The sequence below is a fragment of the Bombyx mandarina genome, chromosome 11 (assembly GCF_030267445.1).
Source record: "Bombyx mandarina strain Sakado chromosome 11, ASM3026744v2".
Taxonomy (NCBI): Eukaryota; Metazoa; Arthropoda; class Insecta; order Lepidoptera; family Bombycidae; genus Bombyx; species Bombyx mandarina.
The window spans coordinates 16519189-16734567 of record NC_143218.1 but is presented as its reverse complement, the minus strand read 5'-3'; the positions used below and the strand labels follow the sequence as shown (position 1 = coordinate 16734567).

Below are 215379 nucleotides of genomic sequence, written 5' to 3'. Positions count from 1 at the left end.
CACCAAAACACAATTTACATTCAAAAACAGTAAAAAATCAGATAGATTTGTACAATAGGCGGTCTTATCGCTAAAAGCGATCCAGACAACCGTTTAATTTAGAGATATTCTGGATAATATAAATAATAGTAGGTATGTTTCGGTGTACCATTGATAATAAATACACTATTATAGAAAATATAATAATATACATACAATAAATAGATATATACCATTTACATATAATATGAAATAACTATATTTGATTTATATACCAATATACATACTTACAAACATATAATAAATCAACAGTATGGAAATGATAAATAATAATGATACAAACAAACAACACTAAGCAGATAAGTAATGTTCGTTCACCATTCTTTTAAAACAGTTTAAAGTTGGAGCACTTCTCACTGCATCCGGCAGAGCATTCGACAATTGAACCGCCAGGATGGTGAATGACTTATCAAAGAATGAAGGAAACATTCATAATTTTTTTGATTTTTTTCTACCTTGTAATGCAATTAAGACTATGATACTAGAGATATATACTAAAAACATTCCCCAATAGCTAAAATGGGTAAGGTAGACTCACAGCACACGGTAAAGTACTTGCCAGAGATCATAGACATTGACTTTAAGTCGTCGTGGCCTAAAGGATAAGACGTCCGGTGCATTCGTATGTAGCGATGCACCGGTGTTCGAATCCCGCAAGCGGGTACCAATTTTTCTAATGAAATACGTACTCAACAAATGTTCACGATTGACTTCCACGGTGAAGGAATAACATCGTGTAATAAAAATCCAACCCGCAAAATTATAATTTGCGTAATCACTGGTGTAGGACCTCTTGGGAGTCCGCACGGGCAGGTACCACCACCCCGCCTATTTCCGCCGTGAAGCAATAATGCGTTTCGGTTCGAAGGGTGGGGTAGCCGTTGTAACTGTACTGAGACCTTAGAACTTATATCTCGAGGTGGGTGGCGCATTTACGTTGTAGATGTCTATGGGCTCCAGTAACCACTTAACACCAGGTGGGCTGTGAGCTCGTCCATCCATCTAAGGAATAAATAAAAAAAATTGACATCACCACGTGTATCTACAGATACTGCCTCGGTTCTTCATTTATTTTTATTTTTTTCCTACCTATTCTACTAACCTTGAGGGGTTTTTCTAGATTCATCGAGCTAATAGGTGAGCTCACTGGGCTCAAACCCGGAGTGTTGCTAACACTGGCTCTAGCAAGAGCAGTGCTTCGCAGAATCTACCACCGAATCGGAAACGCGACCCACTGAGAAGATCCGGCGAGAAACTCAGTGGGCTGCGTCTGTGGGATGCCTCGGTTTCAATGGTGTCGCAGCAAATGTCTACAGGATTTTTTATTACTTAGATGACCGGACGAGCTCACTCACTTTGAGGCATAAGTTCTAAGTCCCAGTTTTAGAATACAACGGCTGCTCAACCCTTCAAACCGAAACGCGTTTCTGCTTCACGTCAGAAATTGCCAATTGCATCATGTCCTATTACGTCTAGCAGTAAACTGGATATTTGGGAAGTTAATAATTATGGTAAAGGTAAAAAACATATATGAAAGGTTTTTTATTTTAAAATAAATAATAGTTTAAAAAAACTAACTGGGGTGTTTTTCAGGATATTATCAAAATAAGCCTTCTACTCATATAAAATATGTTCATAAAATATTTATAAATACCTATACCATGCACCCCACGCTTTTTTTACAATAAAATCATTTTTTCGTACACTATTTTTAAATCAAATTTATTAAAATTTATTTTATATTTTTTAGTTGGATTTTCTATAAAAGCGTATTTTGTTGGTTTTTTTTCGACTATTATTTATTTTTCATTTTTTAGTTGAATTTCAATTTTTGTACAATTTTTTTTCTATATTTTTTTTTAATATAGATATGTCATTGGTCCTTATTAAGCATACCAAATTTCGAGTTAATCCGACGTTTGAAGGGGGTCAAAATCATGTTCAAAGATTCCGTTACATACATACGTCTGAAGATCATAAAAGCGTATTAAAAAATACACGTTCCAACAAAATCAATTCAAATTTAAAAAAAAAACGAAATTTGAATCCAAATTAGCGTTTCGCACGAACGAAGCACCCATAACAATGATCCTAAACCGAAATTAGGTCTCAAATCTCGTTTCCATTTCCACATTCACGCCGTAGCGTTTCTCGGGGAGCGCCGCAGAGCTCATTTGCAATAAGAACGGTCGCAATGAGGAGCGTAATGCGACTTGGACGGGGCTTTAGACGGTTTCCAATATACCACGATGAATGTTGTTTAAAAGTTTGGCATTGTTGAATCGTTTCGTGTCTGAAGGTGATGCGTCGTGTTTACTGTTGGCAGCCTTGTGAGCCCGCCGGGGTAAATACCACTAAGCAACAGCCGTGATAATAAACAATTGAAACATAGACCTCATGTCTTAAGGTCGGTAGCGGCTTTTACCTGTCCATGCATTAAAAAAATGTCTACGGGCAGTAACGTCGGAACAGCAGTTGGCGCGAGAGCTCAGCCATTCGACATACAAAAATGCATGATTGTCAGTTTTATTAGAATACAAGCGGCGCGCTCCGGCTCCGCTCGGGTCTTTAACAAAAATTTCAACAATATTTGACGTTGTTTTATTTTTTTAAATAAAAGAATACTATAGAATAATATAGAATAATAGAAACAGTGAAAGAATGTTCAAATCGGTTCAATAGTTTCGAAGCCTATTCAATACAAACAAACAAACAAATCTTTACTCTTTATAATATTAGTATAGACTTACTAATGCTACAGACGTTGATTTTGTGAAGTACTTCTTTACGTGGCGCGTCAACGCTTCATTTCCGTTCGAGAACAAAGATACAACGCGAACAATCACAGACGAATTGCATTCAAAGGTAGATTGCAATAAGAGGGCGCATCTATGAGCGCTGCCTCTGAATATTTGCAAGCTCATTTGAACTAGACTTTTTAAATTGTCTTGGTTTGTTCACAATTCGTGAAAGTCTTTGATGCGCTCCGATCGGTTGACAACGGTATTTCGGTCAACAAGTTTTATCGTACTATAAGCGGAGTAGCGTTTTAAACGACTAATACTTACAAATTGCGTAATTACTGGAGGTGGCACTATTAAAATAGCTATTTTTTATTGCTTAGATGGATGGACGAGCTCACAGCCCACCTGATGTTAAGTGGTTACTGGAGCCCATAGATATCTACAACGTAAATGCGCCACCCACCTTGAGATATAACTTCTGAGGTCTCAGTGTAGTTACAACAGCTTCTCCACCCTTCAAACCGAAACGCATTACTGCTTCACGGCAGAAATCGGCAGGCTGGTGGTACCCGTGCGGACTCACAACAGGTCAGCTTGGACGAGGAAGATGGATACTTCGAAAATTCGAGTGACTTTTTAATAGAAGCTCCGACGTGAAACTAACGCTGCAGTAACAGCTCGCAATATCAATGTTGCGTTTGAGAGGGGACTGCTGATGAACGCACCGTGCGGTTTTGATTTAAAAGCCTTCGTGATGGAAATTTTGATTTGAAGAACGAAGCACGTAGAAGTTCGACCACACATGTGAATAACAATTGAAAGAGACGGTAGAAGCCGATCTGGGCCAAACTACCAAGAAATTTGCGGCATGGCTTAACATTACCTTACCAACAATATTTAAACATTTGCGACAGTCAATAAATAAATAAAAATGGGTGCCTCATGATTTGACTGATCTGCAGAAAGAAACGCGTGTTGAACCTTGTGGTGCCTTGTTGAATCGATATAAAAATGAATTTTTTTTTTTTTTATTGCCCTTGTAGGCAGGCAGGCATACGGCCCACCTGATGGTGAGTGGTTACCGTCGCCCATGGACTTCAGCAATGCCAGGGGCAGAGCCAAGCCGCTGCCTACCGCTTAATACTATTGGATGAATAGTGAAAAGTGGATTCTTTAGGATAGCCGTAAGCGAAAAATGCAATGGCTGACCCCAGGTCAAACGCCACAACAGTGTCCTAAAGCAAAGCTTACCGATAAAAAGGTAATGGTAACTGTTTGGTCTCAGCAAAGTGTTATTCACTACAGCTGTCTCCGATCTAGTCAAGCAATAATGGCAGATGTCTACTGTGCCGAACTCCGAACAATGATGGCAAAACTGGCAGTGTAACAGTCCCAACTCATGAATCGGTCTTCACCATTATTGCTCCATGATAACGCGAGACCTCATACAGCACGAGAAACCGTTTTAAATCTACAGGAACTGCAATTAGAAACCATTCGTCACTCTCCATATTTGCCAGACTTTGCTCCAACGTACTATCATTTTTTCGTGATTTGGACAATTTTCTACGCGATAAATGTTTTCTTCCCGGGAGGCAGTACAAAATGCTTTGGCAGTTTGCAAAATCTAGATCACCAGACTTCTATCACAAAGGCATAAATGACCTTCATATTAGATTACAGCAATATATAGATAATAATGGTAGATATTTTGAACAAATACACATATTAAATTAAAAAAAAAACGAATTTCAATTTTTCAATAAAAATCTGCAATTTCATACTTTAACCCCTAATATTTTTGACAAAAACATATTATATCTAAAGAGTTAAACTAATAGCACACAGCTCTTTCATAATTCTGAGACCATCTATTAAATTGGTTCTTTTTTAATAAAATTCAATATACACCCTTATGAGCGTGGTAGAAAATTCCTGCATTCATTTTTACAAAAAATTCCAGCTGTTTCACTGAGAGATAAGCTTTTTCTAAAGGCTAATGGACGTTCAAGCAGATTGTCGTAATAAGAATTCTACATTATGTAGAATAAATGTGCCCTTAGTGAAACGGCTTCAGAACAAAGTGATTCGAGAATATAATTTAATAATCTGACATTTTCGACAGAAACGCATTAATGCTTCACGGCACAAATAGGGCAGGGTGGTGGTACCTACCCGCGCGGACTCACCAGAGGTCCCACCACCAGCAACTTCACTTACTTGCTTCAAATATTGATGTCATTCTGGTAATTCTGTATGTGAGCAATAAATTATTTTTCAAAAGCAAACATCTTGTTTGAAGCGAAATAGTGAAACTATTGCTACCTCAGCTTCTATTTCAATCTTGAAGACAACAGATCCAATTTCGGGGGGCCAATCGAGTTTAAGCAATAATACGTGACGATTTGGAAATTGGCACAACTCCAACGGCCAACACTTAGCAATATCCAGAGTATTGTTAACGTAGGAAGCCATGAATATTGGGGGTTTGCATCACTTGCCCAAAACAATACTCCGAACTGTTTTTGATTAAATAGCGTTTTACTCTCTGCTAAAAGTATACTTAAAGATTGTTATTTAAATTATAAATTACCTATTTTGTAACTAATATACTTATTCAAAAATCGACCATAACTTATGACCAAGTTAGCATGTGATAATAATATGATTTTACTGGTGGTAGGACCTCTTGTGAGTCCGCACGGGTAGGTACCACCACCCTGCCAATATCTGCCATGAAGCAGTAATGCGTTTCAGCTTGAAGGACGGGGTAACCGTTTCACTGTTACAAGTGGGACCTTAGAACTCATGTCTCAAGGTGAAAAATGTCAAAAAATGAATTTCACGGATAATTTAGTAAAAGGCGAACAAATAATGCTCTAAGGTAAATAGTTTCAAATGTATATTGAATGTAGAATGTTGGTTAAAAGCTGTTTACAGACGTTGAGAGCTTTTTTTTTAAAACAAATTATTTCAAAATATGAATATATAATGTACACATAATACATGAAATAAATATCAAGGAATTTAGACCTACAAAGATAAAAGGAATAAGGTATTGAATACTAAAATTATCAAATACTACAGCACAACCCGCAAAGGGGTCAAATCGCTATGACTGAGATACCTTAAGTTTTGCGATACTGTACTTAATCTCAAAATCAACAGCAAGAATATTTTTTTAGTAGCTTAGATGGGTGGACAGCCTGCCTGGTGTTAAGTGGTTACTAGAGCCCATAGAAATCAACAACGTAAATGTGCCACCCACCTTGGGATATAAGTTCTAAGGTCTCAAGTATAGTTACAACGGCTGCCCTATCTTTCAAACCGAAACGCATTACTGCTTCACGGCAGAAATAAGCAGGGTGGTAAAAGTTACAGCGTAATAAAATAGTATCTAACTAGTTTATAATAAGATTAAAACGCAGCGTTTGGTATAATTTTCACGCAGTACTATAAGGTCCGATGTTGCTTCAGGACACTCGACACGACACGACATTTCCACTTAAATTAAGCGGGTGTTGTATTAAATTTGTCACAATAACACAATTCTGCTATGGAACAAGCTCCGCACGCGGATGAAACTTTTTTAATAACACGAGAACAAATTCACAACATTTAATTTTGTTTGAGGATCCGACCAGACCATTAAATAGAAGTAGCATTTAATAGTATTTTATTAGTGCTAAAATCGTTACCTTGTTACGAATGTTCTCATTGGTACCTCATTACGTAATAGTATGAATGTTTTTACTTGTGGTAGGACCTCTTGTGAGTCCGCGCGGGTAGGTACCACCGCCCTGCCTATTTCGGCCGTGTAGCAGTAATGCGTTTCGGTTTGAAAGATAGGGCAGCCGTTGTAACTATACTGAGATCTTAGAACTTATATCCCAAGGTGGGTGGCGCATTTACGTTGTATATGTCTATGGGCTCCAGTAACCACTTAACACCAGGTGGGCTGTGAGATCGTCCACCCATCTAAGCAATTAAAAAAAAAAAAAAATCATTAGTGTACAAATCTAGCATTACCACATAATCGAAATCCAAAACATTCTCATGACTTAAAGCTAGATGTTGGAAGCTACTCGCTTAACTTAACAACGGTAAAGTGAGATTATCCAAACCTTTTCCTTAAATTACAAAATATAAATCAATCAGAAACTTTATAATCCATTTTGTGTTGGGTATTTAATAACGAATTGTTTTAAGCTTTCACGACTGTCTAGATTGTGAACAACCCTAAAATAGTGTAAGTTATACAATCAGTTTGCAACTATAGAAAGCTTGAAAATAACCAAACTTACTATCAGCGTTTTCCATTTTTTTAAATACGCTTCAAATATTTTGCCCATTATTGTTCTAGAAGCTTTTTCATTTATATTTTACTCCAGACATAATGTCTGAAACATCCCTTAAAGGAATTTTCCTTGGACTACGCTACCGAGTATAACTTTTGTCAGTTTCCTATCGGACAAAGACGCTGCTATTGAAATCGTTAACGAAAATTATTATGGATAATTTTGTTTTTCAGATGTTTTTATTTTGTACTCAATGCAATATAATTATAAGTTAGATGACGCGTAAAATAAGAGGCTTAGAGAGAGCCCAATGGAAGTCAGAAAATTTCACGAATGCCCGTAACCTCGCGAACGGCATTCAAATTAAGGTTCGAACACCCGACGACCATAGGGCCCTCTCTTCTTACCTCCGTAAGGAGCGTATAAGTTTCCACACGTATACGCTCCAGGAGGAGCGCGAACTCCGTGCCGTTATACGTGGCATCCCTAAAGAGTTGGATGCCGAGCTCGTTAAGGCCGACCTTCTCGAACAAGGCCTACCGGTTAACTCCGTACACCGCATGCATACAGGCCGCGGAAGGGAGCCATATAATATGGTTCTCGTCGCCCTCCAGCCTACCCCCGAGGGTAAGCAAATATTCAACATCCGAACGGTCTGTAGCCTTTCCGGAATCGCAGTCGAAACCCCACACAAGAAAGGCACACCAAGCCAGTGCCATAACTGCCAATTATACGGGCATTCTTCCCGTAACTGTCATGCGCGCCCCCGATGCGTCAAGTGCTTAGGCGATCACGCCACGGCCCTATGCACTCGCGATCAAAAAACCGCGACGGACCCGCCTAGCTGCGTCCTGTGTCGAACACAGGGTCACCCCGCAAATTACCGCGGATGCCCCCGAGCCCCTAAAATAAATCGACGCGTCGCCCGCCAAAACCGCCTCCGAGCTTCCGGCCCAGACATCAAAGCCTCGGCACCCTCTGTGTCGCAGGCTAAGCCAGCGTTCGTTCCGGCGCCGGTGCCCAGTGTCTCGGCCTGGGCGAAACCGCTGCCGTACACGAACACGGCTACAACTCCCTCCTCCGCGATTCGTCCCGCCCCCGCGACTCGTCCATCTCCCGCGACTTGCCCTCCGACCGCGTCCGACAATCTCGCTTTAGCGATCGACTTCTTTCAGTCGATCAACTTTGAGCGCGTTAACTCTTTGGGCGACGCCATTCGCGCTGCCTCTACTGCACAACACTTTATCGCCGTTGTGCAAGAATACGCCGACGTATACGCGTCATTAAATACGTACGTCCTCCCCTCACTCCGCCGGTAATCAATGGCGTATATAAGTAGAGTAAAGCCCCTATCGGTAACGATAGGATTTTTTTAACGCTTACGGTCTCGAGAATCAACGTGATCAGGTTTCTGACTTTTTGCGCGACCATCAAATTGATATATTTTTAGTGCAGGAGACCCTACTTAAGCCCGCGCGCCGTGACCCTAAAATCGCGAACTATAACATGGTCAGGAACGACAGGCTCTCTGCTCGTGGTGGTGGTACCGTCATTTACTATAGAAGAGCCCTGCATTGCGTCCCGCTCGATCCTCCCGCGCTCGCTAATATCGAAGCATCAGTGTGCCGAATCGCACTGAAGGGACACGCGCCGATCGTTATCGCGTCCGTTTATCTTCCACCGGATAAGATCGTTCTAAGCAGTGATATCGAGGCGCTGCTCGGCATGGGGAGCTCTGTCATTCTGGCGGGCGACCTAAACTGTAAACACATCAGGTGGAACTCACACACTACAACCCCGAATGGTAGGCGGCTTGACGCGTTGGTCGATGATCTCGCCTTCGATATCGTCGCTCCGCTAACCCCGACTCACTACCCGCTAAATATCGCGCATCGCCCGGATATACTCGACATAGCGTTATTAAAAAACGTAACTCTGCGCTTACACTCGATCGAAGTAGTTTCAGAGTTAGATTCAGACCACCGTCCCGTCGTTATGAAGCTCGGTTGCGCTCCCGATTCCGTTCCCGTCACGAGGACTGTAGTGGATTGGCACACGCTGGGCATCAGCCTGGCTGAATCTGATCCACCATCGCTCCCGTTTAGCCCGGACTCTACCCCGTCTCCTCAGGATACCGCTGAAGCCATAGACATCTTAACGTCACACATCACCTCGACATTAGATAGGTCATCGAAACAAGTTGTAGCGGAGGACTTCCTTCACCGCTTCAAATTGTCCGACGATATTAGGGAACTCCTTAGAGCTAAGAACGCCTCGATACGCGCCTACGACAGGTATCCTACCGCGGAAAATCGAATTCGAATGCGTGCCCTACAACGCGACGTAAAGTCTCGCATCGCCGAAGTCCGAGATGCCAGATGGTCTGATTTCTTAGAAAGACTCGCGCCCTCTCAAAAGTCTTACTACCGCTTAGCTCGTACTCTCAAATCGGATACGGTAGTAACTATGCCCCCCCTCGTAGGCCCCTCAGGCCGACTCGCGGCGTTCGATGATGATGAAAAAGCAGAGCTGCTGGCCGATACATTGCAAACCCAGTGCACGCCCAGCACTCAATCCGTGGACCCTGTTCATGTAGAATTTGTAGACAGTGAGGTAGAACGCAGAGTCTCCTTGCCACCCTCGGACGCGTTATCACCCGTCACCCCGATGGAAGTTAAAGACTTGATCAAAGACCTACGTCCTCGCAAGGCTCCCGGTTCCGACGGTATATCCAACCGCGTTATTAAACTTCTACCCGTCCAACTCATCGTGATGTTGGCATCTATTTTCAATGCCGCTATGGCGAACTGTATCTTTCCCGCGGTGTGGAAAGAAGCGGACGTTATCGGCATACATAAACCCGGTAAACCAAAAAATCATCCGACGAGCTACCGCCCGATTAGCCTCCTCATGTCTCTAGGCAAACTGTATGAGCGTCTGCTCTACAAACGCCTCAGAGACTTCGTCTCATCCAAGGGCATTCTCATCGATGAACAATTCGGATTCCGTACAAATCACTCATGCGTTCAACAGGTGCACCGCGTCACGGAGCACATTCTTGTGGGGCTTAATCGACCAAAACCGTTATACACAGGAGCTCTCTTCTTCGACGTCGCAAAAGCGTTCGACAAAGTCTGGCACAACGGTTTGATTTTCAAACTATTCAACATGGGCGTGCCGGATAGTCTCGTGCTCATCATACGGGACTTCTTGTCGAACCGCTCTTTTCGATATCGAGTCGAGGGAACCCGCTCCTCCCCACGACCTCTCACAGCTGGAGTCCCGCAAGGCTCTGTCCTCTCACCCCTCCTATTTAGCTTATTCGTTAACGATATTCCCCGGTCGCCGCCGACCCATTTAGCTTTATTCGCCGACGACACGACTGTTTACTATTCCAGTAGAAACAAGTCCCTAATCGCGAAGAAGCTTCAGAGCGCAGCCCTAGCCCTAGGACAGTGGTTCCGAAAATGGCGCATAGACATCAACCCAGCGAAAAGTACTGCGGTGCTATTTCAGAGGGGAAGCTCCACACGGATTTCCTCCCGTATTAGGAGGAGGAATCTCACACCCCCGATTACTCTCTTTAGTCAATCCATACCCTGGGCCAGGAAGGTCAAGTACCTGGGCGTTACCCTGGATGCATCGATGACATTCCGCCCGCATATAAAATCAGTCCGTGACCGTGCCGCGTTTATTCTCGGTAGACTCTACCCAATGATCTGTAAGCGGAGTAAAATGTCCCTTCGGAACAAGGTGACACTTTACAAAACTTGCATAAGGCCTTTCATGACTTACGCGAGTGTGGTGTTCGCTCACGCGGCCCGCACACACATAGACACCCTTCAATCTCTACAATCCCGCTTTTGCACGTTAGCTGTCGGGGCTCCGTGGTTCGTGAGGAACGTTGACCTACACGACGACCTGGGCCTCGAATCTATACAGAAATACATGAAGTCAGCGTCGGAACGGTACTTCGATAAGGCTATGCGTCATGATAATCGCCTTATCGTAGCCGCCGCTGACTACTCCCCGAATCCTGATCATGCAGGAGCCAGTCACCGTCGACGCCCTAGACACGTCCTTACGGATCCCTCAGATTCAATAACCTTTGCACTAGACGCCTTCAGCTCTAGGAGCAGGCTTAGGGACCTCGGTAACCGTACTCGTCGAACTCGACAAAGAGTTCGCCGTGCAACCTAACCCATGAATCAGCTCGCTGAGTTTCTCGCCGGATCTTCTCAGCGGGTCGCGATTCCGATCCGGTAGTAGATTCATTCGCGAAGCAGCTACTCTTGAGTTGTTAGGTCTCCTTCGGAGGCGCTCGGGTAGCTGTTAGCAAATCCCACCCCTCCTGGCTGAGCCTTTGCTCGCCCACCTGTCCTGGTGAAACTGGAAAGGCCTCCGGGCCACCAGTAATCCTTCAATCATAAAAAAAAAAAAAAGGAAGTCAGAAAACTATTTCATCATAATCTACAATAGATTCAAGAAACACGAACTTTTATTTTTACAACGGGCTTATAAAGCTCCTACAACTCTTTGCGAAATACCGTTAATATAATAAATCATTGCAATTTTATCAAAATCATAAGTCACCGATTGATTTTATTGAATTAAAAAAAATATTACTATTTTATTAATATTGTGTTTCGATTGCTTATTGTCGATACAAGGTTGCGTAATTTAATTTTATCAATAGGAACAAGTTTGGAGAGCGGGGAAGTGCACAACCTAATTTAGTTATCACCTAGTTAAATTCTAGACTGTAAGTTAGTCTTATCTCAAAGTAGCACGCCTAAGTTGGATAGTTTCATGTTGGATTCACTTACGACCGACTTCAGATACTGTTGATTACTATATCACTATTTATCGAAGATAATTTCCATGTATGAGTGTGGAATTAATCATATAATATTTAAAATTACGTTATTACGGTTAATCCCGCCCGAATTAATTAAAAAGCCTTTTTATTTCTTGCAACCCATAATTAATAATTCTTATAATACATACAAAAATTTTATATTATTATTATTACTATGATTATTATTATTATTATTATTTTACTTATTTGCCTCTCCTCGAGTGAAGGCCTCCTCCAACGAAAACCAATGTGCCCTATTTTAGGGCCACTTGTATCCAATTTGAGCCCGCCAACCTTGTGATGTCATCCTGCCATCTTGTATGAGATCTACCTCTGTTTTAATCCCGCACTTATAAATTAACGAAAATCTAACGTATCAAGTTAAAAACGCTAAAATTGCAACTGCAAAAACAATCGAAAATGAACTTAATTTATTGACAGATAAGACTTTTTTAATACTTTCCGTGAACTTTTAAATTACACTCGCGACCTATGTGTATATAGATTCTGATCTCTTTATTTGTCAAGCTGACTTAGTTGTAAGGAATTGGGAAGTTTAACAGTTTGGCATGTTTCCAGACGTCTCGGCTAATGGCGAGGCAAAAACCGAAAGGTTTTTGTTGACATTTCGCTAACAAAGTAGCTCGTCTTTAATCTTAATTACTTAATACAGTTTTGGCTTTAACAAAAGAGGTAGCTTCGGTAAATTAGTTCCCGTTTAATATTGAAATGTAATTGATTGATCGAGTGATAAACTTGCCCAATGCGTATATAAAAACACATAAGAATGACTTTGATAACATTTTCATTGAGATAAAACAATTTAAATTTTAATAGAGATTTCCTGTCGCTTTTTACAATGAAACTAAATAATGAAAGTCTGATTATCTCAAAATATGATCCTCTAATGTCACATGGGCTGATTCTATAATTGGATTTACTGAATCTTGAAACTAGGGTCTCAAAATTTTAATTTACCCAGCTTATGAGTTACAGTTCAAAATTATTCATCTATACTAAATTATTAATTAGACGAAGTGAAAAAACGAATTATACTGTCAACATTATTCTAATGGTAAAGGTTTCCTATGTATAGCCTATACGTCAAAAGACTCATGAAATATTGTCTGCGCTTAATAAGAAAAGTCCACCCGAGAAAATTATTAGAGCTTAAACAATGAGTTGGCGTGAAGTTTCCATAATAGAATATTCTCGGTATGTTTCCGACGTGGATGGAAAGCTTTTAAAAGTGTTTCTTTGTTTTCTACATAAAATGATGCACTTGTAGCTTTTTAGTACAGAAAGGAAACTTAAATATTCGAAATTTAGCACGTGGCAAAGTTTCAAAGCAATGTTTTTTAACTGCTGCTTTTTTTAGCTTTTCAATATAAATATAGTATCGTTAAATTTGGGTCAAGAAAAGTTTAACTTTAAAATAAATGTTTTCGGTCCAGTTTCTTCTAGATGACTATAAAGGACTGTAAAGGACCTGTAGGAGTAGCTATCATAGAACAGAATATATTTGAACGATTTTTAAATGTCGCTAGCGACATTTTCAAGATATCTTTGCATATATGTGTTACACAAGTTCGGAACAATAACATTCGGACCGTCGGCCTATCGAGCAAAGTCACCAGCTTGACGGAAGATCTTCCCTTTTTTGTTAAGCCCCAAAGACAGCTACAATTCGCAAGTGCATATGGATCAAGAAAACACTGTCTACTGGTAAAATTGCTAACACAAACAATGTGGCGGTCGTAATTGAAAAAAAGTAGACAATTGAGCTTAATTGAGTAGAAACTAGGTATGTTCCTCTATATACCATCTGAAGAACTCAGAATCTCTTTAAAGGGGTAAAAAATAAAACTTTTTTTTTTTTAAAACATAAAATACAAGACTTCTACGTAAAGCCTTCGTAATATCTATGATATCTCAATAAAGTCTAAACTTGCTATCAAGGAATGCGAAATGTTTCTCAGAAACCGTTCCAACGTTTTCGACACGTCATAAATTTCGTCGAACGCGCTTCGATAGCCATCTTGCATTGCTGTGCATCACTAGCCAAGCTTTGCACAAAAATAGGGCTACCAGACTATAAGTTATAAAAAAAGGTATTTGTCGAAGATGAAGAACATGACATCCCTACCAGTGTTCTGACCACAACTTTATTTATTTGATTGGTAACAGCTAATTTTAATTACAATGCTATGACTGATGAAAAATAAAAAGATATATCTTCAAATTTTCGCTCCGTCATAACGATATTAGCTTGAACAATTTCGGAGAAACGTGCAATTTTCCTGGATTGCACGCGGAACGCATGGAATTCTCGAGAACTCCACTGACATAGCAACACAAAGCACAAGTCAGACGGCACTATTCCCTGGCGGATATTAGAACATCGCTCAACGTCGTATCATATGATATTTGAAAAAGAAAATAAGATCACAGATTTCGAGACTTTTGTAGCTGGATTCATGTTTTCATTACTCCACGGTGTTAATCATTATTTAATAACCCATAGAGATCTAAAGCTTATTAAATTAAAAATACAGACCGCTAAAATATTCGAGCAACTTCAAATTCGGATATAATAACACGGTATTTTACAACACGATTCCACTCTAACATGAAAAGAAAATTTCCCCAAAACCCTCTTATAACCCCCACAGTACCTCTACAACAAAATACCGAAATTTTTCTTTAACATAATTTAGAAAATTACATTATGTACTATGAAATTACAATATGTGAGAATAACTTTAGTTTTACCGGTTATTTTTTATGTATAATAGGTAAAAAAATACATACTAGCATATTTGAGATATTTCATTCAGAAAAAATTATCTCTTTTTTGTACTGGATTTAGTATTGGCTCACTTACTGGTGGTAGGACCTCTTGTGAGTCCGTACGGGTAGGTACCACGTACTCGGTGGGTGGATGAGCTCACAGTCCACCTGGTGTTAAGTGGTTACTAGAACCCATAGACATCTACAACGTAAATGCGCCACCCACCTTGAGATATAAATTCTAAGGTCTCAAGTATAGTTACAACGGCTGCCCCACCCTTCAAACCAAAACGCATTACTGCTTCACGGCTGAAATAGGCAGGGTGGTAGTACCTACCCATGCGGACTCACAAGAGGTCCTACCACCAGTATCTCTATGTTCTATCGTTTATATTCAAATAGGCTTTTAGTTTGAAATGCTTCCACACTTTTTCCAACACATTGTTTTCTCGCGTTTCTAAAATTACGTTGAGCATACACTGAGCAAAAAAAACACATACGAAAATTTATCAAAACAAAAAAAAAACACTATTACAATAATTTCCAAATTCAAATAGAATGCCAAAAACGTACATTAAATAAACAAAGCCAGGGGAACATTATGTTCCGTAGTAGCATACGAAAAAGTAATAAATATGAGTACTATATCGGAATCCAATATGCAAATAAAAGTACCCAAAATTCACGAGGGAAAAATAAAAAGAAGGGTGAAACAAAAAATATGATAATCAAATGTAGTGAACTCGACGTTATATCAAATGTTGCGGAAACTTGATTCGGTTGCTCGTGGGAAGGATAAATATTGTATTTTTTTATTTTTTTTGAAAAAACTACGTTCATTATGCGAATTGCGTATTTGTAACTTCTTTGCATGAATAAAAAGCTGTAAAGCTTAAATTTGGAATAACATTTCGTTCGGATACGCGTCAACACCTGGAGAATACATTAATTTTTTTTTTTTTTTTTTTATCCTACCTATGCTGATAGCCTTGAGAGGCTATTTCAGCTTCGCCCTAACGTTTGTAGGTGAGCTCGCGGGGCTCAACCGGAGAGTTGCTAACACTGACCCTAGCAAGAGCAGTGCTTCGCAGAATCTACCACCGGATCGGAAACGCGACCCACTGAGAAGATCCGGCGAGAAACTCAGTGGGCTGTGTCTATGGGTTAGTTCGCTCGTCGAGCCCTTCGTCGCAAGCGACGGGTTCGACGAGAACGGTGACCGGTGCTTGTGGTGCCTAAAAGCACCGTTAATGGATCAGGAGGATCCGTAATGACGTGCTTTGGGCGACGTCGACGGTTTACCATTCGGTCTACTGGGTCGGGTATGTAATTTCCAGCGGCTACGATGAGAGGGTTCTCATGTCGTGCCGCCTTCTCAAAATGGCGCAGCGATGCCGACTGTAGATACTTACTAAAAGAGTCGAGCTCCAGGTCGTCGTGGAGATCCACATTCCTAAGGAACCAAGGCGCTCCGACGGCTATCCTGCAGAATCGTGATTGAATAACCTGAAGGGATTTCAAGTGGGTGTGGGCTGCGTGAGCGAACACTACGCTTGCATACGTCATGACGGGGCGTATACAAGTTTTGTAGAGAGTTACCTTATTACGAAGGGACAGTTTGCTTCGACTACAAAGCATTGGATAGAGTCGTCCTAGAATAAACGCGGCGCGGTCGCGTACCGTTTTTATATGGGGACGGAATGTCATCCCTCTGTCGAGGGTGACGCCTAGATATTTGACCTTCGAGACCCACGGTATGGGCTGGCCAAAGAGAGTGATGGGACTAACGGCGGAGGTGTTTGCGCGCCTACTACGGAGTGGGATGCTCGAAGTGATGTTCGGAGGGCGACCCCTTTTGAAGAGCACCGCTGCGCTTTTCGTGGGGTTGATGTCAATTCGCCACTTCCGGAACCACTGTCCCATGGTGGCTACTGCGATCTGGAGTCGCCGATGAAGCAGCGACATCTTCCTACACGAGTAGTAGATAGCCGTGTCATCGGCGAAGAGCGCTAGATGGGTCTCCGGAGACCGGGGTATATCATTGATATACAAACTAAATAATAACGGGGAGAGCGCGGAGCCTTGCGGGACTCCGGCGGTCAGTTGACGGGGACGAGAACGAGTCCCCTCTACTCGATATCGAAACGAACGGTTCGACAAGAAGTCTCGTATGATGAGCACGAGTCTGTCTGGCACTCCCATGTTGTACAGTTTATAAATTAAACCGTTGTGCCAGACTTTGTCGAACGCCTTCGCGATGTCGAAGAAGAGGGCGCCGGTCGGGATTTGTTTACGCCTATTTAGTCCTATCAGGATGTGCTCCGTGAGGCGGTGCACTTGTTGTACGCACGAATGTTTTGAGCGGAATCCGAACTGTTCGTCTATGAGAATTTTGTTCGCGGTAACAAAATCCCAGAGGCGTTTCCTAAGGAGACGTTCGTAAATTTTTCCTATCGTCGGGAGGAGACTAATCGGACGGTAACTAGAAGTTTCGTTTCTCGGTTTGCCCGGCTTATGTATACCGATAACGTCCGCTTCTTTCCACACCGCGGGAAAGATGCAGTGCGTCATAGCGGCATTTAAAATTGTAGCCAACATTGCTATCAGTTGGACTGGCAAAAGTTTTAGCGCGCGGTTGCGGATGCCGTCGGAGCCGGGTGCCTTCCTAGGTTGTAGGTTGTGGATCGCGTCTCTAACTTCGTCAGTGGTAATGGGGGGTAACGCGTCCGAGGGCGGCAGGGAAGCTCTGCGCTCGACCTCCCCGTCGACTAACTCGGAGTGTTCGGGGTCCGCGTGTTGAGTGCTGGTGGTGCACTGCTCTTGCAGTGCATCGGCCAGCAGCTCAGCCTTGTCATCGTCATCGAATGCCGGTGGTTGGCCTGAAGGGCGTACGAGGGGAGGCATAGTAGCGGTAATTTCGGATTTGAGAGTCCTAGCTAGTCGCCAGTATGCTTGGTGGGAGGGCGCGAGTTGTTCTAAATAACTATGCCAATTATCGTTACGCGCGTCGCTTAAGCGGGAGTGGACTTCGCGTTGTAGACGACGCATCCGAATCCGGTTTGAATGCGTGGGAAGACGATCGTAGGCCCGGATTGCCGCGTTCCTAACTCTTAAGAGGTTCCTAAGATCGGGGGACAGTCTGATGCGGTGGAAGCTGTCCTCCACATCGACTTCTTTTGAAGATCTAATGATCGCGGAAGAGATGTGATCGGTAATGATGTTTATGGATTCGACGGTGTCCTCGGGGGATAGATTCGAATCCGGGCCGTAAGGGAGGATTGGCGGAGCGGCTTCGGCTAGGCACGTGCCCAGCTTATTCCAATCTACCATGGTCCTCGTAACAGTGACTGGGTTGTGAGGGCGACCGAGCTGCATAACGACAGGTCGGTGGTCTGAGTCGAGCTCTGACAGTGCTTCGATGGAACGCAAGCGCAGAGTTACGTTCCTAAGCAATGCCAGGTCTATAGTGCTCGGACGGAGCGCGATGTTATACGGATAACATGTTGGAGTTGAGGGACCGACTACTTCAAAGGTGAGGTCGTCTATAAACGCGTCGAGACGCCTACCGTTAACGTTCGTACGATGGCAGTTCCACCTAGTGTGGTGGCAATTTAAATCGCCTGCCAGGATGACAGAGTCTCCCATGCCGAACAGTGACTCGATGTCACTGCTCAGAAGGGGCTTGTCCGCGGGGAGATAAACGGATGCGATGACGATCGGCTGGTGTCCCGTCAGCGAGATACGGCACACTGACGCCTCGATATGTGAGAGCGGGGGAGTATCGAGAGGGACAATGTGCAGGGCCCGCCTATAGTAAATGGCAGTCCCGCCTTTGGAGGCAGTGAGTCTGTCATTCCTAACCATGACGTAATTCGCGACTTTCGGGTCACGACGCGAGGGCTTCAGACAGGTTTCCTGCACTAATAGAATATCTACAAGATTGTCGCGGAGGAATTAAAAAATTTGATCGCGTTGCCGCGCGAGTCCGTTAGCATTATAGAATGCTAACGTAAGGGAATACGGTTTTTCTCTACCTTTTTGCGCCATTGGTTACCAGTAAAGATTTACAAAGTGCGGGACACGGACTCGTATACGTCCATGTGGTCGAACGCGGCCGCGAGCCGCTGTTCGGGGGTTACCGACCTACGGATAGCGTCTGCGAACGATCGCAGACGGTCGAAGTTGACCGCAGTGACGAAGTCGCGCACGAGCGCGAAGTCGTTGGCGGCAGAGGGTTGCGGGGGACGGAACGCGGGCGCGGGGCGAGGTGCGAGCAGGGGCTGGGGCGCGGGGCGTGTCGCGAGCGGGGGCGGGGGTGCGGTTTGCGTTCCCGCCTTCGTATACGGCAGCGGTTTTTTTCACGCCGAGACCGTGGGAACTGCAGCCGGCACGAAGGCGGGTTTCGGCACTGAAGGCGCCGAAGTCTTTGGGCCGACGGTTCGGGGGGCTGGGTGGGTCGGACGTTTACGCGGAGCCCTAGGACATCCACGGTAGTTCGCGGGGTGCCCTTGCTTAAGGCATAGGACACAGCTTGGAGGTTCGGTCGCGGTTTCCCTAACTCGCGAGCAATCTAATGTGGCGTGATCGCCGAGGCACTTTACGCAGCGGGGGCGCGCGTGGCAATTACGAGCCGAGTGGCCGTAAAGCTGGCATCTGTAGCACTGCCCGGGAGTACCACGTTTATGGGGGGCTTCGATTGAGACCCCGGATAGGCCGCAAATTGTCGTGAGACATGCGATCTTCTTTTTGGCCTCCGGGGTGGGTTCTAGAGCTACCAGGATCATGTTGTAGGGCTGCTTGCCCCGCCCACTGTGCATCCGGTGCACGCTAACTAACGGGAGGGACTGAGCGGTCAGATCCTCCTTTATGTAATCGATGTCTAACTCCTTGGGGACTCCGCGTATCACTACGCGGAGCTCGCGGTCCTCCTGAAGAGCATAGGTGTGAAAACCTATGTTCTCCTTTCGGAGGTATGAAGAGAGGGCCCTATGGTCGCCCGGCGTTGCGACCTTTATCTGAATCCCATGCGCGACGTTACGCGCATGGGTGTAATTAATTTTGTTGGCCTGAAGGGCCTGGGACACGCGATTCCACGCTGTCTTCTCTTGAAGTATCAGCGGGGGCGGGGCAGCTACTTTAGGAGCGGGCGCGGGCTTGGGACGCGGCGGCGGGGTTACGCGGCGAGCGGAGTCCGACTCCGGTGTCACGACTACCTGCGGGCGGGAGGCGGTCGCGGATTTAGTTTGCTTCGTCGTGGAGCTCCGGGACTCCACGGCGCGAGTACGCTTTTTGCCGCGCGTTACGGTTTGGAACCCATCCGAAGTTCCAGGCTGAGGGCTTGATGCGGATTCGAAATCCATCTCCGATTCGGTATCGGAGCCTGAACTCGAAACGATCGAGGTCGCGACGGACGAAGCGCGCGATGACGTAATCGACGCGGGCGCGGGGGTGGGGGTAGCGTTAGGCGCTATGTGAGTCGCATCGTTGGAACGTGCGCTCTTGCGAACTTGACGCGGCGGCGGGGGGCGCGCGGCGTGCCTCCGAGGCACGTTTGAGATACGCGGCGACGGACGCGGGGGGGGAGGGATTGCCACGAGAGGCCCTAAATTCGAGATACTCGGCCCTAATTGACGGGTACCTATCCCGGAGGAACCCGACGATATCACTAGCACTATCTTCATGCTCCATTCTTCGGTCTTCTTGCCCGGGGGGGGCGGCCCCGGGACTTTTGTTGAACTCGCCGAAAGGCGAGGCCCCGGATAGGATTTGTAACCCCCCTGTGCTGCAGGACAGCAAGGAGCAGGGGGGGGGAATGCCTATGCCGTGAAAACGGCAATCGGCGGAGAAAAGGAAAGGAACCCGCTCGGGCTGTATAATGCTACAGCAGGCAGAATCGCGAGCGGGGGTCTAGTCTTGAAAAAGACTGTTGTTTTGGGAAGGGTTAGGAAATCGCTAGCCTGTGAGTGCCACAGGAAGCCTGATCGTAGCGATTGGTTTTGCCTTGAAAAAGACAGTTGGTAAAGGGTGGGTTCGCGGTTACAACACTTTAGCGCACAAAAATGGACTCCGATACGCAGATCGCAAGCAACCAACGGATCGGAACGTCCGCACTACCGAATTGTAAGCACGATGTATTCACGGTCAATACACTGTCGAGCACAACTGTGAGTTCAGAGACGCAGCTCGCAAGCGGGCCACGGATCGGAAAGCACGTCCGCGCACGACCGAGTCGTGAGCGAGAATGATACATTAAAGGAGATTTTGTTTTATTTATTTTTGACTGATTTGTTTTTAAGTTGACGCATAGGCATCTGGGGTTTAATTACTACCGAAAGCCGTAAACAGTACAACGTAGTTACTACCGTCTGAACTTAGATATACGACCTCAAAGTCTCAATTGTTTCAGTATGCTCTAGAACACATCACTGTTTTGCTATCGAAATTAGAATGAGTTTTAAAAGACTAGTAAAGAAGGTGGCGAGCAACTAGGCTCTACCTCTTTTTTTTCTAGCCGGGGCCGAACCTCCTACGAGGTCGCCTTCTCACGGCAGTCGGCAGGCTCTACCCTTACATAATGTCCACGAACTACAGTAACCACTCATCACCCGGTGGTTCGTATGCTTGTCTGTATATAAGGTGAATTTAAAAAAAAAGAAATCAAAAATTTACCATTTACGTATCCACCATTACGCTGTTCGTTACACATTGAATATTTGATCTAAGGTAGTCATTAGGACAAGCGCACCTCCAGGCATCAAAACTATTCCAACATAGATTGTTTGGAAACTAAATCTTTGAAGGAAACATTAAAATGTTTCAAGAAATGAGAAAATTGCTTATTAAAATTTTCAGTTGTAATTTAAAGCTCAAATTTATGATACGGAAAGCCATGAAAAGCTTTAGTGGCCGTTTAAAATTGAAAATATACTTCCAAAAGATCCTCCCTCCGTAATTAGGACGTCGTCTAAATACACGATTTTAGTTGCCGAATCCCGCGTGCTAATGGGCTAGTGGGTTCAAACCCTTGTAATTTCTCTGCTAATGTTGAGACTATTAAGCCGAAGGTTTCGTTACGTCCAAAGGGATACCTTTCAATGGGCACAATTAGAATTTGACAATACAATTTCGTATATTGACAAAAACCCGAATAGGCTCTTCTTTAGTATTTGTTCAACTATGTTTTATATATATACACATTGGATATACTTTGGATACAACTATACTTTGGATTTTATTTTAATAATTCTTATTACGATCATTAGATCGGTGATCTATGACTAAGAAAATAATAGTGTTCCGTGTTTCTCTAGTGTAATTAAAAGTACTTATATATTTTTCAAATAGTGAACATACTATTTTTTCTATTTTATAAATACAGTTCATTATGTTGCTAGCATTTAGGAACTTATGGTAAGATTGCTAAGCTGTAAAATCAGGAGCTGTAAGATCAGGACCTAACGTAATAAAACACAAAAGCAATGCTATAAAATATGCATTTCAAAACCATCAAAAAAATCTAGATAAACCTACATTGGTATGGTACGAGCATATTTTTGTTATATCAAGGCAACTTACATCTCCTGTTAGTGTAGTTGTCAAACTTCAACGTTCTGTGAATGCGTCAGCTGGCTTGCTGACCTAAAATGGCTAATTTGGATCGAGTTTGGTTCGAGTGCCAATATTACGAACAGCATTTGTAAACGGATCGTGAACGAAGAGAGAACTACTATATGTGAACGTTGTACTTGATCCTATTTACTGTCAAAGCTTATATAATTTGAGAGGTTTGATTGAGTAAATTCTAATCAGTGCAGTATATGTAATGGTTTTAATTTCTTATATTGTAACTAGGTATTCGCCAATGTAATTTTTTAAATATAATTCTCTTAATAACAATACTCAGATAATCATGATTCAATAAGCAGTTAGGTAATAAATACATTCCTTTCCTCTTATGACCAATCTAAGCATGCAGCAATATTGTTAATATTGTTCAGGCCACCCTAACCCACTGAGTTTCTTGCCGAATTTTCTCAGTAGGTCGCGATTCGGCTCGGTGGTAGATTCGACGAAGCACTGCTCTTGCTGGGGTAAATGTTAGCAAATTCTTTCAGGCTGAGCCAAAAAAGTGTGTGAAGCCAGAGAATAGACCCTTGAGGCATTGATAGGTTGGCGGCCAAATTAAAAAGCCGCCCTTTCGTTATTTTAAGGCCCGTCTCAATTTCTCTAATCTTTCGATCACGCATATTGCTTTTTGCTTTTCTGCATTATTATAAAGTTCGGAAATTATTATGCTTTGTGAACTTTTAATAACTTAAATTATTTCAAACACAATTTTCTTAATATCCGTATCTTGTGAATCTTTCATCTCAATTATAATATGTTTTATAATAACTTTCAAATCCTTCAAACTAGAACGCATGACTGCTTGGATAGTAATAGGCAGATAGTATCTACCTGTCAATTAATACAAATTTAGTTTAAAATTCAATTGGTCTAATAACGTACCGTGCCAATGTTTGGGCCCAATTCTCGGTCGTTCTTTATTGGGTATAGATCAGGAGGTACTTTACTCGTGTGTCAGGAGTATATAATACCTTGAGGACATTGAATGTGAAATATTAACTTTTGCTTAATTTTAATCTAATTGCCACTCATGCGAAAACCAATCATTACAGCATTTTAATGTAAATCTGTAGGGTCCTAAAAAAACAAAAGTTGCTTTAACACGTGCAAGGTTTTATCGAAACCCAATGAAGTATGCGAACCTGTTAAACTGTTAATACAAAAGCTGTGACCGATACAAAGACCCTCGCAGCAGGAATTTTAATCTCGACGCCAAAATTTAATATTAATTTGTAGACGAGAAAATAAGGGACAAAACAAACATTCCGGAAAACGTGTGGGGATTATCGATTGTTCGAAACAAACACGAGGGTTTTGCTTATTTTTTGTTCTTTAAAACCCTCAGTAAAAGTTTTCATGTTTTCATAATTATAATCTAGAGATTTTAAAGAAATTTCTTAATCCTTTTCAATATCAATAGGTCAAGATAATCTACTGAATTTAAATCTGAAATGTTGAAGAAAGTGGTTTTTTTTAATACGCTTTTATTAGATTCATTCGTATGTTATAGTATCTATGTAACGGAATCTTTGAACATGATTTTGACCCCCTTTAAAACGTCGGATTAACTCGAAATTCGGCATACTTATTAATGACCGATGACAGTTCAATATTTTAAGCAATTTGATACGTTATCCTTACTAGGATAATCAGGATTAGCGATTTTTTGTTTTCCTGAGATCTAGAGTGTCCGGGCGTCAAGACCAAGAAGGGAAACTACCAAACGCGCCGATCACCTATTTCTCGGATAAGTTACTGACTGATTCAGATAAAATTTTCGCAGAGGGAACCTGAGAACCGCAGGCTATCTCATCCGAGAGAAGCAGCAGGAGCCTGAATTCCTCATTTCTCAGACAAGTTACTGACTTAGAATAAATACTAATTGCGGCTCAATTTTATTAAATATCATTGATTTTAATAATAGTTTAATAAATAATAGTTTAAAAAACGCTTTTTTTGCAATAAAATCATTTTTCCTTACACTATTTTTAATTTAAATTTATTTTCTATTCTTTAGTTGAAATTTCTATAAGAGCATATTTTTTTTCGTTTTTTTAACCTATAATTTATTTTAATTATGCTAATGGTAATTTGATGAAGTGTTGGGTTTTCTTTCGTTATCTATCATAATCATAATTTAACATAATTTTACGGTTTCATTTAGAGTTTGTTATTACCATTGTACTATTATATTTCCGACCTTTCGAAACTTTAATGACCTTGTGGTCACGACTAAGATGTTCCTTATTCCTCGACATTCTCATATTGTGCTTTTGTGTTTATTGATTGTTTAATTGCTACTTTATTGTTGAACTGGATTTAGACAGTAAACGAACTTATAATTGATAATTACTTAACTATTTCATTAGTTCTCAACTAAAGAACCAATTTGATTTTCCTTAGCAGTATACGCTCGTAGCGTACTTTTCGAGCTCTTTCACACTACGAAATTGCCTCATTTGAAACGATTCACGATGTCGAATTCCGTAATCGCATACGTAATCACCCGGGAATACCTTCGTCTTAAGGGCAGGTGGGTTCAGCTCTAAGGGATATCGGTCTACAAAAGGCGAAGGACATTGATTGATTGAACGGGTCACGTGTTGTGCGGCAGTAAACTGAACACTGTTGTAAATTTTAGACGGAAACAACGACTTTACTGCAACGTAAAAAGGTACATTGTTCTCCAATATTCTTAGAATCTTTTGCTTCGTTGTCGATACGAATATTCTGTATGTCGGAGATTGAGAACCCTTAAAGCAGCACTTCGTGATATCGTAAATTTTTCAGTTAAATGATACAAGGATAACGGTGATCTTAAATCACTGAAACATTTAATTTCTATATAGTTCATTTTCCACCCTTAGTTTGGTCAGCTAATTTCAAAAATGTGGAATAATTGCTATTCCAAAACACTCCTAAAATTTACAAAAATGAAACTTGTTTAATGATTAGTTGTTGCCCTCTCTACGACTATTTTCCTATAGCCGAAAAATATTATTTTCGATACCAATTATTGTACGTTCGTATTTTCTCCCTAACTAATATTTTTTCTCCTCGAAAGGAGAAATTGCCAAATCTATTTCCAACGCAATACAGAATGAATTAAGGATAAATTGATCCCTTCGAAACGAGAATCAAATCTCGGCGTCTAATATACTTTTATTTTTAGATTTTAAATTATAGAATTTCCTTTCGTCACCAATTTTTGTTGGTAAAAATTTTTTCGATAAAATATTCTGCTGATTTTCCATTAAAAAATATGCTGACATTGAAATATTACGTTATATATCCATTTATCACTTCATTACAAATCAATATTAACTCAAAACAATCTACATTTTCAAGACAAAGTAATATTTATATTCATACTATTTAATATTTGGACTTATTGTATATTAAATTAAGTGAGTGGACAAGTTTGCAGTTCGGAAGTCCACAAAGTAAATGCCGCCGCTCCTTATGAGGGACGAAGTGAAAGTATCTATATAATAGTTTAAAGTTTAACAATTAGTATATATTAAGACCAAAATGATGATTGTAGACCGAGCCAAAAACAACTTGCAAGACATCACTCAGATTGCGAACTCCGAAGTAGTCCAATCCTAAATAGGTATGTATATCTTGGAGTATTAATATTGGACAATGGCGGTTGCGTAGATGAAGTAAAGCAGTGTATGGCGATCATAAGAACTGTAGTGGATTCGTCTACCCATACGGCAATAAAAAATAAATAAATTAAAACAAAACTAATTTGCATACATAATATATGATTGTGTGTTTTTTCTAGTCTCTGCCATTAATTGTTTTTTTTTATAAATAGTTCAATATCAACATACTTATATATATCTAACAAAATAAAAGACGATAAAATACAATGTCCTCTGCACATGTTACTTTCCAAGAAACAGTGAAATCGTTTTTCAGAAGGCGTTAGGCCAAAACGAACTCCGAAACAGTGAAAGGCAGGAGGAACTCGATTTATCTACGTCAACCCTCCAGAGGAAGACACCGTGAAATCTACTCCATTAAAAACCGTATCTAGTATATATGGAACAGAAAAATGATAGAAAAATATTCTCACATTCTGTAGTCGAATATGTTTAGTTTAAAAAGAAAACAGAACATAACGGCTTTTAAATTCAGTGCATTTATACATTCAAAAACATTATCTAGATTTTAATGTGGAAATTTGGAGGTGTTATTATGATATTTCCACTGCAAGAGACCAGCACTGCTGTTACTAGATACTGAGAAACAGCAGGTGCAACTTTTGTTCATTATTTTAGTGTCAAGACTTAATTAAATACGGAAATAAGTGACAAATATACCTAAATTTTAATACCGATGTTTTATACCCGAGATGTTACAGCCTACCAGATGTTAAGTGCCTACTAGAAGCTTGCTATAAACCTTGCGACGTGAGGTCAGAAATTCAATTGTAATGTGTAACAGTCGCTCCATTTGTCAAACGAGAATGAAGAAGCGCTTCGCGACAGAAATGGACAGGATGATGATATGAGTTTTATACTATTTACTAATACTACTTTTATACTACGTAGCCCATAAAACGTAAAAGAAAAAAAATCAAAAAAATGTCAAGGACCCTAATTCAAGAATGGTCTATTCATCATCATCATCATCATCATCAGCCTTTATCTGCCCACTGCTGGACATAGGCCTTCCCCAATGCCTTCCACAGAACGCGGTCCTCCGCCTTCCGCATCCAACGACTTCCCGCCGTGCGCACTAAGTCGTCGGTCCACCTGGTTGGAGGACGCCCCACGCTCCTGGTACCCAATGGTCTATTGTGATTCAGTAATTTAAACATATCGTCTGATATATGTAAGTAAATCCAGATCTCAAGTACAGAATATCGAACCGAAACCCCATCGTGCACTATTCGAAGTCAACAACCATTAAGCCAACGAAGCAATCAAAACAAAACTGCAACTTTGAAACGTTACCTCACATAGCAACAGTAGCGACAAAAGTGCACATTAAAGATAAATTCAGTAGCATCTGCACTGGAACTAGAACAATTAATTTCTCGAAGAATCAAGCTCACCTGCGTATTCTTAATTAACGATTCACAATTCAACGGAAGCACGTGTTAACTATACAATGTCGGAGCACGTTGAGTACATAATATTTAAAGCGAGCGTTCCTAAGAGGATTCTGCAACGTTGAACTGTACTGTAATTGTAGGATAATATTAAGTACTGTACTTTGTTCAAATAGAATAAGGGGAGTTAACGTTTGTCTTTTAACGCAATGCTCTAAAAGCTCAGGCCGATTTATTTTTAACGACGCCTGCCTTTCTTGTCTTTGCTTTTAAGCCGGCTGTGATACTTATATAAGACATGCGTAGAGTAGAGAGGATGCTATGGCCCAAAACATCCTGGGCATGAAAGTAGATGGTAATTTGAGGGGGCCTGAAAAATACTTTGATGGACTGTGTAAAAGAGGATATGCGAGAGAAGTGTATGAGTGCAGAGATGACATATCGATAAGTCAAAATGGAAACTAAATATAAGAGTCGAGAATAAAGAACCTAATGCGAAGTGAACACCATAATGTAAGCGTGACGACTGAAGTCAAAATAATCAACACTTTGATTGATTTCTTTCATTGTTTCCTTGCTCGCAATTTTCACTGAAATTGTAAAAATATTTAAAATCTATCCTAAGCTTGGTAGATTAATTTTATCAAATGTACGATATGCTAGAAATTCCGCTATGAGACCCAGAATAGTTATAGTTTATGTCATAAACGATTTTGTGGCCAAAATATAGACATTCTAAAATTCGTGAACAGAATGAAGCAAAAACTCTCAGAAATGCTTTGTTATTAATATGAGAAACAGCAGAATTATGCATATAATGATCAAAACAATACAGTGCTAAGTTACTAAACACTGCTGCACATAGGCTTAGCTTTTATGAACCTTGTTGTGTTTAAAACGCTTGCAACCCAAACTAGGTTGTTTATCTTAAAAGGCTTATTATGCTTGTTAATTGAAAAACTCTGGTCTGATAATCCGTGCTGCATTGCGGTGCGGGTTATGTAGATGATTTCGAGATACGATAATGTTTTGAGACAATTGTTAAACCAAAGCCAAACCAAAATGAGGCTATCCTTTGGCGAAATAGAATACGAATATAAGATGTTCCGGTTTTAGTAGGAAATATATTCTATTGAGAAATCGATATGGGAAATTAGAAAATTCTGATAGTTATTGAACACATGCCCTTTTTCGAAAGATAATGAGTATTTGGTAGCATGTAGCGAATAGTCTCATAGCAGATGTACACCATCATAATCAACTCATAGAAGTCCACTGCCTTTCCAGTTCTACGCTGCCTGTATCCAGAAGTTTCTAGCAACCTTCGGTAGGTCATATGTTCACCTTTTGGAAGACCTACCATTTTATCGCACATAAACGTCGGTAGCTAGTAAATACGATAATACGGAACGGAATGAAAAGGGGAGGAATACAAAATATGATTCTTTTTCGTATCGATTCTCTATAGTATCGTTACTCAAATCGGGTACAATTTCTGCAGCCGCTAGGATTTGTGTGTAAGCCACCGTTCAATCCGGTCTATTTGTTTCCAGATATTCGCAGAGCCAACCAGCGCACACCAAGTTTTATTAAAAATGAACGAGTGTTATTTGTAGATATTTATTTGAGACCACAAAAGAGTAATTCACGACTCAAATATAAAATTCGAATTTCTATTAATATTTTAAAAGACTAGAGATGTATTTTCGGGTAATGTGCGGGACTTTGTAAATATGTGGATTAATGATGCCTAGGTTCAAGTCTCAAATTGATCAACGAAAAAAAAATGTGTGTTGGAAATACAAAAAAGTTGAAAGCATGCTAACGTATTTTGACTTTCCTTCACTTTCCCCCCTTTGCCTTTTCATTAGTTTTGTCTCATGCGAGGTTTGGACGTTGGTTGTTGAGAGACAGGAGGTTTTAGTCGGTTCGATTCCGACATGCCCCGCCCTCCATCCCCAGTGAAGGGCGGAAGTCCGGCGATTTCCTCCTGACAAAAAAAAAAAAAGCGTATTTTGACGTTATAACAATGCCAAATTTATGGACATAGATGCCTAGGTAAACCAATAAAATTATACAGTTCGTCGGTTAGTTAATGGAATACCATGATGCCTTCCCGTGATAAGGTGACAAGTTGGCCTCAAACTGACATTGAATATGCATTGTTTTATTTATTTAAATTTAATGAAATAAATCTCGATTTTTTTGGCAAAATCAAAGATCTGCTAATAAGTATATTTTTTTATGAATGCAGGATTACTGATGGCCCGTAGGCCTTTCCGATTTCACCAAGACAGGCGGGATTTATCAAACCCAGTCAAAGCTGCGTTTTTTGTTGAAGATGAGACAGTGACCCTGTAGTCACCCTCACAGTACAATGATATAAAAATAAAAGACCTTTGAGTTTGCAGTAACTGGATGCGTAGAACCGAAAATCGGGTTCAGTGGCGAGCTTTGGGGGAGGCCTATGTCCAGCAGTGGACTGCCGCAGGCTAATGATGAGTTTGCTTCACCAGTTCAGAGTTTTGCGACTGTATTTGAAACGGACGCTAAAGTATTTGTAGTGGTGAATATTTGAAATTCCATATATATTAGTGGTTTTGGATATATTAAATAGTACGTATATTCAATATGGATTTACTTTTAGAAAATTATCGCATTTCCCAACTCAAGATAGCCGTATCTTAGTGCAGAGTTTCATGAAACTAGGTTAGGATCCGATTTGCAAATTCCTTACAAGAAGGCAACCCAGATTTGGATCTATAGGAGGTGCAGACAATGTTTGTTTTAATAATGCAGCGTTGGATTATGTACATGTTCGAACAGAAGCCAGAAGATTTTATAAAAAATATACATTAGTGTCAATGCAATGGCGGGGAGCAGCTGTGAGATTAATTTGTTTCACTTTACTTAATAACAAATTTGATGTAAAAAAGGCCATTTTTAGACAGACAATCATACAACCCATACTTACCTGGCGTATGGGATACCGTGATCATGCAGGTGGTTCCCCCAGAGCAAGGCTGCTGCAGTTGCACTGCAGAGTGGTTGACCCTTGCGATTATCCCTAATGCGGATAACTCGGACTCGTAATTTTTGATATTTATGTATAGTCTTAGTATGAAAGTTTGCAATGTCTAGTGTATAGTCTACGTGATGACGGTTATTATTATTATTCATCTAAATAGCTGTTTCTTTGTATATTATTATTATATATTTTTTATAAATCATTTTGAATAAAATAAAGTTGATAACTTTGTAAAGTAGTTTTTTTTATCAATAAAAAAATCATAAAAAAAATTTATACCCGAATAATTATTTTCTTTTTACCTCGAATAGAACATAAAATTAATATTTTTATAATAAGGAAATTCGTTCCTATCCGGTCTCCCACGACACCACACATTTTTAACACACTATTTCTATGATTAAATACACATCGATTTTAAGTTAATTACGCGGCATCAGCTCACAGCTACCGATCGCTCACCGGGCGCGGTCATCCGTCACTCCCGGCTTTAGTCTCGCTAATTGCAGAGCTCGGTTTTTGCCGAAACTCTTGCGAGATTATACTAGGTCGAGTCTCTTCCCTTTATTATTGGCACATACTTAATATTAAAATACGTAATGATTAAACTTATTTATTAGGAAAATGAAGATTTCTTTTCTTTCTTTCTGTTTACGTTTGGGATTTCTTTGAATTCGCGCCTTCACAGCTTTTATCACTGCTGGAGTCCTAACAGACCGAGGGCGACCACTTCTTGACCTGTCATCTACACTCGAGTCTTCATTGTATCGTTTGATGGTACGATAAACGAATCTTTTGGTTATATTAAAATTTTTCAGTATGTTAAAAATTTGAATTGGCGCGTAACCGCAACGATGCAACGCAATAACTGCAAAACGGTCTTCTTTAAGCGTCCACTCCATATTTAAAAATGAGTAAAATTCTAAAAGTTTACATTTTTATTTTCATGAACAATTCGAAATTCGAATTCAATAAACTTTTTTGTGGCCAGCATTCTAAACGAAAAGTTTTTACTGTGTGACAATACTTATGACCTGACTAGTTATGTTTGTAACGGAATCATTGAACATGATTTTGACCCCCTTCAAAACCTCAAATTAACCTGAAATTAGGTATACTTATTAAGGACCGATGACAATTCAATATAATCAATAGAAGACAATTCAATTCAATATAAATAATCAAAAAAAAATCAAAAAATAATAATAATAAAATTCAACTAAAAAATGAAAAATAAATAATAGTTTAAAAAAACTAACAAAATACGCTTTTATAGAAAATCCAACTAAAAAATAGAAAATAAATTTATTATAATAAATTTGAATTAAAAATAGCGTAAGAAAAAAGATTTTACTGTAAAAAAAGCGTGGGGTGCATGGTATCAGTAGTTAAAAATGTTTTATGAACAGATAGGGTAATTTGAAAGTGTCCTGAAAAGCACCCCACGCTTTTTTACAATAAAATCATTTTTTATTTTGAATCCAATTTATTAAAATTTATTTTCAATTTTTTAGTTGGATTTTCTAAACAAGCGTATTTTGTTAGTTTTTTTAAACTATTATTTATTGTATAATCGGAAGAATATTGAAAGCTGAAAACGTGATAGAGGGAGGAGATAGAGTATACTTTATTGCACATCGAATCCCATTTATCATTAAGCATTTCCTCATAGAACTCCTCGCGAGTTTGACGTTCGAGCTAGCCCATAGGCACAGCCCACTGAGTTTCTCGCCGGATTTTTTACAGTGGGTCGCTATTGCGATCCAGCGATGCACTGCTCTTGTTAGGGCTAGTATTAGCAACTCTCTCAGGTTGAGCCCGCGAGCTCACCTACCGGTCCGTGAGTACTTGAAATAGCTTTTTCGGCTGCCAACGATTAGGTATTGAAAAAAATGTCAAATATTTGTGTTCTACAGTAGCTACCCGCCGCATCTTTAAAAAACATGTGTGATATCGTGGGACACCGGATAGAAACGAAGTTACTTATTATAAAAATATTAATTTTAAGTTCTATTCGAGGTATAAAGAAAATAAAACTGGAGGTTTCGCAACAACCCACGGTCATTCGGTAACGTGCGAACTTATTGTGGTACACTTCATTCACGGCTGTTTGTATAAGAGTTAGTGTATTGCGCAAACGAACCCTCTGAGATCGTGGTCAATGAATGATAATAAAATATGTTATATTTTGTACGTTGTTGTATATTTGTACGTTATTACAAGGTTAAGTCGTACGCTGTGTGCATTACTAAGAAAAATCTTACGTTACGGACGTTTTTTCCCGGTTAGGGTACCCCTCCACATCGTCCCATAAGGAACTTCGTTTCAAAGTGAAATTAAATGTTGTCGCAGGATCAGATCAGGTTACGGGTACAAGCGTAATTCTCCCATCTTCTAATGCGCTCACTTCAGAAGTTGTAGTTTCGACGGTAAACACAAAAAAAAAAGATTACATACAATTACGTGTATCCTCCAAGATCGAGGACTCGAGCCAATCAACCCTTTCGCCGCCTCCGGGGTACAAATGACGTCGGTAGAATGACGAATGAACCCGCCCGGGGCTGACGCGGCCTTTGATTGTAACAATCGTAACGCGCCGCTTTCAGGATCTCGCGTTAATACGTCTAACACAGTAAGCGTTTGTATGCTGGGAGATATAAATCTTTGCTAGAAGAGGTTTATGTCTATTAACAAATTTGAAGAACATTTCCTTGGTCTTTATTTTCTTGGTGAGCTAGATGTGTCAACGAGTTTATTGTGTAACAGTTGTCCTAACAATCCAACTAACTGCTTAACTGTTTTGCCTCCATTATTCGTATGAGAGATTTGACATACTTAAATATTTGGTAACAAACCCGACTAATCGATCAAGGAGCTCATCAAAGTTACAACCCCCTTTAGTTTTATTAGGAATTGGAATTTAAATCTTTTTTTTATTGCTTAAATGGAAGGACGAGCTCACAGCCCACCTGGTGTTAAGCGGTTAATGGAGCCCATAGACATCTACAACGTAAATGCGCCACTTACGTTGAGATATAAGTTCTAAGATCTCAGTATAGTTACAACGGCTGCTCCACCCTTCAAACCGAAACGCGTTACTGCTTCACGGCAGAAATAGGCAGGGCGGTGGTACCTACCCGCGCGGACTCACAAGAGGTCCTACCACCAGTAAATTCTAGGTATTTTTAGGTACCATTTCTAGATATTTTACTTCAATAAGCAAAATGTAGTGCTCATTTCGCACTTACCCTTTTGACGGTCCTAAAAAGGTCGGGGTTCATTTACCAGTGCCGCCTTCCAGCTGAAATGAGATCTGGGGGATACGAGCAGCCTGCGACTTGCCTTCATTGCTGATTGGATGAGGATTAAGAGTACTATTTAGCTAATACCTTACTTAAACCGATGTTAGATAAACACCGAATTGAGTCGGCTTTTGTGTTGTAGGTACTTTTAAAAGATGCATTCGTTCTGAATTAAACTAAGCATTTTGGATAAAGCTACTGTTAATTCGAAACAGTACTGAATTTTAATAAAATAATTACAAAAAACTACAACAAACATATCACAACCGGTTGTAAAATACTTTTGGGAAATTACATAATTATGTTTTGAACAATTCGGACACTGTTAAAAAGAATATAGGAATTATTTCGCAAAACGCTTCGAATTTTGCAGATATACATTATTAGATTATATGTATAATATATTTTTTTATCTGATCGCTGCCAAACTTCACACAGTCATTAGGCCACTCAGCCAATTTGAAAGTTCCTTGAAATTTTCATCGAAATCGGCCCAGCCGTTTCGGAGCCTTTAAGGAAACATGTACGTAATCTATACATTGACTATTACAAATATGGATAGATTTTTTTTTTATTACTTAGATGGGTGGATGCGCTCACAGCCCACCTGGTGTTAAATGGTTACTGGAACCCAAATACATCTACAACGTAAATGCGCCATCCACCTTGAGATATAAGTTCAAGCCGAAACTCATTACTAGTTCACGGCGAAATCTGAAATAGACAGAGTGGTGATACCTGGATAGGTACCTGGAATCTGCACGGATGTGCAGATTCACAAGAGGTCCTACCACCAGATAGATAACGTAAATGTAGTTTCTGTAACTAATATGTAAGGGAACTAAGTTTATTTTACGACTAGTCAAAACCAACCGCGCTCTGCTGTGACTAAGCAAATGTACCACGAAAAAAAAGATATGTGGTGTCGTGGGACACCGGATAGGAACGAATTTCCTTATTATAAAAATATTAATTTAAAGTTCTATTCGAGGTATAAACAAAATAAAAGTGGAGGTTTCGCAACAACCCACGGCCATTCGGTAACGTGCGAACTTATTGTGGTACACTTCATTCACGGTTTTTTGCATAAGACTTAGTGTATTGCGCAAACGAACGCTCTGTGATCGTGGTCAATGAAGGATAAAAAAATATGTTATTTTTTGTACATTATTACAAAGTTAAGTCGTACACTGTGTGCATTACTAATAAAAATCTTACGTTGCGGACTTTTTTTCCCGGTTACGGTACCCCTCCGCATTATCCCATAAAGAACTTCGTTCCAAAAACCTCCCCTTGACCGTGTGAGGCCTCATCACAATCTAACGAACGCATATAACAGAAATGCGAAGGAATTGAATGTAGAAACATATATTTTTTTAATCTGTTAAAGCTAAATTTTCCGACAGCAATAACGCATTTTATAAATACGAAATTATTGAGAAACGATATCACGCCCACTTCATAAGCTAAATCAAGAGTCGTTACTACTAGCGATACGAGCACTTGCAAAGATAGAGGGCGTTTTTGAGGTACCATCCCACGTCCTTACTCATGATGACGTAATTTACGGTGAAGGAATAATATCGTGTAATAAAATTGAAACCCGCAAAATTATGATTTGCGTAATTACTGGTGGTAGGACCTCTTGTGAGTCCGCGCGGGTAGGTACCACCACCCTGCCTATTTCTGCCGTGAAGCAGTAATGCGTTTCGTTTTGAAGGGTGGAGCAGCCGTTGTAACTATACTGAGATCTTAGAACTTATATCTCAAGGTGGGTGGCGCGTTTATGTTGTAGATGTCCATGGGCTCCAGTAACCACTTAACACCAGGTGGGCTGTGAGCTCGTCCACCAATCTAAGCAATAAAAAAAAATTTGACGTCACGGACTTTTCTATAGCCTTTGCCGTAACATTTTCGCTCTAACAATAACCATTTAAGATTCAATCATATGTACCACCATCATCATCTCGCTTGATAATCATCAGGTTTCTCATCATGACCCATTTCTGTTTCCTGTAACGACTATCCTATAGTTAAAATATACTACATAATTATAATACCTATGTAAAGATAAAACTATTTATTTTTAAAAATATTTTCATAGACAAGTTCATAAATTAACCTGTCATTCAATGAAGAGAAATAATTTAATCTTACACAATTTAATAATGTTGTTTAAAATATTAATTTAATTAAAGATATTAAATTGTACTATGTATTTATATTACAGAAAACGCAGTTAAATCTTTCATTGTCTGGAGTAGTTGATATTATTATATATACTTATACATCACACATATTCTTAGTGCTATCATTAAGTATTGGTTCAATTTCGGCAATGCTATTTCTAAGACTTCAAGTGAATCAAAAGCTTCTATCAACTATATCAGATTCAAAAAAGATTCCCATAGAAACTCAAAATAAAAGAGCTACAAAAATAAAAACACGCTCATGAATAATAATGATTTGAAAATTTCCTAGAAAGTTTACAAAGTAAAGGAAAAACGTTCGCCCCGAGCCGAACAACCAATTCTATGTATAATTTTGTTGTTATTATACGTTAACATTGTTCTGAATCTGGTTGTAATACTCTCATAACATAAAGGGGATGAACAGTATTTTTTTAATCATGTAACCAGCTTATTAATCAATGTTTCGTATAATAAAGTAAAATAAATTTTCAATAAATTCAATGTTTCACGACGCCATTACAGATTTCATTACTAAATGCGAATTTACATTACGAAATTAGTGACATGAAATTAATTTCGTGATATTAGTTTTATCAACAGTTTCACGTGTAATTTAATACTTTCGTAATGCATGCATTAATTTCATGCATGCAAATTAGTTTCGTTTCACTGGTGGTAGGACCTCTTGGGAGTCCGCACGGGTAGGTACCACCACCCTGCCTATTTCCGCCGTGAAGCAGTAATGCGTTTCGGTTCGAAGGGTAGGGAAGCCGTTGTAACTATACTGAGACCTTAGAACTTATATCTCGAGGTGGGTGGCGCATTTACGTTGTAGATGTCCATGGGCTGGCAAAGTAGTGCGATTTCAATCTGGACTTGAAAATTTCCGGCGAGGACGATTGTTTAACGCTTAAGGGTAACGCATTCCATAAACGGACAGCTTCAACCGCAAAGGAATGGTCATAAAATGACGTCCCGTGAGCCGGAAACTTCAGCTTTAAATTCTCCGATGACCTGAGTGAATGAGAGCTTGCAGTATGTAGGAAATCAAAACGTTCCTGAAGGTAGCGCGGGGACGAGGAATTAAACAGGACACTGTAAAGAAGAGACAATATATGAACATTCCGGCGATAACGAATAGGAAGCCACTTGAGCTTAACTCGATACTCAGAGACGTGGTCATATTTGCGTAAACCAAATATAAACCTTATGATAAAATTTTGAAGCCGCTCAAGTTTATTTAGCTGGGCCTCGGTTAGATCAAGATAGCTGGCGTCGGCATAATCAATAATGGGGAGTAACAGAGACTGTGCAAGTGCAATTTTAGTAGATGTTGGAAGAAAATTACGCAACCTACGTAAGGAACCTGCAGAGGAAAATAGTTTGCGACTGACTGACACCAGTTGTGGTCCCCATGACAAACTGCGATCAATGATAACATCAAGATTTTTAACGGTGTCACTAAACGGGATGTTTATCCCGTCAAGAGACAATTGGGGCAGATGTGTCCACTCTATCTTACTGCATGTCCTTTGGCTGCCAACAATTATAGACTGCGTTTTTGTTGGATTCAGTTTAAGGCCGTACGCGTTACTCCACTCAGATAAGATGCGTAAGTCGCTATTCATAGTTCGAATAGCATCATGTAACTGAGGAAGTGGAGCTTGACAATACAGCTGAAGATCGTCTGCATCGTCATAGTCTTTTTTAAAGTTTATAATATATAATCATTTCTTTAGCTACATCGAATATAGCAAAATATAGCTTTGATGCTGAAGGCGCCATGCTTACTGCGATACTGTGGATTTCGCGACACTAATTTTTTTACAAAATTAATTTCGCAAAAAAATTAAATTAATTTCGAAACTACTTTCGTGAAACTGAGTTCAACAAGCATGACATTAATTTCGTAATGTAAATTCCGCATAAGTGTTAATAGTACGCAGACGCGAATTTTCTTCCAGCAAACCTAAATTAGAGGATTATAAATTTTTTTTAAATATCGAAATTAGTTATTTGAGTGGACGTCTGTGGGATGACGAAAAACATTTTTTTTTCTTTCGAAAGTTCAGTTTTGTATAAATAAAACAGATCACGTAATCGTCAAACGTAAATCGATTGCAAATTTAATCACAGGTTAGCTAAAATAGACATACCTATAGTTTCATGCTATCGAAGGGAACTAAAAACTCTGCAGGAAAAATATTAATGCAAGTAATTTTCGGTTTTTACTTAATGCAGCTAGGCAAACAATTTGGTTTTGAGTGGCAGCTGACCTACCAATTCAAACCAACTACTGGTCAAAATTACTTTTACAAATTTATATTTTTAGTACACTACGTTTTATTTGGACGAAATTAGATTTCCCAGCGATTTGTAGTACTAAAAGAACGGCATAAGTTCCATTACAACACGTTCAGTAGGTCGTCTAGGTAGATACTGCCATGAAACAGCCACGACTTCTGTTTTGAAGGTCGCCAGCTATAGAGTCTTCAACCTTATATCTCATGGTATATGGCGGCTTTCGCGTTATACCTATAGTCGCCGTTAGCCATTTAATAGCTTAAAATCAAGTGGCCCGAGCGCTTGAGGTTCGTCCGGCATCATACTGTTTCCGCGCTATTAATCTAAGCAATAATTAATGAAATTTCCCTAACAATAAACCGAACACAATATCTCGTTTAATGAAGCTGAGGAAAATACCTGTAATTTAATGAACATTAAAAACAAAACAAAAAAACCTTAAAAGCAGTACCCATTAACTTAATACCCTACAAGATAATAAAGCAAAGTTTAAAAAAATATAACAATCTTCCCTAAAGATCTTCATCATTATGTTCTTTTTTTTTTTGTAAGCAAACATCATTATCCCCCGAAGACTCACTTCGGTGTTGCGGAGAAATCCATTATTATTAGTCAATAGACGCCGTGCTGGGACCTCGTTCATGAAGTTTTCATAAAATCGTAACGAAAAATGAATTAACCTAACACCGCACGGATCTGTGGGCCCCAAAAAAATTTAATTACAAACGCAAACATTGGGTCGTATGAAGTTAGTAGAGCACGTGTGGATTCTAAACTGTGTGCTTAGGTTCACACTATTTGTGCTTTGTTAAGCTACGTAGCGAGTGCCCTTTCGTGAGCCCTAACGGGTATGCTCCCGAAATTATAGGACACTTGTAATCTTCCTACGATTTCTCCGGATTAACCCTGAGGAAACCATCGCTGTTTCGGACTATTTCAAAACAGGTACATAGCCATTTTTTTGTTAGTAGTTAGGATAAGTTGGGTATAAGGGAAAAAGTAATAAGGGCAACAGGATGACTCCAACAGCAGGCTGCCACGCTGGGCTTCATCCCAACTAGAAGACTCAAGACCAACAGTAATATATATTATGTATGTTTATGTACATATTATAGCGATGTGGCTACGGCTTTGTGCGCAATACAAGCCCCCTCGCTCCCTTATTATTTTTCATAAGCTCTAAATTTATAATTAATGATAAATCAGATCTTAGATGAGATCTTATGACGAACCATCTGCTGGACCAGGATTATGGTTACTGAAACTCCTGTTCATTTGTCGCAGCTTTAATTGTATTGTATATTTGTACACACCTTTCAGACTAGAGTTTGTCCAAATTTGTACAATATTATGTCCAAATCTTATTTTTTAATGTAAACCTCAATACAGTTTCAATGCAAAAAAAAGCGGTTGTCTGGAAAGTCGGTTTACTGACGATAGTTGAACGTGACAACGTCATAAGAAAATACGCCTCAGAGCGAGGTAACGCCGCATGAGTCATGTTTTTTCGTGCGTGCAGCCGGCTCCATCGAATTATAAGACGTTGTCACGTCAATAAAAAAGTGCGTTCCTTTTTTCTCGCCTATCATGGCAGACGAACTTACGACTCATTAAGTGGTCATCGTCGGTAGAGAACATCAGCCAATGGTCTATTCAAAGGTATAACCAAAACGTTGTATCGTGTTCACACAATTTCAGAGGAAGCACAGAAGAGGAACATTCATTCCAAATTCGGATGGTATGTGACGAAAATAATTCATGCACTGGCTCTAGATTATAGGCATGTAGTGCGATATTAAAAAGGGAGTGACGGGGTCATCGCAAGCAATTCCTTAGAGAAGCACTCCATCCTTACTACTACTAATACTAATACTACCGTACTAAAGTCCTTCCGTATTCACGCTTCTTGCTGTGATCGTCTTACAAATTTCAAACGCCATAACTTACTTGTCTTAACAAAACCAAGGTCTGAAACTAAGGTTTGATTCAGTGAGAACTGTGAAGTTGGGAACAAGATACAGCAGCGGGTGTACGAAGTCAAGTTAGTCTGGCAGATTACTTTGTACGGTTTTGCAAACTAGCGATTTGAGTTTCAACATTATTCGTAGTCTGTTTTTGGAACGAAGTTTCTTATGGGACGATGCGGAGGGGTACCCTAACCGGGAAAAAACGTCCGTAACGTAAGATTTTTATTAGTAATACACACAAAGTGTACGACTTAACTTTGTAATAACGTACAAAAAATATACATATTTTTTTATCATTCATTGACCACGATCTCAGAGTGTTCGTTTGCACGATACACTAACTCTTATGCAAACAACCGTGAATGAATTGTACCACGATAAGTTCGCACGTTACCGAATGACCGCGGGTTGTTGCGAAACCTCCAGTTTTATTTTGTTTATACCTCGAATAGGACTTAAAATTAATATTTTTATAATAAGGAACTTCGTTCCTATCCGGTGTCCCACGACACCACACATCTTTTATTTTTAAATTGCAAAACTGAAAATTCGCGTTATTTCAAAGAAGCTAACGTAATAGTTAATTCAACATCAAAGCACCGGTTTCTGCTAGTAGCATTGCTGACATCCATGAGCCACGGTAACCATTCACCATCAGGTGAGCCTATGCTCGCCTGCCTACACGGAAAAAAAATATACATAAATACAATTGAGGCTTAGACCTCATGACTCAAGGCGAGTGGCGGTATTAACGTGATTGATGTCTATGAAGTCTGGAGACAACTCAACAGCAGGTGGGATGTGACCTCATCCTCCTATCTTCGCAAAAAAATTAAATATTGAAAGTTAAAAACCCGATACTAAGCTGTTTTGTTTAAGTTTTGATTTTGTCTACACCTCGCGAAAACCGAAGAAAATACTAATAATAAAAATTATTCTTATCTTGGGTTTGATTTGACGTATTGCTCAAATTGCGCACTATGGTGCGTATGGAATCACCGTTTTGGGGGTTGGTGCTTCCCGCTTCCGTAGGTTTAACCCTCGATTCCCTACAAGTGACCCCTGGGTGGTGCTAAACGGGAGCCGAAAACATAACCGGTGGTAGGACCTAGTACGACTGACTGGCGACCACCCTCCAACTAGAGTCCGCCGCCAAATAGCCTAGCTGTGTTCCGGCGTGTGGGTTGGAGAGCCAGTTCTATCCCTTCCCTTTCCCCTTCCTTGTTGGGGGTGAGTCTTGGTGACGCCTGGAACTTGCGGAGCAGACGTGCGTGCGAACTCACGGGGCGTGATTGTTTGACGGGGGTATAGGGAGACCCAGTGAAACGGTACCCGCTGCCGCCCGCCGGTCAGTAGGGGACCTGAACCCGGGTGTCTCTACTAAACTCCGCCCCGGGAAGCTGTCCCGCCAACCGGTGTAAAATCCTGTCGTGCGGTCGTCGTGCCGGAGTCGGAGACCGGAGTGGATCCCGGCGATCGCACGCAGAGTGGACTGGGGGCCCTTCCATGCCCTGCGTCGGTCTCTCACGCAATCCGTGGTCGAGCACGTACTATGTTCCGCGCTTCATTCAGGTGTTGCCTCGATCTCACCTCCAACATCCTACCTCTCCTAATCCTACTCTCCGAAAATTTTACAACTATGAAGTCGACAAAAAAAAAGAAAAGGGTTTCACAGGCGGTTCCCCATTCCACATTTAATGTGGATTTCAGCAATGTCAGGGGCCTACATAGCAACCTTGACGCCGTACACCACCACCTTGAGACGGCGCAGCCTGCCCTGCTTTTTTTAACGGAGACGCAGATATCTGCTCCGGATGATACCTCATACCTTGAGTACCCCGGCTACGTATTGGAGTACAACTTCCTGCGTAAAGCCGGGGTGTGCGTATTCGTCCGGGCTGATGTCTGTTGTCGCCGTCTTCGGGGCCTCGAACAACGGGACCTGTCCCTCTTATGGCTGCGCGTAGATCACGGGGGCCGTAGCCGAATCTACGCGTGCCTGTACAGGTCCCACAGCAGTGATGCAGGTTCAGCTCTGTTTGAGCATGTGCAAGAGGGGACTAACCGCGTGCTTGAGCAGTACCCATCTGCGGAGGTGGTGGTTCTTGGAGACTTTAACGCTCACCACCAAGAGTTGTTGGGGTCCAGAACCACTGACCTCCCGGGTCGGACTGCCTACGATTTCGCCTTGGCCTGCGGCTTCTCCCAGCTGGTGACACAGCCCACCCGTGTCCCAGATATCGAGGGGCACGAGCCTTCTTTGTTGGACCTTCTGCTGACCACAGATCCGGCCGGATACAGTGTGGTGGTCGACACTCCGCTTGGATCGTCTGATCACTGCCTTATTCGTGCTGCCGTACCACTCTCTCGTCCTGATAGTCGAACGACGACCGGGTATCGAAGAGTTTGGCGGTATATGTCAGCAGATTGGGATGGATTGCGTGAATTTTACGCATCCTATCCATGGGGGCGGTTCTGCTTTTCCTCTGCTGATCCTGACGTCTGTGCGGACCGTCTCAAAGACGTGGTGCTCCAGGGGATGGAATTGTTTATTCCCTCCTCTGAAGTGCCCGTTGGGGGTCGCAGCAGACCCTGGTATAACAATGCCAGCAGGGATGCTGTACACCTCAAGTGGTCCGCATACGTGGCATGGGATAATGCCAGGAGACGTCGGGATCCTAACATCTCAGGAGAAAGGCGGAAATATAACGCCGCTTAATGGTCCTACAAGAAGGTAATTGCCAAGGCGAAGTCGGAGCACGTTGCTAGAGTTGGCGAGCGATTGAAGAGCTATCCCTCCGGGAGCCGTGCTTTTTGGTCGCTCGCCAAAGCTGCAGAAGGAAACTTTTGCAGGTCTAGTCTCCCACCACTGCGCAAGTCCGATGACAATCTGGCCCACAGCGCGAAAGAGAAGGCTGACCTTCTGGTCAAACTCTTCGCCTCGAACTCGACTGTGGACGACGGGGGTGCCACACCACCGAACATCCCCCGGTGTGATAGCTCCCTGCCGGATATCTGCTTCACACAGTGTGCAGTCAGGCGGGAGCTCCGACTCCTGGACGTCCATAAGTCGAGTGGGCCAGACGGCATCCCCGCAGTGGTTTTGAAAACGTGCGCCCCTGAGCTGACACCTGCGCTAACGCGTTTGTATCGCCTCTCTTATTGCACTAACAGGGTTCCGTCTTCATGGAAGACCACCCACGTCCACCCTATCCCCAAGAAGGGTGACCGGTCGGACCCATCGAGCTACAGGCCTATCGCGATAACATCCTTGCTTTCCAAGGTGATGGAGAGAATTATAAATACACAACTCCTGAAGTATCTTGAAGATCGCCAGCTGATCAGTGACCGACAGTACGGTTTCCGTCACGGTCGCTCAGCTGGCGATCTTCTTGTATACCTTACTCACAGGTGGGCTGAAGCCTTGGAGAGCAAGGGCGAGGCTCTTGCTGTGAGCCTTGATATCGCGAAGGCCTTCGACAGGGTCTGGCATAGGCCACGTCTATCGAAGTTACCATCTTACGGAATCCCCAAGGGTCTCTGCAAGTGGATCGCTAGCTTTTTGGATAGGCGGAGCATCACGGTCGTTGTAGACGGTGACTGTTCTGATACCATGACCATTAACGCTGGTGTTCCACAAGGTTCGGTGCTCTCCCCCACGCTTTTCACCCTGTATATCAATGACATGCTGTCTATTGATGGCATGCATTGCTATGCAGATGATAGCACGGGGGATGCGCGATATATCGGCCATCAGATTCTCTCTCGGAGCGTGGTGCAAGAGAGACGATCAACACTTGTGTCTGAAGTGGAGAACTCTCTGGGGCGAGTCTCCGAATGGGGTGAATTGAACTTGGTTCAATTCAACCCGATAAAGACACAAGTTTGCGCGTTCACTGCGAAGAAGGACCCCTTTTTCATGGCGCCGCAATTCCAAGGAGTATCCCTGCAACCTTCCGAGAGTATCGGGATACTTGGGGTCGACATTTCGAGCGATGTCCAGTTTCGGAGTCATTTGGAAGGCAAAGCCAAGTTGGCGTCCAAAATGCTGGGAGTCCTCAACAGAGCGAAGCGGTACTTCACGCCTGGACAAAGACTTTTGCTTTATAAAGCACAAGTCCGGCCTCGCATGGAGTACTGCTCCCATCTCTGGGCCGGGGCTCCCAAATACCAGCTTCTTCCATTTGACTCCATACAGAGGAGGGCCGTTCGGATTGTCGATAATCCCATTCTCTCGGATCGTTTGGAGCCTCTGGGTCTCCGGAGGGACTTCGGTTCCCTCTGTATTTTATACCGTATGTTCCAAGGGTAGTGCGCTGAGGAATTGTTCGAGATGATACCAGCATCTCGTTTTTACCATCGCACCGCCCCCCACCGGAGTACAGTTCATCCATACTACCTGGAGCCACTGCGGTCATCCACAGTGCGTTTCCAGAGATCTTTTTTGCCACGTACCATCCGGCTATGGAATGAGCTCCCCTCCACGGTGTTTCCCGAGCGCTATGACATGTCCTTCTTCAAACGAGGCTTGTGGAGAGTATTAAGCGGTAGGCAGCGGCTTGGCTCTGCCCCTGGCATTGCTGAAGTCCATGGGCGACGGTAACCACTCACCATCAGGTGGGCCGTATGCCCGTCTGCCTACAAAGGCAATAAAAAAAAAAAAACATCAGAGAACATCATTTTAATAACAACACAAACAGTCTCAATGTTTAATAATATTTCTTTATGACAACATGTACACACTTCCGTCAACAACTTAAGTCAACACGTCAAACAGTCAAGAAGTCGAGGTATTAACGAACACCCACCGTATCAAGTAAAATTTGATTTAAACTTCGCACAATGTAACTAATAAAGTTTGAGATGTGTAATTTCTGGCTTGTCTCTTCTGAACCTTAACCATTTTCGTATGAACTATTCTTTAATGTTTCACAAACAAAATTGACTCTTATGTGAAACTAGTATAAGAGTCACAAATGAATTAAATATAGCTTAATGTGAACCGGTTTCGTTTGGTAGTTTAAGTAAATCATTATAATCATTGGGCGACATAGTAATGAGATACGTAACTCTCCTTTGTTTAATGTTGACGTGTAGGCGTGAAATTCATGCAAGGGTCTGTTTGCGCCCTAACCGCTTCCTGTTTTTACTTGCATAATTAATGTGGGGGCTGAACCCTAGTAACCGCGATGCGAGAAGTTAAATAAAACTGGAATTCGGGTCTCGTTCTTTGAAAACAATCTTTAACAGTATACTTGCAACTCGTATACTTGCGATTGTCGAATATCTTGTGTTTTCATTGACTTGCAATGTAAACAGAAACCTTATTGTCGATGGTGTATTCGAATCGTGAGCCTGGTATTTTTGTATTGTCCTTTTAGCGGTAGGCAGCGGCTTGGAGCAGTAGGCAACGGCTTGGAGCGGCAGGCAACGGCTTGGAGCGGTAGAGCGACTTGGCTCTGTCCCTTGCATTGATAACGGTAACCATTTAGCATGCTCGTCTGCTTCCTCGGGCAGTAAAAAAATTTGAAGGAATTTTCTCGAACAATTCCTCAGAGCACTACCTTTATTCCTGCTTTGGTCTACCGCGAAAGAAGTTTATTTTGCTTGAACATAGTTACGCTGGTAAAAGTAACGCCATCTATCATCGAATATTAGGAATGAATATCAAAAGAACTAGTAAAATCGAGAACGCTCGAGAATTTCAACGCCATCTATTATCAAATAGCGGAAACACATATCGAAACGACTCGCTCTTCCGGCAATGTTCTCGATAATTGTACAGACACGAAGGCAGTTAGTAATCGGATCTACTCGAATCGAAACAGCAAACGGATCATCTGAAGCGAAGCGGAAGAAGTGAATTACGAATTGTAAAGTATTCTGTGAGTTTTCTGTAAGTGTTAAATAGTTTTAATTTGTACGTCGGTGCAAGTTTTATTTATCCCGATTCCAATCGCGTAACATAATTGTCAGAAATTAGAAAAGCGGTACGTACTCGGATCAAATTGGAATACTTCCAGCACTTCACATTACTTCTAGTTAATAAACAGATTTAAACTTAATCATCTTGATTTTCATACCTAATGTTATCACTAAATTGTTCAGGTCATTTTTACATAATGCACATATTTACATCAAGTGTTTAGACACTCACTGACTCGATGTAAGCCAATAGTCAAGCTATTAGCGCTAAGGAAAACTGTACAGGGTGTTTCTGTTTAAACATGAACATCTCATTGCTGATACGCTAATCGTATTAATAGTAAAAATCGCAAATATGATACATAGCGTATAGGCGGAGCGTTTTCCTTAATATTAATAAGACCCACATTTCGTACATTCGAGGTTATTACCGCTATGACGTTTGCGTAAGCGGCGTGCACAAGAGGATCGAGGAAGCTATTTATAAACAACGATTACCTACCAAGAACTTTAATGCAATTGAAAGTAGACAGTTTTACTTGTTTTAGGAACTATTGAGTGCTGCCTATTTATGCCGTGAAGCAGTAATACGTTTCGGTTTGAAGGGTGGGGCAGCTGTTGTAACTTTATTGAGACCTTAGAACTTATATCTCAAGGTGGGTGGCGCATTTACGTTGTAGATGTTTATGGGCTCCAGTAACCACTTAACACCAGGTGGGCTGTGAGCTCGTCCACCTATTTAAACAATAAAAAAAAAGACGAAATCACAACGGACCTTACATGGACATCGGCTGGTCTAGGGGTACGTCCACGTCGGACTTATCAAAACTCCCTTTTAATAATCGGTTTGAAGCTATTGCTAGAGGCTAGGGCCAGACTCAACCCTGATGGCCAAAGTGAACACGAACTCGCCAAGAGTGCACAGATTCCGTCAACACCGTAATGCCATCGACCCGAGTAAAAACAGATTTTAGCCGAATCACCGCCGAAGCACCGCCGAAGCACCGCCGCACGGCATTTTAATCGCCGAAGCGCCGCCGCACTATGACTGTAACGATTTGAATTTTTTTATGGTCGCCGAAGCACCGCCGCACCATAACCGCGAGCGACTGCTTACGTAAAAGTGGGTTCGCTGCTCTACCGCCGAAACACCGCTGCACCGCATTTTAATCGCCGAAGCACCGCCGCACCATAGCCGCGACTGTTTAATAAGAGTGGGTTCGCTGCACTAGCGCCGCACCGCCGCTGCACTACAGCATTGACATATCATTCTCATATACATACATATGTGTGAGTGTGAATGTAAACGTTTTTTACGTCCAGTGTTTATTAAATGTAAACGTAAAAAATTCGAAACGTTCGGCTATGCTTCGGCTGTGGTGCGGCGGTGCTGGGAGATTTCTTTCGAAGCGTGCGGCGGAATTTTCCGCCAAATGGCGGTGGTGCGGCGGTGGTTCAGCGTTGTGGTGCGGACACCGTGCAGCGGTGGTTCGGCGATAGACTTGAAATTATTTTTTTTATCAAAAAATTATAATTTCATTTTTACTCGGAGAGTTAACAATATCTCGCCAAGAGTGCACCGATATCGTCGCCACAGCCACGCCCTCAAGTTTTACGTAAACAAGCACCAAGAATTTTAATAGACATTATTCAGAATAACTTTATTTTTTTATAGCCTCTGTAGGCAGACGAGCATACGGCCCACCTGATGGTAAGTGGTCACCGTCTCTCATGGACGACAGCAATGCCAGGGGCAGAGCCAAGCCGCTGCCTCCCCGTAAGTACTCTCCGAAAGCCTCGTTTGAAGAAAGACATGTCATAGCGCTCATTAGCGCAAAATTAACGTTCACAAATAATTTAATTTCTCGCAATTTTGCTATATGTAGACCGTTTTCCAATTACAGCACAAGAGCGCATTATGCCGCATAATTCTCAACTAATCCTCTGTTGAGCTTAGTTGTTAGCTTAGCTAATTATGCTCTGTAATTAACCATTAGTTAATGGTAGTTTTCCAATTACAGAGCATAATGCGACTCAGTGACGCACAATGCCGAATTATGCTGAAGCTCAGTTGAGCATTATGCCGCATAATGCGCTCTTGTGCTGTAATTGGAAAACGGCCGTAGTCTACGACTTAACGACTCGATTGGATAACGTTACGATAGTCGTTGCTTATAAATCGTCTCTAGCTCCGTCTAGAGGCGAAAGATGTTATAATTATATCGTTATTTGCCGTCTTCGAACGTCGAGGAAATGAACACGCTCGCTGTATTACATTTAGTCTGTTGATAATATTCCACTTAATATTGTGTTTAACTTTTATGTTCCACGGATTGACTTATCGGATTATTCGTTTTATAGCTAGCGCATAAATGCAAGCTTCTTCATCTCAATAATTTCGCTCTTGACGGATTAATTGTTTTCTTTATGTAGCTTTGGTACGGGCAAATTTGACGTGTTTGACTATGCTCAGTCTAGTCTCGATGCTCAAGGGAAATGCTGGACCAATTTAAGGGACCTCCCACAATAGGCACAGTATAGTAGAAATCAGTGAAAGAATTTTTCAAATCGGTTCCATAGTTTGGAAGCCTATTCAAAACAAACAAACAAACAATTCTTTCCTCTTTATAATATTAGTATATAGATTACTTTATTCTATCGTCAATAGTTTTCGCAGGGCACGCGATGTAAAGAATATTTTAGGTGATTTTTTTACACCTTGGTTTACATTATTGGAGTTTTAGTAAGGATCTCAATTTTTTCAAAAAATATTATAGCTTAAGTAACTCGGGAATAGCTTCCAAACAGTGAAAGAATTTTCAAATCGGTTCAATAGTTTCGAAGCCTATTCAATACAAACAAACAAACAAACAAATCTTTCCTCTTTATAATATTAGTATAGATTTACCTTGAAATGTGAGGTCTCGTAATAACGGTTGGTATTATATCCTTCAAAGGATTTCCTTATCTACCGAATAGAATTCGTAGAATATCTTCGAATCGAAGCAATCAAACAACATAATTAATTTTTATTCAATTTATTTCCTTTTGCCTCCACTAACAAGAACAAAAAATACAATAAAAATACTCATAAGCCAAGAAAGAAACATTTAAAAACTAGATTTTAACGAGAAATGTCCTAAAACTGAACGATAGATACAATAAATACAGAGGAATGTCTTTTTCTAAACAAAAAAAATTATATTATTTATAATCTAAATATAACACGTAATTCTCTTAAGACTAGTCAGGAAATTAAATAACATTACATTTTATTTAAAACAAAATTAATAATGAAACTCCTCAATAAAAATAATAATAATAATAATAAATTTATATATTTTACAAAACCCGATACGGTTACGAAGCGTTTGTTTTATTGTAAATATTTTTTTTTGTATCATTTTTTTTTTTCATTTTCAACGTTGAAATTATCACAGCTATTATTTAATTAAACAAAAGTTATTTACAATTTATTCGTTTTAATGTTATTTATTTAAGGGATACGTAATAATGTTAAATCATCTAAATTTTGGTGTAAAGCTAAAATTATGAACTAGTGGCAAAACGTTTTTTTATTTTTATTATACACGGAAAGAAAATAATGAAAAAATTTAACTACATTAGATGTCGTCTTAAACGGTATGTTAATAACACAATAATCGATTTACAAAATGCACGTATGGATATCGATGCGATAAATTAGATCGAGCCGTTATCAATTTTAACGATATAAAATTTTCGGAGAAAATAAAGCTATATCTTACAAACAGTTTATTTTCGCTGTATCAGAATTCAAATTCTTCTAAGGAAGACGTTTCTAAAGTGGATTTAACAATAAAATACATTGAATTCGCTAAATTATATGCAATTAGTCTAAAACATCTTCACTTGGAATATCGACATTTAAATGCTTTTACGAATGTTTGAATTGAGAAATGATTGAAAATTTCAAATACCGCATTAATTTCTTAGACCGAAATACCCTATTACGATGGCTAGAAGCGGGTCAATCTGGTATTAAGCGGTGAGCTCACCTTGAGACATGAGGTCAAAATATAAAGTAGTATAGATATTTTTTAAAGATACTTTCTACGTTAAAACTGATATCAACATGGTCATTTCATACGAGTCATTTTGACTAACACGGCTTACGTCAAAGGCATGTTGGATTTCTTATTAATTTCTAGTCAGCATCGGGTTGATCATTATGTTCGCGAGTGCGTTTCGCCTCTTCCTCCAAGCGCCGGCTCCTTGCGCGTGGTACTGCAACTGCCTATACCATGATCGTGTTCGTGTGTTTTCTTCAGCCTGAAATCAAAGTTTTTTTTTTAATTGAATTGAATCAAGTTCAATTCACCCCACTCGGAGACTCGCTCCAGAGAGTTCTTCACTTCAGACACAAGTTTTGATCGTCTCTCTTGCACCTGATATCAGAAGTTTTACACACTATAAGGCTACACTGCAACGGATAGAAACTACTCACTACGCTGGGTTCGCTACAACAATAATAATAATACAATAACTAACCTTAAATATGTAAGAGTCCTTTGTAGTTATTTCGTGTACTTCAAAGAAATGTTCCGGCTCGTGATCAGCGGCCACCACACAGCGGTCGAGGAATAACGGCTCTCTCTGCAGCGTGTACCTGCCCGCTTTCTCCCTCACCAGGAGGAGGGCGGCCTCCCTCACGCCGCTCCGAGCGAACAGCGTCTCCCCCTCTTTCTCTCTCGCTTCCCTGTCTCTCGCTTCTCTGGTCTCGCGGATCTCATTCGTTTTGTGGGTTATCGTTGGCTGAAATACAAGTTTGGTCTTACGAACGCTCTTTTGTTTCTCTGCCGTCAGCGCATAGAACTAAACGCTATCAATAAAGAACGGTTTTATATTCAAGTGGGTTTTGCACATATGGTTTGTAGAGTCTCCACGGTAAGTAATCTAACTTATACTTATGTTGGGAATGGCTCGCTACTCCCCTTAACTATATGGTTTACAATTTAGATATTAACACAATTAAATAATATTTCTACTATTTTCTAATTGCTTAAATGGGTGGACGAGCTCACAGCCCAGTGTTAAGTGGTTACTGGAGCCCATAGACATCCAAAACGTAAATGCGCCACCCACCTTGAGATATAAGTTCTAAGGTCTCAAGTATAGTTAAAACGGCTGCCCCACCCTTCAAACCGAAACGCATTACAGCTTCACGGCAGAAATAGGCAGGGTGGTGGTACCCATCGCGCGGACTCACAAGAGGTCCTACCACCAGTAAAAAATATCCAAATGGGTTTTACAGAGATGATTTGTAGAGTCTCCACGGTAAGTACTCTAACTTATACTTATGTTGGGAATGGCTCGCTACTCCCCTTAACTATTAAGCATGGTTTACAATTTCGGTATTCACAAACTAATTAATATTTATATGACTGCCATTAGTAAAGTTATTTTGTATGTAGTGTATTCAGTTCATGAACGATAATGAATCAAAATCCGTACCATGAGTCTACCGAACAAAGAACGTTCGGACAGTGATGTTCCTTTTGGGTTCCATTCTTACACAAGTAGGACTTAGACGTAAGCACAATTTACGGTACTTTAAATGGTAGACGAAGTTACTGGCAGCCTCTCTCATGTCTTAAGACGAACTGCAGCATTCGAATTGAGACTATAAGCTCCGGTGATAGCTCAAATTAGGTTGACTTGAAGGTAATTTTGCTGTATAGGTTCTATATAAAAAAATACTTCGAAAAAGCAATTTAAAACTGACCTTTCCGTTGGTTACCAAGAGAGCGTTGATCGGCGTCAACTTGATGGTGCGGCCTTTCCTCCAATTGTTATCGTTCGGTTGGGTGAAAAGCAATTTCCCTTCCATTGCGAACCTGATGCAAAACGCAGTTTATCAGTTTACAATTCTAACAATACGAATTAAATTAGATAAAGTGAATAGAGCCAAAAACTTTCATCATCATCATCATCATCATCAACAGCCCACAGTCGTCCACTGCTGGACATAGGCCTCTCCCAATCTACACCACTGAGCCCGGTCTGCGGCTCTCCTCATCCACTTCTTGCCGGCCACCATGCGGAGGTCATCGCACCATCTAGCCAGGGGGCGTCCCACGTTACGTCTTCCGCTGCGCGGTCTCCGCTCGAGAACCCGTCTGCTCCAGCGATTGTCAGTCCTACGGCATATATAGCCAGCCCACTGCCCCTTCAGCTTGCTGAATCTCTTTACTCTTTACTCAAAAACTTTACGTAATTTCAATTCGAATCGCGAAAGAGGAGAAAACGTGCAAATAATAAATGTCAATAACATTCAAACATACAGAATGCGTAAAATCATGAACTCAAAAAACGATAAAATGTCTGAACGGCGGCGTATGATTAAAAAAAGGCAATCGTTTTTCACGTGAACTTTAAATATTACACGCCGTATATGTACTTGGTTCAATTTAATATGTTACGTTCGTTCACACCCTGTATATACATCAAGGGTGTTGTTTTTAAAAAAATCGAATGCTGGCAATTTTAATTTCTCCATTATTATTTTTCTATTCGTATTGTCGAAACTGTGTACGTGTTTATATAATCTAATCTAAACGTATACGAGTAAAAAGTGTGCAAAAAAAACCATAAAACTATGTCTGTAATCGTCTGTATGCTTGTCTATGTATGCCTGTCTCCAAATGGCCGTTTTCCACTTTGATGACCATGAATTAAGTTTAGGATGTAGCCATCAAATAAGCCCGCCTTCTCGATCACCCTAACTCAATCACAGAATAATACTCTAGCTTTCGTAACTTGGTGCGGGCGGGTTTCATGTTATTAAAAATATACATTCAAAGCAGATGAACGCTTAAAATTTTGTGTATAAGACATTAATGTCCTACTGGTGGTACGGAATTTTTGAGAGCGGACGTTTTTTTTATTTATTGCATAGGTGGGTGAACGAGCTCACAGCCCACCTTGTATTAAGTGGTTACTGGAGCCCATAGACATTAAAACGTAAATGCGCCACCCACCTTGAGATATAAGTTGTAAGGTCTCAGTATAGTTACAACGGCTGCCCCACCCTTCATCCCGAAACGCATTACTGCTTCACAGCAGAAATAGGCGCGGTGGTGGTACCTACCCGTGCGGACTCACATGAGGTCCTACCACCAGTAAAACCACGTGTAGGTAACTCCGCTTATTTCTGCCGCTCGAGTTCTTAGAACACGAGTTCTAAGTCTCAAGGTAAGTAGCAGCATTTACATATTTGATGTCTATGGCGGTCGATAACCAATTTTTAAGACCAGGTGGGCCTTGTGAGCTTGTTCAACGTTCTAAGCAATAGCCCGAGGTTTTGACTTAGTGAAATTTGTAATACGAAAATGTGATCTCTGAGGTCTATAACTGTCTTTCCAAAAAATGTTTGGAATGAGTCTTTGATATTAAATAGAGAGGTTTAATAAATTGAAGAAGCATTTTCTTTTTCGAATTCAAAAGCATTGGAATATTCGACTTTAAATCTTACTATTATACTTATAATCCGTAGTATTTCATTAAAATGTTTTCTATTTCTATAAAATTAAATAGACAATAGATATAAATCTGTTTTAATCTATTTATTTGTAATCAATAGAACAAATTTTACTTTACTCCATTTACTAAGTGGGTCTAATTACGAAACAAATAAAGTATGTAGTACTATTAACAATTTGGGACTTTCTAAAGTAACTCAATTAACAATTGAATGAATGTCGTTAGTAAAGGATTTTTTGTTGTTTTGCGCGAGTCTTACGAGATAATTTAAAACTAATTTGTTATTTACGTTTGTTTGTCAAGATTTTTTTTAAATGAACATTTGGCGGTAGTCAGCATAACATTGTTAATGTCGACGGATAACAAGGGACATAAGTAACGCGGTTTCAAAGCGACAAAATTATTAAGACTCAAAGAAATAAAGGCGAGATTGTAGCCTAAAATTTGTTATAATTATCTTTAAGCAATTTAAGAAAAATACAGGGGGACAACATACGGCCTAACTGATGATAGGTAATAGTGATTATGTCTATTACCTATCATCGTGTTGTTAGCGTTAGCCTAAGTCGTTAGCGACAGTGGTCGCCAATAATTCCAGGAGCACAGCCAAGTCGCCGCTTACAATAATTGAGTGAATGTAAAAAAAATAATGAAAACATTAAACAAGATTTTCTAATTTAACACGTCGTCGTGGCCTAACGGATAAGACGTCCGGTGCATTCGTGTTGAAGCAATGCACCGGTGTTCGAATCCCGCAGGCGGGTACCAATTTTTCTAATGAAATACGTACTCAACAAATGTTCACGATAGATTTCCACGGTGAAGGAATAACATCGTGTAATAAAAATGAAACCCGCAAAATTATAATTTGCGTAATTACTGGTGGTAGGACCTCTTGTGAGTCCGCGCGGATAGGTACCACCACCCTGCCTATTTCTGCCGTGAAGCAGTAATGCGTTTCGGTTTGAAGGGTGGGGCAGCCGTTGTAACTATACGTGAGACCGTAGAACTTATATCTCAAGGTGGGTGGCGCATTTACGTTGTGTATGTCTATGGGCTCCAGTAACCACTTAACACCAGGTGGGCTGTGAGCTCGTCCACCCATCTAAGCAATAAAAAAAAAATAAAAAAACTATTAAAACTTAAAAAAACCTATTTTTGATTAATGAAATAGTTTCCATTCGATTTCCGAATAATTTCAAATTACCACAGGAACAGAAAACAGGAACAGGAAAAGAAAACAGGAACAGGTTACCGTGTCATATACATATATATTTTATTTTTTTATAAAACTTATTTAGTGAATTCGTTCATTTTTGGAAAGCAGCTGGGTTTAATTTTCCCTGTGCGGGTACCAAAACGCCTTGCTATTATAGCTCTAGAAGTCTAGACGGTTGATGCAATGCATTCCGCAGTTCACGGTCGTAAAGATGTAAATGAAATATTAATTTTACCACTCACATTTAGCGCATGAAGCACTTCGTAAGATTAGTTACTATTAAGTTTAATTTGTAAGATATTTTAGTTTACTAATTAGTTTTAATCTGTAATTTCGTTCGCACGGATACATTGCAGCTTCTTATCTAATTCTGCCGCGATTCATTTAGATATTTTAGTTAACTAATTGGTTTTAATTTGTAATTTCATTCACACGGATACATTGCAGCTTCTAATCTAATTCTGCCGTGATTCGTTTAGATATTTTAATTAACTAATTGCTTTTAATTTGTTATTTAGTTCGCACGGATACATTTCAGCTTCTTATCTAATTCTGCCATGTTTCATTCCGGTTTCAATGGTTGGCGACCATTTGGAAAGATGGACGCGAAATTCACTTTGTGACGTTTAAAGGCTCTGTCAAACACTTAACACCGGATGAGCCGTTAGGTCACTCAGCCATAAATTACAGCTTAGGCAACAATGTCATTTGTTGTTAGGCTATTACATTTTTTTTTCTTATCTTTTATTACGCCAACTTTAAGAAGTCCGATTTTTTTTTATTGCTCAGATGGGTGAACGAGCTCACAGTCCACCTGGTGTTAAGTGGTTACTGGAGCCCATAGACATCTACAACGTAATTGCGCCACCCGCCTTGAGATATAAGTTCTAAGGTCTCAGTATAGTTACAACGGCTGCCCCACTCTTCAAACCGAAACGCATTACTACTTCACGGCAGAAATAGGCAGGGTTGTGGTACCTACCCGCGCGGACTCACAAGACGTCCTACCACCAGTAAAAATATGTCATCTGTTGTTAGGCGATTATATTATGCCAACTTCAAGACGTCCGATTAAACTTGACATTTTGCATACGCGTCAAGGAACAGCACTACAATAATGAATTTGGCTGAATATCCTTAATATCACATGGATATAAAAAAATGATTATTTCAATAATCAGTTCGTATTGCTATTTTTTTTATTAGTTCCTAAATTATATTTAATTGTTTTAACATAGCTCAAAGCTGATTACAAATATTCTTAGTCAACGGACACGTTAAGACCTTAATTTGAGGAAGTCTCATCAGCAATGGAGTACTACCATGTGTTATTTGTTTAATAAATAAAAACATCTCAGTATGCTTTGAAGGGTTTATGATGCGTGCGAGATATCAATCGTATCGAGATTCAATTATCTATATATATATAAATGAAATTCGTTAGTCTCGCTAAAACTTGAGAACGGCTGGACCGATTTGGCTAATTTTGGTCTTGAATTATTTGTGAAGTCCAGAGAAGGTTTAAAATGTAGATAAATATGAAAATGCTTGGAATTCAATAAAAATAACAATTTTGTTTTTCCTTTGATGTGTCCCCTTCGGACGGTTTTCTTTGTTTGTTTTAAGTTTATTGTATACAAAAGTTTAGGCCTTTTATTTATCGATTGAGGCACTACGAAGTCTGCCGGGTCAGCTAGTTTATAATAATAATAAAAACAATTCCAAAATTATTATTTTGACCATAAATTATTCATACAGAACATTACTCGCATCACCGACGCACATAACTTTTATAGGCCACTCAAGAAATGGATTTGACGTTAAAAATGACTGCCTCATCATAAAAATGAATTGAACGAATAAAAGCGACAACCATAACGCTTTTTAAGTAAGAAAACCGAATCGCTAAAATGGAATCGTATTCCTGTGATATTGATAGGCAGCGGCTTGGCTCTGCCCCTGGCATTGCTGAAGTCCATGGGCGACGGTAACCACTCACCATCAGGTGGGCCGTATATTCGTCTGCCTACAAAGGCAATAAAAAAAAAAATTAGGAGACACGTTTGGACGCTATCCTTACTCAAACTAAATAGAGAATAGCATTATATGTATATTTAACTAGCGACCCGCCCTCGCTTCGCTTCGGAAACATTAAATTTTAAGATTGATAGCTGAGTCCCGCGATGTTACCTGCGATTATTGTTGTACCGCGGGTGACTACCTATCAGTGAAAGCTCGTCAAAACGGGCCAGCCGTTCCAGCCGGAGCAAACAGAAAGACAGACAGACTGACCGACAGACAAAAATAAAAATAAAAATTATTTTGGTGTATGTACCGTATATATAACTATATATATATTCATATGCATGTAATAAAAAGCGGTTATTTCAATATTACAAACAGACACTCCAATTATATTTATATGTATAGATTATGGGTAACTGCACTGATAGCTCGCCGAGCAGAGAATTATGATTTTCTTACAAGGATACGTAGCAACTAACTATAGTTTTACACGTATAATTACTAAGTATTTGTGAAGCTATGAAACCATAAAGAGCCCTCGAGGATAGCACTCGGCCCGTTACTGGCAGTAAACTGTCGATTATCAGATTTACGGAGCAAGTCATAAAGTTTCGCGTGGAAAGTCGGTAAAACATTTCAAATCGATAATCCGTATTTACTATATACACAAAAAATGCGAGAAAAAAGCACAGTAATTTTTTTTTAGAAAAGATTTAGATTTGGAATTGTAATTACTGTCCCGATAAATGCTGATTCGGGTCTCGATTAAGACATTTTGAAAATATACGGATTTTAGCTAGACTTCGGCAATCTAGCCTGCGTTTTAAACAACAAGAAAAGTGAATCTGAAAGAACTATTTGTAGGAATTCAGTTCCAAAGGATCGGGGAAGGTCATACAAATGAAAATCTACAAATGGTTTTAAGAAACTAGTCCCTCAATCGTTAAATTAGGTAAGAAAATAAAAAGGTTTTATGAAACTAATCATAATCATTATCGTTAAAAGTCTACTGTAGCGAATTGATAAGACTATTAGCGCTTAAATTAACGTACTTAATATGACAGATACAAGTAGTCCACAGTGTGTTAATATTTTTGATATGGTATTCAAATTTGCACCTAAATAAATCATGTCTTTAATATTCAAAATTCGAAGTAAAATTTGGACATCTAAATGCATCTCAAGAGGAACAGTAATACGATGGATCCCGATGAATCCCTTATCAGACTTAACTTGATTTATTCGATTTAGATAAATTTTCAAGTTGACTCTGAGCTTTTTGTCCACCGTCTTTGACCAGCTTTGTAACCACGATATCAGTGGTAACCAATTTATCTGCTAAGATGACAAATTTCAAAATAATCGAAAAGTCAAGAGTACGTAGTCTGGACTGGAAGCTAAAACTGCGGCAGGCTATTGCCCCGGTAATGGCGACATTTGTCCACTCCACCAATAACAAGGGAATGTAGTGAACACAATTAATTCCAACGAAACAGCTAAACTGTATTATAACGATTGTTTACTTTTAATCAAAGCCAGTTTAGATTAATTTTCCGTTTTGCAAAACTAATTTGTAAATTTACCTTGCGTTATATTTACGTTTTATTAAAACAATCTTTCCAAAATAATAACATTACAATAACAATTATGTAAACATTACAGTTTGCTACCGGAGCTAATTGGAATTCATTGGAACATTGGAGAGTTTGATTAAATTTTGTCTTATTAAGAATGTTTTTAGTTATTTTTTGTTATTTTTATTGCTGCGTAGTTGAATGAATGAGCTTGCTGTCCGTAGGTGAGGTTGTTACCGATGCCACACATGATGCCACATCGCAATGTGGATACCGCCACCCAACCAGAAAATTGAGGTCGAAATTCCAATTATACTACACGGCCCACACTTCAAGCTGAAGCACATGATCGCCACGCAGCAAAAATAGACAGGGTATTAATTTCTACCCCTACTTAATTACAAGAAATTCGACGGAGAACCAAAGTCGACGACATAGCTCTCAAAGCTAGCAGGCTGAAGTGGCAATGGGCCGGTCACATCTGTCGAGCCAGCTACGCCAGGTGGGGGAGGAAAGTCCTCGAATGAAGGAAGTGAAGTCGTCGTGGCCTAAAGGATAAGACGTGCGGTGCATTCGTATGAAGCGATGCACCGGTGTTCGAATCCCGCAGGCGGGTACCAATTTTTCTAATGAAATACGTACTCAACAAATGTTCACGATTGACTTCCACGGTGAAGGAATAACATCGTGTAATAAAAATCAAACCCGCAAAATTATAATTTGCGTAATCACTGGTGGTAGGACCTCTTGGGAGTCCGCACGGGTAGGTACCATCACCCCGCCTATTTCCGCCGTGAAGCAGTAATGCGTTTCGGTTCGAAGGGTGGGGTAGCCGTCGTAACTATACTGAGACCTTAGAACTTATATCTCGAGGTGGGTGGCGCATTTACGTTGTAGATGTCTATGGGCTCCAGTAACCACTTAACATCAGGTGGGCTGTGAGCTCGTCCATCCATCTAAGCAATAAAAAAAAATTTAAAAAAAAGGCCACGGATGGGTACAAGGAGCGTGGGGCGTCCTCCAACCAGGTGGACTGACGACTTAGTGCGCACGGGGGGAAGTCGTTGGATGCGGAAGGCGGAGGACCGCATTATGTGGAAGGCATTGGGGAAGGCCTATGTCCAGCAGTGGGCAGATAAAGGCTGATGACACATGACACACTTAATTACAATAGGCTGCACTTCAATTTTCAATCTGATATTATGAAAACTTGTTTGTTTGCTTTCCAGGGTTTAAGCAGGTTTCGTTTGAAACTCTTTTTTTTATGGCCCGTGTCGAGTCGCAGTCAGGCATAAGGTCCACCTGATGGTGAGTGGTTACCGTCGCTCATGGACTTCAGCAATGCCAGGGGCAGAGCCAAGCCACTGCCTACAGTTATAGCTACCTACTTGATATAATTCGTGTTGGCACTACAGAGGGTTTCGTCATTCACAATTTGTCTTATAACCAATCTGTATGTATACTCTGTCGATACACTTATATCTACACCTGCATGGCTTCATCCAGTGACACTACAAAGTTGGGAACTAAATAAGATCGGCCTACACTTACCTAGCATCATCGTGATTCCAATCTAGCACATCGACGGCCATCTTCCTGAGCCTTATATCGGCTACGTGCAGGTCGTGGGCCGTGCGTCTAGCCGCAGCCAGCCTCCTCCACAAAGGAACATCTCTGGCGGCGGCGGCTGCGGCTGCGGCGGCTGCGTTGATTTCTTCCAACCTAGATTCGACGCAGCGCTGAGCTGAACGCACGTCTTCCCGCTCGGTTGCGCAGGAGGCTGTCGCTCGGTGAAGCCGAGAGAGAAGGAGGGGATACTTTGTCACGCGTTGTACTGGCACCTGAAAGAAATCAAAGCTTTTATTTAAAGACTTAGTTTCTATGTGGCCTATTTATTGCTTGGATAGGCCAACGATCTTACGGTCTATCTGGTGTTAGATAGTTACCGGAATCAATGGAAATCACAACGTGAATTCCGCCACCTACCTTAAAATATGAGTTCTCAAGTCTCAGTATAGTTACAACGGCTGCCTCACCCTTCAAATCGAAACGTATTACTGCTTCACGGCAAAATAGGCAGGGTGGTGGCACCTACCATGCGGACTCACAAGAGGTCCTACCACCAGCAAATAATTTATATTATTGTCGAAATACTCAGACGAGCAACCGATATACCGGATGGTAAGTGGTTGCCGTATTTCGTTGGTATTAGCAACTTCAATGGAACAACCGAGCCGCTCCTAATCGCTAAATCAATCAAAGATAAAATACCATCAATACCCACCATAAGGAACGAATTTAGATTCATTCGTCGTAACACGGTGTTTTCCATCTGAGAGACGCGTAAGAATATCCTCAGGAGCTCTTTCTCCTTCTCCAGTCCGGCCAATAGCAAAGCGGCACCGGCTTGCTTTACGCAGTACGACTGGAACGCTGTTAGCATCCCTGAACACTCCAGGAGGATTTTACCTACATTCACCGTTAGCAAATCCTGTAAGAAAATTCAGTCTTGATGACATCAAAATTGATCCAAAAACAGTATCCGACTTAATGACAACCAATGGTATATTAATGTCTTCTCCCGTAATAATCGTTTCAATTCGAAACTTAGTGTAATTACTTAGTGTAATTTTGATTACTAGATCAAAAGAATGCCTTATCAAGACCCTGGATCAACCCAAATGAAAGATGGCTTCAGGTGATTTGCTTACCCCGATAGCACGAAATGCAAATCGCTATTGAGCGTTTTCAAGACTTCGACTTAATGATTCAAAATCCAACAGTTTGTTCATGATGCGACGTTTAAAGATTAAACAGATTAATAATCCAACAGTATGTACATGATGCGACGCTTAAAGATTAAGCAGATTAATAATCCAACAGTACGTTCATGATGCGACGCTTAAAGATTAAGCAGATTAATAATCCAACAGTATGTTCATGATGCAACGTTTAATAATTAAACAGATTAATAGTAGTGTTATTTCAATTGTTTCAAAATTTGAGTTTCTCACCTCATCTCCTTGTTCCATAGCAATTTCAAGCCCATCTCTCAGCTTCTCAGACAGTACTTGATTGTTTTCAATAAGTTCTTCTACGTTTAAAAATATAGCGCTGAGCTGTTCGTGCGTTAGAAGACCAGCTACTAACATGGGTTTGTAAAACTCTTCTAAAATAATCTGTAGATCTCGACCGTATTTTTCTTCAGTCTCTACTATTTCAGTGATAATCTCCTTTCTTTCGGATCTTTTTTTAGCACATTTTCTGCACACTAGCGGAGCGTAAACAGAACCTGAAATTAGGAACGTCACTCACATTAAATACTGAATAGCTACAACAATTGCTTTATACTATAGAATCATTATAAAGTTTTTGTTTTTCATTTTTTGTCGGTGAACTAAATAAAGATTAACGTAAACTGACCTTGTTCAGTTACTTGAGTTTCAACAGCAGTGTCACAATCTTCGCAAAGATGTATAGTCGCCTCTTGTTGTGTCATGGAATTAGCGGGCGAGGTTTTCCCTTGAAGCCTACTTCTTGAAGATTTACTCGTCTCTGAACCAACTCCTGAATCATTTCTTTCTATTTCTGCTGACGTCTTTTTGCTCAATACTGTCTTCTCTAAGCACTCGTGATGAATAGTTAATGAGTTATCTTCACTTGAATCAGAGGCGTTTGAAAGTTGACTGTTGTTACTACTCAATCGCGTTTCAATAATTTCGTTTGTAGAATTTTTCTCTTTTGATTCTTCTAGTAAATTGCTCGATTCGTTATTGGCATAACTAGTAATGTATGTTTCTTCATCATCAATACCCCTTTCTTTAGCATCCACTAAGTACGACAGAATATCATATTTCGATGCCCCTTCGAATATTGACCGGGAACCACTACGTTTTTCATCGTCAAGTATTAGCAGTGAATTTGGTGGAGGGTTTACAGGTAACGGTGGTGGCATATCACCAATTTCCTCATAAATAGGATCCGTGTTTAGACGTATCGATTCATAATGATGATCATCGTCCGTATTATTAGCAACTTCGATTTCACAAAGAGCAGCGTCGACTAACATTTGATAAAACTTCGATCTAGTTGAATTTGTATCGTCTTCCGTGGATAATTCGCTCGCTGAAGCGTTATAGCAATCTGACATAAGTTCTTGATCTGAAAAAACTCCCGCAGCACCGCTCTCATACTCCATACTTTCATAGGGAGCAGAGCAGCCGTTATCGTCATTTTCACAAACGGACGAGTCGACGTTATTATTCTGTTTCGACTCGCCTTCGTTGGCACTTGTCTGATATTTGATTTCATTCGTCGTCTCTTTATTTACTAATTTATCATTTTCTTCTTTCATACTTTTAAGGGAGCTTTCAATTAATTTTTCAATTGTTATTTCATTACTTTCATTACCTTCCAAATTTTTCGTTTCTTGTAATTTGATCAAAGAATTTTCTATTAACTTCTTTACCAAATCGGAATCAAGGCCTTCAGCTAAATGACCGAAGAATGGATCGTCAAATAGTTTCGAAACGAAATTTCCATTTCCGGTTTCGTTGTCATGTTCACATTTATCTTCGTTCGCATCTTTCATAGCCTCGTTTTTCTTTCCACAAACATGAGGAATTAAGTTACGTCTAACGGCTTCTACAGGGTCTTTCAATATGGAAGAAATATCAGACGAACTGTCGTGGGTTATGGTGTCATTATATACAGCCGATTTATTTTCTGCATAGTACTCTTCGTACGTATTGAAGTCTTGACTACTATTTTCCGGACTAAAAACCGCTCCAATGTAAATTTGACTTTTTGATTTCTTCACTTCTTTCAAAGGAGACCCCACACTTATTGTTACAGTAGTGCCTGTTTGATACGTGTTACAAGTATTGCCACCATCATCATTTACTACAACAGATGAAAGATAAATTGGAGTATCACTGCTAACATTCATTGTTGAATAACATTCGTTTCCGTTTATTTGAATCGATGTTTTTCTCGGTTCGTTATCAGCTGTTTTCGTTGCATTCGATACTGTTCTAAGATCTTCGTTCTCAGAATCTGGGTCGAATTGTCTTACTCTTAATATAGTCTTTTGTTCGTAATCATTTGCGTCCGACCATTCGTCACTCGTAGAACTATTGGAGTTATTCCTGACAAATCTTGTTTTTACATACGTGTGCTTCTTAGATTTAGTTCGCTCCTTAACTTTTTGTCTAGGCGGTGGTTCTGGCGACTCTGATATGCCACGGCGCAAGTTATTCAGAATACTTCTTGTTATATCACTGCTATCGCTTAAGTTCCCTGACTCAAATTCTTCGGTAGCTTTAGATGACTCAACATTTATTTGTTTAATCTCGTGTTGATATTCAATAGCTGTGTTATTTTCTACAGGAGAAGTAAAAAATACTTGACTGGTGTGACTGTGTCTAGTCTTCGGTCTAAGAGCCATAGTATCTAAAAACTTCGGTGGGTCGACGATTATTGTCGAAGTCAATCGTTCTGATTCAGATCTCCGGAGCACTGGAATTTTCGGAATATTGTTATCTGCAACAAAAAAGGTATTCAGTTTAAATTAAAACTAATTAATATAAAAAATAAAGTTCAAAAGATATTACTACCTTCATTGACTTTTTTCTGGAATACGATTTCAGTTATTTCATCTTTGCTCTCTTCATGTGTGTTATATTCTTCTGCCGATACTGTGCTATCGTCTTTGATCTGAACATTTTCAAATACTTCTTCAATTTTATCCAGTTCTGCTATTTCAACTGAGTTTAAAGCTTCGCCGGTGTCTTCGGCGATAAAACTCTGACTCTCTATTGCAGGAGTCAAAGTATGACTAATTACTTCAGGAGTCAAGCTCTGACTCACTATATCGCCTTCTTCTGTTACATCATCTTCAGTTTCTGTATTCGTTTGTGACTGCTCAGGACTCTCTCTGATAATATCTTGCTCAAGATTCAACTCAGCTGTATAAATGACTTTTGTCTCATCATTCTCTACTAAAAATTGTACACGTTTCCTTTGCAAAATAGTACTAGGTTTTGAGATCGTTCCTTTATCTTTTGGTATTGGTAAGTAGAAAAGAGTAGTATTTGCACGCTTATGTTCCGGTGTGTCATCAAATGTTTCAAGTTTGGTTAATGATTCATCTAATCCATAATTTCTGGGCTTCTTTAAAATCGATTTAATTGTGTCGGTATTTGAATTCTTGTTTTTCGGGATTCTATTGTTGTTCTCAAATAAGCGTGGATTGTCACTTTCGCTGTCATCGTCTGTCTTATTCACATTTCTGATCCTTCTGGGAGGTCTTTTTGGAGAAACACTTTTTTGTTTTGTTCGGTTCGATGTGGGTATAGAAAGAATTTTCTTACTTGTACTTTTACTAAGTGATATTTTTTTATTTTCAGATTTATTGTTACGTAACGACAATGCCGAAGGGATTTCTTTCGTTTTCAGTTCTGAATTTTTGAGATCATAATTAACCGTATCGTATACCCCTATTTCTTCGACTATGCAATTTTTAGACTCATCGGATATTCTAACCCTTTGTCCACTGATGGCTTTGACACAAGAGTCTTGTTTAGATTTAGTAAGAGTACCTTTGTTATTTTTTAATGAATCAGCAAAAACATCCGAATAGTCATCATCAAATTCAATTTCTGCCAGAGATTTTGAGCCTCCACTCGCCTTAACCAAATCATACGGGTTGATATCGCAAGACAATATTGATTTCTTGGACTCAATAGTATTAGAATCTTCTTCAATCCAGATTTCGTTTACCCGACTCGTGGATTTGCTTCTACTCTTACTAAGAGTTTCTGGAATTGGTTTTTTACTTTTAATCCTGCAAGGGCTTATGCTTTTTGCTCTAGATCTTGTCGTTGAGAATTGACTTCCAATACGAGCTTCGTGGGGAGGTGCTAGTCTACTGCGTCGCATTAAATCATAAGGATCTGCTTCTCCATTTGACTTCAGTATTGTAGGTCTTGATTTAGAGCCTTGTACTCGAACTGTTCCTGACCTAAGCAAGCTCGTATCACGACTAACTTGTGGTCCTCTGACTGTTCCACCCACAAGTAGCCTCGGACTTTCAGCTATTGTTAATGGCAAACGAGATCCCTTGCATTTCTTACATATACTGACTTTGGTTGAACTGGTTTTCTTTGTACCGTTCAGGTACTCAGGACAGGAACATAGAATGACAGCGTAGTTGTGTGGTGTTGGTTTTTGTGGGGTGCTAATAAGAACAGGACCAGCGACTTCTGGATAGGCCGTAAAGACGCTAGGTCGAACAGGGGGCGTTTGGGTCCTGACGGACCCGTAGAGCCAAGTCTCTGCATACTTCATTGATTTAGATAATGCTGACCCTCCGGGCCCGCTTAGTGTCCCATACATATATGGACTGTCTGGAGATTTGTCTGAAGATTTCACGCTTCCTGAAGTGTTTAGCTTCAACTTCGAAGACCATTTCTTCGGCCTCGTACTCTCTGGAGTGTCGTATATCTGGAAACGAAAAATAATAATTGAAAAGATTTCTTTTTTTGTATAAACATTTTTATTACAGCTTTAACGAGTTTGTTTTTAACACTAAAGTGCCACAAATAAGTGCTCAACGTCCAACCAATAAGTTTTCCGAGCAAAGTTAGTCGACCAAGTATAGGCTTCATTTAAAGGCATTTGTTTACTGACTTCGAAGAGCTTTTTCATGCAAATATTTTTAGCTTATTTATGAAGTTGACTCGATACTTCTTCGCGGAAAAACTTTATACCAAATTTGTATTCATGGATTATATCCTTAAGTATACTTGAGTTACGAAGAATAAATAATATGTCAAGGAATATGAGATTTCTTTACGATTCCAATATTGTGGTTAGTAGCTACGTGTTTGATTTTGTATGTTTGAAACATAGACGCTTTAATGAGACATTGGATCATAAATTACCTTAAAGTCGTTAGTGAAAAGTATTAAGTGAATATCAATTATTTACTACAAAGCAGCATACAATATTTCGCCAGTGACCTAATTACAGTTTCAAAATAGAATCATGGATTGTTTATACGGAATCACTCCGTCTTAGAATTTTCGTCTACACTTTTTTTTCAGTCCAAATAATCGGATTTAATTACTAATATCCGACTATCCATTCGTTTTCCGGTAACGCTTTTCAGCTGAAGACGACCCGAAGCTCTGCCACGTTAATAGCGCACTTTAAAGCTCGCCTGTGAATTTAGAGTGACGTTTTGATTGCTCTCTCCGTTTCGAATTCTCTTGCAGACAAGGGACGTTTAGCTGTCTTGTTTTTAGTTCAATTAAGACGTCCTTCGCTTTAAAAATGAACGAATGAATCTGTTTCTGGTCTTAGTGCAGCTCTGTTAAGGCTCATGTGCTTTTTTGTGCTGCCTACTTTTGTGGGTGTTATGAACCCGTATTCTGAGCCGGCAAGGGTAAGCACTATCAATCTGTTTCTGTTACAAAATAGCCATAGGTTCTGGATTAAAGGGAAAGTCAAAATATTTCAGTTCTGACTTCGGTTTTTTTTTGATTGTTTCGTTCAGTACAACGGCCGCCCCACCCTTCAAACCGAAACGCATTACTGCTTCACGGCAGAAATAGGCAGGGCGGTGGTACCTACCAGTGCGGACTCACAAGACGTCCTATCGTAAAAATTATCGTGTTTATGTGCCTATTAACCCCGGATGAGCCGTAAGCTTTTCACCCATCAAGTCTCTATTAAAGCTTCTGTTTTATTCTTTACGCCGGACCCCAATGTTTTCCTTGTTTATATGAGCTAAATCTACCAGTAGTTAAGATAGGAACTAGGATATTATGAATCAATTCAATCAAATCTCATTTGCATAGAATCAATATATGCAGTTGTATATTCGTAGTTGCGAGAAAAATGCGGACGGATGGTAATGTATAAATCGAGGGGTGAAAGGCGACTATTGAAGCGACATATCGCTTAATACGCGATTAGGTATTAGCATCAACAATTCGAATTTTTTAATTGAACTTCAATTAACTTTACTCCATTGAAATAGCTGAAGAAGTTTTTTTGTTTAGATATTTTTTCCAAATTTTAAGCTTTAAATGGCTCTCCTGTAAAAATTGCTAAAATGTCGCTTAAACCAAACAGCCTTTCAGCCCTTTAATCTTATACCTTTAAACGAGCAATTCTTGTTTATTAATATATATATATATAATCTGAATCTCGGAAACGGCTCCAACGATTTTCATAAAATTTAGTATTATGGAGATTTCGGGGGCGATACATCGATCTAGCTACGATTTATTTTCAGAAAATGTTGTTTTATTCGTGTTTTTAATAATCAACTCTTCCCAACATCTATTGGCGAATAATAATATTATTTTTCTTAATTGAGGGCAACTAACCGCTTTAAAGACACAACAAGATGGCGTTATCAAAATATCTATTATCAAAAAAATTGCACGTACTTCATTCAATATAAATTTGAATACAGATCATCACCACAGACTTTAATATTTCAAAGACACGATTTCGATATTAACGTTAGGCAATGCAGTCACGACCCGCCATTGTTGATACAAACACGCCCAGGCCATTCGCTGTGCGTTCTGTGACCATGGAAGTCTGTAGAGACTTTAAAAAAAGTTAATAAACTTTTAATTATTGGCCGAATGAAATTCGCATGGGTCTTATTAATTTTTGTAGGCATTTTTTAGAGAAGGTGTATAATGACAAACGTAATGCGAAGCACTGCTCTTGCTAGGGCTAGCGTTGGCAATTCTGTCAGATTGAGCCCATGAGCTCTCCTGCTGGTCCGTGCGAAGTTGGAAGATCCCTTTAGGGATACCAACCACCAACGATTAGGTAGAGAAAAAATTGACTATACTTGAGATCTTAGAACTTGTATCTCAAGATGGGTGGCGCATTTACGTTGTAGATGTCTATGGGCTCCAGTAACCATGGGCTGTAAGCTCGTCCATATATCTAAGCAATAAAAATAAAAAAAAACATCTGCCACTCCTCGGTCGATTTTGAAAATTACTGTTTGAATGTACATACACTCGAGATGGTTACATTGTTGGGTTTCATTGATGTATTCTAGTCTCGAAGTCGGTTTTTCTTTCTTAAATTATAAATTAAAAAAAATTCATGTAGTATATCTCTTTATATATAGTCTTATATATCATCTTTCATCTATCATCATAAGTATTTTATAACCGCATCGCTTTTTAGATCAATTGCTTAGGTTTCGTGGTTAAGTTACGTGATATCGAGTTGTCATATCATTTTCATTGTCATATTGGCATGAATACGAGTATACGAATAAATAAAGATATGAACGCAAGTGAATTTTAAAAGAGCTTAATTTGTATATTTGTTTCGATATCATATATAATCTAAATTTAATTTAATGAAAAAAAAAATGGAAACCTAAATTAATTAACATAAATTAATTATGTACAAAATATTCGGCAATTTAATTTAAGCTAAAAAGAAACCCATCGGGATTTAGAAGATAATGTTATATTTACAGGGACGTCTTAAACTATGATAGGGCCCTTGGGCACAGAAGAATTTGAGGCCCTTTTGGAAAGTAAAAAAAGCGAATTATAATAACATTTTTTACTAAGTATGACCATTTATTATAGGTAATCAAATACAGTATGATATAATATGTCATTAATTATATTAGAATGCTGCTGGTTTTTTGGTTACGATTTCGTTAGCGGTTTCTTTCGGGATTTCTGTTGAGCAAAATCTTCTATTATAGGCATAGTATATGCCTTGTAAATACCTTCTGATTACTGATTTGTGAAAAAAGTGTAATGTGCCCGAAAAAATGTTTTGAGAATAAACGTGTGAGAGAAATTGTCGGTGTTTCGGGGCCCTCTGAGAATGGGTGCCCTGGGCACGGGCCCCGTGTGCCCTTATGGTAAAGACGGTAAAGATGGTTGTATATTTACGTTCATTAAGAAGTCTACTAGACAAGATAGCGGGAGATATGCATATTTAATATTCAAAGTCGTCGTGGCCGCCTAAAAGATAAGGCTGTTTTTATTCGGTTTAACGGTTTATTCGCATCTATCGATGTGACTACGTCCGTATTCAAGCCCCAAAAGCAGGCGAGGACGGTGACTAGCGCTTGAGGTACCTAAAAGCACCGTTAATGGATCGGGAGGATCCGTAATGACGTGTTTAAGGCGACGTCGACTGCTTACCGTTCGGTCCACAGGATCCGGTATGAAAAAGCCATAAGCGACGATAACCACTACACTACAAGGCCAATAAAGGTATCTCGCCTCGATTCTTCCTTCAGTCCAAACAAAACATTTATACCCAAATCGAATAGGAAACTTGAAAAACTATTATTTATTTGAAAATAAAAAAAAACACAACGTGCGAACCGAAACCAGAGCTGGATAACAACGAAGATTACACGAGTGAGAGAGCTCTAAAACTTTCCCATTCGTCTTGGTTGCAAGTGTATCTGGTATACGGCGCGGCGGTACAAAACTCCGCTACGCCTACACTGAAAGGATACTTCGATACCGAGATCGCGCGAAGCAAACTTGGGAACTTGATACTTGTTTCCTTAACATAATTTAATAAGCCTTGAGCGGATCCTGCTTTCTAATAATCTCTTTATACATGTATGTAGTTCATTAGATAATTTAATACCAGTATTGTTCTATCAGAAAAACTGGACAGTTTAGTTAATGTAAGAGATTTTAGGAACTGGCCGATAAAGGTTCTCTTTTAAGTCGTTTCCTAATAATTCTAGCGAAGTATATTTCAATACTAATCGTAAATAATTAATAGTTTTAAAAAAATAACAAAATACGCTTTTATAGAAAATCCAAGTAAAAAATAAATTTTATAAATTTGAATTAAAAATAATGTGTAAGAAAAAATTATTTTATTGTAAAAAAAGCGTGGGGTGCTTTTCAGGATATTATCAAAATAACCCTTCTACTCATATCTGGTCATAAAATATTTATAACTGCTGATACCATGGATGTTTTATAAAAGCGTATTTTGTTAGTTTTTTTAAACTATTATTTATTTCTATTTTTTTAGTTGAATTTAAATTTGTTTCAATATTTTTTTTAATATTAACATGTTATCGGTCCTTAATAAGTATACCAAATTTCGAGTTAATCCGATGTTTTGAAGGGGGTCAAAATCATGTTCAAAGATTCCGTTACATACTAACATACGTACGTCTGAAGCTAATAAAAGCGTATTAAAAAATGTTCTTTTAACGAAGCGATAACGCTTTTACTCAATTCTTACTTTGCAAAAGTTGCCGGTAGAAAATGGATTTCGGTAAACAGAGAGACTAAAAGGAAAATATATCTAGTTTTTTCCTGTTTTCAAACTGACGATGAGCATCTGAAAATGGCACTGAATTTTTCGAATGCAATCGAATAGCTTCAATTCGTTTTATTCAGAAATTCTTTGATGATATTTTCATGAAACATTCTTTTTAGTATGGCAAACTTAGAATGAGAACATCTATACTAATCTATACTAATAGGAAAGATTTGTTTGTTTGTTTGTACTGAATAGGCTCCGAAACTACTGAACCGATTTGAAAAATTCTTTGACTGTTTGGAAGCTACATTGTTCCCGAGTGACATAGGCTATAATTATTTTTGAAAAAAAAATTGGGTTCCTTACTAAAACTCCAATAATGTAATCCAAGGTGTAAAAAAATTACCTAAAATATTCTTTATATCGCGTGCCCTGCGAAAACTATTGATGATAGAATAAAATAATGTGCTACGACTTTGTAGAACACATTATTATTTACAAAAAGTGTCGCAACAGCTTATGTCTAACTATTATAGTTATGTCGCAATAAGTGTTCTTTTATTTAAAAAAGTAAAACAACGTTGAAATTTTTGTTAAAGAACCGAGCGGAGCCGGAGCGGGCCGCTAGTTATTTCATACATTGAGATAGACATGGAATACGACTTTTTTTCTTACGAAAAGTTTGGAGATTAGACTTTCACAATAAGGAGAATGAGGACACTGACGGTAGTTACGAGGACCTTCCCTTTTCTGGTACGAAACAGTCAGACAATTGAAATATCGACTTTGGTAGCCAGAATAAATGATTTTAGGGAGTCTCACATGAAAAATAAATGTAAGATGGCGTATTAGGATGACACAATACTTCTTCAAGTTTTTCACGAGTAATTTTATTTCTTTTCTTTGTTGCGGAACGTCTAATATCTAACTTCGCTTGACAACCCCCTGACATTGAGATAATAGATACCAGGGCCAGGCCAGGAAATTTAGAAAATCCTTAATTAAAAATAAAATATAGGAAAGGTAATAATTTACTGCCATCTACGGGAGCAATGAGAAACTAATCGAAGAAAAGCCATCTAGTGGCCGACGCCCGTAAACATTTTTGTTGAATGCTTGAGCTGCTTATCTTTAACTAATTTATGTGTATTAATTATGATAGATACATTGTAGTCTCAATCAAATTTTAATGGTGGTGATATACTGAGACTTTTTCAATTAACTTTTTGGAAGATCCTGAGAAGCTGCGTCCGGGGGCTATGTTTCATTTTCACATTTGTGCACTTTCACAGATACTAAACAGTTAATAAACCACTGTTGTTATTCATTTAAACCCGAATAAAAACAAAATTAACCAATAAAACAATTTAGGTAACTTCGTTCTTCGCGCTACCATCAAAAAGCTCATAATACACATTTAAAATGGACATAATAAAAATAGGACATGACACAGATAAGTTTAACTATTTCAACATAGTATGTTTGTATATTTTCGGGAGGTGTGGGATCCCTTGATTCTCAAATTGCCACCATAGATATATCTCATGGTTTCTCCTCATAGAAGCGAGTTGCCTGTTTTCCTCTCTTTTGCTTATCTACCTAGTCAGGTCATAAATTCTGTCACATGTTTAATGTACAATAATTGAAACAAGTTTATTCATTATGTAACCATTCATATACCAAAATGAACTTAATAAAACATAGATTCTTATGACACTAAAGTTTATTCAAAATGACCTCCGTGATTTTGAATACAGGCCTTCAATCTGCGCGGCCAGTCGTCTATCGCAGCACGAACGAGGTCCATGTCAATATCGGCGGCTGCCTTAATCAAGGATGTCTTGAGTGACTCCAAATTGGGATGAGGCTGGGATGGGCCTGATAAAGTCGATTACACGCGCCGCCAGCCAGTCTTGTGTGCTCTTCGCTCTATGAGCTGGCGCCGAATCTTGTTGGAATACACGTTGCCTGTTATTGAACATGGTATGAGAAACAGGTTCCACAAGGTTCGTTAGGACTGTATTTTGATACACAACTGCATTCGTTTTTACACCTTTCTCACAAAAATGTACCTCTGTTAAGCCCCAATAAGAAACTCCCAACCATACCATGAGCGAGGATGGAAAATGACCTCGTTGGACACGCGGAATACTGTTGCTCTCTTCTTCACTACTGTGTGCGTACACCTTATCATTTTGTTTGTTGTAGCTCTCTTCTACGGTAAAAATTTTTTCATCCGAAAAAAGAATTTCCCGATATTTTTTCCCCGCGTACCGCTTCAACAAAGCGCGGCATCTCTTCAGTCTCAGGTCCATAAGACGAGCATTCAAACGATGTCCTGTTTTTCTTCGATATGCCCGTAGCCCTAAGTCTTCATTTAACACCCTTTTCACCGTGGTTCTGCTTAACCCCATCTGAAGGGCCAACAGTTTCTGCTTACGTTTGGAATTTCTTTGAATTCGCGCCTTCACAGCTTTTATCACTGCTGGAGTCCTAACAGACCGAGGGCGACCACTTCTTGACCTGTCATCTACACTAGAGTCTTCATTGTATCGTTTGATGGTACGATAAACGAATCTTTTGGTTATATTCAAACTTTTCAGTATGTTAAAAATTTGAATTGGCGCGTAACCGCAACGATGCAACGCAATAACTGCAACACGGTCTTCTTTAAGCGTCCACTCCATATTTAAAAATGAGTAAAATGCTAAAAGTATACATTTTTATTTTCATGAACAATTCGAAATTCGAATTCAATAAACTTTTTTGTGGCCAGCATTCTAGAAGAAAAGTTTTTACTGTGTGACAATACTTATGACCTGACTAGTTATATATTAATACGTGAAGCAAAACCTTTTTATGAAAATTGCGCGGACGGAGGAGTATGAAATTTTCCACATTTATAGAGAATATACAGAAGAAATGCACAATGCTAATATTTTTTTTAAATAATGCATAAAAGATACATTAAATCAATAAAGAAAACATTAAACACACTTACATACCATGTATTTGACACACACACGCATGCATACTATTTATTGTCAAACTTTTGTTCTTGACGTCTGTTGTCAAATTGAGAATAGATTAAATATTGTTTGTCTTTGTTAATATTTTTATAGTGTAGTCTTGGCGAAATTTGTGATTATAGAAGTATAAAATACAATCATAATAATGTACAAACTTACAATTCGAATTAATTATAGTCGAATTTCGACTACTGCGGGACCTCTAGTTACTATAAATGAGCAAACGCGCTCACGGCCTAAATGTTCAAGAGGATCCATATACCATCCATATACCAATGCAATACATCTTTTTATTTATTGCTTAGATGGATAGACGAGCTCACAGCACACCGGGTGTTAAGTGGTTACTGGAGCCCATAGACATCTACAACGTAAATGCCACACCCACCTTGAGATATAAGTTATAAGGTCTCAGTATAGTTACAACGGCTGCCTCGCCTTGAAACCGAAATACATTGCTTCACGGCAGAAATAGGCAGGGTGGTACCACCACCCTGAATATAGGATTCATTATATAGGTACCACCTACCCATGCGGACTCACATGAGGTCCTACCACCAGTAAAACTGTAAACTTTACGAAACACCGATAATAGTATAAAGACAATAATATCAAAAGCAAGAATCAACTGTAAAACTAGTTTTGAAAAACAATGACCTATATTTGCCTGAAACTGAATATTCTGGTATCATCGAAATCGACCCGAAAATAGGGCACAGTGTGAGCACGTTATGTCCACCTACATTACAGAATCAGGATACCGTATCTGCGTAAACGTTATCTATAGGATTACGGCAACGAGATACTGGAAAATCGTTCTAAAAACCCGACGGAAATGCGAGTGGAAACTCGCTTCGTTGCGATACTGACCTGTTATGGCCTGTGGTTCTGTTGTTGTACATTCAGTTGCCTTGTGGTTTACTGCGTATTTTAATTCACCTCGATCCTCCCGATGTGATTCGAACAAGAAATATATTATAATGGTCTTGGAATATATAATTTTAAATTAAAATTGTAATATTATTAATATTAAGACGAACTTCAAGACGAACACTATCGATTTGTAACCATTAAAAAACACTAATAATTTTAACACATAGCGCAATGAATGTTATAATAAATATATCAAATTTGAAGAGATTTTACGATGATTCTAAATTTTCCGATGTATTTTGTTTTATATTTTTGTCTTGGGCGGACTTGTATTGCGTATGAGTTAAGGTAATTAACGTCTACCCCACCAAAGAGTCATCTCTTCATCTTAGCTATTTAAAAAAATTAACAAAATTGAATATTCACATCAAGAAGTGGTTAAGAGGTTTCGATGTGCCGTAGGTAATAGAATCAAATAATAAACTTTTCCTCTCGATACGAAAAAAGCTGAACAGAATTAACTCCTCCAATTCGGCACAGCAATCTCGTATTTCCGAAAGGCATAAAGACAAACGATGTGGCGCTATTAACGAATCCGCTCGATAAAATCAATCCAACGTCATACAGTCGAGGTTATATTGCGAGCGATTACGATTTTGTTATGTTGCAAGCGATTAAGATATTTAATACAGAACTATCCATTTCTTAAAGAAAGAAAGAAAGTGGAACCCATTTTTTCGATATAATGAAATATATCGACATATTTACTTCAGTCTTTTTAGTAAAGCCTGTACAAAAATAAACCTAGCCTTGGTAAGAACCGGCCTTTTTACACTTATTTTAATACTTACATATTTACCATGATTTATAGAATTTTATTTTTTGCCCATGTAGGTTAACAATAATACAGCCCACCTGATGGTCAGTGGTTACCCTGCTCATGGACAACAACAATTCCAGGGGTAGTGGTTCTGCTGCCTACCGCTGCCTACCGTTAGATAATGATTGTTTGCACTAAAATCTTTTAAATCACTTAAAGTTTTATTTTTTTATGTCTTGTAATCAAAAATATGTGGTTTAACCAATATGTGGTATATTTTTATTTTCATTAACGAGTAACATCGTGTATCGTTTGCCGTTGAAAACGCTATTAGTAATTCCCGCTTACAATATAACCCCGCTTATGATTTCTACCTGTGATACGGGTGCGTAGAGGGAGCGTAATTTGGACGTTCGGCAAATTTTTCAAGAGCTCACTTCACTCCGCCCTCAGATCACAATATGTATGAAACTGTTTTGGTTTTGAGAGTATAGACTCTCACAGCCTCAAATGCCCACTGAGTTTCTCGCCGGATCTTCTCAGTAGGTCGCGTTTCCGATCCGGTGGTAGATTCTGCGAAGCACTGCTCTTGCTAGGGCCAGTGTTAGCAATATTTCTCGGTTTGAGCCCCGTGAGCTAGCCTACATGTTATGGTGAAGCTGAAACCGCCTCTCAAGGCTATTAGTACATTATAAAAAAAGCCTCAAATACAGTGCGCTACATACATAGACCAGAAGCAGGGTCTTAAAATTCGATAAATTTCGAAGCGAGCAGGGACTTAGCATCCATGTCGTTCTGTGCACTCATAGTCATTTGATTAATCCGTAGTTCCACACTGAGACTGACAGCTTTTTTCATGTAGCGTTATGAAAAAACTCCTATGACGAAGTGAGATCGTGTAATAAAATAAAAACCGCCATATTTACTTATTTTTGGAACGAAGTTCCTTATGAGACGATGCGGAGGGGTACCCTAACCGGGAAAAAACGTCCGTAACCTAAGATTTTTATTAGTAATGCACACAGTGTACGACTTAATTTTGTAATAACGTACAAAAAATAAAATATTTTTTTATCATTAATTGACCACGATCTCAGAGCGTTCGTTTGCGCAATACACTAACTCTTATGCAAACAACCGTGAATGAAGTGTACCACAATAAGTTCGTACGTTACCGAATGAGCGTGGGTTGTTGCAAAACCTCCAGTTTTATTTTCTTTATACCTCGAATTAATTCGAACCACTAAAATTAATATTTTTATAATAAGTAACTTCGTTCCTATCCAGTGTCCCACGATCTTTTTTTTTTTGTATTAATGTGTGACCGAGCACAAGGCTTATCTAGCCTAAAGTGGTTACTGACTTATACACCTCACTACGTAAACGCACGCCGATACCTTGAAACATGACTTCAAAGTCTCAATTGTATAGTATAATAGTTGTCTTACCCTTCAAACGGAAACGCAATGCAGCTTTGTGGCACAAATAGGTCGTGCTACACACCCGTTAGAGGCTCAGAAGATATTCTACAACTAGATCGACAACCAGTAAAAGACGTTGAGATATTAGTCTCTTAGAATACGGGGATTAACAAGAAAATATAATAACAGCATTCGCCCTGTCTCCATTATGAAACTTCTTCGTAACCCGTATAATTCAATAAACCCCATGAATGATGATAAGCGAAATTGAATACCAAGTACGTGACCGGGAAGTTTTTATTTACCCGACGTCCAGGCCCCGGCTGTATCGCTAATTTAATACAAATAACAAATTCTTATTCCATTCGTTATCAAAATGTTTCATTTCGGTAGTAAAGGAATATGTTTGTACGCTTCGTTTCGCCGCAAGATATTGAGGTCGCGAGGTACATAATGACGAAAATATGTATTTATTTCAGACTTTTTGACGCTCTGTACTGTCCCGGGAATAGGTTATCTTTCTCAGACTATTATTATACGCATTCCTTAATAATAGGTCCTTTACAATATTAGCCATTTGAAACGTAATTTATGCATGTATGTGAGGCAATATATTATAAATTCAAATGAATTTGTCTATTGATTAGGGTTTCGTTTTCACTAGTTCTTTTTAGTTAACTAGTGGTCCCGCAGTAGTCGAAATTCGACTATTATTAATTGGATTTGTAAGTTTGTACACTATTATGATTGTATTTTATACTTCTATAATCACAAATTTCGCCAAGACTACACTATGAAAAATATTAACAAAGACAAGCAATATTTAATCTATTCTCAATTTGACAACAGACGTCAAGAACAAAAGTTTGACAATAAATAGTAGCATGCGTGTGTGCGTCAAATACATGGTATGTAGTGTGTGTAAAGTTTTCTTTCTTGATTTAATGTATCTTTTATGCATTATTTTAAAATAATATTAGCATTGTGCACTTCTTCTCTATATCCTCTATAAGTGTGGGAAATTTCATACTCCTCCGTCCGCGCAATTTTCGTAAAAAGGGATACAAAGTTTTTGCTTCACGTTTTAATATATAGATAGGGAAACGATAAAAACACGATACAGTATAATTAATCACAGTTTCTTACCAAACAGCACCAGCATTACTGTGGATATATACTGTGAAGAACTGGACACAATGATTGAGAAGCTCGCGAATCTCCGGCCAGCTTTAGTTAATAGCTCGTCCCCGCTGCTCCTACGCGACAACGCTCCACCTCATGCGGCGCAACAAACAGTTTCTAAGCTACAAGAGCTAAGTTTGGCAGTTATGTGTCATCTAGCGTACTCCCCATAACTTGCTTCGGCAGACTTCTACTTTTTCCAATGTTTGCACAACTTTCTGGGAGGAAGAAAAAATTCAATTTCCCAAGAGGCAGTCCAAAATGTCTTTAAAGCCCCCGTAAACCTAACTTCATCAAGAAGAGCAATGCGAATTTAGTGACAGAGATGCATCGATACCATGAGTACATATTTTAATTGACAGAAATGAAAAATATGCATAAGAAACTGACTTTAAATTTCTGTATACTAAACGGAAATTTATTAGGTAGAGACCTAATATAATATAATAAATATATTAATGTATCGAACTAAATGAATTTACTATAATAATAAACGCAAACCGATTTTTATGTATCGAAATAACTAATCCGAGTTTCTATGGTGAACACAATAAACATATTTCCATTATGACGGACTAGATTAGTGCCGGTTTTTTCCGGATCCAACCCAGTCCCGGGACGGCTGGTCCATTTGTTGATGAGTAACAAAACCAATGAGTTTTTGTACGAGTTCTATTTTTTTTTTTTTTTTGTTTGAGCTCGCGCTGAAATGGATTGTATTTTTCTGTTATGATTTTCTAAATTTGAAAAAAGTGCGAGCAGCAAACTTTTTATTTGCGTTTCAGGAAGCAGCTGCAGTTCTTTTGGGTGTTACGAAGACTAATAGTATTTAACACTGCAATTACAGTACGTACCAATGAAAACTCGATCGGATGGATACGTATGTATATACAATGAAGAATTTTATTTTATTTTTGACTGTTGCTTTGTAACCTCTTTTCATATTCACCATAGCGTAAACGCCTACCTAAGACATGAATTAGAAATCTCTCAATTTCATAAAGAATGTCGTAGTTTTGTGAATCGGAACACGTCATGACCACTTCGCGGCAGATATAGACATTACCAACACCAAGAAGCCTTAACTCGAATTAAGCAAAATTATTATTATTTATTTACTGGTTTTAGGACATCTTGTGTATGTGCACGGGTAGGTACCACCACCCTGCCTATTTCTGTCGTGAAGCAATAATGCGTTTCGCTTTGAAGGATGGGGCAGACGTTGTAACCATACTTGAGACCTTAGAACTTATATCTCAAAGTGGGTGGTGCATTTACGTTGTAGATGTCTATGGGCTCCAGTAACCACATGACACCAAGTGGGCTGTGAGCTCGTCCACTCATCTAAACAATAAAAAAAATCATTATTTTCATTATATTAAAATAATAGTTATTATTGTTTATGATATTATTCCATATTTATGAATGTCGTAAAAACGGGTGCTTATTTGTTTAAAAATCCTCGCCTATTAGCAGGATTTGAACTCTGGAACCTTCCGATCAATCCATACGAGTAGGTACGGCAAAACAATTAGGCCATGCTTCTTCCGTAACCAAACGTAAAGTAATATAACGCCGACATAAATATTTATTGACGTAGTGTAAACTAACTGACGGCCTTTTAAAATTTACGATCCCGTAAACTTTCTATAAAACAAAAATCGTCGATCGCAAAAAAAAAAAACACGTGGGCTGACCCAAGAATGGAATGGTCGAATTTAACTGCCTTCATCCATCCGGATGTCTTCGTAACAGTTTTTATGACCTCAGTAATCTAAATACGAAGGAATTTCGTATTTTTTTTTCCAACCAATGACATTGGATTTTAAACATACGTCATCATTAGTTATTCAAGTTAATGCCTGCTAAGGATTTCGCGGGAGGTTTTAAACGCATTGGAGCTAGCAGTAAATCCTAAATAATAAATTTGAAATGTCAGACATCCAATTGTAAGTAAAACCGCAAGCATCAAGGAGGTGACTTCCATTATCGTTGCAATGGGATCTGATGCAATTGATTTGTAGGTGTGCCATGAGACACGGACAGAAATAAAAAAATCAATCCGATCGTGGGGTATTGATTTAATAGGGTTGATAATTTTAAATAAATAAGATTTATTCGTAATAAAAGTAACGAACTCGTTTATCATAAAATCACTAATGTATCACTAGGCGACAGCAGGACGGTGGTATCTAGTGTAGGAATTTAAAATATGCGCTACTACTAACATTATTTTAAGGATATTCCACAAAAAGCAAAGGCAATGCCGAGAAATTAATAGTAGGTGCATTGATAAATAAATCGAACAGACATCTTCACATAAGGACTTGTACATAAATTTAAAAATATGGCAATCAAAGAAATTATTGTAATTCTTAAGCAAAAAAAATCTCGTCTTTGGCCGGACTCCTCCAGTCCTAATTCATTAAAGTTCGGAACACTAAAAACAGCTTCGCGTATATAAAATGGGCTGATTTTACACCTCACAAGCACCCCTATATTCGACTTTACGCGTGCTCGTAAAAGTTCCGATCTATAAAAATTTTAAGCTCCACAACGTGGAAATTTACTGTCCCCTTAACTTAGATCGAATGATTTGTAGAGCTTTAGCATTTAACTGCTTAAGGCTTAGGATTTTAGGAAAATTTTAGTGATGGCAACTTTCTCTGAACATTCAATGTGCTGGGTTAATAGTTTTTATTTAATTTTACTGAACTCGGTCTCGTTCAGTTATCTCTATCGCTAGTTGTATGAAAATGACATTTATTATGTCAGATATCATTCATATCATATAATTGTATCAGATATCAGATATCAATATTATTATTATATCATTATATCAGAAACCTCCTAAGGCTGACAACAACAACTATAATTATTATTTTTTGTGTAAACCTCGAACCTGTTTGTTTCCAATCTGAGATTGGTTTGAAATTCTTTTGTGCCTAATTATGAAATTACAAATTCTCGCATGAGACGAACGATTGCTAACGTCAAATCACTCGAGCGTATTGAATCAATGAGTTGTAGACCTCATTTGATTTTTATTGAACAATAATTTCCCTCTTTTTTTTAAATTCTTGAATGTTTTTTGTTAGTTTTTATTAGCAGTTTTTTTTTCTTAGTTTTTATATTTATGTACTTTGTTATTTTATTATTTAATAAATAAAAAATCAGCCTCTGACCACTTCACAACTGACCTCATGCAAATTGTGTTCACACCTAAAAGGATAAATTCAATAATGTATTCATTTATATACATTAAATTTGAATGTGTGTAGATTTTAACTAGTTATGTGAAATAAAAATATTTAATTTATATTTAAATAGTACTATTATTGTTTCCATGACGTTTGTGCGTATCAAAATTGAAACCAACAGTCGATTTTCGTTGAAAATCTCTTTTAATTTACTTCGCAATAATTGAAGGCATTTATACAAATTAACATCATTAAGACTCCCACAATTGTACTTCGGGCTTAAGAATAAGAGCCCAATTATATTATTCCGAAGACCTTCTTTGAAATTCTTTTGTATTCAAAAATATGATTTGGTAATTGTTTTTATTTTTGGACGTTACTGCTGAATTATTTTATTTGCTCAAAGCGATTACTTTTTGACCGTCCTATAGAATTCAAGGCACAATCAATTATTATTGGCATTGATGTCTTTGGTTGTTTTTTTTTTTTAAATAATGGAATTACGAATACACCATTTACTTAGCATGGTTAGTTAAGTCAGAACAGTTTTGTTTACCTGAAACATAAAACAAAACATTGAAGACAAAGAGAAAAATCGAGTCAAAATACATTTGTTACAAGGACAAACAACTTATACACTGTATTTCGAATCTCGAACTTGTTCTTATTTACTTTGATTTTTAAATGTACTAGAGGTCCCGCAGTAGTCGAAATTCGACTATAATTAATTGGAATTGTAAGTTTGTACACTATTATGATTGCATTTTATACTTCTATAATCATGAATTTCGCCAAGACTACACTATAAAAATATTAACAAAGGCAAACAATATTATTAATCTCAATTTGACAACAGACGTCAAGAACAAAAGTTTGACAATAAATAGTATGCATGCGTGTGTGCGTCAAATACATGGTATGTAGTGTGTGTAATGTTTCTTTATTGATTTAATGTATCTTTTATGCATTATTTAAAAAAAATATTAGCATTGTACACTTCTGCTCTATATTCTCTATAAGTGTGGAAAATTTCACACTCCGCGCAATTTTCGTAAAAAGGGATACAAAGTTTTTGCTTCACATATTAATATATAGATTTAAAGTTGGTTCATCTTGAAGTATAAGCATGTGGATACGAACGGAAATGAACGCCAATTTAATTAGTACATAGCCAAGTAAATGTAAAGAACACAGTTGTGAAACTAATTAGATGTTTGAGTGTTATTTATTATTAGTTGAACATATTTTAAGTGTTGGGTGTGATTTCTGTGTACTGTGCGTTCTCAGCGGTTTCACTCACCCGCGTTCTATTTTTGAGTTAGATTTTTTTATTGCCTTACTAGCTGAACCGGCAGACTTCGTAGTGCCTCAATCTAAAAATAAAATACCTAAACGTTTGTATAAAATAAACTTAAAGGAATCCGTCCGACGGGGGACACATCAAAGGAAAAACAAAATTCTTATTTTTATTTATTTCCGAGCATTTTCAAATTTATCTACCTTTTAAACCTTCTCTGGACCTCCAAAAATAATTCAAGACCAAAATTAGCTAAATCGGTCCAGCCGTTCTCGAGTTTTAGCGAGACTAACGAACAGCAATTCTTTTTTATATATTGCCTTGTAAGCAGACGAGCATATGACCCAAGTGATGGTGAGAGACTTATCGTCGCTCATGGAGTCAGCTTCGCCTTGACGTGTGGGTGAGCTCACGGGGCTCAAACAGTAAGCGTTGCTAACACTAGCCCTAGCAAGAGAGTGCTTCGCAGAATCTACCACCGGATCGGAATCGCGACCCACTGAGAAGATCCGGCGAGAAACTCAGTGGGCTGTGTCTATGGAACCTCGACCTCATATTATTATCTCAAGATGGACTCATGCCGTGTTCTTAACATTAATCACAAGTCTGCCTTGTCAAGTCAATAAAAAGCATTAATTTTTGAACTGTTATTTCTGTTTGCGGTCATATCTGAGGATCGCGATCATTATTGGATCGTATGTTATGGCCCTGTAGGCTCTGCCCAACGCGATTCTGACCACCGAACTGAAATTGGATGATGTCCTTAACTTAATCGCCCCGTCTCATGGAAAAAAAAAAGAGTTCTTATATTTTGTACTAAGCCCTGCAATTTTTTTTTTATTGCTTAGATTGGTGGACGAGCTCACAGCCCACCTGGTGTTAAGTGGTTACTGGAGCCCATAGACATCTACAACGTAAATGCGCCACCCACCTTGAGATATAAGTTCTAAGGTCTCAAGTATATTGACAACGGCTGCCCCACCCTTCAAACCGAAACGCATTACTGCTTCACAGCAGAAATAAGCAGGGCGGTGGTACCTACCCGCGCGGACTCACAAGAGGTCCTAACACCAGTCATTACGCAAATTATAATTTTGTGGGTTCGATTTTTATTACACGATGTTATTCCTTCACCGTGGAAGTCAATCGTGAACATTTGTTAAGTACATATTTCATTAGAAAAATTGGTACCCGCCTGCGAGATTCGAACACCGGTGCATCGCTCAACACGAATGCACCGGACGTCTTATCCTTTAGACCACGATGATTTCTGTGAAAATCTCTCTATAGAAAGCTAAGAATTTCAAACCATTCCAATCTCAACTGGTGTTTGATACTTTTTAAAGATATCTACTTCCCTAGCACCTCTTCTTGCATGTTTATTAAACTTCCTGACTCGATAGACTTTACATTGTAGATTTAAGACGACAAACTATAAGATCGAACTCGTGTTCATTGGAATACATTCTGTTTTGGTATACCTACAGCCTCTTTGCACGTAACTTGCATAAAAGTTGTACTGTATACAAAGAAATAGATATATTTTGACGTTGCATGTGTAACTGAAGTTGTTTTTGTGCTAGATTTAGTGTTATTTTGTAGGTATGTATTCAAAGCGTTAAAAAAAATAAAAAAAACTTAATAAATAATTAAATTAGAGAATAGTTAATGACAAAAAACCTTTAAAAAGTTTCATATATCAAAAGAATCGTAAACATAAAGCCCTCAAATTTTAAAATATTTAATTTTAATTAATGTTAAAATTTTACACAAAAAGAATTTCGATTTGGTTTTTCTTAATTTACGTTCCAATTATCGATATTTTGAATACAATGTTTAATAACTTTTATAAACTTCAGGTTCACAAAGTTAAATACGAGTATACAGGTTGCGTTTGTATCTATTATTATTATTTTATTGCTTAGATGGGTGGACGAGCTCACAGCCCACCTGGTGTTAAGTGGTTACTGGAGCCCATAGACATCTACAACGTAAATGCGTCACCCACCTTGAGATATAAGTTTTAAGGTCTCAGTATAATTACAACGGCTGCCCTACCCTTCAAACCGAAACGCATTACTGCTTCACGGCAGAAATAGGCGGCAGGGTGGTGGTACCTACCCGCGCGGACTCACAAGAGGTCCTACCACCAGTTCATACTGATGTAAGATCGTTAAATATTATACTTTATTAAATATTATTTTTTGGGAAAAAATATGCTATGTCACTTGTTGATCATTGAATCGACAAACGTAACGAGTTTTAATTATATACATGTAAGTATAGAATATATTACGATTAAATGATGAAAATTAAATCAGTCGCCTTCAAAATATTACGACTATTAATGTCGCTATAGGCACATTCAAGAACCCGCATATTTATTCTGAATTTGAAACAAAACCAATAATATCAACAAATAATATATTTTAGTTCTATACGAAAGAGGACCAACCGAATGACATTTATTTTCTTAGCTATTATGTATGTAGTTTTATCATATTCGTATGTTAAGCACGCAACGGAATGCAACATTATTTGCCGGCTGAAGGGTCGATGACCGACCACGAACTCTTCCGTCCTACCGTCAAAAATACATAATTATTTAATATTAATATTATATTCTACAACAAATATTGGTGTTAGTAGATTTCCTATACCATGTATTTGATTATGTAATAGCACCAATAGTAATACAGGTATTATATTTTTGTACTAACCTAATAAATAAGATGCATAGTTTAGCGAGCTTTCTAAACGGAAGCTTCGCTAGACCAGTCCTAATGATCATTAATGACAATTAAGCCTCGTAATGCTTTGTTTATTGCGGTAATTTTCTTAGTTCAATGGATAATGAGCAAGTTTTTCCGTATACATTCACACTAATCTGTGGTATATATTGTTGTAATTTAGCAATAAAAATTAAAATCATAATTATTGCATAAAGTTGAGCGACACCATTACGTGATAGTTGATAGTTGCCTTTAAAAATATTTCAATAACGGGTCCTAAATTCGAAAGCTGGCCTAATCCTGTGGGCTTGCCCTGTCACCAGAAAATTTCGTTGGCAATAACAGTCAGATAACGATAATGCCCATTCTCTAATGAATCCCTTAGTCTCCTATTGTGACACCAACAAAATGTGACGGGGCGCTGGTATCCTGGACACCGCAAAATGAACATGTTAAAGTAAGAATAGGAATAGTTTTTTTTTTTTTTTAATATTTTACATCCAACTACGTGTATTGTAAACAGCGTGACATTTCTAATGTTGTGAAAACTAAATCAGCGTTAACGGACAATAGGTATGTGTGAGTACCTGTTATTGGTATTTGCAATACTAGTTTTTTAAGTAACAGTCTTAATTTTCACTTCCCTGAAAATCACATCTCGTCGACTATAAAAGCGTTGCAGAAATGCCACGAAGGCAGTTATTAATCGCATCTACTCGAAGCGAAACAGCGAACGGATCCCCTGAAGCGAAGCGGAAGAAGTGAATTGAGAGGCGTAAAGTATTTGAAGTATTAAATAGAGTTTTAATTTGTACTTCGGTGAAGGTTCTATTTATCCCGAACACCAGCGCGTAACAGCCATTGTAAACCATTAATAATGAAACCCAACCCATTAACAGTGCTCTTAGGTACCACAAGCACCGGTCACCGCGTCGAACCCATCGCTTGCGATGAAGGGCTCAATGAAGGACTCGACGAGCGAATTAACCCATAGATACAACACAGTCCACTAAGTTTCTCGCCGGATATTTTCAATGGATCGCGTTTCCGATCCGGTGGAAGATTCTGCGAAGCACTGCTCTTGCTAAGACCAATGTTAGTAACTTTCCGGTTTAAGCCCCGTGAGCTCACCTACAAACGTTAGGGTGAAGCTGAAATAGCCTCTCAAGGCTATCAGCATAGGTAGGAAAAACAAAAATAATAATAATGAAAATGCTTTAATCTTCTTTTTTTGTAGACTTCCCAGTGAAATGAGTGCAGCATAATCCATGTACCTCGATAAATGGACAGCTCTGTTTTTAATTACGGGCTTAAGGACACTGGACACTGCACTCGGGGCTGTGTTGCCAAGCTGTAAACACAATATTATAAATTTCCCTATTTTAATTTCCGATGAAAAATCGAAATCATATTGGCGTGTCAATTTTTTAAGCCCGCAACTTCATACATTAAAGAAACACATATATTGCCTGTGAATACATATAGTATACAACCGAAGCGTAAATCATTTTTCAATATAGACATTTCCAGTTAACATTAATTGTAAATAGACATGCTTTAACAAAAACCGACTTCAAATAGAAAAAAAAAGATATTCCAAAACAAATTAATATACACTAAAAACAATAATCATCGAAATCGGATGGCGTGATAATGAGTTATTGAGTTATTCATCTATTTGTGGCGCACGTAGTTAATGCAAATTCACCATCACGGCATCACGCTAAAACTCTGGATCGTAATTTTAAGAAACTACTTCTACTACTACCAAAGAAAGAATGAAAGAAAGAAAGAAAGAAAGAAAAGAATCATATTAAAAAGAAATAATAAAAACGATACATACATTCAAGGAAGTTACAGAAGGTTAAATTAAAGAACCACATTTTGACAATTAATATATTTTCAAGCAATCGGGGATCTAATTTCCAGTATAATATATCGTCCCAAATCAAATTAGTTCGAAGACGTGGTACACGCGTAGCTTACAAAACTATAATAGACACACTTTATAATTAATTTGTGTTTTAAATTCCATCTATTCTTGCAAATGCTAAATAGATAGCAACACAGTCCCTACAAATGGTAGAGCTCGACGCTTCGGCTACTAAGTCCCGTCTCTATCGCCACATCGCACGAGATATACATACTTTACTAACTCTATCTACTCTACTGAACGCTACATATAGATTTAGAAGTAAGCTTAAATACGGCAACGTTTTGTTTTCATTTGAAGGATGTGCAAAAAAATTATTGCAAAGTGTACAACATCAGGTATCTCTATTCCAAAGATTGATTCAGAAAGTTCGAATATTGTTATACAATTTTCAGATACAAAAGACTAAACTATAATGTCTTGTAGTTGTAGTTTTTTACAGATATCTCGAGTCGTAGACATAATTATAACGTCGATTATCGTCTGTGACCACGATAACGGTAAAGTATCAAAATAATGACAGCAAAAAAACGCGAGATAAAATTTTTAATAAAATTTTCTTGTTTAATCATAAAATGCCAACCCTAATACACAGAGGGCACGCGACATTGTAGACGACAGCCAAGAAAAACTAGATTGCAAACAGACATACTAATGTTGCACTATTCAATGTAATCTTGTTAGTTATAGAGTTAAGAACAGTTGCATATATCAATATACCAATAAAATAAATAATGTATTTAATAGAGATAATCAGTCTATTCAAGGAAGGAAGGAAGGAGGAAGTAAGGCTGTTTTTTTCTACACAGTTAAAAACAGATGACGACTGATAGGGGGGAAAGGGAATAGAAAAATTCGCTGTGCCGACCCTACCTAGTGGGATAAGGTGGAGACAAAGAGAGTTAAACACAGATGACGAACGAAGATCACAGCCTTTGAAAAGGTACGGGAGTATCGCAATCCAGATACTTGATGAATTTCTTAAAGATTCTAATCTTTAAAGAAACTGAAAAATGCCAAAAAAAAAGTTTTGCATTTTACGTACAAAAATAATATTTTCAAGACAAACGTCAAAAGGCTTTTTTTATTCTTTCTTGTCTGCTCTCTTAAAGAAATTTATTTTTTAAATGAATAGCGTTTTAGTGAATCTATTTTGTTTATTTAAAAAAAAAAAAAAAAAACTGGCTACGTACTGATAACAAGTGCTGATAACATAATTTTGTACTTCACTATAAACTTTAGCTGGCTTCAAAAGTGATAATGTTTTTTGACAGAAATAGGCAAAATGTAATAGGCAATAAGTAAGGCAAAGCGATATCGTATTCTTAAAAAAAAATTATTAGTTTTTATTTTCTTGCAATCTGTACATGTAGGTACTCTACAGATTCCTTCACATATTTCATAGGCATCAATACATATATTAAAACCATCAAGAAATACAGGCTTATCGCTGGAATACCGTGACATTTGTATTAACATTAACTAACAAACGACAGTGCTTATAGCAGAGCTTTTAAATTGTTAAGACACTTACTTCATCGTTCTTCAAGCTTAAAATGCTTGTCACGTATTAATTAGGCGTTCAAATTATTTCTATTAGATAAGTATTTTGGAATATTGATTAGATTTCGTGCGAACGTCTTCACATGCAAAGAACTACGATATTTTTTTTATTATTATTGTGTAGATGGGTAGACGAGCCCACAGCCCACCTGGTGTTAAGTGGTTATTGGAACCCATCGACATCTACGACGAAAATGCCGCCACCAGACCTTCAAATATGAGTTCTAAGGTCTCTGTATAGTTACAACGGCTGCACCACTCTTCAAACCGAAACGCATTACTATTTCACGGCGGAAATAGGCAGGGTGGTGGTACCTACCCGTGCGGATTCACAAGACGTCCTACCACTAGTATTAACGCAAATTATTCATTTGCGGGTTTGATTTTTACTACACGATGTTATTCCTTCACCTTTTTTTTTCCTACCTAAGCTGATAGCCTTGAGAGGCTATTTCAGCGTAACCGTGGCTAGTAGGTGAGCTCACGGGGCTCAAACCTGACGACGATGCTAACACGAACCCTAGCAAGAGCCGTGCTTCGCAGAATCTACCACCGGATCGGAAACGAGACCCACTGAGAAGATCCGGCGAGAAACTCAGTGGGCTGTGTTGAGAGTTAATTTACTCGTCGAGCCCTTCGTCGCAAGCGACGGGTTCGACGAGAACGGTGACCGGTGCTTGAAGTACCTAAAAGCACCGTTAGTGGATCGGGAGGATCCGAGATGACGTGTTTCCTTCACCGTGGATTTCAATCGTGAACATTTGTTAAGTACGTAACACCGGTGCATCGCTCGACACGAATGCACCGGACGTTTTATCCTTTAGGCCACGACGACTTAAATCATAGCTAATTAACTTAAAAGCTGTTAATTAACACGAGCATCCTGAATTTATTAGGTTATTGTCTATAGCGTTAGGTGAGGTTATCGCGATCACCAGCGGCAATGGACATCACCACACATCTTGAGATATGAGATCAAAATTCAATTTCATCATAAATACCTAGTCAGGTCATAAATTCTGTCACATGTTTAATGTAAAATAATTGAAACAAGTTTATTCATTATGTAACCATTCATATACCAAAATGAACTTAACAAAACATAGATTCTTATGACACTAAAGTTTATTCAAAATGACCTCCGTGATTTTGAATACAGGCCTTCAATCTGCGCGGCCAGTCGTCTATCGCAGCACGAACGAGGTCCATGTCAATATCGGCGGCTGCCTTAATCAAGGATGTCTTGAGTGACTCCAAATTGGGATGAGGCTTTGAGCACGCCTTTTCCTCCAAGTGTTGCCATATCTTGTAATCTAACGGATTCAAATCTGGTCTGGAGGAGGGCCAGTCTTCGTGCCGGATGAAGTCGATTTCACGCGCCGCTAGCCAGTCTTGTGTGCTCTTCGCTCTATGAGCTGGCGCCGAATCTTGTTGGAATACCCAGTGCCTGTTATTGAACATGGTATGAGAAACAGGTTCCACAAGGTTCGTCAGGACTGTATTTTGATACACAACTGCATTCGTTTTTACACCTTTCTCACAAAAATGTACCTCTGTTAAGCCCCAATAAGAAACTCCCAACCATACCATGAGCGAGGATGGAAAATGACCTCGTTGGACACGCGAAATACGGTTGCTCGCTTCTTCACTATTGTGTGCGTGCACCTTATCATTTTGTTTGTTGTAGCTCTCTTCTACGGTAAAAATTTTTTCATCCGAAAAAAGACTTTCCCGATTTTTTTTCCCGCGTACCGCTTCAACAAAGCGCGGCATTTCTTCAGTCTCAGGTCCATTAGACGAGCATTCAAACGATGTCCTGTTTTTCTTCGATATGCCCGAAGCCCTAAGTCTTCATTTAACACCCTTTTCACCGTGGTTCTGCTTAACCCCATCTGAAGGGCCAACAGTTTCTGCTTACGTTTGGGATTTCTTTGAATTCGCGCCTTCACAGCTTTTATCACTGCTGGAGTCCTAACAGACCGAGGGCGACCACTACTTGACCTGTCATCTACACTAGAGTCTTCATTGTATCGTTTGACGGTACGATAAACGAATATTTTGGTTATATTCAAAATTTTCAGTATGTTAAAAATTTGAATTGGCGCGTAACCGCAACGATGCAACGCAATAACTGCAACACGGTCTTCTTTAAGCGTCCACTCCATATTTAAAAATGAGTAAAAATTCTAAAAGTATACATTTTTATTTTCATGAACAATTCGAAATTCGAATTCAATAAACTTTTTTGTGGCCAGCATTCTAAAAGAAAAGTTTTTACTGTGTGACAATAATTATGACCTGACTAGGTACAATTGATATATCAGTGTGTCTGTGTAAGTAAGCAAATTATAATATTTCCGGGCTTCATTTTCATTACACGATATTATTTCTTCATCGTGGAAGTCATTAGTGAACATGAGTTAAGTATATATTCCATTAGAAAAATATGTATTAGTTTGATTTTAAACGTTTTTATATTTTACCAAACCTTTGCTGTTACCATTTTAATTATCCCGATATTTTCTTAGTTTACTTTTTTGCTAATTAATAAAGTAAATAGTTTCTTTGATCAAACGTTTGACCACAACCAAAAGGTTCTTTCTTGTATAAGCTTAACGAGTAATTAATGTTTTGCGTCTACATTCAACTTAATTAAAATGCAGCTTAGGACTTTTTGTGTCATTAACACTTAATGCCACAAGTCTCCTCTGTAAGCTAAAGGTCAAAATTTAAACACACAAATGAGCAAGTCAAAATTATTTACTTCTGTTTGTTTTGAATGTGGTTTTGTTTTTGTCCATTACCTAGGGCCTTAGGGATTTTCTCTAGAAACTGTAATTAACGTCGGCAAATAAAACTTGCGAATGTAATACTGTATTTGTTGATAATAAATCAAGTGGTTCATACATTAAAATATTAGTCTATGAATTCGTAACAAAATATGTTGTTATGAATATCTAACTGTTCAGTGTTCAAATGTGAAGTTTTAAGAAGCAACCTAATTTTGGGAATTTATTTACGGTGGGATAGGGAAGGCGGTCGCTTTTTTTTTCCTACCTAAGCTGATAGCCTTGAGAGGCTATTTCAGCGTAACCTTAACTAGTAGGTGAGATTACGGGGCTCAAACCGGAGTGATGCTAACACTGACCCCAGCAAAAGCAGTGCTTCGCAGAATCTACCACCGGATCGGAAACGCGACCCACTGAGAAGATCCGGCGAGAAACTCAGTGGACTGTCTGTGTCTGTGGGTTAATTCGCTCGTCGAGCCCTTCGTCGCCAGCGACGGGTTCGACAAGGACGGTTACATGGTGGTCGCAATCACGACGCGATGGACTGAATTTCGTTCAGCACTGTTCGTCACTCGTCGAAGAGTTCGACGTAAAATTTAGCCCATACATGCATATAAGTAGTAGGTAAGTAGGCAGCAGCTTGGAGCGGTAGACAGCGGCTTGGCTCTGCCCCTTGCATTGCTGAAGTCCATGGGCGACGGTAACTACTCACCATCAAGTGGGCCGTATGCTCGTCTGCCTACAAGGACAATAAAAATAATAATCAAGCCACTGAGCTCCTCGGCGGATCTTCTCATTGAGTCGCGACTCTGATCTGGCGGTACTCGCGAATCAACTTTCCTTGAGCTCTTAGGCCTCCTCCGGGTCGCTGTTCCACCTCCAGAGGAAGGTTTGTTAATAGTAGCATTAACAAACCTTCCTCTTCAGATGGAGTTCGCTTTAGAGTTTTTAGCCAAGCGGCAAGGTTTCTAACCAGCCGCGATCACATACCCTTAACAACAAAAAATGTAGGGCGTAGTATCTGCGCCGAGAGTTTTCAATTGTTGGCATACATTGCCCAAAGCTATTTCTTCATTTGTTTCCGCAGACCACAACAAAATCCATGATCAAACCACATCGCGAACCACACAGTCTTTCAATGTCATTTTATTTTCGACTATATTAAATATCCAAAGTATAAACAAAAAGAATCCAACGTCATTGTTATTCCAATTATTAACATTGTCAAAACTGCATAAATTGGCTGGTGTGCTAACATACAGCAAAACACGGTCATGATTGCAAAGTTTCATAAAAGACGTCCCGAAAAAATAAATCTTTTAAATTACACAAACAAATTCTCATTTCGTCGGAAGAGGCACATAATCACCCAGTTTGTAATAAAGATGTATTCGCATTAGCTTAATACCTAAACTTTTCATTGTTGTGGCCCACATTGTGTTTTATAATCATTAAAATTTACACGGCCTTACCACGTCGGAAAGAACGTATCTCTTTATCGAGAAACATTCTTCTTTTTTCTAAATTGCATGTATAAAGCAGAATCTATAAACGAAATTTTGGTTTAATGTGTAAGTTCTTTTTTTTTTGTAAATAAACATTATCGAACATTTTTCTTCGACTTGCAAAAGCAAAGAAAAAGATACTCTTGAAGTCATGTTGAAGTCAATAAACACAATAAGGTTTAACTATGTAGCTTATGACAGAAGATCGAAGTTTCAATAGGTAATAGAGAAGAAAGAAGCCGATAAAGATTTTTTAAAGCCAAATTTTTTTATATAGCTAAATACTTATGTTTCCATAGGAAGAGGGAAGTCGGAAGATTTTTTTAAAGAGATAAACGGCTAAAATTTTATTTTTCTATTAATAAATTAATACAAAGCGGATATTATCACTTATAAAAGAGATTCTTGATTGGATATCTACATGAAAATTTACATTTGTAGCGGCGTCAAAGCGCTGAAAATTTTCAATAGCAACATTTTGCGAATTCCTTTGACTAACTTATCTTTTCACATTGAATACCAGTATTTTTATTTACTTTTTCACTAACTTACTAAAGCGCATCGTTAAATATTCTATGCGATTTTAAACTTTACGTTAAAGACTCAAGACGGTAAACTCATTTGAAAACGCGATTAGTACAGTTTAAAACACAACGAGCCATTAGAAGTCGGCAATCGTCTCGCAATTCTGTACTTCATCGGGATGGAACACAAAAATCCGTGAGCAATCTCAGAGGCTGTAGAGAAACATAAAATTTATTACAACAATAAAATGCGGGATGCTTCCCGGCCCCGAGTAAAAGCGTGCAATAATCACACAGTTCAGATCTAACCAGTACGGTCATTCGTTATGGAACTTGAATTATCTTAATTTTTTTAATCGTGTACATGGCTTACTGGCTTTTAGGGACGCAAGATCCAAGACAGTTGAATTGTAATACCGTATTTTAATATATAGGTACTGGAATACCGAAGGACTAATGGTTTGAATAGCAGAAAACATACCGACAGACCAGTGCCATCTCGCGGCCCGTCACCAATACATTTCGCTTACTTTAGTATTTCCATTGGTTTTCGTGAGCCGTGAGTACTGAGTTTAGTTGAAACTTTCTAACTGAGAAAACGTCGGAAACAGTACGACAATAAAAACGCAAGATTGAGCCATAAAAAATAGTTTTAATTCAATAACTTTATTCTTCTTCAGTTATAGTAATATGATAGTACCTAATCTAAGAAATAAGCTACCAACACAATTTACACGCAAATAGTCACAAATACTTTACTGGTAGGACCTCTTGTGAGTCCGCACGGGAAGGTACCACCACCCTGCCTATTTCTGCCGTGAAGCAGTAATGCGTTTCGGTTTGACGTGCGGGGCAGCCGTTGTATCTATACTGAGAAAGGTGGGTGGCGCATTTACGTCATAGATGTCTATGGGCTCCAGTAACCACTTAACAACAGGTGGGCTGTGGGCTCGTCCACCCATTTAGGCATTTTTTTTTTTTTTTAATTCGAAACGGGAGAATTAAAAAAAAATTAAAACAATGAACTAACAAAATCCAATAAGCCTAAACGGTTTTCTAACACGGCCTACTAGTGGGCATGTTCGCCTTTGTAGGCGCTTATTTACCCAAAATCGAGATAACGATTTTGTTTTATTTGAGTTACGTTATTAAAATTTTCTGTATTGCCTTACTGAGCGCCCGTGTGGTACGACTCGGGTCGTTAAAGGTAAAATCGTAGCTATAGTACTCGCGAATACACCTCCAACGAACCATGCACATCGCCCTACATCTTGAAATGTCGAGATTTTTACACCCTAAAACTCAACGTATTTCATAACACGTTCCAAATGACATAACGCTCCTGAAGTTGTACAAGCTGCATTTAAGCATTATAACTAGCCGTACTCGCCCGCTTCGCTGGGGATTTAAAATTAACATTATTATTTATTGTCATTATTATTAGGGAGTCCAACGCTCATATAAATATTAGCCTAACCAGTGCATGTATTTTCTACATGGATACCAAGTTTCAAGTCAATCGGATGCATGGTTCAGTAATATAATAGTAGTCAATAGTAGGCTTCAATCGCGTTGTTATAGAAAAAAGTATACGACATAAAGACTTCCTACCGCTAATAGTAGTTTGATTTGAGGCTTCACGCCACACGACACACCCTGTGTTTACCAACTTTTTTTTTTCTACCTATGCTGATAGCCTTGAAAGGCTATTTCAGCTCCACCCTAATGTGTGTAGGTGAGCTCACGGGGCTCAAACCGGAGTGTTGCTAATACTGACCCTAGCAAGAGCAGTGCTTCGCAGAATCTACCACCGGATCGAAAACGCGACCCACTAAGAAGATCCGGCGAGAAACTCAGTGGGCTGTGTCTATGGGTTAACTCGCTCGTCGAGCCTTTCGTCGCAAGCGACGGTTTCGACGAGGACGGTGACCATGTTTACCAACAGAATTTTTAGAGGCTATTAACGAATGTAATATGTAAAATGAATCTATAACTCAAGGCGTCGAGTGCTTATAGTCGAATATCGCTCTTTGCGCAAATAATACTATAATAGTTTTATTGAAATTAATCATTTTAATACGCTTTTATTAGCTTCATACGTATGTTATTAGTATGTAACGGAGTCTTTGAACATGATTTTGACCTTCTCCAAAACGTAGGGTTAACTCAAAATTTGGCGTACTTATTGAGGACCGATGAAAATTCAATATTTTAAACAGTATGATACGTTATACCTACTAGGATAATCAGAATTAGCGATTTTTTGTTTTCCTGAGACCCGGAGTGTCTGCGTCAAGACCAAAAAAGGAAACTACCAGGCGCACCGATCGCCTATTTCTCGGATAATTTACCAACTAATCAGATGAAATTTTTGAAAAATTGAAAAAAAATTGATTAAATCATATTCATCTGAAAAATGAAAAAAAAAAAAAAAAAAAAAAAAACTAAAAAATACGCTTTTACAATAAAATCATTTTTATTCCACTATTTTTAATTCAAATTTATTAAAATTTATTTTCTATTTTTTAGTTGGATTTTCTATAAAAGTTTATTTTTTTTAAGTATTACTTATTCAGCCAATAAATATTGCTTTTGTAAAGAACAACAGCCTGTATATATAGATAATGTTGATACAACAAAAAACCAACATCTTGAAACTCGGTTTTCGCTGAACTTCTCTATGGATTGATGATGGCAAGAAATAGACCTGCCTTACCTGATAAAGCGGTATCATTCCGCCTAATGATAATCACTCATGTTTACACCAGTCCAACGCAACGCTACTTGTTGAGGCTTTGCGTGGTTTGCACGTAAACAAAGCTGTTATTGATTTTCGAATTGATACAATATTACTGGTGGTAGGACCTCTTGTGAGTCCGCGCGGGTAGGTACCACCGCCTAGCCTATTTCTGCCGTGAAGCAGTAATGCGTTTCGGTTTGAAGGGTAGGGTAGCCGTTGTAACTATACTGAGACCTTAGAACTTATATCTCAAGGTGGGTGGCGCATTTACGTTGTAGATGTCCATGGGCTCCACTAACCACGTAACACCAGGTGGGCTGTGAGCTCGTCCACCCATCTAAGAAATAATAAAAAAAAAATACTATGCCCGTGTTCCGACATCATGGAATTCGAATATTACAATAATCAGTAAAGCAAAATTTTGTATTAATTTTGAGAGCTGTATTAAATTTCGTAATTACCTCGCGCCCTGAATTACTGACACTCTCCATCTTTACTCAAAGGCTCTATTTGACACCTGTCAAACTTGGCTTATTATTTTCGGAGCACATTAAACAATAACAAACCGGATTACGTTACGTTTTATTAATTACGCCTGCGAATACAGTTATGTTCATTTTATAATACATTTTGTTTGGTTGTTCCCTGTAATTTAGTATTCCTTTCAAAAAAAAATCCTTATTTAAATTTGTTCAAAGAAAAGCATTTGCTGACGTGTGTACATTTTAAAAGTATGTATATAAGGATTATTTATACAAGTATATAAATATATAACATATAAATGCGTATGTATATAATAAATATATATGTATGTGTATAATAAAAATATTATATTTATTTCCGTTATCTGGTACTTGTAACACAAGTTCTTTACGAACTTAGCACGGGACCAGTTAACATGGCGTGATTGTTAGTAAAATATTTATTTATTTATAAATAAGGATAAATATAGTATAAGTACAGTATAAGGAGATTTAGTAAAATAGTACACGGCTTAAACCTGTTAAGATATTCTCTCGTTTTTTTTTTTTGTGATACATGTCCTCATATTTAATTTCGCCGATGACTCGTTAAACACTCAATAAGTCGTATGTGAAACTTATCCATCATTTATAAAGTTGCATTTAAGTCAACATAACATTATAGGTTGACCTTTAGCCTGTAATTTTATTTAAAGACTAGCGACCCGACCTCGCTTCTCTTCGCAAACATTAAATTTTATTATTGATAACTGAGTCTCGCGATGTTTTGTCGTACCGCGGGTGACGCCGCGGAGCGAAACTAGTCTAAAAAAGCCTTAGTAAGCCTAAGTTACTCCTTAAATCATCAAGCTACCGATTAGTGAAAGTCTCGTCAAAATCGGTCCAGCCGTTCCAGAGATTAGCTGGAATAAACAGACAGACAGACAAAAATTGTAAAAAATGTTATTTTGGTGTATGTACCGTATATATATTCATATGCATGTAGTAAAAAGCGGTTATTTTAATATTACAAACAGACATTCCAATTTTATTTATATAGAATGTACACTCAAAGTGGAACACTCGATTTCTTATAGACAAATTGTAAGTACTGACCTATCTCCTAAAAGATACTAGAACTGTCATTAAGCCTGAAAAATGTAATTTGCTAACTTTTTTTTTTTATTGCTTAGATGAGTGGACGATCTCACAGCCCACCTGGTGTTAAGTGGTTAATGGAGTCCATAGACATCTACGACGTAAATGCGCCACCCACCTTGAGATATAAGTTCTAAGATCTCAGTATAGCTACAACGGCTGCCCCACCCTTCAAACCGAAACGCATAACTGCTTCACGGCAGAAATAGGCAGGGTGGTGGTACCTACCCGCGCGGACTCACAAGAGGTCCTACCACCAGTAACTAACTCTAGACTCTAGACCAAGACGAAAGCCAAATAAATACCGTTGATGTGAATTATCAAATTTTCAAATCAAATTTGAATTATTATTTTGTACAGTAAGAATCGATTATTTTACGGTAGAAAGCGAGACTCCAATATCACCTGCCGGGCCTTTCGCCGTTACCTAACATTCCACCATCCACCATCGGAACGAAGTATTGATACAACATATTGTACCATCGGACATTACGTAATCTTACAATCGATTTCATGGTACCTCTATTACGCTGAATCATTGCGTTTAGAAATTATTTTATAAATTACTTATCGCGGTTCGATTAAATATTAATTTGGATTTTACAGATTATCGCACTGTCATTTTTAACCGCCTTCAAAAAAGGAGGAGGTTCTCAATTCGCATGTATGTTTTTATTTATTTTTTATGTTTGTTACCTCATAACTTTTGACTGGGTGAACCGATTTTGATGATTCCTTTTTTATTAGAAAGCTGATACTTGCCGTGTGGTCCTATTTCAATTTAGTCCAGTTCTGATAATGGTATCCATGAGAAAACTACATAAGTCTTAAATTTGCATTAATTACGTACGCGACAAATAGATGAATAACTTAATAACTCAATATCACGCCAACCGATTTCGATGATTATTGTTTTTAGTGTATATTAATTTGTTTTGGAATCTCTTTTTTTCTATTTTTTTTTCTTTTTTTTTTATTGCCCTTGTAGGCAGACGAGCATACGGCCCACCTGATGGTGAGTGTTTACCGTCGCCCATGGACTTCAGCAATGCCAGGGGCAGAGCCAAGCCGCTGCCTACCGCAGCTACTATTAAAATTTGAAGTCGGTTTTTGTGGAAGCATGTCTATTTACAATTATTAAATAGGTGATAGATTTGTTTGATAATTTCACATTACATTAAATACAGTTAACGGTATATTGTCGGGGCGAGTTCCAGTGGTAACTCCAAAAAACGGACTAGACAGAGAGTAGACAAATTTGTTTGTTCCTAATGTCCTACTGGGAGTCCTATGTCCATGACCATGGCGCCGATCATTGTGTAGATCCTAGTAGGAACCTATTGAATGTGTCTGTAGATAATTTGAAAGGTCGGGCAGCCGAACCATAATGAGACCTTAGAACTCATATCCCAAGGTGGGTGGCGGCATTTACGCTGTAGATGTCTATGCGCTTCGGTAACCACTTAAAACCAGGTGGGCTGTGAGCTCGTCCAGCCATCTAAGCAATAAAAAAAAATCGACACTTTTATACCTAATTTGTCTAGACCTCTCACTCTTGACGCTATTACACTGCAATAAAAACCAAAACATGTACTATCTTCCGACCAACAACTCGTTTCAGTACTAGATATGTCACGGCTATCCCGCCAAGGACACATGAAAATGAAACTAAGTTACTTGACACAAAAATTCATACATTCGAATGTTCCAACGCAGTTCGCGAACAAGAAGTTATTACACAGATGTCGTGAGACTAGAATAGCAACAAGCCTGCGACCTCTGTGCGGGCCGTGATGTTAGAATGAACTTCTTGGTGCATTCCGGAGCGAAGTTGAAAGTAAGGTCAAACGCTCTGCGTATAATACCTGTCTACGATTAGGTCACGAGTCTGTCTGTGTTTGTGTGATTGGATCCTGTTTTTATACAACAATCATTTGCAAGGTAATATGTACGAGGAATTAAAGGGTACAGTGTTCAGTGGACGTTGAGTTCAAGCAAAAAACACTTTCAAAGTATGCTCATTAAAAAAACGTACTCGTGAGTAAACACAACGATTTTCATTTTTATTACACAATTTTATACGATACGATACGATTTATATTATCTTGTAGAAATTGTTGCTCAACTAGAAAAAGAGCCGTGTAAGATCGATGACGTCATTCACGCTGTCTCTACAAACCGAATGATGTGAGGAACCATGTGTCACAACTATTAATAATACTAGTGGTACCGCAGTAGTCATGATTCGACATTATTAAGGTTCTATTGTCAAAGACTAATAGACTTCTTTATTCACAGATTTCGCCAAGACTATAGACAAATAATATTAAAGATATACAATATTATGTTATTCTTAATTTGACCACAGACTTTAAGCAATAACAAAAGTTTGACAATAAACAAAGAGTATATATATATGTGTGCGTGTGTGTCAAATACATGGTAGTGTTTTTAATGTTTTCCTTATTGATTTAATGTATTATTAACGCGTAATTTAAAAAAAATTTAGCATTCTGCACTCCTTCTCTATATTCTCTATAAGTGAGGGAAATTTTATACTCCTCCGTCGGCGCAATTTTCGTAAAAAGGAATACAAAGTTTTTGCTTCACGTATTAATATCTAATATATAAAATTCTCGTGTCACAATGTTCGTTCCCATACTCCTCCGAAGCCGCTTGACCGATTCTCGTGAAATTTTTTATGCATATTCAGTAAGCCTGAGAATCGGCTACTATCTATTTTTCATACCCCTAAGTGATTAGGGTTGTCCACCCCTAACATATTTTTTTTTATTTGGACTTTTTTTTTTGTTATAATGAGGTATTATATGGTTGAATGAGGTTTTGTTATTTTTATTATATATTCCCTCAACGTTCACAGCGCTACATGCCTCTTTCACTCATTTACCACATCCTTACACACTTACAATAAGTTAGTTTTTTTTTCTACACTAGAAATTCCCTAGAAATCTTATACAGGGTGGCCCATAAGTCCTTTGATATGAAAAAAAATTTATTAAAATAAAACTAATTACATTATGAATTAAATTTTTATTTACATAAAAAGCTTAAAAAACGGGAATTATTTTTTGAAAATAACATCTCCTAAATGTAATCCGTTGCGATCACGGCACTCTTGCAAACGACGTCTAAAATTGTCGATGACTGCGCGGCACGTCACTGCTGAAATGCTTGTCATTTCTCTGCGGATGTTTTCTTTTAGGGCCTCAATTGACCGCGGGTTTGTGTCGTATACTTTAGCCTTAAGGTAGCCCCACAAAAAAAAATCCATCGGGGTCAGATCTGGACTACGTGGAGGCCAGGAAATGTCTCCTCTCTTAGAGATAACTTTGCCAGGAAAAAGTTGACGGATAACGGGCATAGCAGTGTTAGAGGTGTGAGAAATGGCCCCATCCTGTTGAAACCACGTCCTGGCATTAAAGCCTGAAAAGTTTTGCAATTCTGGTATGAAAAACTCTTCGATCATAGCCACATATCGCTCCGACGTAACAGTAACTGCGCGCCCTCTGCCATCCTCAAAGAAGTAAGGCCCTAGGATACCATGGGCTGACATAGCGGCCCAAACAGTCACTTTCGGACTATGTAAGGGCTTCTGATGCTTAAGTTTTGGATTGATGGGGCTCCAATAGCGGCAATTTTGTTTACTAACATGCCCGTTAAGATGGAAATGAGCCTCGTCAGAGAACATTATGTTATTGAAGGAAGTAAACCGATTCAACATTTCATTCGCATAATTTTGTCTTTGAATACCGTCAGTTTCCTTTAATTCTTGAACCAACTGAATTTTGTAAGGGTGCATATGTAAATCTTTCTTCAAAATCCGTTGTAACGATGTCCTGGATACGTTTAATGCTATGGCGCGCTTACGAGTTGACTGTGTCGGATTTTCGCGAATAGACTGTGTCACTGTGTCTATGTTTTGTTCCGTACGTGACGTCCTTGGGCGACCCAACCGCGGTTTATCTAACGTCGAACCGGTCTCCTCGAACTTAGCAACCCAGTTCTTAATCGTTTGAAGAGTTGGAGTGTCGTCAAAGTTGTGTAAACCTTTGTGTTCTCGAAATTTACGCCGCGCAATGGTTGCCGAATTGTCGTTTTTATAAAACTCGCGTACACAAAACGCACGATCCGCTCCGGTAAAACGCTCCATCGCGACTAAATTCCCAGAAACCGAAGTTACTCCCCCCGCTTCCCCTGCACCGCTCACGCGCGCCCTGTTCGTTTTATTCAAATTTTACTTTTCAAAGGACTTATGGGCCACCCTGTATATGGCAAAACAATGTTTGCCGGGACAGCTAGTTTTATATAATATTCTATACGCATACGATTTTCGTTGTAAACAAATTTAAATTAAAACTTAATAATGATTATTAAAATTGAAACACGTAGCGAACACAGTTTCGTGCTGTGACACAAAATGATAACGCATTAACCGGACAATTTCGCATTCAGTGGCTGTTACCGAACGAATTACACGATGGTTAATTAATTAAAATACGTAATGGACATTAATCATTTAAATGTGAGAGGAGAATTTATAAGCGACATGGTCTTCCGCTCCGGTTGGGTTGACATTAAGGTCAAGCCAATGAAAAGGCCAGATAATTATTTTTAATAGCAATTTTTGTATGATTTTTATATTTTTGCATAGAAATACCTGAACAGCCAAGCTTCACACGGCTCTATCGATTCGTAATTTACGTATCACAGCCCACCTGGTGTTAAGTGGTTCCTGGAGCCCATAGACATCTATAACGTAAATGCGCCACCCACCTTGAGATATAAGTTCTAAGGTGATATGAGAGAGAAAGGAGTGAGTGTTGAGATGACGACTGATAGAAAAGGATGAAAAATTCCCTGTGCCGACCCCACCTAGTGGGATAAAGTGGAGAAAAAGAAGAAGAATATTTTTAATATTGTATGCCTTTAATCATATATCTAATAGATTTAATTTTCAAATGTATATTACATAGATATAGTTATTTATGTCTAGCTGTGATTGAATTTAAGATTCATACAATTTTTTATTACAATTTGGCAAAAATGTTGTTACATTACTCAGAGTTCGCCACCTCTCCACTCGTGGGTCCGGTGCATATTACCAACCCTGATATCCTATAGTGACGCCACTGTATGCTAACTACCGTCAATTTTTTTATTTATATTGTGGAGGCTTAATGACTGCCTAATTGGCATCAACGACTAGTGGAAACCAAAGAAAATATTGTAGACTAGCTGAGTCCCGCGATGTTAATCTAAGCTTTAAAAAGTAGCCTAAGTTACTCCTTATATCATCAGCTACGTATCAGTGAATGTCCCGTCAAAATCGGTCCAGCCGTTCCAGAGATTAGCCGGAACAAAATGACAGACAGACAAAAATTGTAAAAAATGTTATTTTGGTGTATATACCGTATATACTCGTATATATTCATATGCATGTAGTAAAAAGCGGTTATTTCAATATTACAACCAGACACTCAAATTTTATTTATATGTATAGATGAGCGTAATCAAAATATCAAATCTAAAAGAAAATTCAAGTGCGTATCTATAACATGTAATTACATGCTTAGCAGAAAGTAATTTCATTAGTACGCATATTACTCAAACAATCTGAAGACAACACACACGAAAGCGAAAGAAACATCTGTCGTGAGAAAATCGCTTAATAACATCAAAGAGATCGTAAAGAAAAGTGAAAATTGAATTGATTTCCAATCTATATAATTACAACTTCCCAACTAAGTTGAGAACAGGAAATTAAATTGAATGAGCGTGAAACAAGCTGCAGGTGTCTTCGATAATATCACCGATTCATCAGACTGCCGAATAAGCGAAATAATTTTTCGAACACAGATTGATTTGTTAAGACGCTTTTATTGGTTCGACCTGTATCTAACCTCAACCTCAACATCAAGGAGAGACTATCGTCAACAGTCCAAACACGAATCCTCAAGTTCTTCGGGCACATCACTCGTAATGAGGACTCCGTTGAGCGGTTAGTGGTGCAAGGGAAAGTCGAGGGCAAAAGATCTCGCGGACGATCTCCAACACGATGGACCGACCTCATAAAATCTGTGACTCAGTCCAACATAAACGATTGCTATCACTCTGCGAAACACCGTGTCACATGGCGTCGCATCGCGAGAGCATCGGTATCGCAGGATCCGACTGATGCATGACCACGACCACTCTGTCAAAAGTGTACGAATAGGAAGAAGTATCTAACCTCCAGGATCTGACAACATAATGTTCGCCAACTTAAAGATGTCCTATTAACACCTATCAAGTACCGATGCCAATACAATAATTTTATTATTTTCTTTGTTTAACTTATCAAAACTGCACTGTTAAAAAAATATTCTTACATTTTCATTTCGGCTTGCTGTATATGTGAGTGTATACAAAACGGTATACTTATTTTTACTTTTTTAGTCCAGAATATTTCTATAAATAAACCTTTTCAGAGATTTCTTTGTCCATGTCATAGTCCAGGGTTATGAATCTTCGCCATCTGATTACTTCGAGCGAATGAAGGCACCCCAAAATTGTTACACAAGTGACATATACAGAAGTACAGTCTACCAGTGGGATATACTTCCTGCCCGTATACTATATCCGACTGAAGTCAGTAGTAAAAGACATGCACTATTCGGGGCCTTGATCTTCTTCTTGTAGAAGATAAAGTGGTTGTTTGATGCTTTTTAGAGAGAGAGCGAGAGAGAGAGAGAGAGAGGGTATCCTTTATTGTACACCAAAATAAGCACATATGCAAAACGTTAAATACAAAACTACAATGGGCTGTGTTAAAATACATTTGTAAAGTTAGTTTTTAATGTTTGTTTTTCGGAATCCGAATCGAATTTTCCCCTGAAATATCAACCTTATTTTATCAACATAATCATCGGACCGGTAGTTTTATTAATTGCTAAACAAACTGTAATTGTAAACATGCTCTTCAACCCATTCGACCCATTCAATGTTTTCATTCTAAAGTTCGTAGCATAATTCGTAAGCGTATTGTATGTGAAACACAGCCTAAAACAACACAACGAAATAATTACAAAACAATAAGTATAATTAAAATTAATATAATTTATGTGCTAAGGGTATTTTTTTAACTTCAGCATTACCTATATAAATGTTTATAAATTATATTTTTTTACAGATCATATTATTTGTTCTTTGTTGTATACATATATGGTTTCACAGACGACTTCATATGAAACGGCTACTAGGGCCCATAGACAATCAATACATTAATGCTGTTACCATCAAAACCTGTATGCCTATTAGTGCGAGTTTTTTTTTTTTTTAACGTTCTCGATAGCGTAAAAGTTAACACCGGACGTCTTATCCCTTAGGCCACGACGACTTCGTCGACGTTCGACGACCATTGAAAATAATTATTAATTTATTTTGATGTTGATGTGCGATTGCGTACGAATTCATAACAGACGTAAAAGCCAAGAATTACGTATGTAATTTATGAGTAATAAATATGTTGATTTTCATCGTGGTAGCGTGGTGGTGGATATAGGTACGTGGCATTGAAATTTCTTGAATTGAATTTCATTATAACAAAATTAATAATATCATTCAATAATTGTCCTAGTTTAATGTAAGAAAAATATTTATGAGCAAATTTATGTTTACTAAAAAAAATACAATTTATTTTAACATTGATACAGTTTGCCCTTAGCAATTTTTGATGGGTGATTTTTTGATAACAGCGACATCTGTGTTTACAATTAAGAACTACTTACCCGCTGTGTGGCGTAGCATGAGGGGTCGAGACCGCCCCCAGGCCGGAACATCGCCGCGCTGACTGCTGCCATCTGCTGGCTACCTCACTTTCCCCTTCCACCGCGACATCGCTCTGAAAACGAAAAGCCATACTTGTAATTTAATTTTTCGAACTTCAAAATTTGGCTAATAGATGCCGCTGAAGTAAATTTCGTAAATGGTGCGGAAACGAAATATTTTAATTTTTATTTCGGCTAGCTAACTTATGTGCTTAAGTTTAGAAACAATTTTTTTCTTGGTGTAATAAAATTAGCTATTATATTTTTATTCGGACAGTGACATAGCTACTATTTTATTGCAACCATCGCTTTAACCGCTAAATCCTAAAGATTATAAATTAGTGTTCCATATGAACCTCAATACGTAATACGTATTATACAACTATCATCTATAAAATATACGTGAAGCAAAAACTTTGTACCCCTTTTTAGGAAAATTGCGCGGACGGAGGACTATGAAATTTCCCACACTTATACAAAAGAGAGAAAGAGTGTGCAATACCATTTTTTTTTTAATTATGCATAAACTATATGTCGCATCCGGGTCAATAGTTCGGAATATCAACGATACACAAACGTCAAAGTGACAGAATGGCCGTGTCGTGGTTGACGACTTTTAGTAATATTAAGACGGTGGTTTTGATTATTATTTTAAATGATGAAATGTTGTTTTGATAAATATCACAAAATGAAGGGTAGACTACGTAACGCCACAGTTATAAAATGGCGGTACGTGGACAGAGTCGTGGCATTCCGTGTCAGACAGTCATTCAGTCCGTATCAGACGGTCCGTCCGTCTCAGTCAGTGAGTCTCTGGCAGTCAGTCTGTCGGTATGTGCAACGAAACTGTCGGTTTATCCTGTCATTGTGAAAGTTGTGTGTGTTGAGTTTCAATAATTATTATTCAAAAGGTTTTATTGACTTTTTATAAACTGAGTTCAACCAAATACGAGTGATAACGGAAACTACCGCTTAGCCATCCCTGGCGCCGCCTACGACATATATATTAAATCAATAAAAAAACCTTAAACACACCACCATATATTTGACACACACACACGCCTATCTGTGGTCAATTTAAGAATAGATTAATATTGTTTGTCTTTAATATTATATGTCTATAGTGTACCCTTGGCGAAAGGTGTGATTGTAGAGAAATGATTATACTAGAAATATAACAATAGAACCTTAATAATGATTAAACTTATAATTTAAATTAATTGTGGTCGAATTTCGACCACAGGGCGACCACTAGTACAAATTAAAATGCTGGACTGCTTCACGGCAGAATTAGGGCTGTCACTACATTTTTTGTACTTAAAACCACATCCATCCATTGTGCAAGCACAGGGCTCGGTGTCGACTCACTGCACTTACGGACTTATCTATAGTTCACACTTTGGTTAAGTACAGAATTAGATATTATATTTTATTTTAAGGTTTGATTTTTGGAGATCTACACCTAAATACAGGGCTCTGAACACGTTTTAAAGAACTATTTAATTTCAGTATCTGTTAACATATCCTTCTACTATTAACAGTATTAACCAATCGATTAATGTTAAATTACTGTTTCTTTAATAAAAATCATACTCCGTTTACCCTCACCTCTCGTGTTAGCTCTATACTTGAGATCTCAGAACTTATATCTCAAGGTGGGTGGCGCATTTACGTTGTAGATGTTTATAGGCTCCAGTAACCACTCAACAGCAGGTGGGCTGTGAGCTCGTCCACGTATCTAAGCAATAAAAAAATACAACATTAAGACTTGTAGTGTGATATGGGCCATATGAAAAATATACTTTAAAAAAATTTACAAAAATCAATGTTAAAAATAATTTAAAATGGTTATTTTTAAACATTATTAATTTATTCAGAACGTTTTATCTACGCGCGCTAAGACACGTCCAGTTCGAAACCTAATACCTATAATCAAACTACGCAATAACCGGTATTCTGACGGTCCGCTCTTTATAAGCACTAATAGAGAGTCTATAATAAATCAATGGTTTCCACTCTAAGGGCCAATCCACGTACATTCATGCTACTTTATTAAATATTTATATATTGTTTACTTAAAAACATTGATATCATTGTTCATAGAAGAATATATCTACTAATTAATATTATTATAGCAAAGTTAACAACAATACTTGTTAGGTGTTCAAAGTACAGACTATAGTTCTAACGCCTTGTGCCAATGACCCCTCCCGTTCGTTTCCCACGTTTGTCTATATGTCACAGGCAAAGGAAATTAAAGGTTAGAACACAATGTCTGAGATGGAATGCGCTTTTGTTAAGGTGGCCACGATTACAAACTATAGGTACGTGGAAACAACTGTATAATAAGATTATCTGTCTGTCTCTTTCCAGTGTTGGATTTACGCCTAGGCCCGCGAGGCCAGGGCTGATAAAAAGATTAAATGTCAAAATTTCAGAGACAATAAAGTAAAGACGATCTCATTTGAAAATGAGTTCAGATTAATTATTATAAAAAAAAAATGTATTTTATTAATATTAAAAAAAATAGATATATATATGTTGGAGTATTTCTATTTTCGGGTAGCGACATGATAAACGGGTGGTCTTCGTATGTAAATGAAACTAGTAATATTAACTCAGAGCGTATATTACGCAGGAGCGTTCTATCTAATAAGGCGACTCGCTCGCTTCTGAGCTAAGGATTGTACATCAGCTCTTTTTATAGTCAGAAAGTGTGCCGGCAACTCGCGCCATCAAAGGGTGCCGCTGCAGTGTGTGATCCAAGCCGCCTGCCGCGAACGTTGAAGTGTGCCGGCGACCCGCACCATCAAAGGGTGCCGCTGCAGTGTGTGATCCAAGCCGACCGCTACGAACGTTGCAAGTGTACCGGTGACCGGAGCCGTCAAAGGGTACCGGTGCGCTCTGTGATCTAAGCCGCCTGCCGTTGATCGTTGCAAATGTGCCGGTGACCCGCGCCTTCAAAGGGTGCCGCTGCGCTCTGTGATTCAAGCCGCCTTTTTTTTTTTTTTTTTTTTTTTTTACCTATGCTGATAGCCTTGAGAGGCTATTTCAGCTTCACCCTAACGTTTGTAGGTGAGCTCGCGGGGCTCAACCGGAGAGTTGCTAACACTGACCCTAGCAAGAGCAGTGCTTCGCAGAATCTACCACCGGATCGGAAACGCGACCCACTGAGAAGATCCGGCGAGAAACTCAGTGGGCTGTGTCTATGGGTTAGTTCGCTCGTCGAGCCCTTCGTCGCAAGCGACGGGTTCGACAAGGACGGTGACCGGTGCTTGTGGTGCCTAAGAGCACCGTTAATGGATCAGGAGGATCCGTAATGACGTGCTTTGGGCGACGTCGACGGTTTACCATTCGGTCTACTGGGTCGGGTATGTAATTTCCAGCGGCTACGATGAGAGGGTTCTCATGTCGTGCCGCCTTCTCAAAATGGCGCAGCGATGCCGACTGTAGATACTTACTGACAGAGTCAAGCTCTAGGTCATCGTGGAGATCCACGTTCCTCAGGAACCATGGTGCTCCGACGGCTATCCTGCAGAATCGGGATTGAATAACCTGAAGGGGCTTCAAGTTGGTGCGGGCTGCGTGAGCGAACACTACGCTTGCATACGTCATAACGGGGCGTATGCAAGTTTTGTAGAGAGTTACCTTATTACGGAGGGACAGTTTGCTTCGCTTGCAAAGCATAGGGTAGAGACGTCCTAATATGAAGGCGGCACGGTCGCGTACCGTTTTAATATGGGGACGGAATGTCATCCCTCTGTCGAGGGTGACGCCTAGGTATTTGACCTGCGAGGCCCACGGTATGGGCTGGCCAAAGAGAGTGACGGGTTCAAGCCGCCGGCCGCGAACGTTGTAAGTGTGGCGGCAACCCGCACCGTAAAAGGGTGCCGCTGCGCTGTGTGATCGAAGCCGCCCGCCACCGACCGTTGCAAGTGTGTCGGCGGCCCTTGCTGACAAAGGGTGTGCTCTGTGATCTAAGGCGCACGCCGACACGGCCATTCTGCAATTGACGCGTCTCTGCGGCATTAGTCCTGAAATGATAAGTTACTTGAGTCTCGGTAGTGGTACTTAAGTTAGATATCGACACCATACATTGTAACAACCAAGCCTGCACGCTGGTGTTCAAAGTGTGGCCTCAACGCCATTGATAACTCTGCAACAACCAAGCCTCCACGCTGGTGTTCAAAGTCAGGCCCACACGCCACCACTCATATTGCAACAACCAAGCCTACACGCTGGTGTTCAGTCTGGCCTACACGCCATCAACAATATTAAAACAACCAAGCCTCCACGCTGGTGTTCAAAGTTAGGCCTACACGCCATTACTCATATTGCAACAACCAAGCCTCCACGCTGGTGTTCAAAGTTAGGCCTACACGCCATTACTCATATTGCAACAACCAGGCCTACACGCTGGTGTTCAAAGTCTGGTCTACATTTCATCAATAATATTGAAAAACCCAAGCCTCTGCGCTGGTATTCAAAGTTAGGCACACAAATAGTAGCCTCATTCCAAAGATTGTGCCTCATTAGTCTCATCTAATGGAAACTCATACGCCGACACGACAATTTCATTTTGTTTTCCAAAGTCTGGAGCTGCTCGTAGATTCTCATGGGCTACTTTTCTTGGGCGCCCACATCCTGTAATTTTCTTGACCTCATAACGGTCATTAGGAAGGACTTTCTTTATCTCGTAAGGGCCCCCGAACTTTTGACTTAGTTTAGTTCCTAGCCGCAAGGGTTCTTTTACCAAAACGTATTGACCCTTTTCAAATCTTTTCACCTTTGCTTTAGTCTTATCAAATTTAGCTTTAGATTTCTCTGCCCGTTCGGTCATCCTTTCAGAAACTACTTTACGGAAAGATTCTGGATCGACTCTCTCATTTTCTTCATCGATAATTGAAATTAGCTCGGGTGGCACGCTTCCGCGTTTTCCTGTTAGTAATTCAATAGGTGTTTTCCCCGTTGCTTTGGATATTGTGCAGTTAATAGCAAGTTGTAGGGCTCCTAAGGCATGTTCCCAGTGATCCTTTTGAATATTACTAATGACAGTGAGTCCATCCTTGATGACACGCATAATTCTTTCGGCCTGGCCGTTTGCTCTGCTCGTATATGCTGCGGTGTGGTGTAGTTCAATGCCGTACTGCTTACAGTATTGTTCATATTGAGACACAAATGCACCATCGCCATCAACGATTATCCTTTTGGGAGCTCCAAAAAGAAATACGATTTCTTTTAGATGTTGCAGGGCCGATTCTTGATTTTTCTTAGTAGCATACTTCAATAGAACAAATTTGGAAAAGGCATCAACCGCTACAAAGACGTATTCTTTTTCAAATGAAGGTCCACTCAATTTTCCAGAGATATCTATGTGAACTGTATGAAACGGTTCCGCTATTTTTTCTATTGGATGCAATTCCACCTGTACCGCGCCTGAAGTACCTTTCATAGTTTTACAGACCACGCAATTGTCTATGAAGCTGCGAACTTTTGAGCTCATTTTGTCAAACCAAAAGTGTTCTTTGAGTTTTTCGAGTGTTTTCTCCCAACCAAAGTGTTGTAAAGCTTCGTGGTAATGGTTTATAATACTCCATTGGTAAGATTGTGGTACTACTTTTAGAGTCTTGGTTCTTCCGTTCTCCAGTTTAACTTTTTGGCACAAAACTTCGTCTTTAATTAAGTAGTCCGTATTTTTATTGCTATTTTTCTTGATATCACTGATTAGACTACTTAAAAAAGGATCTCTGTACTGCTCCATTAATAACCAGTCTTTATTTGAAGTCAAGTTAAGGATTTTTTGTGTAACATGGTTTCTACTAAAAAAATCAGCGTGTTTTAGTCTTTCTCCTTTACGATACTCGACATCAAAGTCAAAATTTTGCAGAAAAGACCACCAGCGATGCACACGCGGCAGTAGTTCTTGTTTATATCGAGAGGCTTTCAAAGCGTTGCAGTCTGTGACAACAGTGAACTTTCTGCCGTATAAAAAGTGACGAAAATGTTTTATCGATCTTACGACAGCCAAGGTTTCCAATTCATATGAGTGATAGTTAGATTCTGCTTTAGTTGTTCTTTGGCTAAAGTATCCGACCACATGTTGTCGTCCTCCTAAAATTTGGATAAGGACTGCTCCAAATCCTAATGCACTTGCGTCTGTATGGAGTTCGATTGGTACGTCTTCTTTGAAAATTGTGAGGAGCGGCGCACAGGTAAGATAATTAATTATTTTCATTCTTGCAGCTTCATGACGATCAGTCCATATCCATTTCGCACCTGTTTTTGTTAATTCGTACAGTGGGGCCATTTCGGAAGAGAAATTCGGTACAAACCTCCGAAAATAGCCTGCAAGCCCATTAAACTGTCTAAGTTGCTTAATATTTTTGGGAACAGGAGATCTTGCTAGGGCTTCTACCTTTGCGGGATCGGGTCTTACTTGTCCGTTGGCTATGACGTATCCCAAATATTGTATAGATCTTTTCATAAACGAGCATTTCTTTAAGTTAATTGCAAATCCTGAATTACTAAGGGCCCGAAGTACTGAGTCCAATCTTTGTAAAGTCTCCTCTACTGATCTTCCAGGGATAAGCACGTCATCCATGTAAACCAGAGCTGCCTCTCCTATTAGTGGTCCTAGTGCTTTATTAATACATCTCTGGTATACGGACGGCGCATTAGTTAGACCAAATGGCATTGTCAAGTATTCATACTGCCCGTCAGGGGTTATGAAGGCAGTCTTCTCAATTGAGTCTTCAGCTACAGGGATCTGATGGAAACCAGCCGCCATATCAAGACAACAGAAATATTTTGCATCTCCAAGCTGATCCAGCTGGTCGGAAATAAGGGGTAACGGATAATGGTCTCGAATAGTATTTGCATTCAATTCTCGGTAATCAACGCACAAACGGTCTTCCCCGTTCTTCTTTTTTTACAAGAATAATAGGGCTTGCAAACGGGGAGTTACTCTCTCGAACAATTCCGTTATCCAACAGATCTTTTATAATTCCTTTGACTTTTTCTCTTTCTATCAATGCCATTCTGTATGGTCGTCGTTCCACCACTTTGTTTGGGTTTTTTAGTCTGATTTTCAGTTCCCCAGTGGTCACTCTGTTTGTAGAAAACCCTTCTACAAAAGCATGCTGGTATTTTTCCAATATTCGCATCAAGGCACTGTGCTCTTCTTTCATTAAATCAGTGTCAATATGAACTTCTAATACTTCGTTAAGCTGAAAACAGAAGGACTGTTCTTCGTTACGGCTGACAACTGTTTTTGTCATTGATAGCTCCACTTTTATCCCCGGAATCTTCAAAAGGTCGTTACCAATCAGAACTTTTGCAGGTAATTGGTGATCCAGCACAACACAAAAATCAAGTTCAATTAAAATACCATTTATGTTGCATTCTGCTATTACTTGTGTGTGTGAGTAAACTGGAACTGGACCAATTCCTTTCAAACATTTTGATATATTCTTTCTTTGACCTGGAATACGCAATGCTACAGACTCTTGTATTAAAGAACAATCAGATCCCCTGTCGAATATGCATTCCAAAGTATTTTGTCCAACCTGTATTATTATTGTGTTATGTGATTTAGCCTCATTATTCTGGCATAGATTCACTCTTTTAGTGTGTTGCTCGTCAGCGATTCTTTTAAAACAACTTTCTGTAGTGTGTCGAGTCCCTTTACAGTAGGAACACTCCTTAATGGGTGGTGCAGATGAATCTTTTGATGAGGAAGAAGCTCTTGATCCTGATTCTGGTGCTGAAGACGCTCCACGTCTAGTTGTATTTTCCGAGCAATATCGAGCAAAGTGACCTGTTTTTCCACAAACATAACAAGTCAAGTTGGATCTATTACGATTGATGTTCAAACGAGGTCGTTTACTGAACTCGGTCGGTTTAGTTGGTATATTCTTTCGTTTTCGAAACGTTTTGGCTATAGCAATTAACTCCGGAACAGTATTTGACTTGCTATTGAGTAATTCTGTCCGAATCCGTTCATCTCCAATGCTCCCAATGACAAATTCTACTGCATCCTGTTCCGTTGGATTCGGTTTTACTATCCTTTTGAACATACGCCACACGTTTGAAATAAAATCTTGAATGTTTTCTGCATCGTCAATGGTGTAATTTCTATAACTCAGAATATCTGCGAAGTACCTGGATTCGGGTTCGAAAGTTTGCAACATGTCGTCCCGCATTTCCGTCCATGTTGTTGTCCTTAGGAGGCTACTATCTGCCCATGTTTTTGCACGACCTTTTAATACACTTGCTGCTTTTAATCGTACCTCATGATCTCGAAGTCCATATTCTTCTTGAGTACGTGTAATAAGGTCTACCCAATCATGTACATCGGTATTTGAATCGGGGTCATATGTAGGAAAATAAACGTCGGAAATGCGCACTCGCGGATTTTCTTCTGACTTCATGGTGCCGATCATTTCAGTCAAGGTTATGCGATGATCGTAGGACAGTTGAGCCATCATATCGTTCATCGTGGTTTTGAATGCGTTTGCCATAGCCTGGATTACGTCATTAGGCCGTTGTTCGTCACGTGGTGTTCCCTCTTCTGATGTTGGAGTATTTCTATTTTCGGGTAGCGACATGATAAACGGGTGGTCTTCGTATGTAAATGAAACTAGTAATATTAACTCAGAGCGTATATTACGCAGGAGCGTTCTATCTAATAAGGCGACTCGCTCGCTTCTGAGCTAAGGATTGTACATCAGCTCTTTTTATAGTCAGAAAGTGTGCCGGCAACTCGCGCCATCAAAGGGTGCCGCTGCAGTGTGTGATCCAAGCCGCCTGCCGCGAACGTTGAAGTGTGCCGGCGACCCGCACCATCAAAGGGTGCCGCTGCAGTGTGTGATCCAAGCCGACCGCTACGAACGTTGCAAGTGTACCGGTGACCGGAGCCGTCAAAGGGTACCGGTGCGCTCTGTGATCTAAGCCGCCTGCCGTTGATCGTTGCAAATGTGCCGGTGACCCGCGCCTTCAAAGGGTGCCGCTGCGCTCTGTGATTCAAGCCGCCGGCCGCGAACGTTGTAAGTGTGGCGGCAACCCGCACCGTAAAAGGGTGCCGCTGCGCTGTGTGATCGAAGCCGCCCGCCACCGACCGTTGCAAGTGTGTCGGCGGCCCTTGCTGACAAAGGGTGTGCTCTGTGATCTAAGGCGCACGCCGACATATATACCTATTTAAATTTATTTATTAATTTGCCTATTGTATATTACTTTTTTAACTGTAATACTATATAAATAATAGTTATAATTTAAAATTTTATTCTAGGGAAATAAAATTATTTTATATTTAAAATAAAAATGTTGGATCAAATTTAATAAAATTCATTCTAACATTAAGGGCGGCGCGATAAACAGGGCCTAGGGCAGCATCAAACCGTCATTGTCTCTTTCTATTTTATTTTATTATAAATCAAGAATGCTTGATAGGGAGAGCAGACTCCCCCTAAAGTGGGATAAGGAAAAGAAGGAGAATAAAGAATGCTTCTATGACTTTTCTTTAAATTTTCTCTTTCACTTCTTATCCTCTTTCGTGTCGCACTATATTTTTCTATCTTGCCTCTGGCATTTCCAATGAGGAGTTACAGTGCCAAGCACTCTTAGTCTGGAGGCCTTAACTTCGCAAGTCGTCATGGCCTAAAGGATAACACGTCCATTGCATTCGTATCTAGCAATGCACCGGTGTTCGGATCCCGCCGGCAAGTACCCATTTTTGTAATTAAATTCGTACTTAACAAATGTTCACAATTGACTTCCACGACGAAGGACTAACATTGTGTAATAAAAATCAAACCATCACCCTGCCTATTTCCGCCGGGAAGCAGTAAGGTTTGAAGGGTGGAGCAGCGGTTGTACTATAGTTACTATACTAAGACCTTAGAAGTTATATCTCAAGGTAGGTGGTGGCATTTACGTTATAAATGTCTATGGGCTCCGGTAACCATTTAACATCAGGTGGGCCGTGTGCTTATTCACGCTTCTGTGCATTAAATGGTATTGGAAAAAACTACCCTAGATTGTTTTTTTTACATTCTAAAACATAAAAGTGAGTTTGCAAGTTAAACAACACTGAAATTGAAACAAAACATCAACAATAAATACGTATACAGCATACCATATCTTTCAATAGTCTAGTAGAATAATACCAACATTTTATACCATTTCTTTCAATAGGCTTGTAGAATAATACCAACACTTTATACCATATCTTTCAATAGGCTAGTAGAATAATACCAACACTTTATACCATATCTTTCAATAGGCTAGTAGAATAATACCAACATTTTATACCATATCTTTCAATAGGCTAGTAGAATAATACCAACATTTTATACCATATCTTTCAATAAGCTAGTAGAATAATACCAACACTTTATACCATATCTTTCAATAGGCTAGTAGAATAATACCAACACTTTATACCATATCTTTCAATAGGCTAGTAGAATAATACCAACATTTTATACCATATCTTTCAATAGGCTAGTAGAATAATACCAACATTTTATACCATATCTTTCAATAAGCTAGTAGAATAATACCAACACTTTATACCATATCTTTCAATAGGCTAGTAGAATAATACCAACATTTTATACCATATCTTTCAATAAGCTAGTAGAATAATACCAACACTTTATACCATATCTTTCAATAGGCTAGTAGAATAATACCAACACTTTATACCATATCTTTCAATAGGCTAGTAGAATAATACCAACATTTTATACCATATCTTTCAATAGGCTAGTAGAATAATACCAACACTTTATACCATATCTTTCAATAGTCTAGTAGAATAATACCAACACTTTATACCATATCTTTCAATAGGCTAGTAGAATAATACCAACATTTTATACCATATCTTTCAATAGGCTAGTAGAATAATACCAACACTTTATACCATATCTTTCAATAGGCTAGTAGAATAATACCAACATTTTATACCATATCTTTCAATAGGCTAGTAGAATAATACCAACATTTTATACCATATCTTTCAATAAGCTAGTAGAATAATACCAACACTTTATACCATATCTTTCAATAGGCTAGTAGAATAATACCAACACTTTATACCATATCTTTCAATAGGCTAGTAGAATAATACCAACATTTTATACCATATCTTTCAATAGGCTAGTAGAATAATACCAACATTTTATACCATATCTTTCAATAAGCTAGTAGAATAATACCAACACTTTATACCATATCTTTCAATAGGCTAGTAGAATAATACCAACATTTTATACCATATCTTTCAATAAGCTAGTAGAATAATACCAACACTTTATACCATATCTTTCAATAGGCTAGTAGAATAATACCAACACTTTATACCATATCTTTCAATAGGCTAGTAGAATAATACCAACATTTTATACCATATCTTTCAATAGGCTAGTAGAATAATACCAACACTTTATACCATATCTTTCAATAGTCTAGTAGAATAATACCAACACTTTATACCATATCTTTCAATAGGCTAGTAGAATAATACCAACATTTTATACCATATCTTTCAATAGGCTAGTAGAATAATACCAACATTTTATACCATATCTTTCAATAAGCTAGTAGAATAATACCAACACTTTATACCATATCTTTCAAAGGCTAGTAGAATAATACCAACATTTTATACCATATCTTTCAATAGGCTAGTAGAATAATACCAACACTTTATACCATATCTTTCAATAGGCTAGTAGAATAATACCAATACTTTGAACAGTAACAGCGTTGGTTTTTTACTGAATAATAATTTATGTGCAATTCGAATCTAGATTAATTTTAATCGACAGTTTAATAGTTAAAGGAATAAAATTAGATGCTGTACTTGATTAAGCTTGTAGAGAAACAGCTCGATGCAAAATTATATTCATAAAATATTTGTAGATCAAACATCTCAATTAAATAGAATTACGTGAACATATTTAAAAAAAAACGTTTAAACAGTGGTATGTGGTAGTAGGGTTGCTTTCCGCATTTATCTCCTGCACTTCGCTCTGTCTTCGACATCATAGTCAGTAACATCGCATTTCCTCTTGTCGAACTATCAGGAGGTCATACTGAAGCGCCAAATATCCGACATAATCCGGTGACCTCCTTTTTGACTTCATCATACAATCTAAGTCCACTCTCCTGCATCTTGCTGGTGATGTCATGTACAGCGACCTATCATCTTTTTTACTGTTGATACTGGTCAGGATTTAGAGCGAATCTATATTATTGTTATATTAAAATCATTAACGTTTGAAGCGTGTGCAAATTTTCAAAATAATCGGACATCTTGATGTCTTTGAAAATGACGTTTAAAGATTCCGTTACAAACAAACAAACACACGGACAAAGCTATAAAAGATCTCATAAAATTAAGTCATAAAAATGTCTTAAGCGCGCGTTGTGTCGCGTCAAAATACTTTCTTGCTGCCTACTTAATTTTACAGTATAAGACTGGGCTAATCGTAAATTACAAAGCAGCCTGTGGGTGTTGCGTGTACACACGAATTATTAATATGCAGAGCTTCTCATATAGTTATTTATCTTTTATCTATATATTTAAAAATGAATTGCTGTTCGTTAGCCTCGCTAAAACTCGAGAGCGGCTGGACCGATTTGACTAATTTTGGTCTTGAATTATTTGTGGAAGTCCAGAGAAGGTTTAAGAGGTAGATAAATATGAAAATGCTCAGAATTAAATAAAAATAACAATTTTGTTTTTCCTTTGATGTGTCCTCCCCCCCACCCCGTCGGACGAATTCCTTTTGTTTGTTTTAAGTTTATTTTATACAAAAGTTTAGGTCTTTTATTTATCGATTGAGGCACTACGAAGTCTGCCGGGTCAGCCAGTTGCTTATAAAAAGAACGGCTTCCGACTTCCTTAAGATAATAATAATTTTCACTTTGAAAAGTCACACTTTCCAAATCGTAATTTAATCGTCATCATTAGACATTATTTTAAAACTGAAATATTAATTTATTATCACATGGGACTAAAAAGCCTTTTTGTTTCATCAACAATTCAAACAAAATGCATAAATACATGTTATAGCATTTACTAGTTTTAAGTATTACTCGATACGCGTACAAACCCGCAAAACTATAGTTTACGTAGTTACCGGTGGTAGGACCTCTTGTGAGTCCGCACGAGTAGGTACCACCACCCCGCCTATTTCTGCCGTGAAGCAGTAATGCGTTTCAGTTTGAAGGGTAGGGCAGCCGTTGTAACTATACTGAAACCTTAGAACTTATATCTCAAGGTGGGTGGCGCATTTACGTTGCAGATGTCTATGGGCTCCAATAACCACTTAGCACCAGATAGGCTGTGAGCTGGTCCAACCATCTAAGCAATAAAAAAAAGCTCATCCAAATAAGCCTCCGTATGCTCCGAATCATTACGGTCACTAGACGGAGGCGGGCTTACTAATGAACAATGCAAATTGCCACACTGTTTTGATCATACAATAAGATTGCACTGATATGACCACAAATTAGACTTCCACACAACCAGGTTTTCCTTCTTTTCCCTCTTGAGGACAAACATTTATGTTGCTAAAAGATAGCAACATAAATGTTTGAGGCCCCCAGGGATTCAGGTGCTGCTTTTATGATTCAGTCAGGACGCGAAACCATTGTACATAAAATGAGCGGTTTTTGCGAATGACAGCTGGGGCTGTGTAACGGTACTTAATACATTGACTGCTATTCCAATTTTAGGGCTTCGTAATGACTAACACTGACGGAAATGTAATAAGAAGTAATTTATATATCTGGATGAGCGCCTTCTTATTTTCGACACTGTTCTAAATTTGGAATCTAAGATCTGATGGATCCATTTAGAAGGCGTAGGAATTCCAAAATTGAATCACCAAAGAACGTGATTTTGAATTTGGAATTGACGTACGCCCCATTCGCATTGTCATTTCTTTACGCTGGTAAAAATTATCTAAATTAATCCCGCTTTTTACCAACCCCCATTGCATCATACCAGATCTCTTATTAATATTGTGAAGTATATCGTATCCCGTTCGTCGCTGAGGAATCATTAAGGAACCCTACTGCTGGACGAGAACTTGAAGAACATCAGGTAAGTCACGGGTATGAAAAAATGTTCGAGATATGATGAACTGAATTATGCGTCAATGAGTCCGTGCTGCATGGCTTGTAATTATTGCGCAATTTAAGCAATGTATAGAGTGTAACAACAAGAAGATCCGTAGACACAACCGACTGAGTTTCTCGCCGGATCTTCTCAGTGGGTCGGGATTCCGAACCGATGGTAGATTCAGCGAAGCACTGCTCTTGCTAGGGCTAGGTGTTAGCAAATCTTTCGGGTTGAGCCCCGAGAGCTCACCTACTTGTCCGTGTGTTGTTGGAACAGCACCTTAAGCTACCGATGATTAGGTAACGAAAAAAAAGACAATAAGAAAATCTAATGCATTGGCGATGGTGTTTTTAATACTCAAGAAAACGACGAATAACCTAAACTAAATCACTTTTCATTTTGACATCCGCATACATTGGCTATTTGAAAAGTTATTCGCGCTCCATTTAAATAGAATTGAATAAGCAGGTCGAGGTACTTTAAGGGCGACAATCCAAGCACCGGAACTGCTATAGGTTTTCACTAAATCTGAATTAACAGTCGTAGAGCATGTACCGGCTTTCTACTGGAGAAACGTGCTCAAACGTATAGATGTAAATGTAGGGTTGCCAGAGAATGACGCTTCCAAGGAATTAGGCATGTTGATAGCGATGAGACGCGTTAAGGAGTAATATAATATTGGCGATGTTATCCGTTAAGGAGTTGGGTACGCTGATATTGCCGTTGTTATGATTCTGATCGCTGAAGCCTGGTGTTTTAAATAATATCGAAATGTATGCTTACTAAGCATTTAGATTTTTATTTATCAAACCCGTAATATATTAAAAGCCGTAAAATATTTATTTATATAAAATATATATTTACGTAAAATATACCCGTAAAATATTTCCAATCTCTTGTTTGGTGTACTCTAAGTCTAACTGCTGTACCATTCGATTGCTTATCCTAGGTCTTGGCGTAATTATGCTTGTATGTACACAATCCTACCCTTTTTATTTTATTTTTATTGTTTAGACGAGCTCACAGACGCCCTGGTGTTAAGTGGTTACTGGAGCCCATAGAAATCTACAACGCCACCCACCTTGAGATATGAGTTCTAAGGTCTCAGTTTAGTTACAACGGCTGCCCCACCCTTCAAACCGAACCGCATTATTGCTTCACGGCAGAAAATAGACGGGGTACCTACCCGGGCAGACTTATAAGAGGTCCAACCACCAGTAAAGCCTGCGACCGCTGAGTGTGTATCTTTTTTATAGAGCATTCCGCCATTTTTATTTTCCGAGCTGGCAAGCCTTTCCGCGTTATTACGATTTACGCATATTAGGCAATATTAGACACGTTCGCGCGGACGTGACTATAATATAAATTGCAATGCATGTAATTACTAAAATGTATAAATACTTCACAACGAATATTGACCAAATTGTGTTCTCAAGTTTAGAAGGAAGATATATATTTATTACTGGTTTTATTACTGGTGGTAGGACCTCTTGTGAATCCGCGCGGGTGGGTGCCACCGCCCTGCCTTGTTCTGCCGTGAAGCAGTAATGCATTTCGGTTTGAACTTATATCTCAAGGTGGGTGGCGCATTTACGTTGTAGATGTGCATGGGCTCCAGTAACTACTTAACATCAGGTGGGCTGTGAGCTCGTCTAACCATCCAAGCAATAAAAAAAAAAAATTTTTATTCACGTACCGATATTATTTTTTTACAGATGGTAGGTGGTGATCGTTATGTGAGCCCACTTGGGTGGGTACCATCACCCTGCCTATCTCTGCCGTAAAAGCACCACCCGATGGGCCGTAAGCACTGGTAATAAAAAGAAAATTTATTTATTTATTTATTTATTACACTTCATGTAAAATTTACATTGGCAGACTTAATGCCTAAAGCATTCTCTACCAGTAAACCAAAGGTAGTGCAGAATAACTAGTGGTAGGTGCAATGAAAATTTATTCATGATATCGAAATATCTATAAGAATCAAGGAAACATCTGTAAATATCAAGAATTGAAACAATGGTGACAAAAAGGACATAAACAACACAATGCCCGTTCGACATCAAATCATACAGGCTGAGTGCAAACAAATATAGGTATAATCTAGATGCTAGTATGCTATTGTGCACTACGTCTATTCTTTTCATAGTTTTGTTAAGGTATATACCCTGAACATACTGTTTACTATGTATGGTTTGCTGGAAGAATTAAGTGACATACGCTTTCTTCGTATACCTACTCCTAAATTAAAATAATTATCTATTGTCATATTAAAATGTATATAAAAATAAACACTGCAATTTCTTTGTTTGCGCAATAATCAATAAAAGTATTATCTAATGGACACCGCTTACGTTTATACATAGATTTCGTATGTACATTCACTCAATTCAATCAATTTTCTTTTAATTCCGGGAGTAATAGACACCATATTCTATATTACGCATTGACTGTGCCGCAGTCTTGAAAACTCAAAGAAAATAACTTCAATTTACTGTTGTTTAAAAATATGACTTATCTGACATAAAAGAGTACTTAACTCATCGAAGGATGCCTATAAAAAAATCATGTAGGTTTGGAAATTATTGTCCGACTATGGAATAAATTACCCTTGAAATAAAAAATATATATCACTACTACTACACGCTACGGTAGGGACAGCACGCTGGCTATACTGTATCATGCTAGATTTTATTTAATATTTATATCCGCCTCTTAAATTGTCGATATTTGACTATAGACAAAGTAGACTTGGCAACCCTATCTGACGCACATCCTTGACGAAGATACGAAATAAAAACAAGTCGGAACATTTAAGGTGTGAAAAAGGCGTGGTGATTAGAGAAAAAAAAAAACAAATTAAATATGCGATTTCTGTTGAACACTAATGCGGAACAGGTTTGGCCAGTAAAACGGGATGCTGGTGAAATTCAAGAGCAACGATCCCGACCAATGACACAGACTAACAAGGCTTAGTCATTCAACTTTTTATTTACACTGTAAATAGAGGTGTTTTTTTAGTGTTAGGTACACACATGGTATATTATGTAATATGTATTTGCCTATGATGTTCTTTTTTATTTTTTTTATTGCTTATATAGGTGGACGAGCTCACAGCCCACCTGGTGTTAAGTGGTCACTGGAGCCCATATACATCCACAACGTCTATGCGCCACCCACCTTGAAATATAAGCTCTAAGGTCTCAAGTATATTTTATTAATAATTGAGTTTTTTTCAGACCCCATGTGTGTTAATATGGTGCATCTATCTAATGCAAAATCAGACCCAAGCTTCAGATATTCGCGTAGCCGTATCTAAACGGCATATATCATTTAAGATCATGGATGTCAAGAGCTAATTTTTCCTTCAAAGCCAATACTAAAATCATAGAACCCATTTCAATACTGAACAAATGGGTTATTATTGCAACCCTATTTTACTTTTTGTATAACATTTCTCTAACATCTATACCTCGAGGCGAACTTCATGACTCACTCTCTTATGATTCATTTCTCGCTAAGTTACCTTTTACCGATAAATTGATTGGGGTCATTTCCTTTTGATTTTTAAATTAAAGGTTTTATATTCCATTTACTTTTGTTTACTGGCTATTTACTGCATTAAATCCAGTACAATCTAATGCACTTAAACATTCGATAATTTTTCTTTTAGTCTACTGCTTCGTGTTTACACTGGTCAGACATTACGCTGCATTGCGCACGCGCATATTCATGTCAATAAGGTATGTGGACTGCACGTGAATATGATCGATATTAAACGATAGGCTTACACGCTTTATTACTTTCTTATTGAAATATGTTTCGTAATACTGTGATATTTTGAATTAATAATTCAGAACACTTTGTTCAAATAACACCATAAAATTACATAATATTGCACACATGCACACATTGAAGTTGCATTTGCACATAAGTACACACATTCATAATTATTTTATACGTCAACCGTAAATAAGTAGTTTCCAGTAAAATGAATACTATTAACAAAGGCTGGTAAAGTAACTTAATATATAGATGCTACTACCGAAGGCCTATATTATCTCTAAAATCCATATTTCGTGCACTTTTTCCCCTTTTCAATTAAAAGAAAATCACCCGATATTGAGATGGTAGGACTGGTGTGGAGGCTAACTTTAGAATGGCGATTTGGACTGTGAGTTACCCGCGTATCTCTAGCGGCCATTTCCCGTCGCCACAAAACAACTCAAATAAACCAGATTCGGGGATACCGTCTGAACATTTACATTTCCCCATATCAACTCGGTCTGGATTCCTATTTAGGTTTTTCAAAGATTATTTAATTGCCGTGTTTTGCAGTTTTACAAAAGAAGAAGGTCCTATGTGTTTTCACGGGGAGTTTCGCAGGATAATGATAACCGACATAACCCAAATGATGGCGAGGCGGAAAAGTTCTCGAACGGCGACTGTGTATCAGAAGACGTGGCGTTTGTAAGCTGGAACGACGACCAGTTGTAGGTCGTGGGAATCCACTTGATGCAAGTATCACAGGATCAGTCGTCGTGGCGAGGTTTTGAGGGGACATATATCCAGCAGTAGATGTGAGTGAGCCGAAAGATAGAAATACTACTTACTGGTGGTAGAACCTCCTGTGAGTCAGCGCGGGTAGGTACCACCACCCTGCCTATTTCTGCCGTAAAGCAGTGATGCGTTTCGGTTTGAAGGGTGGGGCAGCCGTTGTGACTATACTTGAGACCTTAGAACTTATATCTCAAGGTGGATGGCGCATCTACGTTGTAGATGTCTATGGGCTCCAGTAACTGTTGGGGAATTGTAAACATAATTTATATTATCTATAATGTCAAAAAATGGTTTACATTTTGCTCAGGCGTGACGCCACCGTCTTTCCTTTTTATAGTGTGTTTCTTCTTTTTACTATTTGCATTAAACCGTTACATATTTTATTCCGGAGTATTATTTCAACAGCAACCACTTAAAACCAGTGGGCTGTGAGCTCGCCTAACCATCTAAACAATAAAAAAATAAAAAAAAATTGCCATGATGAATCTTAAATATTACAGATACCCCTTGAAATCTATTAATCGTTAATCTTAAGCTTCTCTGGCATTTACATTACACAGTCGGGACACGTATAAAAATCTTCAATGAGGCTTACTAGAAAAACAGAAATGATCCTATTGATACATTTGTAATTTGCTAGTCCTATTTCTTATTACGCCTATGAGATGCGCCAATTCAATACGTATTTATGTGTATACATAAAAAACTCGATTCGATAGAGCGAAATCGGTTATTCAAAACACGACTACATGTTGACCGCGACCTGATCTTTCTGTGGCAGATTATACTGTGACGTCAACAGCTGCTAAGGATGGCGGTTTTCGAACGGAAATTTTACCCCGAAAACATATACTGATCGAATATCTTAGGTCGTCAAACTATTTCTAAACGGTGTCGGTTTCAAATCTATTAATCTTTTTTAATGATCGACAACCTTATTAATACGAATTCGGCAGGATTTTTCGATCCGATTTAAAAGCACAGGCCTTTTTTAATGAGCTCCTTAGTATGCCTACTAGTTGGTATATCCGATCTCTTATTTCTTTTAATTATCTTACTTTGAAAAAGCACGATACACTATATGTAAAATAACCTTTATTATTTAAACTAGTTTTTAAAAAGAATTTTTCTTCCGTGTCATTCAGTAAAAAAAAAGTTCAGTTTGTTTAAAATATTAATTTTATTAGATTAAGGGATTTAAATGTTGTTTTCTTAATATACATGTAACAGAAAAGGCAATTATGCTACATAGAAACGTTGTCAATAAAAACTTCAATATACTTACAAATATATTATCTATATTATTAAGCGGTAATTAACACCATAGTCAAATTTTAACAAAACCTTTGTAATTAATGACGACGAAAACCATAAGTAAACAATCAAAATTAAGCCATAGTAATTGTCTTAGCTAAATTAACCTCTTTAATCTGATTTTTCTAAGCATAGTTTTTTACATTTAGTTACATACATACGTACAGTAAATACGGTTGTATGTATAACAAAAAAAACGACTACAGTGTTGTCAGACACTTAAAATGTAACTTTGCAACATTAGTAATTATCGAACAAAAAGAGTGACATCCTTGAATTCAAATTTAATCACAAAAACAGATGATCCAATCCGCATCTAAATGGCTGTCTTGTGTCTAACTAGGACATCACAAACTTTAAGTGAGATTGTAGTGTATTAAAGTTTAATTAATATTACTTTAATAATATGTAGTATAGTATTATAATCGCCATTATAATACGTACTAGGTTAATAGCGTATCATAACTTATTAATTGAAAATCAAGTTCCAGAAACGGTAATGTTTATGTATTTTTATAATCATTAGTTCCTATTCTTTGTTTTTTTTATATTTTTTTTTATTGTTTCCGTGGGTGGACGAGCTCACGGCCCACCTGGTGTTAAGTGGTTACCGGAGCCCATAGACACCTACAACGTAGATGCCGCCACCTAGACATAAGATCTAAGTCTCAGTTTTAACAGTACAACGGCTGCCCTCCCCTTCAAACCGAAATGCATTATTGCTTCACGGTAGAAATAGGTAGGGTGGTGGTACCTACCCATGCGGACACAAAATGTCCTACCACCAGTTTGTTGTATGAAGATGATTTTTCGAATATACTCTCGTATCACCTACCTATTTTTTTTCCTACCTAAGCTGATAGCCTTGAGAGGCTATATCAGCGTCGCCTTAACTAGTAGGTGAGCTCACGGGGCTCAAACCTGATGACGGTGCTAACACGAACCCTAGCAAGAGCCGTGCTTCGCAGAATCTACCACCGGATCGGAAACGCGACCCACTGAGAAGATCCGGCGAGAAACTCAGTGGGCTGTGTCTAAGGGTTAATTTACTCGTCGAGCCCTTCGTCGCAAGCGACGGGTTCGACGAGAACGATGACCGGTGTCACCTACCGTGCGTTGGTGGTACTATGACAGAAATATTTCACGGAGTGCCAGCACCCGTACCAAGCTTCAACACGATCGGATAAATGGACCATTAACACACAGAAAGACAGACGGACAGAAAAACATCTAATAATTATACACTAAAAACATTGGCGACTTTCCTTTTTGATTTTAGTCCGAATTTCTTGGCTTAAACTGTATTTACGTAATTTCGTGCGAAAATAATACTAAAATTCCTGATTTGATGAGTTTAGAAAACAACTAGAATTACATAACTTTTCGCTCACATTTAACATAAACTCGAACGGAGAGATAAAAATAGAAAAAGCGACGTATAGTTAGGATTTACATTTAAATAACCTAATTATAGTCGTCATATGCAAATAAAGAAAATTTCTATGGAGCGCAATTCTAACGAATCACAGGCCTGTGAACAATGATTTTAATATTTAAATACATTAATATATTTTTTTTGCATAATAATAAACTACGCCAAAATTATAAATGGACACTTTCAAAGTTTTGTTATTTTTGATAAAAAATATACCTATATATTAACACGTGAAGCAAAAACTTTGTATCCCTTTTTACGAAAACTGCGCAGACGGAGGAGTATGAAATTTTCCACACTTACAGAGGATATAGAGAAGTTCACAATGCTAATATTTTTTTTAAATAATGCATAAAAGATACATTAAATCAATAAAGAAAACATTACACACACTACCATGTATTTGACGCACACACGCATGTTTACTAATATAAAACTAATTTATTGTCAAACTTTTGTTCTTGACGTCTGCGGTCAAATTGAAAATAGATTAAATTTTGTTTATCTTTATTAATATTTTTCTATAGTGTAGTCTTGGCGTTGAAAATACAATCATAATAGTGTACAAACTTACAATTTCAATTAATTATAGTCGAATTTCGACTACTACGAGGCCTCTAGTATATTTAATTTGCAGAGAAAAAAATCCTATGAAGCTAAATTAAGAGGTGAGCGCCTTCAATCTTATGTCTTAGGCAGGAGGTTGGTGGGTGGACGAGCTCACAGCCCACTCGGGGTTAAACGGTAACCGGAGCCCATAAACATCTACAACGTACATGCCGCCACCTACCTTGAGATATAAGTTCTAAGGTCTCAGTATAGTTACAGGGTATGTGCTTAGTGCGAGTTTTGGTCTCTAGCAACAAACGTAGGGGCGCTGTTCCAACTCCATACAAATTTGAGTTAACTTTAACGCGATCGAGAAGTTAAAAAACTCGCACTAAGCACACTGATCTTCGTTTCCTCGAAGTTCTAGTGGGTCAGTGCACACGAGACGTGGACCCGATGCGGAACCATTAACGACAAGTAACTATTCAAGGGACCGGTTGCACTGACGTACAAAAAAATAAATCTACCTGGTACAAGTTAGCGACTACGCCGATATATTAAAATACAAAAATTCGTGACAATGTTAATGACATTAGCATTTAAGTAATATTTTGTAAGAATATATTATTGTTATCCATATAAAAGGATCACAAATTATGTTTGTTAATTTTCACAAAAATAATAATTATAATCATGATTTCTTAAAACCTATAAACCTACCTATAGAAATAACATACGTATAGAAAAATCTTTAACTATATTCAGTTGTTTTCTAAAACGGTTATCCTACTCACACTACACCTACGTCTACATATCTATCTATATAGATGTCTATCTATCTACCTATCCTACTCAACACGACCGGTTTACCGGTACAAATTGTCAATGGTATTTAAACCATTGGCAATATGTGTAGTCAGATAAAGCATTTAAAAAAAAAACTGTTAATTATGTTGTAGAAACTGAACGTCTCATCCAATAGGCCACTATTGATTTTAAAGAATTTTTTTTGTTTATCCAATGCGGATACTGTACCGGAATCAGACAAATCATTCAAATACAAACGCCCCTAACTTACACCACACATGAAGTCTTCTCCGGACACTACTTAATGCTATAGTTTGAAAGTTCGTGCCGTTTCATGCCGTATAGGCAATGGAGTTTCTTGCTTAATGTTGACTTTACTTATGCATTACGAGACTATAATGCTCACTATCATTCTAGTGGACTACTTCGATATACTGAGACACTATAATCAAAATTTCCGGTACTTGTTAGAACGGTTTTGCAACAGTCTTCCAATGTCAAAACTGTTCTCAAAATACCGCGCTAGCTTGAATAGCTCAACGCCATCACGCGTGACGTCATATGGGGCTAAAATGTACTCAAGCGATACCACGCGGACTACATTACGATTAGCCGCATTTCGAGTTCTAATTGACCTTTTATAAAATTATTATGAAGGATTCTTTTGCGGAACGCGATCACATCACGTTCTGACTTGTTTGATCGCATTTAAACCATAAACAAGTACAAATGTCCACGCCATGTTTGATAACGTTAATAATTAGTAAGGAACCTCAATATTTTCATGTTACTGCTAACAAATATTGGTAGGTCACGTCATTCCCCGATCCACTAACGATGCTTTTAGGTACCTCAAGCACCGGTCATCGTTCTCGTCGAACCTGTCGCTTGCGAAGAAGGGCTCGACGAGTAAATTAACCCTCAGACACAGCTCACTGAGTTTCTCGCCGGATCTTCTCAGTAGTCCCGCTTCCGATCCGATGGTAGATTCTGCAAAGCACGGCTCTTGCTAGGGTTCGTGTTAGCGAGGACCTCTCGCTGCCGCGCGTCGTGGCTACGATGCTCGGTAGCGACGCGTCCTGGAAGGCGATGCTCGACTTCTGCGAGTCCACCATCTCGCAGAAGGAGGCGGCGGAGCGAGAGAGGGAGAGCTCTTCCCTTTCCCACCGATCCGTCGCCGTCGAGCCGGGGGCCAGAGGCGGGAATACGCCCGTACGTCCCAGCCCCTGTAGGTAGCGGCCTCCCCCCGGTGAAGGTCAAGGGGCGACCTGAGGGGGTGAGGCCGCGCGGCGCGCTACCAGCACTCTAGCGCGCTGCCGTGGAGTAAATAGAGCGACCGGTCGACGGTGTATCGCGTCCCGACCCGGCAGGCTGGTTCTGGTCCAGCGGGGTATTCCGGGACACCAGCGGCACCGTCCGAGCGGCCCGACGGGCTGCCGTACCGAGACGGCCAACGTTTCAGAGCCTTCGATTCGCCTCGAAGGCTCCGTCGGCTGGGCGTCCTTGGGGTGAGCCGCGCAGTCTGGTTGTAGTGTTGACCGCGGTAGCCCCCCTACCTCATCCGGGTTCTGACCTCGGAGGAGATCGGACGTCGGGTGTAAGAGTGCAGGGGCGTCGTTTAGTGGGTGGGCCCTAAAATCCTTGGGCCCGCGGTCTGCTCACAACACCATGCAGATCGTAGAGTCTCACATACCCCGCGCGCCCTTTTTGCGCGGGGACCTCGTAGGAGGTTCGGCCCTCTAACCGAAAAAAAAAAAAAAAGGTTTCGTGTTAGCAACGTCATCAGATTTGAGCCCCGTGAGCTCACCTACTAGTTAAGGCGACGCTGATATAGCCTCTCAAGGCTATCAGCTTAGGTAGGAAAAAAAAAAATAAAAAAAAAAAGGCAGGATCTCTTGAGTCTGTACGGGTAGGCACCAACACCCTGCCTATTTCTGCGTTGCGTTTCGGTCTGAAGGGTGGAGCAGCCGTTGTAGCTAGAACTTATATCTCCAGGTGGGCTGTGGTCTCGTCCATCAACCAATCAAAAATTTTTTTTTTCTATTTTAATTTATAGTGATTTTTTTTCTTCCGCGATCTACCAAGATGTTCAGCTTTCGTGAATCGCGAACGTGTTTTTTTTTTGTTAATCTGACAACCCCAATACTTATGGATCCGTCAAGCGCTTCGTACAGACGGTTTTGTTCACGTAAATAATAGTCCATTGTTGGAAACCCTAGTTAACTATCAGAGCATGAGAACTGAGCGCATTCGTGGATGTGTCTAAATGAATGAATTAAAATATCCGTTACGTAATTTTGTTTAAGATAATGCGTATAATTAAATAAACGATAGGCTTGTTTATTACGTGCTGGAAATGAAATTTAAACTTACTAAAGGTCCCGCAGTAGTCGAAATTCGACTATAATTAATTGGAATTGTAAGTTTGTACACTATTATGATTGCATTTTCAACGCCAAGACTACACTATAGAAAAACATTAATAAAGACAAACAAAATTTAATCTATTCTCAATTTGACCACAGACGTCAAGAACAAAAGTTTGACAATAAATAAATAGTATGCATGCGTGTGTGTGTCAAATACATGGTAGTGTGTGTAATGTTTTCTTTTATGCATTATTAAAAAAAAATATTAGCATTGTGCACTTCTTCTCTATATTCTCTATAAGCGTGGAAAATTTCATACTCCTCCGTCCGCGCAGTTTTCGTAAAAAGGGATACAAAGTTTTTGCTTCACGTATTAATTAATACCTATATAGATTTTAGAGCATCTCCTGCAGACATTTAGAACCCATATTATATAGAAACCTCTACAATGTTTTATTGTTTTATCCATGGTGCAGTTTCATGTTATGTTATATTAAATTATCATTTAAATAGACATTTAGCAATATCTTCTTCTTCTATGTCTCCACTGTCTTATCCCACTAGGTGGGGTCGGCACAATGATTTTTTCTCTTCCATTCTCTTCTATCAGCGGTCATCTCAACACTCACTTCTCTCTCTTTCATATCGTCATTCACACACTGCATCCATGTTTCGGTCGACTTCTTCCCCCTCTACCTTTGCACTACCATTTCCATACATCTCCTAGTCACATGCATCTCCTCTCTACGCATCACATGTCCAAACCACGCTAACCGTCCGCTCTTTAATTTGTCAATCACCAGGGCTACTACATTTAGCAATATCTATACTAATATATAAATCTACAGTGGTTTTTACTGATATTCCCTTACAACTACTGAACCATGCATCCGATAGACTTGAAATTTGGTATCCATGTAGCAAATACATGCACTTAATGGATAGACTAATATTTATATGAGTGTTGAACTCCCTAATGATTTGAATAATGACAATAAATTTTAATAATAATTTTAATTTTAAATGCCCAGCGAAGCGGGCGAGTACGGCTAGTAAACTCATACAATTAGGGTATATTGACCTTGCTGGGTAGCATATATAATAAAGTACCTTTTAATGAAGATCTTAAAGCGGCAAAAGGTGCTGGTCGCCTAATTGACCACATCAACATAGACACCCCATTCTCACCTGAAACAAAACGGAAATTGTATTAATTTGAATTTGTTCAACATAAATTGGTACTTATTAAATTCCTATTTTAAATACATGTAAAAACAAGGAGTACACAAACGAAGGCTTTGGTTTAAGTCATATACAGTTTTGACGATAGCCAACTCTATGGTCGACTACCAATTTGTTTTAAATGGGTACCATCTCGCGGTCCTAATTAAAGTGGTTATCGAAGCCCACAGATATCACAATGTGAATGAAGCCTTGAAGAATGATGTCAGAGTTGACCAATTAGACTGACTTACAATGAGACTGCTTAAAATTGCACTTGGTCATATTTTATAATCGAAGGGACAGATGGGGCTACACATTTTGTAGTTTTTTTTTTAATTTGATTCCGCAAGCAGCAGTCGCAGACGTTCGCCATGCCAGGCTCAGAGCCAAGTCGCTGTCTACAGCTAAGTACACTCCGCAGGCTTCGTTTGAAGAAGGACACGTAAACGCTTGGGAAACAACTTGGAGAGGAGTTCATTTTACAGTCGGGCGTTACGTAGAAGAAAAGATCTCTGGAAACCCCAGTTGAATGAGCGCAGTGGTCCTAATTAATATGGACAGATCTATTTTTTTCCCGTTTGCTTGGTAATCCGCGAAACAAAGTCGCGATTCCACTTTCCTCATTATAATAATCCGATCATTTCGCGTATCGAAAAACCATTGACATTTCGACGGTTTCAAAAATAAAACACATAAATTGCGTGGCTTCACACAATGACATAAACCTTTTTATTTCTGTGCTGACATCGCGTGATCTGTGTTCGGTGGAGTATTGAAAACCATCAAAACCAATGTACTTTATCTGCATTAGTACAAGGTGCAAAATCAAGTGGCAGATATTTAAAAAAAAGTGAAACTTTATTTGGTGCTCTTAAAATCAGTTAACGACCACAGTATTCAAAGCATATTTACAAGCTACTGAATTTTGTGAATCATTATAATTTTCAGAGTTGTAAAACAAATATTTTATTGAAGTGGGAGCAGCACTAAAGTTTTCTTTGTTTATTCGATAAGCAATTGGACGTTCTACAAATTTTCCTCTTTTTTTCTTTTGCTTTTAAAAACGTTCTTTTTTCTTTACTTCATAGTTGGTAATCTAAGGGCTACTCCAATTACGCGCAGACTGGTAGGCGAGCTCAAGGGGCGTAACCTGAGAGAGCTTCCTAGCACTAGCCCTAGCCCTAGCAAGAACAGTGCTTCACTGCATCTACTACCGGATCGAAATCTCGACCCAATGCGAAAATCCGGCGAGAAACTCAGTTGTATCTATGGATCAGGTCACACGTTGAAATCTTCGTCGAAAAAAAGCGTCCGAATTTCAAATTCGCTGCTAAAAACAAAAGGACCAATACAATAAACGAACAACACGAAAAATGCAACCTAAATTCCGCATCAACATTTCAAACACTGTTCACCCAGACTTGTCGCTGTAAGAAGAAAGCTAACAATTTATTGTTTTACTTTCTACTATAATCGGAGCAATTGTTCGAATGTTCCAAATTCAATTTCAAATTTTGGGGCGTGCACCGCTCGCCGTCCGCATTACGCAAGCCGACCGCATTTGGGTCGGTCGGACGTTGGCGCCTTTAGATCGTTCATCTTGATCGTCGCGAATCCAAAAGCAAATTGTAATGATGATTTATTAACGAAATTGAATTCGTATGTGACGGTAACTGGAAACTCGGTCAAGGTATTTTTCGTCTTATAAATGCGTGAAATTTTTTCTACATAGGTTTTTGTTTGTTGCCCGATGTAATATGAAAGAGTTCTTATACGACTACGGGGCAAGGCAAAGCCGCCGTCGCCCGAAATATTTTATTTCTTGTCGAATCCCCCCCCCCTTCATTCTCGGTGCTTTTAGGACCCTCAAGCACCGGTCACCGTCCTCGTCGATTACGACGAAGAGTTCGACAACCGAACTAACCCATAAACACAGCCCACTGAGTTTCTCGCCGGAGCTTCTCAGCGGGTCGCGATTCCGATCCGGTGGTAGATTCTGCGAAGCACTGCTCTTGCTAGAGCTAGTGTTAACAAATTATCTCAGGTTGAGCCCGTGAGCTCAATTACCCGTCCGGGCCTAACTGCAATAGCCTCTTAGGCTACCAGCGAATAGTTTGGGATAAGAAAGAGTTCACACGTGTTTACCAAATCCCTAAGACAATGCAAATGTACGATGCGACTATAGATAGCTGCCGAACGCCGAATAAAAAAATTCATAAGTCTTACATTAAGGTATGTTAATTCCAAAATGCCTTATATTATATTAGGAAATCGATGAACACAAACATTCACATCCTTTATGTTTCCGCTCGTGACTTCTTACTTTCGAATTTGATTTTCACAACACGATCCGAGTATTTAGATCTCAGTGAAAGTTTTCATTGCGTACATAAAATCTGGTGTTTATCGATTATATTATAAAACTAATCTGATTGTCATTGAAAAGTGACAGAGGCAGATACAATTGCATCCACACCCAATCTAAACACAACAATAACAAGTCGTCGTGGCCTAAAGGATAAGATATCCGGTGGATTCGTATCTAGCGATGCACCAGTCTTCAAATCCCGCAGGCGGGTACCAATTTTTGTAATGAATTACGTACTTAACATTAGTACGTACTTAATAATATTGTGTAAATAAAAATCAAACCCGCAAAATTATGCGCAAAATTATTTATATTATAATGCGTTTCGGTTTGAAGGGTGCGGCAGCCGTTGTAACTATACTTGAGACCTTAGAACTTATATCTCAGGGTGGGTGGCGCTTTTACGTTGTAGATGTCCATGGGCTCCAGTAACCACTTAACACCAGGTGGGCTGTGAGCTCGTCCACCCATATAAGCAATAACGAGAAAAAAGAAAAAAAAAATGTTTTATTTTTAAACTACGTATTTATTATATTTACCATGGACAGCAGGTCCAGAAGCAAGTTAATATCTCTACCAACGCAGAACAGCAATGCCAAAACAGCTAAACCGATGCCGCCGCTAAGAACTCTGATCAAACACCATTTCATTTTTTTTTTTTTTTTATGATTGAGAGATTACTGGTGGCCCGAAGGCCTTTCCAGTTTCACCAGGACAGGTGGGCGAGCAAAGGCTCAGCCAGGAGGGGTGGGATTTGCTAACAGCTGCCCGAGCGCCTCTGAAGGAGACCTAACAACTCAAGAGCAATTGCTTCGCGAATGAATCTACTACCGGATCGGAATCGCGACCCGCTGAGAAGATCCGGCGAGAAACTCAGCGGGCTGATGCATGGGCTAGGTTGCACGTCGACCTCTTTGTCGAGTTCGACGAGTACGGTTACTGGGGTCCCTAAGCCTGCTCCTAGTATTAGAGCTGAAGGCATCTAATGCAAAGGTTATTGGATCTGATGGATCCGTAAGGACGTGTCTAGGGCGTCGACGGTGACTGGCTTCTGCATGATCAGGATTCGGTGCGTAGTCAGCGGCGGCAACGATAAGGCGATTATCATGACGCATAGCCTTATCGAAGTATCGTTCCGACGCTGACTTCATGTATTTCTGGATTGATTCAAGGTCCAGGTCGTCGTGTAGGTCAACGTTCCTCACGAACCACGGAGCCCCGACGGCTAACCTGCAAAAGCGAGATTGTAGGGATTGGAGGGTGTCTATGTGTGTGCGGGCCGCGTGAGCGAACACCACACTCGCGTAAGTCATGATAGGCCTTATGCAAGTTTTGTAAAGTGTCACCTTGTTCCGAAGGGACATTTTACTCCGCTTACATATCATGGGATAGAGTCTGCCGAGAATGAATGCGGCACGGTCGCGGACTGTTTTTATGTGTGGGCGGAATGTCATGGATGCATCCAGGGTGACTCCCAGGTACTTAACCTTCCTGACCCAGGGTATAGGTTGGCCGAAGAGGGTGATCGGGGGAGCACCATTTCAACAAAGACATCGTGTCTATTTGAAAAAAGGCTTAACTGATCGATGACTAGATAGAAGACAAGCTCTTGGACCATCTACAATTAGATGATTACTGGACCAATTTAAAATAACAATGTGACAACACCTCGTGACATAAGTTCATAGTACTTCGAAGTGGAATACTGACTGCTTCGCGATTCTTCTTCATTCTCAATACTTGACTCCGGAGCGTTTATTTATAGAAAAATATTGATCCTTCAGTTTCACCCCAACTTGATAGGAAAAAATTTCAAAATAGGACAAAGGTTGTGTCTCCAGTCTAGTAAATGTATAAGTTTAGATATTTTATTATTTTTGAAATTAAATATTCCATTTAAGCTACGCTACTCAAATAACAAACAGATGACGTACATACAACCTCATGTTTAGTACATTTTAAAAGACATAAGACCCGCAACAAGACATGACAATTATCGCCAAAGATTTCTATGTTCCCATTGCTTTCACTATAAAATTTACGGTGTTTGCATGCCGTCCGTCGCCATTGTTCTATGGTGCGTGAACTGTGGAATGGAATCTTTGTATCGGTATAGTGTAGAGAAATCAGTGTGTTAGAATGACCGCTTTTACAACTGGTAGATGTTGTGGAAGAAACGTCCAACGAACTTAAGATTGAACAGAAGAAGCGTAGCGTATCAGTACTACCCTCGCATTCTTGTTTAAGAATACAACTAATTAGGACTAGGATTCTCTGAAAGAATCTTGACAACCAGACAAATGAAAGTACTCTGCCAGATAAACACAGCATTACCTAAGACAAAGAGCCAAAGGAAAAGAAAAAGACGAACGTAACGATGAGGTATCAACAAAAAAGTTTTAACTGCAGTTTTGACATTCATTGACACAGTTTAACTGGTGGAAATTTTCAGTCTTATAGCATACGCATACCAGTACATCGAGGAGTTTCTTTTAGATGGTGGGCTATACTAATATTAGCTTCCTGAGGTGCATAATAGTAAGTAACTGTATGGCCATTTTGAGTATTGGTTAAGAACAAGAAAAACATATTCAGCTGAACGAATTTTCGTCAGTACAGACCTGTGTGTGATATAGTGATTACACCTGATCCCGAATGGCTAAGTCCAGAACAGTTAAAAGTGCCTGTATAATTCCTGTTTTTTATTAAATGGATATAATTTTCCGATATGTCTTTTTGTATTACTGCTTTCTTTACACTATGCTATTGTTTAATAGAAAAACTTCTCTCATTTACGTGTTAATAGTGTACTGGTTTTCTTTGTGTAAGTTGTGTAAATCCTATTTGTGTGGATGCTGTTCTATTGAATAGTAAACGTAATAATGTTAATGACGCTTTCGATGTAGACCACTCTCTAGAAGGTTCGAATTTAGTGTTGTGCTCTAAGCAGCGATACGAAATGCTAATGAGATTAGCGTCTATTATTACCTAATTCAATTTTATCTATTTGATTAGCGTTGGACATGGGCTAATGTCCTTGTAGCCTATTTTATGTAAATCGGGTACCAGAGACCATGAATACGAAGGAAAAGGTGGCAGTTATTTTTGGACTTATTTAAATTTAGATCATAGTCATCTTTAAATATTTTTACATATTATTTGGTTCATATATAAAACATAATAAATTGTGGTTCTATGGTCCAAAAAACTGATTCTACCATTAAAAACCCGAATCAACTGTTTCATAAATTTCTAAAAAGCAAGCATCCACCAACGTAAAGACTCAAAAATAAACCACGCAAAACTACCAACAATTCAATAAAAGATACAATAGAATTCTGCCAACACCGAAAAAGAACAAAGATAACGTATTGTGAGCTGCTATTACTCTATTTAATGCATCGATGGACAGGAAAACTTTCGTTTTACTCACATCCGGAGTTTGTCTCAAAATTACTGGTATTCTGACCGTAATCTGTGTAATGTTGAAATATTTTCCTTATTCGGTAACCTGTTTTATGGATTCTAATTATGAGATCAGGTCGGGTGCACAATTATCTTGCGGCGTAACTTTATATGCGTAGATGGTCAAGCTCGTCTCTCAGACAGCAAAAGGAAATTTCCAGCGCACTTTAAGACTTTAAATAAGGAGTATCAATGATTTTCAAATTAGTTCCAACAAATGTAACCTACCTGTAACCTAGGATCCCTTTCACACCTTGTTTAGGCACTTAATCGCGCACTTAATACCAAATAATAACTATGGATACACTGTGGAGCAAGATTTTATTGATAAACCACTACTATTTGACTGCTACTCGAAAATCGACCATAACAACTAAAGATATAAATTAATTTTACGTTTTCTGCATTTCTAAAAGTGCTAAAAAACGAAGTTCCTTTTAATTTTATTTATTTTCATTGATAACCCTAAAGTTTGTAAATATATACTTAATGAAAAGGAAAATCGGTTGAGAAACTCTAAGTATATGATAGTCAATCGAATTTTGCATCTAAACTCTGATAACAACCTCCAGCAGACAGCTCAATACATGCATTCAATATTATAGAACAAAAGAAAGAAGATAATTATTATTGTTGACACAGAACATTCCAACTAATGCCTCAATATAATGTCCACGTCTGTTAAATCATATAACTAAGACTCCACAATAGTAATCCATGCAGCAACTGTAATTATTCAAAAATAGAAAATTTTAAAATGGGGTCTGCACGCTCATCCACAGGAAGACCTTTAATCAAATCATAAACTATTAAACTATTAGTACCCGTAATGATCTCGAACACGATCCCGTTATTGAATGAAATCAACGAAGACTTTAGAATTTCAAGTTCCGTAATGGATTTAAGCGTTCCACAAATCGTTTTGAATGGTGTATCATTAGGCATCACGCCCATAGAAACCGAATCTGGCACTGACCGCTCTGAGGCAGATAGAAGATGTAAAATAAGCCTCTATTTGCTAATTGCTAAACTTTATTGGTTTCTGGGCTGCGGTTTGAAATACAACCGTTTGTATACTTGGTTCCTTTTTAAAAGCCGACGTAGGGTATTTATATGATATACCCCCAAAACATGATCGAGAATAATTATAAAACAACGTAGGTTTGATCACGGGTGAGAGTTTAATGCCTTTTGTATGCAGATCAGCAAACGGCCCATCTCACGGTGGCTAATCATCGTCGGTCAGAAACGGCAGCAATGATAGGGGAATACACAAGTCGCTTCCTACCGCTGAATATTTTCCGCAAAGCCTGGTCTGAAGAAGGACATATTAGTAGAGCGCTCAGGAAACATCGTAGAAGGAAGTTCATTACACAGCCGGATGGTGATTGCGTAAGTGATGAACGTCGTTCCCAGATAGTATGGATGATAGAAACGAAATAACAGAATTATCCGAGACAAATCCTCAGAGCACTCCCCACGATTAACAAATGACGAAGCATTACATATTCTAATATTTTTGAATGTGTAATATTTGAAGAAGACGGCGACGTATTCAAAAAATAAAGAAACAAGACTCAATCCTTATCAAAATTTGACCAAAACGTACGGCTTAAAAAAAACTCCTTTTTCACGTTTCTTGGACCAAACAAAGAAATCGGGGTCGACCAACAAAGCCCATCATTGTCTGAGAAACGTAAATTGTTGCATTTAGCAGAGGAAGCGTTACAGTTCAATAATAATCTGTACTACTTTGCCTTCGAGTGTTCGTTCTCTGACAGCTATGATTTCCAATCTATTGTTTGATACGGAAAAGCATATTGCATATTGCAGTTTGATTTCGAACCTTGCGAAGGCCACAATAGGCTCAAAATTATTCACTGTTTGTTCGATTTAAACTATTTTTACGATTTAATCCCGCGGTGGTTTTTTTTCTCATATTATTATTTTGGATCTTTCGAATGCTTTAATTTTGTCTGAAAACTGAAGAACATACGATATAACTTGGCAAGTTTCGTTTTTTTTGCATTTTTATTATTTTATTTTTATTTATTTCGCTGAACTAAATTATATAAAGCTGACGCCGACAAAATCCGCTCTCCGCTCACGCTTGTGATGGCAATGGAACACACATTTGTTTTTCATTTACGACAAATATTCTTCCCTTTGTGTGTGGTTTTTATTAGCTACTAAGCTTTGCGCTTGATTGTTTGTATGTAACGGAATATTTGAACATCATATTTTCCGACCTTTTTTTTTATTGCTTAGATGTGTGGACGAGCTCACAGCCCACCTGGTGTTAAGTGGTTACTGGAGCCCATAGACATCTACAACTAAATGCGCTACCCACCTTGAGATATAAGTTCTAAGGTCTCAAGTATAGTTACAACGGCTGCTCCACCCTGCAAACCGAAACGCATTACTGCTTCACGGCAGAAATAGGCGGGGTGGTGGTACCTACCCGTGCGGACTCACAAGAGGTCCTCCTACCACCAGTAAAGGACCTCAAGATGTTCGTTAAACTTGAAAAATTTTACACGCATCAAAGACCGATAACAATACAATAATTTTACAATTTCGCTCTAATATCCTGATCAAAATAAAAATCTTTCTTCTTTCTTATCCTGTTGATTCTGAAATTCAGTGTTAATATTTCTATTTACTTGTATCTGTTTTAGGTTTCAAATTAAATGTAGATATTATTCAATAACTGTTTGCTGATTCTCAATTATCACTTGGAACTGTATCGTCTAAAATAAACTGTTTTTCTGAATACGTATATTCATCGCCCCCACTGTTTACTTCGTGAGATATATTGTTTACATACAGACCGTTGTACCAACAGCAAATGTTGTTAAATATTTATTGTTGACTTAACACGCATTCTTTAAAACATATCTTGGCGGGTGCATACCGCATTAGTGACAAGAAAGCCGTCGCATACCGGTTTGGTAAATTAAAAAAAAACTAAGACGATATAATTACGTACTTAATGATTCAAAAATTGACAGCGGCCGGTTCTTTTTAAGTTAGTTCTGTGGAGACAAGCCTACAGCGCCGTTAGTCGTGCTAAATGTATAAAACGACCCAGTTCCTCATTTTAAAATTTCAATAGATCTACTTACGGACAAACGCCTAGAAGCGATCAGAGAAATCTGATCTGAATCTGAATTTCTGAGACGACTCTTGTACTACACGATCTATTTATTGCTTTTAGTAATGAAATCACCCATAGTACTTTTTGGTTTTCAACCTGTTAGTGCTTATTTTCACATATTTTGCAGAAATCGCTAAGGGATTTTTTTAAAAAGCAACTTATAACATTTTTAAGCTATTGCATAGCTTCTATCGCGGGCCTTGAGCGCAGCGACTGAATCAAGAAATTCCGTAACTAAAATAACCTGACACCCCCACTACGCCTACTATGTAGCTCGCGTTCAACACATTTACACGTTGCGCTTGTGTAGTGTTTGTGAATAAGCGCGCGGCGTGACGTCGTACTGCCGCATGCAAATCATGAAAAGTCTGCCCATCTCTCCCTCGCGCGTTCTAGGTTATGAGTGTGAAGGGGACAGTTAATGTTTTGCTTTTGTTAATGTTTATAAATATAGCGTGGTCTTATTTTATTGTTGTTTTAATATTAAATTATTATTGTCGATTTATAATTGCATAAGTTGATAAAAAATGCAATGCAATAGCTTTACCGCGGCAGTCTCCGAGTGCCACACGTGTTTTTTTTTATTAACAAAATAGTACATTGTGCACCAAGGGAGAAAAGTTGGACGAGGTCTCTTGGAAAATAACAGTAGTAAATACTATTCATTGACAAAAAATAATTTACTAAAAGTATTAAGAATGAATGTCACAATAAATAAAAAGATTAATTGAGTATAATTATTTAAGTTACAATTGTCCGACTGATCAAGACAAATTGCATGACTGGTTCGCGACAGATATAGGCAATGCGGTACCTTCCCGTGCGAACTAAGAATACGCCTACCGCTAGTGATGTTTGGCGGTGGAAATAATCAAGATGGTGGTAGATTTGATATATGTCGTATAGATTATATTAACCAATATTATGTCAAGTCTGGTGTCGAAGCCACCCACTACTTCTCCTTCTGCCTAGCGTTTTCCCGGTCTGGTACAAGGGTGCGCTTTCCTACTTAAGCTCCTCCACTCTGGCCAGTCTCCGGTATCTTTCTGGGTGAGGTTATTCGTTCTTCTTTTCAGTCGGACACTCTTGCCAGAGTGGTCGTGGTTGCGCTGACCTCCTCCAGGCAATCCACGCTTCCAGGTCTGGCGGTTCGAAGCGTTTGGAGTACATTCGACAATAGTGGACTCAGTCGCCTTCTTTATTAGGTCAGTCCCGCAAGTTGGTGAGTGGCCGCGTGATCCTGCCTTGGACTGCCAGTTTCTCCAGCGAGTGCTCTTTTCTGGAGATGTGACCAAAGAACTTTAAAACCCTTAGTTACACGGTTATATCGTTATGCGGTTATTTGTTACTTGCGTACAAAAGACCGACAAACTTACTTTAAGAATCGAATCCAGACCCTGTGGTACTGCGGGCCAGATCCTTAACCACTTGACCAACAAAGTCATAAAACCCGACCGACAACTTTAATGTACACGGTTCCAACTTCCTTCTCCGCAAGAAAATTAAATACAACATAAATTATACACTTATGTATTTTTAATTACACCGTATTTATTAGCTTTTGAACCATTGTCCGAATGACCTTAAGTCGGGAAATGTTAAAATGATAATAGCCTGGTGCGATTATAAAATTATTAATAATAAATACTGTGTTGTTTGTGGTGTTGGGTGTTGTATTTTTTTTTGTTTTTGTTTTGTTCTACGACTGTGATTAATTGATGTTGGAAAGGTCGCCGGTTATTGGAAAAACCATAAAATGTTTAGGCGGATAATTTGACAAAAAATGACCTTTCAACTTCACGTGTAAGGTCGGTATTTGTATGTGTTATTTAGTGTATTAGTATAAGTGCTCAATAATGTAGACTTGTTTCTTCTAATTAAAGTTGTTTTATGTATTGAGTCTGGTGAAGCGCACCACCAACCGAAATGATGACCACGACCACTCTGCCTAGAGTGCATACGACTGAGAAGAAGAAGAAGAATGTATTGAGTTAAAACGCTTTATACCAATTTCGTTTGTGTTTCAATGTATATTTGACATTTGAAATAGAGCAAACCTTGAATTTCTTGCTGATTCTTTGCTTTTTTTCTAATGGCAGGGTATCTTGTGAGTCCGCATGGATAGGTACCACATTCCAGCTTTTTTTCACTGCGAAGCAGTAATCCATTCCGGTTTGAAGGGTGAAATAGCCTTTATTGAGTCTTCACTGTGATCATGATACTGTGCTCTACTAACAACTTTTTTTTATAGCTTTGATGAGTGGACATGTTCACGGCCCACCTGGTGTTAAGTGGTTATTAGAGCCCATAGACATCTACAACGTAAATGTCACCAACCACTTAGAGATACGAGTTGTAAGGTCTCAGTTTTAGCAGTACAACGGCTGGCCTACCCTTCAAACCGAAACGCATTACTGCTTCACGGCAGAAATAGGCGGGGTGGTGGCACCTACCCGTGCGGACTCGTTAGACGACCTACAACTAGTAAAACAGCACGCAAACAGTTCATTCCTCACAAATACCCAATAAAAAATTAAGCACCAATACTGTGTTTCAATTACCAAAGTCACTAAATACTATACCAACAAGGCGTGACCAACACAAGACCATTTTTTTGTACCCCTCCTAAACCAAAATAAACCGATTTTAATCCAAATCACAAAACCGTACACGTCTAGAATTCTATTTGGCCACATATTTTTCTCGATTCCCACTTAAGCCAAGGACGCCTATTCTCTTACATTAAATTGATTGATCGACCTCTCCGATCATTGAATATTTATGAAGTGAAGAAACTGCAGCCCATTACATTAATATTTATGAAAACGATTTCAGTGTTTTTTTATTATTATTATTTTATTTGATATCATTAATATTCGTTCGCGTTTCGATTCACAAGGTCGGCTTTAACATTTTATGTGTTAGGTAAAAGTTCGTAAGTTATTGTTATGGCTGTCTTTTTTAATGGAAAAATGTGCTCTGCTGATTTGGGTCTCTGCATGGAATCTATTTTTTGATATTATTCGTAAGCTTAATCATAAGCTTAAGCTTATTCGTCAGGTTAGAGCCCCGTGAGCTCACCTACTCGCACGATGAATAGTATAACCCTCGAGGTAACTATAATAGAGAAGAGAAAAAGTAAACTAGAAAAGAAAAAAAACACCGATAGCATATTATTATGTGGTCGGTCTATACGGATTATCCTTACATTAAGTTTTAAATAATTCACCAGTGTCTACTGCATAATGATGTTCGTAGCATTACAAAGTTCAATAAGAATTAAAAGTAATTTTCTATAAACAATAACAGGCATTGTGTTTATGTTCTTTGTTATGAATTCTCAGTAAAACCCATTAGACAGTTAGATTTTAATATTTCCGTATTATAATTTTATATTCTATGAAATGCGCTGTCATATTTTATGTATACGTGTATATTTGAAGAAGCATTGTTTACCTACATTTACAAGTGTATATTTGTATGTTTAGTTCTTTTAATTTTTTTATTTTACCGTGCGTTTAAATGGGTTTAAAAAAAATTGATTTAGTATTTCCGGAGCGCTTAAAAACAATAAAACAAATGATTTTTTTTAAATACTTGTGGTAAACTGTAGGATTGATGTTTAGGAGACCTTTAACATCGGATCTATGTATATACCAATGGAATACTGTTAGGCGCTGGGGTTCGGGATAAATAAAATTTCTACCGAAGTACAAATCAGAACTGTATTAACACTTAGAACACTTAAAACACTTAACGAACTTTAATATTCTCTATTCACTTCTTCCGCTTCGCTTCAGGTGATCCGTTCGCTGTTTCGCTTCGAGTAGTTCCGATTACTAACTGACTCGCTTTTTTTTATGATTGGAAGATTACTGATGGCCCGGAGGCCTTTCCAGTTTCACCAGGACAGGTGGGCGAGCAAAGCTTCAGCCAGGAGGGGTGGGATTTGCTAACAGCTACCCGAGCGCCTCCGAAAGAGACCTAATAACTCAAGAGCAATTGCTCCGCGAATGAATCTACTACTGGATCGGAATCGCGACCCGCTGAGAATATCCGGCGAGAAACTCAGTGGGCTTCATAGAATATGCTTAGTGTCCGAGGTCTGCGCGTAGCTTGCTCTTGTATTTCCGCTACCAATGACATAGGAGAAATTTTTAGTTAGAGTCCGTTCAATATGGTTCGGTTTTTAATCAACATACAAAAAAAGGTTTGTGATTTAATTTAAAAATTTTAAATGTAAAAAGCGTCGCTTTCGCCGACTCATAGCGACACTGACACGGTAACCAGCTTCCAAGGAATCTTGTAATTAGCCGAGTAATTGCTATTATAGAATTTAATACGTGCCCAGTTTAATAGTGACCATGAATCTTATGCATTTCCGAGATAATGTGAGATTTTTTCATATAATACAATAATTAAGCCTTGATTGGTTTTTTTTTAGTCATCATTGTGTTTCAAGTCTTAGATTTTTAATTACAAAAAGTATGGAGTCGGTAAGTAATATTATGAGCAGATAAAGATTTGTAAGACCTTAAAAACCACCACAATATTCATTGTTGAATTCATTGTAAGTCACCCAATAACTGCTTTAATTACCTCATTCGTGAATCGGCTAGTTTTTTTCGACTTTGACTTCTGAACCACGGAGTCCAGGTTTGGTTCCCGGTCGGAATCTGTATATTTCTGTTGGATATTGTGCCTTCGAGGTCTGTATGTAACAACTGGTGGTACAACCTCTTGTGACGGGTAGGTACCACCACCCTGCCTAGTTCAGTTGTGAAGCAGTAATGCGTTTCGGTTTGAAGGGTGGGGCAGCCGTTGTAACTATACTGAGACCTTAGAACTCATATCTCAAGGTGGGTGGCGGCATTACGTTGCAGATGTCTATGGGCTCCGGTAGTCACTTAACACCAGGTGGGCTAAGGTCGTCGAACTACATAAACACTAAAAAAATCCTCTTGGCTTAGACCAAAATCTTTTTTGTTCTTAATAACGCACCAAAAATTACAAGAGATTTTTTTTTTTAATGACCAATTATTCAGGAGTATTTAAATGTACTAGAGGTCCCGCAGTAGTCGAAATTCGACTATAATTAATTGGAATTGTAAGTTTGCACACTATTATGATTGTATTTTATACTTCTATAATCACAAATTTCGCCAAGGCTACACTATAAAAAAATATTAATAAAGACAAACAATATTTAATCTATTCTCAATTTGACCACAGACGTCAATTAATGTCTCAAATTAATTATCTTCATTTCATTTCACTCCATATTATTATCATTTTTCATAAAAATAAGAAAATAAATTAAAATAAGACATGACTTAAAGGTCTTAGTTACCAGGTCATAAAATCCCTTAAATAAAATTAAAAAGACGTCGAGAACAAAAGTTTGACAATAAATAGTATGCATGCATGTGTGCGTCAAATACATGGAATGTAGTGTGTATAATGTTTTCTTTATTTATTTAATATATTTTTTTTGCATTATTTTAAAAAAATATTAGCATTGTGCACTTCTGCTATATGTTCTCTATAAGTGTGGAAAATTTCATACTCCTCTGTCCGTGCAATTTTCGTAAAAAGGGATACAAAGTTTTTGCTTCACGTATTAATATATAGATTCGTTGCTCTTTGAAGTCGGTAACGTCAAACCACCAAACAATACCTACTCAGGTCATAAGTATTGTCACACAGTAAAAACTTTTCTTTTAGAATGCTGGCCACAAAAAAGTTTATTGAATTCGAATTTCGAATTGTTCATGAAAATAAAAATGTATACTTTTAGAATTTTACTCATTTTTAAATATGGAGTGGACGCTTAAAGAAGACCGTGTTGCAGTTATTGCGTTGCATCGTTGCGGTTACGCGCCAATTCCAATTTTTAACATACTGAAAAATTTGAATATAACCAAAAGATTCGTTTATCGTACCATCAAACGATACAATGAAGACTCTAGTGTAGATGACAGGTCAAGAAGTGGTCGCCATCGGTATGTTAGGACTCCAGCAGTGATAAAAGCTGTGAAGGCGCGAATTCAAAGAAATCCCAAACGTAAGCAGAAACTGTTGGCCCTTCAGATGGGGTTAAGCAGAACCACGGTGAAAAGGGTGTTAAATGAAGACTTAGGGCTTCGGGCATATCGAAGAACAACAGGACATCGTTTGAATGCTCGTCTAATGGACCTGAGACTGAAGAGATTCCGCGCTTTGTTGAAGCGGTACGCGGGAAAAAAGTATCGGGAAATTCTTTTTTCGGATGAAAAAATTTTTACCGTAGAAGAGAGCTACAACAAACAAAATGATAAGGTGTACGCACACAGTAGTGAAGAAGCGAGCAACCGTATTCCGCGTGTCCAACGAGGTCATTTTCCATCCTCGCTCATGGTATGGTTGGGAGTTTCTTATTGGGGCTTAACAGAGGTACATTATTGTGAGAAAAGTGTAAAAACGAATGCAGTTGTGTATCAAAATACAGTCCTGACGAACCTTGTGGAACCTGTTTCTCATACCATGTTCAGTAACAGGCACTGGGTATTCCAACAAGATGCGGCGCCAGCTCATAGAGCGAAGAGCACACAAGACTGACTAGCGGCGCGTGAAATCGACTTCAGACGACGAAGACTGGCCCTCCTCCAGTCCAGATTTGAATCCGTTAGATTACAAGATATGGCAACACTTGGAGGAAAAGGCGTGCTCAAAGCCTCATCCCAATTTGGAGTCACTCAAGACATCCTTAATTAAGGCAGCCGCCGATATTGACATGGACCTCGTTCGTGCTGCGATAGACGACTGGCCGCGCAGATTGAAGGCCTGTATTCAAAATCACGGAGGTAATTTTGAATAAACTTTAGTGTCGTAAGAATCTATGTTTTGTTAAGTTCATTTTGGTATATGAATGGTTACATAATGAATAAACTTGTTTCAATTATTTTACATTAAACATGTGACAGAATTTATGACCTGACTAGGTATATACATATTTCAGTGAGACAAATAAAACACAATGAAAATTCTACGGTCCATTACTATTTTAGTTTTCAAGGTTTAAGGCGTATTTAAATCTGTTTAACTTATGCTTCGTGAAACAATTAGTACATCGTATTTACGTACTTACGTTCTACAACAATTTCTCAACAGAAGTTTCAAGGTAATTTTTTGTATTGACCGACCGTAAAATACATTTAATTTGTTCTATTCTGATGATTGTCTGAATCTATTTCTACTGGTGGTAGGACCTCTTGTAAGTCCGCGCGGGTAGGTACCATCGCCCTGGCTATTTCTGCCGTGAAGCAGTAATGCGTTTCGGTTTGAAGGGTGGGGCAGCCGTTGTAACTATACTTGAGACCTTAGGACTTATATCTCAAAGTGGGTGGCGCATTTACGTCATAGATGTCTATGGGCTCCAGTAACCACTTAACACCAGATGGGCTGTGAGCTCGTCCACCCATCTAGCAATAAAAAAAAATCTATTGGATTTGTAGTGATGGGCTATGAGTTTGTCATCTAATTATTAAATTATCGACAGCCACTGCAAAGCTTTTTGTGTTCTAATTCTATGTCATAAATGTTTCGACTAAAAATTAAAATAATAATATCCCTTCGAGTTATAAAATATGCAGACCCTACTTTGGTATGAGGACACGGTCTAGCTGCACGCGACAGGTGATCGGAGAAAAACTTGTCTTTCGTAATAACACTATCTGTCAATAACAGTGCATTTTCAAAAAACAATTATATATATGTTCGATCCTAATGTATATTTATTTTGAATTGTCGATTATATTATCGATTATATTATTTTCTTTTCATTTCTGTATGATTGAAATGTACCGTGTAGCTTTACGAAAACAAGAAATGTATTATACTTATAAAATGAACTTTAAGTTGGAATGTAAGAAGACAAGTGACACTTATTTTTGATACGAACTGAAAATCGTAACATAACATAATATATCGAGGGGTAAAAGTTGTTTAAGCGACATTTTTACAACTTTACAGGAGGGCCATTTAAAGCTTAAAATTTGTAAAAATATCATAACAAAAAAAACTCTGAAGCATTTCACCCCTCGATACAAAACATATTATTACCCACATTTTTCTGCGTAATACGACTTAAGAACAATACCCGAAATTATAGCACTGTTGTAACTGCTACAACATCAACAGTATTATCGCAACGATAAACAAATTACAGTATAACAATCAAAAACAAAATGATCACATTATCCGTGCACCGCCTAATTCGATGATAACAAACAATCTTGAGAAATAACAAAAGTGAAACAGATGAAAGCTTAGACAGTTCCCAGGGAACAAAAGAGCGTCGCCGCGTCGGATACATCGCGGGCCCAACACTGATGCACGAATAAAAATGTTTTTGATGAGCAATTAATTAAATTCTCACTTTCATTGTACGCGTGAGACGAGAACAGTTATGACACACAAGTAGGTACGTACATGTGCGTTACAAAACAAGTCGTTTGATAAACATAGCCTTTCATTGATCTACACGTCAAAATAGTTGTGAAAGTGTATTTTATACACCGCTTAGTTTTGTGTTTAAAGTTTTTTTTTTCGTGTGACATCCTATGAAAGTTAATTACACAAGCTTTAAGAGGAGACCACGTGTAAATAAATGTAATAACTTAAAAAGCTTGGTCTACTGTCTTATTTAGCGTTATTAGGAACTGATTTATACTTTCGCGGCTATGTATATTATATACGCTATTATTTGACGCGTTTTTATCACGATATCGGAAAGAGAAAACCAATACGCGGGTCGGACCAGATACACTCTACCCTCAAAACTTCAGTCCACGGTTCCATCCACACAGCAGAGGATAGATTGAGCTGGCGCAAGATAGTTAACGAGAAAATCATTCAGAGAGGCCATGACTCTCAACAATAAGGGCTATCGGCTCAAGAAAGAGGAAAACATGACCATTTTCATATTTAATGAGTGCCTGATATTTCGGCGCTTTTGCAAACGCCATGACCACGGGTAGATATGGTTATACTGTTAAATAATAGTCTATATTATATTATGATTAAAAAATTTTTATTGCACCGATGGGTAGTCTCCGCCTATGGCACGGGATGGGACGGGATGAGTCCGTCTATTGTTAAGCGGTAATCGAAGTCTATAGATATCAGGATGCGACTATCTCTATCCAACTTTACACAGACTTGAACTTTCAAGACTACCCGCGCCGGATTACAATACTCCTGCACAGTAGCTATGTAAATTTAAAAATTGTTACGCGCTTGTTTTGGAGCACTGAGAGAAATACTATTTGACACGTAACGTTTATCTTAATTTTAACGTCCAATATTCATTATTATAGGCCAGTTTATTTATTCATTTTTATATACAAATAGCACGACAGAACCTTCTGAATATTACGAGCGAAACGTGATACCAATTAATTTCTAAATTTAAAAACTAGTTTCAGTACACGTAATAGAACTCCATCGTTTCTCCGGCGTTCAAATTGAACTTGTAAGAGCCCGTGTTAGTTGTTTCCGGGATAAATTAGCCACGTAGCATTTGACTTTAGAATAAGCTCACTAGTACTTCACAGTACGTAGTATTTATTATCTGAGCGCTACGTCGAATCTTCTACAAAAGAGTTTTTAAAAAGAGTCTGCATCGATAGTTTGACTGTTCCCCCATTACTTATGCTCCTGAGCATCAATGACTACTGAGCATCAAGGCCGCATGACCATCGGCTTTCGAAAAATAGTAAAAAATAAATTCACACGAATCGCATCCAATAATTCGTTCGGATCGTTCAATATGGAACCGGTTAGACCGAACTCCGTATGATTCCCCGTAAAAGTTTCACTATACATTTATAACGCCAATTATGGTTTCACTTTCAAAACAATATTTGACCTCCGCGAGTTTCGTGTACTTAAACTAAACGATAAGTAGACAACAATAGTAAATATTTAATAAGCAACGCGCCTCAGGGATTTGATTCTAAACGACCCAGCGCCGTCATCGCTCACTAAGATATCACACTACATACTTAAATACCTAATACATAATTTATCACTAGTTTTTTTTTGTTTATTGCTTGTATGGGTGGACGAGCTCACAGCCTACCTGGTGTTAAGTGGTTACTGGAGCCCATAGACATTTCCAACGTAAATGCTACCATCTACCTTGAGATATGAGTTCTAAGGTCTCAGTATAGTTACAACGGCCACCCTTCAAACCGAAACGCGTTACTGCTTCACGAAAGAAATAGACGGCGTTGTGATACCTACCTGTGAGGACTCACAAGAGGTCCTACCACCAGTAATTACGCAAATTATAATTTTGCGGGTTTGATTTTTATTACACGATGCTATTCCTTCATCGTGGAAGACAATCGTAAACATTTGTTAAGTACGTATTTCATTAGAAAAATTGGTGCCCGCCTGTGGGATTCGAACCCGTGCGGACTCACAAGAGGTCCTAGCATTAGTAAACGTTGCTGTTCATTCCTCGGCGATTCGCTTAGTCGCATTTTAGTGATGCTGTTCTAAGCAGACAAACTCCCTGGAGGAGAATTGATTCCAGAGACCTTATAATTCGGTTCCAATAAACACCTACACAAAAATTCGTTTCCATACTTACTTAGTGGGCGTCGTAGCCAGATCAATATTGGCACAGCTTTAATTAGTTTTATAATAACTGTTCCCTCGTTGAGTAACAGATATGTTTCAAATGTAATTGGCTCTTGCTGTATTGGCGCATGTTGATTGGTTAAGTATAGGCAAAAAAGTTTTATTTATTTTTTTATAAATGCTACGGCAATCCAAGCGTTTAAATCTTAATGTTAATCAATTACTTGAATTCGTTATGAAGCGAAAATTATTAATAGGACAACCTACTAAGCCAGCGGTTCTCAACCACTGTGTCGCGACACATTAGTGTCTCGCAAGTCCATGTATAATTAGACGCGAGATCTAAGGTGAACTGGTTAGTGATTGTCAAATGTACAATTACGTAGGATAAGTTAACTTTGTATAATTTAATAAACGTATTTATTCTTCAACTTTCACTTCAAATATAAAAAACAATTGCATGTAAGCAGCATGTAGGCAACATGTAGCCAATTTGCAAACGGTATGTTAGTGCCTCGCCGAGTAATTAAGGTTGAGGGCCGCTGTATTAAACTATAGTGTTGTCGCTTTGCATTCCGTGAGACATCTCCGAATCTTGAGACAAGACTCAGTCTCAATGAAACGATTACTTTCCGAAAAAAATGGGTTAAAAACGAGTTTCAATGAATACCAAAAGATGAATTCGAAATCGAAAGCGTACAATAAATTAATAATATATTAAGTTTTAAAAGTACTAGTGGTCCCTCTGTAGTTGAAATTCGACTATAATTAATTGAAATTGTAAGTTTGGACATTAATAGGTTCTATTGTCAAAGACTTATGAAACTTCTACATTCACAGATTTCGCAAAGACTACACCATAGACAAATAATATTAAAGACAAACAATATTAATCTATTCTCAATTTGACCACAGACTTTCAACAATATTACAAGTTTGACAATAAATACAGAGTATATGTGTGTATGTATATGTGTTGTGTCAAATACATGGTAGTGTGTGTAATGTTTTCTTTATTGATTTAATGATTTTTTTATGCATAATTAAAAAAATATTAACATTCTGCACTCCTTCTCTATATTCTCTAAGTGTGAGAAATTTCATACTCCTCCGTCCGCGCAACTTTCGTAAAAAGGGGTACAAATTTTCTGCTTCACGTATTAATATACAGATAGATGTAAGTAAGACAAGTATGAAACACGAGCTGGCTAGAAGAGCATTAGGAAATTGTGTTTACCTAGCCTACGCAAATACGAGAGATTTGCTAAAGACATTTACTGTAGTGTAAGCTCCAACAGTCATATACTGAAACGTTCTGAATATTTACATCGCATTTATTGATAATTCCCATAAAATATACTCATTCAAATAATGGCCCGAACGCGTAATTTGGCGGTACGCGAGAAACGGTCATTATTGGTGGTAGGACTTATTTGTGAGTCCGCACGGGCAGGTATCACCACCCTGCCTATTTCTGCCGTAAAGCAGTAATGCGTTTCGGTTTGAAGGGCGGGGCAGCCGTTGTAACTATACAGAGACCTTAGAACTCATATATCAAGATGGGTGGCGGCATTTACGTTATAGATGTATAGGGCTCCGGTAACCACTTAACATCAGGTGGGCCGTGAGCTCGTTCAACTTGCAATAAATAAAAATAAAAAAAGATAAAGGCGATAATCGTAAGACTGGTTGTCTGGCAACTAAGTCCTTTCAACATTAGTCCAGACGTTCAAGAAACACTCGTTTTATTAATCGAGTATCAAAACCACGTATGTTGAGATTGAAATACCGAAGTAAGCTCGGCCTAAGCATTTAAAATGTCAAAATCGTGCTTTTAGCTAAATTACGTAAATCATTACACTAATAATATTTAGTATCCGTACTTAGAGAATTTAATTTATGCTTCATATTTCACTGGCTTTCCGTCCGCATCTTCGCTCGTGTAGTCTACAATGAAATTGTTCGAAATTGTCCCACCGTCTCCTTCTTATCATCGCACCATCCGCCATCGGAGCAGAGTTCATCCATACTATCTGAATCTGATGGGTTCAACGATAGTGCGTTTCCAGAGATCTTTTTTGTCATGTACCATTCAGCTCTGGAATGAAATCCCCTACACGGTGTTTCCCAAGCGCTATGACATATCCTTTTTCAAACGAGGTTTGCGAAGAGACGATAAGCTGCGACTTGGCTGTGCCCCTATCATTACTGTCATTCACAAGCGACGGTAGCCCGTCACCATCAGATGACCCGTATGCTGGTCTGCCTAAAATAGCAGTTAGAAAAACGTAAACTGATAACGTTTCTATGCTTTGGCTGTATGGTCTAGAAGCACCACATTATCCTTTCCTAAAATCCTATCTCGTAAAAGACGTGTGGGTCCCCGGAGTACTGGTACTAGGTCGCATTGTAAGTTCGCCAGGGTCAGTACCACTACTATTGGCGGAAGCAGCATATCTATTTCTGCCGCTAACTTTACTACTTCAACCTTTGCTACAAGAGCGCAATTCCACCCACAATATACGTTTTAAAAAAGTTCGTCATAGAAAGTGAATCATCAACGAAAAAATCGTCGCAAAACAATTTTTTACCCAATATCTACCAAAACGTAACCACTTACGGTCCCTAATGCGGTTATAATGACAAAATTACTGCACCAATCGCGGGGAAAGTGGACAGGATCTGGTAGAATTCACCTTGGGAAAATCTGCGACACACTTACTAAATTACTTCAATTGAGTTCGTATTAACGCGGTTAGGTATGCAATCCCGGCCAAGAGAAAGAATTATTAACTTGACCACTTGATACCTTGTACTTGATTTATTTGATGCCTTCAAAGGCAACCGAGCATGGCAGATAGCATGCGGCCCGCTTGAAAAGTAACTAAACTAATATATTCTCTATCATCCTTAGTAGTGATTTAAGCTATTCTCTCACATCATTGTTTCAATCTAAGCTGTATTTCACCGACACTAACCTATGAGCTACGGCATTCCTCGCGGATCTTAGGCATTGTCCAAATGGTTAGATCTCATAGTTTCCTAACTTTATTAATCGGAGTAGAGTTCATTTAAAATTGTTGTATTATGTTCTGTGTTCGCAAGAAATTTGCAAAGGTCAACATACGTGTTTCTTTTGACAATACATTTATTTATGTTCAATATACCCTTTACCAGATATAAATTACTTGCTTAAACAATCGTATCTGACAAAATTTGCATGAACTATGTTATCTGTGGTACAAACAATAAAATTTTAAGAGTCCAATTTAAAATGATATATTTTAAGCCGCACAATTCTGATCATTAAGATTTTTATTAGCTGGTTTTATATTAATCCAGCCTTTGTATTGGCCCGGTCGACCCCGCCTCGCGGAAGAGAGTTTAAAATACTTCTTTTGTTTCATTGCTATCGATCATTTGGATTGATAAAGTTTTTTTGTTGTATTTTAAATCGGTCTCCGGTTTCTGAAGGTTAGCTGTATAATGTAGAAAAAGTTTTTTTCTGAGCGTTAAATTCAGATACTACTTTATATTATATTATAGACCACTAGAAGCATAATAATTTTACCACTGGTGGTAGGGCATTTTGTGAGCTCTCACGGGTAGGTACCTAATTTTGCTGTGAAGCAGTAAAGCGTTTCGTCTTGAAGATTAAAGTCAACCATTTTACTGTAAAAACTGAGACTTAGAACTCATGTCTCAAGGTGCGTTGCGTTTAAATTGTTGATGTCCAAAGGCTCCAGTAAGCACTTAACATTATTGGTGGGCCGCAAGTTTTTAACTAATCTAGACAGTAAAAAAAGCAGTAATGCGTTTCGGTTTGAAGGGTCGGGCAGGCGTTGTAATTATACTGAGACCTTAGAACTTATATCTCAAAGTGGGTGTAGCATTTACGTCATAGATGTCTATGGGCTCCAGTAACCACTTAACACCAGGTGGGCTGTGAGCTCGGCCACCCATCTAAGCAATAAAAAAATGTACATTATACTATTTCCCAAGATTATTCCTTCATCAAGGAATTTGCTCGTGAAAACGTCCTAACTACGTATTTCCTTAGTAAGGTTGGTACCCGCCTGCGAGATTTGAACACCCTCATATTTACAACACTCGCTTTGAGGAGGTCGGGTGTCTTATCCTTTTAACGACTTTAATATATCTACCATGTTTTTTTTACCCAAGAAAGAAACTACCAATAGCTGTAGGCTTAACAGTTTAGTTGTTAGTGTATTCCGCAAGAGGATATTTTCATAACGGTTACATTATTTGTTGACCTAAATAGGACGTTGCAGATTTAACTGTAAATTTAAAAAGGCTGCTAGCTACGTATTCTTGCTAATGTGCTAGGCACGAGTCCTTTTTTGAGGACAAACAAACACTGTAGTTAAATTTTCCTTTTTAAATATTGACTTCAAAATACATTCTCCTCGTGATTTCGTACAATTCACGAACAAAACTTGACAAATTAGTCAGTTCTTCAGAGCAGATTATGTGTTGGATGAGTATGAACATTGAGAATGCGCGAGAAAAGCCAGGCCACCGGTTATTGCCTCCTTTTAATCTTCGTTGGAAGAAGGATTTCCCATCAACAATCACCACGTAGAGAACATTAAAGACGAGGCCAAGATAATCTCTGGTGATGTACTGTGGATGAAAACAAAGGTTTAAGATTGTAGAGGTGAAGATGCTTCGGTGACATATGGTGCGATGAATAAAATGTAAGTCACAAGAACTTGAACAATTCCACAGCACTATCACGAGCGCTATGAAACACAGAAAGATCCAATGTCTTCGAGAAACCAGATTTCGAGAGGATAGCTCTAAAATTACCGTGAAGGACCTCAAAATTTAAAATGTTATTGAGAAAATTAGCCAATACAGTATAGTTATTTGGAATACTCATTCAACGTTGGGTATAAACAATTAAATTAGCGTATAAACATAAATGAAATCGTCACGAGATCATACTGAATCATTGAAATAATGTAAAGTTCAATTAGATGATCTATCGCCCCAAACACGTCATCTCGGATCCTCCCGATCCACTAACGGTGCTTTTAGGTACTTCAAGCACCGATCACCGTTCTCGTCGAACCCGTCGCTTGCGACGAAGGGCTCGACGAGTAAATCAACCCTCAGATACAGCCCACTCAGTTTCTCGCCGAATCTTCTCAGTGGGTCGCGTTCCCGATCCGGTGGTAGATTCTGCGAAGCACTGCTCTTGCTAGGGTTCGTGTTAGCAACGTCGTCAGGTTTGAGCCCCGTGAGCTCACCTACTAGTTAAGGTTACGCTGGAATAGCCTCTCAAGGCTACCAACTTAGGTAGGAAAAAAAAAAAAAAGATGATCTATGATCGATCTTCAAATCGAATGGCACAGGAAATTGTAAATCTTTTTGTTTGTTCCGACCAATTATTGCAATATAAGTAAACCATCAATAAGTAAGTACATTTGGAAGCAAATAGTAATTTATCGATTAGCGCTTTTTAAGAAAAAAAAATAAGAAAACTTCTTTGGAATAAAAACAATATTTGGGTATTTCTAAACGCCCTACTTCATTCCGAAATTTGGATCAATAGCGAAAAATAATAACAAACTATAATATTTATATTATATACGATTATATTTCTACTATATGTATATGGGGATTTGTATATTATATGTTTTATACGATTATACGATTTTGTTTTTTACTATTATGGTCAATTCGAAACAAGCATTCGTTCTATCACCCGACAAACTACATAATAATTATGTATAATAACCTCAAAAACAATGGATACATACTATATTGTGTAAACATTTCTACTTTTTAAATGGAGCCCTCAAATAGAAATGCCATTTCCCCCATCCAAACATAGCTCGTTAACTTTAATAGGTCGCATTTCATTGAACATTACTTAGTTACACGAAAATCTAAAGGTTTTTATAATTCCGAATAAAGGGCGGTCACGAATTTTCGATATAAACAAAGTTAATATTCAAATGAGTATTTCCGTTTTATATTGGACCGATGGATTCATATTTAGTTTGTTGCGTAAAAACTTCTGATTATTCTCATTGTCGTTATGGTTTAAAAAAATAGCAGTCTAATTAATGGACACAATCGCGTGATTATAACCGTTGACGCAATGGCAAGACCTGGTAGACATTTTCAAATCGAACGGTACTGGTAATCGTAGCCTTCTAGATTGTTCGGTCCAATTATTACAATATAATTAAAGCAAGTCGTGTCTGCTGTCCCACCCTTCAGACCGGAACGCATGACTGCTTCGGGACAAGAGGCATTTATCAACAAGTTAGTGTGGATTTCTCAATGTATATCTATAAAGTTATACCGATATTTACCGATTGTACCGATAAAATATAACCCTTTTTTATTGCTTAGATGCTCAGGTGGGATGTGAGCTCATCTGGTGTTAAGTGGTTACTGAAGCCCATATACATCTATAACGTCACGCCACCCATCAGGAGATATAAGTCCTAAGGTCTCAGTATAGTTACAACGTCTGCCCCACCCTTCAAACCGAAACGCATTACTGCTTCACGGCAGAAATAGGTAGGGTGGTGGTGGGTACCTACCCGTGCGGGCTCACAATATGTCCTACCACCAGTAAGAATAAGTTTTCGGGTTTACAGCCTTCTGCGATTATTCTATGCCAGTCCATCTCGCTAATCCGTCGACACTTTTAATATGTTCCTATCTAATAGTTCAGCAGATATAATTCGTATATTGTGTATCATTAATAATATTTCATGAAGCCCTTTTCTGATACCAATGCAATGACGACATTCAAACTAACTTTTATTACAATAAGTAAAATGAAGATTTGGATTTTTTTAAAAAAAGTGATGTTATTACCCTACAAGTAAATCAAAAACCATAGTACTATAAATATTTAGAACAGAAATCCATAATTATCGTTTTCTAATCCACAATATGATTTATTAAATGTTATCTGTCCTTTATCATTGCTTAAATTGTATTTAATAAATTTAATTATTCAACATATTCCATCTAAATACACACAAACGCACTTTTAAGTTATACATATAATACTTATAGGTATCTACACGTTTTAGACCTTTCAAAAACACAATATGCGTTCTGTATGAAGTGTGTTCTTAAATGCGGCGGTTTTTGATTGGAAGCTGGTATATACGACGGTAACTTATTAACCTCAAACACCCAAACCGTATCTACATAAATATTACAAAAGTCCTAACAATCACAATCATTACGTCGATCGTAGTCTCACAATGTTCAAATATTGCGTGCCTATTACGTTTAGCTTAGAATCCAGCTCATATATCTTCAATGTATTATTTTAAGTTGCCAAAAAGGTTTAACGGCCATCAATCATAAGCGACACAGACGCAGAGACTTAGACGCATAAAGCAAGTTTTGGTAAATTTTAGTATACTCGTATGTTTCAATAAAAAACATGAACACAAAACACATCTAAAAAAACCATTACGTTAATTTTTTTATCAACTATAAAATCAAGTCGTTTTATTCTTGAGGCAAACACTACTTCTTTCGACATGCAAGCTAATCTCTAAATATAAATAGGAAAAGACACAAGAAAAAATAGTTCAGTGCTTCTTTCTCGGCTATTGTTTCACTGATTTTCTTTTTGTTTATTAATTTTATGACTTACCAGTTTAATAAACAATTAACATGAGACGAGAAAGTTTAATATAATGAAATGAATCTACAAATTGGATTGCAATTAAATTTGAATATCGAACAGTTAATGTGGTGTTGGCGCAAAATGTTGGGCGTATCATGGACGGAGCGCCGAACAAATGTGTCTATTCTCGAGGAGCTAAACGTCAAGACCCGTCTATCTACAATCTGTATGCAGCGTCTCCTCAAGTACTTCGGACACGTGGCCCGACAAAATCCTGAGAACTTGGAAAAATTAATAGTTGTAGGTCACGTGGAAGGAAAGAGAAGTCGAGGAAGATTGCCAACCAGGTGGACGGACATTATCAAGGAGGCCACAAACACCAGCGTCCCGGGCGCCATTAAGCAGGCCGAATGCAGGCAGCATTGGAGGAAGCTGGTGCAAAAACTGGACCAAGGTGGTCACGACCCTCAGTAATGAGGAAACGACAGAGAAGAAGAAGAAGAAGAATTATTACATGTTTAAAAATAAATTAAAATTATGTGTCAATACGTATCGGTGGGTGTTAAAAGAAAATTTTGATACCAATCGTTATTGCTAAATGATCGTAAATGATACAACAAGAAAAATATGTGGAGCAATATTCTGTTTTGGGCAATTTCGTAAATGTCTTTTTCGCGTTCACAGCCGTTGCCTCATTTCTTTTATTTTTCGTCTGATTTTCAAATGAGAAGTATGTGGCCTTCATATACTAAATTAAAAAATCCATATTGACAAGCAAATAATGCCTCATTTGCTCAGGACGTTTGTATTTTGCTGATCTAAAGGAGAGGCTGGACTTCGCGATCCACGGCGAAGGTTTACCTTGGTCAACTAATTTATAATCATGTTTAGTCGAGTACAAATAACAATAAATATAATAAAACGTTACCGATTTCTTCGTTTTCCGAAATTGTTGGTCACACCCCAAGATAGCCTCGATGTTTTGACGTGTTCTTTATATCTAGATGACACTGAATTATGTACAACACAATAAACCTTTTTTATGTAGGTAAGTGTCAATCAATCAAACAAAAATGAAAAAAAAAAACAATAAATCGAACAACTTTTAGTCGTTTAAATTTCGAATCGTGCATTCTGTCAATTCCCGGCACATCTGTTGTAACGTCAAAATGAACATAAAAATGACGAAAGATACACACTGACGTTAATTTATTAAGATCAATGATCGACCACTGAAGCGTGTTGCAACGCTTTCTATACAACGAGAGTTGTTGCTCTGTAACTAATTCGCAAAAAGGAGTTCATTAGCCATCCTTTTCTCACGCCTCGAAATTGTGATTGAAACAAAGAGGGAGAGAAGAAAACGGTTTTTAGATTCCATAAAATTAACTTCAATTTTTAATTGGAATAACGCCATGATGTTGCGAATTCGAAAATCGAACACCGTAACCGTTTTGCAACCGCCGAAAGATTGAACAACGGTATTTGAAAATCGATTCGAAATTTTAGGAGTTGTTAGCGAGCATTTTAAATGCCCATTTAAATGGTGTATTCCAAGATCAATGTTTAATAATTAAACGTGACACACAATCTAAATTGAGCCGTAGTGGCCCAGTTTTACGGTTCTTAATATAACACGAAATATTTACTACGAGTCCATTCGAGAGTGTTACTTCAATATCAGGATATAATTACAAGCGAAACTGACTCTTATGCTTCCTAGGGAAAAAGTTTACAATAAAAAAACAACGTTATATATTACTGGTCATGAATGGAACGGAACCACGCTCGGTTGATTTCATCAGCAGAATAGTTTTCAACGTATGCATAGGATGTCCGTTTGTTGTTCTATAGAAAATTTTGATTGTATAATTTTAATTAGGATGTTTACCGTATACCTCCATCTTTGTCAAAATATCTGCAGTTTTTTTTAATATAGCATATGATGGAGGCATTTAATTTTTGGCTTTGTTTGCCGATTTAAAACGTTACTTTGATTTAGTTCGCTATTAAACTGGGTGATCTAGTTAGTAGTAGATAGCGAACTAAGGGCCAGGTTAGACCAATTTGAAGATTTCCGGAAAATTTCCAGCTGTTTTATAGTATATAGAGAACATATGTACCCACACACGTAAACTCATAAGCATAAATCCATATTTTTTTTAAGTGATTTTATGACCTGGCAACTAAGACCTTTAAGTCATGTCTTATTTTAATTTATATTCTTATTTTTATGAAAAATGATAATATGGAATGAAATGAAATGAAAATGATTAATTTGAGACGTTAATCAACTGGGATGAAATTAAATGAAATGAGATGATATGGAATGAAATATAATCTTAGTAAAATGGTGGTCATTTACTAAGATTTTTTCAGTGGACTTTTTGGAGGATCCCGAGAAGTTGCGTCCAGCGGCTTTGTTTCATTTTCCCACATTTGTGCACTTTCGCAGATATTAAACAGTTAATAAACCACCGCTATTACACATTTAAACCTGAAGAAACACTAAATAGACAAAATAAAACAAATCACACAACTTCACTCCTCGCGTTCCCGCCAAAAAGACCGCATAAATCCATAATTTTATATGTAAGTCTACCGTCTACATAGACAATCGACACATACAGATGCCCAAAAATTTAAGGAAGGTTTCCCGGAAACCTACGTATGTGAAGACATGTCACTTATCGCCTACACATTCGGTGAGGCTAGTAGAACCCTTTGAGGTTACTAAGAGGCAAAAAAAAAAGTTCAAAACGAATTGCTGTCGGTTACAGTCTTTCTTTGTTAAAGATATTTCATATTCTCGATCCAGAAGAACTATTTAGTTTTTCTTGTGTAATGTGTCGTCCGTATCCGCAACACAAGAGAAAATGCTAGCTACCGTTAATCGTAGTATTTTTGTTAATGTTGTTGTAATGAAAGAGAATGGTATAATGAAAAAAAGAACAATTGTTTTTGTTGGACAAGATATTGGGCCACTGTAATAAAAAATAAAATAAAATTATTCCGGTGTCATCGTTCTCGGGTACGTATGTAAGTTTTAAATTTCTTTCGAAGTGAAGCCTAAAGGATAAGACGTCCGGTGCATTCGTGTTAAAGCGATGCACCGGTGTTCGAATCCCGCAGGCGGGTACCAATTTTTCTAATGAAATACGTACTTAAAACAAATGTTCACGATTGACTTCCACGGTGAAGGATTAACATCGTGTAATAAAAATCAAACCCGCAAAATTATAATTTGCGTAATCACTGGTGGTAGGACCTCTTGTGGGTCCGTGCGGGTAGGTACCACCACCCTTCCCACTTCTGCCGTGAAGCAGTAATGCATTTCCGTTTGAATGGTGGGGAAGCCGTTGAAACTATACTGAGACCTTAGAACTCATATATCAAGCTGGGTGTAGCATTTACGTCATAGATGTCTATGGGCTCCAGTAACCACTTAACACCAGGTGGGCTGTGAGCTCGGCCACCCATCTAAGCAATAAAAAAATGTACATTATACTATTTCCCAAGATTATTCCTTCATCAAGGAATTCGCTCGTGAAAACGTCCTAACTACGTATTTCCTTGAATGGTGGGGAAGCCGTTGAAACTATACTGAGACCTTAGAACTCATATATCAAGCTGGGTGGCGGCATTTACGTTGTAGATGTCTATGGGCTCCAGTGACCACTAATTAACAAAAGCAATAAAAAAAAAAGATTACGTTGGATAAATGTTTTCAGATTGGTCAAGCTAATAAAACTGTGTTATAAACTTCTTCCATTAAAAACCTGCTCCTACATCGTTGAATACTTGAATTAAAATTATCAACTAACCTTGTTACAAAAAAAATCTTGCGTGGTTTATCAGGGCTATTCGGACGACCATTAGGACCAATTTGTTTACACGTATAGTGATAATGGATTATCGAAGGCTTTATGTTGCAATTGTTCGTATGCGCTATCTTCATAATTATATTATTCGAGGTGACATCATCTAGTAGAATAGAAGTTATCAAGAGCAGCAGATAATTGTTTTTATTTTGTATGTTTGTGTACCCGGAAGGAAGGTAATGCAGCTCAGATAAACATTCAAACTAATCACTACGTAGTATAAAACAAAGTCGCTTTCTCTGTCCCTATATCCCTATGTATGCTTAAATCTTTAAAACTGCGCAACGGATTTTGATGCGGTTTTTTTAATAGATAGAGTGATTGAAGAGGAAGGTTTATATGTATAATAACATCCATTAAATAGTGGAGAAATACTGTTATTTTTGAGATTTCTAATGTGATGTCGTAAATAATTACATTTTTTTCCGTTTACATTGCAAACGCAGGTTGAACCCTACGAAATATATCAAAATATAATAATGTACTAAGTATTGTACACATTGAAAGGGTCTACAGAAAACTCCGCGATGGTATATGCCTATCTCTTATGGATATCCCACAACACCAATTTAATGTTTCCGAAGCGAAGCGATGACAGTTCGCTAGTTCAATCTATATAATATCGTCTCGATTTGTTTATGAAATATTTTGGAGTGCGAAACCTTGTTTAACCAGGAGTGCCGTGAATATTTTGGCGATAGATATCGCTACACCGTTGGTAGATTCTGCTAAGCAATGCTCTTGCTAGGGCTAGTGTTATCAATACTCTCAGGTTGAGCCTATGAATTCACCTACCCGTCCAAGCATAGTTGGAATATCCCTTTAGGCTACCAGCAAAGAGCTAAGGGAAAAGAAACAAAGAAGTAAAAGTTAATGTCACGGAATAGATAAATAAGGTTAATGTGGACCGAACCGTTAACTGATTAACAAAGGACGCATTGTTCCGAAATCGACCCAATGACCCAATCAATTCAACTTCTTAATCATCGATATGTAAAAATCTTAGAAACACAATAACTTATCTTACGCAATTGATTATAAAGTTGAATTTTAATTGATTAAATCATCGAATTAATTTCAATTAATTCTGTGATTGGTCGCGTTCAATTGCGAAAGCTTTTGTTATTGATTTCCATTCTGTGATATGTGGGAGGTTGTTCTTAATTTGTATTTTTTAATTGAACTGCCAAAATATGCCATTTAAAACCAGATGGAAGGTGAGTTCTCGTCCGTCCGTAGACTAAAAACTGCGGGTAGGATGTTACAAGCCCACGAATTTGTGTCTACCCTCATTCCAGTCCATTTTTGGTGTTACCATTGGAACTCGATGACTCGCCCCGACAATATCGACTTACGTGTCGACTATTCTTCCCAATACACCTTGAGAACGCCTTATTTTTTACTAATTCTTTTAAAAATACCAGTCGAAGTTTTTTCATTTGGCAATTTCAAATTATTTCTTTAAGCAGTTTTGGCATATATTGGCGTTCACTGGATACTTGAAATAGTTTACGATTCCGGCATGTGTTCAGCAATTGCAGATTAATTATTATAATTTATAGTAGTCCCATAGACATCGCTTTGTGAATACGGTCATCCCTCATGAGGTCGCAATCTCAGTTCAATTGTATGAATGTCATCGTTCAAACAAATCACGTTACAAACAGGCAGATCAGCCGTGGATTCCGTAACCCGCCTTAAAAGCCAATCATATTGAATAAAGTCCGCATGATGCCCATTTAAGTCCCGAGGACCGCATAATTTATATTGACAAACTGCGAAAACGAGTACAACATTGACCCGAGAGTCGTGTGTAACGAACCGGCTCTGAAAATCCGTGCCAATGCCACGAGACGAATGAAAAATATACCTACACAAACAACTCTATAGGTTCAAATTAAGATGTCTCGTTTTAATAATGTTTACAACTTTTTTTTTGTTGCTTATGTGGGAGGACGAGCTCACAGCTCACCTGGGGTTAAATGGTTACTGGAGCCTATAGACATCTACAACGTAGATGCGCCACCCGCCTGGAGATATAAGTTCTAAAGTCTCAAATATAGTTACAACAGCTGCCCCACCCTTTAAACACAAACGCATTACTGCTTCACGACAGAAATAGGCAGGATGGTGGTACCTACCCGTGCGGACTCACAAGAGGTCCTACCTATCCTAGAATATGAGTTTTTTGAGAAACAACTGCTGACTGACTGCTGGGTCGGGGGTCGTGGATTCGATTCCCGTATCGGACAAATATTCGTGTGATGATCACGTTTGTTTGCTCATTTCGGGGAATTTAGTATCAGTCAAGTGTTTACAGTTGATTAGAAGTCAAGCGACACGAATAGCCTGCGAGTTCAATTGTTTTTAGGAATAAATACGTCCTTAACACTTATTCACAGCATTTATGACGAAGGAATCAAATCCGCAAAATAATTATAAGGTGAGTTATGTTTAGTGGTATTATTGTAAAGCCGCACGCGTAAGTACCACCATCCGCCATACTTTTTCCGCAAGGCTGTCGTGTATTCCATTTTAAACGCAACAGGCGTGGTGCAAATCAGACATCGACCTCATGTCTTTAAGACGGCATTGACATGGCAACAAATACATTAAAGTAATAAGAGACCTGTGTAAGTTGCAGTGAGTTCTCGGATTAGCGACACTTAGTTGTCGATAAAAATGAGACACGCTGTATTAGACGGACTAGGATATGTAGTATTAAAACATACAATTCTATTTTTCGCGATCATATGATTCGTTAAATGTCTTTGAACAAAAACCAGCAGGAAACCAAAACAAAACAATTGATCGTCTCCAAAAAAAAAAGTGAAAATATCAGTTTTTTAATAAAACCAGTCTTAATAAAACAGCAACTCAGGTAACTTCTGTTGATTTATGTATCTATGATTAATGGTTCTAAGGTTAATTAATTTTAAGTGCTCGGCCATTGCTAATCTTAAACTGGTTCAGTAAAATTGATCGATGTTCTTTTTTCTTGCTTTTCGGTACTTTTCAGCACGATCCTTTGTTTTAGTCCAATTGGCCCGATCGTGTGATATTTTTTTATCTAAATCTCCGGATTTCGATTAATTTTGTGTTTTATTAAATCTTCTGTTTAGTCATTTGTTTTTTGAAAAAAAAAGACCTGTTTCAAACCAAACCTTTATAAAGTTAAAGTTCGTCAAAAGGTACTAAAGATAAGACAAAAGAAAAATATAATCGTATGACAAATAGAGGGGAATTTGGAACCGAACTATTTTTGGCTTCGTATGGTATTCGTATTTAGATGTCAATCATATTTCAACCGATTAAACTAAGTTGGAAAATCCAATTAAACACCACAAAACTAGTAAAAAAATAAATGAAGTGACCAATAATTTATGTTATACCAATAAGTTAGTTATAATAGAAGTGTTTGCACTTATATTAGTGTTTTGTGTATTGTTAAATTTATATAGGTCTAAATAAATTTAGCAATAAACAAAGATATTATATACGCATCGATGGATCTCAATTTTAGTAATTTAAAATGATTAAGAGAAAATTTCTCGTTTCTAATTACACAACAAACAGGTCGATTAGACAATACCGTTTAGTCTTATGCCTAATTAATTGGAAATTTAATTTAAGAAACCACCTTGACTAAAATAGTGTTCTGATCATCAACTTATAGCGTGTTTCGGATCTGTTTGGTTTCTCTTTAGTATTGAAGTAGATTTATAAATTAATAGGACTAAGCGATAAATAAGTAAGTCTATATTAAGTAAGTCTATATTATCATATAGACTTAAAATTGATGTGTGTCGTAATATGAATTTGGCTGGTTGTATTTGGCATGCAATGAGAATTCAAGCAATTAAGGCTGACATATTTTTTGATGGGCGATGCAACAGCAATTATCGGCGAATCGAAGTATCCTGACATATATCTGGTTGGCGCTATAAATAAATTCCAGAAATATAATTTAGCTTAGGACGCTTAATAAAATGTGTAATTTATGTAAAAATGTACAATCTGTTTTATAATGGCGGAGATCACGGCCTCCTGGATTTTTTTAGCCGCGCATGCGCGTGGCGGACCATAGGTTTCGCCACACCAGTATTGTAGACCTGAACAACATTTGGACTATTAGTCTACCAAGGAACGGCATATGCTCAAAGGAAGATGTGCTTTATGCAGTCGTTTTCTAATAAGTCACAAATAAATTATTAGTCTCAAAAAACAAAAAACAAAATTCATTGTATCTAATAATTACCGTTGTACTGTTACATGTGAGACCTTAGAACTATGTTTCAAGGTGGGTGGCGGCATTTACGTTGTAGATGTCTATGGGCTCCAGTAACCACTTAACACCATATGGGTTGTGAACTCGTCCACCCATCTAAGCAATAAATAAAAATAATAATAAACTTTCAAAAGTTTCAAAACAACTTCAAACCGGTCCCCAAACATAATCTTATTACGAAAAAGAAAATACTATAGATGTTATGCCTAACAACATAACGATTGAATAAAAATCGGTATTTTTGAAGAGTCAACAATCGAAGAAATCTCTCCGGTCATCGCGTTTGTTGACCGAGACCTCGGATTATATAAGATTATCAGTAGTAAAGTTTGTAGAAAGTCACAGCGGTATTGCTGAGACCGCGAGTCCGTTTTCGGATTTCTCCAACACCGGTTTTTATAAGAAAGCGCTATTTTTTTTTTTTAAATCAACAGAAAAAATGTTCGAAACCATAGTTTTTTCATTAGAGAACATTGAATTAACGATTAATTAATTTCAAGTTTGGACAGATTTGCTAAAAACGCGCGGCTTTCTTAAATTAAATTCTGGTTACAGATGTTGGTAAACATAACATTATTACGGTACAGGTTCAATCTTTTCTGTTCTCAAACAAGATTTGGTTCACGATCACCGTCCTTATAAATGATGGATATTAAGCCGTGTGTTACATTTAATTTACAAATATACTAATATTGTAAAGAGGAAAGATTTGTTTGTTTGTTTTATACTAATATTATAAAGAGGAAAGATTTCTTTGTTTGTTTGTTTCAAATAGGCTCCGAAACTACTGGACCGATTTGAAAAATTATTTTTCCATTAGAAGCCGACATTGTCCCTGATGAACATAGGCTACTTTTTTTATTTTATTTTTTATTTTATTTTTTTGGTTTCATGTGTGTTTTAATGTTTCCGAAGCGAAGCGAGGGCGGGTCGCTAGTTTACTAATAAGTATATGGAACGAACTAATGACTATTGAGTTTAAGGACGTACTGTGAGCACGCAGGGAAAGAAAGTATTTATGTCACAGAAATCTCAATATTGTTTAGATTCTGATATATAAATTTATATAAATATTTTCTAGTTTGCCATCTATATCTATCAAACATATCTCCGATTACTTATAGATAAATAAAAAGTAAGAAAAATGAATTAGATAAAAAAAAATGTTTTATTGAAGACAAAAAATGTATGAAAATAAAACAAGCAGCGATAAAATAATAGCAAGTAATCATTAATTAGCAGCTATGCGTTAAGCGTTAATTTACCGCTGTTCGAAAACTGATTGATACTTTCTTTCTGATTGATTCTTTCTTTTGATTGAAACTTTAAGCTGACCAATTTATTTGTGTTATTACGCGTACGTCGATTTTATATGTTTGTTTTTTTTCTTTCTAATTGAACTAAATTTGCATTGTTGTTCTTAAATAGGGGACTTATCAGACGTCCTGATATGAAAACATGGACATCTGCTTGTAGTGCTGCCTAAACAATCTAATTTTAATATATAACTTTTTAGGTACCTGTTGTGTTAGCGTGTATGGGCACAAGTGATACTCAAGACGGCCAGTGACACACTAACATTTATTTTAAACATAACATTTCCTCCCTTAACAGTTCAAGACATATGAACTATTAAGACACATCAACACTATTAAGACTAACAAAATTACAAACTACACATTTAGTAAAACTTTAGTAAATCCCACTTAAATGCATAAAACAATTCGTTTTACAGTTTTTTTTTTTTTTGGTGTAGTGATTACTGCCAACCTGCGTGTCGTCTTTGGGACGGGTACAACTAGCCTACTTCTCCTCTAATACTGCAGCACCACGCACGTTTTCAGAACAAAAACCAAATTTGATCTATAACTTGATTAAACGAACATTTCAAAATTAATTATGACGTTTAAAAATAAAATATTAAAAAATAAACGCTTCAATAGCAAACTAAAAATGTCATCTTCTTATATACTGTCCACAACATTACAGATCAAGACATTAATTAGATCGAAGTCATAGAATTATTTAATTGTCAAACATTCAAGTCAATCGAATTTCTCAAAATCGGTGAAAAGGACGTGCAAAGATTCCGTCACACAAAAACAAACGTACATACAGACCAAGTTAATAAAAGCGTATTGAAAAGCATATACCGCAGCCCACCTGTAGACATTAGAACTTATTCTGTGTCCGCGTGAATAGGTACCAACACGCCGCTTATCTGCCGCGAAATATTCATGGCGTTTCCAAAGATCAGGGGTATACATTTGACACTATAATACAATTCATACTTTACGTTGCGATGTCTATGTTTTCAGGTGGCCACTTATTAACAAATGGGTATTACGACAGTAAAAAAAAAACAAAACTAAAAAACAAAAAAAAAAATTAACTTTATCTCACATGTCATGTTTATGTCACCGACTATTATTTGTTTTATATGCTCACTCTGTACATATGGTGTTAAATAAAGTGTTATATTATTATTATTATTATTTTCATATGTTTCCCCTTTCTCAGTTCAGTCTTATTATTATTATTTATATTTATTTAAAATCTTATTAATTACATATTTTTTAAAAAAGATATTAAAAATACAATTTTTCAAAAACACTATATAAAAATAGATTGCCGCTGATGGCGGTGTCTACGACACAAGCCACCAGTGGTTAGGACTCCAGAGTGAGAAACCTCCTCACAATGCGTGCAGTATCGAGGATAACTGCTTTCTGTATTAGGCCCTTAACCCAGCTGGATAACGATTATTATTATTATTAAGTTTAAAAAAAAAAGGTGGATATCAATTCAATATGCATTATTCAGGATACTGACAAAATCTTGATTAAATTTAAATGGCATAGATACGGTGAGAAGGGCATGCTTTTAAATTTAAAAAAAATCATCATAATAGATTCAATTAGAATAAAGTTCCGACATAACACCAAAAATTACAGTGGATATGACAGCCTCCTCTTTTTTTTGAAGTCGGTTAAAAATGCGGCTATCTTCGAAAACGTAACATTTAGAATAGCATTACGTTGAATTAAAAATACCTATTATATATGTATGTACGCAATTACGTAACGTATTACATAATACACACCTAGTGTATTAGCGGAGCTCCACAACTGCGATATTCGAACCTGAAACCAAAATAAGCGATTAGCATTACGTTATAACTCCACTAAGAAACGTGTTATTAATTGCTATTTGTATAATGCTAAGATAATGAATGTAGCACTTTCATGGTAATCATGCTTTATAGTTTAAAGCGTAATGGAAGAAAAGGCTTTTTTTATTACGCAGAAATAAGTTAAACTGGCTTATATAAAAGTTCGCAGGTGTTACGAAAGCCCTTGGACATCAGAACGTCGAGACATGCATCAAAGTTTAACTGGATTATAATTTATAATACCATCCTATTTCTCAGAGCACAACGAATGACTTCTTCGAAATATTCAACGTAACGTCTCAACGAAGATCTAAAAGCTTTGTATTAAACGTGTATTTTAATATTAAAATATCATGCTAAAATGAAAAGTGAAATTATCGAAAGTAAATGGCCGAAACGAGCGGCCATTTTGACTAATTTGATGCACGTGTTTTGTTGACAAGTTCTATCCGTAGGCGCGGCCATCTTGAAATTTGTATAAGTGTTGATTTATAGTTCATAAATAACAATAATAATAGACAATGATTAATCGACTCACTATAAAAATGATATGTAGAAAAATTTGAACAAAACAATACGCAATCTAACAAATATAGAAATTTATATGCTCTTGAGACTTCGACCACTTGTCTTGGGGTGCATGCTGACAGTCACGTTGTAAAGTCGATGAGATCAGGAAACTATTTTACAACAATTGGGCTGTAAACTTGTTCACCCATAACTAATAAATAAATAAAATAAAAAAGTAAACACAATTCAGAATCTGATGAAAATAATTGGCAATTGCTTTTTTCCTATCCTATACCTCATTTCTCTTTATTGTGTATTGACGTAAACTTGGTAAAAACGTATAAGGCTAGGCCTTAAGTCGAATGAATTTGTCCATAATTTTATTTTCTCAACCTCATATTACATCAATAGTTTAGTTAAGATTTCGTTCCATACAATTTCATAGATTAAACAACTCAATGGCTAATGATGTGATGTAAACATCTTGGTGCATCATATATTTTATGATGCACCAAGTCACGGATCTGTCAACTTTCCCAAAAAACTCAAATATAAGTGTAAATAAATCGAATAAAAACATGAATCTAGTATTTGAATTTAAAAACATAATTTCTGCTTTAAAGGTTTACGTAATTATGGTAACTTTTTAAAAGTCTCGATTTAAATTGCTAAATTATTTATCGATTTCACAAACATCATTTGATGTGTCTAGAAAAATAGTTTCTGTTCAATAACATAATTCATAATTTAAGGTTCATGAATTATTTTAATTTCAAACAACAACTGGTGATTTATAAGCACTGTTGTTTACGATTTTTAGATTTAGTCAGTTTCTGAGACCTTAGAACTCATGACTCCAGGTGGGTGGCGGCATTTAGCAGCTCTCAACGCTTTTAGACAGTCCAAGTTCCAGTCACCGTTCTCCGCAGAGTTCTTGCAACTTAACTCTCACCTTTTTTCCCCGGATCTTCTTAGTGGGTCGCGACTCTAATCCGGTGGTAGATTCAACAAAGTACTGCTCTTTCTAGAGCAGATATAAGCAAATTATTTTAGATTGATTGGTTTGTTTGTTCGATGAAGCTAGAATATGCCGGCTACCGGCGCATAAGGATGAAAAAAAAGTAGAAATAGAGAAAGCACTTGCAACGACTACTGCGTGTGCACAGTACGCCAGACCTTTATTGAGTGTATCAAACTTTTTACTATATCAACTACAATTACGAACGTCTAAGGTGTAAGACGAATAGAAATCGATCGAAATCTATCCAGTTTTATGTGTAATGAGCGCACAATGGATGGCTCCGGTCATTTTATGTATCTACAGATTTTACTATGGAGCGTTACGGCGTAAGCGTAGTCCAATTCTATATTTTTTTTATTGCTTAGATGTGTGGACGTGCTCACAGCCAACCTAGGTGTTAAGTCGTTACTGGAGCCCAACGACATCTACAACCTAAATGCCGCCACCCACCTAGAGATATAAGTTCTAAGGTCTCAGTATAGTTACAACGGCTGCCTCCACGTTCAAACCGAAACGCATTACTGCTTCACGGCAGAAATAGGCGGGGTGGTGGTACTTACCCGTGCGGACTCACAAGAGGTCCTACCACCAGTAATTACGCAAATTATACCTAATTTTGCGGGTTTGATTTTTATTACACGATGTTATTCCTTCACCGTGGACTTCACAGTCTAATAAATACACGCACGTGATATTGACAATTTATTTAGAGGTAAATGACTTCACAGCGTAGTTTCAAGAACAACAGATTCTAATGTGATTTGTTCAAGTCACGTACATGACGAATTTTGTTTAGAAAAAACACGAATATTCGAGGAATTCAATTACGATTTTTTTTATAGCCCTTGTAGGCAGATGAGCATACGGCCCACCTGGTGGTGAGTGGTTATCGTCGCCCATGGACTTCAGCAATGCCAGGAGCAAAGCCAAGCCGCTGCCTACCGTTAACCTTACGAAACACTAATTCTAAATCTTCTTCCATTTGGTTTAATCAACTGCTCATATTAAGTATGCCTATAAATTATTTTTATATATCCCGAAATACAGTTGCACGTGAATGTAACATAAAGATATCCCCACTATTTTTATCATAATTCACGTAAATAATACCTTATCAATAAATAAATCTATATTTCAAAACATTCTAAAAAACATAAAGCTCATCAGATGCAGCCATGTAGCTTTACGCGTCCTTTTCTAACGGATAGCACGGAGGTGTGTCTATAAGCTTAAAGTCAATGAACTCCGCGTACATTGAATACTAATGAGCACTGTAAAGTACTTCTGAGTTAGATCAGAACGAGCGAGGAAGGAAGTAATTGAATGATAAGATTGTTGCAAACGATTTATTTATTACTATGGCAACATTCAAAAGTGGTTCACAAATTTAATATTAAAATGAACGTCGTGTTGTGAAATGAGTTTTTATTTAATACTAGCTGACCGGGCAGACTTCGTAGTGCCTCAATCGATAAATAAAAGACCTAAACTTTTGTTTAAAATAAACTTAAAGCAAACAAAAGGAATCCGTCCGACGGGGGACACATCAAAGGAAAAACAAAATTGTTATTTTTATTTAATTCCGAGCATTTTCATATTTATCTACCTTTTTAACCTTCTCTGGACTTCCACAAATGATTCAAAACCAAAATTATCCAAATCGGTCCAGCCGTTCTCGAGTTTTAGCGAGACTAACGAACAGCAATTAATTTTTGTATATATAGACAAGAGTTTAAAAGCGATTTGTTCATAAACATTATGTGAGGGTACTTCATAAATACGTTCGCTCCCAACTAGTTCCAGTTATTCTCAAAGTGAATATTGAATTAATAAAAAACACTGCGAACAATTTATGGACACAAAAATAAATAAATGTGTTGAATATACGTTAACATCTCTGTTATAGAAATTAACCGATGCTAACGTAACAAAAATAGTTTAGTAACTAATAATTATTTTTATTTTTTACGAGTTCACAATTAAGCAAACTTTCAAATAACATGTATGTCGTAATAATTTTCGCTCTGAATTATAACGATCAAAACATTTAATAAACGATGCGAACAATAATCATCAATAAACTTTTACATAACGTTAAGATTTGTTAGTAGAATAACTATTAACAATAGTAATTAACGGTTGACATGACGTTACGCAATGTGCGGCGTTGGCGCGTTAAATTATGATCGGTGGTCGCAATTATAGGGTTGCCATGTTCTAGAATTTGCATATATCGGGTACAAAGAATATCTACTATTACTAGAAGTCCCCTGGTAGTCGAAATTCGGCGCGCATCGCGGTACCGTAAGTTTCGTGTAGTCGGTGTGGTGGAGCTCGATGGGGTTTAGTCGGTAGTCGTTCTGCGGGGCATCCTCTTCGCGCCCCTTTTTCAAGGCGTAGTCTCCTGTGAGAAATTGGGGGAGGTGAAGGACCTCGGTCCTTCTCTTCTCCCCTTCTTCCTCTCAGGAGGCGCCGGAGTCCGACATAACCCGGTCCGTTACCCCCCTCGACCGGGTATCCGTAAATGGATTCCCCAGCGTTAAAAAAAAAAAAAAAAAAAATGGTAGTCGAAATTCGACTATAGTTAATTAAAATTATAAGTTTGTACACTATTAAGATTCTATTGTCAAAGACTATAATCACAGATTTCGCCAAGACTACACTATAGATAAATAATAATTAAAGATAAACAATATTAACCTATTCTCAATTTGACTATAGCAATAACAAAAGTTTGACAATAAACAAAGAGTATATATATATGTGTTGTGTCAAATACATGGTAGTGTGTGTAATATTTTTTATTGATTTACTTAATGTATTTTTAATACATAATTTAAAAAAAATATTAGCATTCTGCACTCCTTCTCTATATTCTATATAAATGTGGGAAATTTCATACTCCTCCAATTTTCGTAAAAATGGGTACAAAGTTTTTGGTTCACGTATTAATATATAGATAACACTGGCGTATGCTGAGCCAGCAATGGTATGTACTAATGTCCTGGCTATTTCTGTCACGAAACAGTCCATTACCCGTTTGAAGATCAACAGGAGCTATTGGACATCATGTCTCAAGGAGCGACATTAATAGCCCGACAAAACATTTTACCTATATATTTTATCAGAGCATTTACAAGCCACGATTTCAGCACAAAAACGTGTCTACCGAAAAATTTCGTCAGGCAGCCCTACGTGGAACGCGTATTTCAAACAAATTGCAACGAATAAAAGTAACAAGAGTATTAAAGAGATGAATGTATTTAATAGTTACAAATAAACAAGAGAGAGAGTGCTCTTCAGATTACATCATACGGCTGTAGGCGTCGCTTAGCCTTATTTTTTTCTACGCTTACCGTCATTAGATCAGTTACACGTAACGGTCACCATTACATGTAGTACTAAACACAATTTAAATTGTTTTGCAAAACAAAATTACCATCACATGTTTTAAGAATGACGTCAATGGTTATAGTTTTTTTTGTTGTGGTAGTTCCGTTATTTTCATGTCTAATTTGAGCCCCTTTTTCGGGCAGTGGGAACCCTAAGCACGTGGTTTTCGTGCATAGGGTGCACGCGGCGTAAGTGAGTCTTGATGGTCCACAGATGTTGGGAGCGGACCACTGGTCCCAACACCCACCACTCCCCTTGCACTCTCTCACCCGACGTCAGAACCCAGACATAATAAGGAGATTGCCGCGGTCAAGACTAGGTAAAACAAGAATTGCGGCGATACCCCGAGGACACTCGACCGACCCCCTATTTCCTACCTTAAGTAAAGGTGGCAGAGCATATTTTGACACATTTTTTAAATATATGAGCGTCTTTAAGACAGAATAAAAAAATTACCAATTAAAACGCGAGATGAACAAACAAAATAAACATAATGAAATAAAACATACACAAGAAAAGTAAATTCTATGTAGTGTTCTTAATTCTCCGTATTTTCGATATATATCTTTATACGATTCATAGAACACAGAAAAACCGTACTTATAAAAAAGTTATACATGGTTATACACATTTTATTACGGGTAGAAATACAAGGATCTTTTTTTTCTCTATCAGGTACAGAATCCGTGATTTAAAAAAAAACCGAGGAGCATTAATGAGATGATTTTATTCAAGTGTTTTGAAATTAAACCGGATGCGAAACGAGTGGTTTTTTTTTGTTGCTTAGATGGTTAGACGAGCTTACAGCCCACGTGATGTTAAGTGGTTACTGGAGCCCATAGACATTTACAACGTAAATGCGCCACCCACTTTGAGATATAAGTTCTAAGGTCTCAGTATAGTTACAACGGCTACAGAAACGCATTACTGCTTCACGGCAGAAATAGGCGGGGTGGTGGTACCTACCCGTGCGGACTCAGAAGAGGTCCTACCACCAGTAAAGAGGCCCTACCACCAGTGTCATTCGAAACTGACTATTCGATCGCTGTATTGATTACGCAAAAACTTCAACACGAATACAGAATAAGGACATATCGAAACATGGACTACGAGAGAGCAAACAACATTACTAAATTATTGATGACATAACATTAACATGTTGTAAGTAAACGTATTGCATACTAGATAATTTATATAATTTTATTTAATTTAATTTGATTATAGAAGGAGCCTTTATATAATTTTTACGTATTAAAATGTATTTCGATTTCATAGCGCGGTTTTTGGTTATAGTGAGTTCCCGATAATTGCGAAGACTGCGGTTAGGATGTTAAGAACAAACGTGGCTGCCCTCTTTCTACCGAGAGGGCTGGTGGTCGTGGCGCCGACGACCGCCAGTCCGGCGTCCCGAGGGGGAGGGTGATCGGAGAGATGTTCTCCGCACTAAACGCTTCACTTTCCCCCCTTTGCCTTTGATGAGTTTCATGAGTTCTGTCTCATGCGAGGTTTGGACGTTGGTTGTTGAACGACAGGAAGTTTTAGTCAGTTTGACTTTGACATGCTCCACCCTCCATCCCCAGTGGAGGGCGGAAGTCCGGCGATTTCCTCCTGACCAAAAAAAAAACCGTCTTTCTGAACCTTAAACTAAAAATAAGACCCGTTATAAAATAGTTTAAATTTAAATCAATTCGTTATATTTGTTTAGTTTAAAGGCCTATTTAAATTAAAAACGGCTACTTTTTTTTCTAATACTACGTCATTCGCACTGTGGATAGACAGAGTGGCTCCAGGTAGTATGGATGAACTCTACTCAGGTGGTGGGCGGTGCGATAGTAAAAACGAGATGATGGGATCATCTCAAACTGTATACATATTTAAACAGTACAACAAAACTACACACATACATTTCCAATATTCGTCAAACATTTTCAAACAATTGAAAAGACAAGACAAAGTAAATCTATTCAATGACAAACCGCCTCATTAGTATTGGTTCCAGTATACCGTGTTAACCTCCCCGGCAGCCACATTCGGGTATTGTCTGCATGTATGCGACATTCAGCAGTGAAACCATGGATAAGTCGAAAATACTTTGTTTTATTGTGACAGAGCAATGAAGGTTGCTTTGCGTCTTTAAGAAAATGATCTAAATACGTACAGAAAGCGTCGAAGATTTAATATCGTTGCAAATTTATGCTTCTTCACAATGCCGAATATGTTTACGAATTAAAATATAATACAACAATGTTTGAAGGTTCCAAATTTTAGTGTAAGTAGTTTCGGCTACATTGATTATTTATTGGCTAGCGTAAATATAAGGAAAACGAACACACACACACAAGAGCACACATTTATTCATGACTAACTGACCCGGCAGACTTCGTAGTGCCTTAATCGATAAATAAAAGACCTAAACTTTTGTATAAAATAAACTTAAAACAAACAAAGGAATCCGTCCGAAAGGGGACACATCAAAGGAAAAACAAAATTGTTATTTTTATTTAATTCCGAGAATTTTCATATTTATCTACCTTTTAAACCTTCTCTGGACTTCCACGAATAATTCAAGACCAAAATTAGCCAAATCGTTCCAGCCGTTCTCGAGTTTTAGCGAGACTAACGAACAGCAATTCATTTTTATATACATAGATAGATAGATTAATTTGGTGTCTCAGTCTATACTATTAATTGTTGGTCTGCGAGTATTTTAATATTTTATTTACAATCAAAGTATGTTACTGTGATTTCGCAAAACATCAATCGTTTACCTTGAGAAAGACTATTGTATTTCAAAAAATTACATACAAGCATTAACAATTACATTTAAATGATTACTCAATCCAGCGAAATGGAATTCAGTAGGTACGTAAATTCCCACATTTTAGCTCACGTCACATACCGTATCCATTTTTTTTAATCACTATCACGTTTCGTGTTACGCAAGTCAAGTCCATTGTGATATGAGAAACGTGGACTTTCTAAGAAAATATCTGTTTAATTACTTTTTTGTAATTTTTTTTACAATACAGCTAAAGGTAAAACCAATTTCTTATTACGAAGAGATTATTTTATTTCACGTAATATGTATAAGTTTCGGGAAAGCGACCGCGCGGGCGCAGTCCGACCAGGTGGTTCGACCAAATCCGCACCACACTGGAGATCACATTCCACGACGCCCTTAATGCGGCCAATGATCGGAGGCGCTGGCGGGACATTACAAGGAGCAAAATCCTGTCGACATATAATGGTCGACCCTCAGAAGTGAGGAAACGACGCGAGGACGAGGAGGAGGAGGAGTATAAGTTTCGATTTGGGACGATTTGTCTAAATGTTAACTGTGAGAATATCATTAGATAGTTATTCAATTATTGTGAGTATTTAAAGATGTTCTAAAGTTTATTTCAAGGATATTATTACGTGTCTTATCGACTCGAGCATTCTAGGATCCGTGTTCTTCAAACACAAAATATTTACAAATAAAATTTACTTTATTCATATCGTCATTCAAACACTGATGGTGAGAAGTACGAAATTGTATCAATCGACAGTCACCTTTATCGTTTCTAACGTAAGGTTTCAAGCAGTAAACATACGTCGTTTTGATTCCGAAGACGTATATCCGAAACATTGGTTTGGTTGCGTAACAAATTAACGAATAAAACATTTTTAGATCGTTTCGGGACACTTGTGCTTACACAAGTGCTTTTCTTGCCTCACGAGTTTGAAAGAATAGTTAGTTCCGTTATGACCAATGGCGCAACTAATTTAATTAAAATATATATTAGATTTTTTGAACTGTTAAGAATGAAACTCAGATCTTGTAGTCTCAAGTGAATCTTATACCGTCTGTTCCCATTCAAACCGCATGACTGATTCGTGACATTAACAGGGTAATAGTCCACTAGGGCTTTAATACGCAGCACGGCCATTTATACGGCCACGGCGTAAGATTTTTATTAACCGACTTCATAAAAGGAGGAGGTTCTCAATTAGACTGTATGTTTTGTTTTTTATGTTTGTTACCTCATAGCTTTTGACTGGGTGAATCGATTTTGATGATTCTTTTTTTTATTGTGTAGAAAGCTGAGGCTTCCCGGGTGTTCCCATTTCAATTTAATCTAATTCTGATAATGGTATCCATGAATTAACCATGTCTTAAATTTGCATTAAGTACGTGCGCGACAAATAGATGAATAACTCAATATCACGCCAACCGATTTCTCTCCATTATTGTTTTTAGTGTATATTAATTTGTTTTGGAATTTTTTTTTTTTTTCTATTTGAAGTCGGTTTTTGTTAAAGCATGTCTATTTACAATTATTTTCAGACTTCAAGCACCACCGCATTACCCAGAATACACTCCACGATGTATCTTCCATATGCAGTGGTTTCCTACATTGATAACGGAAGTTAGGCACATAAAATCATTACCATGAGTATTAAGTTATACGCAAAACGAAATAATTAGTAATTAAATAACATACTTACCGTTTTGCATGTTAATGTTTTAGTGTGTATAAGACAAAGTGAATTACCGCTAACGCGAACAAAGTAACTAATTAAAGTCATACTCGCGAACATAACATATAATAAATAAGACACCTTACGACTCGAACATTTCATTTTGCATAATTATTATTGGCGTTTCACGATATAACTTGTGTTTTACGAACAGATTACCATTCGGATTCCATGATTGTTATCGCCGTAAACCAGGGCTGTCGATCTCAATGTATTTTGGTTTGGGCGGTGGTTTTAGGGCTCACTCGGATTTCGACGTTGAGTGTTCATAATAACCAAAAAATCATTCTTTGTTAATGTTTGCATGTTGCCAGTGGAACTTGATCCGGCCCGATAATAACGGTATTTTAACGGTAGGCAGCGGCTTGGCTCTGCCCCTGGCATTGCTGAAGTCTATGGGCGACGGTAACCACTCACCATCAGGTGGGCCGTATGCTCGTCTGCCTACAAGGGCTATAAAAAAAAAAAAAAGAATAACACTTTAGTGGGTTCTTAAATCACTGTTTTCAGTTTTACTGAGTTCACGATATCCCAGCGCTGTGTAGATAAAAAAATGCGGGTAGGATGTTAGTAGCAGGCATATTCGTCTACCCTCTTCCGAGTCCGTTTTTATGAATTTTTTAGATGAGGCCCAATCGTTACCGGAGCCCATAGATTAAGGAAGATTGGAAGGTTGGACAACGACTGACCCTTCAAACCGAAACGCATTACTGCTTCACGGCATAAATAGGCGGGGACTCACGACAGGTCCTACCACCAGTAAAATGTAGTTTACCATGTGTGTCTTCTTACTTTTAAAGGGATATTAACATACACCAACCGCTACGAAAAGATTATTTAATTATCAAAGTTTTATCGAAACAACAAAAAAAAAGAATTAGAAATACATACATAGCAAGAAATCCTCGTGTTGTTTTAAATCGATAAAGCACGTACATCGATTACGTATTTCACATTATCGATAACGTTTCATTCGTGCAAGATCACGCATCGTTGTAAGAATGCGAGAGCTCACGTTCCGCAGGAGAATTCACACATGAAAAAATGATTCAAGGTTTGCTGTTTGATCGACCGGTTAATAGGACGTGTACATATTATATGGTGCTGCGATTGTTATAATTGGTAGCTGATGAAACTATTGTGATTAATTTTCCGTGGGGAAAAATTACGCGGAATGTTTTTAAGTTTTGGAACGAAGTTCATTATGGGACGATGCGGAGGGGTACCCTAACCGGGAAAAAAACGTCCGTAACGTAAGATTTTTATTAGTAATGCATACAGTGTACGACTTCACTTTGTAATAACGTACAAAAAATAACATATTTTTTTGAAACTGATTGAAATTTTTTATAAATCATTGTGAATAAAATAAAGTTGATAATTTTGTAAAGGAGTTTTTTTTTTTTAACAATAAAAAATTCATAATTTAAAATATATACCCGAATAATTATTAATTTTATACCTCGAATAGAACCTAAAATTAATATTTTTATAATAAGGAACTTCGTTCCTATCCGGTGTCCCACGACACCACACATCATTTTATAATTATATAGTGTTTTTTGCGGAACGAATTTTTTTTTTTTTTTTTATGATTGATAGTTTACTGGTGGCCCGAAGGCCTTTCCAGTTTCACCAGGACAGGTGGGCGAGCAAAGGCTCAGCCAAGAGGGGCGGGATTAGCTAACAACTGCCCGAGCGCCTCAGAAGGAGACCTAACAACTCAAGAGCAATTGCTTCGCGAATGAATCTACTACCGGATCGGAATCGCGACCCGCTGAGAAGATCCGGCGAGAAACTCAGCGAGCTGAGGATCGGTTTTAAGTGGCCAATAAGTTGAATGCTGCAGTTCAATAAATGACTATTGTATCATCGTTTAGGTGAAGGATGGCTGATGGATGGCGAGACTATTGGACCATCGATATTATAACCAACATTTGCCCCAACCTTTGCCCGATACATAATGGATCAATTTACTTATGACAGCGTATTTACAAAGCACTCGAAATAACAAAAGATTCGAATTATATTCCGTAACGAACTTGTAATACTAACCTTATGTTTTAAATTATGTACATCGTAATAATTATTGTAGACATTTAAGAGAATGAATACGAATTGTTGTATGCAATTGTAAAATATGTAAATAAAAATATTAATAATGCATAATATCTTAGTTGTTCTGTGTTCGTTAGATTGCAGATGATTTTAAAGATTCTAATTTGAATAGAACATCGCAGATAACAATTTAGATTTGATATTTAAATGGCATTATTCATTTAAGTAACAACACTAGGTGAGGTTGTTGAAAAAAACAAGGAATATTGTTTAATTGTGTAATTTGTACTTTGATATGCACATTGTTCGTAATTGTATGATTTAAATACTTTATATTTTTCGTTGTTTGGTAGACGGAATGGTGCGATTCTAGGCTGACACGATACAGCTGTAAATGCGCCACCCACCTTGAGATATAAGTTCTAAGGTATCAGTATAGTTACAACGGCTTCCTCACCCTTCAAACCGAAACGCATTACTGCTTCACGGCAGAAATAGGCGGGGTGGTGGTACCTACCCGTGCGGACTCACAAGAGGTCCTACCACCAGTAAATTCTCGATTGTATCGGATAACCACTGCGTCAACTTTGAAACCTCAACGCGAGACTGGGAGCGGTAGAAGCAGGTCGGTCCACGCTACTTGTTCGAACTCCCAATTCGACCTACCACAATCATAAACTCTCGTTTTCATCTGTTTATACGTAAGTCGTATAAAACCTAATCTGTTTAGAATGAGTTTGTCAATGTTTATAAGGTGAAAGTCACTTCCGTTTCCCACGACGGTCGGACGATCGGAGGCACGGAAACGAAAAATCGTAATAAACGATCTTGATATTATGTATGTAAAAACTGATTTTAATAGGTATTTTACACACATTCTTGTCTCTCCTACTTAAATAGCGACAGTAGAATAAATATTTTTATAGCATACGATCAATCTTTACGACTAACGTATCCCGATGTTTTATTTGTGTTCCCGTATCTATATATTAATACGTGAATCAAAAACTTTGTATCCCTTTTTACGAAAATTGCGCGGACGGAGGAGTATGAAATTTTCCATACTTATAGAGAATATAGAGAAGAAATGCACAATGCTAATATTTTTTTAAAATAATCCATAAAAGATATATTAAATCAATAAAGAAAACATTACACACACTACAGACCATGTATTTGACGCACACACGCATGCATACTATTTATTGTCAAACTTTTGTTCTTGCGTCTGGTCAAATTGAGAATATGTAGATTAAATATTGTCTTTATTAATATTTTTTTATAGAGTAGCGTTGGCGAAATTTATGATTATAGAAGTATAAAATACAATCATAATAGTGTACAAACTTAGAATTCCAATTAATTATAGTCGAATTTCGACTACTGCGGGACCTCTCGTATTAGTTATTGTGCGAATGAATTCCTATAATCATAGTGTTTTGATCGACAGTCGATATATGCGATATTGATATGCCGTAATTTCTCCAGCTGATGAGCTTCACACCACTAGTCAAACCACACAAAGCACTCATTCGCTTATTTACGCAATGAGTAAGCAAAAAATCGAGATGTGATCGCCCAAAATCATCTATTCGTTGGTCAAGTTGTTAGTGAGGTTGTTTACTATGTGAAAACATTCGGTGTAGTGTACTTATTCTTGTCTCGTATGTTTCCCTTCCAGGCGAGAATTTTACGGCAGATTAATGTAGAAAATTCGAATTGAAAATTAAGAACCATAAAAAAAATACCACCTCTTTCGCTGACAGTTTTATGGGTTGAACAAATTTAAGTCATCGATATCTTAAAATTAATTTAAATCTTAATAATAATAACTTGTTTAAATCTTTAAGTGTGTCATTTTTATACGTATAAAATATGTTTGCTTTTTTTTGCAGTAATTTGAGGCCGCGGTTTTTTTTTAATGTAGATTTTTAAATCAAAACCAGAACACTTCCTTCGCAAAGGAGATTTGAAAGTAGTTCGATACGAAGTACTACTGCTCGGATGCGTCTTGTGGTCATGTATGACGATGACTTACCAACGAAAGTTATCAAATACAAAAAAGCTTTTTAATTAAGGTCTCATTCTGGTGTTAGGACCTCTTGAGAGTCCGCATAGGTACCACCACCCTACCTATTTCTGCCGTGAAGCAGTAATGCGTTTAGGTTTGAAGGGCGGAGCAGCCGTTGTAACTATACTGAGGCCTTAGAACTTATATCTCAAGGTGGGTGGCGCAGTTACGTTGTTGATATCTATGGGCTCAGTAACCACTTAATACCAGGTCGGCTGTGAGTTCGTCCACACATCTAAGCAAAAAAAATCATTCGTTTTCTTCTAACCTTTTTTTTTCACCCGCTTTTTTTCCTGATCCGGATACCGAGCCTCTTGTGAGGTCCCTGTGCTTAGGGATCGCGGGGCGTGTGAGATTGGACGGTCCACAGATGTGTGGAGCGGACCGCGGGCCCGTGGGTAGGGCGGTATTTACGGCCCTACCCACTAAACAAACCTCCCTTAGCCTACGTCTATGTCACTCAGTACATTTTTGTACTATTTTCTTTTAAAATTATTTAAAAACTCAAACCATACAACTATACTCGTTTTGGCCGCGAGTCGTGTCAATACTCAATACATTTATGTAACATAATGAATATTTCAAAACGTCTTATTAAAATAGTATATTTAAACTAGATCACTAAAAACTAAATCTTAATGTGTCTCCGCAAGATTGAAATTTACATAGCATCAGATAATTGTTAAATTAACGATAACGATGCTTACAGACCTTGTCGAATTTAAAATTAGCCATTTAAAATAGAACGCTGTGATAAATACAAAATTCGAATCTTTTGAAATTCGTTTATTTCAGAAAATTTGAGTATCACAATTGCGTAACTTGATACGCTACACTTACAAATGAGCTTCGAATGTTCGTGAGAGAATCTATTGGTGCAATAAACATTAAAACTGCTTAAATTAAACGACAATTAAATTCCTCATCTCTTTCTCTCGTACATAGCTATCTCGCTCATCATCCTCCATTTTGTATCTGTAGCCGGGCGCATGTACGCCCCTTATTGGCGTAATTTTCCCTCCTGGCTGAGCCTTTGTTCGCCCACCTGTTCTGGTGAAACTGGAAAGGCCTCTGGGCCACCAGTGATCCCTCCCTCCCAGTAATCGCCCACGAACGTTAGCAAATACTAGGGGCATAACTAACTTGTTGTCTACTGTTAAGTAGTCCCTACAAGTCTCGTTTGAAGAAGGACCTAACCATTTGACCTAACTAACTACCAGAGACTCTTTCGGTATTTTGTCCGCGATTACGGTCGACTTTCGGTCATTGGACAAACATTGGACAAACACAAACAATTGGAACATTCGACCAACTATTGGAATAACGCCATTGGAAACGATCTATCTCATTTTAAGTCCTATCCAATAGTAGCCACATTCATTAGTCAATATGTCAATATTTCCGTCCTTAATATTCAAATAGTGCCGCCACTAAAACACGTTTGATGATAATTTTTGGAACATCAATACATACGGATTTATGTGTGAGAATGATGAGAGGAGTGAGTATTGAGAAGACGGCTGATAGAAGAGAATGGAAAAGAAAAATTAGCTACGCCGACCCCACCTAGTGGGATGAGGTGGAGAAAAATAATAAAAATATAAAAGATTTATAGGTCACATTTTTCTTCCATATTCCATCCATTGAGTAGGTACGTTCCAAGAAACTTCGAGTAAAGTTTTGTAAATATCTCAAGGTTTGATTTATTTATTTTACTTCATGTATTTATCTACATTGGCGGACTAAATGCCTTATGCATTTTCTACCAATCAACTAACTGGTAGTGCAGAGTAAATAATGATTTTTTTTCCACAGGAGAACATCGCCGGATCCCTATCCGCGCAGCGGGTGGTGTATGTGGGAGTTGAACCTCACTAAAAACTCCTACCGCTCACAGCCGGCGCCCTACCCCGGACCGGGCCGGAGCCCAGTCAGAGCTATTGAGACGGCGGGACAGGGTTTACACAGAGCATATGACATCCATCCCGCCGTCCCCCCGACGCCGGACCGGCGGCCGCCAGCAAAACGACCACCGGTTCTCACGGTAGTAAATAAAAATATAGGTATACAAACAGAAACATATACAAAAAGGTACATACATAATATACTCGTATAAGTGTAAGTATATATATGTATATACACACACATAGAGTTGCCGGTCTTAAAAGTGACACATGACTGGACGGTAATCAAATTTAAGTAATTAAATATTTTGGGAAACGTAATCAGTTTGAATAACAAACAACTAACGGTAGCTCCATGTCATAAAACACAATCACTCGTTGCATTTATTGCTGAATTTTGAAATAATTTCAAACAACGCGTAATGTTATTCAGATAGTGAATTGATATCAAAAATAAATATTAAATTCATTGAAATAATGCTTCCAACGACCAGCATATTACACATGCTTAGTTATTGAACAATGATTACATTAAATGTGAATGTTGCCAGTCTTTTATCTATATATTAATACGTGCAGCGAAAATTTTGTATCCCTTTTTACGAAAATTGCGCGGGCGGAGGAATATGTAAATTTCCACACTTATAGAGAATATAGAGAAGAAGTGCACAATGCTAATATTTTTTTAAAATAATGCATAAGAGGTACATTAAATCAATAAAGAAAACATTACACACACTATGTATTTGACACACACACGCATGCATACTATTTCACCAGACACCGACAAACTAGATCTGTATATGCATACATTGATATAGTATAACATTATGTATTTTATAACCGGGTCTTAGTAATGTCATGTCTAGTAGTATTAAGTATCGATGTCGTTATAGAGCGAGACGCGATTTCTATCCGATATCTCGTTACAGGCATGGAACCGTGACCGTCGGAAGGTCGCAAGGAGAACGGTAATCATTTGAAAAAAAAACCACGATCTAATTTGATTTTTAAATGTTGGCGACAAAAAACCGCCTACAAGACGCTGTTACATAGTATCTTCTGAGTGAAAAGGCATTATTATGAGTATTTTTTTTAAATAAGAATTAAAAGCAGTTGAGCATACAATTTAAAAACGTCATACGCGATTTCAAATGTCGCTTAATAAGGCTTAATCGCTCTTAGCTTAGCCTAAACTACCTATATTTGAATTTAGAATAATATTTTTTTAAATTATTCGACTTAAATTTTTTTTTAATTAATGTATTTCTCGAATAACAGTTTTGAAACATCGATATTATTTTTAAATGCATATTCAAATTCACGTGGAACATTTTGAAACAGTGACCTTGCGTCAGCTCAACAGCTTAGGATACATAAAATATTGAAATTAAATGTTTGAATATTACTAATACAGTATATCTACGACGCCATTTTATTTCTATTAAATATTTTAAGTAACTTTGAATATTCGTAAGAAGACCAACAAAACAACTACAATATCATTGACATTGACACTCCGCTCAGACCGGATCTTGGAGCCAGCTCGTACCTACTATCAATTCAATCTCATTGAGCATTATTAATGATTCCTATATAAGCTAAGATACAATTCCAAACCAGCTATTTAAGATGAAAATCGCAAAGCAACACCTTGTTAAATAAAAATAAATCACTGAGAGCTTAATAATGTAAAATATGCGAATATAACCTTCAATAACGAAATTTAATAATAATACTTAATTGTACAATTCCATTAAAAAAATAAGTTAGTATACATAAGTATTGAAATATAACTAACTATTCTAAGGATTTACTTTTCCAAAAATAAATGAATAATAAAGACATTTAACACCAAGTGAACCGTTTGATTTTTTACCAATTGAGTCAAACAAAAAAAATATATTTTATATAAATATAATTTTGTCCAGCAGTGGACATCTGTGGGCTAAAAGACAGCTCCAGTAGGATAAAACTAAAATATCAAATCTACATTTTGGATCGCATTATTTTAGTGTTACCATGTGTAATCATCATTCTCTCAACTCGTCTACATTTTCCTCTTACACAAATATTACCTTTACAGCTGCAAAGAAATACGCGGCCAATTGAACACGTTCAAAGCCTTGAAATGAAAATGTAACTATAGCCTTCATTGACACGATGAAAAATTCTATTAATGGTTTTCAAACGATATAAATTTCTACGTTGCCGGTAACGGCATCAATTATTTCGCCTAAAATAAAAATTTCAATCGTAGCATCAAAATTAGAACACGTCTAAAAATCTTAAAAGTACGAAAAACTCCAAGATCTTATCGGAATAGCTCACGAAATTCCATTTCTGAGGCGATAAGGATCTTATATGACAATGGTGTATTTGTTTTTGGTACATGCGTGCCTGATTCTGATCCCAAATCGTGTCGCTGAGGTTAATAAAATAATTTAGCCAGATAGGAAAAATTTCTAGTTAATCCATATCCTCCCTAGATCGTAGAGCTAATATCTTTTTTTATTTTCTACTTTTAATATACCAGAACGCTGTCTATTTTTGGAAGAATAAAGCACTTTCAAAATTTATGAGAATTGCTATTTTTTTTCCAAATCACTCAAGTGCAGTCAAAAGTTTCTATTAAATACTGTTTGAAAATAATTTCGATCCAAATATCAAGGGTTCAGCTTGGAGTTAGGAACATCGAAACATGTAAAGCACCATCGAAGATTGTTACTGGCGTTTTTAGTTCTCGTTACAATTGTCCCTTCCGTGCTCCGTTTTAAAGAAGTTTTGAAAGCAAAAAGAGCAATGATATTAAAAAAGAAAAAAGAAATCACGACATCCGCGTTGCTCTTTCTAATCAGAAATATAAAGCCAGCTGTAACAATCTTGAACGTTTTCCAGAAAACGTGCTCCCAATCGAATCAACAGAAAGTGATGCTAATGAAAGAAACTAACAAACGTTGAACTCAAGATAGACTTGTGATAAACTGGTAACGAACCAAGCACGGTCACATCAAGATTGATAAGTCGAGATCGAGAAAGTTGTATTTTTAATAACCATCGAACATCCAACCACTTTCTATGAAAAACGTCTTGTGTGTAAATTATTCGTTGGAATTGGAAAATCTTTAATTGACTGAATTAGATTATTAACAAGCGAAAATTTTGAAGATTACACTGATCTTGAATGTGATTTCGCTCAGTGATTAGTGACTAACCGATACCAACCGAATTTAAAAACTCTCATTACGAGTTATCTGACTGACGTAATAGATGTGCCCTTTTGTAATAAATAAGTAATGAGAATATGAATTACTTATATCACAAATCCTATAAAATTAGCCTATGAACAATTTATATTTGCGTACATAAAATAATCGCAAGCTGTTAGGAGGAATTGGCTAATAGTTTTATCTTAGTAAAAGTTTTTAGGTTATATAGATGTGGGTAGAAGGTCGGTCGTAAAACTCATGCCAAAACCTTATGCAGAATGATAAGTAGACCGCTGCGCCGATTGCACAAACCGTGGGGTAAGGACAAGAAAAAGAAAATGTATGTAAAGTGAATATTGTTTTACTAGGAACAATAGAAGCGGCGTGCTAATTCAGTCTAGAATTTAATCTTCACATAAAAGAAACATTAACCTGTACGCCTATTTCGTGTATGCAAACAAATTTATTATTGGATACTCCGTTCATAATACCTCTAAAAACAAGTTCATTAAACTTTCATTTAGGATTCAGCAAGCTTACCGGAGCATTTACTTAAATATGTTTACCTGTTAAAACAAAAAAAAAGCCTTAACAATGAACTTAAAGAAGCAAAAACTGAAAACGGTACTCGCTTCGAAGCAAAGTGGGTCACGCATGAGCCCGTACAAGATCTCGGAGCCTCGCCTACAACGAACTCGTGAAATATATACACAGAGATAAACCGGAGACAAAGTTATTCTATACACGTTCACAAACTGGAATATTGTTTTAAATAAAATGTACCATAAAAGGTCCTTGACTTTTTGGTCGCTCGCGTCATGTTTACCAACGAAAAAGGCTTGGGAAAGTTTTTTTGTTGTTGTTGAAGACGATTAAGGAAAACTTAGATCCTTTGAAAAATAAGACTAAAAATAATCTGTAAGGTCCCAAATGATCCGATTTTCGATACAAGGCATTTTAAGGAACACTAAACGAAGTGGTAAATTTTGACTAGAAGCAAGCTTTGGTACGGCAAAAGACAAATTGTTACCATTTCATAATGATGATACTAGTCATATCACGTCTAAGATCTAATAATTAGACACATTATAATTAAAATAGACTCGAATATCATCCACCAATTGAGCAACTCATCATGTAAATCATAAAATGTAATTGTATTCAAAAAATTACGGACATTGGCAACTTGACCTTTTATACTATTAACGTGACGATTCACGGAGTCCTTAATAGAATTTTAGAAAAAACTCTTGAACCAATGTAAGGCGTTTTTATACTATTTCCACACACTTGTAGTATACTTTCAAGAATACTAAACGGATAATAACCTGCCAATATCGCTCTTAACATTTCCCTCCCCCCCCCCAAAAGTCAATACACTATCGACGAGGAGGTGAATGTGGCCATACTAACTCAAAAACAGGCTCCAATTTCAACGAAATCCCACGGCTAATTCATTAGTCATTTGAAAAAATTAAACGTGAAGCTAAACGCTGAAAACGTTACTGCCTTTTTACAGGTTCAAAGATAACGGGTTTCAAAACATTTAGATTTCATTCGATATCAAAGTAATCACGAATCGGTCACACCGAACGGGCAACGACCTAAGACGAAATCCAACAATTTTCCACTTGGAGAGCTATTTCGAAAACATCTGTCGGTTTATGTATCGAAGGAAAGTAGCTTCCGATATTTATAGCTCTTATATACAGTACTGTAAGGAATAGTTTTCTTTGTTTATGTTGCTTTGTTTGAAAATCTGTCTGTCCGATCGTTTGTACAAAAAATTCGTTAACACTGTTTAGTTAAGTTTCAAGATATTGTCGATTTTTTTGTTGTGCATTTACAATCTATAAATTTGATTTGAGGATTAAAAGACAGCAATAACTGGTAATCTTTTTTTCGAGAATTCCATCGAAGTCGCCAATTTAGTGCGTGACTATAGTGAAAAAATTTCAAAGTACCCACATTTTGAACAAATAATCGGGCGTACATTTAAACACATCGCCAAAAGCAGCGTGAATTCACTCAACAGTGCAGGATGATCAATCATACATTTACTTTTAAATCTGCTAACGTCATATCTCAATGAATCACTAGCAGATACCATCACGGTATAGATCCCGTTTTACAATCAGTTTCTCTTTCAGCCCATACAAAAATAAGTTTTATTGTGTACACAAAAGGCTTACTATCTAACTATTAAATGTTTTCCGTAATTAAATTTTCTGCACCATTTGCTTCAGACATCGTTAGTGCGTGACTGTTGTAGGCTCAAAATACCTCAAATGCAAATTTACGAATTTAACCTATTTTATTATCAGTGTGCTTATTGCGAGTTTTTTAACGCTCTCGATAATGTAAAAGTTGCCTCAAATTTGCAGTTGGAACAGCGCCCCTAACGGCAAATTTACGCAAACGTTCCAACTGCATACAAATCTGCACTGTAATATCCTCATAGAGATTTAAGTCTGTTATTGATAGGCGTAAAATCTCACAACCCAACTGATCATCAAGCGATTACTAGAGCCCAATACATATCATTCATACATATCATCAGTCATTTCGATTTGATCAAGTGCAGGAAAGAGATAAAAATATGTCTAAGAAACAGCCTATTGAAAACAGAATAATCGCTATGTTAACTGTTCTATCCTTCGAGAATTACTTGAAAACCAAACGAATGTTATATAGAAATCTAAATATAATTGCATTAACAAAATAAAAGCAAAATATTATTGTAAAACGAACACTTTCTAATGCCGGATAAAGCATTGTGCACTATTCGTACGACTTCGAAAGTTCCAATTCCAAAATGGGAGCACAAAAAACAGCATTGCATAACGCCTACGTTTTTGATAAAGCTTTTTACATACATACATTTAAATTGAATAACAAGCACATGCAAATATTACGAAAGCCTGCAGACCAGTTGCTCAAATATTAGATAAATTTATCGTAATCGAAAGTATAATTTAACAAGAATTGATTAAAACACTGTCAGGAACTTATATTAAGTGGCGCTTGTTGGTGCGGCAGTGTGTCGCAATGCCGTGCAGGTAAAATACTTTGTACATAATGCGGCTTATCGCTGCCATATTTGCGCGTTTCCAGACATTTCGATGTCCGATTATACAATTGAACTTGTTGTGCAAAGAGATCGTTGATAGGAAAAATTGCCTAATACATATTTTTTCATCCGGCCCTCAATAATAATTTATTTGGGAAAATTGATCCGTTTGCAAAATATATTTTCGTTCGAGAATTTGTTGTTTGTGGTATACCATAATAATGACGTTGTAGAGAATAAAACTGGATTTGCCATTTTTCCATTGCATTTTCTCCAAATGAAATATTTATCTTTGAATCATTTTTTTTTTCCTACCTATGCTGATAGCCTTCAGAAGCTATATCAGCGTTACCATACCGTGTACGTGAGCTCTCGGGGCTCAAACTGGAGGTGTTGCTAACATTGGCCCTAGCAAGAGCAGTCCTTCGCAGAATCTACCACCGCACCGGATCTGAAACGCGACTCGCTGAGAAGATCCGGCGAGAAACTCAGTAGGCTTTGAATCCTACAAGACCTCTTTTTTGTTTTTCTTTGACCCGTGGCCGTACCACCTACAGGATCGAACCGCGGGCCCAAGGATGGTATTTAAGGCCCTACCCACTAAACGACTCCACTACCCACTCACCCAAGCGTCCGACCTCCTCCGAGGTGAGAACAAGACTTGATAATTGAATTTTTAGGGGTTTTACAAAATATTATTTAAGGGTAAGGATTTTTAAGCTATTTAAAAACGAAGTTTAAGAGCATATTGGTGTTATTGTTTGGACAACTCATTTACAAATTCCTTTTGAATTTTTGACGGCTCATGTTCAAAAGTGTTCTTTGGGAATGTTTTTATGTTTAGGGATTTTTTGATTTTTTTAATTCAAGATTTAATGGATTAGTATTGTTCTCTTAAACTTTAAAAACAACACGCCAACTAACGCTTGTGTTCTGAAATCGTGTCACGGACTATTATCACTTACATAACTTCGACAGCGGTTAGTAATGTTTCTGCGGTTCCCATGGCGGGAAACCATTATAAGTTAATTGTGTACATAGATTCGTGAGTGCATGTTTTTATTTATTTTTATTTCTTTATTTTCGTTAAATTAGCTTTATGTTTAAACAATTTAAAAAAAAAAGTAGCAGCAACCCGAAAATTATTTTATTTAATTGCCTTGGGAATATTTAAATGGATGACTTGACTTCAACTTTACTACACAGACACTAAATACACGAGTTCATCTTAAAACTATTGAGTATTTTAAAAACAAACAGATATTGAAGTTTATGACTTTTTTGATATTCCGAAAATGAGCGCGAACAAACAAACAGACAGAAAAGTATTCTAAAAATCGTTGGTTTATGTTCTATCGCCATTCTTTAATTACCTCTTTCTATTGCTTTTTTTTTATTGCTTAGATGGGTGGACGAGCTCACAACCCACCTGGTGTTAAGTGGTTACTGGAGCCCATAGACATCTACCACGTAAATGCGCCACCCACCTTGAGATATAAGTTCTAAGATCTCAAGTATAGTTACAACGGCTGCCCCACCCTTCAAACCGAAACGCATTACTGCTTCACGGCAGAAATAGGCAGGGTGGTGGTACCCACCCGCGCGGACTCACAAGAGGTCCTACCACCAGTAATTTCTTCAATATACTACACTATATTCTATTGTAAATGTCTTATTTATGGGCTCAGAAATACAATTCATCAATTTATTAGTTATCATCAAATGGCATACCTAATTTTTTTTTAATCAATGTAGTACGTCTGTTTGAGCGTTCAAAGCAATCTTGTGCGGTTTTAAGCCACATTTCTATTCGCGTGATGCCTCTATGTTGATGTTGTGAAATGAAGATCGAAAATATGTCGAACCTATTAATTAAGATGGTCAACATCATAATTACTTTCATCTAATGTCTTTTATTGACTGTAGTTAAACATTGTTTGCCGTTTTCCGATTCAGTTATAATTTGTCTTTTTTTGTTGAAGTGACAAGTTTTAAAAATGGCGGCCATCGCTTAACAATATGTTCTTAGTATTTTAAAGTTTATCAGTTATTTAAAACTGATTCAACTCGTCGTACTCATCCCGAATAATTCGAAAAGATTCGAAACGATTCCCGAAAAGTTCACACAACTAGTTTTATATTTCTTTATTCCATTAAAACGATTACAATCAAACTGATAACTAAACTAATCGATTTCTACCTTTCATCGAACAGAAACGTGTCGTGTGGAGAAATCGATTTAAACTCGATTAGTTAATCGATTACTTTAAAAGCATACAGATAATTGGTATTTACCGTGTTTTCTTCTCAGAATCCCGGTATGAGAATTGTAATTGATGAAATTAAGATGTCTTAGGGGGATTATCTGAAGCAACTTTACCAACGCCCATTCAATATTTATTCATTTCCGTACTGTGTGATTTCACTAAGTTGTATATTTAAACACTTAAGTACGTGATGTTACTTTTTTGTATATTCTAATTAATCTGGAGATATTGGGATTTTCTATTAAAACATGATACTTCACAAGAACTGTTTATTTAATTTTACCCTCAACTTTAAGTAAGCAAGTAGATTCGGTTGGATCTGTGAAAGTTTTAAATAAACTAAATAAGTATATTCACGTCGCGTATACATCGTCTACAAATAGTGAAATCGCGCATCAATAACGTATACGGTAATAATCATCAAAATTTCATTTAACACGTTGACTGCCATGTAGGTCACCGGTGTCCTACGCGGCGCACTGTAGTAATTATTTAGATTTCTGTTACTAAACGCCTCGATTGTCTAGCTTTGCCTTCTGTCGTTTTTAAACTATGTTTTAGTCTTTTAGGACTCTTAAAAATAGATTAATTCTCAGTGTCTTCGGATTCGTCTCTCTAGTCTACTAGATATTCCGGCGCCTTAGTGACGGAATTGGACACAATTACTTCAGTGCGCCGCATAGGGCACCGGTGACCTACATGGCAGTCAATATGTTAATAGCATTAACATTAATAAGTGTTTGTTTTATATTAAATAAGTATTTAAAAATATATTAACATTGAATAGTTAAATGATTTGCTGACTCAAAAAAATTAAATTTACTTTTAATGGTCTAGTTTTTGTTTTCCGCCTTTAAGTACCGAAAAACTCATATGTGACAAAAGCGCATCTAAGATCTAAATCACGAATACCAAATATTTACTCCGGTAGAATGCTAGTGCAGACGATCATCCAATACACAGTATAAAATGGATGAACATTAGTTAGGATGAAGTCACTACATAGTATAAAACAAAGTCGCTTTCTCTGTCTCTATATCTGTCTGTCCCTATGTATGCTTAAATCTTTAAAACTACGCAACGGATTTTGATGCGGTTTTTTTTTAATAGAGTGATTGAAGAGGAATGTTTATATGTAGGTATAATAACATCCATTAAATAGTGGAGAAATCAATAATAAATTACAGTTACCGAATCGAAGCGAGGGCGGGTCGCTAGTAATTTATAAAACGTGTTTGTTAAGGAACAAAAAGTTTTAAAAAAGGATTTTGTAGCTAGCGAATAAAATGTTTTCGATCATGTTGCCACATAGTTTGAAACTAACAACACAGCTTGGTACACCAATTTTGTGTACGCCTAGATTTTGTGTATGCAAATGACTAGATGCGACTAGATTTTCTGTATGCAAAAGATATTGAATGCGGGATCTCTAGAAGCGAATGTGAAATCTCCGAATGCGTCTTGTGAGAAATTTGGCCTAGTGATTTTATTGAATACTTTTGATACCAGATATTTCGATTTTATATCTCGATTTTATACTACTAATATTCTTCCTGTATCACTCTTTGTATTTAACTTATTTTCAACAACTTATTTGTGCACCTTCGTAATGTTGCAAGCATATTTTATATTGAAACTTTTAGCAAAAATTTAGTAATGGGACATATACATGGGACATGATAGTTGTAAATTCTTGGAATCTAAAAAATATTACAAATTCCCCTACTTCAATCTGCATTCAAGCTACATAGCAAATTCACAAAATAATATCTGAAATAGCATATTGTATTTACGCTTAGCTGAGTAAATTACATTTTATAGTTCACCAACATTAATCATTGGGATAAAATGTTATTCCCGTTTCTAGAATATTCCTTTCATACTCAATATAATTCTCATAGTACACAGTGACAAAAATATGCTCATTGTCAAGTATAAACAAAGAGTGCACCGTTCACCTTGCTCCACCTGCAACGTCGCGACATTAAGGCCGTCAATCCGGACCTAACAAAGTGTGTCGAATTGATTGACATATGACAACGATTGTTTTTCTTATAGGTCTTTTGTTGAGGGCCGAAAGTTGATTTTGCTTCGTCAGCGTGTGTTCGACATTATTTAGTGTTTACATTTAGGGTTGCATGCGTGTTTGTAATTCTTTATTATTATAGGCTTAAATACAGATTTTTTTGAAGGCTTATAATATTGCAGATTCTAAAGTGTTCGTTCTATCTTCGTCTTCTATGGATCCTCCAAAACGGTCTAGAGTTAATATTTATTGACACTAAGCTGCTATTGTATTAGAGCCATCTAGATTAACTATAACGATTCGTTAACCAGTAATTGTCAAGTCATTTACATTATCAGTTATAATTTCAATAGATCTTGAGCATTAGTAACAGGTAACGGTGTACCTAGTATTAAATGAGTATCGGACAACTTAAAAATCGCAACGAAAATCCCGTCATCCACATTGGGATAGCTTCATACCGTAACGCCTGACGTCTTGGAGGCAGAAATAGACAGGATAGTGGTATCTACCCGTGCAAGTCCACAATACCATCAGCGGAACTGTATAAACAGCTTCAACCTCATGTTTCAAAGTGGGTAACAGCATTTACCGATCAACAACCAATACCATATATTGTGTTATGCTGAAGAAATCTATGAAATCACGAAGGTCAATATTAATCAAACATAAACGTCCCGCGAAAAGGTCGCATTTAACTTGTAATTTTCAAAATGTCAAACGACAAGTGCCCTTTGACAGTATATAGAAAGTTACATCAATTATAATGTGGCTTTCGAAAAATTTCACTGGATTTCGTAAGAGTTTGCACATAATATAGTGAATGGTGTGAAATAGCATCCAAACAAAAGCACAGGTGGTGCGTCCGTAAAAAATAATGGTTTAATAATTCAAATTCGTGTGCGTGTTAGTTACTCTGTACGACGAAAGCTTACGAAAAACTGGGCTGTTGGTTTATATGCCCTTTGCTCGGTTTGAATTAAGAAATCGGCTCTTTTAGGGTACTCTGTGTGCACGTTTTCATTTAATTTCATCACAGTTAATCATCTTCATTTCATTTCATTTCACTCCATATTATCATTTTTCATGAAAATAAGCATATAAATTAAAATAAGACATTACTTAAAGGTCTTAGTTACCAGGTCATAAAATCCCTAAAAAAACACCCAACAAAATTTCCAGTTACCACAGATTTAAGAGATTAATCAAACTACGTTTGTGCAACAAGACACATTTTAAAGTTAATGATTATTTATATGATGGCACTTCGTGAGAATAAGACGTTCTCTCCCTTTCATTTGTATTATTGTAATTAAGTAATATAACCTTTGTTTTAGAAATAAAGAAACCTTCTTGAACCTTCTTGAAACCATAGTGTTTTGAATTAGAAGTTATGACAGTAGAAAGCAATACTGCAACGTAAATTGGCTTTGTAGTTTATTTTAAGTAATTTAATGTTTGTAAGCACCATTTTATATTTTATTTACCTTATGTCCATGGGCTGATAGATAGAAGCACCATTTTAATATAGGTATATACGAGTATGTAATTCTTCTTTCCGTGTGTGTGTTAGTAAATTCCTCCTAAACGACTGGACCAATTTTGATGAAATTATTTATGTGTGGTCGTGTGAATTTGGGAATGGTTTAGATTCACAATTCAAAGCACAACAAAAAAAATAAAAAAATTTAGGGGTGTGAAATTTTCGGATTTAATACGTGTATACACAGACATGTGTGCATATGTTAGATTAGCTAGTGTTAATATAAAGTCGTACATAGATAAATACGATCAAATATCACACAACCTTGGTTAAGTGAGATCCAGTTTGCTACACGGAATACAGCTCACACATGACTGAGCAGTTTCATGCGGGCCTTGACTCACACTTATATGTCAAAAATATCTCTCTTCGAAGGTAATAGCACGCGACCCAGTTACCGGGTCAAAGAAATCCAAAACATTCTAACGATTCGGAAATTGGAGAAACGCAATGTATTATTTTATTTGTACACTTTAATAGCATGCGTGTTTGCCGTAACGAAACAGTCGCCATGTCATCAAAAGAACATTCATTCAAGAAGTAATTTGTGTTAAAGATATGCGTGTTCAGCAATGCTCACGATTGACAAGCCGTTAACAATGTATATACGTTCTCGAAGGCGGAGATGACGTTCGCTAAGCCTCTTGATCATCTCCCAACGTGTGGTAACAGAAATAGCCTTTCCTCTAAAACATTAGTGAATGATAAAGTTTGATGTTGTGTACCTCATTATGAATCTTGTAAATAAAAAAATATGGAGGGTTTTTTTAATGCTATGAGTTAACAAACTAAAAAAGCATGTGGCACAATTCTGTAATTCACTTTTACGGTGGTGGTGAAGAATGACACGTAACTAGAATGAATCAATCTATTATTCATTAACATGTGACCTACTTATATAATTAAAGGAATCTGGGACATCTTTAAAATAACTGTGCTTAAAGGTCGCTGCGTCAAAGCAAAGGTTAACGTGGTATTACAATTCAGTTTTTGTATTTAAAAACTTCATAATGAAATAATTTTAAACATTAACGAGAAAAGCTGAAGACGTCGTGGCCTAAAGGATAAGACGTCTGGTGTATTCGTATCTAGCGATGCACCGGTGTTCGAATCCCGCAGGCGGGTACCAATTTTTCTAATGTAATACGTATTCCACAAATGTTCACGATTGACTTCCACGGTGAAGGAATAACATCGCGTACTAAAAATCAAACCCGCAAAATTATAATTTGCGTAATCACTGGTGGTAGGACCTCTTGTGAGTCCGCACGGGTGGGTACCACCACCCTGCCTATTTCTGCCGTGAAGCAGGGGCAGCCGTTGTAACTGTACAGAGATTTTAGAACTTATATCTCAAAGTGGGTGGCGCATTTACGTTGTAAATGTCTATGAACTCCATTGATGGATTTCAATTAAATTTAATCAATTAATTTTTTTATAACAAACAGGTTGCGCAAATGCGACTGGTGGCGCGGCTTCACTTCCACATTAATTAAGAAAACGCCTTATCTACGTAAAAGTCCTGGCTACATACTCGTGCAATAAGCACTTTAAATGATTTTCAAGAATTAGATTTTTAACGTGAATTAACTTAAAACAAAGCACATCCTCTTATTCGCATAACTGTGGCCCGAAGTCTGACAGAGGCATTCGACATTGAACATCACGCTAAAGACATAAAACTTATAAATTAAATGTTTCGTTTTACATAAATACTTTAGTAACCAATTATTAATAACTTTAAATTTACGTAATCCGACAACCGAACAAAATAACAAGTCTATTAATAAGCAAACAAAAAATCATTATAAATACATACACTATTGTGTTTTTGAATACACATATTACATGCTCGTTCGACACTAATCAACCGTGTAGTTCGAGAAAAAAATTGTATTGGTAATTCTTATCCGTGACCTAAGATTTTGCGGTCGCCTGCAAAAACTTGGCATCACTATTGACCATCAGGAAGTTAACACCTCGAAACGAGGTTTTAATTGACGTTTATGACTTTATAAAATGAAAAACAACAACATATAAGTATATAATGATTTTATCATTCTTTCTTTGCAACGCCGTATCTCATTTTTTTCTTCTTTGGGTCATGTATTGGGGTGTGGAAGCTTAGATTACCGGCAATATAGGTTTTATGTGTTCAGCTCTCACATTCTCAACTTTACATAAAATAGTGTCGTACTGCGATATCTTGCTGTCCAAAAAGTTTCAATTTGTAAACAAAAATGGTAATATATACCTATATTATTGTCTACTAGTGAAATGTTACTTATCACTACATAATAATATAAAACAAAATCGCTTTCTCTGCCCCTATATCCCTATGTATGCTTAAATCTTTAAAACTACGTAACGGATTTTGATGCGTTTTTTTTTAATAGATAGAGTGATTGAAGAGGAAGGTTTATATGTATAATAACATCCATTAAATAGTGGAGAAATCAATAATAAATTACAGTTTCCGAAGCGAAGCGAGAGCGGGTCGCTAGTTATTAATAATTCCTTTAAATGTATATAATTCCTTATAATTAATCTTGACTTCAATAATGTGAGTAGAATAAGGAACATCACATACTAAACATCGAACTGTTGCAACGTAATACTAATTGTCAATTTTCAGCCTTGCCACTAATTCTAGCATCCGTTGTTCCCGCCATTGTCGTATATAAGATACGTTTACGTACTAAATTGCTAGTCACAGCCAAATTTTACGGTTGACCGTCTGTCTACAGAGATACAATCAACGATTCAGCTCACAAGCGACCCAGTTGTGAGCAATCCATCACCGCTTGTTAAACAAACAAATTATTGTCAGTATTTTTCTGGTCATTTAGTTTGTGCAGGTTATCTTAAACATTAAACATTACAAAAATAGATTTTCTTCCTACTATGAACGAAGATGTATAGGGTGGCACGCATTTGTCGACTTAAGACTTAAAGAATATGGTTTAATTCACTAAGTAATTACAACTATGAATGCGCAATATTAAAAATAGTAAATTTTAATTTAATTTCATTACTTACTACAAGAAACCACAGTTCTAACAGCGAATACTGTCACCGGGTATTGCGGCCGCGACTTAAGCACGCTCAAATAATTTCCATTCAAATTACGGTCACTTTCGAAATATCATTGAAATTCGGTACTGCGGGCGATTTTTTTAAAAGCCATTGTTTGAGTAACGTGGACAGTCGGAAGTCGATTTATTCACAAATAACACGTGTGACTATTTAATGAACTTACCACATTCAACAGATAATCAAATCAATACACGAGTAACAAGGGGAAGTGGATCAAAATTACTTGGTCAACTTTATTTGGGAATTTGGAAAATAAACAAGTAGGTACTCTTAAAATATAACAACGAATCTTTAACTTAATCTAACCTTAAAAATAATATTATCAGACTAAAATTTATAAAACTAATTGGATTAATTAAATTAATAAAAATTAATCTACCAGGAAATAAAATGTTTGTAAATCAAATTACTGACACTAAAAACATGTTCAATATTAAATAACATGCTAGATAAATAATATATTTAAATAGAATCTAATTGCTATCTTAACGCCAATTAACTGCAGTTTACTTCTTATAAGCTTAGATCTTATACTTAAAATAAAAAAACACTACAGCCAATTCAATAACTATGCAATCGAAAGAGCAGAATATTTCAAAACGTAAGCTGGAGTGCAAGGTTGCGTCATCAGCCTCGGCTATGTAGTCACGATCTTATCTCAGACGCCATTTACTTGAATTTGTATGAAAATATGGCAACGAAACTGACCACGGCTCTGACGTAAGCCTTCCATTATTTCCCACTTTAAATAAAATAAATGATATTTATTGTTTTTCTGAAAGGAAAAACACTGGGTCACGCAACTCATGCAAAATTCTTGTAGCACAAAACGGCCAAGGTCCAGCTTTCGCCATCCCACGATCGAATCGAATGGAAAATTTGGTTACTAACGACTTCTGTTATTAGTAACAAATACAAAATTTTCATTATCTTCATAACTGCAAACCTTTCCGTTTTAAAATTATAAGCGTTATCTCAATATCTTTAGTATTAGTGGTTCCTTAATCGTCTTCTAGTGTTATTTCAGCTATTTTTTCTCCTTTCGTCGAATATTCATTGTACGAGGACGTATTAACCCATATAAACGGTAATATCCCACGGTCATCGTTTTCTGTTGAGAAGATATTTAAAGGTTAGCCCGGTTTTTTGAAAGCTGTTGCTCTATTCCAACTTTTTATTAACTGCGTCTAGACTGCACCCATTTAAGTTCTATAAGAATGTCCAATTTCTGCCGTGATTCACTGACTCGATGGTACAGAGCTTAGTGCCCCTAACTGCTGAGCCGAGGGTCTTAAACTAATCGATTTAAACATAAGGACATTTCCGTGACAAAAATGTTTATTTACTCTTAGCCTGGGTTGTAAAATGTATGTATGTATTTAATTGTATATTAGTGGCAGCTTCTTGCTTCTGTGGTGTAGGGAATCCCAGTTTGGTTCCCCCTATTATTTATCATTAATAACATCAGGTAGCTGCAAACTTGTTCGCCCAACACGGCACACTTGAAAACCTATTCCGATAACGGTAATAAGACCTGTTAATGAATATTCTGTATCAATACTCTGACCAAAAAACCCACGTTAATTATATTGCGTATCAGAAACTAATTGCTAATTAAACGTTATTAGAATTAAAAAAATTATGTGAAGAATTTGGGATTCAAGCCAAAGCGGCGTTACATTACGCGTTGCAACGCATTTACAGGCATATCTAATCATACATTACCTCGTTTTACTGAGTTCAAAAGACGATGGATTTAAAAACTATTAATTATTAAATTCAATTACAAAACCGTCTCTTTCATGTCCTTTTCCCACAGAATAGGACCTGCACGGGTAACAGCACAAGTAATAGATGAATTAAGATTTGGTTGGCTAAAGATTTAGAAGTGAGGTTATGAATTAGCGGGCAAATTAAGTTCTAAAATACATTAAAGATGCTACAACTGTGAACGAAATGGTAGCTCGAAGTACGTAGCATACACAATATTTCTGATAAGCAACGACTTAATTTGAATATTTTTTTAAATTGTATTCTATTCTACTCATATTTTAAATATTACTATTACTATTGCTCACTTTGTGATGGAAGATGGCTTATGGTCTGTGACCTAGGGTTGCCATGGTGTCCACAATCTCGTGCATCGTACTGATATACTCATCAAGCACGTCAAAGTAACGTCCTAAAAATAATGAGGCACCTCATAAATCGATACAGTTTGTAAGACAGCGTCGTATAACTGTATCAAAAGAAAGGTCGGCCGGCCGGTTCCGCACAATATGGAAATTTAATGACCATTTATACGCATGTTTTTGTTCATGGCAAGATTCGTTTATTATGTAGTTTCGGAGCTCTGTCCCAGATTCCGTTGGCTAAGTCTCCCATAAGAGGTTATGAATCTTTCGTAACTTTTGTAGGTTATAACGGTGTTGACAATTTTATTCATTTATTTTTATTTTAAGCTCTTAATAATATAATATGTACAACAAATTGGTTATTTTTATATATGATTGTCTTTTATTTTACTGATAATTATTTTAAAAGGATTCAAACTTTAGTTTTTTGTTCAATATTAAAAGAAAACACATTGATATGCACACCATGGTCCATACAAATCATTGTGTTTACATAAAGCTAAATTATCCCTGAGTTAAATCACAATTTTTGAATACATTATATCTGTCATTATAATCAACCTGTTATTACAACCGAATGTTGAGATTTCGACGATGTCGAGGAAACCTTAGCTTGCTCCTAATAAATTAGTCATGCTTTAGATAAATTAGACACTTGATTCTTAACAAAATAAACATTGATTAATTTAGTAGCATTTGATTCAGGAAGTTGACAAGGCTGCTGTGTTTACGCGGATGTGTGTTACGGTACCAGGATTGTTATTAAACCTAATTACATGTATTTACTGACGTGAATTAGTTAACCCGCAATTTCGTCGGCTGCAAATAATTTTAGTGTTAGATGTATCTGATATAAAAAAAAATTGGTGAACTTTAAAAATACTTAAACATCCAAAAGCATGCTCATAATTAATTCAATAAAAAATAAAAAGCCAATAAAAATTATTCTAATGGTTTTTTTATGAGTCTACAGCATGCGTATTTTGAATGCGTTATATCGAAATTATAGTTTTACCATTTTTAACCCTTTGAGGGCGAACTGTCGATAGATCGACTCTCTATTAATGCGGAGCATCGAAATACCGACTATTGCTCAAATGTACAGAGATGGCTTAGCACGCCCATGTATAACGTTTTTAATAAGTTAATACCACTTTTAAATAACTATTTCAATTTATTTTGCTCTGAATTCGGCAAAGAATTTTCAATTTTTTTTAAAAGTCTCTCAAAAGCCGCAACCAAGCAATAGGACATACATAACCACGACCACTTCGCCAGGAGTGTACGACTGAGAAGATGTGGAAACAAGCTCAGCACTAAAACGCTTATAAAGCATATTCTCTGTTTACGGATAACTTATTGAAAAACAAAAATTCTCATCGTAAATAAAAGACAACGACCGATTAGTTACGATACGTATCGTTTACGAATTCGCATTGCACCACTTAAAGCGAGCGTTTCGTTTTGTGCGATATTAATAAAAGTTGTTGTCAGAGAACTATTTCGTGATGTCGTGACGCGGAATATAAAAAAGTCTATCTATATCCGAAGTCGATTGCTGCAAGCCAATAGCTTTGGTGAATGCGGCCGCTCCGAGGTCGCATCGAGGTCGGTGCGAGGTCCACAACACTGCCCGGTCGAGTTACTAGCTTTTTTTAATTCTTTTTTTTTTGTTTCAAAAATTATATTAAAATAATATCTGCACGAATGTTAAGTAATAGGTGAATTGGGATTGGCTGGCCAAAGATTTGGGAGATATTGGTTCTTTGGGGTTCTCGAATCTTAATCTTTTATTAGCTCTATCATTTCTATTCCAGCACGATTTTACTGTGAAGAAATAATTGATGCCGGCTTGCTTGGTTTGGACAGCTGCAAGCGATTGAGAATTTAATCTTCTGCCTTAACGTACATAGCGGCAGTCGGATTGTCGTTACTATGGTCTCTTGTTACTTTTTCATATCAGATGGATTGTTAGCAGTTTGCCAACATTACCTAATTTAAAAAAGTAAATTTTTCATCAACCTTCTTCTCAGTCGTTCTCTTATTTGTCAGGATCGTGGCTCTTCTGTAGTCTTCACACTGTTTCTCTGCACCTACTCCTAACGTTTACCTGGCGGAAACTAAAGGTATTTCTATCCTCAAATATTTTTCAGATATTAAGTTCAGTGCATTATATAAGGCCTCCTCCAGCTCTCCCCTAGCGTCCGTCTTTTTTGATTTTCCCATCTTTGGGTTGGTTCATCATCTGCCCTTACTTCGCGTACCGTCTCTTAGATACCAGTTTGTATTGACCGTTTTATATATTACAAAAACTGTTATATAACGGGTTCTTACTGCAATTTTCAGATTTCATGAGTTCCCTATATTTTCAAGTGATATGAGTGCGTATTGTCGAGCTGCGTCATCGAGTTCCATTGGTAACACCAAAAACGGATTAGAAGGTGGGTAGGACGGATTTGTCTGCTCTGAACGTCCTGACCGCAGTCTTTAATCTACTCGTGACCATGATGTCTGCCGTAGCATCGAAATACCGGGAACTCATTATATGTCAAAATCGTGATAAGGATTCGTTAAATAATATTATGTGTAATGTAGTGATTGTTCTTCGAATTTCATACTAGTTTCGAATCAGACGTTTTATCTAGCGCTATTTTAGATTCCCAATTATCTTTGGTATATATCTTGTCAATTTTTATAATAATTATGTCTGCTCTTTAACAATTTTATAACCTATTTCTGTGCATGAAGGCTCATGTTCAAATGCATACGTCAGATAAAGTTCTTAAGCACTATTAATTATTTGCTACTTCTACCTGTAGTGCGGTACAAGTGCTTTATGATTTGTTACCAAACAATAACGATGCAATTTGAATGTGGAAATATGACTTTATTTTGGAGATCTTGTCGTCTGATTTTTCTAGTAATCTGATTTTGATTTCCGGCTGGATTTATAAGCGTCATTGGTGCAGATGTTTCATTGCTATTTTGTGTTCTAGATCTGGCTTCGTGTACGCGATTCTAGATCCGTAACACAAGAGAATATCCTGAGAGCTATCGAATTTGGAATTATAAAATAGTTCGGTTCCGAACAAAGTATGGCTTTAAACAAAACAAAAAAATTCGTGTCTATTAACATTTTCCCTTTAGTTCTCAAGATCGTGCGTGTATCTTGAAAATCTTGAAGTAATAAACTATTATACATATATTCCAATCACAGAACACCAATTAGCAAAAGATAAATTTTCAAGGAAATAAATTATTTTTAACAAATCAAAGCCAAAACGGTTAACCTTGCTTTTTAATCATCGAACATCAAATTTCGTTAAACGATTAACATAACATAATATTTTGAAATTAGCGCGTATAAATTGTGTAACGAAGGCGTCTAATCGCTAATCTCTGGTTACGGATAAACCGCTCACGATTTTATGGTAAAATCCGCCTCTAAAAACCTTGAGAATAAACAGTTAAGAACGGCCTGGTATTATGTGTTATGAATCGAATTTGACTTACTCTCATTCTAAATAGACAATAGCTGTATCCGTATTAATATTTTGGTGAGAAGCACTAGTACAATATTCTGTTTAATAAAAACAAAAACGGCTTATCAAATACCGTCCATTTCAAATAATCTAATTAAGTTCTAAGGTTCTAACGTTTAAAAAGTGTTGGTGTGGATCAAGAGATAGTCCGTCCCTTTCCCGCCGCACAAGTTTATCACATTAATTTTATCGCCATCTTGAATGTTGACGTCACTTTGGAAATAGGACTCAAAGGACATTTCAAAGATTGGGTAAAATAGCTGCCCAAATTTTAAACTAAAACTCACTATTAACATTTCCTAATCAATAGTGAAAGATAATATCCAATAAGAATTAATAAAATTATCAACAAAAGAAAAACTCTGATCCTGACTTTCGTTTATCGCGAAGACGACACAAAACTGAAATTCATTGTTAAATTTTTCTTAAGCCTTCGAAACATTTGTATGAATTTGAATAGTCGTTATTTATCCAAGCTTTAAACAAAGAAGAATCGCCTTGCTCCGATTAAAACGGCTGTTTTGCGTAGTGGGCGAACGGGTCGGCGCGGCGCCCGACAAAATGCACTTTGCAAGTATGTACGTCCCTTTGTTTACTAAGTCAAGTGTCGTTATTTTGAGCTCATAAATGAGGCAGTCAGCGCGAAAGAGACTTTTTTACAGGTGGTAGGACCTCTTGTGAGTCCGCGCGGGTAGGTGCCACCGCCCTGCCTATTTCTGCCGTGAAGCAGTAATGCGTTTCGGTTTGAAGGGTGGGGCAGCCGTTGTAACTATACTTGAGACCTTAGAACTCCAGTAACAATTTAACACCAGGTCGGCTATGAAGATCATCCACCCAACTAAGCAATAAAAAAAAAATATGAAAAAAAAATTGCCCTCAATTTTTTCATATTTTTCCTTATATGTATATTGCAATTTATTTAAAGCCTATTAAAACACGGCCTATCTCGAGTTTCACCGGTAGATAACCGATGGCTTTGTAAACATTACTTTTACGCGTATTGTCTTTCCCTATAAAGCAAATTAAAAGTAAATTCAAACCCCTTATTATCTCCATACTATGGTATGCTTAGGCCACTTTTGGACTGACGGTCTCAAATAAAGTAAGCTCGACTTTTAAGGGACTTCAAATAAATGGGAATGTTCTTAATTTGACTATGTTTTTATGCGTGTTATCCCTTAGAGCTTTTTCTGGGTGAACCGATTTCGTTGTACCGTTTTTTTATTAATTTGAAAGCTGCTTGCTTCTCATGTAGTCCCATTTAAATACTATCAAGCAAGATCAGACAGTTTTTAAGTTATTTTTGATCATGTGTATTTAATTGTTTTCGACTACATTGATGATATTTTGTTCCGTTGAGGTCGGGTTTTATTCTTGTTTAAATTTTGTATTATCTAAAATTATATTTTGTTTTCATATTTAAATGGTACACCTTATGTGTGTGTATGTTCTACATGCTTACTGACAACGGTCGAACTAATTCAACATTGCAAAAAAATTACGAATGCATTATTAGGTGTTTGACTAACATAAAAATCGGCTTCAAAGTAAATATATGTAACGTCAGTTTTATCTTGTTCATTTTTACCGACCCTTGATAAACGGCAAGCAACCTGAGTGCTCGAGTAAAAACGTTAACTGATTGTTGTGATGAAAATATCGGTACACTTAACTCGCAAACTTACCCAACAACTAACTCGAAATATGGTGCATACAAAAATAAATATTGAACAAAAAAAATTAGAATCAAGATATTTTTTTAATTCTTTATTATAGCCATACACCTATTAGGTTAAGATTTTGATACGCGAAAAACGAAGCGGCAAATTAAATGGCACACTATATACATCCTATATAAAGTCACGTCTCATATTAAAATCGTTGTTGTATTATGACTTAAATACATACGTGACGTTGGCATTACAAGAACCAAGTATTTTTCACATTCTGATCGTTTTGCAGATGATAAAACGTGACTTAAACAATTAGCAGCAACGCCGTGCAGCGTTAGGCACGCCAACACTAATTGCAGACGTTGAAAAATGGAAATTCCATTTTAAAGTGTTATGTTTAGATGAAGAACTTCGTATTTCGACTACTAAGTTCTTGTGAAATTTGGAGAATTTTATTTGACACTAGCGACCCGCCCTCGCTTCGCTTCGGAAACATTAAAACACACATGAAAACAAAAAAATTAAATATTTTTTTTTATTTAAAAAGTAGCCTATGTTCATCAGGGAAAATGTCGGCTTCTAATGGAAAAAGAATTTTTCAAATCGGTCCAGTAGTTTCGGAGCCTTGTTCGCCTTGAGCCTTGAGCCTTGTTCGAAACAAACAAAAAAACAAATCTTTCCTCTTTATAATATTAAGTATAGATATAGATTGTGACGTAATGATTAGGTTAATTTTTTTTCTGCTTAGAAGCATGATGTCTTAGACTGCCAGTGAATAGGCAAGGATAGAAAAAAGGACACGCTTGTATATCATGTAGAATTTTCAATACAATTTTATAAAAACTTTTACATGTTTTTTCTTATCTGTTTTCTTCTGTAACTTTCATCTTTCATTATTATTTTCGTCACAGCTTTGCTGGCTTCATGCAAATCCGTTGAAATCGTTCTACATAGACGTGATGATGGTCTATTTAGCCGCAACATTGTCTATTATGATGATTGGTGGTTGACAATTTGCTGGTTTTTTTTTTACGTTTTGAAGACAAAAACGCGGATGCCATTTTGAAGGACAGCAGCCCTTTAGATCAAAATTTCTATTTATTTATTTTTTATTGCATAGATGGGTGGACGAACTCACAGCCCATCTGCTGTCAAGTGGTTACCGGAGCCCATAGACATCTACAACGTAAATGCCGCCACCCACCTTGAGATATGAGTTCTAAGGACTCAGTATAGTTACATCCGCTGCCCTTCAAACCGAAACGCATTACTGCTTCATGGCAGGTATAGGCAGGATGGCGTTATCCATCCGTGCGTATGTTTTCTTAACAGTCTCTGATTAAAATTAAATTTTTTTTTAAAACAACGACACGATTATTCTAGACACTTAACAATTATTTATAGTATATAAATCATACAATCGTCCTGAATTCGTCAAAACGTATTTCTGTTTATAATGTTGAAAGCAAATTAATAAATACAATATAGAAAACGAAACTTTTGATATTTCAATGTGGACACAATGTTATTACTGCGAAGCGAGTTCTTGAACTTTGATATCAAACATGTAATATTTAAAGGTTACACAGTCTCTATTATATAGTTACTGAGGCATTTTATTATACTTAATAGAGAGAGACAGGGAGGGAATTGTTTATTGCACACCAAAATGAAAAAAATACGACAGATATGTTGCGATGTATTATTAACAACATTCAAAGTTATCTATCAAAATTGAGTAAGGCTCTAAACACATTACTCAATAATGAATCTATACATTAATACGTGAAGCAAAAACTTTGTATCCCTTTTTACGAAAATTGCGCGGGCGGAGTATGAAATTTCCCTCACCTATAGAGAGTATAGAGAAGAAGTGCAGAATGTTAATTTATTTTTTAAATTATGCATAAAAAATACATTAAATTAATAAAAAAGGCTTTCTTACACCATGTATTTGACACACACACATAATAATATGTTCATAATTATACTCTTTATTTACTGTCAAACTTTCGTTATTGCTTAAGTCTGTGGTCGAATTGAGAATAGGTTAATATTATTTATCTTTAATATTATTTGTATATAGTGTAGTCTTGGTGAAATCTGTGATTATAGAAGTATAATAAATAGTCTTTGGCATTGGAACCATAATACCGTCACCGTCTTAGATATGTTTTACTTTTCGAACAAGTTCACTGTCATGGTGACGGCACCACGCCGCGATATGGCAGGAACCCGAGTCTTGATCGATATAAATAACAGCATAATATTTTTTTGTGTGTCGTAAATTGAAAGGAGGCTACGGTCTAGAAAGATCGGATAGAAATGTCTATGGTGAATGAGCGAAAATAAAAAAAAGGCATTGAACCTGCCCATTAGCCAACTGGATAGTAATATCTTGATATCTTACTATCAATCAATGAATCAAATTAATCAAAACCCTTTTATTACCTATGTTAACTAGACTATCGAGAAAAATAACTCAAAGTAAAATATCTTATTTTTTACAATTTTTTATAGATTTTCAAAGAAATAAATCCAAGCCAGCAATCGGTTTTACGTGCGGCTATTGATGTTTCACGTTTAACATCCAAAATTACGCAGTTGGTTAAATAACAAACATTCAAAAACAGTCACCACGTCTTTCGTAATCTGCTACATGGTCAATCATTGTTGGATTTCAAAATATCACACAAAGAAACATATTAATACATGAAACAGAGCACGTAAGCATTTGATAAAGACCAAGGTCAGTGGAAGCCTCGAGATTCTTAGGAATGGGGATAGTGTCGATATCGATGTTTAGCTCTAGGATAAGTGTGGTACAACTTGAAGCACTAGACTAGTTTGGTTTTCTGGAAGTCATAGTAATATAAACGAGAAGTGTTCACAAGCGATTGGCAGCCTGATAGCATAGCATAGTGTGTACAAATAAAAATTTTACTTATTTAGAATAGCTACCGCGACGAACACAAAAATATATTTCTTCTAGCTCTTATTACTCTGTGTGTGTGCGTCTGCGCAGTATGTCTTCTTTTACCCTCAATTCCTATCCTACGTCATCTCTGCACTCAGACTCTTCCCTCACACATCCTCTTTCACACAGTCCATACAAGTTTTAAGACGCCCCCTAGTCACATTACCGTCTACCCACAAATACTAAAATATACATTGCTGATTTAAATAATAATAATAATAATAAAAGTGAACCGCTCAATAAAATAGCCATCGGGGATAACCAGTTTTCCGGATAAATTATCGTAAAAATCGAGGACTAATCAAGATTATTTATCATTCGAGAAAAACATGACATTTTAAACTGTGTTTAACGGTAACGACAAAATCTCTTCCCACATATCTATACATTCGAGACGCAAGACATAAATGTTTTGACATCATTCGTACTCTTCAAATTCTGTATTGCATTATCAAAACAATTGGTAGTCAGAAAATCTCAATCAAAATATGTATTCTATCTATTTTGCCTTGATATACATCTTAAGCTTATTTCCTAGCAAACTCACTAGCTCCTGCAGCTTTCATAAGTACTTACATTACGTAGATCGTGTATACCAAAATAGTACAACTATGGCCTCAATGCAATTGAATTAGTAGGCAGCGGCTTGGCTCTGCCCCTGGCATTGCTGAAGTCCATGGGCGACGGTAACCACTCACCATCAGGTGGGCCGTATGCTCGTCTGCCTACAAGGGCAATAAAAATCAAAAAAATTAAGACTTTAATATATTATGTCTTAAGATTGGTTTCGCTTAACCACCGACACTTAACAAGTCAGGTGGATACACACATTAGTACAAAAAAAATCGCTTATTATAAACAACTCGATTTGTCGATGAATTTCCCAACCCTAATTTTTATTTTTATCTCATACTAGGAGCTTTCACCCTCTATTTACACTTTCGTGAAGGCAGCTTTGCATAGGATATAATGTGTGTTTAGGTGAAGATAAAGCTAGAAAAACCTCTCAAAGCTTAACGATATCAAACACACCGCCTTGATATAAATGTTGTTATCGCTAGAGACGGTTTTATCCCTCAACTTTATGACTTGGATATGAGATCCTTTATTCTTGTTGAATTTTTAGACGCTATCTACAAATTTAGCTACGTGTTTATAATTGCAGGATTGTAATGAAATATTTTAAATTCAATTCTCACCGTCCGCACGGGTAGGTACCACCAACCCGCCTATTTCTGAAGCAGTAATGCGTTTCGGTTTGAAGGGCGGGGTAGCTGTTGTAACTGTACTGAGACCTTAGAAATTATATCTCAAGGTGGGTCGCGCATTTACGTTGTAAATGTTTATGGGCTCCAGTAACCACTTAAAACCAGGTGGGCTGTGAGCTCGCCCACCCATCTAAGCAATAAAAAAAACCCACTTTTAATTATTATACTGACAAATATATGGTGCCATCTACCTGGCGTATTAATAAACCAGGAATGTGGGTAATGAAACACATGAATGGTCCATTGAAGTAATTAAGAAACTAATAATAAGTAAGTCAACATCCCTAAGTATTGTTTTAATCAAATGTCCTTTTAAACTCAAAGTACTCGGTGTTTTCTAATTTGATTAGACGAAAACCAATTGTTCTTAAAAGAAAACGTAACTATTCTAATAGTACATTTCCTTTGTTTGAGTTTCATTTTTTTTCCATACATTCAGAAGTTTAATTTAAATTTACGACTTTATCTATCTATATATATAAAAATGAATTGCTGTTCGTTAGTCTCGCTAAAACTCGAGAACGGGTGGACCGATTTGACTAATTTTGGTCTTGAATTACTTGTGGAAGTCCAGAGAAGGTTTAAAAGGTAGATAAATATGAAAATTCTCGGAATTAAATAAAAGTAACAACTTTGTTTTTCCTTTGATGTGTCCCCCGTCGGACGGATTCTTTTGTTTGTGTTAAGTTTATTTGATACAAAAGTTTAGGTATTTTATTTGCCGATTGAGTCACTAAGAAGTCTGCAGGGTTAGCTAGTCGTTCATAAAATTTAATATAAAGCGGAGCTAACTTGATATATGTCAACATCAAACCTAACAATATACATTTTCGACGATTTCATAACACTGGCCAATTGGTTGCTGTCTCTTTTATTGCCTAAGAAAACGAGTTGACGACTAATTTGATTCTGTCGCTAATATACACGGGAAACACGAACATAGAAATCAAGCAATATTGTAACATACCTACATCTCCTTTGCCTAAAATCACTTTTGAAGTTCTACAACTAATTACCGCAAGTGTATCTGATAAGGCGAATGTGATGTGAATATTAAAATAAATCGAAACACACCGGCCGCCGTCTATTGTTTACTAAAAAGTGTATTCCGTATTCATTTAAAAGGTAAATTTATTCTAAACAGAAGCTTCGGGCGAGGGCGTAATGCCAGATGAGTCAGGAACCTTTTCACCGTCAAACAATTCTTATTCTGGTCAACGAAAAGCGTTTTCAGTCACATTTTCGACGTCTCAAAAACAACTAACTCCATCTTATTCATGCGAGATTCTCATATTCGAAACATAATTATCATAATTGAATATTGAAGAGTTTTGTAGACGCACATTTTTTCTCTAATCATCCGAGTCTCACGTTATCGACTTTCCAAGACGTTGTCGGATGCAAAAAAGTTCTAAAGAAGACTCGTTAAACTTCCGGCAACACACGCGGCTTTCTCCGCATTATAATTACACAATGATAACTGTAAACATCCGTCTTACCTTCGCACTGATGAGTCCGTAAAAATTCCGGTACACAGATTTTTAAAATACACTAAAAAACACTTCGATTTCAGCTAGCCGATCGGGCACCGTTATTTATTCCGATATGTGTGTCAATTGACGTGATGTATTCTCACATACTCCCAGGGCACAAACACAGCACAGTTTAGTTAATACACTACACACAAGGGTTGGTTGGAGTCGGGGTTGTTGCGCGCGCGGCGGTTGTAATTTGTTTGCGGCGTTGGAAAGGTTAGGTTCTCGCGCAGGCGTGATACACACGCCGCTCCACTGAATAGACTGGCGCGGCGCCTTCACCGCTCAGCCGCGCGACCGCCTATTTCGCAACCACGCCGGTTTGATTGCAGATATCTTGTTGCATGGCAACTGTTTTGAAAAGGTTCGAGTACATTAACGCTTTTCTGATAGCTTCGTGTATAATCAGAAAAAAATATCTTTCAACTAATAAAGTTGAGCAGTGCGTGTGCTCTGAAATTAAGTAATACGCCAGCCGACAATAACTTCTACCAGGGTAAATAAGATTGTGATCATATTTAATTAAGTTATGCAACTTGTTTCATTATTGACCTAATTACCTTTTATATTAAATTTTATTTATATTAAATAAATTTCGTAAACTTTATTTTAATTATTGTTGAAATGTTTACGTACACGCTCTGTTATGGCTCATAAATGACTTTCACCGTCTAAACTATTTTTAATAATTGAATATAAAGTCATTAAACTCAGTCGAACAAAGAACACTAACACAATAAAA

General features: G+C 37.7%; 2 protein-coding genes and 1 non-coding gene across 4 annotated transcripts; 1 reads left to right on the top strand and 2 right to left on the bottom strand.

The window, feature by feature from the left end:
* Positions 1 to 30386: 30386 nt before the first annotated feature.
* LOC149502090 (U1 spliceosomal RNA) lies at positions 30387 to 30540 on the top strand. The gene has a single exon (XR_016323916.1). It is a non-coding gene; the product is annotated as a U1 spliceosomal RNA (small nuclear RNA).
* Positions 30541 to 49160: 18620 nt separating this feature from the next.
* On the bottom strand, positions 49161 to 214913 carry RhoGEF64C (Rho guanine nucleotide exchange factor at 64C). 2 transcript variants are annotated; one of them, XM_089731099.1, is made up of 12 exons: positions 214602 to 214913; positions 170750 to 170789; positions 132115 to 132192; positions 105798 to 105910; positions 64093 to 65980; positions 61901 to 64018; positions 61492 to 61769; positions 60762 to 60968; positions 60029 to 60318; positions 51903 to 52014; positions 50669 to 50932; positions 49161 to 50449 (listed from the first exon to the last, which is right to left on the bottom strand). In XM_089731099.1, the coding sequence occupies exons 4-12, from the start codon at positions 105867 to 105869 to the stop codon at positions 50318 to 50320; spliced, it is 5361 nt and encodes a 1786-aa protein (XP_089587225.1). In that variant the 5' UTR covers positions 105870 to 105910; positions 132115 to 132192; positions 170750 to 170789; positions 214602 to 214913; the 3' UTR covers positions 49161 to 50317. The 2 variants fall into 2 exon arrangements, with proteins under 2 accessions (XP_089587225.1, XP_028030491.2); XM_028174690.2 differs by lacking the exon at positions 132115 to 132192.
* On the bottom strand, positions 112730 to 115011 carry LOC149502089 (uncharacterized). Its single transcript, XM_089730750.1, has one exon. The coding sequence runs from the start codon at positions 114440 to 114442 to the stop codon at positions 112730 to 112732; it is 1713 nt and encodes a 570-aa protein (XP_089586876.1). The 5' UTR covers positions 114443 to 115011.
* Positions 214914 to 215379: the final 466 nt, after the last annotated feature.

Coding starts and splice junctions, on each gene's coding strand:
- RhoGEF64C (XM_089731099.1), bottom strand. CDS start 105,869: ATGGCAGCAGTCAGCGCGGCGATGTTCCGGCCTGGGGGCGGTCTCGAC. Junction 65,981..105,797: donor CATGCTACGCCACACAGCGG/GTAAGTAGTTCT, acceptor TTTCGTTTCCAG/ATATACGACACTCCAGAGAG. Junction 64,019..64,092: donor CCAGAAAAAAGTCAATGAAG/GTAGTAATATCT, acceptor TTTTTGTTGCAG/ATAACAATATTCCGAAAATT.
- LOC149502089 (XM_089730750.1), bottom strand. CDS start 114,442: ATGTCGCTACCCGAAAATAGAAATACTCCAACATCAGAAGAGGGAACA.